This window comes from Condylostylus longicornis, unplaced genomic scaffold (genome assembly GCF_029603195.1).
Source record: "Condylostylus longicornis isolate FDR11 unplaced genomic scaffold, ASM2960319v2 ptg000126l, whole genome shotgun sequence".
NCBI classification, from domain to species: Eukaryota; Metazoa; Arthropoda; class Insecta; order Diptera; family Dolichopodidae; genus Condylostylus; species Condylostylus longicornis.
Window position 1 is genome coordinate 949,022 of NW_026578094.1, and position 242,820 is coordinate 1,191,841.

The 242,820-nt window shown below is 31.8% G+C and overlaps 4 protein-coding genes across 5 annotated transcripts; 3 read left to right on the forward strand and 1 right to left on the reverse strand.

Annotated features, from left to right (window-relative positions):
• The first annotated feature begins 14,049 nt into the window (after positions 1–14,049).
• LOC129614912 (zinc finger protein ZFP2-like) lies at positions 14,050–185,049 on the forward strand. Of its 2 annotated transcripts, XM_055529880.1 has the most exons (11): positions 14,050–14,781; positions 14,846–15,070; positions 15,122–15,255; positions 15,309–15,710; positions 62,945–63,090; positions 63,144–63,186; positions 90,294–90,357; positions 106,058–106,147; positions 126,504–126,734; positions 184,549–184,643; positions 184,695–185,049. In XM_055529880.1, exons 1-11 carry the CDS (start codon positions 14,438–14,440, stop codon positions 184,838–184,840), a joined length of 1,920 nt encoding a protein of 639 aa, XP_055385855.1. In that variant the 5' UTR covers positions 14,050–14,437; the 3' UTR covers positions 184,841–185,049. The 2 variants fall into 2 exon arrangements, with proteins under 2 accessions (XP_055385855.1, XP_055385856.1); XM_055529881.1 differs by lacking the exon at positions 126,504–126,734.
• On the forward strand, positions 146,981–187,719 carry LOC129614904 (uncharacterized). Its single transcript, XM_055529868.1, has 2 exons — positions 146,981–147,015; positions 186,290–187,719. Exon 2 carries the CDS (start codon positions 187,096–187,098, stop codon positions 187,717–187,719), a length of 624 nt encoding a protein of 207 aa, XP_055385843.1. The 5' UTR covers positions 146,981–147,015; positions 186,290–187,095.
• A 5,833-nt stretch (positions 187,720–193,552) lies between these two features.
• On the forward strand, positions 193,553–194,694 carry LOC129614905 (uncharacterized). The gene is made up of 3 exons (XM_055529869.1): positions 193,553–193,660; positions 193,722–193,873; positions 194,001–194,694. Exons 1-3 carry the CDS (start codon positions 193,553–193,555, stop codon positions 194,692–194,694), a joined length of 954 nt encoding a protein of 317 aa, XP_055385844.1.
• A 10,275-nt stretch (positions 194,695–204,969) lies between these two features.
• On the reverse strand, positions 204,970–206,111 carry LOC129614906 (uncharacterized). The gene is made up of 3 exons (XM_055529870.1): positions 206,004–206,111; positions 205,791–205,942; positions 204,970–205,663 (listed from the first exon to the last, which is right to left on the reverse strand). Exons 1-3 carry the CDS (start codon positions 206,109–206,111, stop codon positions 204,970–204,972), a joined length of 954 nt encoding a protein of 317 aa, XP_055385845.1.
• Between the last annotated feature and the right edge of the window lie 36,709 nt (positions 206,112–242,820).

Genomic DNA, 242,820 nt, shown 5'->3' on the forward strand with positions numbered 1-242,820 from the left:
TCACCCAAATGGCAAAGCTGAAGGGGGTTCTGCAATATTTATTAAAGAAAATCTAAAACACAATGAAGAAAGCAAAATAGAACTGGAAACTATGCAAGTAACAACAATTAAAATTCACTCCCTTAAAAGCATACAATTTAACATATCGGCATTTTACAGCCAGCCTAAACATAATCTTAAAAAGAATGATTATGTTAGTTTCTTAGAAAGCCTTGGCCTTTTCTTTATCATTGGAGGAGATTTCAACGCAAAACATGTACATTGGGGGTCAAGATTAACAACGACAAAAGCTCTCCCTTTTGTATGAAGCATCTAATGACTTAAATTGCAAATTTATCTCAACAGCGAAACCAACATATTGGCCAACTGACACTAATAGAATTCCCGATCTACTGGATTTCTTTATTCTAAGAGGGCTAGCAGATAAATTTACTAAAATTGTGGAATGTCCAGATCTCCACTCTGATCATACTGCTATTATTCTAACTGTTAGCAAAACAATAATAAATAAAGACAATAAGATAGCACTGGTAAATCACAAAACTGACTGGCAAATGTTTCGGAAATGCCTGGAAGAAAAAATTATTTTAAAAGTTCCATTAAAAAGTGCTTACGATATCGAAGAAGAATTAGATAACTTTGTCCAAAATATACAAGAAGCGGCTTGGCAAAGTACTCCACAGCAAAATAAAAACGCAAGAAATCAAAGTTCAGTTACATATCCAGCTGAAATAAGGCAATCAGTTGCAGAAAAAAGAAGACTTCGTGGGAGATGGTAGGTAACCAGAGCTCCCTCTGATAAAACAATACTAAATAATGCAAGCAACAAATTGAAAAAGGCACTAAAGGAAAATAAAAACAAAACTATAGAACACTTTCTAACTGGGTTGTCCGCAGGCAAAGAAAATGATTATTCCCTTTGGAAGGTAGCTAAAAGTTTAGATAGACCCACACAGCAAGTACCACCAATCAAAGCTAACGACAGTTGGATAAGGCAGAGCAAAGATAAAGCTGAAGTTTTTGCAAAACATCTGGAGAACACATTTTCTCCTCTCCCACGACAAACTGCGGAAGAATTTGCACCACAACAACCAAACTCTGATCGTTTACCTGTAACCAAAGTTAAGCTAAAAGAACTTAAACTAGAAATAAAAAACCTGAAAACTAAAAAAGCGACTGGTTACGACTTAATCACAGGGGAAATATTGAAGGAATTACCAGAGATAGCTGTTAAAAAACTTCTTCACATAATAAACGCCATATTAAATAATAAATACATACCGATGCAATGGAAATCTGCTGAAGTTATTATGATATTAAAACCAGGGAAACCCCCAAATGATAAATCTTCCTACAGACCAATATCGTTACTACCGGTTATGTCTAAAGTTTTTGAAAAAATATTTCTGAACAGATTAACCCCAATTATTCATAATAGGAAACTGATACTGGACCACCAATTTGGATTCAGAACAAACCATTCGACCATAGATCAAGTACATCGTATTACTGATATTATTGAGAAGGCGCTGGAAAACAACCAAATTTGTGCGGCACTATTTCTTGATGTGGCCCAGGCATTTGACAAAGTCTGGCATAAAGGGCTATTATATAAACTTAACAAAATGCTACCGAAAGATTACTGTCAAATTCTATCGTCATACCTGTGTGGAAGGACTTTCCGTGTTAAATGTGAAGAAGAATACTCTGCTCTAAAATCAATCAGGGCTGGAGTTCCGCAGGGCAGTGTTCTGGGGCCCATTTTATACGTTCTATTCACCAGAGATGTCCCAACAAATCAACTAAGTACTGTTGGTACTTTCGCAGATGATACAGTCATTTTAGTAACAGTAAAAACGATAGATGAAGCGACAACCGGCCTCCAAACTTCAGTTGACAAAATTAGCAAATGGACGAAGATGTGGAGAATCAAATTAAATGAGACAAAGTCAGTTCACATAAACTTCACGAACAAAAAATATGAGCTACAAAGAATAGAAATAAACTCAAACATTATCCCGTATGCTAGCACAGCGAAATACTTGGGCATGACTTTGGATGCAAAACTAAAGTTTAAAGAGCATGTAAAGAAGAAAAAAGATGAAATGAAAATAAAAATCCGAAAACTTGACTGGCTAATTGGAAAGTATTCTAAATTGAACCTGCAAAACAAATTATTAATATACAACCAAATAATCAAACCCATATGGACTTACGGTATTCAATTATGGGGTTGCACGAAAAAATCAAATCATCAACACATACAAGTACTACAAAATAGGGTACTGAGAAATATAACAGCAGCGCCGTGGTACGTTCGTAACAATGTGATCCACCGCGATCTAAAAATAAATTAAGTAACAGAAGAAATAAAAATCCAGGCAATTAAACACAAAGATAGAACACTTCGCCATCCAAATATTGAAGTTAGGAGCTTAGTTCAGACTCCAAATCACCAAAGAAGATTAAAAAGACTGAAGCCGTTTGATTTGATTGAATAAATCAAGTTCAGAATAAACAACTAAATTAAGGGGTTTGTCCACTGGGTATCACTCCCCTTCCTTCTCAACGTATCAGAACATAAAATTGCTAGATAGGTTACATTAACTTAGTTGCAATGTAATATTGAAATAAAAAAAAATTACTTTATTTCTATGTCACTACCTGATACTGTATATCTACTGTTCCATTCATAATGTACCATTCATATCATGTGTACATTCATACATGAAATTTCAAAGTCTTTTCCTTTCATACATTCGAATTTTTTACCTAACTTTAATAAAATGAAAAATAAATTTTGTTATTATCAAAATAAAAATAACAAAATTGTCACCTAACTTAGTTTAATTTTATTTCAGTTCAATGTTTTTGATACACTGGTTTGTTTACAATATTTTATTTCTTTCTTGCTTACACAACTCTTATTACCATCTATTTCTAAAAAAAAATGGAATATTTTAAGAATTTGGAAGCAAGATGCAAACGAAAAATAACGGAATGGAGCGAGTGGAATTACTTATTAATAGGTATACTTTGATTACAATTACACTAAGTCCTCGAGATACGACATCTTCTAATACGACATTTCGAGTTACGACATGATATAAATTTGGATCATTTTTATTCGGATTACGACATTGTTCCTAAAACGACATTGAAAATTTAAAAAAAAAATTGTTTTTTTGACAGATTTTACTGCTTTTTGAATAAAAATCTATACCGAATTTAGTTATAAGATGAGACTAAAGCACATACTTCAACAATGAACTCTTTCTAGTTAAAAATTCTAGTTAGTAGTTAAGAATACGAATTGAAGTGATAAAATATCAACTTATTTAGATTTTATTTTATTTATTTTTGTTACATCATTGAATTTTTTTGATTTTGTTATTATATTTTGTTGTTTTTTTTTAAACTTTGTTACCTTTTTGTAAAAAAAAACCTTAAATTACTTTATAACATAGTTTGTCTAATTCACTTTTTGTTTCAATACATTTTTTTTCCTCCTCAAACGATAATTCGAGTTACGACATAAATTTCTGGAACCAAAAATGTCGTATCTCGAGGACTTAGTGTAATTGTATTTCTCATTCTATTCTAAACTTCCGACTAATAAAGTACTTAAACCAAAAACGTGGTCTTTAAATAACCAACAGTAGTAGATTAATGTTTTTGATTGATTCTTTATTCTTGTATATTTATTCAAAATTTGGTTAAATCCATTATCTATTTTATCTGAATTAATGATTTTTTTGAGCATGTCCTTATTTAACCAGTTTACATTGAAGTTGTCAATAAATCCTAATAAATTATATAATTTCCCGTATGTCCTGAAACTGAGCACTTTAGCTTTAGATCTTAGCATAAACTCTTAGTTCAGCTTCCTCTGATATATGGCACACTCAATATTTTTTGTATTATGTTCGTTTTTTAAACATTTCAAATACTTGTATATTTCCATTTGGCACACGTTTGCATTGTGTCCTTTTCCCCATATTTATAACAGCCACTGCCTAGATTGTTCTGATTTATGTTCAAATCCCAAACCTTTGAAACATCTTAGCGCATTTTTGAATATTTGAAACATCTTAGCCTCAAAAAAATTTGCATCTATTCGACTTTAAATTTCTTTAAATGATCTACCATAAACTTCAATTACCAGGTTGAATACGATCAATCAATTTTTAATTCAGCAAAACTGTTTATTTTCGCTGATATTTCTTTACAATTAATGTTATTTTTTAACTCTTCGTTTGTTTTTAAACTATATTTTTATATAATTTTATATATTCATTATATGTTTTGTTCTTGAACTATACTGGCAATCTAATGTGAACTGGAATCGCTAATTTGTTATTGCTTATTGAACATTCGGCATTCGCTCGACAGCATTGGCATTGACATTTCAGTATTTCTACTCATTTGTTTACAATTTGTTTTCATAAATTTTTTTACTTTGCCAATGAGTTTCTTATTTTCATTATTACTAAGTTTTATTTCGTCATAAAATTTTTCACTGTTTTTTAGAACATTCAGAGTGTTCACTGAATTCTTTAAATAACTTACTCTTTTTTCAAAAGTATTTTACATTAAATTCATTGATTTCATTGTACCGTTATATTTTCAAATTCAACAGCTTTAAGAAGATCTTTCAATTCTTCGAGTGCAAAATTAAAGCAGTCATCACACATTATTCGTATCAATGTTGAATTCACTTGTACGCTCACACCATATTGATCAATTCTGCAGTATCTTTGATTACTACGGTACATCTTACCGCATACGGTTTCACATCTTTTTTCCTATGCCTTCTCTTACAGTACAGTTACAATTATTACATTTCATCAAAGATATTATAAATACAAAGATGTACCAACGAGATAAATTTCTGCTTAAAAAATCAATTATGGGATACCAAACATTGGCAGAACATAAGTATGTTTATAGTCTCTTGCGTTTAGTTTCTTATTCTTACTCTCTTTCTTTAATTTTTTCTCACTTTTTAACATATTTTTTCCTTCTGTGTGTTTGGCTTTTGGTTTTATTTTGGTATGTCTGTTTGCACTAAATTATTTATATGCGGAAGATACACATATGTATGTACGTATTCACAGACATCTTTATACAAGATTAATACTACCAAAGACTCCTATAATGTACAAGCCATGGTATAAAGAAATAATAAAATAGGATACTTAAAAGCTCTTAAAATCTCTAAACAAATTATGACGTCATCGCGTGCAATTTCATGAAAACAATTTCAAATTTTATATGGTAAATTTCAAAACATCTGTACTTTTTAACACAATTATATTAATTTTGGCATCTGAATGTGTTTGAAATAAATATAAATTAATATGGAAAGAAAAATGGAGTACGTATCTGTATATTTTAGGAACAGATGTATATAATTTTGTTCAAAAAGAAAAGAAAACCTAATTTTTATTCAATGATTTTTTTTAATTTTCGTTTTGTCTTTATTTTTGTATTTTTATAATTTTTGTCTATGCGATTTCAATATCTTATTTTAAAGTGTATTCTACTTATAAAATATTTTTTTTTTACATTCATATCTAGGGAAATGTCTTTTGATTTTTGTATTAAAGTTTTTAAATTTCCCTGATTTAAACATATGTCGTTACCATTTAACCTTATAAAAATATTATAGCTTCCTGCACGAGTTTCTTGCGATCTCTTTTGTCTTTTCTTTTCTCTCTTTCGCCTTTTTCTAGTACCTTCTGGGAAATTTAGTTAGATATCCTTAAGTTTGTAGCTGTCAACCGCAAAGTGATTTGAACAAATTCGGGCAGTTCCTACACAAAATTTGGTTTTTCTCCCGCAAGCTCTTACCCATTTAGATCGAAGGACAGGATCTTTAGGGAAAGTGAAAAACCGAATCGATTGTTTTTTCCTATGATAACTTGTACAGCCACCAACTATACACTTCACCATAATTTTTTTTTACTTTTATTAACAAACAATTAACAATAATAGTTTTTTTTATTTAAAAAATATTATTTAATAATATTCTAAAATACAATCAAATATTATTTGTTATTTTTAAATATTTTGAAGAACGTCACACAAAAATTTATTTTCCACTCTCGCAAAATTGTACGTTAAAATAATATGTCAAACAGTTCAAATAGTAAATGCATTGAGTGACGTTTTCCATAAAAGCTTTCTAAAATCAGCTGATGGGATTATCCTACCTTATTATTTCTTTATACCATGGTACAAGCCATGTTAATATGTCTGTGTTTGTGTAATGTCTTTATATCTAAGAAGTCCCAATGCTCAGAGAGAAACTTGAAAGCACGACCTTATTTTATATGGGTTTTTTTAAATCGAAGTGGCTATTTTTTGAGAAGAAATATTAAAATAAATTCACACTTATTATAAAGCAGGTAATATTTAGAAAATATATTTGAAAAATCAAAGATATGTATTAATATTTTCATTGATAATTATTTTAAAATTTTAAAAAAAGCCGAAAAACAACAAGCACATCCTTCGCCTACAACGTTTTATATGTTACTGAAAGCATTTCATTATTTTTAACTGAACAGCTTTTTTTTCTCATAGGGTAAGTTAACTCAAGATATGGGGAGTAACTGTGGTGTCAATTTGAAAATATAATTAATGAAAGATAATTCTTAAATATTGATATAAATATATAGTAAAGAAAAAATTTGAAGAGGGAATTAGAAAATAATATCTAAAATACAATCAAATGTTATTTGTTAAATAACAAATTTTATATAAACTTAAAAATTTTACCTCTATTTTTATTTGAAAAAATACTAAAAACTTACTATCATTTATATCAAATACCTAAGAACAAAAAATATTTAAAATGTTTGGAAAAAACAATCATATATTTTTATGACCGGATTTGAATATTTTTTTATTTTTGAAATAAATGGTATTTTAACAAATGACTCAAAAATTCCGACTGTAAAATAACAGGTATTTTAAAATTTTTGTTCTTTATATAATATTCTTTCCGTTTAGAATTAAGATAGGTCATACATACACATGTAGGGACATTTTATAAATAGATTGCTCTTGTTTACCTGCTAATAAAATATGAAAAAAGAGCACAGCAAAATTTTTGAAGCACTCAATATAACATGTTTGAAATAGTTTTAAAATAATTATTTAAAAAAAATTTATTGGAAGTAGGTACATACATATTTATAACTTAAAAACTAACTGATATTATTTGAAACAATTTTATAAGTAACGTATAAATAACCGAAATGAGATAATTCAAATTGTTGAAATGTGTCAACCTATAATACTTTTACTAACATTTTTGTTAGCCGACACTACTCAACTTACCTTATTGGGAAATACAAAATGTGGATAAAAAATCATACATCCTTCCTCATTAACATTTGAAACCATACTGAAATATGAATTTGAAATTTTTTTCATTTTTTCTTTCCTCCTACCATTCTTTATTTTTCGTGCAATAGTCTTTAAATGGGAAGTTTTTTAAAAAATGTGTATCCTGAGATTTTTTAAAATATTAAACTCTTTTTTACGTAAAAAAAAGAAAAAAATAATAAGAAATATGACACGATCAGGGGAATTTAAAGAAAAAAACAGGAACGAAGCCAAAAATTCGTAATATTTCGTAAAAAAATTGAGTATTGGGACTTGTTAGATGTAAAGACATTAGTCTGTGTCTATTGATTATTGTACAAAAAATGAGACTATAATATTCTTTATATAAATTTCGTACGGGAAGACTGCGTCGCTGTGCGGTAAAATAATTTATTTGCTGTTTAAAATTTAGTTTTAATTTAAATTTAATGAATAATTATATTAATTTTTCGTGTTATTAAATAAAATAAAGATTTATAATATATATAAATAAAAGTGAATTTTGAAAAAATAGTACTAAAACTAGTAAGATTTGGTGTACTTTTTAAAGTTTTATTTGTAATCATATTTAAATAAAATATAACAGTATATTTGATTACGCTCATATAAATAGAAATGCCCCGAAAGTGTTGCGTCGAAGGATGCAGAACCGTCTACGAGAAAAGGAGAACGTAAATGCTATAGCTATATTTACTTTGCCAAAGAACGAAATCATCAGGGACAAATGGATACAAGCATTAGGAAAAAGGAGTTCCACACTACCGAAGTGTGTTTAATTTGTAAGAACTTTAAATTTTATTTTGTTGCCTGTGGCAAATGTAATTTAATCAAGTACCTAAGATTTTAACAATTTAAATAAGTATGTAATTTAATCTCTTATAAAAGAAAATTAAAAAATTTTGTGAATTTAATTGAAAACATAGGTACATTTATGTCATAAAATGAGTTGCTGTTCTCGTCAAATATTACTAGTTTTAAGAAATATTGGATAAAAATTTTATTTTTTTATGTAAATATGTCATGCAGTTTTTTCAAAAACAATTTTGTTATGTATTTATTCTTTTGGTTTTACCTGAAAATATTATGTTACCTGTAATTTATTATAATGTAATTTCTTACCTGTAATAAGTAACTAGTTTGTAAGAACAAGAAATTGAATTTTGTTAATATATAAATGAAATAAAATAATTTCTGCATATTTTTTGTATTTAATCGTTTTTTATTTTATATAACGTCAAATTTCTATAATCCAAAATCAAAATTTTCGGTTTTGCTATAACCAAAAATATTTGTTTGTTTGACAAATCCTTTGAAATTTGACGTTTATCGCATATTTATAAAGCTTTTAAAAGTTTTCCGTCTGGTTTATTTTTTTTAAATGAGAATTTTTTTTTTCCTTTTGTTAGAAATTACTTTATTGTTTCACTTTTTAAAGTTTTCAAGTTTTATCCCAGACAGACCTATTCTATGTTAACTTCAAAATTTTGTGCTACTCCATATCGATATAGTGTAATATATCCATGCCAAATACTGTTCAATTGATTTTGCCGTTCTGCTCTTGTTCTGGGTTAATATTGAAGTTCATCCGCCGTTGCCGGTCACAGTTTTGGTTCTGTTTTCACAGTTAAATTGACTTTTTTGTAAATATTTTTTTTGTGAAGTTTGGAAAATATGCAAAAAAGTGAAAACTCTAATTCTAAAAAATTTCAGTAGCATTAAAACAACCTAACTTTGAAGATATTTTTGTATGTCAAATTTTGATATATTTTGTCTTAAGTCGAAAGATTAACTTTTTTAACTATAAGAAGTGGATGAACAAGTTCAGCCATTTCAGTTTTACATACATACATATGTGTGGGTTCGTAAAATGAAAAACTTTGATTGATTAAAAAAAATAACGAATTAGAAATACTAAGGGAAGAAAAATACTGTGACTCCAATAATGCGCTTACAACGTAAACTTTACAAGGTATCACACTCCAAAAAGTTTAATAAAAGCGCTTGACATTGTACACTTTTTCTAAATGCCTTCTATACGTAGTATATACGTCAAATAAAATTAAATTGGGTATCGAAAAAATCGAGCACGCTTTTCTGATATATGTCATACAAACCGTGACTTCAATAATGCGCTTACGACGTAAATTTTACAAAGTATCAAATTCCAAAAAGTTTAGTAAAAGCTCCTGACATTGTACACTTTTCCTAAATGAGTTTTATACGTAGTGGAGAAGTAAAATAAAAGTAAATTGGGCATCGAAAAAATCGAGCACGCTTTTCCTATACCTTGTCATATATATGTTGCCAGAAACAATAAACTAAATAAACTAGCATATATTTTCAGCAAGAACATGCTAATTGAAGACGTGGGGGCAAAAACCAGATAACTACGAATTTAGCGCAATTGCTTTTTTCGATTATTTAGAATAAAAATAAAATAACCCATCGTTTTAAGCTAAAACCAGACATAAAATGTGAATTCTTACATGTTTTCTATCAATTTTGTAGTTGTCTGCCTAATACTTTTACTGCAAAAATCAGATAAAATGTGCAATTGTCTTATTTATACACTAAAGACATGTCACTACATGTTTTTGCGTTGTCTGTTTTGAATCATATTCTTAATAATGTTTTTGTAGTAAATGATCAGTTGCAGGTGGTTTTTCGATGTAATAACATCTAATGTTGTTTTTGTGTTAAGTTTTTAATGTATGAACATAGATTATGAGTGAACTTGACGATTTTAGTGTTTCAGAATCTGAATATGAGCCCTCTAAATCATCAGAGGAAAGTGATATATTATCTAATTTACAGGTGCAGAAAGGTAAAGTATTTATTTTATTGAACTATTTGAAACAGTGTTGAATACTAGACTTAATGATACTAATACTAGATTTAATAATATTTATAAGGCAAAAGAAAAATACGTAATGAGAAGCAATGGCAAAGAAATATTAGAAAGAGAAAGAAAGCAGAAGGCAAGGCATATGTTAACTACAAAGGGAATACTGTTTCTAAACGTATGATGGGAAATTTTTGTGAAGAAGCAAAATGTCGTTTAAAATGCTGTACTACGTTAAATGAGAGTGATAGAAAATTAATTTTCCAAGAATTTAATAAAATAGGTGATAAAGAAAAACAAGACGCTTATCTTTGCGGGTTAATGAAAGCTGAAGAAATAAAACGAAGTTGTTTAAAAACTGGACCTGTTAGGAAACAGTCGAATAAATATTATGTTAGAACAACATCATTAACCATCGTTCAGGCATGTAAAAAAACATTTTGTGCTGTACATGGTATAAATAAGAGTCGAACTGAACGTTTAGCATCTTTTATTGGCAAAAATGTAACATTTCCAGTTGATATGCGAGGTCGTCATGCTCATAGACCTAACAAAATTCCTGAAAATATTATCGAACAAATTCGAAAGCATATACAAAGTTTCCCTTGCCGATCTGCGCATTACAGTCATTCTGATTGCAAATATTTAAGTTCAGAATTAAATATGAAAAAGATGTATGAACTTTACTTGGAAAAATTTGAAGGATCTGTTTTCAACAAACTATTGACAGATAAGACTATAAAACCTTTAGTGTCATATCACTTTTATAGAAGTTTTTTCTTAAAGAATTTCAAACTTTCTTTTGCTACACCAAAATCAGATACTTGTTCAAAATGTGACTAATTGGCTAAAAATATTGAAGGCTGTAAAATAGAGGATGAGAAAAAAAATTTTAAATTGGAACTAGACTTGCATGAGAAGAAAGCCAAAGCATTCTACACTGATCTTAAAGATAAGGCACAACATTTGATTTGATTTCCATTTTGATTTTCAACAAAATATGCCTTTACGGCAACTATGGGTATTTAATTTTTGTATTTACCAATGCACCAACTCTACTAGTCATATGTATATGTACGACGAGACCATTGGCAGAAAAGGTCAAAATGAAGTAATAAGCTGTCTGCATCATTTTGTAAATAATATTCTAGGAAAAAACATAAAAGAACTTTACATTTTTTCGGATAACTGCAGCGCACAAAATAAAAACAATGTTATGGTTCAATATTTGAACTCACTCGTAAGATTTGGTCAACTAGATCGTGTAGTTCACCATTTGCCAGAACCGGGTCATAGCTATATGCCTTGCGATCGATCTTTCGGAGTGATAGAAAAACAAAAGCGGAAAGTTGAAAGACTGTATTTACCTTCGCATTGGCAAACTATGGTGGCAAAGTGTTCCACAAAATTTAAAGTAATCAATGTGAAGATAAACGATTTGTACGATTTTAAATCGACTTTGGATATGTATTACAATAAAGTGTATAGAGCAGATAAAAAAGAAAAATGGACTATTTCTAAATATAGAGTTTTTGCTTATTCCAAAAAGGAATCTCGTGGTGTTACAGCTTCTATTAGCCATTCTGGTGCAGATGCTATTTACTTCCAGCTAGCAAAACTAGTTAACATTAATGGAAACCCATTTTCACCGCTACTATTACGTGAAGAAACCTTGCCAATCAACTCAAAGAAGTACACAGATGTGATGCAATTAGCAGAAAAATATGTTCCCCGGGATGATATGGAATTTTATTTAAATTTAAAATCTTCTGCTCAATCCACATCTAGTGAATTTGGCGATTAAAAATGAATTTGATTAACATTTTATTAGTATGTCACCTCAAATTTTCAATTTTTGTGCAAGAACCAGACAATGGATTTTTTTGTTTTTGTTTTTTTATGTTTGAATAAACGATTTATTTATCTTTTCGTTATAAAAAATATTGAGTTTTATTAGCATTTCAAAATATATTGACACATTTTCCAATAAATATTATGGGTTACTTTTTAAAATAGTTTTTTGTCTCTCCTGAAAAATTTAAAAATTGTTAGTTATCTGGTTTTTGCCCCCACGTCTTCAATTATTAAATTTTTTTCCTTAAATGCAGCATAAAATGCTATGTTCATAATAATGTGGTAACGTTGTTAGAAATTAACATTTGTAAAAATTGTACTTCAAAATGTATCAAAAACCTCAAATTTTTTATAAAGCATTATTGAAGTCATAGCCAATGAAGCTATATTTTTTCCAATTGTCTCTTTCTTTGCTCCGAACATTGTCAAAGTCAGGAACGTGTTTATTTTATTTTCTTGTCTGGCCTCTACTATAAAATATGTATAATTTTCAAAAAGGATAAGTTAAAAAATTTTGTTTGAAGAAAAAAAGAAAAATTATTTCAAACTATTTTTTCATTTTAAATATCTGTTGAAAAAAAAAACAAATTTATACTAAACTCATTATGGTTTTTTGTATTTGAATAAATTTATTTTATTAATTGCAAATATTTATAAGTATTTTAATATCACAATATTTTATGACCCTCGAAAATAAACATATTTTTTTAAAAAATTTCTTATATTATCAGTTTTTTTTTGACAATTTTACTGAACAACTCTAAACAATATTAATAACAATAAATATAAACACATAAATTTTAATGACCCTAAAACAATATAATTTTTAACAAATTTTAATTAATATGATGTATTCTGCCGTATTCTTGAGCTTCACATCCAATTCATTCTGAAACAATATATTTAATAAGTTCATTTAATTAATTCACGCTAACATCTTATTTTACTTCCTGAATTCAATGCCATCGGAACGTCCTCAAATATTTTTTTGGTGACCAAATCTTCACTCTATAAAAGGAAATATATTTCATTTCATCATTTTTAGGAATACGTGATTATACAAAATAAAAAAAAAATTCAATTGAGCTTTTTTTTGTTTTGTATAAAAAAAAGGATTTAAAATGTCTCTGTAGCTCAGTTGGTAGAGCGTCCGCCTAGAAAGCGGTAGGTCACTGGTTCGAGTCTAGTTCGAGGAGAAAAATTTTTTAATGAATTTTTCTGCCTTTAACTCGTTCCTTTGATTACGTCATCCATCTGTTCTGCAGTTGCATGAAGAAATTTTCATTAAGATAAAAAACGATTTAAAATATTTGTTTGTATGCTATATTTTATCAAACCCAAACTCATTTTCCTTAAAAAAATCCCGTCCTTATCGAATATTAAATTTAAAACAAAACAAAAGCCAATGTTTTCTTTGAAAACTTAATAAAATTACAAATTATGAATTAATTAAAGCACTATTGAATAAATATTTCTTTTAATTATTGAAGTGAATAATATTGACATGTTAATGGTGTAAAAAACTATTTGTTTTCGCAAATTGGAATAACAATTTAAAACTATACTATAAATATTCTTTTTCAAAAAAATTTTTACACTTGTTATAATTTTTTTATAAGTTTTTATAAAATAATATTTTTTTTAACACTTATTATTAAATATTTTCGATAATATTAATTTTTCATTTAGAAACTGCACTAATTTTATAAATAAAATAAGAATATTTTATTTGTTTACTTTTTATATAACGGTGTGTAATTTTCTAAGAAAAAAAAACATTTTGTATTAATTAATGCTAGTTTCAGTTTGACAATGCTCGGAGCAAAAAAGGAGACTTACCTGAAGTTTTTGACTTCACTATGTTTTTTTTTCAAGGTACGATTTTTTAGGGAGTGTAAACGAGATAGAAACAAAAATTCTCCTTTCTTTAGTATTTCTAACTCAATGAGTAGAACGCAACGCACCCTTAAGACGAAGCAATGAATTCGCCATAAAACCTTTTAGATTATGCAGACGTATTAATTTTTTTATTTTTATTTTCTTATTATTCCTATGAGTTTGTGTTGCGTTCTTTAAATAATTAAAGGCAACTTTAACGCAAGGTTACCTTTTAAAGAAGTAAATTTCCACCTCAACTTTTTAAACTTAATCAACTTATATATCAAAATTAATGTACACGTATTATTTTTTGGTGACTGTTACCGGGAGTTCGAAATAGTATCAATATGTGCTTTTACCAACAAACACATTTGAAACAAGTTAAAGTTATGTTTTTCCATCCCTGTTAGTAGAATTTCATATTATTTTTATACATTATGTTCTTAAACTAGCAGTACATAGCGAAAGATGAGCCACAAATTAATTTGTCGTATTTGCATGAATTTCCAAGAGACAATAAATTTAAAAAATTTAAACTCTCATAGTGAAGAAAATGACATCTCATTATCAGAAATTTTTTACAAGGTTACAAACATCGATCTAAGAAAAACTTTGTTTTATGGGAAAATTTGTGTACCATGTTGTGATGAGTTGATAAGCTGTTTCAAATTTATTACAAAATGTATTGAAGCCGATGAAATATTGAGAAGTGATTCGCAATTGAATTTTTGTATAAAAATCAAGGAAGACGACGATATTGATAAATTTAAGGTAAATGTGGAAGAAATTTGGAAAAAGGAATCGTCATCTGGGTATGATATTAAATAAGTTTATTATATATTATTAATAACTTACTAAATAAAATATTTGACAAAGTTATATTGAGAAATGCGGCGATTATTTCAAATGTTTGTCTTGCAATAAATACTTTGCATCAGAAACTGGTGTAAATAAGCATGTAGGCCAATGTCTTTCTGGATCTAACATACTCAGCACTAAAAAAGATTTTTATGAAGATGAAAAAGGTGTTAAAACTATTACACTTGATGAGAAACAAGATGAAAACATGGGCCGTGAAGTGTCTGATGATAGTATTGAACTGTTGGTAATATAAATTTTTCGGGAATTTGACATAATTTCTTCTGGTTTTAGCCCTGATCCTAAAAACAAGCGAAAGTCGGAATATATTTGCACATATTGTAAAAAAAAATTTGACAGGAGCAACCGTCTTACAAGACACTTAAGTGTGCACAACTCTGAAAATAAACCATTCGAATGCCAAATATGTTCGTAAATCAATTTTTTGAAACAATATTTTTAATTAGAACCTCCATTTTAGGTAAATATCGCTTTGTTAGTAAAAAAGCTCTTCTAACTCATCAAATAAAGCATAACGAAATTTGTCAAAAGACTTCAGAGAAAGATAGTGAACTTCGAATTAATAAATGTCCGAATTGCCCAAGAAAATTTTTGAAAAAGGAATCATTAGCATCACATATGAGAGTTCATAAGGAAGGATTTCAAACAGCAAAACCCTTACAGAAAAGCTATAATTGTCACTCGTGTTCAAAAAGTTTTCTTTCAATTTCATCTTTCATAAGGCATATTTTGGAGCATCAAGGTCTTACTGACTTTAAGTGCATTATATGTGTAAAAGAACATAAAAATAAAGAAGAATTGATTCAGCATTTAAAATGGCATGAGAATCGTAAAATATTTGAGTGTGAAATATGTAAAAAAGGTATGAAAAACATTTTTGATATTGTTTTTAAAGTATGGAATTGTTGGGTAATTTGCATTATCCCGGTTCAAAATTGCTTAAGAAAAATTTGTTCATTCATAAGTTTTTGTTTTATTAAAACTCAATATTTCTACAAAAGTGGCTGTCATCAAATCATACTACAATTGCGGATCGTCCATATTTTTTGGAATAACTTTTCTATTTTTATATTTATATAACTAATTTTATAATACTAAAATATGGAATTGTTTTGTATTCTAGTATTTCAATTTTATCTATAAATGTAGCTAAGTTCTTTTCTTATTGGTTAACATATAACAACATCCTCAAAGATGCTAAAAGTGCTATTTTTTCTAAAATAAGTTTTATCTTTTGCCTTTAATCTCAATAACTTTTCCGCGAAACTTATTTGGGCTTTTTGACTCCAAATTTTTAAGTTGTTGATTTTGGGTCTCTGTCTAATGGTGTAGTATTCCTTTTGTTTCTGCTTTAGGGTTTCATTATTTGTTATATTCTATGTAAAAGAATTGGGTTCTGTGTCAAATTGGACCCTTAGGATGTGTGCATGAATTGCATAACTAACGCCGTTGATGAAATTAATTGAGTCCTGAATCTAATATAACGATGGGAAACCGTGAAAAGGCTCACCTTAAATATTAAAATATCACAAGTTACTTTATATGAATTCAAGTATATGTATAAGTTACCATACCTGTTAAGGATACTGTAAATAGTGCTGGTACACGTATAACTGAAAGTTTTGCTAATCCAATCGTTTATGTGCTATTACTAATAAGAGTTAGTATCCCTTATGTTATTCGTTGGTTAATTAGATTTAGACTCGATCAAATAGTACTAAATCTATGGCCAGATTCAATGTATTTAGAAAACTTGCTTTTAATTTTTTTTATTTTATGGAAGGTTGCAAACTTTGGATTTACTTTTTTCTTTCATTTAACTTTTCTATTTGTTTGTTGAATTCTCTTAAATGAATGTGGGTTTACTTTTAAATTAATATTTTACTATAAACTTTACATTGTTAGAGATATGCATTTCCCTTTTTTTTTTTGTTTTCGGGATTCGGTAATTTTTTCTCGAAGCTACAAGGATTAACTACTAATTATATTTCACATAAAAAACAAACATAATAAAAATATAAAGAAATTTGTATAAGTTTTAAAGTTACTGATGCGGTAGTTTAGATAAATTAGTGAATTAGCCTACTACCAATGTGAAAATATTTCCTAATAAAACTAAAATCATATATGTACATACATATGTATGTATGTATATACCAAAAAAGAATTACTATATGGACTTTGAATATAAAACGAATTCATATATGCAATAATTTTTATGAATTATGAAGCATGTAAACTTAATATAGTATACACATGAAAATTATAGAAATGTAAGGACGTATATGATACTATAAGAAGTATGCATTTTTGGAAACATATCATACAAAATTAGCAAACCCTTTAATTTCAAATGTACATTTTCTCAAATTTGAAAAAAAACACCAAAATCAGCTAAATAATTTGAAGAAAAAAATCTGGAATTATTTTTTTTAATTAATTTTTTAATGTTTTAATAACACAAAACTTTAAGAATGTAATCATTAGTAAAGTAGAAAAAGATTGAATTTTGACTTAAAATTTTAACTCTAATTAAAAATTTGAACAAAGTTGATCTTGTGGGAGATTTATTGTGTTAAAAAGGGCCCTCCATAGATCCAATAAGAATACGTGTAAATTCGTCAGCTGTGAACTGTCACTCACTCTTAGGGTTCAGGCCTGTATTTCTGTCAACCGTGATGTACAAATATACATACATACAAATTTCTTTTTGAAATTTGTCCCATATTTTTGAGTCAATTCTTTCATTATTTTTTGTAATACAATTTGAAGTAGTTTAAAACATTTTTTTAAGATTCACGTCTACCTCCCTAGTTTCGTGTATTCTGGAATGAGATGGCTATAATATTTTACGATTTCGAGGAATGACATCAAATCTTTCATGATTTTACAACTTTCAAAAAATTCTCAGTAAAATATTTGTTCGGAATCATTTCATACGATTTTGTCAAAATTGGAAAGAAAATTAAATTTCAATTTAATTTTTGATACAATGTGTTCTTGTTTTTTAAACATATTGTATTATTTTACATTTGAAAACTTAAAAATCTTGCTGTCTTGTATTATTTTCATCGCTTAGCTTATTTAATAAGAAATTTTTTTTAATTTATTTCAATTAAAAATTTAATACTTTATATGTATGTATATGAAAAGCAAATACATCGAAAACTTTGGATATACAATTTGACAAATATTTCAGTGGTAACAACGTCGCAGACAGAACGTCAAATAAATTCTGAATATAACACATCGTCAAATATTTTAGAAAAAATTACAATATATCTGGTGCGTCGTAAATGCAATTCCGAAGATACCAACAGTCACTAAATAAAATTAATATATTTTCTTGTATTCCATCTTTTTGAATATTTTATTTTTGTTTACTATTTTTTTTCAAATTTTTCTTTCTTATGTCGTTTTTCAATTTAAATATTGTAATTCTGTTAATTATACTTCATTACTGACTGAATACAATAAGGGAGATCATTAATATAATTCATAATAATTATATGAATGATCTCAATCAATTAATTTAATTGATAGTAATAAAGAAGCCACTTTTCAGGGAATTCAGATAGCAGACAAATTAAGAAAGATCTTTTTTGTTTTTGAAAAAGATCTTTCTTAAATATGAACAAGGTTTATTTTGAAATTATTCAGAATTAGTATATCATTAATTTTACAAATAAATTCTGAACGATTCACTAATTTTAACATAAACGTATGTATAAAAAGTACTCCTTCAAAAATGAAATTACTAATTAAACAACGTGCGTCCATATATGATCAATTAGATAATTAAAATAAAAATCAGGGGTGCAAGTTTTTTTAAATGTCTATAATTAATTAAAAGTTCTTTAGTTCTAGATAATGTAAAAACCGATGAATTTATCTGTAAGTTACTTGTTCTGTCTAGGTTTTTTTTACTATGTACATATGTATGTCAATTTGGTATAATAAACAAGGTGAAATTGGAATGCAGATTTCAATTAATATTATGTATATCTTTTGTCTTATGTTTTGTTTTTTGTGCAACTTTGAAAATTCTTTGTTTTGTTCTCCTTCTTTATTAATCAAAATAAGGGTTATCCCTATCCTATTCTCTATCCCTACTCTAATCTAAATTCAAGTGATATTAATTTTGAAACACAAATACAAATTTATTAATCCTGTCATAAAATTACGTTTCTTTTATTTCTAATCAAATCTCAGCATTTTTTTTGCTTTTGTCGTGTGGAGGATGAAAATCTCCAAAGACACTGCTGACGAAAGAGCAGAACTGTGAGACTCTAACCCACTAAAAACACCCACCACATTTAATCAATAAAACTGATCAAATGGTCTGACTTTTTTAAAATTGCATTCGTTTTTAATCTGCCATACTAGGTACTTGTTCCAGATAAAAAACATTAAGCTAACTCGTACGTTTAAGTCTCTCATAACAAAGTTTGATTGTCAACCAGACGGCTCGTCTCGACATTGACATGTTGGGATAAATGAATTTTATGACTGGCTGCTTGCCTTTTAATTTCGTTGACACTAGGGACTAGCTTCGTTGCGGACATACCAGGAAGTGTTGACGATGCCTCGTAATACCTTATTTTGAAGTGTTTGAATACATTGAATGTGAGTCTGCGCAGTACAGTCCCATATCTGAATACCGTAAATCCAGACTGACTTAAATATTTGATTATATTTATATGTAAAAATCTTATATATTGAGAATGACGAACCCCTTCATCAACGAATTCTCTATAACCCCCAGAAGCCATTTGAATTCTTTATATTTTTCTTCTAGATGAGATTTTTTCTTCTTTTAATGTTCCTTCGATTTGAGCTTGGTATCTTAAGTCATACCCAGGTATTTCTCTGAATTTGCATATGGGATTATGAACCCATTGATTGAGACTGAAAGAGAATTATCAATTTTCTTATTGGTGAAGTCTACATGGATCGATTTCACCTCGTTAAGTTTTAAGTTCCATTTATAGTTCATCTCGTGATTTCATTACTGGATCTCTGTAATTTATTAGTTGACTCATTGTCACAAACTTCTTTTGTAGAATATCATAAGTATACAATAAGTATAATATTGGTCCCAATATGCTTAACTGTGGTACACCGGACCCAATATCTCTAAGCGAATAATACTCTTTCTTTTGTTTAATTCGAAATACCCTATCAGTACGGTAGGACTCAAGTAGTTGAACATACTGCTTCGGTAGTAATTGTTTGAGTTTATTAATTAACTCATGGTGCCAAACCTTATGAAAAGCTTGGGCTACGCCCAAAAATATATGTATATCTGTTTTTCTTCGAGAAAATTCTATATAATGTCAGAAGTTTGATGAAATTGATCTATCGTCGAGTACTTTCTTCGAAAGCCGAGCTGATGATTCGGAATTAAATCTTTACTTTCATTATTGGTTGAAGTCTTTTTAGCAATAATTTTTCGAACAATTTTGAAATTATCGTCAACAACGATCTGTAAGAAGCTGCTTCGTTTAATGGTTTGCTAGGCTTGTGTAGCATAATTATTTTTGCAACTTTCCAAATGCCAGGCACGTATTAGAACTTTATACAGGCATTCATGAGACGCGTAAGTATTATTCCATTTTTGAATAGTTGCTTTAGTGCATAAGATGTGATCAGTTCAAATCCTGATGCTTTTTTTTTTAGATAGAAGGGACTTGATCTCTGCAACAACCTCCCTTCCACTGATAATTGGAAAAGCTATGCCTCGGTCAATGAAACTTGTTTCCTGACTCTAACGTATTTTGATTGCCATGTGAAATAAATACTTATGTTAGCTAAATGACCAGCAAACGCATTTGCTTTGTCTTTGGCACTCTATGTCCAAGAACAATTTTAATTTTAATAGGCGGAAGATACTTGACAGGCTGCTTTATTTGCTTGATAGCCTTCTACAAGGAATAGTTAGTTTTTTCACATGCCCTCAAATTCTGGATGTATCTGGAAATCGAAACCTGTTTATGTTTCTAGGTACTACGATTAAGTTGTTGCGATGCGCGGTTATAATTTGTTTGATCATTAGGATTGTGCGTTTGTTGCCATCTTTTTCTAGCTCTTCTGCTTATTTGCATTTATTCCAATATATGCGGAAGATAATTGACACCCTCTCTTTTGGTGGTATTAATCCTGGAACTATTCCAAGCTGCATTCTGGATAGTTTTTGCGAGCTTCTCCGCGTCCTCGTCTAACTGTTGTATAGTAGTTATTTTGATTTTTAAATTTTTTTTTCGTTTCTATTTCTGCTCGAAAGTTTGGCTATTCCATTATTTGACAATGTATGTTTTGCCTTTTTTCTGTAGAACATTTTCTTGTAATTTTAATATAACTGCTGAATGATCGGAATTAACATCGTAGTAGTCATAGACGTCAATGAAGTTTTCTGTAAGTTTCTTTGTAATGAAGTGATTTTAACTGCAGTTATTTGCATCTCTTTTGACTGCATCTGGTGCAGATCACAATGTGTAACATTTTTCTTAATTATGATCGCAGTCTTCCGTTTTCAATATTGCTGGGGTGAGGTGTACCATAAATTTTATACCCGCGAATCTAAAGATTAGTTCTTGATGTCATATGCGTTTCAGAAACTAGGCGTACATCAATACTTTGAGTGTGCAAAAAGACTTTAAATACTTCCTTTTTATTTGCGATACCGTCGCAGTTTGACATCATTTGCCTCAATCTTAACTTTCACACGATTGATTTGGTCTATTTCATAGATTCTCTTTATGTTTTGTTCATTAGAGAAGCTCAGCATAAGCAATGGTAAAGAAATCATGACACTCGTATCGTTTTCCTTTACTTTTTTAACTTTATTTACTACGTCTAGAATTTTATAATTCTTAGATGGTAAGTTCTCTTTTATATATTCCGGCTTGCATGTAGGATGAAGATTTACCATATCTTTGATTGGTTTGGTTTGCTTATTTTCATATGTATGTCATTCCAACCGTAATTTATTCAGGATCCTTGTAATATTCCTGTAATCTATCTCCATATCTACAATAAGTTTTACTTGCTTAATTTTCATCATCCTGACTTTGTAGTTCACATTTTTTTCTAAATTTTAATAAGGGTTCTATTTGATTGTAATCAACCACATTACTTATGATTACAGAGATTGGCTTGAGACTCGGATCAGAAACTTTCGGATCAAGAACACTCGAAGCCTCCACACTTTTCGTTGGTTGAACTATTTCCGGTGATGCCGCCCTCTTTTTGCTGGACCTCTTTTGCCTAAGAATCCAATCCGTTTCTGCATGAGTTCTTCCTTATCTGTTGAGTGTGTATGTTTTTCTTGATGTGTAACCGGATTTTCACTCGGCATAGTGCTGCTAAACCTTTCCATTTTTAGTTTCTCGTTCTTTGCCCTTAACTGGAAAACCTCACTTTTTAAAGCCAATCAGAGAGACTCAAATTCTGATAGTCTTTTATGTATGTCAGCACCTTGATCTACATTTTCTTTGTCTTGAGCATTGGTCTTACTCAAATTTTTTGTGTTTAGTGGACTTGGCATTGTTTTTTCCTTCTTTTTGTGTCTGTTCTACAGTTGAAGGAGGCGAACGTCGAATCTTTGAGTTCCTCCTGAACGGGGCCATTAGATGGAATAATTGGCTCTAAAATCCGTAGGGCCGACATCCAAAGAGAGTGGATTCTCCAATGTAATTGGATTACCACTTTTGGTACTTAATCCTTTTGTTTTTTTCATTGCATTTCGATGAATCTGCATTTTATACCTCCTGCAAGGATTTAAAACCTGCCGTCCCTCAGGAATTAGACGCAGAGCAGGGAGACGTATATATTCTAGGTCAAACGCTTCTTGATTTACCGTACGTTTTCTAACTAACGAATACCCAGTTAAAGGGCCTGGTACTCGCATTCACCCGTTCTCGTCAGCCACACCGAGGTGTGTTACCAGGAGACACCCTGCAGATAACTATACTATCTACCTTCTAGGAGGTGAGGGTCGGGTTTGCTGGCAGAACTTATGATTAACTCAGAGGGCATTTTCCCAACTTCATTTCAGCATTTATTTAGCTAAGCAAAATATTTTTTTTGTTAATTATGATCATGCAACAACATGATATTTATTATTTTTGCTTTTATTTTTACACATGTTGATTATATCAATTGCACATATTCAAACAAATAATTAAACAAAGTAGATGCACACTAATATCTACATAATATTTTACGAGTAAGAATTCTTTAAATACCTAAACAAATATTGCAATCTGTTTTTTATTTTTAGTATATCAAAAATAGTTTTATTTTATGCCAATATTATTAAAATTCAAAAATATGGAAATATGGAAGTATGTATCTATTCTTGCATTGAAAAGATAAAAACTAAAAAAATAAAAAACAAATCTTAATTTCTTTTATAATCTACAACAAATGTTTAAACTGAAGTTTAAAGAGATAAATTAAAAATATTCATATTAAGAAATGGATAAATAAATGCTTTGTTTTTAAAAATGAAAAATTCATAGTGAAAGCGAATAACAATATAAAGATAGTATAATAATAAAAAAAAACCTGATGTAGTCGCCACATAACCAACCGCAATGTGTATTGTCTGGTTAAGTTAAAGAGATACAGAATATTATAAAAATGTCTGTTAATTACTTCTTTCCAATTTTGAAGACATTAGTAAGCTTATAGTTAACATAACTAGAAAAATGTAAATTTGGATCTTAGTAGAGTTTGGTTTTGTGCTACCCGAGTTCCCTGAAACGCAGATCAGTTTTCGACCACTGATCTTTCCAAAAAATGTATATCATTATTTTAATACGAAGAATTTAAATATTAAATTTCAATGAAATCGGTTAATTATTTCTCTTTGTGTATATCTGGTCCGTAGTAAACGTCCAGTTGCTGACGCCTGATTTCTTCCAAAAGTTAGGAGGTTTCGCGGACGGTCGAGCGTGTAATTTCAAGTAAATAGGTTGAATATTTTCTTCAAAATGGTCAAAAGCGTGAAACAGGTTAAAAGTGCAGTTCCCGAGGCCTGATATATCCCAAAAATTGATCAATTCTTGTCATGGTTGAAATAAACTTAAGGATAAAATTTCATCAAAATCGGTTCAGGTGAACTTGAGATACACGCGTGCACACACAGACCGACAGACCGACAGACTGACAGACCGACAGGTTGCTAAAAGTAGTTTATTTACACTTCCCTACCATGGAGAAGTGCATTCTTACCGAAAATTCGATATGCAAAATTTGTTGCCATCACATAGCCTATCTATTGTATACACGATACGGTCGGTAATGATAGTATAACATTATAAAAATGTACTGTGTAAAGTTTGGCATTATAATTCATATATTTAAAAAATGATAATGTAAGAAGCAAAATTAGTGGTATTTAAAAAAAATAACTTTAGAGTTTCTAATTATTTGTGTGAGAATTTAAAATTTAAAAATTGTACTTAAATGTAGGTATTCCATTTTTACGTACGTTTGAGTTAAAAAATAGTACACAATGTTGTTCTATTTAATAAAATCTATTTAATATTTTAAAAACTGATAATGTAAAAAACACAATTAATGGTATTTAAAAAAAATAATTTTAGTGTTTCTAATTTGTGTGAGAATTTAAAATTTAAAAATTGTATTTAAAGGTTTAAATTTAAGGTGTTCTATTATATATATATAGCTACTTCTCAGGTGGCAAAAAGTACGGGTACTTCTAGAAGGGCTAGAGACATGGGACAAAAGGCATTAGATAGGGTTTTGCCTCTAGGGTCCCAGAAAAATCTGACTTTATTTTAAGATTTTCTGAAAAAATTTTTGTATAAAAAAAGCACGTTTTTCTTTTATTAGAAACACAAACCGAGAAATAAATAATATTTGAAAATATAATGTTCTCACACATTTTTGGTTCGACAAATCGAAATGATTTTAACGTAAATAAATGTCAGCTTTTGTCAAAGACATCAGATGCATCTGAATATTAATGCACCATTTGTAATTGTTTTGAATATTATGTTTCGTCAGCAAGCTTTAAAAAAATATACATACAGAATATATGAACTTATGTACTTAAAATTTTATTTTTATTGTTCCAAGCGAAAAACTGTAAAATGATAAATTTTAGGACATCCATATGTACATACATATATTTGAATAAAATTAATATTTTGTTTTTGCCTAAACCTTTTCTTTATTTGAAAAATTTATTTCTGTATGTTACCCCTATGATTTAATAATTATGTGTTTCTATATTCATTTCTATATTTAGAAAGCTTAAAAAAATTAGTTGGGAAGCTTTAAAAAGAATATACTCACACATTTATGTACTTAAAATTATTGCGAATTTTTCTAAACTATTACAACAATATTTTTTTTGTAAATTTTCTTTAAACTTTTAAAATAACATTTATAATAACTGTTATATATTAAAAAAAAAATAAAAGAAAAATTTAAACAAAATAAAAAAAAATTTTTTTAAATAATCCAAAAAAAGAAAAATGCGACAACATCCAGGCAAGCATCGATCCAATAATCTTCTGGTTATGAGACTACCACGCTACCCACCAGGCTACACAGTACCTTGAATTTCCCTTTATAATTCTACATTTCATTCATATTTCGTATAACTTTTCAAAAACCATTTCCTATTTTACATTATATAATATATAGCTACTACTCGTACTCAGGTGCCAAAAAATTACCATTAAATTTACCTTTCGAACTCATTCTATTGCGAAAAGTAAGATTCAAAACAGGTTGCACACCATATTAGGTTACTGTGAAAGTTATATTCAGTATTAAATACATAAATAAATATTCAATATTATAAAATACAAAAATAATATAAAATAACAACAATACGTCTACAAAATTGTAAAATTAAAACCAAAATAAATAATAAAACAAGTGAAAACTTTTCAGTTGGTATAAACCGATTGAATTATACCCTGCACCTTTCGTTATTTTATAGCAATTACTCGAACCTGTGAAATCATTCTATAGAAACTTCACGGATATGTCTGACCTATAATTGGACATTCGACTGCCAAGTTTCATGAATCTGACTTTCTTATTTTTCCAAATATTAAGAATAAGCTTTTAGACTTGTATGGGAGCTACTCGAACCTGTCAAGCAATTCCACCAAAACTTCAGAAATATATCTGACCTATAACTCGACATACAACTGCCAAGTTTCATGAATCTGACTTTATTATTTTTCCAAATATTTAGAATAAGCTTTTGAAGTTGTATGGCAAGTACTTGAACCTGTCAAGCAATTCCACCAAAACTTCCCAAATATATCTGATTTATAATCGGACACGCAACTGCTAAGTTTCATGAATCTGACTTTATTATTTTTCCAAATATTAAGAATAAGCTTTTAGACCTGTTTGGGAGCTACTCGAACCTGTCAAGCAATCCCACCAAAACTTCTAACGTCTAACCTTTAATTGGACACACGACTGCCAAGTTTCATGAATCTGACTTTATTATTATAAAAAATTTGCTGTTGGAGTTGTATGGCAGCTACCCGAACCGGTGCAGCTATCCCATTATAATTTTTATACAAAATTTTATATTTATAGCTTTATTAGTTTTTGAAATATTTAAATTGAACTGTTTGAGTTGTATGGCAGCTATCCGAACCCGTTGTCCAAATTAGTCCAATAACAATAGGATTCGTCCTTGGCACAAAAGAAAGACATCTTTAGTAGAAATTATATAATATATAGCTACTTCTCAGGTGCCAAAAAGCAAGAATTCCGCCCTCCCTCTTCACCCCCTCCCATTAACATTATGAAGCTAATGAATAATTAATAAAAAATTTAAAGAAATTAATAAATTTTCAAATTTTTCAAAAACTAAAATTGGTATACGGTTGATGCAACCAAAGAAGAATTCCAGTAAAGCAATTAATTTGATATGCGATTGAATAGAAATAGATGTGGAAGAAGAGAAACATAAATTTTTGCCGAATCAGGTGAACTTCATAGGAAAATTGGGTGTTCGTTTTGAGAAATTTGAAAAATTTTTGGAAAAATAAAGGAATATGAAATTGAATTTATTTTTAGGTTTAGTAAAAGTAAAACAAGGTAAAAATTTTCCCTAAAGCTCCAATGTTTCCGAAGGTACATAAAATACAGAATCAAGCAGCATGTCTATTTTAAGTCCTTAACTAGGCCTTTCAGAAACTGCTTGTCAATAACAATAGGATTCGTCCTTGGCACAAAAGAAAGACATCTTTAGTAGAAACTAATTTCCGTGGTAGAAAATTTTTCCCTATCTCAAACATCCCCCCCCCCCTTAAAAATTTATAACCCCCTGAAACGCTAAAAACGCCATTTTTTAATTATTGACTGCAGTGAACCTGTAAGCATTTTAAATTTTGCAAACGCAGAAATATAATGGCTGTCTCCTTCTACCACGCCATACTATATTTAAACTTTAAAAAAATAAAATGGCCGCTAAAATTTATCGTTATCTAAAGTTCGTTTTTTTCCAAATTTTTGATACCATTTGTCTTCCACACCGTACATTGTGAGATTCTGAACTTTTAACAACTTTTAGACACAAATAAATAGTTTATTTCGTTAGAAGAAAATTTTTTTCCATCTCCACCCCCCTCACAAGTTATCGCCTCTTGAAATTTGTAAAATTTGAATTTTTGACGCCTTATATTTCTGAAACCGCAAGCTTTTTCAAATTATTATAAACGCAAAAAGCTAACGGTAAATTCAATGACATTACAAAATATAATTATTTTTCTTAACTCACGCAATTAACCCTTAAAATTGAGTATTATGTTAACCCCTCTTTAAATTAATTTTTGCTTTATTTCAAAGACTTCATAAATCGTTCATCCTGAATGTATGCAATCCTTAATGAAATAGTTTCGTATACGAATGAAAATAATTTTAATGGTGTGGTGGGTATACACAGATTGTTTTTAAAAGGAGTATTTGAAGAGAAAAGTGCTACAATACAAATCATTGGTTTGACCCAACTTTATATTAGTTATTACCGACCGTATTGTGTGTACAATAGATTATGTGGTGGCAACGAATTTTGCATATCGAGTTTTCAATCTGTCGGTCTGTGTGTGCACGCGTGTATCTTAAGTTCGCCTGAAGCGATTTTGATGAAATTTTATATGCAAGTTTATTTCGACTATGGCACGAATTGATCATCTTTTGGGGAATATCAGGTTTCGAGAACCGCACTTTTTAGCGAGCCTGTTTTACATTTTTGATCATTATGAAGAAAATATTCAACAGATTTACTTGAAATTATATATGTTATTAGCCTCATTTGACTGTACACGGAACCTCCTAACTTTTGGAAGAAACAGATGATAGCAACTGGAAGTTTAGTACATGCCAAATACACTTTTTTGCGTACATACAGAGAAATAATCAACCGATTTCATTGCAATTTAATATTTTAATTCTTCGTATTAAAGCATATTCATATAAACATATTCATTGTAAATTTTTTGGAAAGATCAGGGCTCGGAAACTGATCTGAGGGCCGATTTCACATTTTTTACCATATTTACGGAACGAATTCATGTACTTTCTTGAAATTTGATATTTGAATTCTGGTTGTTACGGAAACTAAGAATTTCAGGGAATTCGGGTAGCACAAAGCAAAACTCTACTAAAAGCCAAATTTACATTTTTCTAGGTATATTAATTATAAGCTTACTAATGCCCTAAAAATTGAAAAGAAGTATTTAACAGGCATTTTTATAATATTCTGTAACACTTTCACTTAACTAGAAAATACACATTGCGGTCGGTTATGTGCTGACCACATCAGATTTTTTTTTAATGTTTTGACTCGAGGTTTTCAGATAGATTGTTACTAAATATTATTTCTGAGTTTTTCGCAATATTAAATTATATCAAAACGACAAAAAATAGAGTTGACCGTGTCAACTTTGTGATACCCGTACGAATTTGTTATCCTAAATATGCCATAAATTACTATGGGACAGACTATGACTTTAAGTTGTCGTATTACCATATTAATTAATGCAGAATTTTAGTACTGTATTCTAAGATATGGCCAAGCAACTACTGAAGTTTTATGGTTGCTATCGCAAAGAGCTCAGCTATTTCAACGACTTATCAATCATATTGGCCCTACTAGTATATTCGCTTGTTTCGAATTTCAATATCACAGCTTTGATAGTTTCTAAAATATAACCAAAAAACTTTTGAAGTTGTATGGCACCTACAAGAAGGAACCAAGAAATTTCAACGACTTTTGTCAATTATTGTACGACTAGTATATTTGCTTGTGTGAAATTTCAGTATAATAACTTTTATAGTTCCTGAAATATAACCAAGTAACTTTTGTAGATGTATCGCAGTTTCCAGAAGGAGCAATTTCAACGACTTTTATTAGACATATTTGTCCTACTAATTGTGCCAAGTTCCAAGTTGAAATTAATTTTGTAGTTGTATGGCAACTACCTGAATCAGTGCTCTGATCATATTTAATTTAAATAGGGTTCTAGCATTTACTATAATGAATCATTTGTGAAAATTTGGTGAATTTAGCTCATTTAGTTTTTGAGTTATCGTTGGAACAGATGGACGGACGGAAAGACAAAACTAAATCAACTCAGAATTGGACACTGATCAAAAACATACACTTGACTCTATATCTCAAATGTAGTATACCCTTCGAACATACGTTTGTATGGGTGTAATGAAAGTCAGAATATGAATCTTTACATGTAAAAGAAAATATTATGTTAGTGAAAAATTTTGATTCTTCACTTAAATATGTTTGAAACTAATTGGTGTCATCGTCACACACCGTTAGAACTGGAATATTTTATGAGCTTCAAAATTAGTATACAAAATTGGCTTTGCTTGTATCGATAAAAATAGTTATCGATAAAAATATAAAAATCGGACGGTTTTCAGAAATTCCAACTATGAGGCCTCATAACTCGAAAAAGAGTGTCCACAATGCAAAACGTCATCGGGTGTTTGTTCGTCTGGAGGCTTTGCTTCGCGAGTTCATTTAGTTTCGCACATATTGTATACAACATGTTCAAGGACAATAGATTTCATTTCTTTAAAACTTCAAGTATACGTCTCGGTTTTCATGACTTTGAAGCCAAATTCGACGGGGAGGGTGCAAAAAGCAAAATATCCCCAGGTGTTTTTTGTTCCTCTTTACGCATTCTATGATCCTCTTTAGGGAGCTGCATCGAGTTTCAGATCCCTTGTATACAGCATGCTCAGTAACAATAGATTTCAACTCTTTTAAAATTCAAGCAAAAGATACGGTTCGTCAGGAAAACACTGATAATGGAAAAATATCACCATATTTTGTTCTTTATAAGAAAATTTTTGTTCTAATATTTAACTAATGTATATGGGTGGCAATAAATAGAATAACTGTTACATATCCCTAAATGATTAAATAAAATAATTCTTAAATTAAATTTTAATGATATCTATTTACTTAACAGTGACAGATATTTCATCTTAAAATTTTTACCGACCGTATTGTGTAAACAATAGGTAGGTTATGTGATGGCAACAAATTTTGCATATCGAGTTTTCGGTGGGAACGTACTTCTCCATAGTAGGGAAGTGTAAATAAACTATTTTTAGCAACCTGTCGGTCTGTCGGTCTGTGTGTGCACGCGTGTATCTCAAGTTCGGCTGAACCGATTTTGATGAAATTTTATATGTAAGTTTGTTTTCACTATGGCACGGATCGATCAACTTTTGGTATATATCAGGCCTCGGGAACTTCACTTTTTAGCGGGCCTGTTTTACATTTTTGAACATTTTAAAGAAAATATTCAACCGATTTACTTGAAATTTTATATATAAGCTCAGCTCGACCGTCCGCAAAAATTCGTATGTTTTGGAAGAAATCAGGCATCGGCAACTAGACGTTTACTACGGGCCAAATATACATTTTTGTGTATATAAAGAGAAGTAATCAACCGATTTCATTGAAATTTAATATATGAACTCCTTGTATTAAAGCAATGAACATATAAATTTTTTGAAAAGATCAGGGCTCGAAAACGGATTTGCGGGCCGATTTTACATTTTTCTCCATTTTGAAGAAAGTATTCAACCGATTTACTTGAAATTTCATATATAAGCTTTGCTCGGTCATACGCAAAAATTCCTAACTTTTGGAAGAAATCAGGCATCAGCAACTGGGCGTTTACTACGGGCCAAATATACATTTTTGTGTATATAAAGAGAAATAATCAACCGATTTCATTGAAATTTAGTATATGAATTCCCCGTATTAAAACAATGAACATGTAAATTTTTTGGAAAGATCAGGCATCGGCAACTAGACGTTTACGACGGGCCAAACATACACTTTTGTGTATATAAAGAGAAATAATCAACCGATTTCATTGAAATTTAATATATGAATTCCTCATATTAAAGCAATGAACATATAACTTTTTTGGAAAGATCAGGGCTCGAGAACTGATTTGCGGGCCGATTTTACATTTTTCACCATATCCACAGAACAAATTGATGGAATTTCTTGAAATTTGATATTTTAGTTCTGGTTGTTACCGAAACTAACTGGCGAGCATTTCAGTTAATTCGGGTAGCACAAAGCGAAACTCTACTAAGAGCCAAATTTACATTTTTCTAAGTATGTTAACTATAAGCTTACTAATGTCCTAAAAATTGGAAAGAAGTATTTAACAGACATTTTTATAATATTCTGTAATGCAATACACAATGCGGTCGGTTATGTGCTGACCACATCAGATTTTTTTAATTCGAAATTGTTTTTAATTAAAATAAAAAAAAATTCCATTAGTATTCATACTAATTTTATATATGTATATGTACATAAATATAGCATAATATGAATAAATTACTATTTTCTAAACTTATTTTAAAATTGATTTAACTCTACAGCTGCAAGCCGTACGCCCATATAAGCTATATTATTTGGCTATGTATCAACATCTTATTGTATGTTGCCAATCAAGACCTAAGACCTAGGATTCAGTAAGTCGGACTGTCAGTGGAATGATAGGAACGTCCCAACTTCCGAATGTCTTTCCTTAGTTCTCTGCCTCTATTTGAAGTCAATCTAGAGCCCCAATTCATAAATTTGGGATTATAGTAACCTCCGAGTAAGAATCTATTTCCACTGCGTATTTTTTGTTTTATTCCTACTTCGCTCCTGAGAGGAGCATAAGGTTAGTGCACAATATTTCAGATAGCCATGAACACTAGTTTCTTGCGTCATTGAGTTTCCTAGGTACGTGACGAGCCTACCGTAGTTTTATATTAAATATTTAAGGTTATTAAAATTTACTATTTTTTATTTTGCTGGTATTTTTAATATTGGATATTATTGAAATATGGCAATTAGTCAATATGTATAATATGTATAACGTAATGTGTATGAAGCTATATTAAATATAACTTTTATAGTGACTTGAATAGGCTATGTATCCGAGACCCTTCTGTTAAAGAACAAGTGCAATAACTAGTGCGCCATTGGTCAGCTCCCCCGCTTATAGGAGGTCTTTTAATATATTCTTTTTTATGGTACATCTTGACGGAAAGTATACTAAACCAACACTGAAGTTCTGATTGGTAGATTCAATTTTCACTATTACGAATTGAGCTCCCTGCATCTCTATTTTGAATTCTTCATTACGCTTATGATTTCCGTAATCAAAATAACGCTACTTCCTGTTGGTTACCAGGATGAATTGCCTTGTAGCAGCTATAAACCACATCCAAATCCTTCCCCAAGTGTTTCTGACAACAGACATACATCGATATTTTTAGCTTAATCTAACTGAAATTTCGTCAATTCTTTGTAGCACGTCTTGTATCATTTTCATTATGCTAATTTAAAAGTCAATTTGTTTGGGTTTTTGCATTTTATTATTGTAATTTTTTTGTCTCATGTCTTTTAGCTATATAATCTTCTGCAATTTTGGGAGTTACTTGTGAGAATGTACTTAATTTTTACCTCATTTGATATAAAAGCATTAATCTCTCATGGGGTCCTTACATGATTGCTTAGAACCCGTTAGGCCGATTGTGTTTCATTTCCCTGTTTTCGTAATTCCTTAGCCACTAAGCAGCATCGGTAACTAGCAGGGTGTGCCTCTTTGCAGTTTGCACACCTGGCTTGACAATTATCTTTTTATTACCTTCTGCTGTCATATGATTCCCAGCAAATTAAACACATTTAGCCCCTCTTTGGCAAAATCTTTCTGTATGTCTGAACTTCTGGCATCTGTCAAGTTATTGATAATTTTCAGAGGAATCCATATTTGTTACCGATTCATCTTTGAAATCACACAACCTTCAGATAATTCTGTCTGGTGATTGAGTAGCTGATCTTCACATTGAACAACTTCGGATTTTTCGTTGTATATGGGATGCAACTTCGGGCAATAAAATTTGTTGACGTTAAAGGATAGGCAGTTTTTAAATTCAGCTTCCTTAATTGGACAATATGAGTCACGAGGTAAATTAATTATGAAGTATTCCGATGATGGGCTTATAACTACAAAATCATTCTCATGAAGTGTTGGTATCGGGATTATGTGGAAAATTTGATACAATTCTGCTTGTAGCAACGAAATTTTGCATTCAAATATGATGTTACTCGTCCCCGTATTGTCATTAATTTGTATAGTTGCAGAAGTTGCTGTGTATTTTTTATTTCGGGAATGTAGCTACCTGGCCGTGTATGACCTCCTATGATGGGCAATTGTTTCCTAAAAACTTTGGGAGAAATTATAATGTGATGGTTAAGTCCTTGTCCTAGTTCGTCAGTCATTAAGATAATTGATACAATGGCAGCGACAAGAGCGTGTTCAGATTCTGAAGCATTCTGAATACTAACACTTAAATCTCTAAACTTCTCATTAGATATTTTGACTAAATTGAATGTGGTCTCTAGTATAGAAGTATAATCTTTTAATAATTATCGCGTCGTATGACTACTTAATTTTGTATCATTAATTTTGTTTTCTAGTTCTTTAGATGTATCTTGGTCTAGGATGCCAAAAAGAATATTTGACAGCATTCCTACATAATCGAATGGTGATCGACGTACTTGTGCACTTTGCGGTTATGTTCTGCCCATATATCACATTTTTTTACTTTTATCTACGTAACAGCATTACAATCATATTGTTATTTTGCTAACATTTTCTTAACTTGGTAACTTTTCAAAACGAAAATGGCAATTTTTTATACCCGTACGAACGTATGTTCGCAGGGTATACTAAATTTCCCTTACCGTTTGTAACGCTAAGAAATAACGGTCTTAGATATAGACTCAAATGTATGTTTTTCATCAGCGTCAAATTCTGAGTTGATTTAGCTTTGTCTGTCCGTCCGTCCGTCCGTCCGTCCGTCCCTACGATAACTCAAAAACTAATTGAGCTAAGTTCACCAAATTTTCACAAATGATTTATTGTAGTAAATGCCAGAACCCTATTTAAATTGAACTTGATCGGGGTACCGGTTCGGGTAGCTGCCATACAACTTCAAAATTTATTTGGCTGTGTCTCAGAAACTATAAAATTTGTGGTATTGAAATTTCACACAAACGAATATATATAGTAGGACCAATGTGTATGATAAAAGTCGTTGAAACTACTTGGCTCCTTCTGGTACCTGCCATACAACTTCATAGTTAGTTATGGCATCTTTATTTGCACATAGGATAACAGATTCGTACGGGTATCACAGAGTTGACAAGGTCAACTCTTTTTTTTTTTCTCGTTTATATAGATATTTATGATGAGTATTTATAAATGTATATGATTCGAATATGTGGTTAAGTGTGTGTATATAGTTTAACATCAACAGAATATTTACAAATGTGGCTTGTAAATATTCTAAGTAATTCAATAGTTTTGAAATTGGGTTCCATTCTGTGGGTGATGTATTTTGAGTTTACTTTTTTCTTCTTCAAAAACACACTCGTAATATGCATATAAATATGTTTTTTTCTTAATATTTTATAAGATAAAACTTAAAATAAGGAAAGCTCTTAAAACTAATTACGAAAAAGTACATAATTAAACAAATTATTAGTTCCTTTGAGATCTAATATCTTTTAGTAATTTATTTTACAACCTCCCTTTGAGTTATGTCGCATAAAATCGTAAAATACCTCTGACAATAAGCACTTTAAGCGATAAATTACTGTATACGCATGAAATAACTTGCTACTAAAATTCATGCACGTATGTATTTGGAGTTTATAATACATGTGAATAAAACGCGTGACTGTAGAATGAGTTAACACCAATACTAACGTATATAGGGTAATACGTAGAGCATACGATTTCTATGCAAAAAGTCCCAAGTTCGAACCCTGAAAAATGCAAGAAATGAATCCTGAAAAATGCAAATTATCAGAATATAAACTTTATTTTTAAAATTGTCATTTTATTTCTTTATTGTTCTTATTTTTAACCTTGCTGATGCAATATTATTTTGACATTTTTGGACACTTTCTAAGTCTTTTGGCTTTTATTTTGAAAAGGCTTTGTGTAAAAGTACTAAAATTATTAACAACTGAAAATATATTAAAAAAACTGTTTTAATTTCAATTAAGTTTTTGAGATTTTAATTTAATGAAACATTTAAACGTATCAATACCGTTCATAATTATAATAAGAAATAATTAACTTTATTAGTTGTTGAGTTAAAATAATAAATTATTTACTTCTGAGCTTCCATTATAAAAAAAATTGCATCAATATAAAATCACAGGAAAATTGATGCACAACTGATTTAATATAATGCGAATACGATGCGTATTTTGACATTTTTGGGCACCAAACTTTGTTAAAACATTTTCATACAGGCCTTTTACATGATTGCATATATATGCTGTATCGATTACTTTCCCATTATACCTTAGTATAATTGATTATACCTTTGTAGCAAATCGCAAAAAGAATACATATGTATATAAGTAAATGTGTATGTAATCGTACATGCTATAAAACTATATGTAGATATTATTAATATTTTGTTTTCTTGTTATAATTCACACTTATAGAATTTAACTTATTTCCAATATATATACCATCAAAATTATATAAAGATTACCCCCATAAGATGTAATATCATTTTGTAAAAAAATGGTCCAAAACATCTTTGGAGGGGGTGAAGGGGGAGGGCATATTTTACATTATATATAATGTAAAATATGATGGTTTTTGATAAGTTATACGAAATATGAATAAAATATAGAATTATAATGGAAAATTTAAGGTACTGCGTAGCCTAGTGGTTAGCGTGGTAGTCTCATAGCCAGGAGGTTATTGGATCAATGCTTGCCTGGATGTTGTCGCATTTTTCTTTTTTTGGATTATATTAAAAATTTTTTTTTTATAATATTTTGTTTAAACTTGTGTTTTATTTTTTTTAATATATAACAGATAAATGTTATTATAAAAGTTTAAAGAATATTTCCAAAAAAATATTCTTATAATAGTTTGGAAAAATTCGCAAAAATTTTAAGTAATAAATATGTATGTATGTATACTTCTTTTTAAAGCTTCCTGAGCAATTTTTTTTAAGCTTTCTATATGAATTTAATAATATTCAAATTGTAGAATATATGGAAATAAATTTTAAACGCATAATTATTAAATCATGAGGGTAAATATACAAAAATTAATTTTTCAAATAAAGAAAAGGTTTAGTCAAAAACAAAATAATAATTTTATTCACATATATGTATGTATGTATATATGAATATATGTATGTATATATGAATGATTTAGAATTGAAGATTTTAAAATTTTTCGTTCCAACAAATGAACGTATGTTCATATGAATGAATTAGAATCGAAAATTTAAATTTTGAAATTTTGCTGTTGGAACAATTAAAATAAAATTATAAATGCAAACATACATAATAATGAATGGATACCTGTTTTTTTAAAACTGTGGGTGAACAAATGGGATTGAATTTTCCAAATAAAGAAAAGGTTTAGTCACAAACAAAATAGTAATTTTATTCAAATATATGTATGTATGTATATATAAATATATGTATGTATGTATATATGAATGGATTAGAATTTAGCATTTAACAGGTTTTCGCTCGAACAATAAAAATAAAATTTTAGGTAGATACATACGTACATAAATTGTGTATGTATATTTTTACCGACCGTATTGTGTAAACAATAGGTAGGTTATGTGATGGCAACAAATTTTGCATATCGAGTTTTCGGTGGGAACGTACTTCTCCATAGTAGGGAAGTGTAAATAAACTATTTTTAGCAACCTGTCGGTCTGTCGGTCTGTCGGTCTGTGTGTGCACGCGTGTATCTCAAGTTCGGCTGAACCGATTTTGATGAAATTTTATATGTAAGTTTGTTTCCACCATGGCACGGATCGATCAACTTTTGGTATATATCAGGCCTCGGTAACTGCACTTTTTAGCGGGCCTGTTTTACATTTTTGAACATTTTGAAGAAAATATTCAACCGATTTACTTGAAATTTTATATATAAGCTCAGCTCGACCGTCCGCAAAAATTCGTATGTTTTGGAAGAAATCAGGCATCGGCAACTAGACGTTTACTACGGGCCAAATATACATTTTTGTGTATATAAAGAGAAATAATCAACCGATTTCATTGAAATTTAATATATGAATTCCTCATATTAAAGCAATGAACATATAACTTTTTTGGAAAGATCAGGGCTCGAGAACTGATTTGCGGGCCGATTTTACATTTTTCACCATATCCACAGAACAAATTGATGGAATTTCTTGAAATTTGATATTTGAGTTCTGGTTGTTACCGAAATTAACTGACGAGCATTTCAGAGAATTCGGGTAGCACAAAGCGAAACTCCACTAAGAGCCAAATTTACATTTTTCTATGTTAACTATAAGCTTACTAATGTCCTAAAAATTGGAAAAAACTATTTAACACACATTTTTATAATATTCTGTAACACTTTCATTTAACTAGACAATACACAATGCGGTCGGTTATGTGCTGACCACATCAGATTTTTTTAAAGCTTGCTGACGAAACATAATATTCAAAACAATAACAAATGAAGCATTAATATTCAGTTGCCACAAAACATCTGATGTGTTTTATAAAATCTGAGATTTATTTAAGTTTATTTCGAATTTTCGAACTTAAAATATATGTGAGATCATTATATTTTCGAATATTATTTATTTCTCTTTTCCGGTTTGTCTTTCTAATAATAAAAAGTATTATTTTATTTGTTGGTTTGCGTTTCTAGTAATATAAAGTATAAAAGAAAAAGGTGCTTTTGTTATACAAAAATTTTTTCAGAAAATCTTAAAATAGAGCTATTTCGGGGCTAAAAAGTTCCAATGTCAGATTTTTCTGGGACCCTGGAGGCAAAACTCTATCTAATGCCTTTGTCCCATGTCTCTAGCCCTTCTAGAAGTACCCGTACTTTTTGGTATCTGAGAAGTAGCTATATATATATATATATATATATATATAATATTCTGATTCAGTATTTTATTTTTTCAAATTTTATTTTTTGTGAGCTACATGAAAAAGTAAATAGTGATAACAATCCTTATAAATTTATATAAATATATTATGATGCTATTATTTGCATGCACTTCATAATTATGCGTGCATTTCATAAACAAAAAATTTCATTCAAAAAAATTAATTGACAAGTACAAAATGTAGATTGTATTAATTACTTTTTCTAAAGAATTTTTCATGCTCAAATAAAATATTATCACATATTTAAATACCTAAAATTACTTTAAAATTTATAAGATAAAAATTTAATGTTTAAATAAATGCGCGTAGATAACAGAAATTTCGTATTTGTAGAGAGGTATAAAAAAAATTATCATATAGAAAAAAAAGTACAATCTTATAGTATTATAGTTCAATCCAATGCATTCAAATATTATTTGGTCAAGAACTTATAATTTTTGTTTTAATCGTTTTGTTTTCAGGAATTTTTATTATGTTATAACAATTTTTTTTTCAATATGCATGGGTGTAAATTATATACTTATAACTTTTAAGCATATGGACATTGTTGTGTAGCAATTTTCTACTCTTCTGTTCCTCTTCGGAAAAGCCAGAAAAGAATTGTAGCAAAAACTATGAATATTGATGGAATATGTGCACACAATTTGTTTTTGAACCCTTTGTTTTCTATTGAAGGATGGTTCATCACATTTGTAAATATAAAAATACAAAAATATAGTATTTACGGTTTTTTTGTATATTTTTTAGCACTTTTCCAAAAACTTTTTGAAAAAAGTGCTTATTGGTTTCACTCTGTCCGTCTGTCCGTTCGTCTGTCTGTCTGCCCATCCGTCCGTGCGTCCGTCTGCCCGTCCGTCCGTCCGTCCGTCCGTCCGTCCGCCGTCCGCCCGTCAGTCCGTCCGTCCGTCAGTCGGTCCGTCCGTCCGTCCCACCGTCCGTCCGTCCCACCGTCCGTCCGTCCGTCCGTCTGTCCGCGTGCCTGTTTAGAACACTTCTACACCCTTGAAGATAGAAAAACCCTAAAAATGCCATTTTTTAACAATTCATTGCAGTGGAACCATAAGCTTTTTTCAAATTTTGCAGACGCAGAAAGGCAGGAGCTTGCTTCTCCTATCACGGTATATTATAGGAAACTTTAGAAAACCAAATGGCCGTTCAAATTTACCGTTATCTAAAATCCGTTTTTTCCAAATTTTTGATGTTGTTTTTCTGCTAGACCACAGGTTGTGGGACCCTGAAACTTTAGCAGCTTGTAGACACTAACAAATAATTTATTTCGTTAGAAGAAATTTTTTTTCCATCCCCCTCTCAGGTTATCGCCTCTCGCTATTTTGTAAAATTTGAATTTTTGGCACCTTATATTTCTGAAACCGCAAGCTTTTTCAAATTTCTAGAAACACAGAAATCTAACGGTGAATTCCATGACATTAAAAAATATAATTATTTTTCTTAACTCACACAATTACCCTTTAAAATCGAGCATTATGTTAACCCCTCTTTAAATTAATTTTTGTTTTATTTCAAAGACTGCATAAATCATTCATCCTAAATATTTGCAATCCTAATAGTTTCGTTTATCAATTAAAATAATTTTAAAGTGTGGTAGGTATACGTAGATTGTTTTTCAAAAGCAGTATTTTCAGTTGTTGGAGGGAAGAGTGCTACAATACATACTATTGGTTTGACCCAACTTTATTTACGGTTGCTAATAGCTAAGGTACCAAATACAAATTTTTAATTATTTGCTATTCAAATAAGTTATTCAGGTATTCAAAATAAAAAAAAAAACAAAAAAAATTTATATAGGTTGAGAAAACTTTTAATAAATTTTTTTAAAATATTCCATTTATAGAAAGATAAAATTTTATTTTGCTAAATTAATAACTTTACATAAGAAATTTTTAAAATTAACCAAGAGATTAAAGAAGGAACATATTTTTTTTTGTTCTTAAAAAAGCCAATTTTTAAGAAAAGTTGAAGTCAGAATATTGAAGATAAATAGAAAGAGGAACACTTCTCCAAAACTTGAACACTATTGTAGATCATTTCTATATATAAATTTCCTTTTTTTACGTAAACAAATATCATGAGCCTTGACATTCAATTTGTAAATATAATTGCAAACCTAGCGCTAGTAAAGTGTTTGAAAGCATTGTTTACTAAGCAAACTTGTTGCTTAGTAAAAAAAGGTACATTGATTATAATTTGCATTTTGGATCAGAATTTGGGGAGCTTTACGATTTGCGTCATAGTTATTATTATTATATCATTTTTTTCTGACAGTTCTCATGTGTTGAATTCAAAAACCATTCTTTCTATATAATAAAATGGAAAGAATGAAATTGACGGATGTAATTTTAGATTTTGATATCTCAACCTCTAAAATAATTTCAGAAGTTTCAAATTAAGAAGAAAGAAACTAAAATTTTTTTAGAAAGGAGATAAATTCTGGCTCAAATTTTAGCCCTGTTCATTTTCGTTCGTTGTTCCAGAAATTTTCGTTCGTTGTTCCATTTTGTATTTATTGTATTATTTCTAAAAATACTATGAAACGAGAAAAAAATAGAGTTGACCTTGTCAACTCTGTGATACCCGTGCGAATTTGTTATCCTATGTGCGAATAAAGATGCCATAACTGACTATGGGACAGACGATGACTTTAAGTTGCTGTATATTAATTTATGCAAAATTTCAGTACAATGTGTTTTTCAAAATACTGTGTGTGCTAAACTACTGTTGAAGTTGTATGGCAGCTACCAGAAAGAGCCAAGAAATTTTAACGAATTTTATCAAGCACATCGGCCCTACTAATATATTTACTTATGTGAAATTTCAATACCACAGCTTTTATACTTTCTGAGATATAGCCAAATAACTTTTGAAGTTGTATGGCAGCTACCAGAAGGAGCCAAGCAATTTCAACGACTTTTATCAAACACATTGGCCCTACGAATGTATTCGTTTGTGTGAAATTTCAATACCATAGCTTTTATAGTTTCTGAGATATAGCCAAATAACTTTTGAAGTTGTATGGCAGGTACCAGAAGGAGCCAAGCAATTTCAACGACTTTTATGAAATATATTGGCCCTACTAATATATTCGTTTGTGTGAAATTTCACTACCACAGCTTTTATAGTTTCCGAGATATAGCCAAATAAATTTTGAAGTTGTATGGCAGCTACCCGAACCGGTACCCCGATCATGCCCAATTTAAATAGGGTTCTGGCACTTACTACAATGAATCATTTGTGAAAATTTGGTGAACTTAGCTCAATTAGTTTTTGAGTTATCGTTGGGACGGACGGACGGACGGACAGACAAAGCTAAATCAACTCAGAATTTGACGCTGATCAAAAACATACACTTGAGTCTATATCTAAGACCGTTATTTCTTAGCGTTACAAACGGTAAGGCAAATTTAGTATACCCTTCGAACATACGTTCGTACGGGTATAAAAACATGCATATTACTCGTATAATAATCTTCATGCTTTTTTTAATTTGCTTACCTTTCTATTTTTTCAACCTCCAATAACCGAAGAATGCAAACTAAAAGAATTAATTTGCGCTAGAAGCGCTTGTTTTGCGCTCTAGAAGTCTGAAAAATGCAGCATGAATCATATAGCATTGTCAATTTTATGGGAGATAAAATATGTCACACAAAAATCAAATTCTTAAAATTAAAAAAAATATTTTGACAATTTCATTTTGTTCATATTTTTTGTTTGTTCTTTTCATATTTTATTTTATTTTCCTCTCCATTCCTTTTTAAAAAAAATGGCCTTAAAAAATAAATTCCCTTTTTAAAAACAACAATTGGTTATTTGTTATACATATTTAATTTATATTCAATAGATGATTCTGAAAAAAATGAGAGGTTCATATATTTTTTATTTTCTGGGGAAAAATTTTACTCTGGATTGGTAGCCTTATTATGTATAGTTTTTTTGTTTTAAAAAATTGAAAAGGTTTTTTCAGAACTGTCATCAGACCTATCAATAGTAGGGACTTTAACCCAACCTAAAGCGCACCTGGATGGCCATAAACTCCTAAAACTAGTTAAATTGCCTAACCATTATATTCCGTGCAGGAAGGCTCCAGTCCTTTTTATCGAAACCTTTTATATCAACACGTTATTGTATGCTGCCAATCTAGACATACGATCTAGAAGCCAAAAGTTTCCTCTGTATTTGATTTCTAATTCTACTCTTTTTCTTCTCTACATGTTCCTTTCATTTGGGCTTGACATTCTAAGTCATACCTAGGTATTCCACTGTGTTTTGGATTGATACTTTAACAACATTCAAATTCAATTATGGTGTGGGTTTACGAAAATACTTCGAAAAATCTGAGCATTTCTAAATAATTTTAACCCGCTAATTCTGGATCTTGTTTTTTATACCAGCACGAACGTATGTTCGAAGGGTATACTAAATTTGCTTTAGCGTTTGTAACGCTTAGAAATAAAGGTCTGAGATATAAACTCAAGCGTATGTTTTTGATCAGCTTGGACGCTGATCAAAAGACGCTTCTGACTCGATTTAGCTTTGTTTGTCTGCCTGCCCGTCCGACCATCTCAACAATAACTCAAAAACTACTTGAGCTAAGTTCACCAAATTTACACAAATGATTTATTATAGTAAGTGCCAGAACCCTATTTAAATTAGGTATGATCGTAATACTGGTTCGGGTAGCTGCCATACAACGTCTAAATTTATTTCACTATATCTCAGAAACTATAAAAGATGTGGTATTGAAATTTCAAACAAACGAATATAATAGTAGGGTAATGTGTTTGATGAGAGTTGTTGAAATTTCTTGACTCCTTCTGGTAGCTGTCATGCAACTCTAAAAACTATTTGGCTATATCTCAGATACTATTAAAGCTGTGATTTTAAAATTTCACACAATTAAATATATTAGTAGGGCCAATGTGTTAGATAAAAGTCGTTAAAATTGCTTGGCTCTTTTTGTTAGCTGCCATAAAACTTCAAAAGTTATTTAACTATATCTCAGAAACTATAAAAGCTATGGCATTGAAATTTTATACTTTTTTAATTTTTATAAAAGTCGTCGAAATTGCTTGGCTCCTTCTGATAGCTGCCATACAACATATATAAGTAAGGCCGGTTTATAAGTTATATAAGTAAGGTCGATGTGTTTGATAAAAATTGTTGAAATTGCTTGGCTCCTTCTGGTAGAGTTGACACGATCAACTCTATTTTTTTTCGTTTTTGTTTAAGTTTTTTATAACGGAAAACAAAAAGCCTTTCAAAAAAATACGCAAAATATTTTGAAATCATAATTATTCTTTTGATTTATTAACTTACGGAGGGGAATGTGAATACTTTAAAGGTTGGTACCTATCTTGTAGAAACAAAAAAAAGTCGATTTATCGTTTTTGTTGCTATCTTAATATTTATAAAATATTTTATTTTTGAATTGGAAAAAATTTCGTTTCAAAATATTCACGAAAAGGGAACCTGAAATGAAATGTTTATGTTCAATACAAATTTTTGAAAGCTTTTGGTAGAGCTCTTCAGTTCATCCGCCTAGAAAGCAGTAGGTAACTGGTTTGAGTCTAGTTCGAGGAGAAAAATTTTTTAATTTTTTTTGCCTTTAACTCGTTTCTTTGCTTACGTCATCCATCTGTTTTACAGCTGTATGAAGAAATTTCCATTACGTTAATATTATTAGTGTAATAAGCTAAATAATTATTGATTAAAATACTACACTTTGTATTAGTCATTCAGCAGGCATATATTTTTTTTCTTATTAAAGTGTACATTTGATATAAATATACATATGTGCTAATAATGTTTTTGTTAGCTGTATTATATTATTTATTATACATATATAGCTACTTCTCAGGTGTCAAAAAGCGACAAAAGGTATCAGATAGGGTTTTGCCTATAAAGTCCCAGACGAACCTGACATTGGAACTTTGTGAAATGAAATAGCCCTATTTTGAAATTTCCTGAAAAAATTTTTGTATAACAAAAGCACGTTTTTCTTCTATACTTTATATTATTAGAAACGCAATCCAAGAAATAAATAATACGTTATATTATTAGCAACACATACCGAGAAATAAATAATATTTGAAAATATAGTAATCTCACATATTTTTACTTCGAAAAATCGGAATAAGTTTAAATAAATGTTGACTTTTATCAAAGACATCAGCTTATTTTTTTAAGCTTTAAAAAAATATACATTTATGTATATTTTTCAATTTATGTACGTATGTACTATTTCACAATTTATGTACGTATGTACTTAAAATTTCATTTTTATTGTTGGAGTGAAAAACAGTAATATGCTAAATTCTAATACAGTCTATATCTACATAAGTACATATATTTGAATAAAATTATTATTTTGCTTTTGCCTAAACCTTTTCTTTATTTGAAAAATTTAATTCTATATGTTCACCAACAGTTTTCAATATTATGTTTCGTTAGGAACTTTAAAAAATAGGTATACATTCATAATTATGTATATTTGTACTTAAAATTTTATTTCTAATTGTTCGAACGAAAAATTTTAAAATGTTCGATTCTTATTGATTCATATGTACATACATATATTTGAATAAAAATATTATTTTTTTTATGCTTAAATCTTTTTTTTATTTGAAAAATTTATTTCTGTATGTTTACCCCCATGGTTTAATAATTATATCTTTAAAATTTATTTCTGTATGCCAAACCATAGTTTTGAACATTATTCAATTCATATAGGAAGCTTAAAAAAAATTCTTTAGCAAGCTTTAAAAAAATATACATACATGCTTATGTACTTAAAATTTTTGAGAATTTTTCCAAACTATTATAACAATATTTTTTTGGAAATTTTTCTTAAACTTTTGTAATAATATTTATCTGTTATAAAACAAAACTTTAAAGAAAAAAGAATAAAAAAAATTTTAAAACTAATCCAAAAAAAAAAAATCCAGGCAACATTCTGGTTATCAGACTACCACGCTACCGACTAGGCTACGCAATACCTTGAATTTGCCTTTATAATTGTTTCCTCACCAAGCTTTAAAAAAATATACATACATAATATAATATATGTATGTACGTATGTAGTTAGAATTTTATTTTTATTGTTCCAAGCGAAAAACTGTAAAATGCTAAATTTTAATAAATTCATATGTACATACATACATATATTTGAATAAAATTATTATTTTGTTTTTGCCTAAACCTTTTCTTTATTTTAAAAATTACATTTATATGTACACACATATATTTGAATACACTTATTTAATACATTCTATGTACATTTTCTTTATTTGAAAAATTGATTTCTATATGTTCACCCGCAGTTTTAAAAAAATAGGTATACATTCATAGTTACGTATGTTTGTGCTTAAAATTTTACTTCTAATTTTTTGAGCAAAAAATTTTAAAATGTTCAATTCTAATATATTCATGTACATACATATATTTGAATAAAAATATTATTTTATTTATGCCTAAACCTTTTCTTTATTTGAAAAATTTATGATTTAATAATTATGTGTTTCTATATGCCAAACCATAGTTTTGAATATTACTCAATTCATATAGAAAGCTTAAAAAAAATTAGTTGGGAAGCTTTAAAAAAAATTTACGTACATATTTATGTACTTAACTATTATTACAATATTTTTTTAGAAATTTTCTTTAAACTTTTAAAATAATATTTACCTGTTATATATTAAAAAAAAATAAAACAAAAATTTTAAAAAGAAAAAAAAAATTTTTAAATAATCCAAAAAAAAGAAAAATACAACAACATCCCAGGCAAGCATCGATCTAATAACCTTCTGGTTATGAGACTATCACGCTACCCACCAGGCTACGCAGTACCTTGAATTTCCCTTTATAATTCTATATTTTATTCATATTTTGTACAACTCTTCAAAAACCATCCTATTTTACATTATATATATAGCTACTTCTCAGGTACCAAAAAGTACGGGTACTTCTAGAAGGGCTAGAGACATGGGACAAAAGGCATTAGATAGAGTTTTGCCTCCAGGGTCTCAGAAAAATCTGACATTGGAACTTTTTAGCCCCGAAATAGCTCTATTCTAAGATTTCCTGAAAAAATTTTTGTGTAACAAAAGCACGTTTTTCTTTTATACTTTTTATAATTAGAAACACAAACCAAGAAATAAATGATACGTTTTACGTTATTATTAGAAACACAAACCGAGAAATAAATAATATTTGAAAACTATAATGATCTCGCATATTTTTGGTTCGGAAAATTGAAATAATTTTAACGTAAATAAATGTCAGCTTTTGTTAAAGACATCAGATGTTTTGTGGCATCTGAATAATAATGCTTCACTTGTTGTTGTTTTCAATATTATGTTTCGTCACCAAGCTTTAAAAAAATATACATACAGAATATAATATATGTATGTACGTATGTAGTTAGAATTTTATTTTTATTGTTCCAAGCGAAAAACTGTAAAATGCTAAATTTTAATACATTCATATGTACATATATATATTTCAATAAAATTATTATTTTGTTTTTGCCTAAACCTTTTCTTTATTTTGAAAATTACATTTATATGCACACACATATATTTGAATACACTTACGCAGTTTTAAAAAAATAGGTATACATTCATAGTTACGTATGTTTGTGCTTAAAATTTTACTTCTAATTTTTTGAGCAAAAAATTTTAAAATGTTCAATTCTAATATATTCATGTACTTACATATATTTGAATAAAAATATTATTTTATTTATGCCTAAACCTTTTCTTTATTTGAAAAATTTATGATTTAATAATTATGTGTTTCTATATGCCAAACCACAGTTTTGAATATTATTCAATTCATATAGAAACCTTAAAAAAAATTAGTTGGGAAGCTTTAAAAAAAATTTACGTACATATTTATGTACTTAACTATTATAACAATATTTTTTTGGAAATTTTCTTTAAACTTTTAAAATAATATTTACTTGTTATATATTAAAAATTAAATAAAACAAAAAATTGAAAAAGAAAAAAAAAATTTTTTAAATAATCCAAAAAAAGAAAAATACAACAACCTCCCAGGCAAGCATCGAGCTAATAACCTTCTGGTTATGAGACTACCACGCTACCCACCAGGCTACGCAGTACCTTGAATTTCCCTTTATAATTCTATATTTTATTCATATTTTGTATAACTCTTCAAAAACCATCCTATTTTACATTATATATATATAGCTACTTCTCAGGTACCAAAAAGTACGGGTACTTCTAGAAGGGCTAGAGACATGGGACAAAAGGCATTAGATAGAGTTTTGTCTCCAGGGTCCCAGAAAAAGCAAGAATTCCACCCGCCCGCCGTCCCCCTTCACCCCCTCCCAAGATGTTTTGCTACCGTTTTTTACTAAATGGTACTGCATAATGTAGGGGTAATTTTTTATTTACTTTTGGTGGTACAAATATCGTACGTAAATTCATATTTGGAACTAAGTGAAAGTGATCACTTTCTTAAGAAAATTGTAATGTTTTAATAAAATCTACATTGTTTTATAATAAGTATGTACGTGCGCATTTAGTTATGTATTCTTTTCGCGATCTGTTGCAAAATGTATTAGTAAGCAAAACATAAGTGTACATTAAACTTCTTGACAATATATTTTTAGGGCAAAATTTTATAAGAAAATGCTATTGTATTGCATTAAACTTTTTACAAATAGGGTATTTTCAAAAAAATATTTAGAACGGAAACTCGCTGATATTGATTGTAAGGAAGAAGCTTTTTTAATTTCATTTAAAAAAAAAAAAATTATCAATAAAAAAAGTTCATCTGGCAAATCGCATTTTTAAGGGGTCGAACTTGGGACTTTTTGCATAGAAATCGTATGCTATACGCATTACCCTATATACGTTAGCATTGCTATTAGCTCATTCTACAGTCACACGTTTTATTCTCAACTATTATAAACTTCAAATACATACATGCATGCATTTTAGTAGCGAATTATTTTATGCGTATACAGTAATTTATCGCTTAAAGTGCTTATTGTAAAAGGTATTCTACGATTTTATGAGATATAACTTAAAGCGAGGTTCTAAAATAAATCACTCAAAAGGTATTAGATTTCAAAGGAAGTAATTATTGGTTTTATGTATTTTTGGGTAATTATTTTTCAGAACTTTTCTTATTTTATTTTCTTATATTTAAAGAAAAAAAGTAAACTTCACAGTATCTCACACAGAATGTAACACAATTTCAAAACTACAGACGTAATACTTGCAAGGCTTGCAATGCAACGGCTAGCATTAATATATGTCTATATTCATTCTTGTGAATGTATTTATTTGTTCATGATTAGTACTTCCATATTTTAATAAAGTAAATGTATAATTATATAATTACAATACTATTAATTTTTTTTTTTTTTTACCGAGAGGAAGGGTGAAAAATCTCGAAAGACACTGCCAAATACAAAAAGCAGTAGTGTGGAACTTTAATCCACTAAAAAACTCCTTCCTCAAAATAAACTATAAGACTAGTCGGAAACGACTAATCATTAATTTTGCTCTAACTTTTTGATTATTTACAAGCATTTGGTCTGGCAAAATAGCACACTAAGTACTTATTGTTCCAGATAAAAAGCCTTAAACTAACTCGAGAGGTCTCGTACGTTTAAGTCTCCTAACAAAGTTTTGATTGTCAACCAATCGAGCCCCCTCGATGTTGACATGATTGGAAAAACGCATTTTATGATTGGCTGCTTGCTTTTTAATTTCGTCTGTGACACTTAGGATCGTGAGATCCCTGTGTATATCGGCATTACGGACATACCAAGGGGCGTTTACAATGTCCCGTAATACTCTATTTTGAAATCTTTGTATAGATTAAATCAAGACGCCATTTATTTGAACCGAAAATGAATTGTCAATTTTCCTATTAGTGAAATTTACATGTACTGATTTCACCTCGTTAAGTTTTATATTCCACTCTTTAGTCCATTTTGAGATCTTATCACAGGCCCTTTGCAATTTTTGTGTAGATTCATTTTCATTTCGTCCAGTTGCGATAACTGCTGTATCATCAGCAAATGTAGCTGTTGTGAATGTTCCTTCCGATTCAGGAATATCACACGTGTATAGAAAGTATAATATCGGGCCCAATATACTCCCCTGTGGTACCCCCGACTTGATATCCCTTAGCGAAGAGTATTCCTCTTTCTGTTTAACTCGAAATACCCTATTAGTCAGGTAAGATTCGAGCAGGTCAACATACTGCCTTGGTAGTAATCGCCTTAGTTTTTTTATTAATCCACAATGCCAAACCTTATCGAAGGCCTGGGCTACGTCCAAAAATATGATAGAACTTACTGCTTGTTCTTCCAGTAAATATTACCTTCCAGGATTAACCTTTTACTTTCAATTATAGGCTGGGGTCTTCTCAATAAAAGTTTCTCCAGTAATTTTGAAATCATCGGCAACAATGAGATTGGTCTATAAGAAGTCTATAGGTTTGCCAGGTTTGTGCAGCATGATTATCTCTGCAACTTTCCAAATTTCAGGAACGTAATTGAACCTTTTGGGTAATTCTTCAAAATATCGGCCGTTATTAGGTCAAATCCTGTGGCCTTCCTAGGTTTAAGAGTCTTAATTTCTTCTATAACATCTCTTTCCCTGACAATTGGAATAGTCACGCTATCCCCAACAAAAGCAGATTCCTCATTTTCATACACGCCCCTGTCATGCGGCTGTCATGCGGCCAGAATATATCGGCCAAATGATCCGCAAACGCATTTGCCTTGTCCTTGTCAGTTTTTTCCCACGTTCCACCTTTGTTTTTAATAGGGGCGAGATGTTTGATAAGTTTCTTAATTTTCTTTGTTGCCCTCCGCAGTGAGTAATTGGTTTTCTCACACGCCGTCAAATTTTGAACATAATCAGCAACCGAATCCTCTCTGTATTTTCTAATACAGCGTCTTAGTTGCTGCGATTCACGATTATATCTGGTTTTATCAGTAGGATCACGCGTTTGCTGCCACCTCTTTCTCGCCCGCCTGCTTCGTTTTACTTTTGCTAGTGTATGTGGGGGATAGTTAATGCCCCCCCTTCTAATAACATTAATTTTGGAACTACTCCAAGCCGCATTCTGAATAATTTTAGTAAAGTTTTCGGCCTCCTCATCTATGTGCTGGGTCGTTCTCATTCTTTTCCTTAGATCTATTTGTCGTTCAATCTCTAAGCGAAATCTTGACCAATCTGTAGTTCCATTTGTCAGCGCAGGTTTCGCTCTTTTCATAACTATATTTTCCCTAAGTTCAAGAATAACCACCGAATTATCGGAGTCAAGATCGTTGTTGTTGCTGTTCTTATTTCAACATTTTTGCAGTTACTTAGCTACAAGGCATCCCCTATAGTTTGCTGGGTGGGCCTCCAAGCAATTGGAACACTTTGCTGTAGTACTCTTTGGCTTACTACAATCTGATGTTAAGTGCCTGCCTGCACATTTAACACAATTCGGTTCTCTCTGGCAAAATTTTTGTGTATGGCCATACCTTTGACACCTTTTACACTGCGGAATGGTCCTATCCTTTCGAATAAAAGTTTTCAATATAGCGGAATCTAACTCAAACGCGAATTGTAGCAAGTGTAATAAAATTATAAAATTAAATGGAAAAAAGTTTTTATATTGTGATAGATTGTGTAACAAACCCTTCAATAAAATTTGTACTGGTCTATCAAATCAGAATTTTGAGGAAATAAAAAGAGATAAATTAATTTGGTTTTGCGCAAAATGTAAAACATCTCGCGATCACCTTCGTAGTACTTTATCTCTTCCTTTTTCTGAATCCAACAACAGTTTTAAAAATTCAAACAATAATGAAAATAATCTGCAGCCTAACATAAAATATACTAATGAAAACCAGTGCAACTTTGAATCATTAAATAAAAAATTTGATTTACTATTGCATAAAAATGAATTTCTAGAAAATGAAATAAAAAACTTAAAAACAACTATAAATGACTATAAAATTATAACGGAAAATCTCATAAGTGAAAATACTAATCTTAATAATGAAATTGATATATTAAAATCTAAATTAAATAACATGTCTTTAAAAGGTCAAAAACAAAAGCAAGCTAATTTAAATAATTGTGTAAAAATAAGTGGTATTTCTTATTATGATAATGAAAACCTATCAGAAATTAGTTCAAATATCCTAAAAAAATTAGATTTGGACCCCCATGTGTTTTTAATTAAAGAAATGTACAGAAAAAAATACGAAATAAAAAATGACTCATCGGGACCAAAATCAATTATAATAGAATTTATGCAAAAAAAATTGTAAGCTGAAGTTGTTATCAAAATATAAGGAACATTAAAAAAATAATAAATAAAGTTAGGTCAAACCAATGGTTTATATTGTAGCACTTTTCCCTTCAACAAGTGAAAATTCTGCTTTCAAATACAGTCTATGTATATCTACCACACTATTAAAAATATTTTCATTCATATACGATACTATTTCTAGGATTGCATATATTTAGGATGAACGATTTATGCAATCTTTGAAGTAACGCAAAAATTATGATGGAAAAAAATTTTCTTCTAACGAAATAAACTATTTGTTAATGGCTAAGAGCCCCTAAAATTTCAAGCTTCTACAGCCTGGGGTCTAGAAGAAAAACGACATCAAAAATTTGGAAAAAAATTACTTTAGATAACGGTAAATTTGAGCGGCCATTTTGTTTTTCTAAAGTTTAATTGTAGTATACCGCACTAGGGGAAGCAAGCCACTGCCTTTCTGCGTTTGCAAAATTTCAAAAATGCTTATGGTTTCATTGCAACAAATAGTTAAAAAAGGCCATTTTTAGGGTTTTGGGGGGGTGTAACTTCTAGAGGGGGGGAGATAGGTAAAAATTTTGTTCTACGGAAGTAAGTTTTTAGTAAAGATCTATGTACGTATTGAATTTCAGCTTTCTATCTTCAAGGGTGTAAAAGTTTTGTAAACAAAAAAAGTGTCCACGGACGGAAGGACGGACGGACGGACAGAGTGAAACTAATAAGCACTTTTTTCAAAAAATTTTTGGAAAAGTGCTAAAAACTATATGCACTCTGGTATGGTTTTAAATGACAATTCTAGTCAGCCGGTGTTCATAAATGAATGTTTAACCAATTACTATAACTACATATTTAAAAGAGCTAGAGATTTGAGAAAGAAAAAAAAAATTACTTTTGTTTGGATGGCAGAGTATTTGTTAGAAGAGATTCTAAAAGTAAAATTATCTATATGTAAACCTTAGAATCACTAGATGTTTTTGCAAAACAACAATAGTATCTGCCATTTTATTTCTTACCCAGACAATAAAAATTATAGCACTTTGCAAGACATTAATTCAAATCTAAATAAACATACAATAAAAATATTATATCTAAATTCACGCAGCTTAAAAAATAAAATTGATGATATTGAGATTATTCTTACAGTTTTAAATGATTCGGTTGATGTTATTTGTATTACAGAAACATCGTTAAGGGATGAAGAAGCAAAATTTTTTAACTTTTTAAACTATAATTCAATTTATTCATGTCGTCCGAAAAAAATTGGAGGTGGTTATGGTGTATTTATAAGCAAGAGGCATACTTATAATTTACTTCATTCATACAGCAATAACAATGGTAGTTTTCTAAATGTAAATATTAATATTAACAATGAAATTTTTAACATTATTAATGTGTATAGAGCACCAAATGAAATAAATGCAAATATCAATAATTTTTACACTGAACTAGAAAAATGTATAATGGTGTCTAAACGTTCAAAAAACATATATATCATAGGTGATTTCAATTTTAACTTATTAGAAAACTCAAAATTGATAAATATATAAACTCTATGGCAATGCACTCTTTTTATAATTGTAATAATAATTTTATATTAAGAAACTCAACAAAAACTTGCATTGATCATTTGTTTACAAACAACTTCATTTATGAGGTTATGTTATCACATACTGAAATTGGTTTATTGGATCATAATGTCATGGTAATTGAAATAGCTGAAAGTCAAAACAAACAAAGAGAAATGCAGGTAAACAGGGATGGCAAAAAATATCGACATATTAAATACAAGACTTTAAATGATTTATTGAGTATGAGTCAATTATTCTAAATAGAAATAGTAGTTGTGAAGAAGTTTTGTCGGATTTTGTTTCACAATTGCATACTAAAATAAATAAAGTTGCAAAATATAGAGGAAAAGATCGTATTTTTAATAATAAAGAAAACAAATCATGGTTGGATAACGACCTTTTATTTGCTGTTCGTTCCAAACAGTTTTGGTATTCCGAATTGGTAAAAGACAGAACAAATATAGACATAGAACGTCAATATAAATATTACCGCAACAAAGTTACTATTATGCGTAGAAATAAGAAAAAAATATAATGAATTTAAATTTAAAGAATGTGTAGGAAGTTCATCAAAAACATGGGAGTGTATTAATCAAATAATATATAATGGTACAAATAAAAGTAACAAAAATGTTTTGTTGGACGGACTTTCAGATATTGAAGCGTATAATAAATTAAATAAATTGATCGATTACCTTGCTACAGTCGGAAAGATTTTGTCGCAAAAAATTAATAATAAAATATACTTTGAAAGTTTTAAGACTCTTCAATCTTTTGCATTTCAATATACTGATAAAAATCAAATAGCTATTGTTATATAAAACTTAAAGAAATCTAATTCACTTGATGGTCTTGATATGTCCTCGAATATGCTTAAGGATTGTATTAAAACTCTAAGTGGTCCAATTTCGCTTATAGTCAATAAGTCGTTAAAAGAATGTACAGTCCCAAAAAATTTCAAAATTGGTAGGAGAGTACCTATTTACAAAAATGGTAGTAAAAGCGAAATAATTAATTATAGACCAATATGTATTACACCTGTAATATCCAAAATTTTAGAAAAAGTTGTAAACGATCAACTTTGCAATTTTTTAGAAAAAAATAATTTGCTCTCCGAACAGCAATACGGACTTAGAAAAAAGTCAAATACGGAATCGGCGGTAATCGATATGGTTACTTGTGTGCAAAAGCTTAAAGATGATAAGAAGGTTGTTTCGGTGCTTTTTATGGACCTAGCAAAGGCTTCCAATACGGTGGACCATAGTATTTTATTAAAAAATTGCAGAGATATGGCATAAGGGGTTTGGCTTATAACTGGTTTAATTCATACTTAAATGATCGTAAACAATTCACGAGAATTGGCAATAAAAAAAGCGAAAACAAAAACGTAAACTTTGGTGTGTCGCAAGGGTGTATACGAGGACCGCTACTTTTCAAAATTTTTATGGACGATTTGATTGACATCAAAACCGATGCTAACTTTGCTCGCAGACGATATTTGTTTTGTTTTCCAAGCAGAAAATTTCAATTTGTTACAAATAAAAATGAATAATGAAATTGAAAAAATTAGATTATGGATGGAATATCACAAGTTAACGATTAACGTTAAAAAAACTAAATATATGATCATAAGCTCCTCACCACACCTCCTTAATGTTGAAATTTCAAATGAATCATTGGAACAAGTTCACGAATTTAAATATCTTGGAATTTGGATTCATGAGAAATTAAAGTGGAATGTGCATACATATTTTCTATGCAAAAAACTTTCTGCTATTGTTGGTGTTTTTAATAAAATTTCATCTTTAATACCTCTTAGTATCAAGAAATCTCTTTACTTTGCGCTATTTCACAGCCACCTGAGTTATGCAATAAATTTATGGGGTACATGTACAGCACAAATAATTAAGGAATCAGGTAATTCAGAACAAGGCACTTAAAGTACTTTATAACTACAGTTGGCGGGAAAGTACAGAACTCATTCATGGAGAAAAAGCAATTCTTTTAGTGAAAGATCTTGTTAACCTAAGGTTAACTTTACATATTCATGATATGGCTCTGTCTAATATTCACACCACCACTACTTTAGTAAGAAGAGGAGAAATTCATGATGTCTGTACTAGAAATATTAATTTTATCTGTTCTTTTAATATAAAAAGAACAGCAAACTTTGGATCATCTACAACTTTATATCGTGGTATCAATATTTATAATAATTTGCCAAATAATTTAAAATTGCTTAACAAAAATAATTTAAAAAAAGAATTGATAAAAAATAAGGTTATGAATTACAATAGGAACGAGTCGATCTAAATTTAGTTTGCGTGTATTATTCATATTTTATTTCATTTGTTTTTTCTTTCAATTGATTTTTCATTTTTATTTTTTTTTGTAAATCTAATGAAAAATTTTCTTTCCTTTTTTTTCTAATTTGTAATCAAAAAAAAAAGCTACTTAATTTCCAATTTTCCGCTGTAAATTTGGATTCCATTGAAGTTTTGTATAAAAGTTTAAATTTTATTTTTTCTGTTTTTTTCCAACCTAAAATTAAATTATTATAATCAATAGTATAATTTAACTAAATTTTGTACTATATGCGGCCAATTATGAGAAATTATTCTCTTGAGGCATTAATGAATAAATAAATAAAAGCTATAAGTAAAAAAAAAATCTGATGTGGTCAGCACATAACCGACCGCATTGTGTATTGTCTAGTTAAATGAAAGTGTTACAGAATATTATAAAAATGTCTGTTAAATACTTCTTTTCAATTTTTAGGACTTTAGTAAGCTTATAGTTAATATACCTAGAAAAATGTAAATTTGGCTCTTAGTAAAATTTCGCTTTGTGCTACCCGAATTCCCTGAAATGCTCGCCAGTAAGTTTCGGTAACAACCAGAACTCAAATATCAAATTTCAAGAAATTCCATCAATTCGTTCCGTAGATATGGTGAAAAATGTAAAATCGGCCCGCACATCAGTTTGCGAGCCCTGATCTTTCCAAAAAATCTATATGTTCATTGCTTTAGTATGAGAAATTCATATATTAAATTTCAATGAAATCGGTTGATTATTTCTCTTTGTATACACAAAAGTGTATGTTTGGCCCGTAGTAAACGTCTAGTTGCCGATGCCTGATCTTTCCAAAAAATTTACATGTTCATTGTTTTAATATGAGGAATTCAAATATTAAATTTCAATGAAGTTGGTTGATTATTTCTCTTTATATACACAAAAATGTATATTTGGCCCGTAGTAAACGTCCAGTTGCCGATGCCTGATTTCTTCCAAAACATAGAAATTTTCGCGGACGGTCGAGCTGAGCTTATATATAAAATTTCAAGTAAATCGGTTGAATATTTTCTTTAAAATGTTCAAAAATGTAAGACAGGCCCGCTAAAAAGTGCATTTCAGGAGGCCTGATATATACCAAAAGTTGATCGATCCGTGCCATGGTAGAAATAAACTTACATATAAAATTTCATCAAAATCGGTTCAGCCGATTTTGAGATACACGCGTGCACACACAGACCGACAGACCGACAGACCGACAGACGGACAGACCGACAGGTTGCTAAAAATAGTCTACTTACACTTCCCTACTATGGAGAAGTGCATTCCCACCGAAAACTCAATATGCAAAATTTGTTGCCATCATATAACCTACCTATTGTATACACAATACGGTCGGTAAAAAAAAAAAAGTGCCTCTATCCTAACTTTCATCCTGTTTATGTAATCGATTTCATAAATTTTTTTCATCTCTTCTTCATTTGAGAATGTTAACATAAACAGCGGAAGAGGCACCATAATGTTTTTCCCATTTTCTTTTATTTTTTTAATTTTATTGGTTACATCTAAGATCTTGTAACCCCTAGAACTTAGGTCTTCCTTTATATCTTCCAGTTTACAACTGGGGTGAAGACCTCTTACCATGACTTTTATTAGTGTGACCTGCTTGTTTGCATAGGTATGCCATTCTAGTCCAGATCCATTCATGGCTCTGGTAAGATTCCTGTAGTCCATTTCGGAATTTACAATAAGCTTAAATTGATTGTTGTTCATCATTTTAACCTTATAATTGATGTCTTTATTTTTCAAGGTTGACTCTATCTGATTCTGGTCAACCACATTACTTATGACTACTGGATGCGGCCTAGAGTTTTTCGTGACATCGCCTCGACTTTTAGAATCAGGAACATCCGCTTTCTCAGGGTTGATCGTCACCTGAACCACTTCCGGGGATGATTCCGCTTTTCTTTTTTTACTGGACCTCTTTTGCTTTAGGATCCAATCTATTTCTCTGGCGAGTTCTTCCTCATCTGTTGAGTAGGCGTCCAAGATTGACCTCACCTGCTTTGCTTGTGGTGCAGTGTCCTTTTCTTTATGATTGACTCCCATTAGACATATTGTTTGTAATTTGCCCATGTTTCTCTTTTTTTAGCTTCTCATTCTCACCCCTCGTTTTTCAAAGCCACACAGAGCTGTTCTAGTTGGCTAATCCTTTTGTGTATGTCAGCATTCTGATTATCATTTTTTTTGGCTTGAGCTTTACTCATGTTTATATCTTTATTGGTCTGTGGAGCTTGAGTGTTCGGTAGTCCACCTTCTATATTTTTATTCTTTTCTAAAATCCGCACATCAGATGTGGGTGGTGAACGCCGGGCTTTCGCGTTCCTCCTGAACGGATCAATCAAATGCAATAAATGGCTCTCCCCAGAATCCGTAGAGCCGACCTCCGAAGAGGGTGGATTCTCCAACGTAGTTGAATTACCAACGATGGTACTAAATACTTTTGCTTTGTCCATTGCACAAATGATTAAATTCTGCATTTTATACCTACTGCAAGGATTCAAAAATTGCCGTCCCTCAGGGATCAGACGCAGACCAGAGGGCCGTCTATTCTAGGTCAGACGCTTATGAATTTACCACCCGCGCGCTTCCTAACCAACGAAATCCGGATTAAGCGCCAAGTACTCGCTTTCACCCGCTCTAGTCAGCCTTACTAAGTAAGTTGCCCAGGAGACGCCCGGCAGATAACTATGTTACCTACCTTCTAGGAGGTGAGAGTCGGATTTGTTGGCAGAGCTGATGTTTTCAGAGGGCATTTCCTAGCATTTTCAGCTTCACATGTTAGGAAAATATGAGACTGACTAGGACCCATGCCAACTTTTGTCCCCTACTATTAATATATAATTGCAAATAGGTAATTATCCCTCTTTCCACACCACTTTGCAGAGGTAGAGAATATGGTGCGAATTTTTTATAAAGGTGTCCCTCAGTACGCCTAATCCACTCACTGAAAAAAATTTGGGATAAACTCGCAATTATATTTGGTGAAAATTTGAGTTGAAATTTGATTTTGAGTTGAAATTTGAATTTTATGTTATTTGGGAAAATCAATATTTTATTTTAGTATAAAAACTTATAGATTTTAGTCAACTTTTCAACTCGAAATGAAAGTAGGAAAAAAATATTCATTTTTCCAACAAAACAAATTCCCAAAACTTCGCTCGGAGGACTTATACTGTCTCTGGGACCTTGCTTCACTATTCTGGGTTTTTGTAGACACACTCGTATGACATGTTTAAGGTTTTGCAAGGTAGGTGATATGATTAGTAATAAAAAGTAGTAACTCTTTTTTAAGCCTTTTTTAAAAAATGTACCTTATAATAGTTTTACCTGGTTTTACCTTTTTAATAAATTTAGAAAATAGATTTAAACTAAAGTTTTGTCTTTATTTTCTTATTATATGGTATTTCTTTTATGTATATAACAACTTTCCCAAACATCAAGTTCGCTTTTATTTGTGAGGTGTTTTAATAATTTAAGATTTTCTAAAGTCACATTTAAATGCTGGTTTAGTGTGCAATTATTGTTTTTAGCACTTTTTCAAAAAAAGTTTGGAAAAAAGTGTTTATTTACTTCACTCTGTCTGTCCGTCCGTCCGTAGATATGTTTACAAAACTTTTACACTCTTGAAGAAAGAAAGCTGAAATTTTATACGTACATAGATCTGTACTAGAAACTTACTCGTATTTCCCTAGAAGAAAATTTTCACCTATCCCCTCCCCTTCAAAAGTTATATACCCTCAAAACCCTAAAAATGCTATTTATACCCGTACGAACGTATGTTCGAAGGCAGACTCTTTGTAGAACAATGGTTTTTGTGGTACTGAAAAATGTTGACAGTTGTTGTTTTATAATTTTTTTTCAAAATGGTTTTTCACTAATTTATCTATTTCATCAGTTTTGTAGCCATTAAATGATGATGCTTCCTGTATAGTTTTTTCATAAAATTAGGAATAGGCAAAGGTAATTTGCATAGACGATTAACCATGCAATGGAATGCCAATATTTTTATTGATTTCGACGTAAAACAGTTATTAGTTATGTATCTCTTGGTTGTTGAACGTTTTCTTTATACATAAAAATCCAGTTTTTATCGTTTATTTTTTACTAAAATGTTCAGGAAAGCTAGTTCTTGGTTGAGTTCAGCTTCATAGGTAAATGTAACAGTGTCGTATGAGTTATTTAAGAAGTTCGAGAGGTTGTCAATTTTACCTTTGTTGATTTTTAGAAAAACGTCGTCAATATATTTGACCCATAATCTTGGTAGTTTGTTTAAACTTCGGAGATGAAGCTCAAAATCTGCCATGAAAATACTCGCAACAAAGCAAGAAAGAGGGTTGCACATACTTGTGCCTTGCAACAGCTTATAAAATTTATTTTGAAACTGAAACTGGTTTTGTTCCACGCATAGCTTCCTGCCTTTGTGTAATTGTTCTACTTTGGTATATGAAAGATCTGAATTCATTAACCAATTTTTTATTTTTTCTAAAGCTCATATTACTGGCACGTTTGGGTACAAAGAAACGACCTCAAATGAAGCTAGAAATTTATTATTTTTTCATTCAAAATTTTTTATCTTTTTAGCAAATTCTAAAAATTTTTAACAAGCATTGGAAGTTTCTTAAATTCACCAACTACCCATTTCGCTATTTCATAACATGGCGACTTCATGTTAAAAACTATAGGCCTTATCTAATTACCTGGCTTATGAATTTTTCTGAAGCCATATAATTTCAGCGATGATGGGTATGAAATCGATAGCTTCCACTGGTACTCCGAATGTTGAAGAAATGTTAGTAATACATTCTCTTGGTAATATGCCTATCACATTGAATGGTATTCGTCACATTGAATGGTATTTTTTACATAATCAACTTTATCTAAAACAACTTACGAATTACTTTCATCTCCTTTCCTGTAGAAAACTAATTTTTTTTTCGTAGATATTATTATGGTCGCTTGATCATCTTTAACATTTGTTTTCCTTTTTAAACTTTCTAGAATATCGTTTCATTTCTATGTTCCTGTTTGATATACATATGTATAATGCTTTTAATTTTATTGCTGTTCCATTTATTATGGTCTAATGAGTATCAAAATATTTCTCAATGGGTGTATAGTTTAAACTCTTATTTAATAGATTTAATTCTCTTTGAGAAAATGATTCACTAGAGAGATTGTGAATGTAATTATTAATAAATTTTAAAATTTGGTTTGTCTATTGTTTTAATTTTTTTTATTAAATTAATAAATAATCGTGTTACTTTATGTTTCTATGATTTTGTTACTTTATTAGAAACTATGTAAATTAAAAAAAAAGTTAATTTTTTATTCAAAATTTTGAAAAATTAATATAATAATAATAAGATACAAAGGCAACAAAGCCCTTATACACAAAATTTATGCGACTCGAATTGAAACTTGAAAATTTGAGAGCACCACAAAAAAGAAATCATTACTTTTAATATTAATCGGTTTTATGGTTTATAAATATAAAAAAAATATTAATTTAATAATAAAAAGTTATATGATGAGTATTTGAATATAGTCAGGAGGGATATTTTTATTACTCCTAAAAGATTGTACGATTTTATAAATTGTAAATGTATGTCTGATGGCTACCCAGCTTCTTTGAAACTCTTGGACCAATTTTCAGACGATCCTTCAGTCATTTCTAATTATGAGGTTCTTCGGCACTATCAGTTTTTGTGTGACGATTATTCGTCGGGTTCCGCTTGTGGTTTTGTGTAGATGTTCTCCTAGTTTGGAACGTTCACTTTGTTTACTATTTAATCTCTCGTTGACAACTGGTGTTTTTCATGGGATTTAGAAAAAGTATTTTTTATTGCGCCCCTTCGTTGTTTGATTAATAATTATAGGCCCATTGCTAAACTGTCACTATTCTTAAATTGTTTAAGAGGATTTTGGTAGGTTACTTTCATTCTTATTGTCAGCTTTTTATCTGCGGAAATGAACATAGTTTTCGGAGGGGTAGGCTTACGATCACCAATGGTCAAGGTGGTCAAATCGAAGTCATTCTCAATTAGTAAGGTTTTTGAAAGAACTGCTCAAAGGGTAATTTTGTTTAACGTGAGAAATATTGGTTTTGGTATCCACACTTTATGATGGGGAGTATATGTAGCGGATGGTAAACTGTGTAGTTTTGCTGATGGCACAAAACTTTTAACTTGTGGTGTCACAGTAATGGTTTAGAACTAAATTTTGATAAGTGTTATTTATTAAGCTTCTCTCGAAAGGCGTGCTTTCTATGATTAAATATATTTAGCGCTTGGAGGGAAGGGTTCTGATGGAGATTAGTCTTATATGTGATCTTGGGGTCACACTCCATCATAGGCTTGACTTTAAGACTCACCTTAACTTGGCTATAAAAAGGGCAAATTCTAAATTAGGTTTCATTAGGAGATGGGTTAAGCAGTTTGCTGACCTTTACGTTGAGAAGCATCTTTATTTATTATATATTAGGCCCATTTTGAAGTACAGAAAATATTTTTTCGTTTCGATTTGCATAGTTTAGGTTGATTCGATCCTCTTTACCGCTGTAAGTCTAGCTATACTCTGTTATTGCTAGACTTACGGACGTGGCGCTCTCGTAGAATAATCTCTGATTTGGCTTTTATTCATCAACTTGTTTCGGATAATGTTGTTTCGCCTTTTTTTTTGGAGCAGGTGTCTTTTAGAGAGAATTCGAACAACCAGATGTCGATGGAGCTTTTCGGTGTTCGTCATCACAGACTAGGATGTTGCTTGTCGTCAATTCTAAATCTGCTTATTTTGATCTTGGTATTGAAAAGGATGCTTTGAGGTATATTTTCTAGAAATTTGAATTGTGTTTAACTGTGGGTTAGATATCAGTAGTATGGTGACCGAACTCTTTTTTGTTTTTGCAATTTTGCAAGTTTTACGGGACTTGATGCAAAATACTTTTTTTGTTTATCCGTTACTAATTCTCTACCATTTCCTTTCTCATCAAGTGACTATTTTGCTGTATTTTTGTACGTCTATATGATAATTGTTTTCGCACTTTCATGCAATATTAATTTGCATGATAATTGATGTTTGACCTAAGTAATTGATTCTGATAAATAATTTAAAAAATAATGGTTTTTCAGACATGTCATTTCGCCCTATATTAACAAAAAAGCAGGGACCAGGCCATGATTTTTGTTATGTTAAGATCGAAAATATAAAAAAAATTTTTTATGTCAAAATATTTTTTAATTCTTAAACATATACTTACATACATATAGTTACAATATAGCATTATATTTTGATTTATTTTTGCAGCTTATAACCAAGTAAATAAACTTCACAATCATGTCAAAATAAACCATGCTGAAGAGAATCGACTTTTATTATGTAATGTATGTGGGAATAGTTTTCGGAGTGCGTCATATTTGAAGCAACATATGCGAATACATACTGGAGAAAAGGTATAGATGTACGATAATTAAGAAAAATTGTTACTTAATTTAAATATTTTTAGCCCATTGCGTGTTCAGAATGTCCAGCTAAATTTTCTTCAAGAGGTATATTTGTAAATTCCTATGTGATTTAGTCGTTGAAATTTTTTTTAATCTCTACTTCAATTTGATACCTTAAGCAATCAAATAAAAGCTTAAATCTAAAACATAACGAGACTCGACGGTATTTCTAGAAATGTTTTTAATTATTTAGCACCAGGTTTTTGATGTAAAAACGTACAAACAGGTTTTGCTTTAACGTCACACATTCGATTTAGCATTACGTTAATAAAAAGCTTTTTGTATTGCTGACACATTTTTAATTTTCCTTATATTAACTTCACATGAATCTTGTTGTTTTAATTATTTTTGATAGTTCTGTTATATACGTGTCGCGCTTCAAAAATGGCAGGGAGGGTATGATGGTTATATTCATATCCATTGAAATCCCAAAAATTCAATCCACAACTGCTGCTAAAACTTATCAATAATTTATCAAAATACCAAGCATGGTAAAAAAATATCAATTAAAAAATTATATGTTTAAAAAAAAAATAAAAAAAAAAAAATTTCGTGGTATATTGATTTTCAAATTTGAACCAAAAATTTTGAACAGTGCGACGTATTTCCGGATCCCATCGTGTTTCGCACTAAATTATCTGTTAAAATTTAGGGTTTTTATTTTAATTACTCTTTATTTATCTTTAATTTTATATTAAAAATGTATGTGATTTATTAAAATTATACTTGTTTTTATCCACGAAGAATATACACTTGCGATCCATATACGTAAACACATATTTACACGTGCCAAGAGTTTCCGAGATGAAGCCAATATTCGGAGTTCCGTTGGTTTTGGTTCAGGAAAAGTTTTTTGGAGTTGGTGTACAACAGTCTGCAGGTCAAAACCTTAGGCGCCGCTATAGAAGATTGTGCTATCTCCGTCGGGTGAACGACTTGAACCAAAGCGTGCTTAACTTTTATAAAGACTGCTTTGAAGGCCTCCGTTCACTCAAATTCCTTTTTCTTCATTGCAAAGGTGTTAATATGTGCGAGAATTTTCATCAAATGTCGCATGAATTGATGGTGGTCATGCTAAAAAAATATTGGGTTTGTTTGACAAAAGATGGTGTTGCAAAGTTTTCAATCGCATGAGTTTTACTTTTTGAGGGAAAAATACCGTAATCGTTGGAGATTTTGTGGCTCAAAAAATCAAAAGTTTCAACACCGAATCGACATTTGAGTAAATTTATCTCGGAAAAAGATTCGTCAAAAGTGCCTCATGTTCGCCGTGATATCTGAAACCTTGTCACATCTGAGTCATGGAGCGCTGCAAGGTTTGAGTGTCGGTTGTCAATGGCATACGAGTGAACTCGAACATTCCGAAAAAAGTTGTAATTGTGGTTTTATATACATACATCCTGTTCCGCCACTGGAATTTCGTGGTTCGTAAATTACGAAACATGATTTTCAGAGTATTAAAAAAATATAAAAATATATTTTTTTTCTTTTTCTGTCTTTATTGTTTTCTTTTTTTATTGCACGATTGACGCAGAGATTTCTTTAACACTCTTTTATTCTGTTAGTTAATGAAAATAATTAAAACACTGAGTTTATTATTAAACCATTTATGTATTTATGATTAATTAATTCGAATTGTTTTTTTTCAATTATACATAGTATTATTTATAACAATTATGATTATTGTTATTAATATCGGAGACTTTATGAGGAATTTTACTTTAAATATTAATGTCGATTTTAAGATGAAAGTGTTCATGATCAAACTGATTCTTCTGACTATCAAACTCAAACTGAAAACTGAATTTCAAAATTTAATTTTACCATTATGTATTTATAAACATGTAATTTAGAAATGCAATTATCATTAGCCCAGACAATATCAATGTTTTTTGTTAATATCTCGCTAATGACTTTCTTTGTCTGGAGAAAGAATTTTTATTATTTGCTATAAAGTTAAACTTTCCATTAATTTATTGTTATTGTTTACTTTTTATTCTCTTATCTATCCCTTTTAAAATCTCGTTATAACATGTTTTATTATTTATTTCTTTGTTAGATGAAGGTATATTTATATATATCACTTCTCCTTCCTTCAGAGTAGAATTCTCCTGAATTCTTTCATTATATGTATATATCTACTTCTCAGGTGCCAAAAAGTACGGGTACTTCTAGAAGGGCTAGAAACATGCGACAAAAGGCATTAGATAGGGTTTTGCCTCTGGGGTTCCAGAAAAATCTGACATTGGAACTTTTTAATCCTGAAATAGTTCTATTTTAAAATTTTCTGAAAAAATTTTTGTATAACAAAAGCACGTTTTTCTTTTATACTTTTTATAATTAGAAACACAAACCAAGAAATAAATAATATTTGAAAATATAATGATCTCACATATTTTTGGTTCGGATAATCGAAATAATTTTAACGTAAATAAATGTCATCTTTTATCAAAGACATCAGATGTTTTGTGGCATCTGAATATTAATGCTTCATTTGTTATTTTTTTGAACATTATATCTCGTCAGCAAGCTTTAAAAAAATATACATACAAAATATATATGTACCTATGTACTTGAAATTTTAGTTTTATTGTTCCAAGCGAAAAACTGTACAATGCTAAATTTTAATATATTCATATGTACATACATATATTTGAATACAATTATTATTTTGTTTTTGCCTAAACCTTTTCTTAATTTGAAAAATTTAATTCTATATGTTCACTAGCAGTTTAAAAAAATAGGTATACATTCATAACTATGTATGTTTGTGCTTAAAATTTTATTTCTCATTGTTTTAATACGAAAAATTTTAATATTAAATTTCAATGAAATCGGTTGATTATTTCTCTTTATATACGCAAAAATGTATATTTGGCCCGAAGTAAACGTCCAGTTGCTGACACCTGATTTCTTCCAAAAGGAGCTTTCGCGGACGGTCGAGCAAGGTTTATATATGAAATTCTAAATAAATCGGTTGAATATTTTCTTCAAAATGATCAAAAATGTAAAACAGGCCCGCTAAAAAGTGCAGTTCCCGAAGATCCCAAAAGTTGATCAATCCGTGCCACAGTCGAAATAAACTTATACATAAAATTTCATCAAAATTGGTTCAGCCGAACTTGAGATACACGCGTGCACATGCAGACCGACAGATCGACAGGTTGCTAAAAATTGTTTATTTACACTTCCCTACTATGGAAAAGTGCATTCCCAACAAAAACTCGATATGCAAAATTTGTTGCCATCACATAACATACCTATTGTATGCACAATACGGTCGGTAATAATTTAGGAATCTTTAAAAAAAATATACGCACATATTTATGTATTTAAATTTTTGCGAATTTTTCCAAACTATTATAACAAAATTTTTTTGGGATATTTTTTTTAAACTTTTATAATAATATTTATCTGTTATATATTAAAAATAAAACAAAAAATTTAAACAAAACAAAAAATTTTTTTTTTTTTTAAATAATCCAAAAAAAGAAAGATACGACAACATCCAGGCAAATATTGATCCAATAACCTCCTGGTTATCAGATTACCACGCTACCCACTAGGCTACGCAGTACCTTGAATTTCCCTTTATATTCTATATATTATTCATATTTCGTATAACTCTTCAAAAACCATCCAATTTTACATTATATATATATAGCTACTAATCAGGTGTCAAAAAGTACGGGTACTTTTAAGTTTTATCTAACAAAATATTAGGAAGAAAACATAATCCACGTGTATATTACGGGTGCGCTTTTGAAGATAAAAAAGTAAATTTAAAATATCTCACATACAGAATGAAACACAATTTCAAAACTACAGACATAATACTTGCAAAGTTTGCAATGCAAACACACACGACTAGTTACATATATTCTTTCTTTAAAAATGTCAACTATTACAATTTTTGAAGGTATAAATGCAATTTTTGATACAAGCATTATTATCATATTTAAATTTAATTTAAACTTAACCAAATATTTTTCTGTTCTTTTATTTCTCTTAAGTAATTTTCAAATTTTAATACAATATCTTCAAAAGTTATTTTGTCTGTAAAATTATTATTTTTGTCTTTACTAGGGTAATAAAATCTTTCTTTAATAAAACTTTTTATATTTTTAAATTCTTGATTCAAAATTTTTAATGTACAGTTATATAACTGTATATAACTGTATTATATTATTATAACTGATCATATAATTTGCATTTATTTTTAAATTTCTTTTATCGCATATTGTTATTTTAATTAAAATAATTTGACCACTCAATGACGTTATTCCTTTTACATTTTTATTGATTAGTTTACAATTATTTTTTTTTTATATTTTTAGCATCTTTAATTCTTCAAACTTATGAATTACATTATTTCTTTCAAATATTGTTTCTTCCATATAATCTATTTCTTTATTTGGTATTGATACTATTCTTCTTAATTGAATAGTTGTAAATATTTTTGGAATCTTTATTGCGAAAATTAATAGTTCTGTCTGAAAATTTACTTGCCTACTCTGATAAAAGTAATTTATGAAAATCTATGTTATAATTTTCTATTTCCTCACTACTAGCGTATCCATAAATACCCCGTCTAGCGGAAGCAATGTTTTCTTATATATGTTCGAGTTTTTCTTTTAATAGTTGTAATAAATTTTGTTTAATACCTACTTCTACTCGCATCATGTTAATTTTATTCAATTATTTTCTATCTTCTAATATTAATTTTTTTAATTGTATAATACTTTCATTCAAATTTTCATTAATTTTTATTTGTCCGCTTAAATTCTTTATGATATTATTATAGAAATTTCTTATTTAAATGCTTTTTTATTTGTTCTCTGTCTTCACTATTAATTGTAATAGGCCATTCCATTGTATTAATTAACCGCCTTTTAGTTTTTTGTGAAACAATTGTCTTCATTTTGTCTTTTAAAATTTTCAATACGAACCGTAGCACGTTTTTATTTACTATGTCAAGTTTTTTTGTATTTATGGATATAATGCCATATATATCTATCAGGCCTCCAAGCTGAAATTTTTTTTTACCGAGAGGAAGGGTGAAAAATCTCGGCCAGACGAAAAGCAGTAGTGACACTGCCAGACGAAAAGCAGTAGTGTGGAACTTTAATCCACTAAAAAACACCCTCCTCAAAATAAACTATAAAACTAGTCGGAACGACTAACCATTAATTTTGCTCTAACTTTTTTGATTATTTACAAGCTTTTGATCTGGCACAATAGTGTACTAAGTACTCATTGTTCCAGATAAAAAACTTTAAACTAACTCGAGAGGTCTCGTACGTTTAAGTCTCCTAACAAAGTTTCAAAGCCGCCTCGATGTTGACATGATTGGATAAACGCATTTTATGATTGGCTGCTTGCTTTTTAATTTCGTCTGTGACACTTAGGATCGTGAGATCCCTGTGTATATCGGCATTACGGACATACCAAGGGGCGTTATAATGTCCCGTAATACCCTATTTTGAAATCTTTGTATAGATTGGATATGAGTCTGCGCAGCGCAGCCCCACAACTGGATACCGTAAGCCCAGACAGGCTTAAATATTTGATTATATATCAAAACTTTGTTGTATATCGTCAATTTAGAACGCCTCCCCAAAAGCCATTCAAACTTTCTGTATTCCTCCTCTAGTTGAGATCTCTTTTTCTTTATGTGCTCCTTCCATCTGAGCTTCGCGTCCAACGTCGTTCCCAAATACTTCGCCGTATTTGCGGACGAAATCAAGACGCCATTTATTTGAACCGAAAATGAATTGTCAATTTTCCTATTAGTGAAATTTACATGTACTGATTTCACCTCGTTAAGTTTTATATTCCACTCTTTAGTCCATTTTGAGATCTCATCACAGGCCCTTTGCAATTTTTGTGTAGAATCATTTTCATTTCGTCCAATTGCGATAACTGCTGTATCATCAGCAAATGTAGCTGTTGTCACTCCTTCCGATTCAGGAATATCACACGTGTATAGCAAGTATAATATCGGGCCCAATATACTCCCTTGTGGTACCCCCGACTTGATATCCCTAAGCGAAGAGTACTCCTCTTCCTGTTTAACTCGAAATACCCTATTAGTCAGGTAAGATTCGAGCAGGTCAACATACTGCCTTGATAGTAATCGCCTAAGTTTTTTTATTAATCCACAATGCCAAACCTTATCGAAGGCCTGTGCTACGCCCAAAAATATGATAGAACATACTGCTTTTTCTTCCAGTGAATTTTCTATTAGGTCAGTTATTCTATGAATCTGATCTATGGTTGAGTGGTTGCGGCGAAAGCCAAATTGATTATTCGGGATTAACCTTTTACTTTCAATTATAGGCTGGAGTCTTCCCAATAAAAGTTTCTCTAGTAGTTTTGAAATCATTGGCAACAAAGAGATTGGTCTATGAGAAGTCGCCCTGTCTATAGGTTTGCCAGGTTTGTGCAGCATGATTATCTCTGCAACTTTCCAAATTTCAGGCACGTAATTGAACCTTATACACACATTTATTAGGCGCGTAGGCATCGTTATACCCCTTTTGGGTAATTCTTTCAAAATATCGACCGTTATTAGGTCAAATCCTGGGGCCTTCCTAGGTTTAAGAGCCCTAATTTCTTCCATAACATCTCTTTGCCTGACAATTGGAATAGTCACGCTATCGCCAACAAAAGCAGATTCCTCATTTTCACACACGCTCCAGTAAAGTTTTCGGCCTCCTCATCTATGTGCTGGGTCGTTCTTCTTTTTTTCCTTAGATCTATTTGTCGTTCAATCTCTAAGCGAAATCTTGACCAATCTGTAGTTCCATTTGTCAGCGCAGGTTTCGCTCTTTTCATAACTATATTTTCCTTAAGTACAAGAATAACCACCGAATGATCGGAGTCAAGATCGTAGTTATCATGTACCTCGATGAAATTTTTCGCAATCCGTTTTGTTATGAAGAAATCTATTAAATCTGGACACTTATTAACATCGGTTGGCCAATACGTTGGCTTCGCAGTAGGGTGAAAAAGGCACCCCGTGCCGCCAGTTGCTGTCCTAAGTTCTCTTCCTCTAGTTGAAGTAAGCCTTGAACCTCAATTAGTGTGCTTGGCGTTAAAGTCACCCCCCAATATAAATCTATCGCCCAGGTCTGTCAACGCATTGAAACATTTCTGCTGTAATTTTAAATCTAGGGTGACAATATAATGCAACCACTCTAAATTTCTGCTTAGTCGAAGTGATCTGAACCGCTGTCATTTGCATTCCCTCGGTTTGCATCTGGTGCAGATCACAATGTACCACATTTTCTTTTATTATTATCGCCGTTCCGCCCTTCGCTATATTTCCACGATGGTTCGAGTTGTAAATTCTATAACCTGGAAACCGAAACCTGCTTCTTAAGGTCATGTGTTTCAGTTACGAGGCACACGTCTATATTCTGCGTATGCAGAAAAACTTCAAGCATGTCCTTTTTATTTGCAATACCATTGCAATTAAAAGGACATGTTGCTATTTTAAAATTACCTCGTGCCATGATTTACCAGGTCTTTTGGTATTCGATTTTTTCCCTTCGGTCTCTAAAATACTCAATCTCTGAGAGATTTTGTCCATCATATTTAGCATGTTCTGCATCATATTTTGCATTTTATACAAAACATTCACGTCACTGGCCCTTGCTTTATTGCTCCTGCCACCGTCATCAGTTTTCGTTTGGAGAACGTCCCTGTATGTTACATCTTTTGAGACTATTCTCGAGGTGAATTTCCTCGGTGGCCGTTCAGAATTCTTCAGGTTGTTGTTGCTGTTCAAATTTCTACGTTTTTGCAGTTTCTTAGCTACAAGGCATCCCCTATAGTTTCCTGGGTGGGCCTCCAAGCAATTGGAACACTTTGCTGCAGTACTCTTTGGCTTACTGCAATCTGATGTTAAGTGCCTGCCTGCACATTTAACACAATTCGGTTCTCTCTGGCAAAATTTTTGTGTATGCCCATACCTTTGACACCTTTTACACTGCGGAATGGTCCTGTCCTTTCGAAGTGCCTCTATCCTAACTTTCATCCTGTTTATGTAATCGATTTCATAAATTTTTTTCATCTCCTCTTCAGTTGAGAATGTTAACATAAACAGCGGTAGAGGCACCATAATGTTTTTCCCATTTTCTTTAATTTTTTTAATTTTATTGGTTACATCCAAGATCTTGTAACCCCTAGAGCTTAGGTCTTCCTTTATATCTTCCGGTTTACAACTGGGGTGAAGACCTCTTACCATGACTTTTATTGGTCTGGCCTGCTTGTTTTCATAGGTATGCCATTCTAGTCCAGATCCATTCATGGCTCTGGTAAGATTCCTATAGTCCATTTCGGAATTTACAATAAGCTGAAATTGATTGTTGTTCATCATTTTAACCTTATAATTGATGTCCTTATTTTTTAATGTTGACTCTATTTTATTATAGTCAACCACATTACTTATGACTACTGGATGCGGCCTAGAGGTTTTCGTGACATTGCCTCGACTTTTAGAATCAGGAACATCCGCTTTCTCAGGGTTGATCGTCACCTGAACCACTTCCGGGGATGATTCCGCTTTTCTTTTTTTACTGGACCTCTTTTGTTTTAGGATCCAATCCGTTTCTCTGGCGAGTTCCTCCTTATCTGTTGAGTAGGCGTCTAAGATTGACCTCACCTGCTTTGCTCGTGGTGCAGCGTCTTTTTCTTTATGACTGCCCACATTAGACTTATTGTTTGTAATTTGCGTATGCTTCTCTTTCTTTAGCTTCTCATTTTCAGACCTCAGTTGAAGAACCTCGCTTTTCAAAGCCACACAGAGCTGTTCCAGTTGGCTAATCCTTTTGTGTATGTCAGCATTCTGATCATCACTTACTTTGTCTTGAGCTTTACTCATGTTTATACCCTTATTGGTCTGTGGAGCTTGAATGTTCGGTAGTCCACCTTCTATATTTCTATTCTTTTCTAAAATCCACACATCAGATGTAGGTGGTGAACGCCGGGTTTTCGCGTTCCTCCTGAATGGATCAATCAAATGCAATAAATGGCTCTCCCCATAATCCGTAGAGCCGACCTCCGAAGAGGGTGGATTCTCCAACGTAGTTGAATTACCACCTGGGGTACTAAATCCTTTTGTTTTGTCCATTGCACAAATGATTAAATTCTGCATTTTATACCTACTGCCAGGATTCAAAAACTGCCGTCCCTCAGGGATCAGACGCAGACCAGGGAGCCGCCTATTCTAGGTCAGACGCTTCTGAATTTACCGCCCGCGCGCTTCCTAACCAACGAAACCCGGATTAAGCGCCAAGTACTCGCTTTCACCCGCTCTAGTCAGCCTTACTAAGTAAGTTGCCCAGGAGACGCCCGGCAGATAACTATGTTACCTACCTTCTAGGAGGTGAGAGTCGGATTTGTTGGCAGAGCTGATACTTTCAGAGGGCATTCCTAGCATTTTCAGCTTCACATGTTAGGAAAATGTGAGACTGACTAGGACCCATGCCAACTTTTGTCCCCCAGCTGAAAATAGTTTCCGAATTTTTGAATCGGAAAAATATACAAAAACAATTCTTAATGTTCTATGTTTCCGAAGTATGTATGTCGATTGAAATATTTATTTTATTTTTTTATGAAATTTTTGAGTATTGTTTATAATTCCAATTTTATTTAGTATGATTTTAAAAGCAATCTAGATTATAATTATTATTTTTTTGCTCTTTTCTTCAATATATTTTTAAATTCTATTTTTTATTCAAAAATTTTAGTCTGTAATTCAGTACCCTTCCATGTGGAAGACAAGAAAGGTTATCTGTGCTAAAAATTGCAATTTTTTTTTAAATGCATTTTTCAGATGGAATTTACGAATGGATTTTACGATGGATATATATGGCATTAGGTTTGTCATTTAAAATATTTATTATTTCATTCGGGTTTGTTATACATATGTAAAACAATATCTGTTTCTGTCACTATTTTTGTCTTGTCTAAATTTATAATATTCTTCAATTCTTGTACTGTTAAATATCCATTAACAGGTATTGTTAATAGAAACCATGTCAACATCATTGTCGTCTGTAAATTTTAATGGTCGTCTAATATTTGTAATATTCTATAATTTAGCTTTCTTAAATCTACGTTCATGCTTATGCTTAACCGCTTTATAGTTCCCTATAAAATCTTCAATTCTTCTTTCTTTATAATTTTCCCTAATTTTATTTAATTATTTAATTTTCTTTGATTTAGTTTTTTACTGAATGAATTTATTTTATTAAAATCTACCTTCCTATTTTGTACCAATTTAGGTATATTTTTGATTGAAGAATGATTTTTTTCATTATAATTTCCTATTACCTGCAATTTCCTATTGTACTGAAATATCTTTATTTATTATTCTAAGTAACCTGAATTTTTCTATTATTGAACTGTTAAATCTTTCGCTATTACCTGTGTGACTATTCGGTTTGGTTAAGTGTAAATTTATTCCTTCTTCTTTCAAAAATTCCTGTATTTGTAACGTTTTTCATTATCCGCAATTATTTTTTTTGGTTTTCCTATTTTACTAAAATGGTTTTCTAATTGTTCTATTAACGTAAGTTGATTTGTATTAGGTAAATAATAAGCTGCACCAAATTTAGAGAATTTACCTATTACTGTTAAAAAAATCTTTTTCATTAGTTTAAATATATCTACGTGAATAATTTCATTAAGGTCACCTGGCGTATCGGTTTTACAAAATTTCAATTTAATAGGTTTCCTATCATAATTTTCTTGTTAATCTACCTTACATTGGTTTATTACTATTTGAATTATTTCTAAGAGGTTCGTATAATAAATTTTATATTTTATGTTATTAAATTTTTCTTGTATTTCTGAATGATTATTCTCTTTAACATAACAAAACACGATTTGTTTTACAGCTTCAATTTCTGTTTTTACTTCCTGTGTCCTATATGAACATCTTACAAACAGTTCTGGCGTCTTATCTGCATACATTGCTACAATTTTCTGTTGTACTACATTATATTGACTATTTCATAACTCAGAGTATATAACTCCACCTTATTTAAATAAAATCTGTGTTTTATATTTGTTCACTATTTCTTCTTTAATTGCTATATGAATTAACAAATCCTGTTCTGTGGAATGTACTGTAGCAACAGTTTTTTTTTTCTGAAGGGGACCGAGGCCCTTAGGCCTTCCTTACGACCCATAAGATCTTTTATGATTCCCATCCCCCCTACATTAGCTCTATATACCTAGGCCCCTGACAAAACGCACAATGGCAGCCGCATCAAGTTGCGAGATCCTCCTCGGGGTCACAAAGTTACCCTCCCCCCCGAAGCAGTCGCGGGCGAGCAACTGTCTGGCACTCACACAGTAAGTGCTCCATGGTATCGTCTGTTGAGATCTTTCTCACAAAAGGTTCTACACCCCTGACTTGATTTTTAAATTATTGAAAAACACCTTCACGCACTTTCTTAAATATTAACATACTCTCTTAAACTTGGCTTAATTATGTATATTTAAATTACCTACATAATGATTCACTTACACATTAATAATTTAGTTTATTTTCGAAAAATGAATTAACTGTAAAATTCATTTTTCTCTCATTACAATATATATAAATGATTTGAAATTCTATACTCATATTCTATTCTATAAATGGTCATAGTGCAGTTAAGTTGATTTAAAATAAGCATGTGTTCTTTAAAATAATTATAAGTGTTTTAAGTTGAACATTAAAAATAAGTTAAATGTGATAACAATAATTATAAATGAATTAATAAATAAAAATTAATTTAAAAGAAAATTATAACTAAAAATAAAATTATTGCGATGTTTTTAATAAAATAAGAACAAAAAATGGTCTTCTTGCCAAAATCCGACTAGAAGCCATATTGGTGACCCCGACTAAAAAACACGTAAAAAAAAGACTAAAGTAAAATACTGATATACTTTATAAATATATAAAATCTAATAAATAAAGCAGAAATTACTAAATAATAATAATTAAAACTTCAATACAAAATTTATAAACGTAATAAATATTACATAAACATAATATAAACATAATATTATAAAAAAAAGGATAACTAAACTAAATTTAAATCATAACTCTTACAACAATAATTAAAAAATAAAAATTCTAAAATAAAAATATATAGTGGTTAAATGGAAACATTTGGTTAAAATTTCTAAACATATGCTTGATTTCTACACTCATGAATGCATTGCTCAGTCTTACATGCAGTCAATATTCATCATCATCAGTTACAATTTTCATCATCACAGTCATACAAAATCATCCAATCATATAAATTATTTCAAATTGGACACTTGCATCATACATTCACAATTTCAACATCAATCAAACAAATTGCACATTGAATCATTCAACTATTCAATTGCGTTCAACTAATCATTCATCAACACACAAGACTCAAGCGAAATCAACATCATCAATACACATCCATCACTTCATCAACCAAAAAGCATCATCAATATTAAGATAAGTTCTATTAATTTCTTACATCTTTTTTATTTTTTTAAAAAAAGAATAATTAAAATACAATTTTTTAAAAAAAATTTTTTTTGTTTTTAAAAAACTAAGAATAAAAATTAGAATTTAATATAAGTAGAATTGAAAATTCACTAATTAACCAACCGAAATCATTACAATTTTTCTTTTTAATAAAACTAAAATTTAAATCAATTCAAACATATTTTTTACTATATTAGATAATAAAATAAAACAATTTTTTTAAAAGCATACATACATAAATACATAACACAAGATATATCGTATGTATGTAATATATTAAATTTTAATATGATTTTAATATAATTTTAATATCAAATTATGTATATTACATATAATATATTTCACTTAAAATTCTGCAATATTTAGTATATATTTAAAGTATTTTTTTTCTTTAACATTTGTATGTATGTTTGCTTATTTGGAAAAATTTTTTTTTTCTGAAAAATAGATATTGAAAATAAAAACATTATTAAATATAAATTACATGTCTAAATTTATTTACATATCCCCATATAAGTACATATTTACATACGGGCATGCATATACAGGAATTGTATTTAATTTTTTTTTAATATCGAAATATTGAAACTTAATTTTCCAATTTAATCCGCATATATGTACATATGCACATTTAAGTGCATTGTGACCTTTCATGTTGATATAATTTTTTTTATCTAAACTGATCATACATTTATTTCTTTTTATTTTTTGGTGTATACATTAATTTTTTTATTTTTTGGTGGATACAGTAAAACCATTTTTTGTTGAACGCTAATTTAATTAATGAATTTTAAATTAAACCAAGTTTTTCTTTCCATTTTAAAAAAAAAATTTTTAAATTTATGATTCGAGGATTCATACATTAAATTTTTTCCTTTAACATTTTTGTAGTTTAGATTACCGTTCTGAAATTTTGTGTTCATTTAAACATCTATATTATATTTTACAAGATTTGTCCAGTTCATGAACAGGTATACATATAATCTAATAAATAACAAAAACAAAAAAATGAAAATTGCAAAAGAGAATACTGGGTAGATACATTACTCAATTGATTATACATACTGTAAAACAAAAACAAAAAATGAAAAGCGAAAAGCGAAAAGCGAAAGAGAATAAAAAAAGAGTAGTAATATTTTTTTTGTTTTTTTGCTTTACTACCATAAACAAAAATAAAAAGCAAAAGGAAGCGAAATATTTTAAATGAGTTAAATAAGAGTAAAATAATTTTTTGTTGTTGTATTTAACATGGAATGGAATTAAAAAAATAAAATTAAAAATTGTGAGAGATATAAAAACACGAATAACGTTACGTTACGTACTAAGGCAATTATTCTTCGTGTGCTTGCGAAATTTCAATTGAGTAAGTAGCCAAGCCAGGTCTGTATAAAGAAAAAAGGCATTGATTTTTTATTAATTCACATTCACTTTGGTTTTAAAGTTTAACGTGAAAGGTACTATTTCCAATTGCGGATTCTTTTCTTTTTAAAAAATGGATAACAAACAAAACAAAGAGTATAGAATTAACAGTAGTGATTCCAAATACTGTCTAACTGTGTCTGCATTGCCTCCAGATACACTTGATTCCGTGATTGATATTATAAATAGTCCACAAATAGTCCATATGAAACTCTGAAAGGGGCCCTCATAGAAAGACATTCACTCTCCGAAACTAAAAAATTGGATCGAGAAAATATTGGTGATCGTAGGCCATCCTTAGTCTTTAGGTCCATGCGGATGCTAGCGGGTAGCTCATTTGATGAAAATATTATAAGAAATTTGTGGCTTCGTCGTTTACCGCGGAACATTTACATCACCTTACTGGCCGTATGTGATAAGCCTATGAATGAGCTCACTTCTCTGGCAGATAAAATTTATAAGGGTTCTCAATCCGCGTTTTTAAATGCAGTTTCGAGAACGAATAACGCGAAGATATGCACTAGCTCTCCAGTTTCGAGTCAACTCACCGACACTTCACTAATTTAGAAGATCGTTTGTAGATTGAAGAAATGTTAGCAAAATTCAATACGGGATCAATTTTTCGAAGTCGTTCTAGAAGTCTGAATTCCAGTCGAAATAGGTCCGGCTCTGGGCAACATATGTGTTGGTACCACAAAAAATTCGGGTGTGACGCGCTGAAATGTGTAGGACGGTGTAGATTCTCCGCCTCCTTTCGTAGGGCGAACACTACTTCCACCAGCACAAAAACGAATTTCCCAAACTAAAGCGCCCCGTTATTGTCGCGGCTAATAACGGGAATTACTCTTCACGCCGCCTATTCGTATTGGTCGATCTTTGGAACAGGAGATTGGTAGATCCAAGTACAAATATGTCGGTTAAGGTTTAGCAGGCTAACGTTCACGTTGTTACACCTTTGCATTACGTCGTGGAAAGTGAATACGGAGAAATTCTTAAAAATTATCCAACCCTTACTCAGGATTCAGATTATTCTACAGCTGTTAGGCATTCGGTCGTGCATCACATTTTGACCAAGGGACAACTTCCTTTTTCCTCTCCACGTAGACTTGATTCAGTGCGTCATAAAACGGCTAAAACAGAATTCGAATATATGGGCAGCATCGGGATATGTAGACCTTCTTCGTCATCCGTTTCGTCGCCACTCCATGTGGTTAGGAAGAAAAATAACGTCGATTGGCGGTCGTGCGGCGATTACCGGCGTCTGAACGCTGTCACGGTGCCTGATTGTTACCCTATTCCTCACATTCAAAACTTTTCCATGAATTTTTTCGGCAAGCACATCTTTTCAAAAATCTATCTTGTTAGGCCATATCACTTGATCCCTGTTTCCCAAGACGACATGCATAAAACGGCAATAACTACTCCTTTCGGCATGTTCGAATTTAGTCGTATGCCTTTCGGACTTCGAAATGCCGCCCAAATCTTCCAACGGCTTATGGACGAGGTCACTCGAGGTCTCGATTTCATATTTGTATATAACGACGACATTTTGGCCGCCAGTTATACTCCATCCGAGCAAAAGCAACACTTGCAAATCCTTTTTAAACGTCTGTCCGAATATGATATTAAGATTAACAGTTGTAAGTGCGTTTTCGTTATATTTCCTTCAGAGGATCGCATAGACGCGATAGTTAACTTCCTGGTACCTAATTCAGTCCGCCAAATACAACGCTTTATAGGTATGGTTAACTATTACCATCGGTTCGTACCCGATCTTGCTAAATTACTTTCTCCTATTTAGTATCGCTACGGATGCTTCTGATGTTGCCGTCGGCGCTGTTATGCAGCAGCAGCGTGATGACAACTGGGAACCACTCTCGTTCTTTTCGAGAAAACTCACCCCCGCCGAGCAAAAATACTCAGCCTTTGATCGCGAGCTACTGCCTATTTATTTAGCTATAAAACATTTTCTGTATTTCGTAGAAGGACGTGAATTTTCAATACTTACCGACCGCAAACGTTTAGTAACGGCTGTTTTCACCAAAACCGAGCGAAGCCCGCGGCAAACCAGACACTTAGATTATATTTCGCAGTTCACGACTGATATACGTCACATTCGTGGAAGTGATAACGTTGTCGCTGATGGTTTATCGCGAATAGATGGTTTGGATTCTTCTTCCGGCAAATTCATTGTCGATCTTGGAAGAGTTTCCAAAGCTCAGGAGACTGACGAGGAGCTAAAAACCCTTCTCTCTGACTCGTCATTGAGTTTCAATTTTGAAAAATTTCGCTTCCTGGTTTGGACGTGTACTGACGAGGTCTCTACCTCGCGATATCGCCCTTACATTCCAAGTCCTTTGCGTCGTAGTATTTTCGAACACTTACATAGTTTTTCTCACTCGGGAATTCGGGCTTCGCGTAAGCTTGCAACGGATAAGTATTTTTGGCCGAGGATGAATGTTGACGTCGCGAAATAAACTAGAGCTTGTTTAGCTTGCCAAAGATCAAAAATTCAACGACACACAAAATCACAATTCGGGAAATTTGACCTACCTTCGGGCCGATTCGATCATGTCCATATAGATCTGGTAGGCCCTTTACCGATTTCCGCTGGCAATTCATACATCTTAACAATTGTCGATCGTTTTTTGCGATGGTCTGAGGCTTACGCTATCAGTGACATGACCGCATCGACAGTCGCGCGCACTTTCGCCGAGAATTACATTCCGCGATTCGGAACTCCATCTAGAATAACCACGGACCAGGCATCACAATTTGAATCTAAGTTATTTGCAGAACTAACGAGCTTATTGGGTATTCACAAGATCCACACGACCCATTATCACCCTCAGTCGAACGGAATGGTAGAACGGTTTCACCGACAACTTAAATCCGCATTACGTGCCCGTGGTAACGCAGTCCATTGGAGTTCCGAGCTCCCAATCGTGCTTTTAGGATTTCGGGCCGCAATTAAAGAAGATTTAAGATGTTTCCTGGCAGAAATGGTATACGGACAAAATCTCCGTTTACCTAGTGAGATTTTTGTCGACGAAAAACCAAATGTTAACGACTACGACACTGTCATAACGTGGCTTCGCGAAACAATGCGTAACCTAATTCCAGCGGCACCGAGAGAGACGGAACAAAAAGTTTTCATTCCAAAAGATATACATAATTGTCAACACGTTTTCGTTCGGGTTGATAGGGTAAAAACGGGATTAACAACTCCTTATGACGGACCATTCAGGGTCATTAAAATCTTTTCACACTTTGTGATAGATATTAACGGACGAAATGCTTCTATTTCAATTGACCGTTTGAAGCCTGCATTTAGCATTCTGACGTCAGAATCATCACAAGATTCACAAGAGCACACGTCACGTTGAGTTTAAATAATTCTTGGAGATAGATAAATTTTTCTTACTTTTTTCATTTTTTTTACTTGTAATTTTCATGTTTCATACTACAATTTTTAATTTGATTCATATTAAATTTTTTTTATCTCATTTTAAATGCGTTAAATCTCGGGGGAGGGTGATGTTGATTAACATACTCTTTTAAACTTGGCTTAATTATGTATATTTAAATTACCTACATAATGATTCACTTGCACATTAATAATTTAGTTTAATTTCGAAAAATGAATTAACTGTAAAATTCATTTTTCTCTCATTACAATATATATAAATGATTTGAAATTCTATACTCATATTCTATTCTATAAATGGTCACAGTGCAGTTAAGTTGATTTAAAATAAGCATGTGTTCTTTAAAATAATTATAAGTGTTTTAAGTTGAACATTAAAAATAAGTTAAATGTGATAACAATAATTATAAATGAATTAATAAATAAAAATAAATTAATAATAAAAGAAAATTATAACTAAAAATAACATTATTGCGATGTTTTTAATAAAATAAGAACAAAAAATGGTCTTCTTGCCAAAATCCGACTGGAAGCCATATTGGTGACCCCGACTAAAAAACACGTAAAAAAAGACTAAAGTAAAATACTGATATACTTTATAAATATATAAAATCTAATAAATAAAACAGAAAATTACTAAATAATAATAATTAAAACTTCAATACAAAATTTATAAACATAATAAATATTACATAAACATAATATAAACATAATATTATAAAAAAAAGGATAACTAAACTAAATTTAAATCATAACTCTTACAACAATAATTAAAAAATAAAAATTCTAAAATAAAAATATATAGTGGTTAAATGGAAACATTTGGTTAAAATTTCTAAACATATGCTTGATTTCTACACTCATGAATGCATTGCTCAGTCTTACATGCAGTCAATATTCATCATCATCAGTTAGAATTTTCATCATCACAGTCATACAAAATCATCCAATCATATAAATTATTTCAAATTGGACACTTGCATCATACATTCACAATTTCAACATCAATCAAACAAATTGCACATTGAATCATTCAACTATTCAATTGCGTTCAACTAATCATTCATCAACACACAAGACTCAAGCGAAATCAACATCATCAATACACATCCATCACTTCATCAACCAAAAAGCATCATCAATATTAAGATAAGTTCTATTAATTTCTTACATCTTTTTTATTTTTTTAAAAAAAGAATAATTAAAATACAATTTTTTAAAAAAAATTTTTTTTGTTTTTAAAAAACTAAGAATAAAAATTAGAATTTAATATAAGTAGAATTGAAAATTCACTAATTAACCAACCGAAATCATTACAATTTTTCTTTTTAATAAAACTAAAATTTAAATCAATCCAAACATATTTTTTACTATATTAGATAATAAAATAAAACAATTTTTTTAAAAGCATACATACATAAATACATAACACAAGATATATCGTATGTATGTAATATATTAAATTTTAATATGATTTTAATATAATTTTAATATCAAATTATGTATATTACATATAATATATTTCACTTAAAATTCTGCAATATTTAGTATATATTTAAAGTATTTTTTTCTTTAACATTTGTATGTATGTTTGCTTATTTGGAAAATTTATTTTTTTTCTCAAAAATACACCTAGGTTACCTAGCATCATAAAGACATACAAACATAATTTTCCAATTATAACTTTCGGTTTGTTAATTAACTTTTCAATTAGTGATACAAATATTATTTTATTGGATAAATTAAATTTTAAAATAATTAATTTTTCTTAGATATTGAAAATAAAAACATTATTAAATATAAATTACATCTCTAAATTTATTTACATATCCCCATATAAGTACATATTTACATACGGGCATGCATATATAGGAATTGTATTTAATGAATTTTATATTTCGCATATATGTACATATGCACATTTAAGTGCATTGTGACCTTTCATGTTGATATAATTTTTTTTACCTGAAGTGATAATACATTTATTTCTTTTTATTTTTTGGTGAATACAGTAAAACCATTTTTTATTGAACGCTAATTTAATCAATGAATTTTAAATTAAACCAAGTTTTTCTTTCCATTTTAAAAAAAAAATTTTTTTAAATTTATGATTCGAGGATTCATACATTCAATTTTTTTCTTTTTAACATTTTTGTAGTTTAGATTACCGTTCTGAAATTTTGTTTTCATTTAAACATTTGATTTTAATTTGATACAAATTTTTCTTTGTTTTAAATCTTCTATTTCATACAATAAATTTAAATATGTCGAACGACGAGAAAATGCCTATCAAACAGACCCATTCTACAAATCCTTTGATGCCTCCGACTTCCGAACTTTTCCGTACGAATCCCGGTGCTTTGGAGAAAGAAACAAATGCCGACTCGAACCCTTTCAGTCCTGCGACCGAGAAAAAACACGAAGTAGACTCTGTGCTCGTTCGTTTACCCCCGTTTTGGTCTGCCAACCCGGAGACCTGGTTCATTCAGGCGGAGGCGCAATTTTCGGTTTATAGAATAAACAGTAGTGATTCCAAATACTGTCTAACTGTGTCTGCATTGCCTCCCGATACACTTGATTCCGTGATTGATATTTTAAATAATCCAACAATCCAGCCATATGAAACTCTGAAAGGGGCTCTCATAGAAAGACATTCACTCTCCGAAACTAAAAAATTGGAGTCACTCCTGGATCGAGAAAATATTGGTGATCGTAGGCCATCTTTAGTCTTTAGGTCCATACGAATGCTTGCGGGTAGCTCATTTGATGAAAATATTATAAGAAATTTGTGGCTTCGTCGTTTACGGCGGAACATTTACATCACCTTACTGGCCATATGTGATAAGCCTATGAATGAGCTCACTTCTCTGGCAGATAAAATTTATGAGGCTTCTCAATCCGCGTTTTTAAATGCAGTTTCGAGAACGAATAACGCGAAGATATGCGCTAGCTCTCCAGTTTCGAGTCAACTCACCGACACTTCACTAATTAAGAAGATCGTTTGTCGAGGATTGAAGAAATGTTAGCAAAATTCAATACGGGATCAATTTTTCGAAGTCGTTCTAGAAGTCTGAATTCCAGTCGAAATAGGTCCGGCTCTGGCCAACATATGTGTTGGTACCACAAAAAATTCGGGTGTGACGCGCTGAAATGTGTAGGACGGTGTAGATCCTCCGCCTCCTTTCGTAGGGCGAACACTACTTCCACCAGCACAAAAACGAATTCCCCAAACTAAAGCGCCCCGTTATTGTCGCGGCTAATAACGGGAATTACTCTTCACGTCGCCTATTCGTATTGGTCGATCTTTGGAACAGGAGATTGGTAGATCCAAGTACAAATATGTCGGTTAAGGTTTAGCAGGCTAACGTTCACGTTGTTACACCTTTGCATAACGTCGTGGAAAGTGAATACGGGGAAATTCTTAAAAATTATCCAACCCTTACTCAGGATTCAGATTATTCTACACCTGTTAGGCATTCGGTCGTGCATCACATTGTGACCAAGGGACAACTTCCTTTTTCCTCTCCACGTAGACTTGATTAAGTGCGTCATAAAACGGCTAAAACAGAATTCGAATATATGGTCAGCATCGGGATATGTAGAACTTCTTCGTCATCCGTTTCGTCGCCACTTCATGTGGTTAGGAAGAAAAATAACGTCGATTGGCGGTCGTGCGGGGATTACCGGCGTCTAAACGCTGCCACGGTGCCTGATTGTTACCCTATTCCTCACATTCAAAACTTTTCCATGTATTCGTTCGTTAAGCACATCTTTTCAAAAATCTATCTTGTTAGGCCATATCACTTGATCCGTGTTTCCCAAGACGACATGCATAAAACGGCAATAACTACTCCTTTCGGCATGTTTTTAATTTAGTCGTATGCCTTTCGGACCTCGAAATGCCGCCCAAACCTTCCAACGGTTTATGGACGACGTCACTCGAAGTCTCGATTTTATATTTGTATATATCGACGACATTTTGGCCGCCAGTTCTACTCCATCCGAGCAAAAGCAACACCTGCAAATCATTTTTAAACGTCTGTCCGAATATGATATTAAGATTAACAGTTCTAAGTGCGTTTTCGTTATATTTCCTTCAGAAGATCGCATAGACGCGATAGTTAATTTCCCGCTACCTAATTCAGTCCGCCAAATACATCTTGCTAAATTACTTTCTCCTATTTACACTCATCTCTCTAAGTTACTTAGGAGGCTAAAAACTGCCAAAAACTTTAGTTGGCCTCAAAGTCTCAATGACGCGTTTACGGCAGTTAAGGACGCTCTTCTCAAGATCACTCTTTTGACACACCCACTTTCGAATGGAACGTTTAGTATCGCTACGGATGCTTCTGATGTTGCCGTCGGCGCTGTTATGCAGCAGCAGCGTGATGACAACTGGGAACCACTCTCGTTCTTTTCGAGAAAACTCACCCCCGCCGAGGAAAAATACTCAGCCTTTGATCGCGAGCTACTGCCTATTTATTTAGCTATAAAACATTTTCTGTATTTCGTAGAAGGACGTGAATTTTCAATACATACCGACCACAAACCTTTAGTAACGGCTCTTTTCACCAAAACCGAGCGAAGCCCGCGGCAAACCAGACACTTAGATTATATTTCGCAGTTCACCAATCTACTACAACCAATCTCAAAAACTGGACACCCCTGTGCCCACACGAATTGATCAGGAAACGTTAATTCGTATCTACTATGGAAATCATAGCGTGGGATACAGACCTACGAGTAGCTCCCGAGAATTCGCTCAGTCGCTCTCGATGAAAGCCCTCTGAGTGCTGCCGGCCCATCTTTTCCCAGCGACATCTTCACCAGTAGATAGTCGGTAAATGGTTGCTTCCCGAACAATGTGGAAGTTGCAAAGGCGGGAGTCTAACGATTGCATCCAAAACAGCCGTTAGAGTCGTCTATATTGCCCCGCCCACATCCGGACCAGCCAGCTCCTGAACCTAACAAATGTGGCCTGTACTCCTACCTGTTCCATCTTGTGGCATCATACCACAGACATATAGATGGTATATAGCAACAATGCTACCCTTTAGCTAATGCAAGATCGGTAGCAACAATGCTACCCTTTAGCTAATGCAAGAAATGTTCCCAGGGGCCTTTTTGTCAACATTGTCCCCCATTGACCTTTTCTTTGAGGGTCCTACATCTGCAGTGTTGCTTTCAGACCTTTTATTTTTGCAGCCACAGCATCTGCTCCGTAAACCCTCAGGTTCTGGACACATGTCGTTTCTGATGTAGGCTGCAATACTCCGCATGAATGCACGAAAGAAATATTGTTGTTTCCCTCTGATTCTCTTAAGCTTATTGGATAACTGGTCTCCAAAGATCCTGGTTACCTGTTTCCATCGGATACGCCACGGTTTCCTATGCTGACGGAGTTCCTCCACCGCGTCAATCGAAAGAAGCTCTGACTCCGCAGACGCGTGAGCGTCCAACTTGTCGTTGTTTTTCATGTTGTTGTTAGTTTTTCTGATTCTTGATTCATTAATTTTGTTCCCACTAGTAGCACAGGAAAGTAAAGTCACCCGTGGTAAAGCCCGGCATACCATGGGAAGGCCTATTTGAAGTAGAGGGTGCCTGATATCTGTATGTCGCATATTGACGATTAAGCTCCCCCTTGGCCTTTATTTGAATGTTCAAAGTCATTCAAAATGAATTTACATAAATTAATTTAAATTCTAAAATTCTAACTTCTATTTTTTTCTACAATGGATTAAAGTTTTGGCTGAATGATTTCAAATTATGAATTTAACTTGTTTGCGAATTGGCCGAAAGTTGTAATTTGGACTTTGAACACGGCTTTAAATTATTTTAAATTTCATACTTCGAGATTATTCAAATTGAAAAACGTGAAGATTTCGGCTGAACGACGTTGATTTCGACCCCGCAACTGTATCAGTTACTTTACGAATATTGTCAGCTTTATGAACCATTATTTTTATTACAAAAACTAAAATTGATTTTATATAAAAAAAGATTGTGAAGTAGAGTAAAAACTCGGTTAATAATCGACTCAATAATTTAAATTTACATAATTTTGCTAAAAACTTTACACAGGGTGATTCAGTAAACAGTACAATATGTTTAGGGAGTCGAAAATGGGTAAAATTTTTGTTTGAAACTAGTTATCAAAACTCACCGGTTTCCAAGATACAGGGATTTTAATGAATATTCACGCAATATTTACTTGCCTAAGCTTTTTCAAATTCCCTTCTTAAAAAGAAAAAGGCTTCAAATGAACAGTTTATTTAAGGGCTAGCAAAGGGCTTGAATTATTTAATTTTGTATTTTATATGCTCTCGGAATACGATGTATTCAAACTTTGGAAAAGCACAAATTTTTTCCATTTTATATTTTTTATTACATACAATTTTGTATGAAACAAAAAGTTTCTAAAACTTTTACATTTTCACTGACCGTATGTATACATATCGAGTTTTCGGTGGGAACGCACTTCTCCATGGTAGGGCAGTGTAAATAAACTATTTTTAGCAACCTGTTGGTCTGTCGGTCTGTGTGTGCATGCCTGTATTTCAAGTTCGGCTGAATCGATTTTGATGAAATTTTATATGTAAGTTAATTTCGACCATGACACGGATTGACCAACTTGTGGAATATATCAGGTGTTGGGAACTGCACTTTTGAGCGCGCCTGTTTGAAGAAAATATTCAACCGATTTAGTTGAAATTTCATATATAAGCTTCCCTCGACCGTCGGCGAAACCTCCTAACTTTTGGAGAAAATCTGGTATCAGCTACTGGACGTTTGCTACGGGCCAAATATTCATTTTTGCGTATATAAGGGATATAATCGACCGATTTCATTGAAATTTAATATTTAAATTCTTTGCATTGAAACAATGAACATATAAAATTTTTTTGAAAGGTCAGGGCTCAAAAAGTGATCTGCGGGCCGATTTTACGTTTTCCAACATATCTACGGAACGAATTGATGGAATTTCTTGAAATGTGATGTTTGAGTTCTGGTTGTTACCGAAATTAACTGGCGAGCATTTCAGGGAATTCGGGTAGCACAAGGCGAAACTCTACTAAGAGCCAAATTTACATTTTTCTAGGTATGTTAACTATAAGCTTACTAGTGTCCTAAAAATTGGAAGGAAGAATTTAACAGACGTTTTTATAATATTCTGTAACACTTTCAATTAGACAATACACATTGCAGTCGGTTATGTGCTGATCACCTCAAATTTTTGGCTACTTCCTTAAGCTTTCATTTGAGTCCCCAAACGATAAACAATCTTTTTTGTAAAAGAGATATAGCATAAAAACCATTTATATGTCAATATTTTAAGGGTCCTAATAAAATGTAAAAAATCAATAAATTGTCACTAATATTGATTTATATTGAATTTAAGTGCTGTAATTATCAAACATTTATCAAAATCACAATAGATACAAAATTTTATATCACAATAGTTATTTTGAAAAGCAATAGACATTTTTAAGAACTAAGAAAAATACCGCTTGATGGTTGTACCTGGTACCTTAGCAGATAAATTTTACGGGGTGTTTTATTAATTTAACTTTATTTTGTTAAATATTGATTGTTTTTTGTTAAATATGTTGAAGTAAGACAAATATTTGCATTTCGAATTTTTGTTTTCTTTTGCTGATGTTTTTATTTGAATTTTGTTTAGTCTATGTACATGGCTTAATTTCATATTTTAAGTATATGATATATTTTTCTGATATATTTAAAATATTCAAATCTTTATTTGTACAATATATTAATAAAAATTTTGTAAAAATATTGATTAGCTTATTTTATTAGATATTTCAATTTTAAAGTTGTAGTTTAATACAGATATTAACAAACATCTTACAACGTAGTTAAACTATTCACGTTGGCTTAGCATAATAAAGTGTCTTTGTTATTATATATAACTATAACTTTGTTAATATATATAACTTTGGCAAACGAACAAGGCGTTTATAGCTCTTTTTGCTCATTCCTCCATGTGGCCATGCTATAATAAGCTTCGATTCAAAATTAGCCCTAAGTATCGAGCTGTATCCAAGAGTTTCCTGAACAATACAAATTTCATCCAAGTGGGGTTAGCATACAGCACACAATTCATTCACCCAGCCGCCTAATACCTTCCTTTGTGGCCACGGCGCTAATACGCCAACAATGATTTTGCAATCAATGTGCCTGATGGCAATTGGAAGAAAGGTTTTGAGGGCTACCAGGCACATGGCTTTCAAAATCTATCCAGAGATATGAAGACATCATCAACATCCTCCTGGAGCGTGTCCTTTAGATTCATCAGCTTAATTTCGACAGAACCCCAACATGCCCAAATTATTCTTTTAAAAAAAATGTGCTCCACGCAACAAGTAATGCATTATATTTTATTCAATAAGCTGTATCACTAGTATATCCCATACATTTTAATCGTGCCTCGGTTCGCGCCCCACCTACCTGTTGGTCAAACATGTTGGTTATCTGATGAATAACTTAATATTTTTTGGTTCCTTATGTATACCTTCAATAACTTTTCCAAAGCGATCACGAAGGACATTAGTTTGTGGGCCTAAAATTCTTTGTCTCGGAGACTTAAATGTTCGTTGTATTAACTTATTTTCCTAACTTTTACAGGACCTTTATAAGTGAATCTCTTTCAACACCTCCAATGCTTCCTGATATGAATTATTCCATGTTTCCAGCTCCAAAATCCCCAATGTGGCCTGTACTCCTTACTACCTGTTCCACCTTGCGGCATCATACCACAGACATATAGGTCGTATATAGCAACAATGCTACCCTGTAGCTAATGTCCCAAGTCTTGCCAACAAAGCTCCTGCAAGATCGCAAGACCGTTGTTTTCCCTTTCCATAACAATATATATATGAGTGCTTAAGGAGAGACGACTGCCTAGGGTTACTCCCACATAATTAACTTTTCTTGAGTAAACAATTTGTTAACCAAACAAAGTGGGACTCACTAATTCTACGTTTTGTGAAGATACCGAAAAACTTTTCCAAAGTGTGAATGCAAAGTTTGAATCAGGAAGTACATAAAATACAACACCAAGTAATATGTTTCCTTCAAGACCTTTACTAATCCTTTGAGAAACTGTTCATTTGAAGCCTTTATCTTTTTCAGAAGGGAAGTTATGAGCCAAAAAGCTTGGGCAAGTAAAAATTTCGTGAAAATTCGTTAAAATCCATATATCTTGGAAACCGTTGAGTTTTGACAGCCTAGTTTCAAGCAAAAATTTTACCCATTTTTGATTCCCTAAACAATGGTACATGTAATATTGTACTCTTTACTAAATCGTACTGTACAATCTCTATGAAAATTCGGTGAATTAAGATTGTTGAATTCATGTTTCCAGTTCTAAGTTAAAAACAGCACGTTTTTGTTACTGTACTGAAAAGAGTAGGTTTTATATTGAAAATAATTGCCTTATTTGTTTTTAATTTTTAATTTGGAAATTATTCCCGCAAATATGCTTTTTTATTTGCGTGACTACATTTTTTTTTGTATTGTGCTTCTTGGTGTATCATACCTTAGCTTATGTGGGCTACAAACATGAACTCAATCCTATATCTTTAACTGCAGTACCCTAATACTGGAAAAACTTAAATTATATGTATACAGCAAAATTTTGTACCAATAAATTAATAAAATTTAAATTTAAATATTTTATTTTTCAATGTTATTTGTATAAGTTTAACTTTGTTTTATTTTATAAAGCATTAAATATTTAAAATTATTTTTCAGCGGGATTAAGTTCCCATATGCTCACCCATACCAAAATTAAAGCGTTTAGTTGTGACATATGCAAGTATGTATTCATAAATTCTTAAGTATAATAACTTTACAGTCAATTTACGATAACTCGATTTCAATACACTAATAAACAAAAATAATCGAAAAAATTTGAAAAAAATATGTAATATATAATTTCACAAGGTTTAATCTACAATACGTTTAAAAAAATTGCGACATACGACCTTTACTAGGAAATTAGTGTATGATTGGTAACACGTTTTACTGGCAAAACTATGAGAGATGGCGGAAAATATTATATGGGTTAACTTCATTTCGAAAACTATAACTTAAATCAAATTGATTGTTGGACCGAAAATAAACAAGAACCAATCGCCTGCAAAACCACACAATGGTTGCTTTGTGTCGCATAGTTTTTAAATTTAAAACATTCTTTTATAAGCAAGAAAAATCTGGTACTTATTTTTCAACAGGCTGTAGCTCGAAAACAAATATATTTGCACCCCTCCCCCTCATCCATAAATTTTTTTGCTGGAAATTGATCAAAGAATTATTCCTGAAATTATTTGCCACCTTATGCGAAGCACCCTGTATATTATGCATGTTGTTACTTCACATCATTGAATTAATATGAAAAAAAAATGTTTAAAAAGGAAAAAACAGTTAATTAATTTTTTTTGGGAAGTTCTTAACTTTGCGTAGAGGCGTTAGTTAAAACCACGTACCAGATAATTTCTTTTTCTAAATTGTGTATTCATATGTGAAAGTATTTTTTTCATATAAGTTATTTTTATCGACGATAAAAAAGTGCTTCTTTATTTCGTTCTGTCCGACGGTGGACCCATTAACAAAACTAATACATGCTTAAAAATATAAAACTGAATTGCATATGAAAATTTTTATCTGTTTCTCCCTTCCTCTAAAAGTTGTAGCTCATTGAACTAAAAAAGTCGTACTTTGACTATTTATTTTAAAGAAACCATAAACATTTTTCAAATTTCGAAACCGCATAAAAGTAGTGGATGATTTCTTCTACCGCAGCAAATGAATATGAAAAACAAAATGGCTGCTTAAATTAACCGTTATTTGTTCTTTTTTCAAATTTTTGATATTGTTTTTTTTCCAAACCATAAGTTGTAGGAGTCTGAAATTTGAGCAGTCTTAAGATATTAATAAATATTTTATTTCGTTGTAAAATTTTTTCCCTTTTTAAAACCCTCGAAATTCGTAAAATTTGAATTTTTGCAGCTTATACTTCTGAATCTGCAGGCTTTTCCCAATTCGTATAAATACAGAAAGCTGATATTAAATGCTATGCCATCAAAAACCACAACTATTTTCCTTAACTTGAGCAAATTCGAGAATTATGTTAACATCTCTTTCAATTTTGTTGCATTTGTTCCTTTAAGCGCTATTTAAAAGTAGTAAACAGTTTGGGAAAATTTCGAGAAAAATAATAAAAAAACAAAAACTTCAATTTCGAAAAAAAAAAGTACAACTATGTGTAAAAGTATACCTATATTTTAGCAAGTTTCATTATTTTTGTCAAACAATATAAATAACAATATAAAAAAATCTGATATGATCAGCACATAACCGACCGCGATGTGTTTGTTTAGTTAAGTTAAAGTGTTACAGAATATTATACAAATGTCTGTTAAATACTTCTTTCCAATTTTTAGGACATTAAGCTCTTGGTAGAGTTTCGCTTTGTGCTACCCGAATTCCCTGAAATGCTCGCTTTCTTGAAATTAAATTTCAAGAAATTCCATTAAATCGTTCCGTAAATATTGTGAAAACTGTAAAATCAGCCTGCAGATAAGTTTTCGAGCCCCGATCTTCTAAAAAATTTATATGTTCATTGTTTTAATGCGAAGAATTTAAATATTAAAGTTCAATGAAATCGGCTGATTATTTCTCTTTATATACGCAAAAATGTATATTTGGCCCGTAGTAAACGTCCAGTTGCTGACGCCTGATTTTTTCCAAAAGTAAAGAGGTTTCGTGGACGGTCGAGCTAAACGTATATATGAAATTTAAAGTAAATCGGTTTTATAATTGGTTTTAATTGGTTAATTAAAATATTTTTTTTTAAAATGATCAAAAATGTAAAACACGCTCGTTAAAACGAGCAGTTCGCGAGGTGTGATATATCCCAAAGTTGATCAATCCGTGCCATGGTCAAAATAAACTTATATATAAAATTTCATCAAAATCGGTTCAGCCGAATTGAGATACACGCTTGCACACACAGACCAACAGACCGATAGGATGCTAAAAATAGTTTATTTACTCTTCCCTACCATGGAGAAGTGCATTTTCCTTATTTAATGGGAAATGGTCATGATTAAAAAGAAGTATTTAGACAAATCTAAAAAAATATTGTTTTAACTCTGAAAATAACAAAAAGTCAACAAATTTTTGTAAAACAAAAATCCCCGGTGAGTTGGGAAGTAGAAATACCTACCATACCTTATGTGATTATTGGAAGGAATTTTTCAACCAAATAAATATAAGCGATTCTGAGATCTTTTATTGTCTGCCAATACTGAAATATTAAGGGATATGCTGAGAAAGACATTGATATTTTTGAAAAAAAAGATAAATGCAGCAGTTAACCTGAGGTATGTTCCAAGTGCTTGGAAAGTAGCGGAAGTTATTATGATACGACAAACGGAGTTAGCCCTTGGATGAGGCAAAGTCATCTAGACCGATTTCGCTGCTACCAATGATATGAACATTTTTGAAGAATTGCTGTTAATAAGGCTGATGCCGACGAGAGAAAATAAGAAATTGACTCCAAACCATCACTTTGGTTTTAGAACAAAGTATGCCTCAATCGACCAAACACACAAAATATATAAAAACAAATACACAAAATATTAAAAAAAGAACGTTAGAAGAAGGCAAATATATTCGAAAATATTTGTGAACGTGGTTTAGGCGTCTGATAGCCTTTGGCCCGACGGTTTATTATTTAAACTTAAGAAATTGGTACCTTTGTAATGCTTCAAGTTACTTGAATCATATATTTTATCTGACAGACTTTTTCGAATATAAAAGGACAAGGTGTACTCCGCGCTTAGAGAAATTAGAATTGATGTGCCTCACGGCACATTCTCTAGAAAAGTGAAAAGTTCAGTGTGTCTATAAATCAAATATATATTTGAACCACCTTTACATTATTATATTTGTAAACAGATAGACCTGATAAGTAATTCTATTTTCAATCATCCTCTTCCGCCTGAAAAATTAAGTTAAATTATTTTAATAAATATTAATGCTATCTCGACTTCCAGTATGCTTTCAAATAAAAAGAGAAAAATTGAAGACGGACACCGTAGTTTTCAAGAGAGATGGGAAACACAATATTTTTGTATTGAAGAGAAAAAAAAAATTTTACGTCTGATTTGCAAACACTTTATTGCAGTTTGCAAAAAATATAATATTATGTTAGACATTAAGATATACAGCACAAAGAAAAATATGGTAAATATGCTGCGAATCTTTGTAAAGATAAATTATCTGAATCAAATAAAACACTTCAACAATAGCAAAGAGGTTTTCAAAAACTGATTGACGATAGTGCTGCTGCTATGTCCAATAACAAGTTTTTACATCCAACTTAATTGCAATAAAATTAAAACTACTTAGCGATGGTGAATTTATTTGTGATTGCATTCTGAAACTAGTTGAAGAGTTGTGTCCAGAACAAATAAAGAAATTTAAAACTAGAAATACCGTTGCTTGTCGAATTGACGAAATAGCTCAAAATTTGAAAAACCAATTGAAATCGATTACTCCAACATTTGAGACCTATTCTATTGCAATTCACAAAAATCTGATGTGGTCAGCACATAACCGACCGCATTGTGTATTGTCTAGTTAAATGAAAGTGTTACAGAATATTATAAAAATGTCTGTTAAATACTTCTTTCCAATTTTTAGGACACTAGTAAGCTTATAGTTAACATACTTAGAAAAATGTAAATTTGGCTCTTAGTAGAGTTTCGCTTTGTGCTACCCGAATTCCCTGAAATGCTCGCCAGTTAGTTTGGGTAACAACCAGAAGTCAAATATCAAATTTCAAGAAATTCCATCAATTTGTTCTGTGGATATGGTGAAAAATGTAAAATCGGCCCGCAAATTAGTTCTCGAGCCCTGATCTTTCCAAAAAAGTTATGTGTTCATTGTTTTAATACGAGGAGTTCATATATTTAATTTCAATGAAATCGGTTGATTATTTCTCTTTATATACACAAAAATGGCCCGTAGTAAACGTCTAGTTGCCGATTTCTTCCAAAACATACGAATTTTTGCGGATGGTCGACCTGAGCTGATATATAAAATTTCAAGTAAATCGGTTGAATACTTTCTTCAAAATGTTCAAAAATGTAAAACAGGCCCGCTAAAAAGTGCAGTTCCGGAGGCCTGATATATACCAAAAGTTGATCGATCCATGCCATGGTGGAAACAAACTAACATATAAAATTTCATCAAAATCGGTTCAGCCGAACTTGAGATACACGCGTTCACACACAGACCGACAGACGGCAGACCGACAAACCGACAGGTTGCTAAAAATAGTTTATTAACACTTCCCTACTATGGAGAAGTACGTTCCCACCGAAACTCGATATGCAAAATTTGTTGCCATCACATAACCTACCTGTTGTTTACACAATACGGTCGGTAAAAGTACTGATGTTCAAGATACGACACAGGTGGATATTTTTGTTTGCGAATATGACAGCAGTTTAAAAGCTACTAAAGAACTTTTGGAAATTACCCTCATGCAACAAACAACAACCTGGGTTGATATTTTCAGTGCAGTCAAGAAAGCAGCTGATGGTGTTGCGGCTATTACAGGAGTTGTTACAAATTTAAAAGGGGAATGTAGAAAACAAGGCAACAGTTATTTTCAACTTTCCATTGCATTTTTAATCAACAAACGTTTTGTTCTAAAGTGCACGCGGCCTTAATTATCGACAGTTTATAAATTTTTTGCAAGAAATTGAAAGTGAATATACAGATATACCATTTTACACAGAAGTACGATGGCTCTCCAGCTACAAAATTTTAAAACGCTTTTTGGAATTGCGAGTCGAAATTGTAATTTTTTTTAAGCCAAAAAGTAACCAATGTAAAATTCAGACGATTAATAGATAAAAGACTTGGCATTTGCAGTTGATATTACGAATAATTTAAATCAGTTTAATCTAAAACTTCAAGGCAATCATCTCATCACTAATTTATACGACAATTTTAAGGCATTAAAAGTACAAATTATTACTTTGGGAAAACCAACTTCGAAAAGGAAATTTAAACTACTTTGAGTGTTGCCAATCATTACTAAAACCGTCACCGAATTCGAAATTTTCCGAATATTCTAATCAGATTAAATTATTAAAAACTGAATTTGAAAAAAAAATCGCATTTCCTTTTTCTGTTAATATTGAAACAGTTGATGCAAACTTACAATTGGAACTTATCGATATGCATTGCGATTCTGTATTAAAACCAAATTTTATTGGAGTGAAAATTACTAAATTTTATAATTATTTACCTATGGATCAATTTCCAAATATTTAAATATTTGCTAAACGTGTTTTAGCCATGTTCGGAAGCACAAATTTGTGTTTTCGAAGATTTAGTGAATGAAAAATGTTGCCAAATTTTTTCCAAAAAATGATTTAATTTTCTTTTGTATGACTGTATTATTTGCATCTATTGAGTTAGTTTATATTACTTTTTCTGTTAATAATAAAAATCAAAGTTAAGTATAATTTAATAGCTTGACTTTTTTTATTGTGCGGAAACGCTAAAATGACCCGTGGTGATAAATGAGTTTGACATGCCTGATCTAAGTGGAATAAATGTTTATGGATTAGCTTGATTTAAGATCTAACATTTTTTGAGTATCACGTTCGCATCTTGAAAAATGCGAATTGTCAGATGAACTTTCTTTTTCATCATTTTATTTTTTATTTTGTTCTAATTTAAAATGAAAAAGAAAACGCTTTATCCTAGCATAGGATGAAGTACCATTTTGTAACAAGCGGTCACAGAGGATCTTTGGAGGTCGAGTGAAATTCTTGCTTTTTCCGGGACTCTACTAGCAAAACCTTATCTTTTTGCTTTCGTCCCAAATATTTAACCTTTCTAGAAGTACACTTTTTCACACCTCAGAAGTAGCTAGTACCAAATATGAGTTAAATAAAGAAAAGTAAATTCAAAGTATTGTGTAGCCTAATGGCTAGCTTAGTAATCTGATAACTAGAAGGTTATTGTCGTATTTTTCTGTTTTTGGATTAATTTATTATAATATATTATAATAATTTTTTGGATTTGGATTTTGATTAATTACTTTAAAATTATGTTTTTTCTTTTATTTTTGATTTTTTACAGTATATAACAGATAAATATTGTTAAAAAAAGTTTAAGAAAAATTTGCAAAAAATATTGTATAATAGTTTAAGAAAGATTCGCAAAAATTTTAAATACATATATGTACCTACATAAGCATGTATGTATCTATCTAATGAAACATCTTCTTCTTCTTTATAGGCTTCTATCCTGTTCTAACAATTACTTCTTTTCTTGCAAAGTTGGTGTCAAGCACTCGAGGCATCTTTTCGGTAGTCTGCCTAGTCGTCTGATGATGCTTAGCTTGCTATCTTTTGCTGTTTTTATAATGCGGTTGTTTTGCATTCTAGAGATGTGTTCATACTAGTCACGCCTCCTGGATCTTATCCATCTTACAACGTCTTGAACTTTTAAAGTGTTTCTTGTTTCTGTGCTCGGAATTCTTTTTTGTAATGTGTGACCTACGATTTTTCTAAGCGTTTTTATTCCTGCTGCACGTGAGTTGACTTTTGTTTTGCTCGTTTCAGCTCTAGTGTCCGCTGCATATGTCATAATTAAGCGTACGCATGTTTTATATATTTTAACTTTTGCTACTTGCCCAATGCATGATGCTTGTTTTTCTATTTAATACCTGCAAGACTGCCACTGACTCTTCCTGCTTTGTTTATTTGATGCATATTTTCTGTTTTCGGTTTCGGCAAACAGAAACATCCACCCCTAAATACATAAAAGACATTACTTGCTATATTATTTTGTTGTTCACCGCCTTATCTTATAATTTACTAATCTTATAATTTACATCTTAAAGCTTCTTTTGCAATTATCATAGACTTTTATTTTGCCACCGAACGAAATTTCTATGTTCAATCTAGCTGATGTTATATAAAACTGGTGTAGCAATTTTTGCAGCTCGTCTTCATTTTCGGATATAAGCACGGCGGCATTTGCGTAGCATATTAATTTTTCTTTCTCGTTTTGAAGTTCCATAGCCAAGTCCTGCGCCTTTCACTCCAGGTATAAGTTTTCCCATTATCAAATTGAAGAGAAATGAACTCAACGAATCGTCCTGCCTTATTGCTGATGATTTGATGTTGTTGTCTAATATATATGTGGGGGTGTTTAAAGTTTCGATTATTTTTATTCTTTCGAGTGGAATGTTTTTTGCTGTCAATATGTTAATTACATCATTGAGTTTGAATTGGTCGAAAATCTAAGTTGAATCGACGGAACACACAAATGCTGAGTTCTCGAATTTTATTGATTTCTCTATTATTTGTCGCACCGCAAAAATTGTATCTATCGTAGATCTGTTTTTTCGAAATCCTTGCTGCTTTTTGTACATAGTAATTTTTTCTGACAAGAGGTCCTAAAGAACTTTCGTAAAAAGCTTCATTCCGGCATTTAGAATAGTTATCCCTCTATAGTTTTCCCGGATCTTATTATCCCCTTTTTGAAAATAGGTATCGAAAGGCTTTTTCTCTAGTTAGTTGAAATTGTTTCGGTGCTAATGGCTTTTTAGAACAACATTGCTACTTGATGATGAAGACAGTATTTTATTAACTCGATTTGTATTTAACTCATTTTTACCGACCGTATTGTGTAAACAATAGGTAGGTTATGTGATGGCAACAAATTTTGCATATCGAGTTTTCGGCGGGAACGTACTTCTCCATAGTAAGGAAGTATAAATAAACTATTTTTAGCAACCTGTCGGTCTGTCGGTCTGTGTGTGCACGCGTGTATCTCAAGTTCGGCTGAACCGATTTTGATGAAATTTTATATATAAGTTTGTTTCCACCATGGCACGGATCGATCAACTTTTGGTATATATCAGGCCTCGGGAACTGCACTTTTTAGCGGGCCTGTTTTACATTTTTGAACATTTTGAAGAAAGTATTCAACCGATTCGTATGTTTTGGAAGAAATCAGGCATCGGCAACTAGACGTTTACTACGGGCCAAATAAACATTTTTGTGTATATAAAGAGAAATAATCAACCGAGTTCATTGAAATTTAATATATGAACTTCTCGTATTAAAACAATGAACATGCAAATTTTTTGAAAAGATCAGGCATCGGCAACTAGACGTTTACTACGGGCCAAACATACACTTTTGTGTATATAAAGAGAAATAATCAACTGATTTCATTGAAATTTAATATATGAATTCCTCATATTAAAGCAATGAACATATAACTTTTTTGGAAAGATCAGGGCTCGAGAATTGATTTGCGGGCCGATTTTACATTTTTCACCATATCCACAGAACAAATTGATGGAATTTCTTGAAATTTGATATTTGAGTTCTGGTTGTTACCGAAACTAACTGGCGAGCATTTCAGGGAATTCGGGTAGCACAAAGCGAAACTCTACTAAGAGCCAAATTTACATTTTTCTAAGTATGTTAACTATAAACTTACTAGTGTCCTAAAAATTGGAAAGAAGTATTTAACAGACATTTTTATAATATTCTGTAACACTTTCATTTAACTAGACAATACACAATGCGGTCGGTTATGTGCTGACGACATCAGATTTTTTTTATTCCGCGTATTCTTGAATTTACCCGATGTCTAACAGATTTATACTCTCCGTATGCTTCGGGTGTCCTCTTATTTAGATATTTTAAGTAACTTTCGCGTTTTTCTGTTGCGAGCTCTTTTACTTCTGCAGTAAACCATGGAGTATTAGTTTTGTTTGCATTTTTATTTACCTATTTTCTGCCGTATGCTTCGTTTGCTGCCTTTTCTATGTTTCCTTTAATGTTTTTCCCAACAGTTTCAACATCCTCTTCTAATTGTATCTGATAATGAGGATAAAGAACGCACATCTTATATCAGTAATTTCAGCGACTTTTATCTAGCACATCGGCTCTACTAATATATTCGCTTTGCGAAAATTCATTTCACAGCTTTTATAGTTTCTCTGAGATATAGTCAAATAAATTTTGAAATTGTATGGCAGCTACCAGAAGCAGTTCTCCTATCATGTCCAATTTAAATAGGGCTCTGGAACTTACTACAATAAATCATTTGTGAAAATTTGGTGAACTTTGCTCAATTAGTTTTTGAGTTATGGCTGGGACGAACGGACGGACAGATAAAGCTAAATCTACTCAGAATTCGACGGCAGAACATACGTTCGTACGGGTATAAAAATTTTTAAGAAAAGGCTTACCTTTTTCTTGAATTCAAATAATATTTTTCATGGGGAAAAGTATCACTTTTAGAAAAACTCAAACACGATTGCCGCTTGTTTGTCCTTAACTGACTTTATTTCAAAGAGCATTGATACTGCTTGTCTATTCATCGACTTGCAGAAGACATTTAATTATGTTGACGATGATGTTCAGGTCCTATTGGCAGAGTAAGAGACAACCGACGTACTGTAATGGCACACGCAGTGTTGTGTAGTACATAAGAGAGGGTGGGCCCATAGAATAAATTTTTGGTACGGAATTATTTAAAATTTATGTATATTGACTGTAATTATATATTTTACAGTTAATAGGTAAACTTGCGAAATAGCTCAAAATGTTAGAAAGACGAGACTATCACTTTTTGAAAACAAAACCTTCAATTTCACTTCCATCTGCTACGGAACCAGTCAAGTTGACAAAGTGAAAAACTTCGAGTATTTAGGACTTATATTGGATAGAAGGCTTGAACAGTACGACCACATAGATCAAGTTCTTAAATAAATTGTACCATAGTTACTGCCTTTATATGCTTATATTGAAAAGATTAAACAAGTACATTGATAAGAGGACGTGTTATGTCATATATTCGTTATTCCTCTTATATTGTACATTTAAACCTAATTTTCTTAAACATTGGGTTACCCTATTGGGCGTCCAACTTGTTCGATTTATTCATTGCAATACTGAAATAAAATAGTCAACAATTGGATTAAGCATAATTTTTTAATCAATCGCAGTATAGATATACACAATCGATACCAGAAAAGCTAACTTTTATTTCTTGTTTTTTAAGCCAGACAAACCAAAAATGATTGCGTGTATACTATCTTAAGTGCCTTTTTTTTCTTTATTTAATTTAATAACTTTTTATTCAACAAATTTACATAATTAGATATAAATTTATATACTTACATATGTACATGTATAAATCAACGTGCTAAAGACCCTAGCCTTAGGTGTTTGGTCCCATTATTTCATTCAATCTATCTTCAATTGTTGTAATAATAGCGTATGTAACATAAATATAAAAGAGTTTTTCTTTATCATAATGCGAATACATAAAATTTAAATTTAACAATTTCGCTATAAAGTTTAAAAAATTTCTAATGAACACACAAAGCAATTATCATCTATTCATCAACGTTATAAAAAAACATTTTTTTTCATAGAGGAACCAAAAAGAAACAAAAATCATCTATATGAATACGTTTTACAAGGGTTTATTACAAGTTTTAAATTTTACAGTTTTATGATAACAGCTTGAATTTTATTTGTCAAATTCAATTTAGAACAACAATGACAATGAATTTTTTTCACATTTCAATTTAAAATTTAAAATAAGCAAATTGAATTTTTTTACATACATATACATATTACAAATTTTTTTCCGATAGATAAATTATGGAAAAATATTCTTAAATATTGTCTATTTTTACTTATTACAGAATTCTGGAGAAAAAAAGTGTTTTTGCCAATTTTTCGAGGACAAAAAAAAGCAAAGCACACTTTGTTAGTTGTTTCGAAAAAAATTATGTACAGGTTTACCTCGATATACATACTCGCGATGTGCGATATATAAAAAAATTTAAATACCGTTTTTCATTTTATATAAATTTTTCCCTTGCGTTATATAAGTACGTTTGAACGTACGTTAATACGCAAATTCAAAAACGATTTCCTTTACAAAATTTACAAACCCACCCAACTACATGACATTTTATGAAATACATATTATGTCATATACATATTTATACACAATGGCACACAATGCATACATATTTATTTAGTATTAATATTTCAAATTGAATACATATTTATTTCTTAACCTAAAAATTTGTTTTTTATTTTAATTTTTTAATTTTCAAATTTAAGTTTGTAATTTTTTGATTTTAAGTTTTAATGATAATTGTGATAGTGCTTTTATAATTTTATAATCATTATGAAAAATGTGTCGTTTGAAATCATTATGAAAAAAAGTTTCCAATGCGGTAGGTAAATCAGTGAATTAGACTTTCCTACAATGTGATAATATTTCCTAATATAACTAAAATCACATTCATACCTAAAAAGAATTACAAATATAATTTTTAATACAAAAAGAATACACATATGCAATAATTTTCATGAATTATGAAGCATACTAATTTATTTACAAGAAAAATGTATAAATATATAATATGTAATTATATAAGAAGTATGCATTGTGGAAAACATTATTCATGCATAATTTGCAAAATTGTTAATATCTAATACATATACAACTTCTCAAATTTGAAAAAATGCACAAAAATCAACTTAATACTCCGAAAATTTTTTTTTTCATCGAAGGAAGGAGGAAAGCATGAATGCTATAAACATGTGTTTTACTGCAAAAACCTCCTCCTTATACTCTGATACTAGTCCCCATAGTAGACCAACTATCAAATTTTCTTGATAGATGGGAAAAGATTCAACGCTCCCCGATTTGGTGAAGAGCATTTTGCGATAAAACAGAAAGCAAAGTTCTCTTTATCCTTCTGGGAGAATCTCGGATAACAAGGAGCCGAGAACTGCAATTATGCTACTGCCATAATTGCAGTTCGTCTGCAACCTTCCAAGCATTAGGCACATATTTTAACCTTAATGCAGCATTCATTAAAAAAATCAACATTGTTATACCCTTTTTTGGTAATTGCTTCAGTATCTCAAAGGTAATCAAATCATAACTCGGTGCTTTCTTTCACTTTAAACTTTTTATTTCTTCCACTATTTCTCTTTGTACAAATGGAGCGGTAACGTTTTCTGCTCTCACATTTCCCATTGCAATATTCATGTTTGAGTGTATGTTATTTGGCCTAAAAATTTGTTCAAAATAATCTGCAAATATTTCAGCCTTACCCTTATTTTCTATTGCGCATTTGCCATCCGTTTCCCTAATAGGATGACATGTAAAATTGGCTTTTTAATATTTTTTGCAGTCCTTCATTAAAAATAATTACTTTCTTATTCGGCTGACAAATTTTTAATGTAATTATCGAGTGAATCTTCTTCAATTTTTCTTATTTTTCTTTTTAGATTCTGAGTGAGTCGATTGAGTGCGGTTTTATTTGCCGGATTTCGTGACTTTTGCCATCTGTGTCTAGCTCTTCTCTTTTCGCTTATCATATTCAGTATTTCCCTTGGGTAAGTCATACCCAAGAATTTATACTCAAATTGGTTTGTATCATTCCAGGCACAGCTTTATATGATTTCATTAAAATTCTCTGCCTCAGAATCCAAATCATGTTGGGTTCGTACTTTAATTTTTAAGTTTATTGTTTTCTCTATCTCTTCTTTAAAACTAGTCCAGTCAGTGAATTTATTAATCAACATGAGCCTATTTTATTTCTCGGCAACTGTCTCAGTTCACTTTAATATAACTGCAGAATAATCCGAATCCAAATCATAATTATCTTCTAAACTAATAAAATTTGGCGAGATTTTCTTGACAATAAAGAAGTCTAGCAGATCTTGTATCTTATTTCTACCACTTGGCCAATATGTTGGTGTACCAGTGGAGTGGTTGTGACAATCAATCTCTTTAAAAGTTTTTCTTTGCTCTCTACCTCTTGTTGAGATCAATCTAGAACCCCAATCAATATTTTTGGCATTATAGTCACCTCCCAGAATAATCCTTTCTTTAAGGAGATTTAGGAGATCTTTGAATGAACCACTCTTTATAACACGTTCCGGAGGACAGTAAAGTACACCAACATCGAAATTTTGTTTATAAGACTCTCTTCATACAGCAACAAATTGGCTATCGCATTTTTCTAATTTACATATTTTATTATGTCTTATATTATTCCTTACCAAAATCGCACAACTATCTTTTGATTCCGTATTAAGATGCGCCGCTTTATATTCTGTGTAGCCATTTATTTTTATATCTGTTTGCTGTTTTAAATGTGTCTCTGTTAAACATATATCAATATTTGGTTTTAAATATCATCAATATCTATATTTGCTGTTTTAAGTGTGTCTTAAACATATGTCAATATTTTGGGTCCTTAGGAATATTTTCAATACACGCTTTTTATTAAGAACGCCATTTGCGTTCTACGTCGCAATTATTATATTTTCTTCGTCCATTATTTTTTATTCTTTTTGGCGTACATACATAAACATTATCATGCTTCTCTTCTAATCTGTTCAATCTCAATGAGATTTCGTTCATGGTTTTTATCATATTTTGAATATTTGCATTATATTTATATTGCTTTCAGTAGGTTTTTGAGATGGTAAATTTCTTCGTTTTTTAGTATGGTTGTATGTCTCACCCCTCGCCACTTGGGTGTATTTTATTTCCTGCACTCTTTTATTAAATGTTGCTTTTTTGGGGTTTTTGGTGTTTTGGGAGTATTTTTTGGTATTATTTTTATTTGTTTCTGTTTTGTAAGGTTATTTTTTCTTTTCTGTAATTACTTTGCGACTATAAAACCACTGTGAATCGCAGGATATGCCTCAAGTCAATTTGCACACTTTGGAGCTTGGATTTTTTGCATACTACAATTTGTCGTCAAATGAGAACCAGCATATTTGACACATTGTGCTAAACGCTGGCAAAACCTCTGTGTGTGCCCATATCTCTGACATGTTCTGCACTGGGTAACTAAATTGTTCCTCCTCATTGATTCAATTTTAATCTTCATGTGCTGAAGTACATCAATTTTGTAAATTTTATTTATGTCCTCTGAATTTTCAAAGATTAACATGAAGAGGGAAGTCAGATCATAGTGATCTTGTTTCCTTTATTCTGCTTTATAATTTTATTAACGACTTCAATAACTTTAAAGTCCCTCTCTTTTAGCTCATTTTTAATATCTTCAGGTTGGTACGAAGGATGCAAGCCATTCAAGCCATCACCTTGATGGGTCTTGTCATTTTATTTTCGTAGGTATGCCACTCTACTTTAGATTAATTTTTTTTTGGTAATTCTCTGTAATCTTATTCTTGTTCAGCATTGATTTTAAGTTGATTATTATTAATCATGTTGACCCTAAAGTTTATTTTGGCTTTTATACACATTGCTTAATTTAACAGGGGGGGGGGGGGGGGGGGTTTGATCTTTCTTGGAGTGCATTTATCTGCACAGATATTTCTATTTTGCTCACCTTGTAGTTAGGACTTATTTCAGGTGACATATCTGCTCTTCGCTTTTTGCTTTTGAGCCAAATCCTCCTCGTCTGTGCAGCATTCCACTTTGTTTGTCGCAACTTTTTCCGTATTTATTTCTTTTATTGCATTTACAATGCTTGACTCCAATTTTAGCTTGTTATTTTCCTCTCTGAGATACTGGATTTCATTTTTTAATTTTTTACAAAGCGCTTCTGGCTCACTTATTCTTATATTTAAATGGCAATTATCAGCTTTCTAATCCTTTATTTCATTAACTACACTCATATTGGTTTTTTTTTTTGTATTTGTGGCCTTTGGGCATATTTTTTTTGCTTTTACCACATAGTGGTGTCCGCATGACCCCAGGTGTTCTTTTAAAAGGGTTGATAGTAGTAGTTTGATGCAATAATTGGTCTTCCCCCAGAATCCGCGAGACCAGCCTCCGAAGAGTGTGGATTTTCCAGATTTACTGGATTACCACCGGGGGTATAAAATCCTTTTGTTCTATTCATTGCACTATTATTTTTTCTTGTAGTGTGGCATTTATTCAAATCTTAAAAAAATTAACAGAGCCTGGAAAGTATTTTTAACCAACTTTTTAATGTTTTAGTAACGCAGAAGTTTAAAAATTAAGCACTAGTAAAGTAAAAAAGAATTAAATTTTAACTTTTTTAATTAAAAATTTAAAAAAAGTTGATCTTGTGGGAGATTCATGATGTTAAAAACGTCACTCTATAGATCCCATAAGAATTCATGTAAATTCGTTAGCTGTGAACTGCCACACTCTCTTAGGGTTCAGGCCTGTATTTCTGTAAGCCGTGCTACCAACTAATGCATTGTAACATATATAGCAGACATTCGTTTTCGAGTTACAGCCTGTTGAATGTATGAAGACATACTCGTTTTCGCTCCCAGATTTTTCATTTATATAGGTAACGGGCAACTTTATTGACGCGTATCGAATTCGATAACTTATTAATTGACTGTGTATATGTAAATTTTATATTTTAACAGATCTTACAAATAATTTTAACATTTCTTTTTAACCTACAGATCAACTTTTACAAAAAAGCATAGTTTGAAGAAACACAACAGGATTCACACTGGAGAAAAACCTTACGAATGTCAAACATGTTTTGCAAGGTACTTTATTTTAATAATATAAAAAAGCTAGTCGTATCGATTTGTCTTTACGTCACAGTCGTGTTGATATTGTTGTTCATATTTAATATATTGCGACACGAAAAATATCCATATTTTTCGCAAAAGAATCGATTTCAAGACAAATTCTCGAAGGAAGCTTTCAGAAATCTTCAAGGCTTTTTGGCTTTTACAGAGGTTAGATGGTTTCAAACTTAAAGAAAATTTACTTTAATACCCCTTCAATATCTGAATCTTTACATTTAATTTTTTAAAATTAAATTCAAAAAAAATTTAATTTTTTTTTTGAATTTTAATTAAAAAAAAAAATAAAATTTTATGAGGCAGCAGCAAAATTTATACTAGACGTCTGTGCTGCATTTCTAACATTTCTTTATTGCAGATTGCATTTTCGAACGCACTTTATTGCAGCCAATAATTTTCGAACGATCTATATTTTTAGGGTATGTAGCGTGAATTTTCGAACCACAAACTAGAACTATTCTAGAATTGAATAAACGAAAACCCCCATATAAAGCTACGTTTCAGTCGTCAAAAAGTACGGGTACTTCTAGAAGGGCTAGAGACATGGGAAAAAAGGCTCTATTTTAAGATTTAATGAAAAAATTTTTGTATAACAAAAGCACGTTTTTTTTTGTTGTATGTAATTTAAATTTTTCCAAACAATTATAACAACATTTTTCTGGAAATTTTTTTTAAACTTTTATAATGTAATTTATCTATTATATATATAAAAAATTTAAACAAAATTAAAAAAAACTTTTTTTTTAAAGTAATCCAAAAAAAGAAAAATACGACAATATCCAGGCAAGCATCGATCCAATAACCTTCTGATTATCAGACTACCGCGCTACCCACCAGGCTACCCAGTACCTTGAATTTTCCTTAATAATTCTATATTTTATTCATATTTCGTATAACTCTTCGAAAATCATCCTATTTTACTTTATTATATATATATAGCTACTTCTCAGGTGGTAAAAATTACGGGTACTTCTAGAAGGGCTAGAGACATGGGACAAAGGGCATTAGATAGGGTTTTGCCTCTAGGGTCCCAGAAAAATCTGACATTGGAACTTTTTAGCCCCGAAATAGCTCTATTTTAAGATTTTCTGAAAAAATTTTTGTATAACAAAAGCACGTTTTTCTTTTATACTTTTTATAATTAGAAACACAAACCAAGTAATAAATGATACGTTTTACGTTATTTTTATTATTAGAAACAAAAACCGAGAAATAAATAATATTTGAAAATATAATGATCTCACATATTTTTGTTTCGGATAAAAGAATTAATCTTAACGTAAATAAATGTCAGCTTTTATCAGACATCAGATGTTTTGTGACATCTGAATATTAATATTTCATTTGTTATTGTTTTGAACATTACGTTTCGTCAGCAAGCTTTAAAAAAATATATGTACATACAGAATATATGTATGTACGTATGTAGTTAGAATTTTATTTTTATTGTTCCAAACGGAAAACTGTAAAATGCTAAATTTTAATACATTTATATATACATACATATATTTGAATAAAATTATTATTTTGTTTTTGCCTAAACCTTTTCTTTATTTAAAAAAATTACATTCATATGTACATATATATATTTGAATACAACTATTATTTTATTTTAACCTAAACCTTTTCTTTATTTGAGAAATTTATTTCTATATGTTCACCCGCAGTTTTAAAAAAACTAGGTATACATTCATAATAACGTGTGTTTGTGTTAATAATTTTATTTCTAATTTTTCCAACAGCAAAATTTCAAAATTTTCGATTCTAATACATTCATATGTACATACGTTCATATGTTGGAACGAAAAATTTTAAAATCTTCAATTCTAATCCATTCATATATACATACACACATGTATTCATATATACATATATACATATATTTTTACATACATAAATTATTATTTTGTTTTTGTTTCTTTTTTAATTTTCGATTCTAATACATTCATATGTACATACGTTCATATGTTGGAACGAAAAATTTTAAAATCTTCAATTCTAATCCATTCATATATACATACACACATATATTCATATATTCATACATACATATATTTTTACATACATAAATTATTATTTTGTTTTTGACTAAACCTTTTCTTTATTTGAAAAATTAATTTTTGTAAGTTTACTCCCATGATTTAATAATTATGCGTTTAAAATTTATTTCTATATATTCTACAGTTTTGAATATTATTAAATTCATATAGAAAGCTTAAAAAAATTACTCAGGAAGCTTTAAAAAAAATATACATACATACATATTTATGTACTTAAAATTTTTGCGAATTTTTCCAAACTATTATAAGAATATTTTTTTGGAAATTTTCTTTAAACTTTTATATAACATTAATCTGTTATATATTAAAAAAAAATAAAACACAAAATTTAAACAAAATAAAAAAAAAATTTTAAAATAATGCAAAAAAATAAAAATACGACGACATCCAGCATTGATCCAATAACTTTCTGGCTATGAGACTACCACGCTAACCACTAGGCTACGCAGTACCTTGAATTTCGCTTAATAATTCTATATTTTATTCATATTTTGTATAACCTATAACTTATCAAAAACCATCATATTTTACATTATATATATATAGCTACTTCTCAGGTGGTAAAAAGTACGGGTATTTCTAGAAGGGCTAAAGACATGGGACAAAGGGCATTAGATAGAGTTTTGCCTCCAGGATCCCAGAAAAATCTGACATTGGAACTTTTTAGCTCCGAAATAGCTATGTACATATATTTTAACATTTTCTCAAAAATTTTTTGTATAACAAAGGCACCTTTTTTATGAAAGACATTAGATGTTTTGTGACAACTGAATATTAATGCTTCATTTGTTATTGTTTTGAATATTATGTTTCGTCAGCAAGCTTAAAAAAATATATATACATAATATGTACGTATGTATCTACCTAAAATTTTATTTTTAGTGTTCGAGCGAAAAACTGTAAAATGCTAAATTCTAATCCATTCATATATACATACATACATATATTCATATATACATACATACATACATATATTTGAATAAAATTATTATTTTGTTTTTGCCTACATCTTTTCTTTATTTGAAAAATTACATTCATATGTACATACATACATATATTTGAATACAATTATTATTTTATTTTTGCACAAACATTTTCATTATTTGAAAAATTGATTTCTATATGTTCACCTGCAGTTTTAAAAAAATAGGTATACATTCATAGTTACGTACATATGTATGTTTATGCTTAAAATTTTATTTCTAATTTTTTGGACAAAAAATTTTGAAATGTTCAATTCTAATATGTACATACATATATTTGAATAAAAATATTATTTTATCTATGCCTAAACCTTTCCTTTATTTGAAAAATTCTTTATGTATATTACCCCCATGATTTAATAATTATTATGTATTTCTATATGCCAAACCATAGTTTTGAATATTATTCAATTCATATAGGAAGCTTAAAAAAACTAGATGGGAAGCTTTAAAAAAATATACATACGTATTTATGTACTTAGCTCTTATAACAATATTTTTTTGGAAATTTTCTCTAAACTTTATAATAACATTTATCTGTTATATATTAAAAAAAAAAATAAAACAAAAAATTTAAATAAAATAAAAAAGAATATTTTAAAATATTCCAAAAAAACATAAATACGACCATATTCAGGCAAGCATTGATCTAATAACCTTCTGGTTATGAGACCACTACGCTACCCATCAGGCTACGCAGGACCTTGAATTTTTCTTTATACATAATTCTATATTTTATTCATATTTCGTATAACTCATCAAAAACCATCATATTTTACATTATATATATATAGCTACTTCTCAGGTACCAAATAGTACGGGTACTATTCTAGAAGGGCTGGAGACATGGGACGAAAGGCATTAGATACGGTTTTGGCTCCAGGGTTCCAGAAAAAGCAAAAATTCCACCCGCCTTCCCCTTCACAACCTCCCCCTTCACCCCTTCCCAAGGTGCTTTGTAACTGTTTTTTACAAAATGGTACTACATCCTGTAGGGGTAATTTTTTATTTACTTTTGGTGGTATAAATATTGTATGTAAATTCATATTTGAAAGTGTGAGTTATAACAAAAAGTGATCACCTTTTTAAGAAAATTGTAATGCTTTAATAAAATCTACATTGTTTTATAATAATTATGTACGTACGCTTTTAATTATGTATTCTTTTCGCGATCTGTTTGCAAAATGTATTAGTAAGCAAAACATAAGTGTACATTAAACTTCTTGACAATATATTTTTAGGGCAAAATTTTATAAGAAAATGTTATTCTATTGCATTAAACTTTTTACAAATAGGGTATTTTCAAAAAAATATTTAGAACGGAAACTCGCTGATATTGATTCGTAAGGGAGAAGCTTTTTTAATTTCGTTTTACACAAAAATAAAATTATCAATAAATTATCAATTAAAAAAAGTTCATGTAGGAAATCGCATTTTTCAGGGTTCGAATCTGGAACTTTTTGCATAGAAATCGTATTCTATACACATAACACTATACACGTTAGCATTAGTATTAACTCATTCTACAGTCATGCTTTATGAGCCAATAATTTTATGCGTATACAGTAATTTATCGCTTAGAGTGCTTATTGTAAAAAGTATTTTACAATTCTATGCGACATAACTCAAAGCGAGGTTCTAAAATAAATTACTCAAAAGGTATTAGATCTCAAAGAACCTAATTATTTGTTTAATTATGTATTTTTTGGTAATTGTTTTTCAGAACTTTTCTTATTTTAAGCTTTATCTTATTATTTATTAGGAAAAAACATATCTATGTATATGTATATTACGCGAGTGTTTTTGAAGAAATAAAGTAAACTTAAAATATCTCAGCCACAGAATGGAACACAATTTCAAAACTACAGGCATAATACTTGCAAGGTTTGCAATGCAAGCACACACGACTAGTTATATATATATAGCTACTTTCCTGGTGAAAAAGTGCGGGTACTTCTAGAAAGGCTAGAGACATGAGACAAAAGGCATTAGATAGGATTTTGCTTCTAGGATCCCAGAAAAATCGGACATTGGAACTTTTGAGCCCCGAAATAGCCTTATATTAAGATTTTCTGAAAAAATTTTGTTTAACAAAAGCACGTTTTTCTTTTATATTACCAGAAACACAAACCAAGAAATAAACAATACTTTATATTATTAGAAACACAAACCGAAAACGAGAAATAAATAATATTCGAAAATATAACGTAATGATCTCACATACGTTTAGTTCGAAAAATCGAAATAAACTTAAATAATAATTGTAAGCTTTTATCAAAGACATCAGATGTTTTATGGCATTTGAATATTAATGCTTCATTTGTGATTGTTTTGAATATTATGCGTCGTCAGCAAGCTTTAAAAAATATACATACACAATTTATGTACGTATGTACTTAAAATTTCATTTTTGTTGTTGTTAAATTAATTTTTAGCACTTTTCCAAAATTTTCTTGGAATAAAGTGCTTATTAGTTTCCTTCTGTCCGTCCGTTTGTCCATGTGTCTGTTTACAAAACTTCAACACCCTTGAAGATAGACAGCCGAAATTTTATACGTACATAGTTCTTTACTAGAAACTAATTTTCGTTGACCATAATTTTTACCTATCTCCTCCCCTCTAAAAGTTATATCCTCCCAAAGCCCTAAAAATGCCATTTTTCAACTGTTTACTGTAGTTGAACCATATGCATTTTTCAAATTTTACAAACGCAGAAAAGCAGTGGGATGCTTCTTATATCAAAGCATACTATACTCGAACTTTAAAAAAACAAAATGGCCGTTAAAATTTACCGTTACACAAAATCCGTTTTTTTTTAATTTTTGATGTTGTTTTTCTTCTAGACCCCAGGATGTGGGAGCCTGAAATTTTAGTAGCTTTTAGGCACTGGCAAATAGTTCATTTCGTTAGAAGAAAATTTTTTTCCACCTCCACCAACTCTCAAGTTATCTCCTCTTGAAATTTGTAAAATTTGAATTTTTGACGCTTTATATTTCCGAAACCGCAATCACTAATATCTATATGTATATTACGGGTGTTTTTGAAAAAAAAACTAAACTCTAAATATCTCACACACAGAATAGAACATAATTTCAAAATAAAAGACATAATACTTGCAAGGCTCGCAATGCAAACACACACGACTAATTATATATATGTAGCTACTTCTCAGATGTCAAAAAGTCCGGGAACTTCTAGGAGGGCTAGTGTAATGCATTTCATATTGTTCTAAAACATTTCAATATTATGTCCTAAAAATTTCTTATTAACACTTTAATCTGCACATATAATTTATTTAGTTTCAAAAACATCTTCAATTTCTGAAACATCTTCATGCATTATACAAACTTAAATAAACCGTCATAAATTTAAATCCAAAAATATTCAATGCAACATTTCCATAACCCAAAATATTATGACATAAATATATCAAATATCACAACTCAAAATATATGGTCATAAACATTACCTTATTGACCTAAAAATAGCTAACAAACAGAAAGAAAGTAAATATAAAGTAAATGCAATAAGAAGCTTATGTAAGTACTAACCTAGATATAAGTTTATAATGTAACAAAGAAGAAGGATAAAAATATATTTATAAATAGTATTAAATAAAGAAGATCAGTACAGTTGTACGAATCTATTTAAGTAAGTAACACTTGTCGCTTTATTTAAAAATTAATACGGATGTTATATATAATCCGTATACATTATACTAGAGACATGAGATAAAAGGCATTAGATAGAGTTTTGCCTCTAGGGTCCATAGAGTTTTAAATTGTATTTAATTCATACAAGAAGCTTAAAAAAGTCGTTAGGAACTTTAAAAAAAAATGTGCAAGCATGCTTATATACTTAAAATTTATATAATAATAAAACTTTTATAATAATGTTTATTATAAAAGTTCTGCCATATATTAAAATAAAACCAAATAATCCAAGAAAAAATAAATAATATTTGAAAATATAATGATGTCCGTACATACTTAAAATTTTCGAGCGAACAACTCTAAAATGTTAAATTCTAATTCATTCATATGTACATACTTTCATAACTGTTCACCCACAGTTTTGAATATTATGTCTCGTTACGATCTTTAAAAATATAGGTTTAGATTAATAATTATGTATGTTTGTACTTAAAATTTTATTTCTAATTTTTCGTACGAAAAATTTTTAAAATGCTCAATTCTAAATGCATTAGAATGTACATACATATACTTGAATAAAACTATTATTTTGTTTATGCCTAAACCTTTTCTTTATTTGAAAAATTTATTTCTGTTTGTTTACTCCCATGATTTAATAAATTATGTGTTTAAAAATTATTTCTATATGCCAAACCACAGTTTGAATATTATTTAATTCATATATGAAGTTTAAAAAAAATCGTTAAGAAGCTTAAAAAAAATATACATACATAAATTTATGCGAATATTTCCATCGTCATGCGCTTGTTTTCCCTAAGAGCGGATAACGACTCTCAATCGTCATTTGATTTGAGACAATATTTAACATGCACAATCATGCTCGTTTCATTGTAGCTTCTATCAGTTAAAACGGAAGGTGCAATTACAGTATTTCGGTAAAAAGGAATATTTTTTATGATTTTCACCATTTCGATTGATAGTGGAAAATTGGGTACACTTTCCCAATTTTCCACTAATAAAAAAAAGAAAAATACGACAATATCCAGGCAAGCATCGATCCAATAACCTTCTGATTATCAGACTACCGCGCTACCCACCAGGCTACCCAGTACCTTGAATTTTCCTTAATAATTCTATATTTTATTCATATTTCGTATAACTCTTCGAAAATCATCCTATTTTACTTTATTATATATATATATAGCTACTTCTCAGGTGGTAAAAATTACGGGTACTTCTAGAAGGGCTAGAGACATGGGACAAAGGGCATTAGATAGGGTTTTGCCTCTAGGGTCCCAGAAAAATCTGACATTGGAACTTTTTAGCCCCGAAATAGCTCTATTTTAAGATTTTCTGAAAAAATTTTTGTATAACAAAAGCACGTTTTTCTTTTATACTTTTTATAATTAGAAACACAAACCAAGTAATAAATGATACGTTTTACGTTATTTTTATTATTAGAAACAAAAACCGAGAAATAAATAATATTTGAAAATATAATGATCTCACATATTTTTGTTTCGGATAAAAGAATTAATCTTAACGTAAATAAATGTCAGCTTTTATCAGACATCAGATGTTTTGTGACATCTGAATATTAATATTTCATTTGTTATTGTTTTGAACATTACGTTTCGTCAGCAAGCTTTAAAAAAATATATGTACATACAGAATATATGTATGTACGTATGTAGTTAGAATTTTATTTTTATTGTTCCAAACGGAAAGCTGTAAAATGAATTTTAATACATTTATATATACATACATATATTTGAATAAAATTATTATTTTGTTTTTGCCTACATCTTTTCTTTATTTGAAAAATTACATTCATATGTACATACATACATATATTTGAATACAATTATTATTTTATTTTTGCACAAACATTTTCATTATTTGAAAAATTGATTTCTATATGTTCACCTGCAGTTTTAAAAAAATAGGTATACATTCATAGTTACGTACATATGTATGTTTATGCTTAAAATTTTATTTCTAATTTTTTGGACAAAAAATTTTGAAATGTTCAATTCTAATATGTACATACATATATTTGAATAAAAATATTATTTTATCTATGCCTAAACCTTTTCTTTATTTGAAAAATTCTTTATGTATATTACCCCCATGATTTAATAATTATTATGTATTTCTATATGCCAAACCATAGTTTTGAATATTATTCAATTCATATAGGAAGCTTAAAAAAAACTAGATGGGAAGCTTTAAAAAAATATACATACGTATTTATGTACTTAGCTCTTATAACAATATTTTTTTGGAAATTTTCTCTAAACTTTATAATAACATTTATCTGTTATATATTAAAAAAAAAATAAAACAAAAAATTTAAATAAAATAAAAAAGAATATTTTAAAATATTCCAAAAAAACATAAATACGACCATATTCAGGCAAGCATTGATCTAATAACCTTCTGGTTATGAGACCACTACGCTACCCATCAGGCTACGCAGGACCTTGAATTTTTCTTTATACATAATTCTATATTTTATTCATATTTCGTATAACTCATCAAAAACCATCATATTTTACATTATATATATATAGCTACTTCTCAGGTACCAAATAGTACGGGTACTATTCTAGAAGGGCTGGAGACATGGGACGAAAGGCATTAGATACGGTTTTGGCTCCAGGGTTCCAGAAAAAGCAAAAATTCCACCCGCCTTCCCCTTCACAACCTCCCCCTTCACCCCTTCCCAAGGTGCTTTGTAACTGTTTTTTACAAAATGGTACTACATCCTGTAGGGGTAATTTTTTATTTACTTTTGGTGGTATAAATATTGTATGTAAATTCATATTTGAAAGTGTGAGTTATAACAAAAAGTGATCACCTTTTTAAGAAAATTGTAATGCTTTAATAAAATCTACATTGTTTTATAATAATTATGTACGTACGCTTTTAATTATGTATTCTTTTCGCGATCTGTTTGCAAAATGTATTAGTAAGCAAAACATAAGTGTACATTAAACTTCTTGACAATATATTTTTAGGGCAAAATTTTATAAGAAAATGTTATTCTATTGCATTAAACTTTTTACAAATAGGGTATTTTCAAAAAAATATTTAGAACGGAAACTCGCTGATATTGATTCGTAAGGGAGAAGCTTTTTTAATTTCGTTTTACACAAAAATAAAATTATCAATAAATTATCAATTAAAAAAAGTTCATCTAGGAAATCGCATTTTTCAGGGTTCGAATCTGGAACTTTTTGCATAGAAATCGTATTCTATACACATAACACTATACACGTTAGCATTAGTATTAACTCATTCTACAGTCATGCTTTATGAGCCAATAATTTTATGCGTATACAGTAATTTATCGCTTAGAGTGCTTATTGTAAAAAGTATTTTACAATTCTATGCGACATAACTCAAAGCGAGGTTCTAAAATAAATTACTCAAAAGGTATTAGATCTCAAAGAACCTAATTATTTGTTTAATTATGTATTTTTTGGTAATTGTTTTTCAGAACTTTTCTTATTTTAAGCTTTATCTTATTATTTATTAGGAAAAAACATATCTATGTATATGTATATTACGCGAGTGTTTTTGAAGAAATAAAGTAAACTTAAAATATCTCAGCCACAGAATGGAACACAATTTCAAAACTACAGGCATAATACTTGCAAGGTTTGCAATGCAAGCACACACGACTAGTTATATATATATAGCTACTTTCCTGGTGAAAAAGTGCGGGTACTTCTAGAAAGGCTAGAGACATGAGACAAAAGGCATTAGATAGGATTTTGCTTCTAGGATCCCAGAAAAATCGGACATTGGAACTTTTGAGCCCCGAAATAGCCTTATATTAAGATTTTCTGAAAAAATTTTGTTTAACAAAAGCACGTTTTTCTTTTATATTACCAGAAACACAAACCAAGAAATAAACAATACTTTATATTATTAGAAACACAAACCGAAAACGAGAAATAAATAATATTCGAAAATATAACGTAATGATCTCACATACGTTTAGTTCGAAAAATCGAAATAAACTTAAATAATAATTGTAAGCTTTTATCAAAGACATCAGATGTTTTATGGCATTTGAATATTAATGCTTCATTTGTGATTGTTTTGAATATTATGCGTCGTCAGCAAGCTTTAAAAAATATACATACACAATTTATGTACGTATGTACTTAAAATTTCATTTTTGTTGTTGTTAAATTAATTTTTAGCACTTTTCCAAAATTTTCTTGGAATAAAGTGCTTATTAGTTTCACTCTGTCCGTCCGTTTGTCCATGTGTCTGTTTACAAAACTTCAACACCCTTGAAGATAGACAGCCGAAATTTTATACGTACATAGTTCTTTACTAGAAACTAATTTTCGTTGACCATAATTTTTACCTATCTCCTCCCCTCTAAAAGTTATATCCTCCCAAAGCCCTAAAAATGCCATTTTTCAACTGTTTACTGTAGTTGAACCATATGCATTTTTCAAATTTTACAAACGCAGAAAAGCAGTGGGATGCTTCTTATATCAAAGCATACTATACTCGAACTTTAAAAAAACAAAATGGCCGTTAAAATTTACCGTTACACAAAATCCGTTTTTTTTTAATTTTTGATGTTGTTTTTCTTCTAGACCCCAGGATGTGGGAGCCTGAAATTTTAGTAGCTTTTAGGCACTGGCAAATAGTTCATTTCTTTAGAAGAAAATTTTTTTCCACCTCCACCAACTCTCAAGTTATCTCCTCTTGAAATTTGTAAAATTTGAATTTTTGACGCTTTATATTTCCGAAACCGCAATCACTAATATCTATATGTATATTACGGGTGTTTTTGAAAAAAAAACTAAACTCTAAATATCTCACACACAGAATAGAACATAATTTCAAAATAAAAGACATAATACTTGCAAGGCTCGCAATGCAAACACACACGACTAATTATATATATGTAGCTACTTCTCAGATGTCAAAAAGTCCGGGAACTTCTAGGAGGGCTGGTTGGTTGGTTGGTTAGAGTGGCCGGTGCGACCCGACTGGCCAACACCCCAATTAGCACCGACGTGCCGTTTTGCTACCACCGCCTCGTGAAACCCGGTTGTCAAAGTACGTTGGTCCAGGGCCAGCGATCAGAGCCACCCCGTTCTTTTAAGGAACTTATTTACGTCCCCGATACTTTTATTAGAAATGTTCCCCAGTTCCATTATGTCCGTTTCCCCAAATGACAACAACCTGGCCCCTTGAAGAGCCGGACACTCGCAGAGATAGTGAAAAAGCGTCTCTTTTTTGTCTATCTCCCGACAACTGCGGCATGACGTATTAAAGGGAATTCCCAGCCTAGCTGCATGATCCCCCACAGGCCAATGCCCCGTGTACACAGCCACTAACTTAGCTATGTCCGGTCGAGGCATCGCCAGGAGGCTCATTGATTTCTTATGGTCGTATTTCGGCCACGTCTTCCTAGCCGTTGCACATGTGCTCAGGCCTCTCCACCTGCGGTCCGCACATGCCACTTGGAAGCGGTATATATCAGTTTTGATGGTGTTTATAGGGACAAGAACTCGCTCGGCCCTGGAGCCGTCCAATGCCGACCCACATCTGGCCAGCTCGTCAGCCCGCTCGTTTCCTGGTATGTTCCTATGTCCCGGAACCCAGAGTAAGGTGATACTATGATGACTGCACAATCTCGTCAGCTCATCGTAGCAAAGCCCTACCAACTTTGAGAATATCTTTGGCGAATTTAGAGCCAGAATCGCAGCCTGACTATCCGTCACAATTGCGACCTCCCGGGCCACAACCAAATCCCTTCCCAGGATTTCGCATGCCTTCCATATGGCGAATACTTCCGCCTGGAACACGCTCGATCCGTTGGGAAGGCGATATGACTCCGATATGTTCTGAGTCTCCGAAAATACTCCAGCACCGACCCCATTCCTATCCTTGGAACCGTCAGTGAAGAGAGCAACATCAAAGCCTTGCAGTGGAAGATTTCTTTTCCACTGCCCGCGAGACGGAAGCTCAACCCGAAACTTCTTGTCAAGCTCAAGTCTAGGGATGCAATAGTCTGTAGCATCCGCAACCACTCCGTCCGGTAGTGACTGAAGGACATTGCCGTGGCCATACGGCCTTTCGTGCCAGCACTCAGCTTCTCTGAGTCTAACGGCGCCCGCCGCGGCCAGATTCTTAATATGGATGTCTGGTGGAAGCAAATGGAGGAGTACATCCATAGCGTCCGTGGGCGTCGATCTCAATGCCCCCGTAATGCTTATGCATGCAGCCCTCTGTACCCTACCGATCTTGGTACAGTTGTAAGCTTTCCCCAACGCCGGCCACCACACGAGTGAACCGTAAGTTAATATAGGTCGTACAATGGCCGTGTATAACCATAAAACCATTCTAGGTTTCAGCCCCCACCTCCTGCCGACCATCTTTTTGCAGGTGTAAAGTGCCGTACAGGCCCTGTTCACCCTCTCTTGCACGTTAAGCTTCCAGTTAAGTTTAGAGTCGAGTATGACTCCCAAATACTTAACTGCCGGACTCAAACTGAGCCGCAAACCGCCCAATCGGGGCAGTCCAAAGCTCGGGATTTTTGTCTTAGTCGTAAAAAGTACAAGTTCCGTCTTGGCTGGGTTCACTCCAAGGCCACATCTTTTAGCCCAAGAGCTCACCACATTTAGAGATCCTTCCAAAACCCCACTGATTGTTGGAAGGTCAAAGCCGGAAACCAGGATTACTAGGTCGTCAGCGTATGCCACTGCCTTCACTCGCCTTTCTTCAAGTTGCAGTAGAACCTCGTTCATAACAACAAGCCACAAAAGTGGCGAAATCACCCCACCTTGGGGCGTTCCCCTACTAATGTACCTTGCGACACTACTATCACCAAGATCCGAATACAGGATCCTGGTCCGCAGCATGGATAATATCCAGCGTACCAAAGCATCTTCCAACCCCAACTGAGTCAGAGAATTTTCTATGGCCCACGAACTAATATTGTTGAAAGCCCCTTCCACGTCTAGAAAGGCCGCCAACGTGTATTGCTTATAATGGATAGATTGTTCGATAGTCCTCACTACCTCGTGTAGTGCGGTGTCTGTGGACCTTCCCCCGCAATATGCATGCTGGGAAGGCGAAAGTCGAACTTCCTTCATTCTGTTCCTGAGCCCTAGCTCCAGAACGCGCTCCAGCGCTTTTAGAACGAAGGAAGTCAAACTAATTGGTCGAAAATCTTTGGCGCCCTCATGGCCCCTTCTTCCCGGTTTGGGAATGAAAACAACTTTTACACGTCTCCACGACTTGGGCACGTATCCAAGGATAAGACAACTTCTAAAAACTTTTAGAAGCCACGGAACTATTAGTTCCTTCGTCTTCTGTAACATAGCTGGAAATATCTCATCTATCCCCGCCGTTTTGTATGGAGAGAAGTTGTCTATCGCCCAGCTAACCTTCTCCACCGTTATAATAGCTTCAACCATTTCACTCGACACAGGCTGCCCCGGAAGGGAATCCAACTGGATAGCCTCCCGAGCCGACCCGGTATTACCCGGGAAATGCGTGTCCACTAGTAAATTGAGAGTTTCCATAGATGTTTTTGTCCATGTCCCACCCTCATCCTTCAGAAAAGAAGGACCGGTATGGTCCTTGGAAAGCACTCTGCTCAATCTGGCAGAATCCCTGGTACATTCTACAGTTCCGCAAAAATCCCTCCAACCCTGGCTCTTTGCGGAACGGATAGCCCTTTTATACTCTCTCAGGCACTCCTTATAAGGTTGCCAGAACCCATTCTTGTAGCAGATATTGAAGACATCCCTGGTAATCTTCCGGAGATTACTCAAATCTTCGTTCCACCACGGGGGATACTTTTTTTTTGAATATTTCAAAGGACAGGATGCTCTGAAAGCCACGCCCATGACTTTCTCAAATCTACTGATTTGCGCATCAAGTTCTTCGGCTTCCTTAATATAGTTGTTAATATCGGGCATGACCATGAGCTTGGCCCGCACGATGGCTCTGAATTTAACCCAATCTGTTCTTTTAGGGTTCCTAAAAGGTTTGGGATTCCCAACTTCGAATCCCACCGTGAAGACTATCCAGGCATGGTCAGAATACGACCTTTTGCTAGATACCCTCCAGTCCTCGATTATACAGTTGTTAGTTTTGAGTGTTATATCTATCACATCTTCCCAGCCAGCAAACCTGTCTGTGCTAGGAAAAGTGAAGGTAGGGGTGTTGCCTCTATTTGCTATCTCTAGATTACTATCTAAGACAAAATTAAATAAAGACTCACCTCGTTCGTTGATCTCTGTGCTGCCCCAGAGGGTATGTCTGGCATTGGCGTCGCAACCCATAAGCAGACTTGCTCCTTCGGCTGCGCCAACCTCTGCTAGGTTTTGAACTTCCGGAGGTGGAGCAGGCCTATCATGAGCCATGTAGACTGAGCTCATTAATAGGTTCCCGCCGTTTCCTTCAATCCTCACCACCGTCATGTCTGCGGTACTGAAATTAGAGCAAAGAAAGGCTTTTATATGTTTTTTAGTTAAGACACAAGTTCTGATCTTACCTTCAGCTGGATCTACAATCCTGTAGAATAGGTTGTATTTCTGGGTGCCCAGTCCCTTTATCCTGTTACCGTTCACCCAAGGCTCCTGAATTAGAGCGATGTCGATGTCTTCCTCTTCTAGGAAGATCAATAGGTTATCCGAGGCTAATCTCGAATGCTTGAGATTAACCTGGATTACCCTCATCGCTCTTGCTCTTATCAGCCACCTCCATCTGTTCAAGGAGCTGGCTCGCTTCTTCTATGGCGTCCCCTTCTGGGTCCGCATTTCGAAATATTTTGAGCTTGGCATGCCGTATGCCAAACCGCAGTCTGTTGTCCCTCCTGTCCAACGGCTGTAGACTCTCCTCATTAATGAGAAGTAGGAAGGACTCACTGTTTTTCTGAGGTTCCTCCTTCTTGATAATTTGCCAATCATCCATCGGCACCTCAGGATTGGCAATCTTTAGGACCTTTAGCAACTTGTCCCCCGCAATATTCATCTTAGGGATCCAAATACGAGCCCGGGGTCTCCTAGGAATTTCCTTAGCTGGGATGAGCTCAATCTTGGACCCATCCCATGTATCGCTAATCTTAGCAACACACGAACTAAGAAAATCCCCGGAAAGCCGGTCCTCGCATTTGATCACCCTGTAGCCCCTGACTACCTCAGATGAATCGAAGCTCAGGACTTCGTTGCCATCGGTCGTTAGGAGATGTTCAACTACCATCTCCGATAATTTTGCTTCGACCTTGCACCATAATTCGGAGGACAACTTCAGGTTGGTAGACTTTCTGTCCACCACCCCAAACTGGAGATGATCACGGACCACCTCGCTCATTGTTCTCCCCTGTGCATGATTACCACTTGATGTTGAAGGTCTGGTTGTCCCTGGCTTGACGACCTTCGACCTTTTGCTCTCTTGAGCATTTCTTTCTTCATCTTGAGACCTTACTCTTTTTGTGGTCTCCTGAGGCTTCGTGCTCTTATACGCATTGTACTCGTCAATTACCTTCTGGTATTTGACTTTGTCCTCCGCGTCTTTTTCAGAAGTTTTACCTTCTGCTTCATTTTGGGCAATCTTGCCTAAAATGAAGATGGCCTTCGAATATCTCTTCTTGAGTACGAAGGCGGGTCCTTTTGATTTTCTGCTTTTGGAACTATGGCTGGTTCCTTTAGCTTTATGTGTAGATTGTTTTGGTGGTTTTGCTACCTTACTGGTTTCATCACCACCAATCGATACACCTGCTTCCTGACTGGAAGCTAGTATCTCGTCTTCTGACGAGGTGCCAATTGGCTCTTGTTTTTTTAAAATTTTTTTAGTCGAATCCTCCATTTTGATCCCACGAGTGTGTCCGGAAAAACAGTCCATCCTGCCAGAGCCGACTTACCAGGATAAGGTCATCGTTACTCTCTGAGGCGACCCGGTATCAGAGAGACTCCGTTCGCGGTAGCCAGTATACCCCCCGGCTACCAACTAGTCCACCAGGCACGGGTCGTATAACACCATTGGATTGGGGGGGGGGGGGGGGGTGGGACTTGTTGAAGATTAGCTTACGCTGTTACTTCATGCCCGTGGGACTTGCTGAAGATTGGCTTGCGCCGTTACTTCAAGCCCGTGAGATTCTCTTGGTTTTTTCTGGTCTCACTTTCGACCTTATCGGCATGGTTGCACCTTCCAGATACCACAGAATTGTAGTACCCGCCGACATCGCTCTCAAGATCATTGACCCTACTTAAGCTCCTTCACCACGGCAAGGTGGAATCCCATCGAAAGAGTCTAGGAGGGCTAGTGTAATGCATTTCATATTGTTCTAAAACATTTCAATATTATGTCCTAAAAATTTCTTATTAACACTTTAATCTGCACATATAATTTATTTAGTTTCAAAAACATCTTCAATTTCTGAAACATCTTCATGCATTATACAAACTTAAATAAACCGTCATAAATTTAAATCCAAAAATATTCAATGCAACATTTCCATAACCCAAAATATTATGACATAAATATATCAAATATCACAACTCAAAATATATGGTCATAAACATTACCTTATTGACCTAAAAATAGCTAACAAACAGAAAGAAAGTAAATATAAAGTAAATGCAATAAGAAGCTTATGTAAGTACTAACCTAGATATAAGTTTATAATGTAACAAAGAAGAAGGATAAAAATATATTTATAAATAGTATTAAATAAAGAAGATCAGTACAGTTGTACGAATCTATTTAAGTAAGTAACACTTGTCGCTTTATTTAAAAATTAATACGGATGTTATATATAATCCGTATACATTATACTAGAGACATGAGATAAAAGGCATTAGATAGAGTTTTGCCTCTAGGGTCCATAGAGTTTTAAATTGTATTTAATTCATACAAGAAGCTTAAAAAAGTCGTTAGGAACTTTAAAAAAAAATGTGCAAGCATGCTTATATACTTAAAATTTATATAATAATAAAACTTTTATAATAATGTTTATTATAAAAGTTCTGCCATATATTAAAATAAAACCAAATAATCCAAGAAAAAATAAATAATATTTGAAAATATAATGATGTCCGTACATACTTAAAATTTTCGAGCGAACAACTCTAAAATGTTAAATTCTAATTCATTCATATGTACATACTTTCATAACTGTTCACCCACAGTTTTGAATATTATGTCTCGTTACGATCTTTAAAAATATAGGTTTAGATTAATAATTATGTATGTTTGTACTTAAAATTTTATTTCTAATTTTTCGTACGAAAAATTTTTAAAATGCTCAATTCTAAATGCATTAGAATGTACATACATATACTTGAATAAAACTATTATTTTGTTTATGCCTAAACCTTTTCTTTATTTGAAAAATTTATTTCTGTTTGTTTACTCCCATGATTTAATAAATTATGTGTTTAAAAATTATTTCTATATGCCAAACCACAGTTTGAATATTATTTAATTCATATATGAAGTTTAAAAAAAATCGTTAAGAAGCTTAAAAAAAATATACATACATAAATTTATGCGAATATTTCCATCGTCATGCGCTTGTTTTCCCTAAGAGCGGATAACGACTCTCAATCGTCATTTGATTTGAGACAATATTTAACATGCACAATCATGCTCGTTTCATTGTAGCTTCTATCAGTTAAAACGGAAGGTGCAATTACAGTATTTCGGTAAAAAGGAATATTTTTTATGATTTTCACCATTTCGATTGATAGTGGAAAATTGGGTACACTTTCCTGAGAATATTCTGTCAACTGAGTCCAAGCACCACCCTACAAAAAGGTGCCGGGTTTGTTTTAAGCATAAAATTAGGAAAGAGACTACGTGGCGGTGTAAACACTGCAAAGTCCCAGTGCATTTACCTAATTGCGTTGAAAAATTCCACACTCTTCATAATTATTAGCAATTTGTTTTTTTTTTATAACTGAAATTTATTTGATTTAGTGTTTTTTTTTGTTAATTAATTTAGTTTTGTTTTGCAATTGTAAATACGTGAAGCCTTCTTAAACTATATATATCACTGATATTTTAGAAATAAATGAATTTTTACGTAAAATCTCCTGAGTTTACATACTACTCCAAGAAACAAAAAATTAAATTCGTTCCACATACAAATAATTTTTCAAATAAATCAGTACCCAAGGGGTTAAGAGATTCAAAATGCATCTTAAGATATATGTCGGTTGGTTTTCAAACGTTCCATATACTTCAATTAGTTTTTCCAACTGTTTTCGTAAAAAACAATAAGTTACTTTTTTGAATATATTACTTCTTAATTTAAATAAATCATTAACTTCTTGCGTCAGATCTACTAATATGTAACTATCCGGCTTAGATGTTACATCAATATATAGTTTCTGAAATACATAAAAGATTTGATTTGGGTATATTTGACCATTAACACGGTAATATTTGCGATTTATCGTGGGGATTCTTAAAAAGTATTAAATATTTACATATTATTTTGAAGTCAAAATTTTTATTTTAATTTTTAGCACTTTTCCAAAAAATTTTTGAAAAAAGTGCTTATTAGTTTCACTCTGTCCGTCCGTCCGTCCGTCCGTGGACACTTTTTTTGTTTACAAAACTTCTACACCCTTGAAGATAGAAAGCTGAAATTTAATACATTAATGAGAGCTTTGATATATAAAATTTCAGGATGCAGGTGAATTAACATTTAAAGACGTGTAGAATATAATAGCGAATATCTTTCAAAGTAACTCTGAAAGTTTTAGCTCTGATAAATTTTACATAATAGCTACATGTGTCAAATTACCACGCAGAATCGGTAAAGCTTTGAAGTACACACAGTTCGAAGATCAATGCAAAAGCACCGGAGCTTTAGTTGTGGCAATTAATAATGTCGAAAAATCTGCATTTCATAAACAAATAAACAAAACGAATTCAAATTTGCAATCTAACGATTCCTAGCTATGGCTGTGGGGTCATCGAACTAAACAAATTTCAAAAACGTCTATCTAATTACAAAATAACAGCATAAAAGTATGGTACAAAAGGAAAAATTTTATATTTTAAAGAACAGGAAATAAAAAAAATTTAGTCTTTTATTTCACAATAACCATTAGAACGTAGTTACGTCACTAATATCTGCATATATATTATTATTCTATATATATTATTGTGGAGTTTGTCATGTAGCCTATAATATTAGAAATGGACATAGGTGTACTGGATCACGTCCGTATTATCAAATCATCACCATCTGATAAAAAATTTGAAAATATTTTGATGTAATATTTATAAAAAAATTTAAAAGGCCAAAAATGTTTTGACAAAAGCTCTCATTCAATTGCAATAAGTATTTGCGAACAAATACAGAAATGTATCAATTGCTTTGCAAAAGTGAAATGCAACACATTTTCAATGAATATTTTTGTAAAATATGCAATAAGGATATGAAAATCAACCATTTATGCCACATACTACAAAATAAAAATAACCCAAATTTAAAAGATTTTTTGTTTATATTTTATGACTTAGAAACAAAACAAAAAAAAATTCAAAAAAAACTTATAAATAAAACAGAGATAGCTACTAAACAACATAAAACAATTTTATTTCTTTTTGAGCAAAGATGTGATCAGTTTATTGATATTTCACAACACGGGTACAGGAACTCGGACAACAAATCAAAAGTGACTATTAAATGGTTAGTCTGGGAAGAAAAACCAATATCAGACATGCAGCAAAGCAGAGAGAACCAGTTTAACGGTTATGAGTGCCATTATCATGGATACCCTACCTGTCTACCACATAATCTAAATAATAGTCTGCATAACAATAAAAACGACGCATTAAACACCAGGTATGAAAGAACCATTGAAAAGGTTGAACGATTATGAAATTGCGTTACGAGGTTATTGAAATGTGAGAATGCGATTTTAATTTTCGAATTACAATTAAATCCCCAATATGCTTTTTATCGCGGGCGAATAGGCAACATCTACAATTATTATAAATGTTAAGAAGTAGAAAAAGTAAGATATAGAGACATCTGTTCTTAATACCTTTTGGTTTACAAGTATGGAAAATTTTCGATAAGTCATCCGAAAATATATGTTGAAAAAGTGTATGTTCTACCTTAAAATTGGATCAAATGGACGGAATCATTAGATTGTCAAAAATTTTACCGCGAACGTATTTACTGCTTTTCATTCTCCCAGTAAAACAAAACAATAAGTTAATGTTTTCATTCAGTAGAACTTCTAGCGAAGAAAAATTTTTTGAAGAATATTGCCCACATTCGGATGAGAACAGAGCTTTAATAGGAACATGGATAGTTGACGAAGTTCTTAAAGCTATTGAAAAAGGTTATAAATTTTCGAAAATTTATGAATTTCGGGAGTACCAAACTGTAGTAATGATAAGGCTAATATGATGAATAAGTTTTTTAAAAATAAATAAGAAGCTTCAGGCTGGCTCTCAAAATGCGTAACTGATATAGAAAAACAAAAATATTTATTTTTTTTTTTACCAAGAGGAAGGGTGAAAAATCTCGAAAGACACTGCCAGACTAAAAAACGCCTTCCTCAAAATAAATTATAAAATTAGTCGGAAACGACTAACCATTAATTTTGCTCCAACCTTTTTGATTGTTCACAAGCTTTCTATCTGGCACAATAGCGTACTAAGTACTCATTGTTCCAGATAAAAAACATTAAACTAACTCGAGAGGTCTCGTATATTTAAGTCTCCTAACAAAGTTTTGATTGTCAACCGATCGAGCCGCCTCGTTGTTGACATGACTGGATAAATGCATTTTATGGTTGGTTGCTTGCTTTTCAATTTTGTCTGCGACACTTAGGATTATGAGATCCCTGTGTATATCGGCATTACGGACATAACAAGGGCGTTTACAATGTCCCGTAATACCCTATTTTGAAATCTTTGAATAGATTGGATATGAGTCAGAGCAGCGCAGCCCCATAACTGAATACCGTAAGCTCAGAAAGGCTTAAATTTTTGATTATATATTAAAACTTTGTTGTATATTGTCAACTTAGAACACCTTCCCAAAAGCCATTCAAACTTTCCGTATTCCTCCTCGAGTTCAGATTTTTTTTTCTTTATGTGCTTCTTCCATCTGAGCTTTGCGTCCAACGTCATTCTCAAACACTTGACCGTGTTTGCGGACGGAATCAAGACGTCATTTATCCAAACCGAAAATGAGTTGTCAATTTTCCTATTAGTAGAATTCACGTGTACTGATTTCACCTCGTTAAGTTTTATATTCCATTTTCTAGTCCATTTTGAGATCTCGTTACTGGTCTTTTGTAATTTTTGTGTAGATTCATTTTCATTTCGTCCTATTGCGATAACTGCTGTATCATTAGCAAATGTAGCTGTTGTGAATGTTCCTTCCGATTCAGGAATATCACGCGTGTATAGCAAGTATAATATCCCGACCTGATATCCCTAAGCGAAGAGTACTCCTCTTCCTGTTTAACTCGAAATACCCTATTAATCAGGTAAGATTAGAGCAGGTTAACATACTGTCTTAGTAGTAGATCGTAGATTCGTAGATTCTAAGGGAACCGAGTGGGACAGGAGCATCCCCCCAAGCCACCGCAGCCATTTTTGACTTATTGTAGCCACCCCACTCTCCCGTCTATAATATCCCCGTCCCAATCACAAAGCCGGCAATATCCCTAAGGGAGTTGGACAATAGTTCCCGAACACTTAGGGACCCATGTCCAAGACAATTGCGGCGCCGAACAGCCAGTGCCGGACAGTCGCAGAGAATGTGCACGGCGGTCTCATCGCCACCCCCACAAAATCTGCACAGGGGGGAGCCCGACTTCCCCAGCCTGTGCAGGTGGTATTTCACCGGGCAGTGCCCCGTGAAGAAATTCGCAATAGTGCGAACCCGGCTCCTGGTCATCCCCAGCAACTCCGCAGCGAATCCGCCGGAGCACGCCGGAACAAACACCTTCGCATGACGGCACCCCTTCGTGTCCCGCCAGTGACGACTGCATTCCGCCGCGAGTAGGCAGGCAAGCCTGGCCCCCACGGCGGAAGAAGGCAGACCACAGAAAGGCAGCGGCTGCACAAAGGCAGCCCCAGATCCCCTCCGCGCCAACTCATCGGCAACTTCGTTGCCCGCATGGCCACTATGGCCCGGCACCCAAATGAGCATCACTCTGTTTTCCGATGCCAATTCCATAAGTGCAGCAAGGCAGCTCCAGACCAGCTTGGATGTAACCTGAGCTGAACGGAGCGCCAGCAGTGCAGCCCTGCTGTCTGAGAACACATAGATGGTGCGGTTTCTATACCCCCTTTCCAAATTGATTCTCAGACAGATTTCTATTGCATGCATTTCGGCCTGGAACACTGTGCAATACGGGTCAAGGGTTGCATATACACGCGTGTCCGGGCGGACACCGTATACGCCCGAGCCCACCCCCGACTCCGTTTTGGACCCGTCCGCATACCACACGCTCGAACCCGACCTAAGTACCGGACCACCCCGATCCCACGTCCATCGATCAGGAAACAGAACCCTGTACTTGTGGTCGAAGTTGTACCGCGGCAGACAGGTATCTGACATGGTTATCCTTAGAATCGGATCGCCCTCAATGAAGTCTCTGTGAGTTCTGTGGGCCAACTTTAGCCCTGCCCCGTCCTCGCCAGAGAGAAGTCGGTAAGTCACCAGCCGAGCTTCCTTCAATATATGGAGGTGCAGTGGCGGCAATCCGATCATCACCTCCAATGCAGCGGTGGGAGCCGTCCGCATCGCCCCGGTCACTCCCAGGCAGGCCAGCCTCTGTAGCTTTTCCAGCTTGGCCCGCACACCCGCCTGCTGAGCCTTACGGCACCATACAATCGACGCATAGGTGACGATGGGCCTAGCAAGGGCCGTATATAGCCACAGTGCTATTCTGGGACTAATTCCCCAGGTCCCCCCGATGAAACTCCTACACGTCCACAAGGCCGCCGTAGCTCTCCCGATAACTCTATCGATATGGGTATTCCAAGAGAGACGATCATCCAGGGTTACCCCCAGATACTTCACCTCCCTCGAGTAACTAATACGTTCACCAAACAGAATTGGGCTCGTTAACCTGTCCCTGCTTCTGCGTCTGGTGAAGGCGACCAAAGTGCTCTTGCTTGGATTTATATTTAACTCAACGCCTTTGCACCACCTTTCCACAACACGTAAATTTTGCTGTAGAAGATCAGAAATAGTGCTCTCAAATTTTCCCCGCACGACGAAGGCCAAATCGTCAGCGTATCCTCAGACACGCGCCCCGGAGCCCCTGAGAGCAGCTATTAGATCATCCACTACAATGGACCACAGGAGGGGCGAAAGAACCCCGCCCTGCGGACATCCTTTTGCAGCGGAGATGAAGAGTATATCGTCAGCTATGGTGGACTTAATAATCCTATCCTGTAGCATCCGATTGACCCATCTGCTAGTCGTCGCATCAATCCCTCGTTTGTGCAACGACTCACAGATGACATGATATGGGGTGTTGTCAAAAGCTCCCTCTATATCAAGGAAGCAGCCAACTGCTACCTCCCGCACCTCCAGTGAGTTTTCAAGGACCCCCACCAGACTCTGCAGAGCGAGTACAGTAGACCTTCCCGACTGATAGGCGTATTGAGATTCATGCAAGGGATTGCTTCCCAGTGCACCGTCCCGTATAAATCTATCAATCACTTTTTCCATTGCTTTCAATAGAAAAGAAGTAAGGCTGATTGGACGGAAAGACCTTGGGTGGTTGCTTGGTCGCTTACCCACCTTCGGAATATACGTCACTTTAGCCACCCTCCATGCCTGAGGGATGTAACCCCACGCATAGCTGGCGCGAAAAATTCCCAACAGTGCTCTAGCGATATGTTGGAAACCCCTCTGCAAAAATGCAGGATATATCCCGTCATCACCTGGAGATTTGAAGGGCCTGAAAGAGAAAACAGCCCATCTAATCCTGCCCATCGTGAAGACTAGACGGGATCGTTGCCAGTCATCCCTCCTGGGCCAGGGTGCCCCCGGTTCGATGACTGCATTTGAGTGATTCCGAAGAATCTCCGAGTCAGGAAAGTGCGTTGACGCCATAAGCTCCAACGTCTGCCTTCCGTTCTCAGTCATGGAGCCATCAGGACGTTCCATTAGGCCCAACCTGCTAGCATACTTTTTGGAAAGCACCCTGTGAAGACGCGCACTGCTGGGGAGTTCATCAATGCCCTTGCAGAACGCCCTCCATGAGATTCTCTTCGCTTTCCTAATTTCCTTATTGTATTTTGTGAGTGAGTCCTTATACTCTTCCCACGAACCTGACGCTTTGGCCTTATTGAATAGCTTCCTGGTCTTTAGTCTAAGCCTTGAAAGCTCCTCATTCCACCACGGGCACTTCCTATTGCTCCGCCTCGGCTTAGCACGGCAGCTCCCGTGATAGGCATTAGTAATAGCCGCCGTCAGGGCCTCGCTGGCCATTTCGATATCCATCACCGTTCTGACAGAAGCAGGAACGGATCTAATCCCATCCATGAGGAGCGTTTCGAATTGACTCCAATCTGTGGATTGGGGCACCCGATAAATTTCTTCTGCCAGGCCTCCGGAGACCATGATATCAAACCTAATCTGCCTATGATCGGACATGGATGTCTCATTTGAGACATGCCATCCACCAACCCTACTGCCGATAAATTCAGTGCAAAGGGTGATGTCAAGGACCTCTTCCCTAATTGCATTTATGAATGTCGGCCTATTGCCTTCATTCATAATCATTAATTTATTGCTATATATAAATTCAAGTAGGCACTCACCTCTTTTGTTTATATTGCTGCTTCCCCAGACGGTGTGGTGGGCATTGGCATCACTTCCTATTATAAGTTGGAAGTTCCTCCTTCCACAAAAGTCCACTAGATCCTTCAGTTGCTCGTCCGGGTGGGCACAGTCCCCCGGGAGGTAGGATGAGCACACAATGAACTCTGTCCAGCCCCCGCAGGACTTCACCTTCACCAACGCAGCTACCTGATCCTTAGAACAGTAATCTGGAATGGGAAAATACGTTAGCTTTTTACTAAACAAGATGCAAGCCCTAGGCCTGCCCCCAATTGTATTATCATACAATAGCTCACCTGTTAGGCCCTTAACCTGATCCTTCACTATGTAAGGCTCTTTTATAAGGGCGATATCGAGGTGATCCTTCATAAATCTATGAGCCAGAACATCAGTAGATGCCCTAGCATGCTGTAGATTTATTTGGATGCACCTCACAGACATATTATTTCCTCCGGCTCTTGTCTATGGGCTTTGGCCCTTTAGACAAAGGCTTTACATGAGCCTTACCTCCCATTGTCGCCTTTTTACCCATCTTGGTGGGCGCCTTCCCTGCCACAGCCTCTTTTGCCGCCCCAGGTGCCACGCTAGCCCCTCCAACAGCAAATACCGAAGCATTTCCGGGCTTCCCAATGGGCTTGAGCCCTTTTGGTTCCCCCGGGACGCTTGTATTTGGCGTGCTGGTCGATGGTCCTTCCGTTTCCCTTGCCGCCATTTTCGGAGCGACTTCAGACTTTCCAATGAGTTTTGGCTCTTTTGGTTGGCCTGAAGTGCTCGTCGTTGTTGCGGTGGGCACTGGTTTTTTATTTTGTCCTGCCCTGCCGCCAGCACCTTGAGAGGATTTTCTTCCTTTAACCCGAACGGTAACACGGAAGAAATTCAGGAAAAGTGGGAACTCCGCTTTCCGTAGATCTTCCAATCCGGAATCATCCACGGAAAAGGTGATGGAGCAGCCCCCGTCCTTTTCCTTATCCATCCTCAGCACCCTCCAGGAACCTATCTTGAGGCTGGGATTTTGCTTCCCTATCCTACTTAGAAATTTGTCCCTGGAGAGACTGACGGTTGTCTCGTCCTTTGGTACGTAGGTGACGCAGACATGCTGTTTGGGCATGCTGTCGCCATCCAGTACCACGACATCGCAACCGTCCCAAGGCTTTATTTTCCTGCAGACACTGGTTATCCACTCCCTGGTGTTTTGATTGTTGCATGTTACGGATATCCATCCGTCCCTTTGCAACGCTGCAGTGAATTGTGGATGAGAGTCCACAACCCTATCCATTTCATCCATGATGGCTACTTTGATTTTCCCCATCTGGACTTCGGATAGCCTTTCCTCTGGATGCAGTCCATGAGTGATGGCCACCTTGACCTGTGCTACTGCATCCCGATAAGAAGTCATTTTCGGGTTTTGTTGAGGAATGTTCCCAGGGACCTTTTCCTCAACATTGCCCTTCATCGACCTCTTCTTTGAGGGCCCTGCATCAGGGGTGTTGCTTTCCGACCTTTCCCTCTTTTGGGGATGGTCGGCCACAACAACCGATCCGCAGGCCTTCAGCTTTTCCAGCCTTTCTTTCTCGTATCTGCGAGCTTCCTCTGGGGACATGCCATCCCTGATATAAGCCGCGATACGCCGCTTGGACGCACCAGAGAAATATTGTTTTTTTCCCCTGATGTCCAACCTTTTCAGGTCCTCCTCAGTTTTTTGGATAATAGGTCCAAGAGGATCCTGATTATCCGTCTCCATCGGAGGCGCCGCCTTTTCCTCCACTGGCGTGAGAAGGAGTTCCTCCTCTGCGTCAGTTAAGAGAAGCTCTGGTTCCGAAGACCCTTGAGCACTAAGTGGTTGTATGTTGTCCTTAGTGTCGTTGTTGTTGTTGTCACTGTTGTTATTTGTCTTGTTGTTGTTGTTATGTTCCATTTCTTGTCCCACGAGTAGCGCGGGAAAGTAAAGTCACCCATGGCAGAGCCCGGCATACCATGGGAAGGCTCATTTAAACTGAAGGGCGCCTGGTATCCAGAGTCCGCATACTAACGACTAAGCTCCCCCTTAGCCACGCAGTCATCGGCATATGCTGTTCCACCTTGACTTGGGACGCCTGTCGTCAGCTGACGTATAGATATAGGGCTGAAACTCACAAAGCAAGAGGCTCGCCGCGAGACATGACCACGACACGAACGTAACTTTGATCGTTTCAATCACCCCTTTATCCTCCGCCATTACCGGGGCCCACCACTAGGAGGTGACAGTGCGGTTTTGGGCCCCTCTGTCTTAGTAGTAATTTACTAAGTTTTTTTATTTATCCACAATGCCAAAACTTATCGAAGGCCTGGGCTACGTCCAAAAATATGATAGAACATATTGTTTTTTCTTCCAGTGAATTTTCTATTAGGTCAGTTATTCCAAAAATCTGATCTATGGTTGAGTGATTCCGGCGAAAACCAAATTGATGATTCGGGATTAACCTTTTACTTTCAATTATAGGCTGAAATCTTTTCAACAAAAGTTTCTCTAGCAGTTTTGAAATCATCGGCAACAATGAGATTGGCCTATAAGAAGTCGTCCTTTCTATAGGTTTGCCAGGTTTGTGCAGCATGATTATCTCTGCAACTTTTCAAATGTCAGGCACATAATTAAACCTTATACATGCATTTATTAGGCGTGTAAGTATCGTTGTACCTCTTTTGGGTAATTTTTTAAAAATATCGGCCGTTATTAGGACAAATCCTGGAGCCTTGTTAGGCTTAAGAGTCCTGATTTCCTCTATAACATCTCTTTCCTTGACAATTGGAATCTTCAACAAAAGCAGATTCGCCATTTTCATACACGCCCTAACTGTCATGTGGGCAGAATATATCAGCCAAATGATATGCAAACACATTTGCCTGGTCCTTGTCAGTTTTTGCCCACGTTCCATATTTGTTTGTAATAGGAGCGAGATCTTTGATAGGTTGCTTCATTTTCTTTGTTGTGAATACTCACTTCCACAGCGAGTATTTGGTTTTCTAACACGCCGTCAAATTTTGAACATAATTGGCAAAGCGATTCACGATTATATCTGGTTTTGTCAGTAGGATCACGCGTTTGCGTGGTTTCGCTCTTTTCATTAGAATATTTTCCTTAAGTTTAAGATAACCACTGAATGATAGGAATTAAGATCATAATTATTATACAGTTCAATGAAATTTTTTGCAATCCGTTTTGTTATGAAGAAATCTGTTAAATCTGGACACTTATTAACATCGGTTAGCCAATACGTTGGCTTCGCAGTAGAGTGAAAAAGGCAACCTGCACCGCCAATTGCTGTCCTAAGTTGTCTTCCTTTACGCCTTGAACTCCAAGCAGTGTGTTTGGCGTTAAAGTCACCCCCCAATATCTTACGCCTAGGTCGGCCAGAACGTTTTGAAACATTTCTGCCATTATTTTAAATCTGGGATGACAATATAATACAGCCACTCTAAATTTTTGTTTAGTCGAAGTGATCTGAAACGCCAATCTGGATTTTCTTTTATTATTATCGCCGTTCCGCCTTTCGCTATATATCCAGAGTGGTTAGAGTTGTAAATCCTATAACCTGGAGACTGAATTCTATTATCCTGTTATATGTAGAAAAACTATATTCTATATTCTTTGTATGTAAAGAAACTTTAAGCATGTCCTTTTTACTTGCAATTCCATGTTGCTATTTTAAAACTACCTCCTGCCATCATTTACCAGGTCTTCTGGTATTCGATTTTTTTCCTTCGCTCTCTAAAATGCTCAACCTCTGAGAGATTTTGTCCATCAAATCTAGCATATTTTGCATCATATTTTGTATTTTATATAAAACATTCACGTCATTAGCCCTTGCTTAATTGCTCGTGCCACTGTCATCGGTTTTCGTTTGGAGAACATCCTTGTATGATACATCTTTTGAGACTATTCTCGAGGCGAATTGCATCGGTAGCCGGTCAGAATTCTTCTTCAAGTTGTTGTTGCTATTATTATTTCTACGTTTTTGCAGTTCTTTAGTTACAAGGCATCCTCTATAGTTTGCTGGGTGGGCCTCCAAACAATTGGAACACTCCCTGCAGTACTCTTTGGCTTACTATAATCTCCGGCTAAGTACGTGCCTGCACATGCCCATACCTTTGACATCTTTTACACTGCGGAATGGTCCTATTCTTTCGAGGTTCCTCTATCCTAACTTTCATCCGGTTTATGTAATAGATTTCATAAACTTTTTTCTTCTCCTCTGCATTTGAAAACGTTAACATAAACAGCGGCAGAGGCACCATAACGTTTTTCCCATTTTCTTTAATTTTTTATTTCATTGGTTACATTTAAGATCTTGTAACCCCTAGACCTTAAGTCTTCTTTTATATCTTTCCGTTTACAACTGGGGTGAACATTTCTTACCATGACTTTTATTGGTATGGCCTGCTTGTTTTCATAGGTATTTTCGTAGGCCATTCTAGTCTAGATCCATTCATGGCCATGGTAAGGTTCCTGTAATCCATTTCGGAATTTACAATGACCTTAAATTGATTGTTGTTCATCATTTTAACCTTATAATTGAAGTCCTTATTTTTTAATGTTGACTCTATTTGATAGTCAACCACATTACTTATAACTACTGGAGGCGGCCTAGAGTTTTTCGTGACAACGCCTCGACTTTGAGAATCAGGAACATCTCTTATGCTTTCTCTGGCGAGTTCTTCCTCATCTGTTATGCGTCTATGATTGATCTCACTTGCTTTGTTTGTGGGGTAGCGTCTTTTTCTTTATGACTACTATCATTAGACTTATTGTTTGTAATTTGCACATGTTTCTCTTTCTTTAGCTTTTCATTCTCAGCTCTCCGTTGAAGAACCTCGTTTTTCAAAGCCACACAGGGCTGTTCTAGTTGGATAATCCTTTTGTGTATGTCAGCATTCTGATCATCAATTATTTTGGCTTGAGCTTTACTCATGTTTATATCCTTATTGGTCTGTGAAGCTTGAGTGTTTGGTAGTCCACCTTCTATATTTTTATTCAGATGTAGGTGGTGAACGCCGGGTTTTCGCGTTACTCCTGAATGGATCAATCAAATGCAATACCTGTGAATAATGAGAAAAACCTTACGAATGTCAAACATGTTTTGCAAGGTACTTTATTTTAATAATATAAAAAAGCTAGTCGTATCGACTTGTCTTTACGTCACAGTCGTGTTGATATTGTTGTTCATATTTAATATATTGCGACACGAAAAATATCCATATTTTTCGCAAAAGAATCGATTTCAAGACAAATTCTCGAAGGAAGCTTTTAGAAATTTTCAAGGCTTTTTGGCTTTTACAGAGGTTAGATGGTTTCAAACTTTTGGCCAATACGCCCTTGAAGGATAATAACCGTCAATGGACCGTCAATGTTTAAAAGTAGAAATTTTTAAAAGTTTATATTTCTTAAACAATCAAGGTCAGCCAAAGGTCAAATTAAAAATTGAAAAGTCATCATTCTATTACCTATTGAACATAAGCACATCCGTTAGACGGTTTCAAAGATATATCGATTCAAAAAATTAATCAGCCTTATTCTGCTAGACGTTGCATATAAAAATATATGAGATAACAGATTTGCTATTCTACATTTCAGTATTTCAGTATTTGTGTCAAAAAGCATTCATAATATCATTTTGCTAGACGGATTTTTGAGAATACTCACATCTTTTTGTCACATTTAGTTGTGTATAAGTAGTTGTTCACTGAGGTATAAAAGTTGCTGAAAAATAAAATTTAAAGAAAATGGAGAAAATATAAGTGTAATTAGATATTTTTATAGCAATATTGTGTAATTGTAGTAATTTCAGTGAAAAGTCCTTAATTTTTTCCACTTTTGCTTCTGCTTTTATCAAAAACAAAAAAACTACGAAAACATCTTTCTTTCTCTAGTTTGCTATTTGTAATTTGTACTTTTTCCTGTCACCATTTTATTTAAAAACAATTTTTCTACCCTTCAACATCATAAAATTTCAAGTCTCGCTTCTTGTGTTACACCACATTTCGCGTCTAGTAAAATAAAAAAAAAAATTTAACATTCACAAATGTGACGCTTCTAGAAAAATAAAGCTGAATATTCGTAAAGCTGAAAGTTCCACTTTAGAACTAAAATATTTAAGTTTCAGCGTTCAACAACAAGCAAAAACTTTAGCTAAGTTTTTTTTGTTTACGCATATTCGTTCGAAAATAACAGAAATGACATTGTTTATGAAATTGTATCCCAATACTTTTAGCCTTCCAATTCACTGCAAAGTAAGGAAATTTTAACACGATTTGAAGACTTAAAGAAAATTTACTTTAATAACCCTTCAATATCTGAATCTTTAAATTTAATTTTTTAAAATTAAATTAAAAAAAAATTTAATTTTTTTTTGTATTTTAAATTAAAAAAAAAAATTAAAATTTTATGAGGCAGCAGCAAAATTTATACCAGACGTCTGTGCTGCATTTCTTACATTTCTTTATTGCAGATTGCATTTCCGAACGCACTTTATTGCAGCCAGTAATTTTCGAACGATCTATAATTTTAGTGTATGTAGCGTGAATTTTCGAAGAACAAACTAGAACTGTTCTAGAACTGAATAAACGAAAACCAGTCGTCAAAAAGTATGGGTACTTCTAGAAGGGCTAGAGACATGGGAAAAAAGGTTCTATTTTAAGATTTAATGAAAAAATTTTTGTATAACAAAAGCACGTTTTTCTTTTGTTGTATGTAATTTAAATTTTTCCAAACAATTATAACAACATTTTTCTGGAAATTTTTTTTAAACTTTTATAATGTAATTTATCTATTATATATTAAAAAAAATTAAACAAAACTATAAAAATTTTTTTTTTTAAAGTAATCCAAAAAAAGAAAAATACGACAATATCCAGGCAAGCATCGATCTAATAACCTTCTGATTATCAGACTACCGCGCTACCCACCAGGCTACGCAGTACCTTGAATTTCCTTTTATAATTCTATATTTTATTCATATTTCGTATAACTCTTCGAAAATCATCCTATTTTACTTTATTATATATATATAGCTAGTTTCCAGGTGTCAAAAAGTGCGGGTACTTCTAGAAAGGCTAGAGATATGAGACAAAAGGCATTAGATAGGGTTTTGCTTCTAGGATCCCAGAAAAATCGGACTTTGAAACTTTTGAGCCCCGAAATAGTCTTATATTAAGATTTTCTGAAAAAATTTTGTTTAACAAAAGCACGTTTTTCTTTTATACTTTATATTACCACAAATATATCCTTCACGAAGTGCAGGGTATAAAAAGGCCGTTAAAATTTACCGTTACACAAAATCCGTTTTTTTTTAATTTTTGATGCTGTTTTTCTTCTAGACCCCAAGATGTGGGAGCCTGAAATTTTAGTAGCTTTTAGGCACTGGCAAATAGTCCATTTCGTTAGAAGAAAATTTTTTTCCATCTCCGCCCCCTCTGAAATTATCGCCCCTTGAAATTTGTAAAATTTGAATTGAGCTTTATATTTCCGAAACCGCAAGCTTTTTCAAATTTCTATAAACTCAAAAATTTAACAGTAAATAAAAAATACAATTATTTTTCTTAATTCACACAATTAAACCTTAAAATCGAGCATTATGTTAACCCCACTTTATATTAATTTTTGCTTTATTTCAAAGACTGCATAAATCCTTCATTCTAAATATATGCAATCCTAGAAATAGTTCCGTATATGATTGAAAATAATTTTAATAGTGTGATAGGTGTACATAGACTGTATTTTAAAGCAGAATTTTCACTTGTTGAAGCGAAAAGTGCTACAATGCAAACCATTGGTTTGACCCAACCTTATTTTATATGTTTATGAAATAATTAATGTAAATAAAAAATTTTTTATTGTATCAAAATTTTAATATTCATTTTTTTATGTTTCTAAAACAATTAAAGTAAATTAAGAAATAATTATTTTGATATATTGACATTTTTATTATCCGACGTTTTTATTGAAAAAGACCGGAATTTGCCAAACTGTAATAATATGCTATTAGTTTTAAATATCCTTGCATGAAGGTCAGGCATGAATATATAATAATTTTGGGTAGCAAATAACGAATAAGGTTTTTTTGTTGTTTTTGATATTTTTTCTTCTACGCCTTCTAAATCGGTCCATTTATTGGACCGAAATGAATTTTTTATCAATCCAAATGTTGTTAAAGATGTTCATAAACTCTACGTCTGGTTCTTATTTTTCTTTTATGGTGTGGCATTCGTCAACCCCAATCGAAAAACAATCTATTGAATTCAATAGATTGCTTGATGGAATAGTGAGTTGTCGTTGTTGTTGTCATTTATTTCAAACCATTAACCCACAATCATATCTCAAAAATTCTATTTATAAATTGAAAACTACAGTTTAAATTCTTGAAATATGATTTTTTTACATTGTAACTAAAGATTTCTTTTTATAAAGCAATATGTTGAATTATCGTGTTTAGTGTTACTTGATAAAGCTAGGTGAAAACATGGTGCGGAAAATTATCTTAGAGAAAATTATGCATTCTTTTCAGAAAAATCCAAACGCGTATACAATTGATAGTGAAATCATTTCCGTCATAAACCAATTTAATACAATTACGCGAGGTCGTGTAACAAAATTTAAAGCAGCGCCACCACATTTAGAGCCAACTGATTAGTTAAAAAACGCAATTGAACAAGTTTTATAATACATTCTTGATGGAGTCGATTCCACAGATCAAATATGATTCATATTTTGCGATGAGAGCTTTGATGTGTAAAATTTCAGGATGCAGGTGAATTAACATTTAAAGTCGTGTCGAATGTAATAGCGAATATTTTTCAAAGTAACTCTGAAAGTTTTAGCTCTGATAAATTTTACATAACAGCTACATGTGTCAAATTACCACGCAGAATCGGTAAAGCTTTGAAGTACACACAGTTCGAAGATCAATGCAAAAGCACCGGAGCTTTAGTTGTGGCAATTAATAATGTCGAAAAATCTGCATTTCATAAACAAATAATCAAAACGGATTCAAACTTGCAATCTGAAAGAACAAAAGAACTTATTACAAATATGGGTCTAACGATTCCTAGCTATGGCTGTGGGGTCATCGAACTAAACAAATTTCAAAAACGTCTATCTTAATTACAAAATAACAGCATAAAAGTATGGTACAAAAGGAAAAATTTTTTTTCAATGGTTGATAATTTTTTCCGAAATATAATTCTTTTTTTTTTATTGGTATGAAAAGAAAACTTCCTTTTATTCGGAATAAAATACTTTTTTTTTATTTTTCGCTAATATATGTCGTGCGCTACATACACACTTTATCAAAGCTGATTTTCTTCTAATTAAGGAAACAAACAATAAAAATTGAAATCTTTTAAAATTAGGAATATTATACCTGACTTATTATAATCTACCCGACTTAATCTAGAATTTGATTATTTTTTTTTTTTGTTATTATTTACAAACTAAATTTATACCTGTTTTAAACCTTAAAACTGGTCAAATAACTAATTTAAAGAGCCAAGTAGCCGCGTTACCTTCGTCCGTGTTTAGTGGCAGTCCTTTTTTGATTTGTATATCTGCATGCTTTCATGAACTTCTCTCCTGTGTTTTCCTTTTACCTCCGTTAATACCTTTAAGTTATCTTCCGTTATTGTGTGATCCGTTTCATAAATGTGTTTTGCAACCATAGAATCGAAAATCCGACTAAATTCTACTCTCCTTGCACGTTTTATTTCACTTAAATGTTCCTTAAGTCTTCGGGTCTCTTCGTTTGTCCTATGTTGTCAATTCTATGGTTGCAAAACACATTTATGAAACGGATTATTTTTATTTCACAATAACCAGAACGTAGTTACGTCACTAATTTCTGCATATATATTATTATTCTGTATATATTATTGTGGAGTTTGTCATGTAGCCTATAATATTAAAAATGGACATAGGTCCATTTTTAATAATATAGGCTACATGACAAACTTTAATATTATCGATCCAAATTGTACTGGATCACGTCCGTGTTGTCAAATTATCACCATGTGATAAAAAATTTGAAAATATTTTGATGAAATATTTATAAATAAATTTAAAAGGCCAAAGTATTAAGAATAAGTATTTGCGAACAAAAACAGAAATGTGTCAATTGTTTTAACGGTATACAAAAGTGAAATGCAACACATTTTCAATGAATATTTTTGTAAAATATGCAATAAGCACATGAAAATTAATCATTTATGTCACATACTACAAAATAAATATAACCCAAATTTAAAAGATTTTTTGTTTATATTTTATGACTTAGAAACAAAACAAAACAAAAATTTCAAGAAAAACTTATAAATAAAACAGATATAGCTACTAAACAACATAAAACAATTTTATTTCTTTTTAAGCAAAGATGTGATCAGTTTATTGATATTTCACAACACGGGTACAGGAACTCGGACAACAAATCAAAAGTGACTATTAAATGGTTAGTCTGCCACATAATCCAAATAATAGTCTGCATGACGATAAAAACGACACATTGAACACCAGGTATGAAAGAACCATTGAAAAGCTTAAACAATTATGAAATTGGGTTTCGAGGTTATTGAAATGTGAGAATGCGATTTTAATTTTTGAATCACAATTAAATCGCCGATATGCTTTTTATCGCGGGCGAAGAGGCAACATCTACAATTATTATAAATGTTAAGAAGTAGAAAAAGTAAGATATAGAGACATCTGTTCTTAATACCTTTCAGTTTACAAATATGGAAAATTTTCCGAAAATATATGTTGGAAAAAGTGTATGCTCTACCTTAAAATTGGATCAAATTGACGGAACCGTTAAATTGTCAAAAATTTTACCGCGAACGTATTTACTACTTTTCATTCTTCCAGTAAAACTAAACAATAAGTTAATGTTTTCATTCAGTAGAACTTCTAGCAAAGAAAAATTTATTGATTTCGTTAATAGTTATAAATTTTCGAAAATTTATGAATTTCGGGAATACCAAACTGTAATAATGATAAGGCTGCATACAGATGTTTTGGTTACAAATATGATGAATAAGTTTTTTACAAATAAACAAGAAGCTTCAGGCTGGCTCTCAAAATGCGTAACTGATATAGAAAAACAAAAATATTTTTTTTTTTTATCAAGAGGAAGAGTGAAAAATCTCGAAAGACACTGCCAGATGAAAAGCAGTAGTGTGGAACTTCAATCCACAAAAAAACGCCCTCCTCAAAATAAATTATAAAATTAGCTGGAAACGACTAACCATTAATTTTGCTCCAACCTTTTTGATTATTCACAAGCTTTCTATCTGGTACAATAACGTACTAGATACTCATTGTTCCAGATAAAAAACATTAAACTAACTCGAGAGGTCTCGTATATTTAAGTCTCCTAACAAAGTTTTGATTGTCAACCGATCGAGCCGCCTCGTTGTTGACATGACTGGATAAATGCATTTTATGGTTGGTTGCTTGCTTTTCAATTTTGTCTGTGACACTTAGGATTATGAGATCCCTGTGTATATCGGCATTACGGACATAACAAGGGGCGTTTACAATGTCCCGTAATACCCTATTTTGAAATCTTTGAATAGATTGGATATGAGTCTGAGCAGCGCAGCCCCATAACTGAATACCGTAAGCTCAGAAAGGCTTAAATATTTGATTATATATTAAAACTTTGTTATATATTGTCAACTTAGAACACCTTCCCAAAAGCCATTCAAACTTTCTGTATTCCTCCTCGAGTTCAGATCTATTTTTCTTTATGTGCTTCTTCCATCTGAGCTTTGCGTCCAACGTCATTCCCAAATACTTAACCGTGTTTGCGGACGGAATCAAGACGTCGTTTATCCGAACCGAAAATGAATTGTCAATTTTCCTATTAGTAAAATTCACGTGTACTGATTTCACCTCGTTAAGTTTTATATTCCATTTTCTAGTCCATTTTGAGATCTCGTCACTGGTCTTTTGTAATTTTTGTGTAGATTCATTTTCATTTCGTCCTATTGCGATAACTGCTGTATCATTAGCAAATGTAGCTGTTGTGAATGTTCCTTCCGATTCAGGAATATCACGCGTGTATAGCAAGTATAATATCGGGCCCAATATACTCCCCTGTGGTACCCCAGACCTGATATCTCTAAGCGAAGAGCACTCCTCTTCCTGTTTAACTCGAAATACCCTATTAGTCAGGTAAGATTAGAGCAGGTTAACATACAGTCTTGGTAGTAATTGACTAAGTTTTTTTATTTATCCACAATGCCAAAACTTATCGAAGGCCTGGGCTACGTCCAAAAATATGATAGAACATATTGTTTTTTCTTCCAGTGAATTTTCTATTAGGTCAGTTATTCCATAAATCTGACCTATGGTTGAGTGATTCCGGCGAAAACCAAATTGATGATTCGGGATTAACCTTTTACTTTCAATTATAGGCTGAAATCTTTTCAACAAAAGTTTCTCTAGCAGTTTTGAAATCATCGGCAACAATGAGATTGGTCTATAAGAAGTCGTTCTTTCTATAGGTTTGCCAGGTTTGTGCAGCATGATTATCTCTGCAACTTTTCAAATGTCAGGCACGTAATTAAACCTTATACATGCATTTATTAGGCGTGTAAGTATTGTTGTACCCCTTTTGGGTAATTTTTTCAAAATATCGGCCGTTATTAGGACAAATCCTGGAGCCTTGTTAGGCTTAAGAGTCCCGATTTCCTCTATGAAATCTCTTTCCTTGACAATTCAAAAAAACGAAAGCAGATTCGCCATTTTCATACACGCCCTAACTATCATGTGGGTAGAATTTATCAGCCAAATGATATGCAAACGCATTTGCCTCGTCCTTGTCAGTTTTTGCCCACGTTCCATATTTGTTTTTAATAGGAGCGAGATCTTTGATAGGTTGCTTCATTTTCTTTGTTGTGAATACTCACTTCCACAGCGAGTATTTGGTTTTCTCACACGCCGACAAATTTTGAACATAATTGGCAAAGCGATTCACGATTATATCTGGTTTTGTCAGTAGGATCACTCGTTTGCTGCCACCTCTTTCTTACCCGACTGCTTTGTCTTACTTTTGCTAGTATATGTGGGGGATAGTTAATACCCCCCCTTTTAATAGCATTAATTTTCGAACTATTCCATGACGAATTTTGAATAATTTTAGTAAAATTTTTGGCTTCCTCATCTATGTGCTGGGTCATTCTTATTCTTTTCCTTCTTCAATGACTAAATGAAATCTTGACCAATCTGTAATTCCATTTGTCAGCTCAGGTTTCGCTCTTTTCATTAGAATATTTTCCTTAAGTTTAAGATAACCACTGAATGATAGGAATTAAGATCATAATTATTATATAGCTCAATGAAATTTTTTGCAATCCGTTTTGTTATGAAGAAATCTGTTAAATCTGGACACTTATTAACATCGGTTAGCCAATACGTTGGCTTCGCAGTAGAGTGAAAAAGGCAACCTGCACCGCCAATTGCTGTCCTAAGTTGTCTTCCTTTACGCCTTGAACTCCAATCAGTGTGTTTGGCGTTAAAGTCACCCCCCTGTATCTTACGCCTAGGTCGGCCAGAACGTTTTGAAACATTTCTGCCATTATCTTAAATCTGGGATGACAATATAATACAGCCACTCTAAATTTTTGTTTAGTCGAAGTGATCTGAAACGCCAATCTGGATTTTCTTTTATTATTATCGCCGTTCCGCCTTTCGCTATATATCCAGAGTGGTTAGAGTTGTAAATCCTATAACCTGGAGACTGAATTCTATTATCCTGTTATATGTAGAAAAACTATATTCTATATTCTTTGTATGTAAAGAAACTTCAAGCATGTCCTTTTTACTTGCAATTCCATGTTGCTATTTTAAAACTACCTCCTGCCATCGTTTACCAGGTCTTTTGGTATTCAATTTTTTTCCTTCGCTCTCTAAAATGCTCAACCTCTGAGAGATTTTATCCATCATATCTAACATGTTTTGCATCATATTTTGTATTTTATATAAAACGTTCACGTCATTAGCCCTTGCTTAATTGCTCGTGCCACTGTCATCGGTTTTCGTTTGCATCCTTGTATGATACATCTTTTGAGACTATTCTCGAGGCGAATTGCATCGGTAGCCGGTCAGAATTCTTCTTCAAGTTGTTGTTGCTGTTATTATTTCTACGTTTTTGCTGTTCTTTAGTTATAAGGCATCCTCTATAGTTTGCTGGGTGGGCCTCTAAACATTTGGAACACTTCCCTGCAGTACTCTTTGGCTTACTATAATCTCCGGCTAAGTACGTGCCTGCACATGCCCATACCTTTGACACCTTTTACACTGCGGAATGGTCCTATTCTTTCGAGGTTCCTCTATCCTAACTTTCATCCGGTTTATGTAATAGATTTCATAAACTTTTTTCTTCTCCTCTGCATTTGAAAACGTTAACATAAACAGCGGCAGAGGCACCATAACGTTTTTCCCATTTTCTTTAATTTTTTATTTCATTGGTTACATTTAAGATCTTGTAACCCCTAGACCTTAAGTCTTCTTTTATATCTTTCCGTTTACAACTGGGGTGAACATTTCTTACCATGACTTTTATTGGTATGGCCTGCTTGTTTTCATAGGTATTTTCGTAGGCCATTCTAGTCTAGATCCATTCATGGCCCTGGTAAGGTTCCTGTAATCCATTTCGGAATTTACAATGACCTTAAATTGATTGTTGTTCATCATTTTAACCTTATAATTGAAGTCCTTATTTTTTAATGTTGACTCTATTTGATAGTCAACCACATTACTTATAACTACTGGAGGCGGCCTAGAGTTTTTCGTGACAACGCCTCGACTTTGAGAATCAGGAACATCTCTTATGCTTTCTCTGGCGAGTTCTTCCTCATCTGTTATGCGTCTATGATTGATCTCACCTGCTTTGTTTGTGGGGTAGCGTCTTTTTCTTTATGACTACTATCATTAGACTTATTGTTTGTAATTTGCACATGTTTCTCTTTCTTTAGCTTTTCATTCTCAGCTCTCCGTTGAAGAACCTCGTTTTTCAAAGCCACACAGGGCTGTTCTAGTTGGATAATCCTTTTGTGTATGTCAGCATTCTGATCATCAATTATTTTGGCTTGAGCTTTACTCATGTTTATATCCTTATTGGTCTGTGAAGCTTGAGTGTTTGGTAGTCCACCTTCTATATTTTTATTCAGATGTAGGTGGTGAACGCCGGGTTTTCGCGTTACTCCTGAATGGATCAATCAAATGCAATACCTGTGAATAATGAGAAAAACCTTACGAATGTCAAACATGTTTTGCAAGGTACTTTATTTTAATAATATAAAAAAGCTAGTCGTATCGACTTGTCTTTACGTCACAGTCGTGTTGATATTGTTGTTCATATTTAATATATTGCGACACGAAACATATTTTTCGCAAAAGAATCGATTTCAAGACAAATTCTCGAAGGAAGCTTTTAGAAATTTTCAAGGCTTTTTGGCTTTTACAGAGGTTAGATGGTTTCAAACTTTTGGCCAATACGCCCTTGAAGGATAATAACCGTCAATGGACCGTCAATGTTTAAAAGTAGAAATTTTTAAAAGTTTATATTTCTTAAACAATCAAGGTCAGCCAAAGGTCAAATTAAAAATTGAAAAGTCATCATTCTATTACCTATTGAACATAAGCACATCCGTTAGACGGTTTCAAAGATATATCGATTCAAAAAATTAATCAGCCTTATTCTGCTAGACGTTGCATATAAAAATATGTGAGATAACAGATTTGCTATTCTACATTTCAGTATTTCAGTATTTGTGTCAAAAAGCATTCATAATATCATTTTGCTAGACGGATTTTTGAGAATACTCACATCTTTTTGTCACATTTAGTTGTGTATAAGTAGTTGTTCACTGAGGTATAAAAGTTGCTGAAAAATAAAATTTAAAGAAAATGGAGAAAATATAAGTGTAATTAGATATTTTTATAGCAATATTGTGTAATTGTAGTAATTTCAGTGAAAAGTCCTTAATTTTTTCCACTTTTGCTTCTGCTTTTATCAAAAACAAAAAAACTACGAAAACATCTTTCTTTCTCTAGTTTGCTATTTGTAATTTGTACTTTTTCCTGTCACCATTTTATTTAAAAACAATTTTTCTACCGTTCAACATCATAAAATTTCAAGTCTCGCTTCTTGTGTTACACCACATTTCGCGTCTAGTAAAATAAAAAAAAAAATTTAACATTCACAAATGTGACGCTTCTAGAAAAATAAAGCTGAATATTCGTAAAGCTGAAAGTTCCACTTTAGAACTAAAATATTTAAGTTTCAGCGTTCAACAACAAGCAAAAACTTTAGCTAAGTTTTTTTTGTTTACGCATATTCGTTCGAAAATAACAGAAATGACATTGTTTATGAAATTGTATCCCAATACTTTTAGCCTTCCAATTCACTGCAAAGTAAGGAAATTTTAACACGATTTGAAGACTTAAAGAAAATTTACTTTAATAACCCTTCAATATCTGAATCTTTAAATTTAATTTTTTAAAATTAAATTAAAAAAAAATTTAATTTTTTTTTGTATTTTAAATTAAAAAAAAAAATTAAAATTTTATGAGGCAGCAGCAAAATTTATACCAGACGTCTGTGCTGCATTTCTTACATTTCTTTATTGCAGATTGCATTTCCGAACGCACTTTATTGCAGCCAGTAATTTTCGAACGATCTATAATTTTAGTGTATGTAGCGTGAATTTTCGAAGAACAAACTAGAACTGTTCTAGAACTGAATAAACGAAAACCAGTCGTCAAAAAGTATGGGTACTTCTAGAAGGGCTAGAGACATGGGAAAAAAGGCTCTATTTTAAGATTTAATGAAAAAATTTTTGTATAACAAAAGCACGTTTTTCTTTTGTTGTATGTAATTTAAATTTTTCCAAACAATTATAACAACATTTTTCTGGAAATTTTTTTTAAACTTTTATAATGTAATTTATCTATTATATATTAAAAAAAATTAAACAAAACTATAAAAATTTTTTTTTTAAAGTAATCCAAAAAAAGAAAAATACGACAATATCCAGGCAAGCATCGATCTAATAACCTTCTGATTATCAGACTACCGCGCTACCCACCAGGCTACGCAGTACCTTGAATTTCCTTTTATAATTCTATATTTTATTCATATTTCGTATAACTCTTCGAAAATCATCCTATTTTACTTTATTATATATATATAGCTAGTTTCCAGGTGTCAAAAAGTGCGGGTACTTCTAGAAAGGCTAGAGATATGAGACAAAAGGCATTAGATAGGGTTTTGCTTCTAGGATCCCAGAAAAATCGGACTTTGAAACTTTTGAGCCCCGAAATAGTCTTATATTAAGATTTTCTGAAAAAATTTTGTTTAACAAAAGCACGTTTTTCTTTTATACTTTATATTACCACAAATATATCCTTCACGAAGTGCAGGGTATAAAAAGGCCGTTAAAATTTACCGTTACACAAAATCCGTTTTTTTTTAATTTTTGATGCTGTTTTTCTTCTAGACCCCAAGATGTGGGAGCCTGAAATTTTAGTAGCTTTTAGGCACTGGCAAATAGTCCATTTCGTTAGAAGAAAATTTTTTTCCATCTCCGCCCCCTCTGAAATTATCGCCCCTTGAAATTTGTAAAATTTGAATTGAGCTTTATATTTCCGAAACCGCAAGCTTTTTCAAATTTCTATAAACTCAAAAATCTAACAGTAAATAAAAAATACAATTATTTTTCTTAATTCACACAATTAAACCTTAAAATCGAGCATTATGTTAACCCCACTTTATATTAATTTTTGCTTTATTTCAAAGACTGCATAAATCCTTCATTCTAAATATATGCAATCCTAGAAATAGTTCCGTATATGATTGAAAATAATTTTAATAGTGTGATAGGTGTACATAGACTGTATTTTAAAGCAGAATTTTCACTTGTTGAAGCGAAAAGTGCTACAATGCAAACCATTGGTTTGACCCAACCTTATTTTATATGTTTATGAAATAATTAATGTAAATAAAAAATTTTTTATTGTATCAAAATTTTAATATTCATTTTTTTATGTTTCTAAAACAATTAAAGTAAATTAAGAAATAATTATTTTGATATATTGACATTTTTATTATCCGACGTTTTTATTGAAAAAGACCGGAATTTGCCAAACTGTAATAATATGCTATTAGTTTTAAATATCCTTGCATGAAGGTCAGGCATGAATATATAATAATTTTGGGTAGCAAATAACGAATAAGGTTTTTTTGTTGTTTTTGATATTTTTTCTTCTACGCCTTCTAAGTCGGTCCATTTATTGGACCGAAATGAATTTTTTATCAATCCAAATGTTGTTAAAGATGTTCATAAACTCTACGTCTGGTTCTTATTTTTCTTTTATGGTGTGGCATTCGTCAACCCCAATCGAAAAACAATCTATTGAATTCAATAGATTGCTTGATGGAATAGTGAGTTGTCGTTGTTGTTGTCATTTATTTCAAACCATTAACCCACAATCATATCTCAAAAATTCTATTTATAAATTGAAAACTACAGTTTAAATTCTTGAAATATGATTTTTTTACATTGTAACTAAAGATTTCTTTTTATAAAGCAATATGTTGAATTATCGTGTTTAGTGTTACTTGATAAAGCTAGGTGAAAACATGGTGCGGAAAATTATCTTAGAGAAAATTATGCATTCTTTTCAGAAAAATCCAAACGCGTATACAATTGATAGTGAAATCATTTCCGTCATAAACCAATTTAATACAATTACGCGAGGTCGTGTAACAAAATTTAAAGCAGCGCCACCACATTTAGAGCCAACTGATTAGTTAAAAAACGCAATTGAACAAGTTTTATAATACATTCTTGATGGAGTCGATTCCACAGATCAAATATGATTCATATTTTGCGATGAGAGCTTTGATGTGTAAAATTTCAGGATGCAGGTGAATTAACATTTAAAGTCGTGTCGAATGTAATAGCGAATATTTTTCAAAGTAACTCTGAAAGTTTTAGCTCTGATAAATTTTACATAACAGCTACATGTGTCAAATTACCACGCAGAATCGGTAAAGCTTTGAAGTACACACAGTTCGAAGATCAATGCAAAAGCACCGGAGCTTTAGTTGTGGCAATTAATAATGTCGAAAAATCTGCATTTCATAAACAAATAATCAAAACGGATTCAAACTTGCAATCTGAAAGAACAAAAGAACTTATTACAAATATGGGTCTAACGATTCCTAGCTATGGCTGTGGGGTCATCGAACTAAACAAATTTCAAAAACGTCTATCTTAATTACAAAATAACAGCATAAAAGTATGGTACAAAAGGAAAAATTTTTTTTCAATGGTTGATAATTTTTTCCGAAATATAATTCTTTTTTTTTTATTGGTATGAAAAGAAAACTTCCTTTTATTCGGAATAAAATACTTTTTTTTTATTTTTCGCTAATATATGTCGTGCGCTACATACACACTTTATCAAAGCTGATTTTCTTCTAATTAAGGAAACAAACAATAAAAATTGAAATCTTTTAAAATTAGGAATATTATACCTGACTTATTATAATCTACCCGACTTAATCTAGAATTTGATTATTTTTTTTTTTTGTTATTATTTACAAACTAAATTTATACCTGTTTTAAACCTTAAAACTGGTCAAATAACTAATTTAAAGAGCCAAGTAGCCGCGTTACCTTCGTCCGTGTTTAGTGGCAGTCCTTTTTTGATTTGTATATCTGCATGCTTTCATGAACTTCTCTCCTGTGTTTTCCTTTTACCTCCGTTAATACCTTTAAGTTATCTTCCGTTATTGTGTGATCCGTTTCATAAATGTGTTTTGCAACCATAGAATCGAAAATCCGACTAAATTCTACTCTCCTTGCACGTTTTATTTCACTTAAATGTTCCTTAAGTCTTCGGGTCTCTTCGTTTGTCCTATGTTGTCAATTCTATGGTTGCAAAACACATTTATGAAACGGATTATTTTTATTTCACAATAACCAGAACGTAGTTACGTCACTAATTTCTGCATATATATTATTATTCTGTATATATTATTGTGGAGTTTGTCATGTAGCCTATAATATTAAAAATGGACATAGGTCCATTTTTAATAATATAGGCTACATGACAAACTTTAATATTATCGATCCAAATTGTACTGGATCACGTCCGTGTTGTCAAATTATCACCATGTGATAAAAAATTTGAAAATATTTTGATGAAATATTTATAAATAAATTTAAAAGGCCAAAGTATTAAGAATAAGTATTTGCGAACAAAAACAGAAATGTGTCAATTGTTTTAACGGTATACAAAAGTGAAATGCAACACATTTTCAATGAATATTTTTGTAAAATATGCAATAAGCACATGAAAATTAATCATTTATGTCACATACTACAAAATAAATATAACCCAAATTTAAAAGATTTTTTGTTTATATTTTATGACTTAGAAACAAAACAAAACAAAAATTTCAAGAAAAACTTATAAATAAAACAGATATAGCTACTAAACAACATAAAACAATTTTATTTCTTTTTAAGCAAAGATGTGATCAGTTTATTGATATTTCACAACACGGGTACAGGAACTCGGACAACAAATCAAAAGTGACTATTAAATGGTTAGTCTGCCACATAATCCAAATAATAGTCTGCATGACGATAAAAACGACACATTGAACACCAGGTATGAAAGAACCATTGAAAAGCTTAAACAATTATGAAATTGGGTTTCGAGGTTATTGAAATGTGAGAATGCGATTTTAATTTTTGAATCACAATTAAATCGCCGATATGCTTTTTATCGCGGGCGAAGAGGCAACATCTACAATTATTATAAATGTTAAGAAGTAGAAAAAGTAAGATATAGAGACATCTGTTCTTAATACCTTTCAGTTTACAAATATGGAAAATTTTCCGAAAATATATGTTGGAAAAAGTGTATGCTCTACCTTAAAATTGGATCAAATTGACGGAACCGTTAAATTGTCAAAAATTTTACCGCGAACGTATTTACTACTTTTCATTCTTCCAGTAAAACTAAACAATAAGTTAATGTTTTCATTCAGTAGAACTTCTAGCAAAGAAAAATTTATTGATTTCGTTAATAGTTATAAATTTTCGAAAATTTATGAATTTCGGGAATACCAAACTGTAATAATGATAAGGCTGCATACAGATGTTTTGGTTACAAATATGATGAATAAGTTTTTTACAAATAAACAAGAAGCTTCAGGCTGGCTCTCAAAATGCGTAACTGATATAGAAAAACAAAAATATTTTTTTTTTTTATCAAGAGGAAGAGTGAAAAATCTCGAAAGACACTGCCAGATGAAAAGCAGTAGTGTGGAACTTCAATCCACAAAAAAACGCCCTCCTCAAAATAAATTATAAAATTAGCTGGAAACGACTAACCATTAATTTTGCTCCAACCTTTTTGATTATTCACAAGCTTTCTATCTGGTACAATAACGTACTAGATACTCATTGTTCCAGATAAAAAACATTAAACTAACTCGAGAGGTCTCGTATATTTAAGTCTCCTAACAAAGTTTTGATTGTCAACCGATCGAGCCGCCTCGTTGTTGACATGACTGGATAAATGCATTTTATGGTTGGTTGCTTGCTTTTCAATTTTGTCTGTGACACTTAGGATTATGAGATCCCTGTGTATATCGGCATTACGGACATAACAAGGGGCGTTTACAATGTCCCGTAATACCCTATTTTGAAATCTTTGAATAGATTGGATATGAGTCTGAGCAGCGCAGCCCCATAACTGAATACCGTAAGCTCAGAAAGGCTTAAATATTTGATTATATATTAAAACTTTGTTATATATTGTCAACTTAGAACACCTTCCCAAAAGCCATTCAAACTTTCTGTATTCCTCCTCGAGTTCAGATCTATTTTTCTTTATGTGCTTCTTCCATCTGAGCTTTGCGTCCAACGTCATTCCCAAATACTTAACCGTGTTTGCGGACGGAATCAAGACGTCGTTTATCCGAACCGAAAATGAATTGTCAATTTTCCTATTAGTAAAATTCACGTGTACTGATTTCACCTCGTTAAGTTTTATATTCCATTTTCTAGTCCATTTTGAGATCTCGTCACTGGTCTTTTGTAATTTTTGTGTAGATTCATTTTCATTTCGTCCTATTGCGATAACTGCTGTATCATTAGCAAATGTAGCTGTTGTGAATGTTCCTTCCGATTCAGGAATATCACGCGTGTATAGCAAGTATAATATCGGGCCCAATATACTCCCCTGTGGTACCCCAGACCTGATATCTCTAAGCGAAGAGCACTCCTCTTCCTGTTTAACTCGAAATACCCTATTAGTCAGGTAAGATTAGAGCAGGTTAACATACAGTCTTGGTAGTAATTGACTAAGTTTTTTTATTTATCCACAATGCCAAAACTTATCGAAGGCCTGGGCTACGTCCAAAAATATGATAGAACATATTGTTTTTTCTTCCAGTGAATTTTCTATTAGGTCAGTTATTCCATAAATCTGACCTATGGTTGAGTGATTCCGGCGAAAACCAAATTGATGATTCGGGATTAACCTTTTACTTTCAATTATAGGCTGAAGTCTTCTCAACAAAAGTTTCTCTAGCAGTTTTGAAATCATCGGCAACAATGAGATTGGTCTATAAGAAGTCGTTCTTTCTATAGGTTTGCCAGGTTTGTGCAGCATGATTATCTCTGCAACTTTTCAAATGTCAGGCACGTAATTAAACCTTATACATGCATTTATTAGGCGTGTAAGTATTGTTGTACCCCTTTTGGGTAATTTTTTCAAAATATCGGCCGTTATTAGGACAAATCCTGGAGCCTTGTTAGGCTTAAGAGTCCCGATTTCCTCTATGAAATCTCTTTCCTTGACAATTGGAAAAAACGAAAGCAGATTCGCCATTTTCATACACGCCCTAACTATCATGTGGGTAGAATTTATCAGCCAAATGATATGCAAACGCATTTGCCTCGTCCTTGTCAGTTTTTGCCCACGTTCCATATTTGTTTTTAATAGGAGCGAGATCTTTGATAGGTTGCTTCATTTTCTTTGTTGTGAATACTCACTTCCACAGCGAGTATTTGGTTTTCTCACACGCCGACAAATTTTGAACATAATTGGCAAAGCGATTCACGATTATATCTGGTTTTGTCAGTAGGATCACTCGTTTGCTGCCACCTCTTTCTTACCTGACTGCTTTGTCTTACTTTTGCTAGTATATGTGGGGGATAGTTAATACCCCCCCTTTTAATAGCATTAATTTTCGAACTATTCCATGACGAATTTTGAATAATTTTAGTAAAATTTTTGGCTTCCTCATCTATGTGCTGGGTCATTCTTATTCTTTTCCTTCTTCAATGACTAAATGAAATCTTGACCAATCTGTAATTCCATTTGTCAGCTCAGGTTTCGCTCTTTTCATTAGAATATTTTCCTTAAGTTTAAGATAACCACTGAATGATAGGAATTAAGATCATAATTATTATATAGCTCAATGAAATTTTTTGCAATCCGTTTTGTTATGAAGAAATCTGTTAAATCTGGACACTTATTAACATCGGTTAGCCAATACGTTGGCTTCGCAGTAGAGTGAAAAAGGCAACCTGCACCGCCAATTGCTGTCCTAAGTTGTCTTCCTTTACGCCTTGAACTCCAATCAGTGTGTTTGGCGTTAAAGTCACCCCCCTGTATCTTACGCCTAGGTCGGCCAGAACGTTTTGAAACATTTCTGCCATTATCTTAAATCTGGGATGACAATATAATACAGCCACTCTAAATTTTTGTTTAGTCGAAGTGATCTGAAACGCCAATCTGGATTTTCTTTTATTATTATCGCCGTTCCGCCTTTCGCTATATATCCAGAGTGGTTAGAGTTGTAAATCCTATAACCTGGAGACTGAATTCTATTATCCTGTTATATGTAGAAAAACTATATTCTATATTCTTTGTATGTAAAGAAACTTCAAGCATGTCCTTTTTACTTGCAATTCCATGTTGCTATTTTAAAACTACCTCCTGCCATCGTTTACCAGGTCTTTTGGTATTCAATTTTTTTCCTTCGCTCTCTAAAATGCTCAACCTCTGAGAGATTTTATCCATCATATCTAACATGTTTTGCATCATATTTTGTATTTTATATAAAACGTTCACGTCATTAGCCCTTGCTTAATTGCTCGTGCCACTGTCATCGGTTTTCGTTTGCATCCTTGTATGATACATCTTTTGAGACTATTCTCGAGGCGAATTGCATCGGTAGCCGGTCAGAATTCTTCTTCAAGTTGTTGTTGCTGTTATTATTTCTACGTTTTTGCTGTTCTTTAGTTATAAGGCATCCTCTATAGTTTGCTGGGTGGGCCTCTAAACATTTGGAACACTTCCCTGCAGTACTCTTTGGCTTACTATAATCTCCGGCTAAGTACGTGCCTGCACATGCCCATACCTTTGACACCTTTTACACTGCGGAATGGTCCTATTCTTTCGAGGTTCCTCTATCCTAACTTTCATCCGGTTTATGTAATAGATTTCATAAACTTTTTTCTTCTCCTCTGCATTTGAAAACGTTAACATAAACAGCGGCAGAGGCACCATAACGTTTTTCCCATTTTCTTTAATTTTTTATTTCATTGGTTACATTTAAGATCTTGTAACCCCTAGACCTTAAGTCTTCTTTTATATCTTTCCGTTTACATCTGGGGTGAACATTTCTTACCATGACTTTTATTGGTATGGCCTGCTTGTTTTCATAGGTATTTTCGTAGGCCATTCTAGTCCAGATCCATTCATGGCCCTGGTAAGGTTCCTGTAATCCATTTCGGAATTTACAATGACCTTAAATTGATTGTTGTTCATCATTTTAACCTAATAATTGATGTCCTTATTTTTTAATGTAGACTCTATTTGATTATAGTCAACCACATTACTTATAACTACTGGAGGCGGCCTAGAGTTTTTCGTAACAACGCCTCGACTTTTAGAATCAGGAACATCCGCTTTTTTAGCGTTGAATCATCCTCCGGAGATGATTCCGCTTTCCCTTTTTTTCTGGACCTCTTATGCTGTCTCTGGCGAGTTCTTCCTCATCTGTTATGCGTCTATGGTTGATCTCACCTGCTTTGTTTGTGGGGTAGCGTCTTTTTCTTTATGACTACTATCATTAGACTTATTGTTTGTAATTTGCACATGTTTCTCTTTCTTTAGCTTTTCATTCTCAGCTCTCCGTTGAAGAACCTCGTTTTTCAAAGCCACACAGGGCTGTTCTAGTTGGATAATCCTTTTATGTATGTCAGCATTCTGATCATCAATTATTTTGGCTTGAGCTTTACTCATGTTTATATCCTCATTGGCCTGTGAAGCTTGAGTGTTTGGTAGTCCACCTTCTATATTTTTATTCAGATATAGGTGGTGAACGCCGGGTTTTCGCGTTACTCCTGGACGGATCTATCAAATGCAATAAATGGCTCTCCCCACCACCCGGGGTGCTAAATCCTTTTGTTTTCTCCATTGCAGAAATGATTAATGTTTGCATTTTATACCAACTGTCAGCATTCAAAAATTACCGTCCTTCAGCGATCAGACGTAGACTAGGCAGTCGCCTATTCTAGATCAGACGCTTCTGGATTTACCGCCCTCTTGCTTCCTAACCAACGAAACAAAAATATATCAAGAACTTTTTAAATAGGGAAGATATTCTGTTGGAGTGTGAAAAAAATTGCAATACCCCGGGTTAAAGATCATTTCCTAAAATAATATCAAACTCTTTCTGCAGTAAATTCGGACAAAGAGAAAACTTACAAAAAACAACAATTATCAATCAATCAACCGACTTTTATTACATCTTAACAAACCCATCTTTAGACATTTACTCTATTTTCCCTGTGAATAAAAATAACATAATAGTTAATAATTATACAACAGCACAAGCACGGCTAAAATAGTACAGTTACCTAGAAAAGCGTGAACACAGAGTCTTATATTATGACACTAACTCTGTTGTATACATTAGTCGTAAAGAAGAATATGGACTTGCCATAGAAAACTTAATAAAACCTGACAGATGAGAGCGGAGGACCCAAAAACTACTCGTACAAAGTATTGAGTTCAACCGATAACAAGAAAGTAATTATATGCAAGGTCAAGAGCTTTTGTTTAAAATACGAGGTGTTTTAAAACTTCATTTCAATACAATCAAAGAGTCAGTATTAAATCACAAAGCGGAAAATGCAATTTATATACTGTCACAAAATATTCGACGTAAATTTAAAATTTTGTATAAAGGGGACAACAGTGCACCGCGACCACGCATAAGGATATATTAAGCGCCTCTCCTCGAGCGCGGAGCATTCCCTGTAACACACGCACCCAGAAACTGCACCGAGGTCTAACCATACGCCCCATAGAATCTGCAAGTATTTTCACTTTCCAAGCCCAGCCGACTGAAGTGCTTCCTAAGTCTGAAATGGCCCATTCCTATAATTTTCTTAAATCGCTTCTGGTCATAATCTCCCAGGAGCTCCGTGACTTGCCGCAGCTCCGAAAGACTTTTCCAGCACTCTGACCGCCTTCTCTCTGATTGCTTCCTTAATTCCCAAAAGATAGTACGTGGTCCAACCCTACAGAAGGGCTCCGGCTCAAAAAGAGGTGTTTTTGTTCCCCTTCTTACTGGCGCATCAGCGGCCTCATCTCCTTCCACGCCCACATAGCCCGGCACGCAGCACAGTGTAACGCGGTTGCGCCTGCCTAACTCATTGAGCTTTCCAAGACAGGCCCGTGCCGAGGAGGATACTGAAGATGAGTTCACCGCTCCGATCGCAACCCGGCTATCTGACTTAATCATTATCTCCTGTGCTCGATATCCCCTTTTCAGGCTGAACCGCACCTAAAAATGTGCAAAATCGGCGTGCCATCTGATAACGTGTGATCTCATTGGACGTCTCGAAAAATCAAGCAACGAAGCAAAATTTTTCTCGAAGTTATACCTCCTTAGTACGTCGTACCTAGACATCGATAGGAGCGGAACTTCCCCGACAAGACAATCCCGATCCCTCGTTCCGATCACTCCAACTCCATGTATTCCCAACCTGAAAATCGCAGCCTTCATTGCCATCGATGCGCACAAGTCCTCATCTACCCTGTGCTGGAGACGCATGCGAGCCTCTGCAATCGTTCCATATTCTTTCTACGCGGACCAAGAGCCACCCTTCTTGCAAACGACACTGCTCCATAAGTAAGGAGCGATACGACCAGAAGCAGCCCAATGACCTGCGTGAGATGATCCTGCAAACCATAAGCGTCCCGATTGCCCATGTTCATAGAGCTTCTTTGTGAGTCCGACAAAGAAGCTTGGAATCAAATACCACCCCATTTTCTACACGATTTTCTCTCTACATCCGCTCCGAACATGCGAATTGTGCGCAGATGCTCAAGCTTTCTTCTCCTGGTGAAAGGCAATAGGGTAGGGTTGGCATCTTTAAGATGCCCTGCAACATAGCAGTCTCTGCAACTCTCGTAGTCAACATATTGGACATCCATAGAGAGGTGCTGGTATCTTCATGAGAATTGTTATCAAAAGCCGCCTGCATATGCAAGAACGCGCATAGCGCCACTTCCTTCTGCTTTATTGTACTCCCCAGGGTGCTAGCAAGGCGGAACGGAGCGGTCTTTGTCAACCTCCACGCCCGATAGGCATGCTAACAATCACTAAGCGCCCTCCTCGCCAGCACATCCGCCCGGACGTAATTATCAACTATTTTCTCCATCGCTTTCAATAAGAACGATGTGAGGCTAATCGGTCTGAATGATTTGGATACCATGTCCGTCTCTCCAGCTTTGGGAATAAAGACAACCGTAGCCACCCGCCAGGACTCAGGAATGTATTCAAAAGCCTGGTTACTCCTAAATATTTTTGTTAATAAAAGCATAATAGGCTCCAGCACCCGTTGCAGAAGTGTAGGTAAAATCCCTTCCACTCCCGCCGTCTTGCAAGGCTGGAAACTACCAACAGCCTACCTTATCCTTTCCTCTGTAACTAAGCGTGCAGCCCTCTGGCAATCCTGCATTCTCACACCAATGGTCCGACATACGGAGTGCTGACGAGGAAATGCGCCTCCAGGAGGAGAAGAGCCCTGCGCTCCTAATTCTCCATGCTGCCGAACCCCAACCCTCAGGTTTTCTAACTTAATGCCTGACCATAGTTGTAACCGAGGCCCACGACAGTTTTGCCTCCAGGTCTCGGATTTCAGAAAGAAAATTTCTCCTCCATCAACCCACCCAGACAAAACCGGATGATTCTTTGATCCGACATAGAAACTTCCTCCGACACTTTCCAGTCGCATATCAGAAGCCCCACATTCTAATGCTGAACGTGATATATAGTATTCTCTCTCTAACCCTAGTTGTAAAAGCTGGGGAATTTCCTACATTATATTTCTAGGCTTTCTTTAACTACAAATTCTAATAAAGACTCACCTCTAGTGTTGATGTCGCTACTTCTCCGCGCCAATGAGTGCAAATAGCATTAAGTTATAACGGTTCATGAATTAACAGTATATATTTGTAATCAGAAGAACGCGGATTTTATTCGGATAGTACCTCATCTCCATAGGTATAAAAAAATAGAAAGAAATTTATTTATATAACAAATTATTTATATTATAAAATAAATTAATTTAAATAAAATATAATAAAAAGAAACAACTTTTTTAAAAATTGTTACAATTGTATTTTCAATAAAAATTTTTAAAATTTCTACAACATAATATTCAAAACATAATATTATCTATATAAATAATATTGTTTTTATTAATCCATATAGAATGTTCGTCACTAAATCCCAGCCACTTAACAGAAACTTTGTTTCCTTGTTTTTTAACTATTTTTTCGACTAAGTAATTAGTCGTAATAATATCTGGATAATAATTAGTAAGTAATAATATCTGGATAATTAGCGGAAGTAAGCCTCCTTGTAAAAATCTGTAAATATAGGATTGTTTTTGTAATTTTAATTGGTACATGATTGGATAGGTTTTTGTTTATTTTAAAAATCTTAAAAATTTTATGTAAACCAGTTGGGTTGATAACCTTTTTCAAAATTACCTTTGTATCTGCTTATTCTTACATTATTTCCAACCTTAAATCTGCTTTTTTTGACATATTTTAGGTTCTTCACAAATAGTTTTTGACAGATACAGTTCCTTTTTCTTTGTAACTTCTTTAGGACAAATTTTTGTGATTTTATGTTTTGTTGAATAGTACATTTTAATTGAGGATTATAAAATGGGTAGCTATTAATTTTCAAACTTTCTGTTAAATCGTTCAACAATTAACGCTTTTAGTTCACTAAAAGTGTGGTAGTGATTAATTGCCTTTTCTTTCATAGAGTTTTGGAATTGAAAAAACTCTTTGCCTTAGTCAGAATAAATATTTTTAGGATTATATTTAGACCTGCTTATTATTGACCTTAAAGAGTTTAAAACACTTTCAGTATTTTTTTATTCTTACAAATTCTGTATAAACGTATTTGCAGAACATACAATAAAAGAACATATAAGAAATTATTTCAAATCAATTTGCCATGTGTCGTTTATTCCTTTCTGTTGAAATTCTCTTCTGGTGTTTTTTAGCTGGTCTATGTATTTCAGACACTATTTGAAATTTTGACATTGTTTTTGTATCAATTTATCATGTTTTGTAATTCTTTTTTCCGTTTTTCTATATGATAACATTCCCAAGTGTCAAGGCCGGAACTGCAACTATTAAAAGCACAACATATAAATTGGGTTCCATAATTAGAATTTTTCTTATCTTGGTAATCAAATTTCTGTAGATACTTATTTATACTTAAAATTTTGTTTTTATGCTCGTTTAATAATAAAGAATAGCATTGTAATAAGAAATGTTGTACTATTATCCATTATTTAAATGTAAAACAATAAAAAAGCTTGCACCTTTTATAAATTTTTCAAACAAGGAATTTAAATAAAAAATTTTAGTTGATTTTTAACTCTAAGCAACAACGGTACATTTGTAAAAATAACTGAGGTCTAGAAGAAAAACGACATCAAAAATTAGGAAAAAACGGATTTTAGATAACGGTAAATTTAAACGGCCATTTTGTTTTTTTAAAGTTTGACTATAGTATACTGCGATAGGAGAAGCAAGCCACTGCCTTTCTGCGTTTGCAAAATTTGAAAAATAAAATGCTTATGGTTTCACTTCAATTAATAGTTAAAAAATGGCATTTTTAGGGTTTTGAGGGGTATAACTTCTAGAAAGGGGGGGAGTAAAAATTTTCTTCTAAGGAAATAAGTTTCTAGTAAAGATCTATGTGCATATAAAATTTAAGCGTTCTATCTTCAAGGGTGCAGAAATTTTGTAAACAGATACACGGACCGACGGACGGACGGACAAAGTGAAGCTAATAAGCACTTTTTTTCACAAATTTTTTTGGAAAAGTGCTCTAAAGTAAAAATAACCCTACATAACCGAAACAAATAAAAATAACACGAAAAAATACACCCAAAACTCCAAAAACCCCGAAAATAACTAATGATGTAAAATATGATAAAAACAATGGACGAAATTTTATTGAGATTGAACAGATTAGAAGACAAGCACGACAATGTTTATGTATGTAAGAATTGCGACGTGGAACGCAAATGACGTTCTTAATAAGAAGCGTATAATAGAAATACTCCTAAGGACCCAAAATATTGTTTTGTGAATTTATTATAAATATATGTTTAGTAATGGAGACACATTTAAAGCAGCAAAAAAATATAAAAATAAATGGTTATATGGAATATAAAGCGGCGCATCGTAGTAATGAACCAAATGATGGTTGTGCTATTTTCATAAGTAATAATATAAAACATAATGAACTAAGTAAAGTAGAAAGAGACGGTAGCCAATTTGTTGCTGTACGAATAGAGTCTTATAAACAAAATTTCGATGTTGGTGTACTTTACTGTCCTCCGGGATATGTTATAAAGAGTGGTTCGTTCAAAGATCTTCTGAATCTCCTTAAATAAAGGTTTATTCTGGGAGGTGACTATAATGCCAAACATATTGATTGGGGTTTTAGATTGATCTCAACAAGAGGTAGAGAGCAAAGAAAAGCTTTTAAAGAGATTGATTGTCACAACCACTCCACTGGTACACCAACATATTGGCCAAGTGGTAGAAATAAGATACAAGATCTGCTAGACTTCTTTATTGTCAAGAAAATCTCGCCAAATTTTATTAGTTTAGAAGATAATTATGATTTGGATTCGGATTATTCTGCAGTTATATTAAAGTGAACTGAGACAGTTGCCGAGAAATAAAATAGGCTAATGTTGATTAATAAATCCACTGACTGGACTAGCTTTAAAGAAGAGATAGAGAATACAATAAACTTAAGAATTAAAGTACGAACCCAAGATGATTTGGATTCTGAGGCAGAGAATTTTAATGAAATCATATAAAGCTGTGCCTGGAATAATACAAACCAATTTGAGTATAAATCCGTGGGTATGACTTACTCAAGGGAAATACTGAATATGATAAGCGAAAAGAGAAGAGCTAGACACAAATGGCAAAAGTTACGAGATCCGGCAAATAAAACCGCACTCAATCGACTCACTCAGAATCTAAAAAGAAAAATAAGAAAAATTGAAGAAGATTCACTCGATAATTACATTAAAAATTTGTCAGCCGAATAAGAAAGTAATTATTTTTAATGAAGGACTGCAAAAAATATTAAAAAGCCAATTTTACATGTCATCCTATTAGGGAAACGGATGGCAAATGCGCAATAGAAAATAAGGGTAAGGCTGAAATATTTGCAGATTATTTTGAACAAATTTTTAGGCCAAATAACATACACTCAAACATGAATATTGCAATGGGGAATGTGAGAGCAGAAAACGTTACCGCTCCATTTGTACAAAGAGAAATAGTGGAAGAAATAAAAAGTTTAAAGTGAAAGAAAGCACCGAGTTATGATTTGATTACCTTTGAGATACTGAAGCAATTACCAAAAAAGAGTATAACAATGTTGATTTTTTTAATGAATGCTGCATTAAGGTTAAAATATGTGCCTAATGCTTGGAAGGTTGCAGACGAACTGCAATTATGGCCAGGCGCGGTCCTGCTGTATTCGTCGCCCTAAGCGGTTCCTAAAAAGTGCGCCCCCCCCCCTTCAACTGTTTCACCTATTTTATTACTGTGAACAAAATTTAATAGGCATTGCACATTGTGCATCATAAAGCATTTGCTTGTAACCTTATTAAGCTGAATTATAGAATTAAAATCTGGAACTAAACTTTCAATTTTTTGTTTTATAAATTCAAAAACAAGGTAATTTATTTAACTGTATGTTTTTTTATGAAGTTATGATCAGATTTATATCAATCATTTAAACTTGATTTTTTGATTTTAACAACCAAAAAATTTACTTTTTGACGTTAGTGAAACTTATTGTAAAAGGTTCTATGAAAATTATATCAAATGAACTTTTTTAAAGCTTATTTGAATATGAAAAAAAGTAAAAATTTATTTTTATTTTTATTCGTAATTATAAATTTGCGAATAAAATTTGGCTTTTTATTTCACAAATCGCCTGAGAAATGAAGCAGCGTATAAAAAAAGTTTCGACTTGCATTCAAAAATTTAAGGAAAATCAAAGTTTCGTTCTAAAATTTGTGGCTTAAAAAATAAGCTTTTAATTAAACAACATTTTTCAATTCAATATAAGTAGTAGATATTATCAATTAATATTTAATTCTGTGATTGATAACAGTTTTAACTCAAAAACGGAAGCAAAACATAGTAGTAGAAATTCATAACGATCATGTAATTTTGAAATTCATTCAAAATTTTTTGTTGTTAAGCAAAAACAAAATATTGGTATGCATTCCATTATTAAAGAATATTGCTCTCATTCTCTTTTTCTAGTTTCTTTCTATTCTCATTCTTAATTTTTGTTTTTTGTTTTGTTCTTGTTGTTTACTAATGCAATAGTATACAGAAAACGTAATTCATTATAATAATGTGTTTGTTTGTTTGGTGAGTGGGCGACAACTAAGCAAAAATAAAATTTTGCATATATGAAACAATTTAAATATAATGTGTACGAACGAGTGTAGCCAGGGAGATCACTAAGCATAATAAAAATTTTGCTTTGTGATATAATTATATGTGTACGAGCGAGTGTTGACAGGGAGCAATCTCAGCAAAATAAAAATCTTGCTTTATGTGATAATTATATGTGTACGCATGAGTGTTGATCTTATTCACATTAAACAATATTAATATTATGAGTGCATGTGTATTTTTTAATATTTTTATTTTATGCGTATCTTGCTTCTATGTATATTATATGAGACGATTTCGCTTATGTATATGTAGGATTGAATGTGTACAGCTGTATGAAATAATATTTTCTGTGTATAGGCATATTATACGAATTTATTCTAGTATGTATGTAAAAGGAAAAATTAATAATTGCAAATCTGATGATTCATATCATTGAAAAAAATATTTTGTGTATTCGTACAATAAATAAAAATAAAAGAGAAGTGTAGAGTAAGAAAATGTGTGAATAATTTTCATTCTATGAACATTTCATTGTACGGTGCGAAAGGAAAATATATGAAGATTAATACTTAGTGTTTTGCGTAACTGACCGTTTTTTTCATGTACATTTTTTATATTATTAGGAATAAAATATTATGTTTGTATGTAGGTACATTTTATGAAGTTAATTTCGCTGTAAATCTGAACTAAATTTGTATTAAATTTTTTTTTTAAATTTATGGTTTTTTAAAGTTTTTAATGGCGCCCCTCCTTTTCTGTCGCCCACTGCAACGTAGAGGCCTCTCGGCTCCTTGTTATCCGAGATTCTCCCAGAAGGATAAAGAGAACTTTGCTTTCTGTTTTATCGCAAAATGCTTTTCACCAAATCGGAGAGCGTTAAATCTCTTTCAATCTATATTAAAAAACATTTGATGGTTGGTCTAAGAGGACTAGTATCAGAATATGAGGAGGGGGTTTTTGTGGTAAAACACATAAATAACTATGGGTTGCCAGGCAATGGCATGCTAGGAGCATTCATGCTTTCCTCCTTTCTTCGATGAAAAAAAAAACTTTGTTTCTTGAAAATTCGGTGGACGTAAGTTACATGCAAAAAAGTTAGATTTAATTTAAAATTTCAGATCAAAGTTATGTGTGCTTGGAGTTTTGCTTATAAATCTGCAAAAAAAGGTCGATGGCAATAATATGCAGCATAAATCAAAATTTCAAAGACGTGTACAAATCGCTGAAACTCTTATTTTAACTAATAGCCACCGTGAAACTGTATTTAAGGAAAGATTTGTAAAAATTCTAAAACTTGTTCTATTTATACATATGAATGTACTTTAACAGATTATAAAATTTTACATAACATTGCAGATTATAAAATTTTATTAAACATTGTAGTTTTTATTCTTTTAGAGAAGTTTTTTCTTATTCTTAGCTAGACTATGGTGTTTGATGCATGATAGACATGATGTGATTCTTTGAACATCATTGAAATTTAGTTTTTGTTTTTTTACAGCATATTATAAACAAAATGGTTTTATGCGTTACCAGGTTCTCGGAAAATTTATAACGAATACAAAAAGGGTATATACGAGTAGGAACAGTTTCAATTGTGTTTATTCATTCTGGTTTATAAAAACAACAATCACAACCAGACCATTACAAATTCTTCTTATACATCATAATTTTCTAAGCCTACAATATCTTTTATTTTTTTCTTTATTTTGCTAAGAATCAAACTGGTATTTACAACTATACATTTTAAATTTTACTGTACTATTTCTTTTTCCCGGTAGGTATTCATGCTTGCAGCATGAATTCACTAAAATTAAAGTACGTTTGAACCAGAATGGACGGCTTCTGAGCCTGCGTCTGATCCCAGAGGGACGAAAGTAACGAATCTAAGCAAAATAAGCACATTAACGAAAATAAGCACATACAATAAAACAATACGAAATGTCCATAAAACGAATATAAATGCTGCAAGGATATCCACTAAAATGTCAACACGTCTGTGGCTGAGGACTTGGTAGAAGGATTGAGAAGTTCAAAGAAGTTGGTTACAAGAACTTTCCCCATAGAGGGGGTTTATGACAAAACCGTAGAAGGTTATGAAGAAAGAAAGCCTGAAGCAGCAAACTTAAAACTCCTGAAAGTAATATAAAAAGGCCGCTTGTTTAAAAAATCTAACCAGTAGTTAATTCTCATTTAAGCAATTTATAAAACCTATGTAAAGAGCTAAAAAAATTAAATTTGCAAAGTAGAGTCAAAAAATTTAAGATTGTTAAGCCAGCAGAATATAGTTTTAAAGCGAGACCAAGAACAAGAAAATTAAAATAGCGGTGAACGAAACACACGAAAAAGAGTAAGCTAGAGAAACCGAATGAAAATTAAAACCAAAAGAAATTCAAAGAAGAGAAAAGTTAAAAGTTCACCAGAAACCATTAGAACCAAATAGCATTAAACTAAATGGACCTCCAAAGAAAAATATTGAGTATAATAAATGACTAAGTTTTTAAAACATAAGCCGCCTTATAGAGATTTTATAATGTAATTGGTTATATTATCCCACAATAATTTTTGGTAATTTAACCAATTATAAGCAATTAATAAGAATCCTCGAAAAGGAAAATATTGATATAAAGGAAAACATGATGAACAACGATCAATTAAAAATAAAAGTTGAAAATAAACATCATTGTAGACAATTAATTAAAACTGTGAGGAAGACCAAATGAGCGTGGCATGCTTGTGAAAAAAATTTACTTGCTCAATTAGATTAATGATCAGAAATCTTCATCTATTATGTGAGCCTGAGGATGTTAAGTATGAACTTATACAAATGGACTCAAATGCGTAGATGTGATAAACAAAATTATGGAAACAAAAGAAAATAACACAAATACTACAAAAAAGTTGCTAAAAGATTTCTCTTAATTTCACCCACTATAAGAAAGTAATTAAATCTAAAGAATAAACAATTAGATAATTCAAAGAACTAAATAAATTACAAGATGCTAAATTCGCTACTAAAAATTGACAAAATTTGAAAAAGAATTGCTACTTGAAAAGTTAATGTTGTTGTAAGTAGAAAGCATGGCTTAACGGTTTTTCTTAAAAACAAAAATATCGATATAATATGTTTGTTGTTGGAAACACACTTAACGAATGATTTGAGTGAGTTAGGTAGTAAATATTACTTATCCTGATCATCATTCAAAAGGATATAGATAAGGATGATCTTTTAGTTAAGGATACCATAAAATATAACGAAAAGTCTAAAATAAAGACGGAAGAAGTTCAACTTATTATAATTAAAATTAAGTCTACTAACTTAGCACTTCTCTTAGCAACAAGAGAACATAACTTCAGTGTTCTTTCTATATTGGCCACCGATCTGTAATATAAAAAAATATTTAATATTAGGATAAGGATCTCCTACGTATGGATGATAACAAATTCTTACGAGGAGAAAATAAATTTTTACTAGGATATGATTATGATATTAAACATATGGATTGGGGTCATAAAATGATCTCAAACTGGGGTTTCTGTCAACTTTCTATTTTGTAATAGAAAAACCATAGCATTATTTATACAAAATCGCAATAAAATCGCTTAAATCGAATAAAGTTCCCAATTTTGACCTCTGATGAGAATATAAAAGAATTGTTGAACATTTTCATTAACATTTTTGAAAAAACTTATGAATGCACAGTAAACCTAAGTTACGAGTATGTTACTAATGTTTGGAAAGCTGAGAAAGTTATTATTATAAAAAACAACACCGAAATCCTCATATGAGGCAATGTCATATAGGTCGATATCTCTGCTGTCAATAATATCTAAACTTTTGCAAATTGTTCTTAACGTAGTTAATGCCGATAATAGAAAATAAAACATTGATTCCAAACCACTAGTTTGGCCTTCTAGAAGCATGCAAAAACCGACCGTAAAGAATAACAAATAAGTGTTGAGAATAACAAATGTAAGAAAAGGCGTTTGAAGAAAGGAAAATAACGTTCGACAATATTTCCGGACGTGTCCCAGGCGTTAGATAATATCAAGAAAACTATTAGCTCCTAAATAATAAAACCTACATGGACTCATTATATACTACCATGGGTTTGGGCTAAGTAAACACAAGTCAAACTAAAAACTTTCCAAAACAAGATCCTTAGTAAAAGCGCACAAGCTTTAGATCATTTCGCGGGAGGAGCCGCCGACAGCTTCGAGGCTCTTCTCCTCCTGGAGGCGCATTTCCCCGGCAGTATTCCGGCTGCACGCATAATTACGGAGGAAAGGATAAGGTGGGCTGTTGGCACTTTCCAGCCCTTCAAGGCATCGGGATTGGATGGGATTTCACCAGCACTTCTGCAATGGGGGCTGGAGCCAATTATGTCTTTCTTAATGAGAATATTTAGGAGTAGTTTGGCTTTCGGATACATTGAGTCCTGGCGAGTGGCTAGAGTTGTCTTTATTCCCAAAGTGGGAAGAGGGGACATGGTGCCCAAGTCATTCAGACGGATTAGCCTCATATCGTTTTTATTGAAGATAGCTGATAATTATGTCCGGGTAGGGATGCTGGCGAGGAGGCCGTTGAGCAATTTCCAGCACACGTATCCGGTGGGAAGGTCGACAGAGACCACTCTGTTCCGCCTTGCCAGTACCCTGGAGAGCACAATAGATTATGCGCGTTCCTGGATATCGAGGGGGCCTTCGACAACACTTCTCAGGGCGACTTCGAGCGCCCTGAGCCGTAGGGACGTGGATGAGGCTACGAGAGTGGCAGAGACTGCTGTGGGGCAGAGCACCCTAAGGATGCGCGTGGCCAGTGGATGCCCACAGGGCGGAGTTCTGTCTCCGTTAATGTGGAGTTTGGTGGTGGGTGGACTCCATAATGAGCTGCTTCGTTAGGGAATTGGTGTCCAGGATTATGCCGATGATATTGTCATCATCGCTAGAGCTAAGTTTGACGGAACTCTTTTTGCTATAGTCCAAAGGGGATTACGGGCCCGGACCTGGTGCGATACTGTGGGCCTCAGGCTTAACCCTAACAAGACGGCCCTGGTGCCTTTCACTAGGAGAAGAAAGCTGGACCATCTGCACACAATCTACGTGTCTGGAGTGGCTGTAGAGAGAAAATTTGAGGTCAAATACCTAGGAGTGGTATTTGATTCCAAGCTTCTTTGGTGAAGTCACGAGCAAGCTGTGTGTACAATGGCAACCCGGACACTTATGGTTTGTAGGGCCATCTCGGGCAGATCATGAGGCTGCTCCCCGTCTGTAATGTTGTGGATGTATACCATAATGGTCGTGCCGCTCCTGACTTATGGAGCAGTGGCATGTGCAAGAAGATCGGCTCTTGATACGGCTAGAAAGAACCTGGAACGATTGCAGAGACTTTTATGCGTCTGCATCACAGGGGCTATGAAAACTTATCCAACGGCGGCAATGAAGGTGATTTTGGGACTTTCTTCTTTTCACCTTGTTGTAGAGATAGCGGCAAAAGCTGCCATTTTCAGGTTGGGGAGAAATCGAGCCGGAATAATCGGAAAGAGAGATTAACGTCATCTTTTCAGGTTCCGCTCCTACCGATGCCTCGGGAAGGCATGATAAACAGGTGCAGATTCGAGAAAAATTTTGCCTCGTTGCTGAGTAACAGAAGGGACTGGGAGTGTGACTTTTCAGGTCGTCCAGTGGGAACACACGTTATCAGATGGTACCTATGGCAACTTTTCTTAGTGGATTTCGGGCTGAGTTGCACGCCATTGCAATGTGCGTACAGTTCAGCCTGGAAAAGGGGTACCGGGGAATGGAGATTATGTGGGATAGCCGGGCTGCGATCGGAGCGCTGAACTCATTTTCAGTATCCTACGCGGCAATATAGGGCTGTCTTGAGAAGCTAAATGAGTTGGGCGGATGCAACCGGCTGACACTGAGTTGGATGCCGGGCCATGTAGGCATGGAAGAAAATGAGGCTGATGCACTTGCATGGAAGGGGGCAAACACACCTCTCCTTGGGCCGGAACCCTTCTGCGGAGTCGGACCATATACTATTCGTTGGGAATAAAGGAAGGAATCAGAAATAAGGTGGTCGAAGCGCTGGAGAAGTTTTCCGGGGTTGCGGCAAGCCAAAGAGCTCCTGAGAGATTATGACCAGAAACGATTTAAGAAAATTATAGTGATGGGCAAGAACCAGGTGCTAGTCCTCACCGGCATTTTGACGGGTCACTGCAGTTTTAGGGGACACCTCAGTCGGCTGGAAAATGAGGCTACTTGCAGATTATGTGGGGAGTATGGAAGACCTGGGTGCACCTCCTGGGGGAGTGTGATGGTCTTTGCTCTAACGGTGGTGGAGTTGCGGTTTCAGGTCCACACAAGTTGCTTTAGTTCATCAGGAGAATAGGTCTCGAGTGTGTTTTGTAGGGACGTTCGACAATATTTCCGGACGTGTCCCAGGCGTTAGATAATATCAACAAAACTATTAGCTCCGATATTATAGGTCTAAATTGACAAAGTATTGATATACAACGAAATAATAAAACCTATATGGACTCATTATATACCACCATGGGTTTGGACTAAGTAAACACAAGTCAAGCTAAAAACTTTCCAAAACAAGGTCCTTAGTAATATGTTCTGTGGTCCATAGTTCCTAGTGACACTCATAGGGAATTGGGTGTCCTCGAAGTAAATGTCAGAGTAATGTAGCATGGAGAAGTTCCGAGAATGGAAAACTAGAGGGGCTAGGTTCAATAAAGCTAAGCGACAGGGCATATGGGAAGAGTACAAGGCGGCGCCCTCTCCCCCCCCAATCCAATGGTTTTATACGACTCGTGCCTAGTGGACTAGTTGTTAGCCGGGGGGTATACTGGCTATCGCGAACGGAGTCTCTCTGATACCGGGTCACCTGAGAGAGTATTTTTGACTTTACTACGTCATGCGAGGCTCTGGCGTAGCGGGCTATCCTTTCCCTAGCTACTCGTGGGACCAAAACATGAATAAGGCTCAAAAAACAAAAACAGGAAAACCGACACGACGGGCAAGCTCGGACGAGAGTCCTTGATACTCCAAGAATAGCAAACCAAAAAAAGAAAGACGGCTGAAAGAAGGAATATGGGAATGCATCTCATACCCCCCCCCCCCTCGAAAACTTAACCAGGCACTAGCTATGCCGCGGCCGCTAAACTTGTGAAGGTGGCAGTTTTGTCGAGGGAATACCCCTGCATAATGCTAACCCAACAGGAGTTCACCCAGGTGGAAGAGGTGATAATCGACGGGGTAGCCAAGGGCTGGGATAGCATCATCCAATTTGAAGGAATACACTTTAAGCCCGGAATGGTACTCGTCGATTGTGCAGATGAGGAGACACCGGAATGGCTGATCAAGCGGGAATTACGTGGTTAATATATTACCGTAATAAAAAAATAATATTTTAAAAATAAAATGCAAAATTTGAATTTCGAACTTTATTTTCTTTATTTAACTTTATTTTTCGGAATAACAGTTGACTGATTTATTCTAGAGTAAACTTAATAATAATTGCTTTTAAAAATGAATTTATTAACTTAAGGTACTTGGAAGTATAAAATTATTTAGTCAGAAGTATGTAATTACTTTAAGTGAATTAATTTTATTTTGGTAATTTGATATTTCAGCTTTTATGTGAAAACAATTTTTTTTTATGTGAAAGTAATTACTGTTGATTATGAGTTTTTTTTGTATTATGCAAATTTATAACATGAAATAAGAAATATGAAATTTATGGGAAAGAATTTTATTATTTTAAGTTAACGGAAAATTTTGTTAAATTTTATAAAAGAAAGACAACGGAAATGATGTGTCGTCTTTCGAATTGACTTTACTTGAGTTTACTGACATGGGTCCTCCTTACGTTATTTGAAGACTCTCCTGAGTCGTCATATTAATTTCAATTTTAAAAATTTTGTGCTTCCAAGCAAATATTACAATTATAATCAAAATTGTAATTATAAATATAAATGTTATAATTTCATATATATAATAAGATTTTCTTTTATACTTAATTTCTGTAATTTTACTAAGATTTTCCATTTGATTTAAGATAATGTTATTAAAATTTAATTCATTGTTTAGATTTGTAATATTATCTTTTAAATCTAGTAATAAAAATCTTTTTATTACTAGTTTTTTATTGAATAATTATTTATATATATAGAACAATTATTAAAATTGATTAGATAATTTTCTTTGAGAAGAAAAGATCTTTCATCACAATTACTAGAATGATTTACATTATTTTGGTTCTTGGCAATTACTAAACCTTTTTCAATTTCCAAAAATTCTGATATATTACTAAATGATTTATTGCAATTAATTTTTAATAGGCAATGGATTGATAATTTTAAATTTTAAATCCGTACTTTTATATGGGTAAAGTTTTATTATTAAATTTTACAATGTTTTCTGAAGTAAACTTTAAATCTCTGTTAGTTTTATCGATCATTGGTATTAGTAATGAATTTGTTAATGTTATAAGTTCTTTTGGAAAATTATGGCGAATATTAACTTATTTTTGTCATCTATTAGAGTCCCTAATTTAATATTTTGTATTTTGTTAAAATCAATATCGTATTCAATGATTTCCTCATTTGTTAGTATACTACTGTATATTGTACCTGACCTTGCCGATGGTATGTTATCTTGTAAGTGTTCTATGTTGTCTTGTAAGATTTTTAATTTTAATGCACAGTCAGTGTAAATTGTTTGTGTAAGTAATTGTTGGTAATGTTCACGAATCATGTTAAATTTTCTCGAAATTGTATTTCTGTCTTGTTCTATTGCTTCTTTAAGTTTCACGAAAGATTCATTAAAATTCTGATTAATCTTTACTTGTTTGTTGATATTAATTATGCCATATGATTATTTTGAGTTATAATATTTAAGTGATTTTCGATTTCTAATCTGTCGGTGTTGTCCATTGTTCCATAAAACCAGTTGTGTACTGTGCCTACGAAATTGATTAGGCCACTTTTTTGTCTGTATTGAATTAGTATTTGTAATTTTGTACGAATTGTCTGTACTTGAAATTGTAAAGTGTTTTCCCTTTCGTTTAAGTTAGCAAGTTTTATATTTGCTTCAAAAGTATTTAAAATGCTCGAAATTTCTTCAATATTAACTATATGTAGAATTGTATCATAAGTCTTAACTAATTTAAAATTTTCCAGTTTTATTTCTGAGTAACCAAGCTCTGTATTAATTTTTTCTACTGTTAGATGTCCCTGGCAAAGTGTCAGTATTATTGTCAGTAATAGCTAAAATGAAAATTTTGATTTTCTCTTAATATTAGAAGAATGAATGTTATCAAGAGTATATTATATATATTTAGGTTGTTCTTTATGCCTAACATTTTTATAATTTTTATATAGCCTTCTTGGTAATTTTCTCTTTTAGTATTATTTTTATTTATAGACATAGTTTTTTCTTTAAGGATATTATTATCAATTGTTTTTATATCACAATTACCTTCCTGAATATTTATTGGTTTTTCCTTGGTTGTAGAATGATAACTATTATTATACCATTCCAAAGCCTTAAAAATTTTTTCTTTAATATTAAGGTCCTATTTTCAATTCCTAACATTCTAATTTTTTCACTAAGTGTACTGTGTAATCGTTCTATGACAGAATTCCCGGTATGAGAATTTGGTTTAACATAACTAAATGAATTTCTATATTTTCTTTTCTTAAGAAGTCCTTTATATTTACGCTACGAAATTCGTTGTCTGTTACAAATTTTTTAAAATGCCCTCTTTGTGATTTGTATCCCCTTAATTTTTCAATTATAGTTCGTTTGTTTCTGTCCTCGAGATAGTAAGCGGTTGCAAATTTAGAGAATTTATCTAAAGAGGTAAGAAAATTTGATTTAGAATTTGTGTATACATCCATATGTACAATCTGTTTAATATTTTCAGGAGTTTCAGTGAATTTGAATTTTTCCTTTACTGGATTCCCGTCATAACATACTTTTCTCTATTACAAGTGTCACAATTATTAATGTATTTTTGAATAAGGACTTTGAGGTTCGGAAAGTATATACATCCTTTTAGGCACTCGTAGTTTTCCAAAATTCCGGTATGTCCAGTCTCTAGTCTATGATATTTGTTTATTTGTTTGTAAGTTTCGTCTTCTGTCTTCATGTCTTTTGTATGGAATGAACATTTGACAAATTTCATTCCCTTAATGAAACAGTTTCTTTAAATTTAAATTCCTATTTTACCCGGTCTTATGTATCTTCTTAGAATGTCGGATAGATTGTTTTGTAAGTCTTGCGAATTTATGTAAACTTTTCTATTCTTATGTATTGCCTCCGTTTCTCTAATTTTTTGGTCTGTTAAAATAAGTTGTGTTTTAAATCGGTATACAATCGTCTCCAGTATTGGTATGTGGTCATTAAGGTCTTCCTCTTGAGAATATACTGTTTTGGTTTCGTCAACATTGCTATATAAAGAATTTGTATCTTTGTCACCCCCTCCCACCTCTTTCTGAGTCAATCGTCTCGATTGCATTTATTTCACAAGTCTCATTATTTATCCTGCTGAGAAAATCAGCCACTTTGTTTTCTTTAGTAATCAGACATACCTAAAAACGATTTTATTTGTTTTTGAGTTTCCGGTAATTTCAATTTACGGATATCCTCAATCTTCTTGGGATTTGGTGTAACTTCTTCGAGTGTTAGAATATGGCCCGATCACAATTCTCCACTTCTTCTATCCTGAATTGTCGGCTTTTTTCGGTACAATCCATAAAGGACTATTGTAAGGTGAGTTGCTTTCTTTTATTATTCCTTGGTAAGCATGTCGGATATTTGTTTCGATATTTCCTTCTCATGTATTTGAGGGTATCTGTATATTTTAGAATAAATCGGTCTGTCAATAGTTGTTATGATTTGATGTTGAATTTCTGTAGTGTTAGTTAAATAGTCTCCCTCTCTAAAGAAGAGATCGCTATAGTTATTTAATAATTTATTTAAATGCGTCTTTTCTTCAGAGTTTAGAGATTTCGTCAAATTTTCAAAGTCATTGTTACTTATACTACTGTAATCTAATTGGTGAATTTCATTTATATTATAAGGACAACTATTTAAAAATTTAATTTTATTATTATTTATTTGTAAGAACTCATTTTTCACATTACATTCTCACATATTTTTGGTTCGGAAAATCGAATTAATCTTAACGTAAATAAACGTCAGGTTTTACCAAAGACATCAGATGTTTTGCGCCATCTGAATATTAATGATTCATTTGTTATTGTTTTGAATATTATGTTTCTTAAGCAAGCTTTAAAAAAATATACATACAGAATATATGTACGTATGTAGTTAGAATTTTATTTTTATTGTTCCAAGCGAAAAACTTTAAAATGCTAAATTTTAATACATTCATATGTACATGCATATATTATTTCTGTATTTTATCCCCATGATTTAATGTGTTTAAAATTTATTTTTATATGACAAATCACAGTTTTGAGTATTATTCAACTCAAACAGAACGCTTAAAAAAATTATTTAGAAAGCTTTAAAAGAAAATACATACATATTTATGTATTTCAAATTTTTGCGATTTTTTCCAAACTATTAGTTTTTCTTTAGACTTTTATAATAATATTTATCTGTTATATATAAAAAATATAACAAAAAATTTAAAAAAAAATTTTTAAATAATCTAAAAAAAGAAAAACACAACAATATCCAAGCAAGCATTGTTCCAATAACCTCCTAGTTATCAGACTACCAGGCTACGCAGTACCTGAAAAAAGTTCATCTACCAAGTCGCATTTTTCAGGGTTTGGACCAGGTATTATTAGCTAATACTAATGCCTTATATAGTATTAGTATTAGCTAATAATACATTCATGCATTTTATTCGCATGTACTATAAAATCCAAATAGATACGTGCATGCGCTCTAATTGCGAATTATTTTATGCGTATACAGTAATTTATCGCTTAAAGTGCTTATTGTCAAAGGTAGTTTACCATTTTAAGCGACATAGCTCCAAGCGAGGTTCTAAAATAAATTATTCTAAATATATTAGATCTCAAAGGAACTAACTATTTGTTTAATTTAAACTATATGTACCTTTTTGTAATTATTTTTAAAAACTTTTCTTATCTTAAGTTTTATCTTACTATTTATTAAGAAAAAAAAGTAGCCATATGGATATTACGGTATGTTTTTAAAGAAAAAAAGTAAACTTAAAATACTCTCACACAGAATGAAACGCAATTAAACTACAGACGTAATACTTGCAAGCCTTGCAATGTAAGCACACACGACTAGTTTATAATATGAAATAAGAAATATGTAATTTATTGGAAAGAGTTTTATTATTTGAAGTTAACGGAAAATTTTGTTAAATTTTATAAAAGAAAGCCGACGGAAATGAGGTGTCGTCTTTCGAATTGACTTTACTTGAGTTTACTGACATGACTCGGGCGCCAGTTCTGGGCACATGGAGCGGACCGGAATTGATAGCAAGGAAAGGAGATGACATCTCTGAAGCTGATGGGGCAGCGGGAGCACGGTGGTGGAAAGGTTCTCCGAGTAGGGATCAATGACTCTTCCGCGGAAGCCATCAGGCGGGGCGGTCATGTTCTGCACAGACTCCGGACCTCGGCGGGCCGGGTAGAATCCCCACGGGGAGACAAATGATCCCAAAAAGAAATCGGCGGACGAGGGGGTCTTTCCGAAGGATATGAAACACCGGACGAGGAGCGTCCCCCTTCATTAACGACGGAGGAGATGGTGGAAAACCTGGAGCTAACCCTCCTGAGTCTTAGGGAGTCCTTCTCAGAAAATGACGTCCCGATGGCAGGGGAATATCACCCTGCCTGTCAACTCAACAAATGACGGACGAAGGCATGAGGGTCGCCCAGGTTAAGGGCTTGGAGATGGTGCTCGCATCAGCGTACTTGCCGGGAAATTTAGCATCCTCTCCACCACCGGAGGTACAGAGGCTAGTGGAGCAGTGCAATAGGAAAAGGTGGCCACTTATCATGGGCTGTGATGCGAATGCTCAACACGTTGCATGAGGAAGCAGCGACACCAACAGTGGAGGTGAGTGTTTATTAGAATTTGTAGTTAAAGAAAACCTAGAAATATTTAGTGTAGGGAATGCCCCAACTTTTGTAACTAGGGTTAGAGAGGAGGTACTGGATATCATATTCGCCAGTCCGAATGAGGGGTTTATGGTACACGACTGGGAGGTATAAGGGGAGGTTTCTATGTCAGATCATAGAGTGGTTGATGGAGGAGAAATCTTCTTTCAGAAATCCGAGGCGGACAAACTGGGAGGGATACAGAAGGGTCCTAGAGACAAAACTGCCGAGGGCCTCGGTTAGAACTGTGGCCAGATATCCCCTTGTGTTGGAAAGCGCTGTCGAGGAGCTCGGGAGAATTATGGTCGAGGCTTCCGAATCGAACTGCCCGTTTTTGTGCCAAAGGATTTCACAGATGTACCTTGATGGAACCCGCGATTGGAAAACCTGAGGGTCGGGGTTCGTTGGCTTTTAAATAAGGCTAAGCGAGAAGGTACTTGGGAAGAGTACAAGATGAACTTGACAGCCTACAGCAAGGAGATTCGCAGGGCTAAGCGCAGAAGCTTTAGATCATTTTGGGGGAGGAACTGCCAGGGACGCCGGCGACTTCGAGGCTGTATAAGGCCCTGGCTACAGACAGGGTGCCAGGCAGTACTCCGTATGTCGGATTAGTGGCGTGAGAATGCAGGACACGTCCCGAGGATTTGCAGACGGCTGCACGCATAATTACAGAGGAAAGGATAAGGTGGGATGTTGGCACTTTCCAGCCCTTCAAGGCATCGGGATTGGATGGGATTTCATCAGCACTTCTGCAACGGGGGCTGGAGCCAATTATGCCTTTCTTAATTAAGCCCGAGTCCTGGCGGGTGGCTAGGTTGTCTTTATTCCCAAAGTGGGAAGAGGGGACATGGTGCCCATTTCATTCAGACGGATTAGCCTCATATCGTTCTTATTGAAGATAGTTGATAATTATGTCCGGGTGGGGGTGCTGGCGAGGAGGCCGTTGAGCAATTTCCAGCACGCGTATCCGGTGGGAAGGTCGACAGAGACCACTCTGTTCCGCCTTGCCAGTACCCTGGAGAGCACAATAGATTATGCGCGTTCCTGGATATCCAGGAGGGGGCCATCGACAACACTTCTCATGAGGCGATTACGAGCGCCCTGAGGCGTAGGAACATGGATGATGTGAAGGCTACGAGAGTGGCGGAGACTGCTGTGGGGCAGAGCACCCTATGGATGCGCGTGGCCAGGGGATGCCCACAGGGTGGAGTTCTGTCTCCGTTAATGTGGAGTTTGGTGGTGAGTGGACTCCATAATGAGCTGCTTCGTCAGGGAATTTGTGTCCAGGCTTATGCCGATGATATTGTCATCATCGCTAGAGCTAAGTTCGAGGGAACTCTTTGTGATATAGTCCAAAGCGGATTACGGGTGGTCCGGGTCTGGTGCGATACTGTGTTTGATTCCAAGCTTTTTTGGCGAAGTTACGAGGAAGCTGTGTGTACAATGGCAACCCGGGCACTTATGGTTTGCAGGACCATATCGGGCAGGCCGTGGAGCTGCTCCCCGTCTGTCATGTTGTGGATGTATACCATGATGGTCGTGCCGCTCCTGACTTATGGAGCAGTGGAATGGGCAAGAAAGGTGGCTCTTGGTACGGCTAGAAAAAACCTGGAACGATTGCAGAGACGCATATGCGTCTGCATCACAGGGTCTATGAAAACTTGTCCAACGGCGGCAATGAAGGTGATTTTGGGACTTACCCCTTTTCACCCTATTGTGGAGATGCCACAGAAAGCTGCTATTTTCAGGTTGGGGAGAAGTGGGGCCGGAATAATCTGAATGAGAGATCAAGGTCGTCATTTCAGGTTCCGCTCCTATCGATGCCTCTGGACGACATGATAAAGAGATACAGATTCGAGAAAAATTTTGCCTCGTTGCTGAGTAACAGAAAGGACTGGGAGTGTGACTTTTCAGGTCGCCCAATGGGAGCACACGTTATCAGATGGTACGCAGATGGGTCAAATACCAGAATTGGGACGGGTGCGGGGGTATTGGGGCCAAGAACCGAGTTCCCTGAACCTATGGGAACTTTTTCGAGTGTACTTCGGGCAGAGTTGCACGCCATTGCAATGTGCGTACAGTTCAGCCTGGAAAAGGGGTACCGGGGAATGGAGATTATGTGGGATAGCCGGGCTGCGATCGGAGCGCTGAACTCATTTTCAGTATCCTACGCGGCAATATAGGGCTGTCTTGAGAAGCTAAATGAGTTGGGCGGATGCAACCGGCTGACACTGAGTTGGATGCCGGGCCATGTAGGCATGGAAGAAAATGAGGCTGATGCACTTGCATGGAAGGGGGCAAACACACCTCTCCTTGGGCCGGAACCCTTCTGCAGAATCGGACCATATACTATTCGTTTGGAATTAAGGAAGGAATCGGAAAGAAGGCGGTCGAAGCGCTGGAGAAGTCTTCCAGGGCTGCGGTAAACCAAAGAGCTACTGGATACTTGCAGATTCTGTGGGGAGTATGGAGAGACCTCGATGCACCTCCTGGGGGAATGTGATGGTCTTTCCTCTAACGGTGGTGGAGTTACGGTTTCTGGTCCTCACAAGTTGCTTTAGTTCATCAGGAGAGTGGGTCTCGAGTGTGTGTTGTAGGACATGCCCCGCACTCGGATGGGGCGCCTAATAGATCCTTATACGTGGTCACGGTGCACTGTTGCCCCCGTTGTACAAATCTACAATCTACAACCGAAATAACATTTGACAATATTTCCGGACGTGTCCCAGACGTTAGATAATATCAAGAAAACTATTATCTCCAAGATTATAGTCTTAATTGACAACAAAGTACTGATATATAACGAAATAATAAAACCTATATGGACGCATTATATACCACTATGGGCTTAGGCTAAGTAAACACAAGTCAAACTAAAAACTTTCCAAAACAAGGTCCTTAGTAATATGTTAAGTGGTCCATAGTTCCTAGTGACACTCATAGGGATTTTGGCGTCCTCGAAGTAAGTGTTAGTGTAACGTAGCATGGAGAAGTTTCGAGGTTGGAAAACTTGAGGGGCGAGGTTCAATAAAGCTAGGCAACAGGGTACTTGGGAAGAGTACAAGGCAACATTAACGGCCTACAGCAAAGATATCCGCAGGGCCAAGCGCAGAAGTTCCAGATCATTCTGCTATGGCATAGCGGAGACTCCGGCGATTGCGAGGCTGCAAAGGGTCCTGGGTAAAGACAGGGCGCTATCGACTACTTCTTTAAAGAGGCCTCCAGAACGAGGAGCAAAGGGCTCTTCTTCTGAAGGCGCATTTCCCTGGTAGCAATCCGCATGTTGGATCCGTGGTGTCCAATTATGCCTTCCTAATTAAAACTATTTAGGAGTAGGCTGGCTTTTGGATAGACTCCCGAGTCCTGTCGGATGACTAAGGTGATCTTCATCCCCAAACTTACAAGCAGACACATGGTGCCCAAGTCATTCAGACCGATTAGCCTCACATCGTTCTTATTGAAAACATTGGATAAAATAATAGACAATTCCAATCTTTATGTCCAATATGTTGGATACGAGAGTTGCAGAGACTACTTTGGGGCAAAGCACCTTAAGCAGGATACGTGTGGCTAGAGAATGTGCATAGGGTGAAATTCTATCTTTAATTCAATATTCTATTCAATATTATTTTTATAATCGCTAGGGGCAAGCTTGAAATGACTCTTTGTGACATAGTCCAAAGGAAATTACGGGTGGCGCAGGCCTAGAGCGATGCTGTGGACCACAGACTTGACCCTGGCAAGACGATCCTAGTGCCTTTCACTAGGAGAAGGAAGCTTGAGCAACTGCACACAATTCACATGTGCGGTGCGAGTGCAGATAAAAAATCGGATGCCAAAAACCTGTGGGTGGTTTTTGATTCCAAGCTTCTTTGGCGGAGTCACGAGGAAGTTGTATGTATACTGGCAACCCGCGCGCTTATGGTTTGCAGAGCCATCTCGTGGTCGTAGAAAACTTCAGCGAATTACACATTATCAGATGGTACGCTAATGGGCCAAAAACCAGTATGGAGACGTGTGCGGGGTTTTTTGGGTTAAGAAAAAAAATGTCCGAACCAATGGGAACTTTTTCGAGTGTGTTTCGGGTCGAGGGGCACGCCATTGTGCGGGCGATTCAGCCGCGAATGGGGAGGGAGTATCGAGGATAGAAGATAATGATCATGTCGAATAACCATGCTGTCATCGCAGCGCTGAAGCCGTTTTTAGTATCCTCTGCGGCAGTATGGGATTGTCATGAGAAGCTCAATGCATTAGGCTCGCGCAACTGCGTCTCTCTGTGTTGGATGCCGGACCATATGCGCGTGAAAGAAAATGAAGCAGAGAGAACGCGCTGGAGGAGTCTTCGGGGCTGCGACGACCTCCTGGGATATTATGACCAGAAGCTGTTTAAGAAAATTATGGTGATGTGTAAAAATCAGGTGAGATTTCTCGCCGGGGTCTTGTCGGGTCACTGCAGACTCAGGGGCAGACTTCGGCTGGGCCTGGAAAGTGAGGACATTTGCAGATTTTATTGGGAGGATGGGAAGACCTCGGTGCACCTTGTGGGGGAGTGTGGTACTCCTATTCATAGAAGAAGGGAAGTATTGTGGAGCTTATCAGAAGGGTAGGTCTCAAGTGTGTGTTGCAGGGCATGGCCCGCACTCGGAGGGGTGCGCACAATGAATCCTTATACGCCAATAAAGTTCTTAGTATATTTTAGAAATTCTAATACAATGGCTGCACAGGTTCCGGTAGCTTTCATTCAACTCCGAAAGTAAATTTGAAATATTTGAAAAAATTATAAGGCTAGATTCATGAAACTCGGCAATCGTGTGCCTAATTGTAAGCCAGATATAGCCCTGAAATTTTTGGTGGAATGGCTTGACTGGTTCAAAAGCTATTTAAAATATTTAAAAAATAAATGAGGTAGATTCAAGAAATTTGGCAGTCGTGCGTCCATTGGTCAGACATAATATCCGTTAAGTTTCTATTGAGTGGTTTGACAGGATCTAGTAATTGCTGTTTGACAATAAAAGCTAATTCTAGATATTTAAAAAAAAAAATTTGTAAACTCAGATCAAAGTGCAGGGTATAAATTAGCCGACTTATACAAAATGAAACATTTCCACAATACAGGTTTCCCTTGCATAACGCGATAGTTACGTTCCAGGTAAATTCAGCGTTATGTGTTTCGCGTTATATAAGACTTAGTTTTTATATAAATTTGGGGGTTATATAACAATAAGATTTTTTACAAAATAAAATATATATTTAATAAGAAATAACATATATTTCAACTCAAAACTAAAATTCAGATTTTGTTATAAAACTAAAACCATAAAAATAAAAACAATAACAATTCAAAATTCAAAAAAACTAAATAAAACAAATTATGTACATACATATTATAAAATTTAAAAGGAAACTGAAAAAAACTAAAAGTTTATTAACAAACTCCATTATAATTAATCTGTTTCGCAGTCTTCAAATATCCTATTTCGTGAAAGTTGTGAGGCTTGTGGGCGTGTAATAACATCAGAAGATATTTCTTCAACATAGGAAGTTGTTTTCCTTGTTGGATAAAAACTAGTTGTGGAACCTTGTGATCCTTCGACTGGATTTTAAACTTCGCGTTATAAGAGTTCAAATTTCGCGTTATACTGAAACCGATTTTTTTTTCAAATCGCGTTATATTGAAAACGCGTTACAAAGTACCGCGTTGTACAAGAGATACCTGTAGTGTGAATTAAATGTTGAAAAGGAAGATTATGTAAATTTTTTTGGAAAATTGAAATATGTACATACATCTGTATTTAAATTATTTATGAATAAAATGTTAAGCCTTTTCATAAACACAGTATATTGCGATATATAGCGAGAACTGCGCTATATTTGTGTTCATAAACAAATTTTGATAATCAATTTTGTTCATAAACTTTGCTAATCTATCTCAAAAATATTTAAATTGTCATGGCTAGCGCAATTAAATCTGCTGTATGTTTTTTTACTATTGTACTTGAAAATAACAAAATTTCTATTTGTTTCAGTTTTCTTAATTTTTATTTTTCCTAAATACAACTGTCCAAAACATATTGCTTATGTATCACATTATTGTTTTGCAGTATTGTGTTTATGTAAATCTGTTTTATGTTAATTGAATTTTTGTAACAAAAGCAAAACTTTTTATTGCATAATTAAATTAGATTAAAATGAATAAAGGAAGAACTTTCACACAAATTCTTATTAATTAGATTCAGATTATGGCGTTCGTGTCAATTTTTTTGAGTTAGCTATGTCCTCCGAATATTATATTTATCTTTTACATGTGTGCCTAAAATATTATACCCGTTCGAACCAATATTAGAAGGGGGAGGAAATTTTTTCTTTATTAGTAAAAGAAACAAATATGTGAGAAAATCTCTCAATTTTTTTTTTGATGTCCCAGGAATTTATGACCATTTACAATTATTTATAACCATTTAACAATTATCTTTTTTACTATATACATACGTTTTAAAAATTCTCCTGTTGATTAGAATTTTTTGTATTTTCATCCAAATATTTCTCGTAACAAATAACATTTTTAGTCATCACTGAATTAATTATTTCTTTTAAGGTTCAAATCATCTTATGTCTTGAAGCGACATAATTTAACTCATACTGGAGAAAAACCGTACGCTTGTGATTATTGCGAGCGCGCATTTGCGCAGAGTAATATTTTTAACTTTTGCTATTAAAATAATTTATTTTTAATTATTTCAGAAAATGATTTGATAAAACATTTAAAAATACATTTGGGAGAAAACATATATAAGTGTGATATATGTATGGACTCATTTCGTTTACAATATGAACTTCGTGACCATCTTTATGAGCATTATCGAAAACAAAAAGAAACTAATATTTAGAATTGAATTTAATTTTATGTCAAAATGTTAGAAAAATGTATAGAATATTTTGGGGTGAAAATTAAATACATATGTATTCAACAAAGTAGGAGGATAGTGAAAGTGTTGCTGTGTAACATTGAATTTCAAAATATTAAAAATTTGCTGTAAATTGTAATTAACTCGAAAAGTAATAGTAAAATAAAATTTGTTATTATAACTGCATTGAAATCGCATTTTCAAAAATTCTTTTTTAGCTTTTCGACTAGTAAGCTCTTACCGGTACTAAGTTAGTTCAGTAAGAAATGTTAATAAAATACTTTTAAAAATAAAATGCCAACTTAGAAGTACTTTTGAAATTAATTTTGACTTTTTTTTTAAATTAAGTAAAAAGAATGATGGACGATATGAAATAATCCTTAGGGTAAAACTTTTGCATTATATGTATACTGAATTAATTTGGTTTTATAGTAATTTTTATAGAATTAACTCGCAATGAATTGTAACAGACACTTGTTTTAAAAACTTTTTTTTTAAGATTTTTTCTGTTCTCAAGACAGCACTTCAGATTTTTTTCATTTCTTGATATAAAAGAGTTTAGGTTTTTACTTACTATCAGCTTAATATTGAATTACCAAAAACACCCTATATAAACTTTTATTTTTTTTTTGTGTATTTATTTATTTATTAGTAGTAGAGATTGTATTAGAGTAGTAGAGATTGTAGAGACTCTGTAACAATGAAAAACGGAGAAATTGTAGGTCTCTGGGTGAATTTCTGTGGATCTTTTTGTGGATCCGTTTTGTTGTGATAAGGAATTTAAAAATTAAAAATTTTTGTGTGATAAGGAATTTAAAAAAAATTTTTATCGGTGTTTTTTCATTCCTCCATTCTACGATAGTTGGTTTGGTTTGAATGCGATGTTGTGTGTGTGTAGTTTTAATTATACAGTAGGCTCGTACATACATATTTTGATTGTCATAATATATTTTAAAAATGACGTCAGGAGATCTCCTAACAGGCCATTTAGATTATTGAGAAATTTTTTGTTACATTAAGAAATATCCAATAGTTGCATGTACTATTTATTTTTTCAAGGATAATGTATGAAAATCGTACATTTTTGGTAATAGTACCCTACAGAGTTTAAAAAAATGCGAAATAAAAAGTTTTGAGATATGAAAATTTTTTTGTGGTTTTTAAACAAAATTTTAGTTTAATGATAGATAAGAAATTTTATTAAAAAAGAAAAAAACGTATGTATGTGTATATATGTATATAGAATGAAGGAATTAAAAAATTATACTATGCTAGATGTATGAACTTGAAAAATGACGTCAGGAGATTCCCTACAAAAATAGTATTATAATATGACAAACATGATAGCTTATAGTTTATATTTCATAAATATCTTTTTTACTTTTTTATATAAATACAAGTGTCTAATGGTTGTTAATTTTTATTTGATAGCAATCATAATGTTTTGGATTGAAAAAATTTCACATGGTCAACAGTATTCTATTTGTGATAAAAGGTAGAAATCCATGAAGATTACAAATTTCAAAACATTTTGGGATAATTTAGAAATATTTTCAACACCTGAACATGGAGAGAGGGTTTGTGTATTAAGATTAAGGAACGGTGAATCAGTATCAGATTCACAAAGAAAAATTATGGAGAGACTGAACTGGCGACATGTAAAAATTGAGGTTTCTGGTGGGGATATAATTGTGTCGGGTGAAATACATTATGCCTTGCATGAATCCAGTGTTCGTAATAAACCAAAATCTTCTGCAAATAATTGTCCATTTGAAAACGATTGAGAAGTTATTGAACGCAATATTTCAAATATATTTCCCGATGAATTAAGCAATAAATATTTATTATCAGAATCTAGGAGAGTGAATGTTTTTGAAGAGAAAGAAAATCAAAATAAAAAGTCTATATTTAGACAAAAACTTGAAGAAGGTATATCGCATATTTCCTCTATAGAGAATATATATAATGAAAAAAATAATAAAACGAAAATTGGGGAGTTATTATGAAAACTAAGAAAAGCTCTCGAAAAATTCAATGAGCAAAATATGGATTATATGGAAGGTTTTCAAAAAGAGACAGAATTATATTTATCAAAATTTTTGTACATGTGTAAAATAATAAACCAAATTAAGTACCTTCATGCAAAGGAAATCAATAAATAAAAACAAACAAGTAAAATCAATATCATTTGACTATCAATTTTCGAGGTGTTAACATCGTTAAAATAATAAAACAAGATGCATGCAAGTATTTATTTAATTTCATATTTATTTTTGGCTATCACTGGTGCAGCACCTACGCCGAATATAAGATTAGATGAGTCAGCTTACGGAAGTACTGATTTCAATATAGTTCTACCTAATAATGAAACTATAAAGGTAAATCTATCGGTACAATTCCTCAAGCATGTAGCTGAATCTGGAGCAACAATAGCAACAACAACAACAAAAACAACAACAACAATTAATATATCTTCTGATTCAGATAATTCTTTGAAAGCTGACTCAGTTCCTCAATTTGTATCAGTAGAAGAAGCAATCCAAACATTTAAAAACGATTTAATTGCAAAAGAAGTCGCTATCGGTGGAATAATACAAAGTGCACAAGTCTTCTACAGACATTTCAGATTGGAATATGGTGAAGGTGAAGATATTAAAATACGATGTTCCTATGATTCCAACTTTCAAGAAAAAACTTTAAAAATTGATTGTCAAGAGAATATCGTAACTTCTGCTAAAAGACTTACAAGCAGTGGTGAGTTAGAGACATATATCGCTTTCAATACTGATTATCAATGCTCAGCAGATACAATATTAGATTTACGAAAGATAAAGCAAACCTATCATATGGAAATATCTTAAAATATTAAAATTTTCTAATAATTTTTATTGTGTTTTTAAATATATAATACAAATAAAAGAACTTTTATTAAATTAAATCTGTTTTATTTATCCAGGAATTGTGGCTTGATGGAAAACCAAGCCATTTTACAAAAACTTTATCATCTTTAGTTTTTAACACTTTTTCTACTAAATAAATGTCGTTATGTTTAGATTTAAGCAACTCATATTCATAGAAAGCACCTTCAATTGGTTGACCTTCGTAGTCTTCTAATAAGTATGTTACAGGGTTTGTTATCTGCACTTTCCTTATCTTGAATATTTCTATAGTCCAGTTAGGTGTATAACCTTTTTCAAAAACATGTTTAAACTTGCTTATCCGAACTGAGTCACTAATTTTGAGTTTTCCTCGTTGTGAAATCTTAATGTGGTTGTCTGCCCTTGACAACAACTCATTAGCATTATTTTTATTTATATCTACTGGGCGTCTTTGTATGGTTCGATGCTTTATATGATTGTATTGGTTAACTAATTTATCAATAATATCTATCCATTTATAATTTCCGTTGAAGCTGAATTCTTTCCACATTTTTTCTTTTAGAGTTCGATTAAAACGTTGCACAATAGAAGCTTTTAATGAGTTTTATGTAGAATAATGATTTATTTGATAGTTACTCATTAGTTTTTTAAAAATTTTGTTAAAAACTTCTTTTCCATCATCGGTCAGAAGATTTTTTGGATATCGCTTGGCTTCTTTGAAAATTAGTTCCATAGCTTCAGTGGTACCATCACAAGTTTTATTTTTTATTGGTATAGCCCAAGCATATTTTGAGAATGTATCTATCACAGTCAAGAGGAATTTATATCCCCTATTTTCCTTTGCATAAGCTCCCATTTCGACTAAATCAGTTTGCCATAAGTCATCATAACCCTTTATAATAACTCTACGTCTTTGAAAATTTCTTCTTGCAGGTTTCTGCAATTCTTCAACAACAGCTGTCTTACTCATATTTCTGATTAATTATTAAAAAAATCTTTTCCCTAAATATTTTTAAGAATCGAGGTTTTTGAGGCACTCAATTCAATCAAGAACCTCATCTTTACTCATCTTAAACATAAATAATTAAAACAATATTTTTTTTTTATTTTATTTTTTTAAATTCTTTCATACAATTGCATTAGCTTTACAATTCTGATCATAATATTTTCAACTGATATGCACGGACAAGTTTCAGGTAAAGAATCGGGAACGTCTGAAGAATATGAACATATTGAATAATGATATCCATAGTCTTTTGTCTCTAACTGAGTAGATTTTTTGAATTGCAGTAAAAATTTAAAATGTTCCTTCAATTCAATATAATGTTCCTCCAATAAAATGTCTTCATATATATTTAAAAAAATTTTTAATTTATATCCAATTTTTGGTATATCTATTTTGAAGCCGCTATCTATTTTGAACGTATACTGATTGATTTTACTTGTTCACCTTTTTAATTTCATTAATTTTTCTAGTAAAATATGCTTCCGTGTTTCTTAGGTCATTTCGTTGATTATTAATAACTTCTTTTATTTTTGTATTATGTTCTTGATCTATTTTATTTTCAAGAGTTTTATTTTCTGACTCCACAAATCCATTAACTCTTGCTATTTCATTCCTTAGTTGTTGTAATACATATTCTCTCTGAGTAATAACCACTCTATTGAGAGCTTCATTTAAAGTCGCTAGTTCATCATCTACATATTTTTTTGTAGCAGTGTCATTCTTATTTATTGGAGGTCTTAGGTTTATCAATTGTTTATTTTGAATATCGTAATACCCATCAGAATTAAGTTGTAATCCAATTGTTTGAAAATTTTTAGCTTGGTTAATAGCATATGGATAATTTCGGCTATGACCGAATTTATCTATAGTCATTATGCTAATGATGACGTAATTCAAATACTATTCAATTATATTAGCTTCCCTTAGTTCTTCTATTATGGAATTAATTTAATTATTGTGATTATTATTACTTGCTATTTGTTAAGAAATCAAAAGTCTCAAACTATTAACCAGCTCATTAGGATTATCCCAATAGGTATATTGAACCGGTTGCTTTGAATACATCATAGATGATATCTGAGGGTTTATAGTAAATTTTCCTTTAGTTAAAGATTCTCCTATTTTTTTCCCTCTTGCGTTATATTCATGAATGTAGAGTTTTTTAATACTATTTTGATATTTAAATCCCTTATTACCCTTAATTTTATGTAATGAATTATAATTTCTCTGACGGGCGTTGGTTTTTTCCTGATTCCCAAATTATGATCAAAATAAGGGCCATAGCTCTTATCAAGTTGTGATTTCTTGTAATTATGTAGAGGTGATAATGATGATTCTAATTTATCACTTTTTGAATTTGTAAATGTGATTGTGTTAGGAGTTGATGTTAAAAAACTTTCAAACTAGGATTTTTCCTTTTTGGTGCTTTTATTTTATTTTCGACGAATGACATCATATTAAATTTATCAGTACTGTATTCTTCCTGTTTTACTTCCGGTTTTATAAATGCTGACGGAGATAGATATTTCACAACATTAGTTAAGTCTTCAATAGCCTTGACAATTGGTTTGAATGTAATTTTCCAAAATTTCATCATGCATAATTTGACCGCTTTTTAATGATTTGTATTTTCTTTTTAAATCTTTTCTAACTTTAATACTCTTTCAATACTTTTTCATTCATGATTATTCAATGAAATCGCTATTATTGATCTGGTATTGAATTGCAGCCGATCTGATCTGGTCTGTTGCAGTTGTTGATCTGATCTATTGCGGTTGTTGATCTGATCTGTTACGGTTGTTGATCTAATCTGTTACTGATATATTATTCTATAACTTGATAAATTCATCAAATTTTCTTCTATAGCGGCCAGCATTCGAAACACTATCCTTATCTATAACTAGAAATCCATAGTCGTCTTTCCAGCAGCATGAGCATAATTTTTTAAATTGATCAAAAGACATGTCTGTATTAACATGATCATTATAGATATGTTTTAAATTTAAATCGTCTTGTTTGAATGCAATTATAAAATTTGCGTTATCAGTTATTAAATGCTTAGGTATCCGAGTATAAGATTGACATAAATAAAAACTATCAACATCTTGATGACGTCCCATGCAAAAATAATTCCTTATGGTATCTTGCTTGTCACAAGCAACATCATCAAATATAAATATTGAATTAGGTTGAGATTCAGCAAGGTCAATTACACCTGAGTTATTTGAAAATTCGTTATATCCCATTCCCTTAATAGGATTCATTATCTTTTTCAAGTATTCATATTTCGGTTGATGCAGCGATTTAGAATATATATATATATTTTGATATTTAAGCCCATTTGGGTCTAATAACATACTCAACATTACGTTAGTTTTACCGCAATTGGACGGGCCCACAATTAAACCCCTGATACTAACTGGAAACATTGCTCCATGTTTCTTCCTTTTCTTTGTGCTACCCGATTTTTTGTCAAAATTTTTTACTTTTATTGTATCATGCACTTTGATAAACTTCATAACTCCTACTAGTTGAACTTAATATAAAATTATTTAATTCTTACTTTTGCAATCATTTGCATTTTATCCACTTTCGAAGAAGGAATAAATTTTAAATAAAGTTCAACAATCGAATGGCGCTCAGTAATAGACATATTGTTGAGAGGGAAGGAGGAGGATTATTGAATTCTTTGATAATTAAATTACCATTTGAAGCTCATTTACCTGGTTACAACTATTGTGGTCCTGGAACAAAATTAAAAGAGCTAGTGGTGATAAGGGTATTAATCAGTTAAACGAGGCTTGTAAAGAGCATATTGCTGATAATATATTAGCAGAAAAAGCCTGGCAGAGAGTTAAAGCAAAAGATTCAAGTTTTAGTGAACGAGCCAACGCCTGGTTGGTAACAAACGCAATGAAGGCAAAAGTTAAAACTGGAATAGGTTGTAGAAATGGGATAAAAAAGAAGAAACAACTTTTAAGAAAATTAATCCATGAAGCTAAAATTGCTATTAAAGGATATAAACCTGAAAAAGAAAAAGATGCAATAAAAATTGCACTTAAAGCAGCTAAAAATATTGGTAAAATAAGAAATCGATAAAAATTCCACTTATAATTCCAGTTCCTAAATCCGGTGGTATTCTATCATTAATTCCGATATTGACGGGTCTTTCAGCTGTTGGAGCTCTTACAGGAGGTGCTGCTGGTATAGCTAAAGCTGTCAACGACGCTAAAAATTCAAAGAAGATGTTAAATGAAAGTGAACGTCACAATAAGACTATGGAAGCTATTGGTATTAGAGGAAAATGTCTACAATTAAAACCAAATAAAAAAGGGTTTGGATTATATTTAGCTCTAAAAAACCACTAAATTTGCTACCCAAAAGAGCACTGACAAATATTGATATAAACGATTTTGGTCGAAAGTATTTACAAAATTTCCGCGGCGTTTTTATGAGAGATAATCTACCTAAAACTAAACCATGAATGTGGTATTATATGAAACATGAATGTGGTATTATAAATTTAGATAATTCCACAGGCCGTGGCACACATTGGGTAGCATATCATAAGAATTTAAATAATATTCAATATTTTGATAGTTTTGGAAACTTACAACCACCAATTGAAGTTGCTAAATATTTGGGTGATAAAATTTCATGTAATTATAAGAATTATCAAAAATTTGATACATACAATTGTGGTCATTTATGTTTACACTTTTTATCTAATAAAAAATTTTATGAATAAAATTAATTTGCTGTTGTTATTATTTTTGTATTCATTGCTACAAAATTTCAAGTTCAAGAAAAAACATGATAAGAAATGAAAAGCAAAAGTAGGTCAAAATTTTTCATATGTTGAGATTTATAATGACCACAAAATTGAGATATCAGGTTCAAGGTTATTTCTTTTTCGCTTTGAATTTTAGAATTTCATATGAATATTAATCATCTAGTTAAATTAATCATGATAGTTGAGATGATATAAAGGATGATTTCCCACCTATAGATTTACAAGGAGACTATGTTTGTGCTTTAGTTGATTTCCAGATATATAATTCAATACCGAATATTGATAATGATAACAGTAAATTCATTATCGGTAGTAGAACCATCATTATTCCGATTGGTTCCTATGAAGTTGAAGATATAGTAGAGTTTCTTAAAAAAGAGTTGCAAATTAATGACACTAAGGCAGATAAGCAAAAACTTCACATAAAACCAAATAATAATACATTAAAATGCGAAATTTTTCTACTGAAGAAATTGATTTTCTGCAAAAAGGTGTAATTGGGAATTTATTTTAGTCAGAGGAAACTTGAAGCAAATAAATGGCATATATCAGATTTACCTGTTGATATCAAGAAAATTAACATTATACGCATTGAATGCAGTATTATACAAGGAACGAATATAACGATAAAGAAGCACATATTCTACACGAATTTTCAATCGCTGTACCACCAGGGTATAAAATAATCGAAGTCCCGCGACCCTATTTATTTACACGTGGCCTTCAACAGAATCACTGCAATCGTGATAAGATTAATTGATCAGATCGGCAATTTGATTAATTTTCAAGGTGAAACTATAACGGCAAGACTACATTTGAAAAAACAAGAAAATATATAATAAACATGTCTCTTTATGATAGCAATAGCTATATATCTTCAATTAAAAGGTCTCATCCATTCAATAATCAATCTACCTCAACAGTGACAGGTTCCAGAGGAGTAGGTAAACCGATTTTAACAATCGAAAATCAGGAATTTTTAAAATCAATAGGATTAAAGTTAACAATACATTAAAATGGAGAGTTTATTTGGTAATCCAGTTATTGATGAAAGTACAACAAGCGCTCACTGGCATACATATTCAGCATTCTTGAATTCATTTAGTAAAACCGATATTATACGCGTACAGATACAAAATCAAAATTTGAACATTTTACTTTTCACTAGCTTACTTTATATTGAAGGTACAATTTCAAAAGCTGATGGTATATGATAACAATAGAAATGTGGGTATTACATCATGCTTAAAAAACTACATTTCATTAAACAAAAGTGAGAGCAAAGCGCTTATTAATGGTAGTTGGTCACCTGAACAATCAATTGAGCCAAAGACTTTGTTTTTCAATTATTGTATTCCATTAATACAAAAAAAAATCTCTTGGTACAAAAAATCTCTTGGCTCTTTTTGATTACAAAAATATTGTGCCGAATGCCAAACATGAATTAATTTTGATACGTTCAAGATCTGATGATAATTCGTTACTTTGCTCTGATGCTAATGAAAAGCCAAAAATTCAACTAACCAAAGTACAATGGAGAGTGCAGCACATCAATTTAACTGATGCATTGAAATTGAATTTGTACAGCAATATTACAAATAATGCGAAAATAATGTTAGCTTTCAGAAATTTGGAATTATATGAATATCCGTCATTTCCACAAAATACTAATCATCAGATTTGGAATGTAAAAACAACAGCTCAATTGGAAAAACCTCGTTTCATTATTTTTGCGCTACTAACAGATAAACTTAATCAATTTACAAAAGATCCATCAAAATTTGATCATTGTAATATAACTGATCTAAAAGTTTACCTCAATTCAGAATGCTATCCATATGAAGACATAACTTTACTATTTGAAAGAAATCGTTACGGGGTGGCTTATGATGCCTATACAAGATTTCGAAGTAGTTATTATAATTATCCTGTTGCTGAACCATTGTTAACGTTAAAGGAATTTAAGCAAAAGGCTACGATCCTAATTATAGATACACGCTATCAAAATGAAAATCTAAAAATGGGTCCGGTTGATGTTAGGGTCGAATTGAAAACTTCAGAAATGATATCTGCAAATACCATAGCTTACTGCCTAATGCTACATGACAGATTAGTAGAATTTACGTCATTGAGCGGGGAAGTCGTCAAAATTATTTAAAAAAAGAAATGATAAATCGCACATGTAATCAAACTGCAATAAGATCATTAAATATCACTTCAGACTCGTTCTGTGTATTAGATATTCCACCTTTTATTGTAGGGGGTGCTTTCATGATCATCTTACATTGTACGGCTTTCCTATTCTACAAAGGATACACTTATTTAAAATTTCATAATCAGTCACAGGAGTAAAAACAAAAACTATCATGGATTACGTCATCATCGATGTACAAGGTTTTAGAGATAACAACAATAAATTCTTATTAAAAGAAATTGCCTGCCTTTCGTCAAACGGTGAAGTTCAGCATTTTATCATAAGACCACCATATGGATATCATATACTCACATCTAAAACTAAGTATACAAATAATTGGCTGACGAAAAAGCATCATGGTTTTCAATGGTCAGATGGCAAAATGCATTTTTGCGATGTCATCAATTTTTTGAAAGTTTACATAAGTCATAATACGATCATATATGTGAAGAGCGAAGAAAAGAAAAAGTGGATTAATAAAATTTTAAATCATTACAATGTGATCGATTTAAGCATGCGAAATTCAACAAGTTTAAAAAAATTTGAATGTCAACAAATTAAATGTTGTTTTAATTATATTGGAATGTGTGCTGTTGAAAATATAAATAAATTAACAAAATGCTGATTCTAAGCAATATTATTCTATTTAAGCAAAGAACAAAAATCGCTTCCCCGAAAAATCTTGGTATCACCATATTCGCACAATCAGTCATAAACTAAAAAGTGCTGTTTTTATCGATAAATATTTGAAATGCATCAAAAATGCATTCCAAGGAAGAATAGTAACATTTATTCGAGAAAATGAAAAGGAGAATGTTCTATTACCAAAAGATTTTCTTGATGGTTTCAAAATTGACGGAAGTCTTAGAACAGCATATTTCAGTGAAATTCAATTGAATTCACTGAAATATGCTGTTCAGTGGAACAGCATATTTCAGTGAATGAAAATTGGAATTATACGCAAAATTTATCAAGCTGAAAGATGTCCAAAGTAATGAAAATGAAGAAAGCATCATGTTGACCGCAGTACAGAAATTCATAATGCTTTTGATGATATGACTAGTGCAATAACAACTCAAGCTGAAGAATTCCAGGTTGATTGTTTGAATTTCACAGGTGTTTCTCATCCTGTTAAAGTTAAAGATTTGTTTCAAATTGAAGAACAGAATTCAGTGATAAGCATGAATGTTTATGGACTGAAGGAATTCGGAAGCAAAACACAAATAATAGGAGCTTATTATCATACAAAAAATAAAAAAACAAATCATGTTGATCTACTTCTTTTAGAAAAGCATGAAAAGAACCATTAAGTTTGGATAAGGAACTTATCTAGACTAATAAGAAGTCAAATAACCCTTCATCGCGAATCAATACATTTATGTACACACTGCCTATTATATTTTCGAAATGAGCAAAAACTAAACAATCACGAATCTGTATGTTCTAAAAGAGTTGTAAAGCTACCGACAGGAGATGATAACATTTTAGAATTTAAAGACTACAGCAAAAGTTTAAAAGTACCTTTTGTAATTTATGCCGATTCAGAATGCATGCTCAAGCAGATTGCTTCTTTCCAAAATGATCCTACTATTTCATCAACAACAGATACAAGGCTTCATGTACCTAACAGTAGAGATTGGGAGACCCTGTATTAATGAAAAACGGAGAAATTGTGGATCTCTGGGTGGATTTCTGTGGATTTTTTTGTGGATCCGTTTTGTTGTGATAAGGAATTTAAAAATTAAGATGTCGTGTGTGTGTGTTTGTAGTTTTAATTATACAGTAGGCTCGTACATACATATTTTGATTGTCATAATATATTTTAAAAATGACGTCAGGAGATCTCCTAACTGGCCATTTAGATTATTGAGAAATTTTTTGTTACATTAAGAAATATCTAATAATTGCATGTACTATTTATTTTTTCAAGGTCTTTTTATACCCTGCACTTCGTGAAGGGTATATTAACTTTGGTATGGAGTTTGTAACTACTTGAAGGAGTTATCTGCGGTATGGACATATGTATATATTCTTGCTCAGCGTAAAATTCTGCGTCGATTTAGACATGTCCATCCGTCCGTCCGTCCGATCGCACTATAACTCAAAAACGAATAATGCAATCGACACCAAACTTTCACAAGTTTTTTCTTTTGTGCCAAGGACGAACCGTTTTGTTATTAGACTAATTCGGACAACGGGTTCGGGTAGCTGCCATACAACTCAAAGAGTTTATTTCAAATATTTCAAAAACTAATAAAGCTATAAATATAAAATTTTGTATACATGTGTCCAATTATATTCTACATACGCTCTAAAAATTATAATGGGATAGCTACACCGTTTCGGGTGGCTGCCATACAACTCCAACAGCAGATTTTTTATATTCGGCAAAATAATAAAGTCAGATTCATGAATTTTGGCAGTCATGTGTCCAATTATAGACCAAATATATTTCTGAAGTTTTAGGGGAATTGCTTGACAGGTTCGGGTACCTCAAATACAACTCCAAAAGCTAATTTTTAATATTTGGAAAAATAATAAAGTCAGATTCATGAAACTTGGCAGTTGTGTGTCGAGTTATAGGTCAGATATATTTCTGAAGTTTTGGTGCAATTTCTTGACAGGTTCGAGTAGCTCCCATACAAGTCTAAAAGCTTATTTTAAATATTTGGAAAAACAATAAAGTCAAATTCATGAGACTTGCCAGTCGTGTGTCCAATTGGTCAGACATATTTCTAAAGGCTTGGTGGAATTTCTTGACAGGTTCGAGTAGCTCCCATACAAGTCTAAAAGCTTATTCTTAATATTTGGAAAAATAATAAATTCGGATTCATTAAACTTGGCAGTTGTGTGTCCGATTATAGATCAGATATATTTGTGAAGTTTTATTGGAATTGCTTGACTGGTTCGGGTACTTGCCATACAACTCCAAAAGCTTATTTTAAATATTTGGAAAAATAATAAAGTCAGATTCATGAAACTTGGTAGTTGTATTTGGAAAAATAATAAAGTCAGATTCGTGAAACTTCACAGTTGTGTGTCTGATTATAGATCAGATATATTTGTGAAGTTTTGATGGAATTGCTTGACAGGTTCAGGTACTTGCCATACAACTCCAAAAGCTAATTTTAAATATTTGGAAAAATTATGAAGTCAGATTCATGAAACTTGACAGTCGGATGTCCAATTATAGATCAGACATATCCGTGAAGTTTCTATAGAATGACTTCACAGGTTCGAGTAATTGCTACACAATAACGAAAGGTGCAGGGTATAATTCAATCGGTTTCTACCGACTGAAACGTTTTTACTTGTTATTTATTCTTTTTCTTCTAAAATAATGTATGAAAATCGTACATTTTTGGTAATAGTACCCTACAGAGTTTAAAAAAATGCGAAATAAAATGTTTTGAGATATGAAAATTTTTTTGTGGTTTTTAAACAAAATTTTAGTTTAATGATAGATAAGAAATTTTATTAAAAAAGAAAAAAACGTATGTATGTGTATATATGTATATAGAATGGAGAGGAATTAAAAAATTATACTATGCTTGATGTGTGAACTTGAAAAATGACGTCAGGAGATTCCCTAGAATTAGAATAGTATTATAATATGATAAACATGATAGCCAGGAGATTTTCTAACAGGCAATTTAGATTATTAAGAAATTTTTTTGTTACAAAGAAGAGGTAAATCTTAGCATTAGGTATTTGAGTAATAAATTAAAAACAAAAATAAATAATATCTTATTATTTTTATTATTCTTTTTTTAAAAATTTATAAAATTTATTAAAAACCTCGTGAGATTTTAAAATTTTGCACATTTCTTTGGATACCTTATTGCAGATATAGCAATAAGGCTCTTTAAACATGAACTCTTTAGCTTCCTCAAAGCTATCACATACTATTGTAAAATAGAATGTGGAGTATACAGCGTCTAAGGTCTCGTTGTTCTCCGGATTAGCTGCTTTGATGTTGTCGAAGCACCTCGGGCAAATAATTTTTTCAGCGTTGTGTTTAAAGGAGGTGTCCTCCAAATCGTCATTGTCGAACACTCCTACCTCTGCATCGACAAAACGATAGAAAATAGTGCAAACTTTCCCATTCCCAGCACCTTCGACAAGTTGAAAGGATAGGGGGAATCCATCCATTTGATACTCTTGGCGAATTACAGCTGATTCTGTAGGCATGGTGTGTTGGTGTTGTTTAATAAATTATTTAATTGAAACTAATAAAAAATCTGAGAAAAGAATGGTAATTTATACTTTTTGTAAGACTTCGTAAATTGTATAAGAAGGACGATAAAAAGTCTTTTGATTAATAACATTTGGTGTTGTGAATGATAAATAAAACTACAACATAATTTTTAAAAATTGTTTTTATTTTTTTATTTTATAGTGAGCTCACGCAAAAGTATTAGTTTTATTTTCAAGTACATATCTTTTATCATCATTAGAACTTAATGCTATTTTATTTAACATTTGAATATATGAAGAATGTAATTTAGATCTAAATGTGTTCATGGAGCAATATTTAGTTTTATTAGTAAACAATGATCTCTTATAATCTTCTTTAGTTAAAGTCTTAACTACATATATCTTGACTCCTTTAGATTTTTTAATAGAATCATTTAAGGTTTCTAAAAAATACATTTTCGACTTTAGACCAACAAATTCATTTATTATTCGACCATTCATTTTATCTTTAAACAGTCCTAAAATCTTTTTGTTTACTAAGGGAAAACCGTAAGGGTTATCAGGTTCATAGTCCGATGTATCAAATATAAGTTTTGATGGATCATATTGTTGCTCATCTTCAAGAATATCTTTGTAAAAATCGTCCGAGAAAGTTGTATAAATGAATGCATCTGTATCAGTATAATTTAAAAATAATGTATTATTAGAGAATTTTTTCTTCATATAATTGTAGTGAAAGTTGTACATGTGGAATTTTAAAAGTTTAAGGACAGTAAATCCTAGGTATATGGGTTTGTTATAAAAACTATACAGTTGTCTGATTGTATAGCGCATAAATCGTTGCTAAAAATAGCGCTCTAGCGCCAACATGATTACCTTTACTTTCCCAAGAGTTAACAATTTTAATATCTTTTCTTTTGTCTACATTCTCCATTGTTTTACCGAATGCTGCACAATTCATTAGTTTGAAAAAATCCTTTTCAAATTTACTTTTAGCTAATGTTCTATGGTGCGTATTCAAGTTAATATATTTCTGCATCCAATCGAACTGTTTGAACTTTAGAGCTCTATGAATTTTTTTGAGAATCAGACCATGCTCAAGACATAGTTTCAGATTCATGTAATGAATAATATATTTCTTCTTATTATTTAGGTCTTATGTTAGCTTTTCGATTTTGCTAAATGATGATGGTGATATTTTTCTCTCGCAACAAAAAGATAAGTCGTTATGTTCATCGTGTAGACTTTCAGGATATTCAAGATCAACTTCAAAGACATATCCAATGTCTGAGTTTTCAGATATAGACAGGCAATCTATGGAAGAGGGATCTACCCACTCAAAAGCACCATATGAGAGGTATTTATACATCGCCCAGCCATATAAATTGTTGGCATCATAATAAACAATGTAAGACTATTGTTCATTACAATCACGATTTGGATGATTATATTTATTTGAAGCTTTGCTATATCTTAAAGAGCATTGGCTGATACCACCACGAATACCCTCTTGAAAAAATTTATATATTTCAATATCCGTTATCAATTCTAATTTTATATTTGTATATTTCAGCATTGCTTCCCACGAAAGCCCGGGTTCTGTGTAAAAATCAGCAGGATCTAAATTATAGATTTTGTAGCAACATGCTCAAAAATTTTCGAAAACATCCGCTAAAAGAAAAACGTCTGTTTTTAAGTACAAGTCTAAATAGTCCCACATGCTTCCGCAATTGAATTCTCTCCATACTTTAACAGCATGTTCGTAATCGTTATTAGAGCATGGAGAATCAATTAATGTATTATAGAGATTTTCTTGAGAAGGTAAACATGTTTCTTTTAGTTTCTTTAAAGAGTCAATATAATCATAGGGAAAAATACCCTTTCTTTTAAGTAGAGAGCATTTTGTATCGCTAGGAACTTTTTTTGTCATTATAATGAAATTGTCATTGTGTAAATTTTTTGTTAATGATTCTAAACTACCAGGTACAAATCTAAAGGAGTCTAAAAATTACCGTTTCCCAAATCGATGGTTTTTGTTAATGATATATATAGTTCTTTGTTGAGTGGTATCACATCTATTGCTCCAGGAACTTCGTTCAAAGATTTGAAAAATAAATGTGAGTCATAAGCAGAAAAATTATGGAAGAATACTGAATAGAAATTTTTGGATTTATAGCTTAAGTTACAACTTTGATGAGCCGGTCCTCGGTACGCCCCAGTCAGATGACAATGGTCCTTAACTTTGATGTCCCCTGATTCAAAAGGTTTTAAGCAAAGGCTACATTCGATGCTGTTTTCAAACTCGGATGATTATTTATCAGTCAAATTTTTCATTTTCTCTTTCCTGTTTGAAGATTTCGAATGCAATTTTACACATTCATCAATCAAAGACAAAATAAATTGCTCCACACAATCTTTCCCTATGGAAAGGAAGAAATTAAAAAAATAAGACTGTGAATTAATGAAAAAAGAAAAAAATTTACCTTTAAATGTGAAAAATTAAGCATTTAATATAATATGAAAATGCAATAGGTACATGAAGCCTTGTATCTGTTGTTGATGAAATAGTAGGATCATTTTGGAAAGAAGCAATCTGCTTGAGCATGCATTCTGAATCGGCATAAATTACAAAAGGTACTTTTAAACTTTTGCTGTAGTCTTTAAATTCTAAAATGTTATCGTCTGCTGTCGGTAGCTTTACAACTCTTTTAGAACATACAGATTCGTGATTTTTTAGTTTTTGCTCGTTTCGAAAATATAATAGGCAGTGTGTACATAAATGTATTGATTCGCGATGAAGGGTTATTTGACTTCTTATTAGTCTAGATAAGTTCTTTATCCAAACGTAATGGTTCTTTTCATGCTTTTCTAAAAGAAGTAGATCAACATGATTTGTTTTTTTATTTTTTGTATGATAATAAGCTCCTATTATTTGTGTTTTGCTTCCGAATTCCTTCAGTCCATAAACATTCATGCTTATCACTGAATTCAGTTCTTCAATTTGAAACAAATCTTTAACTTTAACAGGGTGAGAAACACCTGTGAAATTCAAACAATCAACCTTACAATTTGTTAAAAAAATTTTCTCATCTTGTATATTGTTAATATTGTAACTTAGTACTCTATCGGCATTTGTAGAAGGTGATTTATTTTGCATTGCCGCTATAAGACACCATTTTAGACAATATTCATCGTTGTTCTTAATATTTACACGCGTTTTTGGATTCAATTTTTAAAGGTAGCTTAATATAATTACCTCCTTTTATCGGCGTATACTTCGCTACATTTATTTCAACGAAACAAATCTGAGCTAAGGACCAACAGCTATCTTTTTCTTGGAATTCTTCAGCTTGAGTTGTTATTGCACTAGTCATATCATCAAAAGCATTATGAATTTCTGCACTGCGGTCAATAACAGTCATTTTAGAATTAAATGACTTGATGCTTTCTTCATTTTCATTTGTTTCGACATCTTTCAGCTTGATAAATTTTGCGTATAATTCCAAATTGAATTTCACTGAAATATGCTGCTCTAAGACTTCCGTTAATTTTGAAACCATCAAGAAAATCTTTTGGTAATAGAACATTCTCCTTTTCATTTTTTCGAATAAATGTTACTATTCTTCCTTGGAATGCATTTTTGATGCATTTCAAATATTTATCGATGACAACATAGCTTATGAGTGATTGTGCGAATATGGTGATACCAAGATTTTTCGGGGATTTCTACTCCACAATTATCGCAATATTTTGTAGATAGCTTTTCTAATTTCGCAGGTGAAGTTTTATCATCTGCTATAGCTATTTTACATTTTTTTTCATTAGGTTTTTTATGGAGCTCCCTATGTCTTTTTAAAGCATCTAAGCGAGCAAAAGTCTTTTATTTGTATGAATTTTTATGTGTCTTCTCAAGTTTGTTGAGAAAGTGAAAACTTTAGCGCACACTGGACAAGTTTTAATCATTTTGTTAACTAAGCAAACTTTCTTAACAAGAACTCAATTCATTTTGAAATACAAACTACTTATAGAGGTTTTCGAAAATGGGAATAGGATTTTATACACACAGAGAGAAAAAAATATAATCAAAATTTTAAAGAAAAAGATGTGTGGTTTTTGATAACTTTTTTAACTTTTTTATTAAAATTTTTATTCAATACATATACAATTGTGTTTTTTTTTACTCAACTTCTTCTTCCTCAGTGTCATCATCACCATCATCGGATAATATTTCAGTAGGCTCGATCGTTCTGATGAATTCCAAATCCACTGTTCTGCTTACAATACTCTTCACTTGAAAGTTGTACAAACCCATATTAAGCTTTTTTACCAATTTCGAAGACATCTTCGAAAATCGGCTAGGTAAAAATACATCAAACGAATCGTTGACGGTAACCAGTATGCTGATACCAAATTTTGTGGCTATCTTTTTATATGCCGATATTTGACCGACCTCCAATTCGCTACATTTTATAGTCTGACGAAAGTTGTTGAGGCTATTTTAATTGATTTAAATATCTAGCCATCTTAATTGAAGACTTTGTAATTGTGATTAAATAAAATAAAGTGCCTGTTATTTATACTAAATTTGTTGTTGATAAAACCAATTGATATCATTTTTGTAGTAGTACGAATTCATATTAGCAAAATGTTTTCATTAGATAAAATTAAGAGTAAAAAAAACAATAAAATTGAATTCCATCATTCCAAAATTATGGTTCATATTAAAGCTAAACAAAATGTTTGAATTTCGGAAAAGATTAGAAAGAAAGTTTTCTTACTCAACAACAAATTACCCAAAATTACTATTAAGCCAAATGTTTTAAGCTTGATAAAAATTTTTTGTAGTAGTACGAATTCATATTAGCAAAATGTTTTCATTAGATACAATTATACATTTCATATTAAAGCTAAACAAAATGTTTAAACTTCGGAAAAGATTAGAAAAAAAGTTTTCTTATGCGACAACAAATTACCAAAAATTACTATTGGACCAAGTGTTTTAAGCTTGATAAAAATTTTAATAATCAGACTGTTCAATTATATTAAATGCAATTTTTTTGTTTTTTTCATAAAACCATTTATTATTTTATGTTTTTTTATTGTTTCTTAATATTAACATATAAATGTTACTAATAATAATATGACAGTATTATTTAAATTTTTGATATTTAATGGATGTTGAGGTCGATGACGATGATGATGATGATGTTGTCGGCTTCACAATGCTTCTAACATCATAGTTCTGCTTTTTGGGCGAGTTATTTTGCGACAGCAATTTAACTTTTTCTTGATTAATTTTTCTGATTTTTCAAAGTGTATCTAATAATAAGCGATTTTTGTTCTCTGCTTAAATAGAAAAATATTGTTTAGATCAGCAATTATTATAAATTAAAAAATTTATATATATTTTCAACAGCACACATTCCAATATGATTAAAACAACATTTAATTTGTTGACACTCAAATTTTTTTAAACTTGGTGAATTTTGCATGCTTAAATCGATCACATTGTAATGATTTAAAATTTTATTAATCCACTTTTTCTTTTCTTCGCTCTTCACATATATGATCGTATTATGACTTATGTAAACTTTCAAAAAATTGATGACATCGCAAAAATGCGTTTTGCCATCTGACCATTGAAAACCATGATGCTTTTTCGTCAGCCAATTATTTGTATACTTAGTTTTAGATGTGAGTATATGATATCCATATGGTGGTCTTATGATAAAATTCTGAACTTCACCGTTTGAAGGAAGGCAGGCAATTTCTTTTAATTTGAATTTATTGTTGTTATCTCTAAAACCTTGTACATCGATGATGACGTAATCCATGATAGTTTTTGTTTTTACTCCTGTGACTGATTATGAAATTTTAAATAAGTGTATCCTTTGTAGAATAGGAAAGCCGTACAATGTAAGATGATCATGAAAGCACCCCCTCCAATAAACGGTGGAATATCTAACACACAGAACGTGTCCGAAGTTATACTTAATGATCTTATTGCAGTTTGATTACATGTGCAATTTATCATTTCTTTTTTTAAATAATTTTGACGACTTCCCCGCTCAATGACGTAAATTCTACTAATCTGTCATGTAGCATTAGGCAGTAAGCTATGGTATTTGCAGATATCATTTCTGAAGTTTTCAATTCGACCCTAACATCAACCGGACCCATTTTTAGATTTTCATTTTGATAGCGTGTATCTATAATTAGGATCGTAGCCTTTTGCTTAAATTCCTTTAACGTTAACAATGGTTCAGCAACAGGATAATTATAATAACTACTTCGAAATCTTGTATAGGCATCATAAGCCACCCCGTAACGATTTCTTTCAAATAGTAAAGTTATGTCTTCATATGGATAGCATTCTGAATTGAGGTAAACTTTTAGATCAGTTATATTACAATGATCAAATTTTGATGGATCTTTTGTAAATTGATTAAGTTTATCTGTTAGTAGCGCAAAAATAATGAAACGAGGTTTTTCCAATTGAGCTGTTGTTTTTACATTCCAAATCTGATGATTAGTATTTTGTGGAAATGACGGATATTCATATAATTCCAAATTTCTGAAAGCTAACATTATTTTCGCATTATTTGTAATATTGCTGTACAAATTCAATTTCAATGCATCAGTTAAATTGATGTGCTGCACTCTCCATTGTACTTTGGTTAGTTGAATTTTTGGCTTTTCATTAGCATCAGAGCAAAGTAACGAATTATCATCAGATCTTGAACGTATCAAAATTAATTCATGTTTGGCATTCGGCACAATATTTTTGTAATCAAAAAGAGCCAAGAGATTTTTTGTACCAAGAGATTTTTTTTTGTATTAATGGAATACAATAATTGAAAAACAAAGTCTTTGGCTCAATTGATTGTTCAGGTGACCAACTACCATTAATAAGCGCTTTGCTCTCATTTTTGTTTAATGAAATGTAGTTTTTTAAGCATGATGTAATACCCACATTTCTATTGTTACCATATACCATCAGCTTTTGAAATTGTACCTTCAATATAAAGTAAGCTAGTGAAAAGTAAAATGTTCAAATTTTGATTTTGTATCTGTACGCGTATAATATCGGTTTTACTAAATGAATTCAAGAATGCTGAATATGTATGCCAGTGAACGCTTGTTGTACTTTTATCAATAACTGGATTACCAAATAAACTCTCCATTTTAATGTATTGTTAACTTTAATAATATTGGTTTTAAAAATTCCTGATTTTCGATTGTTAAAATCGGTTTACCTACTCCTCTGGAACCTGTCACTGTTGAGGTAGATTGATTATTGAATGGATGAGACTTATTAATTGAAGATATATAGCTATTACTATCATAAAGAAACATGTTTATAACATATTTACTTGTTTTTTCAAATGTAGTCTTGCTATTATAGTTTCACCTTGAAAATTAATCAAATTGCCGATCTGATCAATTAATCTTATCACGATTGTACTGATTCTGTTGACGGCCACGTGTAAATAAATAAGGTTTCGCGGGACTTCGATTATTTTATATCCTGGTGGTACTGCAATTGAAAATTCGTGTAGAATATGTGCTTCTTTATCGTTAATATACGTTCTTGTATAATACTGCATTCAATGCGTATAATGTTAATTTTCTTGATATCAACAGGTAAATCTGATATATGCCATTTATTTGCTTCAAGTTTCCTCTGACTAAAATAAATTCCCAATTACACCTTTTTGCAGAAAATCAATTTCTTCAGTAGAAAAAATTTCGCATTTTAATGTATTATTATTTGGTTTTATGTGAAGTTTTTGCTTATCTGCCTTAGTGTCATTAATTTGCAACTCTCTTTTAAGAAACTCTACTATATCTTCAACTTCATAGGACCAATCGGAATATTGATGGTTCTACTACCGATAATGAATTTACTGTTATCATTATCAATATTCGGTATTGAATTATATATCTGGAAATCAACTAAAGCACAAACATAGTCTCCTTGTAAATCTATAGGTGGGAAATCATCCTTTATATCATCTCAACTATCATAATTAATTTAACTAGTTGATTAATATTCATATGAAATTCTAAAATTCAAAGCGAAAAAAAAATAACCTTGAACCTGATATCTCAATTTTGTGGTCATTATAAATCTCAACATATGAAAAATTTTGACCTACTTTTGCTTTTCATTTCTTATCATGTTTTTTCTTAAACTTGAAATTTTGTAGCAATGAATACAAAAATAATAACAACAACAAATTAATTTTATTCACAAAATTTTTTATTAGATAAAAAGTGTAAACATAAATGACCACAATTGTATGTATCAAATTTTTGATACTTCTTATAATTATATGAAATTTTATCACCCAAATATTTAGCAACTTCAATTGGTGGTTGTAAGTTTCCAAAACTATCAAAATATTGAATATTATTTAAATTCTTATGATATGCTACCCAATGTGTGCCACGGCCTGTGGAATTATCTAAATTTATAATACCACATTCATGTTTCATATAATACCACATTCATGGTTTAGTTTTAGGTAGATTATCTCTCATAAAAACGCCGCGGAAATTTTGTAAATACTTTCGACCAAAATCGTTTATATCAATATTTGTCAGTGCTCTTTTGGGTAGCAAATTTAGTGGTTTTTTGGAGCTAAATATAATCCAAACCCTTTTTTATATGGTTTTAATTATAGACCTTTTCCTCTAATAGCAATAGCTTCCATAGTCTTATTGTGACGTTCACTTTCATTTAACATCTTCTTTGCATTTTTAGCGTCGTTGACAGCTTTAGCTATACCAGCAGCACCTCCTGTAAGAGCTCCAACAGCTGAAAGACCCGCAAATGTCAGAATTAATGGTAGAATACCACCGGTTTTAGGAACTGGAATTATACGTGGAATTTTTATCGATTTCTTATTTTTACCAATATTTTTAGCTGCTTTAAGTGCAATTTTTATTGCATCTTTTTCTTTTTCAGGTTTATATCCTTTAATAGCAATTTTAGCTTCATGGATTAATTTTCTTAAAAGTTGTTTCTTCTTTTTTATCCCATTTCTACAACCCATTCCAGTTTTAACTTCTGCCTTCATTGCGTTTGTTACCAACCAGGCGTTAGCTTGTTCACCAAATATTGATTCTTTTGCTTTAACTCTCTGCCAGGCTTTTTCTGCTAATATATTATCAGCAATATGACGATCAGCAGTAGTGTTACTTCTAGAATACGCAATATCATACTCTTTACAAGCCTCGTCTAACTGATTAATACCCTTATCACCACTAGCTCTTTTAATTTTGTTCCAGGACCACAATAGTTGTAACCAGGTAAATGAGCTTCAAATGGTAATTTATTTATCAAAGAATTCAATAATCCTCCTCCTTCCCTCTCAACAATATGTTTATTACTGAGCGCCATTCGATTGTTGAACTTTATTTAAAATTTATTCCTTCTTCGAAAGTGGATAAAATGCAAATGATTGCAAAAGTAAAAATTAAATAATTTTATATTAAGTTCAACTAGTAGGAGTTATGAAGTTTATCAAAGTGCATGATACAATAAAAGTAAAAAATTTTGACAAAAAATCGGGTAGCACAAAGAAAAGGAAGAAACATGGAGCAATGTTTCCAGTTAGTATCAGGGGTTTAATTGTGGGCCCGTCCAATTGCGGTAAAACTAACGTAATGTTGAGTATGTTATTAGACCCAAATGGGCTTAAATATCAAAATATATATATATATTCTAAATCGCTGCATCAACCGAAATATGAATACTTGAAAAAGATAATGAATCCTATTAAGGGAATGGGATATAACGAATTTTCAAATAACTCAGGTGTAATTGACCTTGCTGAATTTCAACCTAATTCAATATTTATATTTGATGATGCTTTTGTGACAAGCAAGACACCATAAGGAATTATTTTTGCATGGAACGTCATCAAGATGTAGATAGTTTTTATTTATGTCAATTTTATACTCGGATACCTAAGCATTTAATAACTGATAACGCAAATTCTATAATTGCACTCAAACAAGACGATTTAAATTTAAATCATATCTATAATGATCATGTTAATACAGACATGTCTTTTCAATCAATTTAAAAAATTATGCTCATGCTGCTGGAAAGACGACTATGGATTTCTAGTTAATGATAAGAATAGTGTTTTGAATGCTGGCCGCTATAGAAGAAAATTTGATGAATTTATCAAGTTATAGAATAATATATCAGTCACAGATTAGATTAACAACCGTAACAGATCAGATCAACAACCGCAACAGATCAGATCAACAACTGCAACAGACCAGGTCAGGTCGGCTGCAATGCAATACCAGTTCAATATCAGATCAATAATAGCGATTTCATTGAATAATCATGAATGAAAAAGTATTGAAAGATTTAATTAAAGTTAGAAAAGACTCAAAAAGGAAATACAAATCATTAAAGAGCGGTCAAATTATGTATGATGAAATTTTGGAAAATACATTCACACCAATTGTCAAGCCTGTTGAAGACTTAACTAATGTTGTGAAATATCAATCTCCCTCAGCATTTATAAAACCGGAAGTAAAACAGGAAGAATACAGTACTGATAAATTTAATATGATGCCATTCGTCGAAAATAAAATAAAAACACCAATGAAGGAAAAATCCGAGTTTGAAAGTTTTTTAACATCAACTCCTAACACAATCACATTTACAAATTCAAAAAGTGATAAATTAGAATCATCATTGTCACCTCTACATAATTACAAGAAATCACAACTTGATAAAAGCTATGGCCCTAATTTTGATCATAATTTGGGAATCAGGAAATTAGGTAACGCAAAATTTAGCATAGATGTAATAAGGGATTTAAATATCAAAATATTTTTAAAAAACTCTACATTCATGAATATAATACAAAAGGGAAAAAAATAGGAGAATCTTTAACTAAAGGAAAATTTACTATAAACCCTCAAATATCATCTATGATGTATTTAAAGCAGCCGGTTCAATATATCTATTGGGATGAACCTAATGAGCTGGTTAATAGATTGAAACTTTTGATATCTTCACAAATAGCAAGTAATAATAATCACAATAATGAACCTAATTCCATAATAGAAGAACTAAGGGAAACTAATATAATTGAATAATATTTGAATTACGTCATCATTAGCATAATGACTATAGATAAATTCGGTCATAGCCGAAATCATCCATATGCTATTAACCAAGCTAAAAATTTTCAAACAATTGGACTACAACTAGATTCTGATGGGTATTATGATATTCAATTTGTTTAAAAACAATTGATAAACCTAAGACCTCCAATAAATAAGAATGATATAAAAAATAATATGTAGATGATCCAATAAATAAATTTGTAGAGGATGAACTAGCGACTTTAAATAAAGCTCTCAATAGAGTGATTATTACTCAGAGAGAATATGTATTAGAACAACTAAGGAATGAAATAGCAAGAGTTTATGGATTTGTCGAGTCAGAAAATAAAACTCTTGAAAATAACATAGATCAAGAACATAATACAAAAATAAAAGAAGTTATTAATAATCAATGAAATGATCTAAGAAACACGGAAGCATATTTTACTAGAAAAATTAATGAAATTAAAAAGGTGAACAAGTAAAATCAATCAGTATACGTTCAACAACAGCGGCTTTAAAATAGATATACCACAAATTGGATATAAATTAAAAATTTTTTTTACATAAATATGAATTGGAGGAACATTATATTGAATTGAAGGAACGTTTTAAATTTTTACTGCAATTCAAAAAATCTACTCAGTTAGAGACAAAAGATTATGGGTATCATTATTCAATATGTCCATATTCTTCAGACGTTCCCGATTCTTTACCTGAAACTTGTCCGTGCATATCAGTTGAAAATATTATGATCAGAATTGTAAAGCTAATGCAATTGTATGAAAGAATTGAAAAAAAATATAAAATAAGAGTGTAAAATAAAAAAAAAATATTGTTTTAATTATTTATGTTTAAGATGAGGTTCTTGATTGAATTGAGTGCCTCAAAAACCTCGATTCTTAAAAATATTTAGGGAAAAGCTTTTTTTAATAATTAATCAGAAATATGTGTAAGACAGCTGTTGTTGAAGAATTGCATAAACCTGCAAGAAGAAATTTTCAAAGACGTAGAGTTATTATAAAGGGTTATGATGACTTATGGCAAACTGATTTAGTCGAAATGGGAGCTTATGCAAAGGAAAATATATAAATTCCTCTTGACTGTGACAGATACTTTCTCAAAATATACTTGGGCTATACCAATAAAAAATAAAACTTCTGATGGTACCACTGAAGCTATGGAACTAATTTTCAAAGAAGCCAAGCGATATCCAAAAAATCTTCAGACCGATGATGGAAAAGAATTTTTTAACAGAATTTTTAAAAACTAATGAGTAACTATCAAATAAATCATTATTCTACATATAACTCATTAAAAGCTTGTATTGTGCAACGTTTCAATCGAACTTTAAAAGAAAAAATATGGAAAGAATTCAGCTTCAACGGAAATTATAAATGGATAGACATTATTGATGAATTAGTTAACCAATACAATCATACAAAGCATCGCACCATACAAAGACGCCCAGTAGATATAAATAAAAATAATGCTAATGAGTTGTTGTCAAGGGCGTACAACCACATTAAGATTTCACAACGAGGAAAACTCAAAATTGTTGACTCAGTTCGGATAAGCAAGTTTAAACATGTGTTCGAAAAAGCTTATACACCTAACTGGACTATAGAAATATTCAAGATAAGGAAAGTGCAGATAACAAACCCTGTAACATACTTATTAGAAGACTACGAAGGTCAACCAATTGAAGGTGATTTCTATAAATATGAGTTGCTTAAATCTAAACATAATGACATTTATTTAGTAGAAAAAGTTTTAAAAACTAAAGATGATAAAATTTTTGTAAAATGGCTTGGTTTTCTATCATGCCACAATTCCTGGATAAATAAAACAGATTTAATTTAATAAAACTTCTTTTATTTGATAAGTATATTAAAAAATACAATAAAAATTATTAGAATTTTAATATTTTAAGATATTTCCATATGATAGATTTGCTTTGTCTTCCGTAAATCTAATATTGTATCTGCTGAGGATTGATAATCAGTATTCAAAGCGATATATGTCTCTAACTCACCACTGCTTGTAGGTCTTTTAGCAGAAGTTACGATATTCTCTTGACAATCAATTTTTAAAGTTTTTTCTTGAAAGTTGGAATCATATGAACATCGTATTTTAATATCTTCACCTTCACCATATTCCAATCTGAAATGTCTGTAGAAGACTTGTGCATTTTGTATTATTCCACCGATAGCCACTTCTTTTGCAATTAAATCGTTTTTAAATGTTTGGATTGCTTCTTCTACTGATAAAAATTGAGGAACTGAGTCAGCTTTCAAAGAATTATCTGAATCAGAAGATATATTAATTGTTGTTGTTGTTTTTGTTGTTGTTGTTGCTATTGTTGCTCCAGATTCAGCTACATGCTTGAGGAATTGTACCGATAGATTTACCTTTATAGTTTCATTATTAGGTAGAACTATATTGAAATCAGTACTTCCGTAAGCTGACTCATCTAATCTTATATTCGGCGTAGGTGCTGCACTAATGATAGCCAAAAATAAATATGAAATTAAATAAATACTTGCATGCATCTTGTTTTATTATTTTAACGATGTTAACATCTCGAAAATTGATAGTCAAATGATATTGATTTTACTTGTTTGTTTTTATTTATTGATTTCCTTTGCATGAAGGTACTTAATTTGGTTTATTATTTTACACAGATAAATATAATTCTGTTCCTTTTTGAAAACCTTAAATATATTTTTCGAGAACTTTTCTTAGTTTTAATAATAACTCCCCAATTTTCGCTTTATTATTCTTTTCATTATATATATTCTCTATAGAAGAAATATACGATATACCTTCTTCAAGTTTTGGTCTAAATATAGACTTTTTATTTTGATTTTCTTCCTCTTCAAAATCATTCACTCTCCTAGATTCTGATAATAAATATTTATTGCTTAATTCATCGGGAAATATATTTGAAATATTGCGTTCAATAACTTCCCAATCGTTTTCAAATGGAGAATTATTTGCAAAAGATTTTGGTTTATTACGAACATTGGATTCATGTAAGGCATAATGTATTTCACCCGACACAATTATATCCCCACCAGAAACCTACATGTTGCCAGTTCAGTCTCTTCATAATTTTTCTTTTTGAATCTGAAACTGATTCACCGTTCCTTAATCTTAATACACAACCCTCTCTCCATATTCAGGTGTTAAAAATATTTCTAAATTATCCTAAAATGTTTTGAAATTTGTAGCCTTCATGGATTTCCACCTTTTATCACAAACACAATACTGTTGACCATGTGAAATTTTTTCAATCCAAAACATTATGATTGCTATCAAATAAAAATCCCGAACAAAGGTACAACCATTAGACACTTGTATTTATATAAAAAAGTAAAAAAGATATTTATGAAATATAAACTATAAGCTATCATGTTTATCATATTATAATACTATTTTTGTAGGGAATCCTTCATTCCTTAATTAATTCCTTCATTCTATATACATATATACACATACATACGTTTTTTTCTTTTTTAATAAAATTTCTTATCATTAAACTAAAATTTTGTTTAAAAACCACAAAAAAATTTTCATATCTCAAAACTTTTTATTTCGCAGTTTTTTAAACTCTGTAGGGTACTATTACCAAAAATGTACGATTTTCATACATTATCCTTGAAAAAATAAATAGTACATGCAACTATTGGATATTTCTTAATGTAACAAAAAATTTCTCAATAGTCTAAATGGCCTGTTAGGAGATCTCCTGACGTCATTTTTAAAATATATTATGACAATCAAAATATGTATGTACGAGCCTACTGTATAATTAAAACTACACACACACACTTTTCTTTTTTCATTAGTTCACAGTCTTATTTTTTTAATTTCTTCCTTTCCATAGTGAAAGATTGTGTGGAGCAATTTATTTTGTCTTTGATTGATGAATGTTTAAAATTGCATTCGAAATATTCAAACAGGAAAGAGAAAATGAAAAATTTGACTGATAAAGAGTCATCCGAGTTTGAAAACAGCATCGAATGTAGCATTTGCTTAAAACTTTTTGAATCAGGGGACATCAAAGTTAAGGACCATTGTCGTCTGACTGGGGCGTACCGAGGACCGGCTCATCAAAGTTGTAACTTAAGCTATAAATCCAAAAATTTCTATTCAGTATTCTTCCATAATTTTTCTGCTTATGACTCACATTTATTTTTCAAATCTTTGAACGAAGTTCCTGGAGCAATAGATGTGATACCACTCAACAAAGAACTATATATCATTAACAAAAACCATCTATTTGGGAAACGGTAATTTTTTTAAGATCAGATTTTTAGACTTTTTTAGATTTATACCTAGTAGTTTAGAATCATTAACAAAAAATTTACACAATGACGATTTCATTATAATGACAAAAAATTTTCCTAGCGATATAAAATGCTCTCTACTTAAAAGAAAGGGTATTTTTCCCTATGATTATATTGGATCTTTAAAGAAACTGAAAGAGACACGTTTACCTTCTCAAGAAAATTTCTATAATACATTAATTGATGCTCCATGCTCTAATGACGATTACGAACATGCTGTTAAAGTATGGAGAGAATTCAATTGCGGAAGCATGTGGGACTATTTAGACTTGTACTTAAAAACAGACGTTTTTCTTTTAGCGGATGTTTTCGAAAATTTTTGAGCATGTTGCTACAAAATCTATAATTTAGATCCTGCTCATTTTTACACAGAACCCGGGCTTCGTGGGAAGCAATGCTGAAATATACAAATATAAAATTAGAATTGATAACGGATATTGAAATATATAAATGACAATCATTTTTAAAATATATTATGACAATCAAAATATGTATGTACGAGCCTACTGTATAATTAAAACTACACACACACACGACATCGCATTCAAACCAAACCAACTATCGTAGAATGGAGGAATGAAAAAACAGCGATAAATTTTTTTTTTTTAATTTTTAAATTTTTAAATTCCTTATCACAACAAAACGAATCCACAAAAAGATCCACAGAAATCCACCCAGAGATTCACAATTTCTCCGTTTTTGCTAAAAACATAATTGCTACATGCCCAAATGACCGTTACATATGATATTATTGAGGGTATATTATAGGTATTTTGGTTCTATGTTTACGAAGTAAACCATTAAAACAATTTAATTTGTTTTCAATATTATCAATATGCATACGTCAACATAAATTTTTATCAAATAAAAGGTGTCCCACAATTCACGCGAGAAGTAATTTTGATAGAAAAAACAGGTTTATAATTGAAAATTGTAAATTTTTTATATAAGTGCAGTATAAGGTTTCATGTGGAATAGTACATCGAATAAACGATCTCTAAAACTTTGGTTGCACATACGCACACATTTGCGTATAAACTATAAATAAGGCTAGACTGGAGAGCCACACGTATGAGAATAAATTGACAAGGCCAGTTAAAGTTATGGCTATAAATCTCCATTCATCGTGTGACCGCGAGGCTATAAAAAATGAGGCTATTAGCAAAGGTTTTAAATATCTAAATGTTGTAAATAAAATCAAAAGAAAAAAGAAAGTGGAAAATATATTCCAGCAAAACTTCTTTACTATCTTTTGATCATTCGGAAGAGGTAACCAAAATCTATAAAATAGAATACTTACAGCACATGAGAGGAAAAAGTGAAGCAACTAGAAGCAGCAACTCCATTCTGCAATGCAAAAGATGCCAGAGATTTGGACACACACAAAAGTTTTGACAAAGAGATGCTAGATATGTAAAATATGCTGGTAATCATATGACAGTAATCTGGTAATCATATGAGTATCAAATTCACAGGAGCTCCAAAGCAAAACATGATATAAGAATAATAATAAGGAACCTTAGAACAAAACTCCACAAATGAAAAGAACTGGCGCAGACATTTATGATAGTATATTGACTAGAATTGACGAGATCTCTAAGAGATTATTAAAATAGAAAAAAGATACACTGAGGTGTATACAAGACACCAAAGACATTATATGAAATGAAATATGTATAATATATTTGACATATAAATATAGACTTTTTATTTTGATTTTCTTCCTCTTCAAAATCATTCACTCTCCTAGATTCTGATAATAAATATTTATTGCTTAATTCATCGGGAAATATATTTGAAATATTGCGTTCAATAACTTCCCAATCGTTTTCAAATGGAGAATTATTTGCAAAAGATTTTGGTTTATTACGAACATTGGATTCATGTAAGGCATAATGTATTTCACCCGACACAATTATATCCCCACCAGAAACCTACATGTTGCCAGTTCAGTCTCTTCATAATTTTTCTTTTTGAATCTGAAACTGATTCACCGTTCCTTAATCTTAATACACAACCCTCTCTCCATATTCAGGTGTTAAAAATATTTCTAAATTATCCTAAAATGTTTTGAAATTTGTAGCCTTCATGGATTTCCACCTTTTATCACAAACACAATACTGTTGACCATGTGAAATTTTTTCAATCCAAAACATTATGATTGCTATCAAATAAAAATCCCGAACAAAGGTACAACCATTAGACACTTGTATTTATATAAAAAAGTAAAAAAGATATTTATGAAATATAAACTATAAGCTATCATGTTTATCATATTATAATACTGTTTTTGTAGGGAATCCTTCATTCCTTAATTAATTCCTTCATTCTATATACATATATACACATACATACGTTTTTTTCTTTTTTAATAAAATTTCTTATCATTAAACTAAAATTTTGTTTAAAAACCACAAAAAAATTTTCATATCTCAAAACTTTTTATTTCGCAGTTTTTTAAACTCTGTAGGGTACTATTACCAAAAATGTACGATTTTCATACATTATCCTTGAAAAAATAAATAGTACATGCAACTATTGGATATTTCTTAATGTAACAAAAAATTTCTCAATAGTCTAAATGGCCTGTTAGGAGATCTCCTGACGTCATTTTTAAAATATATTATGACAATCAAAATATGTATGTACGAGCCTACTGTATAATTAAAACTACACACACACACTTTTCTTTTTTCATTAGTTCACAGTCTTATTTTTTTAATTTCTTCCTTTCCATAGTGAAAGATTGTGTGGAGCAATTTATTTTGTCTTTGATTGATGAATGTTTAAAATTGCATTCGAAATATTCAAACAGGAAAGAGAAAATGAAAAATTTGACTGATAAAGAGTCATCCGAGTTTGAAAACAGCATCGAATGTAGCATTTGCTTAAAACTTTTTGAATCAGGGGACATCAAAGTTAAGGACCATTGTCGTCTGACTGGGGCGTACCGAGGACCGGCTCATCAAAGTTGTAACTTAAGCTATAAATCCAAAAATTTCTATTCAGTATTCTTCCATAATTTTTCTGCTTATGACTCACATTTATTTTTCAAATCTTTGAACGAAGTTCCTGGAGCAATAGATGTGATACCACTCAACAAAGAACTATATATCATTAACAAAAACCATCTATTTGGGAAACGGTAATTTTTTTAAGATCAGATTTTTAGACTTTTTTAGATTTATACCTAGTAGTTTAGAATCATTAACAAAAAATTTACACAATGACGATTTCATTATAATGACAAAAAATTTTCCTAGCGATATAAAATGCTCTCTACTTAAAAGAAAGGGTATTTTTCCCTATGATTATATTGGATCTTTAAAGAAACTGAAAGAGACACGTTTACCTTCTCAAGAAAATTTCTATAATACATTAATTGATGCTCCATGCTCTAATGACGATTACGAACATGCTGTTAAAGTATGGAGAGAATTCAATTGCGGAAGCATGTGGGACTATTTAGACTTGTACTTAAAAACAGACGTTTTTCTTTTAGCGGATGTTTTCGAAAATTTTTGAGCATGTTGCTACAAAATCTATAATTTAGATCCTGCTCATTTTTACACAGAACCCGGGCTTCGTGGGAAGCAATGCTGAAATATACAAATATAAAATTAGAATTGATAACGGATATTGAAATATATAAATGACAATCATTTTTAAAATATATTATGACAATCAAAATATGTATGTACGAGCCTACTGTATAATTAAAACTACACACACACACGACATCGCATTCAAACCAAACCAACTATCGTAGAATGGAGGAATGAAAAAACAGCGATAAATTTTTTTTTTTTAATTTTTAAATTTTTAAATTCCTTATCACAACAAAACGAATCCACAAAAAGATCCACAGAAATCCACCCAGAGATTCACAATTTCTCCGTTTTTGCTAAAAACATAATTGCTACATGCCCAAATGACCGTTACATATGATATTATTGAGGGTATATTATAGGTATTTTGGTTCTATGTTTACGAAGTAAACCATTAAAACAATTTAATTTGTTTTCAATATTATCAATATGCATACGTCAACATAAATTTTTATCAAATAAAAGGTGTCCCACAATTCACGCGAGAAGTAATTTTGATAGAAAAAACAGGTTTATAATTGAAAATTGTAAATTTTTTATATAAGTGCAGTATAAGGTTTCATGTGGAATAGTACATCGAATAAACGATCTCTAAAACTTTGGTTGCACATACGCACACATTTGCGTATAAACTATAAATAAGGCTAGACTGGAGAGCCACACGTATGAGAATAAATTGACAAGGCCAGTTAAAGTTATGGCTATAAATCTCCATTCATCGTGTGACCGCGAGGCTATAAAAAATGAGGCTATTAGCAAAGGTTTTAAATATCTAAATGTTGTAAATAAAATCAAAAGAAAAAAGAAAGTGGAAAATATATTCCAGCAAAACTTCTTTACTATCTTTTGATCATTCGGAAGAGGTAACCAAAATCTATAAAATAGAATACTTACAGCACATGAGAGGAAAAAGTGAAGCAACTAGAAGCAGCAACTCCATTCTGCAATGCAAAAGATGCCAGAGATTTGGACACACACAAAAGTTTTGACAAAGAGATGCTAGATATGTAAAATATGCTGGTAATCATATGACAGTAATCTGGTAATCATATGAGTATCAAATTCACAGGAGCTCCAAAGCAAAACATGATATAAGAATAATAATAAGGAACCTTAGAACAAAACTCCACAAATGAAAAGAACTGGCGCAGACATTTATGATAGTATATTGACTAGAATTGACGAGATCTCTAAGAGATTATTAAAATAGAAAAAAGATACACTGAGGTGTATACAAGACACCAAAGACATTATATGAAATGAAATATGTATAATATATTTGACATATGTATAATATGACATATGTATATATTATTTGATATGCATAATATAACATATTATACATATTATACATATATTTGAAATATGTATAATATATATATTATACATATAATATATATGTATAATATATTTGGCATGCTTATGGCGTTCTTAATAAGAAACAAGAATTAGAGATTTTTCTCAAAAGAGAAATATAGATATTTGTTTGCTATTGGAGGCTCATTTGACATGTAATACGGGCCTTAAAATAAAAGGTTATGATTGCTATAAAGCGATTCATTCCAGCAATCAGCCGGTAGGACGTAGTGCAATACTAATAAAAGAAAATATAGAACATAATGAAGAACACAAGATAGAAACAGCTAAAATTCAGCCTTTTTCGATAAAAATAAAATGTACTGAACAGGACTTTAGTGTTGGTGCTGTATACTGTCCACCAAATTGCAGCATTAAGAAAAATACTTTTAAAGATCTCCTGTACAAACATGGACATAGATATCTAATAGGAGGCGACTATTATGCCAAACATATAGATTGAAGTTCAAGAATCACCTCAACTAGAGGAAGAGATTTAAAAAAAGGTATTCAAGGACTAGGTTGTTGCTATCAGTCAGCTGGCACTCCTACTTATTTTTCTACTGACACTAACAAGATTCCTGATGTTCTTGACTTTTTTATGATAAAAAAATATCAGAAAACTTTCTATGCCTTGACGATAATTATGATTTTAATTCAGATCACTTAATTTTATTAAAACTAAGTGAAAAAATAACTGGAACATTATATAAACCTACTGTGACAAATACCACTACAGACTGGGCGAGCTTTAAATACAAAATAATAAAAAATATTGAAGTAAATATTAATATACAATCAAGAGAACAATTAGATCTTGAGTTAGAAGGCTTTATTGAAATCATACAAAAAGCTGCATGGAACGGTACAAAAATGCCAACGAATTATTCCTTATATAAGGCGGCAAAGAGCAAAAAGAGACCGATTAAGGGCTCTATTTTATCACGCTGCGCCACTGATAAAAGCAAATGGCAGTTGGGCGAGGAGCAATTTAGAAAAAACGGAATAGTATTAGATGTTATTCCGCTATTATGTTTCTAAGACTCGCCGTTCCGTTTCTGCAATATCGCATTCGAAAAAAGTGTGGCAGAAGGTGTCTTCCGCTCCGTTACAGTGCCTGCATTCAGGGCTCCTCAACCTCCCCATCCTGTGAAGGACCGAAAATATCAATGACGTCACAAAAACTGCGTGATGTAAAAATTAACTTCGCCATGCCCACGTGCAACCCACCTCCGCTGCCGCTTCTTCTTTGGTGATGTTTTGATTTGTTGTGTAGACCTTCCTTCTTTCTAGCGCTAGTAAATATATCTGTATTTCGCTCGCGATTACCAGCACCTCAGCTTCCGAAAGCATGCAATATGAGCACGCGACCCGTAAGGCTCCTCTACGTTGTACCGCAGTTAAGCGACCTTCGCAGGGACTTAGGAATTCCTTTGGTTGTAAATGAAATTAGGAGTTGTGCTACAAAGCATAGGGCTCGTCTAGAACAGCCTGTAAATATAGAAGCAGCTCGGCTGCTAGACAATGGCGTTATGACAGAAAGACTTAAGAGAAAAAGACCTTTAGATTCAACACAAAATACCAATTTCCTTATAGAAGGTATTTAATTCCTGTACGGAAGAACCAAGTCAGCGCAGAGGTAATGGTTGATCTTAAGGACATTTTTATCCATTCAGAGATTAGTTGATTTTTTAAGGTAGGAGTCACGCTCCCATACTGTCGCAGGAAAAAGGCAGGTAGCGCCGCCCTTCTTCGTCTTTCAAGATTTTTTCACCTAGTAAAAAAAAAAATTCTTATCATTAAAACGATAAATTACACATGCAGTAATTGAATTGTTTCCCGGGTTCTATAGCATGTGGCACGGTCGTGTTGAAACCTCAAATCATCCACATCCATATCTTGCAATTTGGGCACAAAAAACTGGATTACCATGTCGCGATAGCGAGCGTCATTAAACGTTATTGTCTGGCCAGCTGCATTTTCGAAGAAGAATAGTCAGATGATGCCTCCAACCCAAAATCTGCACCAAACAGTGACACGTTGTGGATGCATTTGTCTCTCAACAATAACTTTTGGATGTTCTGAATCCTGAAAGCGACAATTTCGTCAATTAACAAAAGCCTTCAATATAAAAATAAGCCGCACCACTGAAGATGATTTTGTTCGAAAAACTTTCATTATTTATAAAATATTGCTCAACAATAAAAACGCGTTGTTCTTTTGTATTGCGCTCTATTTTTAATAACCCTGAACTGTCAGCTGTCACGCTGTATTTTTTTTTGGTTGACAGCATTTTACCGCACAAATGGCGCAAAATTCAAATGTTTCTTTAATTTTTAACACCCTATATGGCACCAAAATTTTAATACTTTTCAAATTTTTTAAACTCTTTCAAAATAAACGCCAATAAACATATGATTTAGAAAGTGAACAAAAATGTCACAATAACATGCATCAGCAAGGTAAACGCATCACGTCGCTATGGCATCAGCAAATGTTTTTTTGCATCGACGCTGCATTGATGCACATTTTTGATTACTTTCCGATTATACCCGATGTCTTTAAAGATATGTACCTGTAACCATACTATTCACAGAAAGATTTTCTCAAAGAATATCGACAATATCAATCACTATATTATGAGTACCAATTTTTTTCAGATTCATTGTATAATCGTACATAATTTTTCCAATTATTTTTAAGAAAACTGTAGATATAGTTATAGCCTTGTAATTCGTAACATCAATTTTTACACCACTTTTATGAATCGGAATGGCTTTTGGAATTTTCAGATTATTAGAAATTTCGACACCATCCCAACCTACAAAGCTTTTATTTTTCTTATATTAAAAATCTGCACTTCTTTAAAATTAAAATTTGAATTTTGAAAACTTAATGTACTAGGATTTATTTAGATATTTCTTTACCGCTTTTTATAAAATAATTATTAAATTTACCAGCTATTTCCAATGGAGTAACAATAACAATATTTCCATCAATAATTAACGACTTAGTTTCTAAAATTTTATTGTTAGCTGAAATATTATTTACAAAAGACCACAATTTTTTTATTATTATTTTAATATTTACTTTTTTCCTTAATAAAATTTTTAACAGATGAATCCATCCAGTGTACTAATGAATCTCTCTTATCTATTTTTGCACTATAATTTAATGAATTGTTCTGTAAAATGTATTTTACATCATCAAATAGTTTGTTACAAAAATAATTAGAATCCAAGTTATGATATGAATTTAATGATACTGAAAAATGTAATCAGAACCTATTTTATCATAATTTAATTTCTCTTTCTTAATTGTTTTCGTATGTTTCAATTCAATATTTTTGTCTAATAATATCATCAACATGCTATGATCACTTAAACTATTTCTATTGTAGCAATACTAGTTTTGATGACAATGCTATTACAATATACAAGATCTGTACATGTTTTTTGTAGGTCTAGTTATAAGGCCTATGATTGAAATTAAAAGAAGGGAATAATGACAATATCTTATGCTTATGAATATCTAAATATATCAATCAAACTAATGTTTGTATCACCTGATATTAAACAAGGTTTGGTTGCATTTTTATAAAATAATTTTTCAAACTTGTTTGCGTTATAACCACATTTTTGTCATTTATAGTACAACATATACAAAAATGTTACCAATAAATAAAATACCAGGAATATCATATAATATATGAACATATTATGTATAGCGTTAAAACAATTTTCATTTATATTTCTATTAGTGCTAAATTAAGCGAGCTGTGAATATAAAAACTTACGGCTCCATACGTATTATCCATGTATCGGTCTGCATGAATGCATCGGTGTGTAACCAGGTATGTCATATAACTTTAAAATATTTTGGTTAAAAAACATTTCTCGAATACTGACAATTTTTGGTATGTCTCTAAGAGCAGCGGATCAAATAAAATATCTGGCCCCTCAAAATCAATTTACACAAAAAATTAAAAAGTTTTCGTGAATCAGGTGAACATTTACACATTTATTATCTCACATTTGGAGACTTCACAAAATATGAAAAAAAAACTCCATGTTTTCAGGTTTATGTGAAAAGTTGATTCAAATTTTGGCCTTTTTAAATAAAAAATTTACTTCCATAACAAATTATTTTGCATAAAATTTAATAAAATTTAGTTCATAATACAGAAACCTGACAAAACAATTTGAATCTTATTTCAGTTACGGAAAGGTAGCTTTAGAGAGTTGAACTAAAGAAACTAGGAAATAAAAAAAATTAGTTTATTTTTAGCTTTATTGATTTAGGCTTTATTTTAAGCTCATTCATCAATTATTCTATCAGTATTAATTTGACTTAAAATTTCTCTTTCTATGTGCAAAATCGGCTTATCATTTAATCTGTCTTCTCCCATAGTATTTCTTAGGTAATTTTTGACACGTTTCAGGACAGAACTTTTTTATTAACTTAAATGATAGGCTTTGATTTAATACAACAATTATTTAGTGATGTTTATTGGCTGACAGTCCAAAGTGAAGAGAAATATAAAAAATCTTAACATACTTAGGAAAGTCAAAAAAAAAAAAAATAATAATAATACATGTGGCATTACATTTGACATTATATTGTACCATATTTGACAAGTGCAGCGATGCCACACTCACTATTTTTATCTTCAACACAATAATATTTTGGTTCTACTGTAAAATATTTCATTCGAAGCCTGTTTTAGACCCTTTTTAGCACTACGACGCAAGAGTTTTATTAGTACAATAAAATTTTAAACAGTTGAAACTATGCACTTACTGAAAGTAAAAATTTGTTGAGATTTTTTTTAACTTAATTTTTGAAAATTTATGCACTGAGGATAAAAAATTTACAAAGAATTTGTATTTTCTATTTTGCAAAAATTATGTTATTAAAAAAATTAAATATGCAAAATTACAAAATGTTATCACAAAACATATAAAAGTGTATTATTTTATAATAAAAGTATAAAAGTATTTAATTAAATTATTACATTTACGCTAATTACATCCTCCTGTTTTATGTTTGTATTCATTACTCTAGATACATCAACAAAAGATTAGCAGCGTCATTTTTTAGAACTTCTGCATTTCCTCTAATTATAACCTAATTTTTAATATTAGTAAATTCAAGATTTTTCACCATTTTTGTGCAAACATGCTATGTTCAATTTTTTATTTTGTTTTTTATGGCTTTATTTCCTTGTTCAGTCAAATTTAACTTCAAAATAATTTCATCATACTTCGTATTAACAAAATTGGCTAAATCTCGCAAATCATACCTTTCTTTGCCTAGGTTGTAAAGTTTGTTTTGTTCTATTTTTTTAAAATCATCATCGTCCATTTTTTGACAAAAAATAAGCTCATTTGGATTCGTACTTAAGATATTGTTCATATCTTCATTTATTTTTGAACACTTAAGACGTGTCTTAACACTTGTTGCATTTATCATATTGGCAAGCATGTCAAACTCATTTACTATCATGGGCCATTTTATTGTTTGCATACATTGCGTCAGACAGCACAATAAAAAAACTTGAAACTACTAAATTATACTCAAATCCTGATTTTTATTATCAACATAAAAAATATAAAATCCTTAAAGAAATTTAGCAATGTTTTTCTGTTACTAAATCTTCGAAATTTGGTTAAACTTAATTCGCAGTGGTAATTTTTAATATTTTTTATTTTGATCTTTCAATCTTTTTAATATTTTTTAATATCGAGAATAATTGTTCACACAATTAAGTGCTTCCGAACATAGCAAAAACACGTTTAATTGATTTATAGGTAGATAGTTATAAGATTTAATAGTATTAAAAGAAAAAGATAGTAATTTTCACTTCTCTAACTTTTTGTATTAATACAGAATCGCAAAGTATTTCGATTTAAATTGTTAATTTGAATCAAGTGTTTCAATATCAAGAAAAAATGGAAGAGTAAATAGGTTAAATTCATTTCGACATGTATTTAAATCTAAAAATCTTCTTTCAAATTTGATTTTTATTAAATTATTCTAATTGGAATATTCGAAAAATTTCGAATTTATTTATTTTCTCTACTGTTTACAAATATAAAAAAATTAAATTGGCCCAAATATATATTTAAGTACTTGATTTATAAAACATTCGATTTTATCAAACCTCCGCAAAACCAACACTATGGTTGTAAGATTTAATAGTATTAAAAGAAAAAGATAGTAATTTTCACTTCTCTAACTTCTTGTTTTAATACAGAATCGCAAAGTATTTCGATTTAAATTGTTAATTTGAATCAAGTGTTTCAATATCAAGAGAAAATGGAAGAGTAAATAGGTTAAATTCATTTCGACATGTATTTAAATCTAAAAATCTTCTTTCAAATTTGATTTTTATTAAATTATTCTAATTGGAATACTCGAAAAATTTCGAATTTATTTATTTTCTCTACTGTTTACAAATATAAAAAAATTAAATTGGCCCAAATATAAATGTAAGTACTTGATTTATAAAACATTCGATTTTATCAAACCTCCGCAAAACCTTCACTATGGTTGCAACACTTTCTTTCTGATCTAAATCAATATTTGTAACAAAATTATAAGAATTAAGTTTCACAATTTTGAAAAATCGTAAGGGACAGCAGAATCAAGAGCTGCTTATTTGACAGGCCTATTGGATGTTCAAATCCTCATGTCCGCAGTACAAATTTTGCATTCCGATCTTTTTTTATTATTATTATTATTACTATTTGAAAATCTTATATTTTTAACCCTTATAAAATATTATAAATGCTTTACTTTTTATATAACATACCTTATTATATTTAGTTAAATATGTGATATTTAGTTATATTTAACTTGTTTATTCAATTTGTATTGTATTATAGTATTGTTTTTTGGCTCTATTTATAAAATCCTGCCCAATAAACTAAGCATAAAAATAAGTATAGTTTTGTGTATAGCACAAAAAATACAAATTTCTCACGTAGGATGAAATTTCTTTTCGTCACATAAACCAGTGCTGCCAAATAGATTAGCCCAAATATCTTCATTTTTGAAAACTAGTTATGTGTGCTTGAATTGCAAGCTTTGCAAGTATTATGTCTGTATAATGTCTTTATATCTAACAAGTCCCAATACTCAATTTCTTTTACGAAATGTTACGAATTTTTGGCCTCGTTGTTGGTTTTTTCTTTAAATGCCACTGATCGTGTCATATTTTTTATTATTTTTTTCTTTTTTTTACGTAAAAAAGAGATTAATATTTTAAAAAATCTTAGGATATTTTACACATGTTTTTAAAAAAGCTTCCCATTTAAATTCTATTGCACGAAAAAGAAAGAAAGGTAGGAGGAAAGAAAAAATTAAAAATTTGAAATTCATATTTCAGTATGGTTTCAAATGTTAATGAGGAAGGATGTATGATTTTTTATGTACATTTTGTATTTCCCAATAAGGTAAGTTGAGTAGTGTCGGCTAACAAAAATGTTATTAAAAGTAATATAGGTTGACACATTTCATTTATCTCATTTCGGTTATTTATACGTTACTTATAAAATTGTTTCGAATAATTTTAGTTAGTTTTTAAGTTATTAAAAGTTAATATATATGTACCTACTTCCAATCAATTTCTTTTTAAATAATTATTTTAAAACTATTTCAAACATGTTATATTGAGTGCTTCAAAAGTTTTGCTGTGCTCTTTTTTCATATTTTATTAGCAGGTAAACAAGAGCAATCTATTTATAAAATGTCTATGCATGTGTATGTATGACCTATCTTAATTCTAAACGGAAAGAATTTTAAAATACCTGAACAAAAATTTTAAAATACCTGTTATTTTACAGTCGGAATTTTCGAGTCATTTGGTAAAATACCATTTATTTCAAAAATAGAAAAATATTCAAATCCGGTCATAAAAATATATGATTGTTTTTTCCAAACATTTTAAATATTTTTTTTTCTTAGGTAATTGATATAAATGATAGTAAGTTTTTAATATTTTTTCAAATAAAAATAGAGGTAAAATTTTGAAGTTTATATAAAATTTGTATTTAACAAATAACATTTGATTGTATTTTAGATATTATTTTCTAATTCCCTCTTCAAATTTTTTCTTTACTATGTATTTATATCAATATTTAAGAATTATCTTTCATTAATTATATTTTCAACTTGGCACCACAGGTACTTCCCATATCTTGCGTTAACTTACCCTATGAGAAAAAAAAGCTGTTCACTTAAAAATAATGAAATGCTTTCAGTAACAAATAAAACGTTGAAGGCGAAGGTTGTGTTTGTTGTTTTTCCGCTTTTTTTTAAATTTTAAAATAATTGTCAATGAAAATATTAATATATTTTTTTGATTTTTCAAATATATGTTCTAAATTTTTCCTGCTTTATAATAAGTGTGAATTTATTTTAATATTTCTTCTCAAAAAATAGCCACTTCGATTTAAAAAAGGCCATATAAAATAAGGTGTGCTTTCAAGTTTCTCTCTGAGCATTGGGACTTGTTAGATATAAAGACATTAGTCTGTAGTTTTGAAATTGTTTTCCATTTTGTGTGTGAGATATTTTAAGTTTTTTTCTTCAAAAACCCACCCGTAACATAATTATAGATAGAAAACTTAATATAAGAAAAGATCTTAAAAATAATTACAAAAAAGTACATAATTAAACAAATAATTAAGGGGTTAGAAGAAGAAGGAGTTAAGTAACATTTTCAATATTTCAATAAAAACGCATTTTATATTCTGATTTTAATAACGTTGCAACTCTTTGACATAATTTGAAACATAAAATTTTTATTTTTTAGATCTTATATTGTTCTTAAAGTACTTTCAAATAGGGTATTTTAAATTTTTGTGAATGTTACGGCAAAAGTGGAATTTAGAAAAATATGCAATTAACCCGTTTTTACACCAATAAAATTTTATTTTTTTGTATTATTTTTTCAAATATTGAAAAAATAAAAAACAAAATTTAATTTAGAAAATAACAACAAAAAAAGTTCGTCATATTTTTTCATAATAAACCTTATAAACTTAATAAAGTATGTAATTTTCTTTTAAATTAATTGAAAAAGAAAAAAGTAATATAGGTTTAACAATACATTTATACTAGGTATTAAAATATTAAAAATGTATAATATCAATACATAATATTTGTTAAATTACTAAATAAAGCACTTTTTTAATTCAGATATAATATCTACCTGTGCATGTGGGTGCTCAAATTAATAAACAAAAACAAAAATGTGAAATAATTTTCTGTTAATTCGTTAATATCATCAAATATCCCACTAGTATTTATAGTTCAGGTTTCCTTCCGATTACATTTTGATAGAACTATTTATGTTCATTTGGTCATTTGGAATGAAAATGAACTGTACTTTTAAATTTTTAATTTTTTCTTCACTAATAGATTAGTGAAGTGTACATACTAAATTGAGCTTCTTATGAACGTTGTCCATAGATTTCTTCTTTTCTTTTCCTTGGTCCAGAACCGGTTTTACCATTTGCTTTCCTCTTGATTCTATTGTTCCCATATTATAAGAAATTTGACTTACGCTTTCTTAGTTAAGCAATAATAGTAAAATATTAACAATAATAGCAAAATTTTAGCCCTTAACAAACACTAGTAACACTTTAAACTTCGAAAATATGATAACGGTTTTGCTAATATTTTGTTTTTTTATTGAATTGTTTGTGGATAAAAGTGTCAAATGCCTACTTAACCCCTTTATGAAATAAACTTTTTTACATAAACAAAAGATTAAAATGTGTACCTAACTCTTTTTTTTATTGTCTATTAACCGTAAAACTTGATATTTCGAAAAATGGGTTTTTGTAAAAGATGCGTAATGTTTTGAAAAGACTAAAGCTGCCAAAAAACGATTTTTGAGAAAAATGTCATTTAACTCCTTATTCTTAAAACCCCTTTCAATTATTAAATCATGGGGGAAACATACAAAAATAAATTTTTCAAATAAAGAAAAGGTTAAGGCAAAAATAAAATAATAATTGTATTCAAATATATGTATGTACATATGAATGTAATTTTTCAAATAAAGAAAACATTTAGGCAAAAACAACACAATAATTGTATTCAAATACATATATGTATGGAAGTACATATGAATGTAATTTTTCAAACAAAGAAAAGGTTTACGCAAAAGCAAAATAATAATTTTATTCAAACATATGTATGTACATGAATATATTAGAACTAGGGGCCCCTGTGGTTTGCTTATAAGCAGCATTATCTGTTGTAAAAACAGGATTGTGGCAATCAATTTTAAAATAAGTTTAGAAAAATTTGTAAATATTATGGCATACATATGCAGGTATATACTTGTATATGCATAAATATCATATTGGTTTGAATACTAATGATAAATAAAAGTAATGGAAATATTTTTAATTTAATAAATTTTAAGATGTAATATGTGTCACTGTTAATTACATAGATATGATTAAAATTCAATTTAAGAATTAGTTAACAATTAAGAACGAAAAATTTCCTTCTAAACAACGTTATCTAGATAAGTACGTAACGTTATCTAGATAAGTACGTAACGTAACATTATTCGTGTTCTTATATCTCTCACAATTTTTAGTTCTAGTTTTTTTAATTCCATTCCATGTTCAATACAACAACAAAAAATTATTTCACTCTTACTTAACTCATTTAAAATATTTCGCTTCCTTTTGCTTTTTATTTTTGTTTATGGTAGTAAAGCAAAAAAACAAAAAAAATATTACTACTCTTTTTTTATTCTCTTTCGCTTTTCGCTTTTCGCTTTTCATTTTTTGTTTTTGTTTTACAGTATGTACAATCAATTGAGTAATGTATCTACCCAGTATTCTCTTTTGCTATTTTCATTTTTTTGTTTTTGTTATTTATTAGATTATATGTATACCTGTTCATGAACTGGAAAAATCTTGTAAAATATAATATAGATTGAACATTTTAAAATTTTTTGCTCAAAAAATTAGAAGTGAAATTTTAAGCACAAACATACGTAATTATGAATGTAATACATATATGTATGTAAAAATACGAATATGTATTTTCAAATACATATATGTATGTAAGTACATATGAATGTAATTTTTCAAATAAAGAAAAGGTTTAGGCAAAAACAAAATATTAATTTTATTAAAATATATGTATGTACATATGAATGTATTAAAATTTAGTATTTTAAAAACAAAATTTTAACTACATACGTACATATATTCTGTATGTATATTTTTTTAAAATTTGCTGACGAAACATAATGTTCAAAACAATAACAAATGAAGCATTAATATTCAGATGTCACAAAACATCTGACGTCTGATAAAAGCTGACATTTATTTACGTTAAGATTAATTCGATTTTCCGAACCAAAAATATGTGAGATCATTATATTTTCAAATATTATTTATTTCTCGGTTTGTGTTTCTAATAACAACGTGAAACGTATCATTTATTTCTTGGCTTGTGTTTCTAATTATAAAAGGTATAAGAGAAAAACGTGCTTTTGTTATGCAAAAATTTTTTCAGAAAATCTTAAAATAAAGCTATTTCGGGGCCAAAAAGTTCCAATGTCAGATTTTTCTGGGACTCTAGAGACAAAACCATATCTAATGCCTTTTGTCCCATGTTTTTAGCCCTTCTAGAAGTACCCGTACTTTTTGCCACCAGAGAAGTAGCTATATATGTATATATAATTTAAAATAGGATGGTTTTTGAAGAGTTATGAAGAAAATATAGAATTATAAAGGGAAACTCAAGGTACTGAGTAACCTGGTGGGTAGCGTGGTAGTCTGATAGCCAGAAGGTAATTGGATCAATGCTTGCCTGGATAGTTGTAATATTTTTCTTTTTTTTGGATTATTTAAAAAAAATTTTTTTTTTACTTTGTTTAAATTTTTTGCTTTATTTTCTTTTTAATATATAACAGATAAATATTATTAGAAAAGTTTAAAGAAAATTTCCAAAAAAATATTGTTATAATAAATATGTATATATATTTTTTTAAAGCTTCTTAACTAATTTTTTTTAAGCTTTCCATATGAATTGAATAATATTCAAAACTGTGGTTTGACATATAGAAAAACATTATTATTAAATCATGGGGGTAATATACAGAAATAAATTTTTCATCTGATGTCTCATAAAAGCTGACATTTACTTAAGTTTATTTCGATTTTTTGAACTTAAAATATGTGAGATCATTATACTTTCGAACATTATTTATTTCTCATTCTCGGTTTGTGTTTCCAATAATAAGAAATATTATTTATTTGTTGGTTTGCGTTTCTTGAAATATAAAGTATATAAAGTAATCTTAAAATAGGGCTATTTTGGGGCTAAAATGTTCCAATGTCAGATTTTTCTGGGACCCTAGAGGCAAAACCCTATCTAATGCCTTTTGTCCCATGTCTCTAGACCTTCTAGAAGTACCCGTACTTTTTGACACCTTAGAAGTAGATATATATATATATAACTAGTCGTGTGTGCTTGCATTGCAAGCCTTGCAAGCGTTATGCCTGTAGTTTTGAAGTTGTGTTCCATTCTGTGGCTGAGATATTTTAAGTTTACCTTATTTTTTCAAAAACACACCCGTAATATACATATAGATATGTTTTTCCTAATAAATAATAAGATAAAACTTAAAATAAGAAAAGTTCTCTAAAAATAATTACGAAAAAATACATAATTAAACAAAAAATTAGTTCCTTTTGAGATCTCATACCTTTTGAGTAATTTACTTTAGGACCTCGCTTTGTCCTTATATGTCGCATAAAATCGTAAAATACCTTCCACAATAAGCACTTTAAGCAATAAATTACTGTACACGCATAAAATAATTCGCTACTAAAATTTATGCACGTATGTATTTGGAGTTTATAATACATGCCAATAAAACGCGTGACTGTAGAATGAGTAAACACCAATACTAACGTGTGTAGGGTAATGCGTATAGCATACGATTTCTATGCAAAAAATCCCAAGTTCGAACCCCGAAAAATGCGATTTGCCAGATGACCTTTTTTTATTGATAATTTTAATTTTTATACCCTGCACTTCGTGAAGGGTATATTAACCTTGGTATGGAGTTTGTAACTACTTGAAGGAGTCATCTGCGGTATGGACATATGTATATATTCTTGCTCAGCGTAAAATTCTGAGTTGATTTAGACATGTCCGTCCGTCCGTCCGATCGCACGATAACTTAAAATCGAATAATGGAATCGACACCAAACTTTCACAAGTTTTTTCTTTTGTGCCAAGGACGAACCCTATTGTTATTGGACTAATTCGGACAACGGGTTCGGGTAGCTGCCATACAACTCCAAGAGTTTATTTTAAATATTTCAAAAACTAATAAAGCTATAAATATAAAATTTTGTATACATGTGTCCAATTATATTCTACATATGGTCTAAAAATTATAATGCGATAGCTGCACCGGTTCGGGTGGCTGCCATACAACTCCAACAGCAAATTTTTTATATTCGGCAAAATAATAAAGTCAGATTCATGAAACTTGGCAGTCATGTGTCCAATTATAGGTCAAATATATTTCTGAAGTTTTAGAGAAATTGCTTGACAGGTTCGGGTACCTGCCATACAACTCCAAAAGCTAACTTAAAATATTTGGAAAAATAATAAAGTCCGATTCATGAAACTTGGCAGTTATTTGTCGAGTTATAGGTCAGTTGTATTTCAGAAGTTTTGGTGGAATTGCTTGACAGGTTCGAGTAGCTCCCATACAAGTCTAAAAGCTTATTTTAAATATTTGGAAAAATAATAAAGTCAAATTCATGAGACTTGCCAGTCGTGTGTCCAATTGGTCAGACATATTTCTACAGGTTTGGTGGGATTGCTTGACAGGTTCGAGTAGCTGTCATACAACTCCAGAAGCTAATTTTAAATATTTGGAAAAATAATAAAGTCAGATTCATGAAACTTGGCAGTTGTGTGTCCGATTATAGATTAGATATATTTGTGAAGTTTTAGTGGAATTGCTTGGCAGGTTCGGGTACTTGCCATACAACTCCAGAAGCTTATTTTAAATATTTGTAAAAATAATAAAGTCAGATTCATGAAACTTGGCAGTTGCGTGTCTGATTATAGATCAGATATATTTGTGAAGTTTTGGTGGAATTGCTTGACAGGTTCGAGTAGCTCCCATACAAGTCTAAAAGCTTATTTTAAATATTTGGAAAAATAATTAAGTCACTTTCATGAAACTTGGCAGTTGTGTGTCCGATTATAGATCAGATATATTTGCGAAGTTTTAGTGGATTTGCTTGACAGGTTCGGGTACTTGCCATACAACTCCAAAAGCTCGTTTTAAATATTTGGAAAAATAATAAAGTCAGATTCATGAAACTTGGCAGTTGTGTGTCGAGTTATGAGTCAGATATATTTCTGAAGCTTGGTGGAATTCTTTGACAGGTTCAAGTAGCTCCCATACAAGTCTAAAAGCTTATTCTTAATATTTGGAAAAATAATAAAGTCAGATTCATGAAACTTGGCAGTTGTGTCTGATTATAGATCAGATATATTTGTGAAGTTTTGACGGAATTGCTTGACAGGTTCAGGTACGTGCCATACATTTCCAAAAGCTAATTTTAAATATATGAAAAAATTATTAAGTCAGATTCATGAAACTTGGCAGTCGGATGTCCAATTATAGGTCAGACATATCCGTTAAGTTTCTATAGAATGATTTCACAGGTTCTAATAATTGCTATACAATAACGAAAGGTGCAGGGTATAATTCAATCAGTTTATACCGAACTTGTTTTAAATTAAAATTAAAAAAGCTTCACCCTCACAATTCAATACCAGCGAGTTTCCGTTTTAAATATTTTTTTTGAAAATACCCCATTTGTAAAAAGTTCAATGCAATTCAAACATTTTCTTATTAAATTTTGCCCTAAAAATGTATTGTCAAGAAGTTTAATGTACACTTATGTTTTGCTTACTAATACATTTTGCATGGAATCACGAAAAGAATACATAACTAAATGCGTACGTACATACTTATTACAAAACAATGTAGATTTTATTAAAATTTTACAATTTTCTTAAGAAAGTCATCACTTTTTGTTATAACTCACACTTCCAAATATGAATATACAAACAATATTTATACCTCCAAAAGTAAATAAAAATTACCCCTACAGGATGTAGTACCATTTTGTAAAACACGGTTACAAAGCATCTTGGGAGAGGGTGAAGATGGAGGGTGTGTGGTATTAATGCATTTTCTGGGACCCTAGAGGCAAAACCCTATCTAATGCCTTTTGTCCCATGTCTCCTGAGAAGTAGCTATATATATAATATGTAAAATATGATGGTTTTTGATGAGTTATACGAAATATGAATAAAATGTAGAATTATAAAGGGAAATCCAAGGTACTGCGTAGCCTGGTGGGTAGCGTGGTAGTCTCATAACCAGAAGGTTATTAGATCGATGCTTGCCTGGATATTGTCGTATTTATGTTTTTTTGGATTATTTAAAAAATTCTTTTTTTTATTTTTTTTAATATATAACAGATAAATGTTATTATAAAGTTTAAGAAAATTTCCAAAAAAATATTGGCATAATAGTTTGCAAAAATTCACAAAAATTTTAAGTACATAAATATGTATGTATGTATATATTTCTTTTAAAGCTTCCTGAGTAATCTATATTATATTTTACAAGATTTTTCCAGTTCATGAACAGGTATACATATAATCTAATAAATAACAAAAACAAAGAAATGAAAATAGCAAAAGAGAATACTGGGTACATACATTACTCAATTGATTATACATACTGTAAAACAAAAACAAAAAATGAAAAGCGAAAAGCGAAAGAGAGTAAAAAAAGAGTAGTAATATTTTTTTTGTTTTTTTGCTTTACTACCTTAAACAAAAATAAAAAGCAAAAGGAAGCGAAATATTTTAAATGAGTTAAGTAAGAGTAAAATAATTTTTTGTTGTTGTATTTAACATGGAATGGAATTAAAAAAAATAAAACTAAAAATTGTGAGAGATATAAGAACACGAATAACGTTACGTTACGTACTTATCTAGATAACGTTGTTTAGAAGGAAATTTTTCGTTCTTAATTGTTAACTAATTCTTAATTTGAATTTTAATCATATCTATGTAATTAACAGTGACACATATTACATCTTAAAATTTATTAAATTAAAAATATTTCCATTACTTTTATTTATCATTAGTATTCAAATCAATATGATATTTATGCATATACAAGTATATACCTGCATATGTATGCCATAATATTTACAAATTTTTCTAAACTTATTTTAAAATTGATTGCCACAATCCTGTTTTTACAACAGATAATACTGCTTATAAGCAAACCACAGGGGCCCCTAGTTTTTTTAAGTTTTCTATATGAATTGAATAATATTCAAAACTGTGGTTTGCTATATAGAAATAAATTTTAAACGCATAATTATTAAATTATGGGGGTAAACATACAAAAATTAATTTTTCAAATAAAGTAAAGGCTTAGCCAAAAACAAAATAATAATTTTATTCATATATATATATGTATGTATATATGAACGTTTTAGAATTGTAGATTTTAAAATTTTTCGTTCCAACAAATGAACGTACATATGTACATATGAATGTATTAGAATCGAAAATTTTGAAATTTTGCTGTTGTGACAATTAGAAATAAAATTACAAATGCAATCATACATAATTATGAATGGGTACCTGTTTTTATACCCTGCACTTCGTGAAGGGTATATTAACTTTGGTATGGAGTTTGTAACTATTTGAAGGAGTCATCTGCGGTATGGACATATATATATATTCTTGCTCAGCGTAAAATTCTGCGTCGATTTAGACATGTCCGTCCGTCCGTCCGTCCGTCCGTCCGTCCGTCCGTCCGATCGCACGATAACTCAAAAACGAATAATGCTATCGACACCAAACTTTCACAAGTTTTTTCTTTTGTGCCAAGGACGAACCCTATTGTTATTGGACTAATTCGGACAACGGGTTCGGGTAGCTGCCATACAACTCAAGGAGTTTATTTTAAATATTTCGAAAACTAATAAAGCTATTAATATAAAATTTTGTATACATGTGTCCAATTATATTCTACACATGCTCTAAAAATTATAATGGGATAGCTGCACCGGTTCGGGTGGCTGCCATACAACTCCAACAGCAAATTTTTTATATTTGGCAAAATAATAAAGTCAGATTCGTGAAACTTGGTAGTCATGTGTCCAATTATAGGTCAAATGTATTTCTGAAGTTTTAGAAGAATTGCTTGACAGGTTCCGGTACCTGCCATACAACTCCAGAAGCTAATTTTAAATATTTGGAAAAACAATAAAGTGAGATTCATGAAACTTGGCAGTTGTGTGTCCGATTGTAGATCAGATATATTTGTGAAGTTTTAGTGGAATTGCTTGACAGGTTCGGGTACTTGCCATACAACTCCAAAAGCTTATTTTAAATATTTGTAAAAATAATAAAGTCAGATTCATGAAACTTGGCAGTTGTATGTCGAGTTATAGGTCAGATATATTACTGAAGTTTTGGTGGGATTGCTTGGCAGGTTCGAGTAGCTCCATACAAGTCTAAAAGTTTATTCTTAATATTTGGAAAAATAATAAAGTCAGATTAATGAAACTTAGCAGTTGTGTGTCCGATTGTAGATCAGATATATTTGTGAGGTTTTAGTGGAATTGCTTGGCAGGTTCGGGTACTTGCCATACAACTCCAAAAGCTTATTTTAAATATTTGGAAAAATAATAAAGTCAGATTCATGAAACTTGGCACTTGTATGTCGAGTTACAGGTCAGATATATTTCTGAAGTTTTGGTGGAATTGCTTGACAGGTTCGAGTAGATACCATACAAGCCTAAAAGCTTATTCTTAATATTTGGAAAAATAATAAAGTCAGATTCATGAAACTTGGCAGTTGTGTGTCCGATTGTAGATCAAATATATGAAGTTTTGATGGAATTGCTTGACACGTTCAGGTACTTGCCATACAACTCCTAAAGCTAATTTTAAATATTTGGAAAAATTATAAAGTCAGATTCATGAAACTTGGCAGTCGGATGTCCAATTATAGGTCAGACATATCCGTGAAGTTTCTATAGAATGACTTCACGGGTTCGTGTAATTGCTACATAATAACGAAAGGTGCAGGGTATAATTCAATCGGTTTATACCGACTGAAACGTTTTTACTTGTTTTAAATCTGTGGGTGAACATATAGGATTGAATTTTCCAAATAAAGAAAAGGTTTAGTCAAAAACAAAATAAAAATTTATGTATGTAAAAATGTATGTATGTATGTATATATGAATATATGTGTGTATGTATATATGAATGGATTAGAATTGAAGATTTTAAAATTTTTCGTTCCAACATATGAACGTATGTACATATGAATGTATTAGAATCGAAAATTTTGAAATTTTGCTGTTGGAAACATTAGAAATAAAATTATAAATGCAATCATACATAATTATGAATGGATACCTGTTTTTTTAAAACTGTGGGTGAACATTTAGGATTGAATTTTCCAAATAAAGAAAAGGTTTAGTCAAAAACAAAATAATAATTTTATTCAAATATATGTATGTGTGTATGTATATATGAATATATGTATGTATGTATGTATGAATATATGTATGAATGGATTAGAATTTAGCATTTTACAGGTTTTCGCTCGAACAATAAAAATAAAATTTTAGGTAGATACATACATATGTACATAAATTGTCTATGTAAATTTTTTTTAAGCTTGCTGACGAAACATAATATTCAAAACAATAACAAATGAAGCATTAATATTCAGTTTCCACAAAACATCTGATGTCTTTTATAAAATCTGACATTTATTTAAGTTTATTTCGATTTTCGGAACTTAAAATATATGTGAGATCATTATATTTTCGAATATTATTTATTTCTGGTTCTCGGTTTGTGTTTCTAATAATAAAAAGTATTATTTTATTTGTTGGTTTACGTTTCTAGTAATATAAAGTATAAAAGGAAAAGATGCTTTTGTTATACAAAAAATTTTTCAGAAAATCTTAAAATAGAGCTATTTCGGGGCTAAAAAGTTCCAATGTCAGATTTTTCTGGGACCCTGGAGGCAAAACCCTATCTATGCCTTTTGTCCCATATCTCAAGCCCTTCTAGAAGAACCTGTACTTTTTGGTGCCTGAGAAGTAGCTATATATATATAATGGTGAGATATGTGTGTATGTAATTAAATTACATTAATTTAAATTTTACATTTATTCTTTAATAAAAAAAAATTAAAATAAAAACTAATAATATGGTAATGAAAAGTTTTCAATGGAATTTCCCATGACTTTTAGCCTTTTTCCCTTCAAGGCTTCAGAATTCCCTCAAAATGGGGAATTTCCCACGATTTGGGATTTGTTAGATATAAAACGATTATGTAGTTAAAATTATATGCAAATGTCAAAACATGCAACTTTGGCAATTTAATTTTCGAATTCGTTTAATAATGTAAAAGCAATACTTTACAAAATGTTTACATTGCAGCAGTTAAATACACGTACGAAGGTGAGAAATATAAATTATTTGGAACAATTTTATATGTATGTATGTATAATCTTCCAATTTTAGTGTAAAAGCGGAGGCAATGGGAGCGAAAATGGCAAACGATTTTCGTCGGCAAACATTCCGTTGAGATGATTTCAAGAAAAATCGCAAGCGATAAAACGACATTTTAGTTGTATTTTGAATAAGCTTTGACATTTCGCGCAGGACGTCAACTTTAAAGACAAAATTTTCATTCCCTTATTTTAAGTGAGCTTTGACACTTTAAACTTGAAGTCAACTTTAAAGACAAAATTTTCATTTATAAATTTTTCATTCTCTGTAGCAATTTACCGATATCGATGTAAAGTTTTAGTTACATATCAGACTAAAACTACGATTTGACAAGCATTTACAAATCAAATTAATTTTCTACAATGTGTGAGAAACATTTGAGAGCAAATATTTATACATACTGCCAACACCTATAAAACTATAAACTGACAACATAAAGTTAACAGAAAAAATGCTGATTTTTAAAAATTTATCTTCCGACAATGTCATTTTAATAATCTGATAGAAAATTTAATGATAATCGGATATATTTCCATTTTTTTCATCAGATTTTATTTGATGTTAGACTCTCATTGCACATCAGATATTCAACAGACTCAGATTTAACCGTAGATTAAATTACAATTAATTATAATTATATAATTAGTTATAATGAATTTTAGTTATAAGATCTTCCTTATACCATAAATCTTCCACAAGATCAACCTTCTTCGAATTCTTAGTTAGAAAAAATTAATATTCAAACTTTTCCTATTGTATAAGTGTTAACATTTTAATAGTTTTGTGTTTTCTATTGTATAGGTGTTAACATATATTATAACATTAAAAAGTTGATTTCAAAAAAGCATTCCAAACTCTGTTCTTTTTTTAAAGATTTCCACAAATACCGTACTAAGAGAAGAAAAAGTCAGACTTATTCCTTTTGTTTGATGTATTGAGTTGATTTTTGTATATTTTTAAAAATTCCTGAAAATATACATTTGATATTAATATTATGTATGATATATCTTCCACTCATATAATCATATATATCAATTATGTATATGTGTTTTTCATAACACACTGTATTAGTTATATTTACATATCGCACATTTCCGAGGACATTGATATTATATTTTAATAAAAAAAAGTCTTCTGTAACAAAATAATACAGAAAATTTGATCATATATTTGCAGTATAGTTCTATACCAACGTTTTTTAGCCAATAGTAATTTTCACTCGAATATAAATATTTTAAATTCCGGAAGTCGCTTCTACTACCTTTGAATCTTACCCGTAAAATGCTACAAATTTCAAATTAAATTACGCACGTAGACTTTTGAATAATTGTAAATATCCATCGTAGAGATTGTGAATCTGCAATGGCAACATTATTTTTTGCACTTTCAAAATCGATATTTTATTAAAATTGTCAAGTGACAACATTTAAACTTTTCAAATTTCGTAGATCTTTAAAAAAAATAATAGACGTTTCAAAATATAATAGACATTTCAAAAAACAATACACAACTAAAAAAAAGTCTAATTATGAACTCGTTTTCCTTCAAGAAAATTTTAATGTAATATAAATAAAATTAATTCTACTAAATACTTGCAATTTCATCTTTTACATAAAAAAAAATTTAACAAATAACAAAACATAAAAAAATTAAACGAAGACTCTTGAATACTGGCTTTCTAACCCAGCATTTACACGTACAAGTTACTTGCAAGAAAGTTGCAATACATACAAAAATTTTGCTAACACATTGAAATATTTCTACTTGCTTGTTTACTTGCAGTTCAACTTGCAAGAAAATTTTGCTGCCAGTAATTTGAGCAAGTAATTTGACATATTGAGAAATTCACAAAAAAAAAATTGTTTTGATTTTTTTTTTTTTTAATTTAAAATTTTTGAATTTTGTTTTGAAAAAATTAAACTTAGCAAACTTATGGTTTCTAAAATTTATAAACAATTATATATATTGCTAGTTGTTTTCTTCTCAAAGACATTTTCAAAAATTAACTTGCTAAACGCCTACGTCATAATAGCAAGTAATTTGACATTTCGAAAAACTAATTGACAATTAATATTATACAAACTTGCTTGCAAGTAACTTGTATGTGTAAATGCTGGGTAAGTTTGAAAATTTCATTAGTAAAATTTTGACAATGATTTTTAATACGAGTGTGAATCATAGTTAGTCTATTACAATTTACGAATTTCGGAATACAAATACAACTAGTTCGGAATTCACAATATAAAATTTTGTAATTTCTCCGAATTTTAGTGTTACGAGTCAGATTTGCAATAAGAGTGAATATTTTTCAGTTGTGTCGTTATTCTTCCCAATGTGGGATATATGCTTAATACGTAATTAATAATTCTTAAGGATATGTGAATATATAATATAGAAAAAATTTTCACACGAAAAGAGAGAGTGACAGTTAACAGCTGACGAATTTACACGTATTCTTATCTTTCTTTTTCTACCTTACTAGTGCTAACATTTTTAAAGTTTTGCGCTTAAAATTAATTTAAAAAAAAACCTTCCAGGTTCCATTCATTTTTTTAAGATTTCAATAAATGCTACAGGAAAAAAAAATAGTGCAATTTTTTTTTCGAAGTAACTAAATACTTCTAAAATCAACGAGGGAGATCAAGAAGCTGGAACTAAAATCAACTCAAAATTTTCTTTTTAAATTTGAGAAAATGTACATTTGATATTAACGAGTTTACTAATTTTGTATGATATACATATCTTCCATAATGCATACTTCTGATATAATCACATACACATCTATGTATTTTTCATGTGTATATTCATGTTATATGCTCCACAATTCATAAAAATTACTGCACATGTGACTTCTTTTTATATTAAAAGTTCATATAATTTTTTATGTATGTATATGATTATAGTTTTATTGGGAATTATTTTCACATTATTAGTAAGTCTAATTCGCTAATTTACCTAAACTACCATATCAGAAACTTTAGAACTTATACAACTTTCTTTATAATTTTTTTATTATGTTTGTTACCATATAGGGGACAACTTGAAACGACGCATCTTTTAAAACGATTATAAGATTTTTTTTTTTTTTTTTTTATTATGTTTGTTATCATATAGGAGACAACTTGAAACGGCGCATCTTTTATAACGATTATAAGATTTTAAAGTGGCCCCGGTAGCCGAGTGGTAAAGCACTCAGGTGTAGATATGTTACGATCGGGGGAGTGTGGGTTCAAATCCCACGGGAATCGCAATTAATTCCGCACAATAATTACTCCACAGCGATTCCAATATAGCCTAAAAATATCTAATATTACTATAAAAAAAATTAATATAAAATATTACCTCATAACCTTAAATATCCAATATGTATAGCTGCATCTAATATAAAAATAATTAAAAAATATAACCTTATGTTACAATATCTTAATAATGACTAATAACAAAATTGAAAAAGTCACCTGTCACTAACACCTGACATTTGTCATCGTCTGACTACGACTTATACATCTAACGCACCTAACACCTACATGCGGCAGATACAAGAAACATCACAGACGACGTCTCTCTACTGGACGAAAGATGGCGCACTTCGGCGCATATCATGTAGATAGCTACGGTAGGCTAATCACCTTGCGTAGTGAATAAAAATAACGATTCTTGAAACTGAGACATAGCCTCGGATAACGGATGAAAACATGGTAATGACTATTGGCACACGAAAAAGGATACGAATTGGACAATGGAACACGTAAGGACTCTAAGGGAACCCGCAAGATTGGCACAAGTAG

Excerpts from the sequence above, each read along its gene's own strand:
- LOC129614912 (XM_055529880.1), top strand. The coding sequence starts at position 14,438 with ATGAGCCACAAATTAATTTGTCGTATTTGCATGAATTTCCAAGAGACA. Across the intron at positions 15,256-15,308 it reads ACCATTCGAATGCCAAATAT|GTAAATATCGCTTTGTTAGT; the intron begins GTTCGTAAATCA and ends CCTCCATTTTAG. Across the intron at positions 184,644-184,694 it reads CGAGCGCGCATTTGCGCAGA|AAAATGATTTGATAAAACAT; the intron begins GTAATATTTTTA and ends TAATTATTTCAG.
- LOC129614904 (XM_055529868.1), top strand. The coding sequence starts at position 187,096 with ATGCATGCAAGTATTTATTTAATTTCATATTTATTTTTGGCTATCACT.
- LOC129614905 (XM_055529869.1), top strand. The coding sequence starts at position 193,553 with ATGGAGAGTTTATTTGGTAATCCAGTTATTGATGAAAGTACAACAAGC. Across the intron at positions 193,661-193,721 it reads GTAAAACCGATATTATACGC|GTACAATTTCAAAAGCTGAT; the intron begins GTACAGATACAA and ends TTTATATTGAAG. Across the intron at positions 193,874-194,000 it reads TCAATTGAGCCAAAGACTTT|ATCTGATGATAATTCGTTAC; the intron begins GTTTTTCAATTA and ends GATACGTTCAAG.
- LOC129614906 (XM_055529870.1), bottom strand. The coding sequence starts at position 206,111 with ATGGAGAGTTTATTTGGTAATCCAGTTATTGATAAAAGTACAACAAGC. Across the intron at positions 205,943-206,003 it reads GTAAAACCGATATTATACGC|GTACAATTTCAAAAGCTGAT; the intron begins GTACAGATACAA and ends TTTATATTGAAG. Across the intron at positions 205,664-205,790 it reads TCAATTGAGCCAAAGACTTT|ATCTGATGATAATTCGTTAC; the intron begins GTTTTTCAATTA and ends GATACGTTCAAG.